The sequence below is a fragment of the Lacerta agilis genome, chromosome 5 (genome assembly GCF_009819535.1).
Source record: "Lacerta agilis isolate rLacAgi1 chromosome 5, rLacAgi1.pri, whole genome shotgun sequence".
NCBI lineage: Eukaryota > Metazoa > Chordata > Lepidosauria > Squamata > Lacertidae > Lacerta > Lacerta agilis.
Genome location: NC_046316.1, coordinates 9,054,174 through 9,314,806, shown reverse-complemented (window position 1 = coordinate 9,314,806; position 260,633 = coordinate 9,054,174). Strand labels below are relative to the sequence as shown.

Genomic DNA, 260,633 nt, shown 5'->3' with positions numbered 1-260,633 from the left:
GGGGGGCAGGCAGCTCTTGGTCTGTTACTGACATTCTGTATGTTAGATGGGCAAGCTAATGGAGGCCGAGGGATATAACCTCAATTTTCTGAATTAATTCATTTGGAAAGGTTTGTTTTTATGTTGCATTTCCGCAGACTGGAGCACCATCTTGTAGGATGCAGCGAAAATCCTTTTTTGTGGTTATCAATAAACTCCCAAGCAGCATAGCCTCTTCATTAGGAGCAGAGGAGAAATTCATGTCAGTTCTTCAGCGTGCAACACAAATGGATAGTGAAAATAACATACAAAAATGCAAACTATTGCTGAAAAGTGCTTGCAGAATGTGTACGTCGAGCAAAACCGCCTACAAAATTGTATAAATCCGTTGATGGGTTTTTATAAGAATTCTATTTAAAAAAAAAATCACAAACTGTTTTGGAAATCTAGAGAACTGAATTTCAGACTGGGCGGGGGGTGAGGGAGAGCAAACGATAGAAACCAAAACGGACTGATTCACCTATAGCAACTCTTGGTGCCTACCAGGTTTTCACATCGATTAGCCATTTTAGAATTCGTTTTAGCCCAGCCCAGGGCGAGGTAGCAATGAAACATCGGGTCTCGGAACTGCCTTCCACTTGGCGCTGGTCAGAAATCCATACAGATACAGTGGCAACCGCTGGCTGGAAAACAGTGACTGAAACCGTCACATTGGGGTGTGAATGCGGAGTAGAGAGACAGCGGCAGGAAAAGGGCACACCTGCAGCTCTCGGACCATTTCGTTTCCACTGTCTCAGGTGCTCTCAATGCCACTGGGAAGCTCCTGCTGGTTTTAAGCCGACTAACGACTTCATATTGTGGCGGTGTCTTAAACATTCGCTCGATGTGGTGTAGCGGTTAAGAGCGGTAGACTCGTAATCTGGGGAACCGGGTTCGCGTCTCCGCTCCTCCACATGCAGCTGCTGGGTGACCTTGGGCTAGTCACACTTCTCTGAAGTCTCTCAGCCCCACTCACCTCACAGAGTGTTTGTTGTTGGGGAGGAAGGGAAAGGAGAGTGTTAGCCGCTTTGAGACTCCTTCGGGTAGTGATAAAGCAGGATATCAAATCCAAAACTCTTCTTCGTTTGGGATTCAGTAACAAGGAAAATTCGGAAAGCTTCCCAATTCCCCATTTCTTTGCACCTCACAGTTGATGAGGGAGCAACTACCAGGCAGCAACTCTTGTAGGGTACGAAGGGGGAGGGGGTTCATTTTGCACATAAACTGACGTCTGTTGGACTTCCGTTGTCTTATGCGTTGCATCCTTTGTTGATGGGCGCCAGTCTTCTGATAAATTCAACTGGGCGACTCCTTTCCAATATAGTATTGTTACTGTTTTTTTTATTCACTGATATTCATACATAGGAAAAAAAAAGATAGATGTGGAAGACATGGTACACCTTCTACTTTACTGCTGGACAGTCAAAATAACTTATTAAATAGTACTGCAGGCAAATGTGCGTCGAAGGCGCCACACAGTTATCAGTTCAGGTGCGATCATGCTGCATGTGCTGTTATCAAATGACTCTCCAGCTTTGAGCTGGGCTGCAGGGCGGGGGGCGGGACATTGATACTTCTGCGTTTTTAAGGGCTTCATCCAATTGAATCATGCAAATCTATGCAAAGTACTGTATGAATAGCACCAAGAGGGCCAGGGATTTGTGCGTGCGCAGCAAAACTGTAAAAGATACAGCAACAACAAAATAAATTAAAAGAGGAGGGAGTATTATACAGATGGCCTTTTTTTTAAAAAAGGGGGGGGGCATACGTGTTACAGTTGTGGCCTGGTGAGGGGTTTTGAGAAAGTAAAAGGACAGCGTCTGGCTGTGTAGCGTCTTGAGAATTTTAAGTAGGGTACGTATCAGAGCAGGTCGTTGAATGCTGTCCACTGGTCTCGTCTTGTATACAACTCTCTGTAAGTAATGAAGTGCTTCCAATGTTATACTCATGTAAGATTTGTGCATTGTGCGCATCTCGTTAGCAACATCTGCAAGGGTAAGTATGTGGCGATGAAAGCTGTGTAGCAAAAAAAAATATTTCATAATCCAAACTTTTATGTAGTTCTCATGGATTTTAAAATAGCAATAAAACTGCTAAATTAGCTACTGGTTGTCCTGGTGAATTAATAAGATGATAATTCTGTACAGTACACTGAATTGCTGGCTTTCCACCCACGTTCCTATTGTTGTTGTTACTGAGTTTGTTTACTTGGCGGGTTGGGATTTGTAAGATCAATAAGGGGGAGAGTTGGCCGTCCTGGCCACCTTGCCCTGTTCCTTAATTCACAGTTGCCTCGTTTGCTTATTTCCTTAATGCTTTTTCCAGGCTTCTTCAGCTGCTCTCTCGCTCAGTGTCTTGAACAAAACAATGCAGAGTTTGCAATGCACACACAAATTCTTACACACACACACAAAACCAGCAATTACAAATGGTGGAGGAAGTGACCTTGGAACCAACTGAGCTTAAAAATAGTCCTGGACTGAGGTCTTGCCAAAACCTCTCTCTCTCTCTCTCTCATTGCTGAGTCAAACTATCCCTCTCCAAGTCTCTGTCGTTCCTGCAGCCACAAAAAAATTGATACTGAACAAACCAAGAATTATTTCCTTTCCGTTCACACCAACGGTTTGTGGCAGGTCAGACTGTCTGCTATCAGTAACCAAGAGGGAGGCCCAGGCACTTGAGAGCTAGAACACTTTCTTTCTTTCTTTCTTTCTTTCTTTCTTTCTTTCTTTCTTTCTCTAGACACAGTATTCCAGATATGGTCTGACCAAGGCAGAATAGAGCTGAGCAAGACCCCTAGATCCTTTTCACATGCACTGCTAGGGAGCCAGGTGTCCCCCTGCAAATGTGCAGAACCTGACATTTGTCCCTACTGAAATTCCTTTGGTTAGTTTGGGCCCAGTAATCCAATCTGTGGAAGGTCATATTGAATCCCGATTCTGTCTTCTGATGCATTAGCTACCTACCCCTCCCAGTTTGGTATCATCTGCAAATTGGATGAGCATCCCTTCAATTCCTTCGTCCAAGTTGTTTATAACCAATCCAATACCTGGTTTAATTTATTAGTTTGTGTTACACATTTTTCAGTCTGGCGTGCAGCTTAGAACCACTCCTAAAAAAACACAGGCTTCAAAACACAGTACAGTGGTACCTCGGTTTAAGAACTTAAATCTGTTCCGGAAGTCCGTTCTGAAACCGAAACCATTCTTAAACCGAGGCGCGCTTTCCCTAATGAGGCCTCCCACTGCTGGTGCCCTTCCACCGTTCGGATTCTGTTCTTAGACCGTGGTAATGTTCGCAAACCCAGGACACTACTTCTGGTTTTCCAGATTTTGTAAACCGAATCGTTCATAAACAGGACTTTTCTTAAACCACTGTAAAATTAAAAAAAGGTAAAGGACCCCTGACAGTTAAGTCCAGTCGCGAACGACTCTAGGGTTGCGGCGCTCATCTCGCTTTACTGGTCAAGGGAGCCGGTGTTCATCCGCAAACAGTTTTTGTGGCCAGCATGACTAAGCCCTTCGGGCGAAACCAGAGCAGCGCACGGAAATTCCGTTTACCTTCGCGCCAGAGCGGTACCTATTTATCTACTTGCACTGGTATCTGAAGAAGTGTGCATGCACACGAAAGCTCATACCAAACTTAGTTGGTCTCTAAGGTGCTACTGGAAGGAATTATTTTTTAATTTTTAATTTTGTTTTGACTATGGCAGACCAACACGGCTACCTACCTGTACTTGCACTTTGACGTGCTTTCGAGCTGCTAGGTGGGCAGGAGCTGGGACCGAGCAACGGGAGCTCACCCCGTCGCGGGGATTTGAACGGAACACTTTTGCCTTTTGGCCACTGGGTGGCAACCACACCAGCGTATCTTACAGAAAGGACCACAAAGTCAACATGATAGGAGATGCTATATTAAAAGAGAAATGCACACTTGAGCACCTAATAAATCGAGACGAAGCCAAATGAGTGGAAAAAGAAGTGACTCCTGCAACCGATGACTCCATGTTGGGGTTGACAGGTGAAGAACTTCTGAGACGGATAAGAAATCTCATTAGCAATGGCCAGCAAAGTGCAGCTCCACAGTACCTCACACTTCGTTAATGCTAAACTAAATGCTATTCCCATCTGAGCAAAATAAGGCAAAAGCCAACTGCGTGAGATACGCAGTGCCTCGAACTGGACTTCCTCGTCTAGGCGTGTGTGCAAATAAAGGCGCATGCAGAAATGTTACGATAAGGCCTGGCCGCTTCACTGTCATGGCTGCTGCTGAAGACAGAGATGAGCCAGCGAAGAAGTGAGCCTTATGCCACCAAAACATTAAGCTTTATCAGGGCCAGATCCAGGTTTGATGAGGGCCTAAGCTACTGAAGGTAATGGGGCCCTTTATATATCCAGCTGTGCTTTGTCAGCAACGAATTGTTGCTGTTTTTTGTTGTTGAATATATGCTATATGGTGATTTATGGACCTAGGGCAGGACGCGGGTGGCGCTGTGGTCTAAACCACTGAGCCTAGGACTTGCCAATCGGAAGGTCGGCGGTTCGAATCCCCGCAACAAGATGAGCTCCTGTTGCTCTGTCCCAGCTCCTGCCCACCTAGCAGTTCGAAAGCACGTCAAAGTGCAAGTAGATAAATAGGTACCGCTCCGGCGGGAAGGTAAACGGCGTTAACGTGCGCTGCCCTCGGCCAGTAAAGCGAGATGAGCGTCTCAACCGCAGAGTCGTTCGCGACTGGACTTAACCGTCAGGGGTCCTTTACCTTTACCCTTTAATTTATGGACCTAATAGGTATCTAAAGCCATTTGCACATGTTGCCATACAACCAGTCCATGCAGAATGTAGGCACCCTATATATAGAAATGAGCAAACCAGCGATATTTTAGGGAGCAGGCCTAGCAGGCGGGGCCCATTACTTAAATCGTAGGAGCCTACACAACACAAAACACTGTTGCTGTCAGTTTTATTTTATTTGTTTTTTATCTTATATTTTGGAAATGTACATACAGTTTTCTTCCTTTAAATTTTTTTGGGGGGCCCCAAGAGAGTGGGCCCCTAAGCTATAGCTTGTTTAGCTTATATGTAAATCCGGCACTGAGCTTTACCCTTAACTCCAGTCCCAGTTTGTGTTTCTGTGTGGTCCAGGAGCCTTTCATGCACCTTCCCTTGTCTTGTACTAGAGTGGATCCAAATTGATTGTGCAAAATTTTGGGGAGAACAATAATTTGACAAGAGGCAGGGCTTTCGACACACGAGAAGGAGTCCATACTAGGAAGCCAACATCAATTACACCTCCCTCTCAGAGTATGTTGTGAATGAGTGCGAGCCTGCCTAGCCTCCAACTTTTCTCTGGTGAAAATAGGAACAGTGTCAGGCTCAATTTACAGTAAAGAAGAAGAAGAAGAAGAAGAAGAAGAAGAAGAAGAAGAAGAAGAAGAAGAAGAAGAAGAAGGGTAGCTTGGATTTGATATCCCGCTTTATCACTACCCGAAGGAGTCTCAAAGCGGCTAACATTCTCCTTTCCCTTCCTCCCCCACAACAAACACTCTGTGAGGTGAGTGGGGCTGAGAGACTTCAAAGAAGTGTGACTAGCCCAAGGTCACCCAGCAGCTGCATGTGGAGGAGCGGAGACGCGAACCCGGTTCCCCAGATTACAAGTCTACCACTCTTAACCACTACACCACACTTAACCAATACTCCACACATTTCTAAGAAATCGTGTCCTCCCTCAAAGAGGGAGGGTGACACCTGTCATGTGTCATCTGTCGTTGGGACAGGGGCACGCAGGAATTTTCCCCACTTGGCTGATTGGCTGTTGCCATTTGGGCTTCGCCTGCCGCACAGCAAATTGTCACAACTTGTAAGGTTGCAGATAGGCTCTGGTTCAGGTGATAGGGGTGGCAGAACGCTCTAGCCATCCCTATGCGAAGGTGCAGGTGTTCTGTTTTCAGTACACCGTTTCATTGGATTACTGCAATGCTCTCCATGTGGGGCTACCTTTGAAGGTGACCCGGAAACTACAACTAATCCAGAATGCGGCAGCTAGACTTGTGACGGGGGGCGGCCGCCGAGACCACGTAACACCGGTCCCGAAAGACCTACATTGGCTCCCAGTACGTTTCTGAGCACAATTCAAAGTGTTGGTGCTGACCTTTAAATGGCCTTGGCCCAGTATACCTGAAGGAGTGTCTCCATCCCCATCGTTCAGCACGGACAATGAGGTCCAGCTCCAAGGGCCTTCAGATGGTTCCCTCACTGCGAGAAGTGAGGTTTACAGGGAACCAGGCAGAGGGCCTTCTCGGTGGTGGCGCCCGCCCCATGGAACGCCCTCCCGTCAGATGTCAAGGAAATAAACAACTATCTGACTTTTAGAAGACATCTGAAGGCAGCCATGTTTAGAGAAGTTTTTAATGGTTTCTGTTTTATTCTGTTTTTAGTGTTCTGTTTTGGAGCCGCCCAGAGTGGCTGGGGAAACCCAGCCAGGTGGGCAGGGTAATAAATTATTATTATTATTATTATTATTATTATTATTATTATTATTATTATTATTATTATTATATTTGCTGTCCCATTTGCCCCAGCTGGACTGTTTCCCTTGGGTGCCGCAATGCTTGGTCTGACTCTGAGTCATTGCAAGGCAAAACCCCACCCCTGGCTGACAGGCCAAACCTTGATGCTGGGAGGGACTTTCTGCAGAGCCATCTGGTAAACAGATCAAAGATGTCCCATGGGTGATTAAAAAACAACAACCCACTCCAGATTGAGATGCCCAGGCTGCATATAAAGACGAATGCAGCCAATCTGGGTTGTTTATACTCATTTGGTTGCTCAATGACTCTCTGCTTCATGTCATTCGCATTTCCCTTCTCTCATTCTCTCTCCTGCAGCTAAGAGTTTGCTTCTTCTTCTTCTTCTTCTTTTCTGAGGAGGCAACAAGAGGGAGCCAGAGATTTGCATTCCCATCAAAACTCCATGGCTAAAGTCCCTTTGGAGGTAGAGAGATTGAGGAAAGGAGCCGGCACACTGAAAGAGAAAAGAGAGGGACGAGTTTTGAAGCCCAGGAATGTGATCTGATGCTGGTTTTGCTGGCCCTGTTGCTCATTTGATTCTGCCTGTGGAGGGATTGATCCCTGGTGTGTGCTTACAGCAGAAATGCCCCTGGGGGGTATCAAAGGTAAGTCTTTTTGCACATATTTTCCCCACTCAGCATCCACAAGAGCATGGAAAAAAGCACGACTTTGCTGCTAGTAGCATATATATATATATATATATATATATATATATATATATATACACACACACACACACACACACACACACACACACACTGCCTTCTGATCTCCTGAAATGTTCACTTAGAAGTGGGTGGGGAAGATAAGCCAGAAATACAACTCGCTGCCCATGCCCCGAGAACATTCTAGAATTAGTGGGATGTTATCCACTAACTATTAATTTTTTAAAAATATATATATATTTTTAGCCCACTCTTCTGTCAAAAAAGGCTCCCCGAGCGGCTTGCAACGATCATTAATAAGCCAGACAGGAGCGATGGACGGGTTTCTTGGAAATTCCCTGTGCGGCCACTCCCTCCACACCAGAGTCAGCTCCCTGAAAGAACACTGAAACCCCTGCTAAGATTGCGATTATTTTAAAACAAACAAACATAGAGTTTGTGTTTTCCAAGGAGGCAGCAGGATCGGGCTCAGAGGAGTCTCCCTCAGAGCGCATTGTGTATGTGAAGACAGATGGGGGAGAAATGTGGTTTATAGGTGAAGGAAAAGAGAGCAATTCTGCGTTCCGTATATGATTGAGGATGGTGGCAGCCTGGTCCTTTATGTGGCCCTGGGAATGGAATATAATGTATGCCGTGGATGGCACAGAGAACCAACAAATAAAAATGTTATGGTAGGATATGCCTTGCTGCTTTCCCCCAAGGCATTTTAAGACATGGAAGCTGTGAAACCATGCCACAATTTTAACAGATTTTTACAAAATCAGATATCTCTATCCCCGTGCCTTCAGAACCTTCTGGCAACTGACCATTCTGAAACATAAACTGGCATAACTGATACAGGTAGGTCGCTGTGTTAGTCTGCCGTAGCTGAAACAAAATAATTTTTTAAAAAAAAAAAATCCTTCCAGTAGCACCTTAGAGACCAACTAAGTTTGTTCTTGGTATGAGCTTTCGTGTGCATGCACACTTCTTCAGATATGTATCTGAGCTCATACCAAAAACAAACTTAGTTGGCCTCTAAGGTGCTTCTGGAAGGAATTTTTTGTTTTGTTTTGTTTTGGCATTACTGAAACCTCTTTTTCTCCTGCACTCAACATAGATTTTCAAGGCTTATTTTGTTGTTGTTGTTGTTGTTTTGTTGTTGCACGGCAGGTAGTGAGGGTAGGGGCCCTGAATGAGTAGAGAGACTGAGTATTTCTGTGTTTGCTGAAAGATAATGTGTAAGTTTTAGGTAAGTCTAGGGGAAGCAAGCCTTAAGAAGAACGTTCGAACAGCGCAACCCACCAGTGTCTTGTGTGTGTGTGATTTGATTTCTTTAAGTTACAAGATCAGTTCTAAGGCATACACAGAGAAATTTGGATTTGAAGAAATGTGTACAGTTTTCCTTGGGGCTTTCTAAAAGGAATTTTTACTGAGGCGGGAATGAACTCCAAATGGATGAAATTATCTGAAAGTGCATTTTCAGCCTTCATTTTAAATAATTACTTATTTAAATGAAAAGTGTGACAAAATATGCATTAATAGTAAATTCTTACAGTTTAAAGAAACTCAGCTTTTAAAATATGACTTTAAAAGTCCAGAACTCCAAAATGAACTTTTCTACAAAATCCCACTCAGCATAAATCTCTGGAGCAGGCTAACATTGTCTCCTGTCTCCGGTTGAAAGAAAGAGGAAGCAGGTTATCATCATCTTCTTCTTCTCTGGCGATCCCTCGTAGCTGAGTAAGATTGTCTTCCATAAACACGGTTTTAACAATGAGTCCATAAGTGACTGCGGAGGCCAAATTCTGGATCCACACGTCCTTCCACAGTGGGGACATTGGTTCCCGGGCAGGAGTTGATCGCGGCGTGGATTTGCCAAGCGTGCCTTCCTCTTAGCATGTTTCTCCCTTGCGTCCTGAGTTCGAGTGTCTTCAAAGTCCATGATACCGTTGGTAAAGGCTGCTCTCCAACTGGAGCGCTTGCAGCCAGCGTTTCCCAGTTGTCGGTGTTTATACTACATTTTTTTTTAGATTTGCCTTGAGACAGTCTTTAAACCTCTTTTGTTGACCACCAGCATTATGCTTTCCATTTTTAAGTTCGGAATAGAGTACAGTGGTACCTCTGGTTAAGTACTTAATTCGTTCCGGAGGTCCGTTCTTAACCTGAAACTGTTCTTAACTTGAAGCACCACTTTAGCTAATGGGACCTCCCACTACCGCTGCGCCACCAGAGCACGATTTCTGTTCTTTTCCTGAAGCAAAGTTCTTAACCTGAAGCATTATTTCTGGGTTAGCGGAGTTCTTAACCTGAAGCGTATGTAACCTGAAGCGTCTGTAACCCAAGGTACCACTGTAGTTGCTTTGGAAGACGATAATCAGGCATCCACACAACATGACCAACGAAGTTGATGTTGAAGAATCATTGCTTCGGCACTGGTGATCTTTGCTTCTTCCAGTACACTGATATTAGTTTGCCTGTCTTCCCAAGTGATGTGTAAGAATTTTCAGAGACACCATTGATGGAATCTTTCGAGAAGTTTGAGAAGTTAAAAGAAAGAGGAAGCGGGGATCATAAAGTGTCCTAATCCCATAGAAAGCTAAGTTTAGCTGTGCATTAACTGTCTGTGTTGTCATCCTTGTTCAAGTGTCATCCACCTTGAGATTATGCAGGGGCAGAAATCTTTCGGTTTGCATTCGGGTCAGAGCCACTCCGTTATATTTAAACCCATTCTTGTACCACTTTAACAGTCATGGCTTTCCCCAAAGAATCTTGGGAAGTGTGGTTTGTTATGGGTACTGACCTCACAGAGTTACCATTTCAGCATCTTTTAACAAGCTGCCATTCCCAGGATCCCCCACATCTGTTAAAAGGAGGGTATAAGAGAGCTTTGTATGCAGTGTGGATGTGCACAAGAGTCTGCTGAGAAAGCTGTGACAGCTGCAAGAAGCTTTTACATCCCCCTAGTCTGCTCCAGTGTTGAGACTGTGTCAGTAAGAAATAAAACCGTCCCTTTCTTTTGCAGATCACCCGGACAGATCGTAGTAAGATCACAGGAAGTGCCCAACCCGCCGACCAACGACACACCTCTTTGGATCCATAATGAACAGGACTGTAGCTTCTAACACATCGTCTCCACCCCAAAGCAACTGGAGTTTCCCCTTCCACGCCATCCAGCCATGCAGAAACGGCATAGATATTACTCTGTTTCTAGTCGCCTCTTACACCTTGGAGACCCTGGTAGGCATTTTCGGAAACTTGTGCTTCATCGGCATCCTGGCCAGACATAAAGAGAAAGCTGCCGTCACCAACATATTTATCGCCAACCTGATAGTCTCAGACTTGACTATGTGCATATTCTGCTTGCCGTTCACAGCCGCCACGGTCTTCTTGAAGGGCTGGATATTTGGCGAAGCCATGTGCAGGGTGACCTCGTTCATGCAGTGCACTTCTCTGACCGTCTCCATCCTGTCGCTGGTGCTCATTGCTTTAGAAAGGCAGCAGCTCATCATAAACCCCACCGGCTGGAGGCCCAGCCTCTCCCAAGCCTACCTGGGCATTGCCATTGCTTGGGTCTTTGCTTCTTTCTTGTCCTTTCCTTTCGCCGCCCACAGCGCCTTGGCCGATGTCTCCCCGGAGCAGCTCCGCCGAACGGATTCTTTGGCGAGCAAGGCCGTTTGCCTCTACTCCTGGCCGTCGGATGTTTACAGGCTCACCTACGTCACCGTCTTGCTGCTCGTGCAGTACTGCATCCCTCTCCTCTTCATCGCGGTGTGTTACCTGAACATCTACCTGCGCCTCCAGAAGAGGGAGGACACGTTTCGGAAGAAGCACGAGTACAGTTGCCGGGCGAGCCACGTGAAGCAGATCAACACCCTGCTGGCATTAATGGTTGGCGCCTTCGCAGTCTGCTGGCTGCCGCTTCATGTTTTCAACAGCATCGATGAGTGGAACTACAAAATCATCCCCCACTGCATCTATGAACTGGTTTTCTCCCTGTGCCATCTTGTCGCCATGGCATCGGCCTGCATAAACCCCGTCATCTACGGCTTTCTCAACAAGAACTTCAAAAAAGAAGTGAAGGCCCTGATTCTGGGTTGCCATCACCGCTCCTCGGCGCAGGAATATGAGATGATACCAGTATCGACCAGGCAGATGGAACTCTCCAAGGATTCGCTGAGGATAAGCTGTCAGGAGAATCCCATTTAACTCCTAGGATGAACCTTCAGAGTCCTGAGGCTTGGACCTCACCTCTATCTGCTAGCTCCTCCATCACCACCACCACCAAGTTGCAGTATCTGTCATTCTCCAGTTTGCAGGGGACAACTGTCTGAAGAGACTTGCAGGACAAGGCATCGAACTTCCCATACCCCAACCCATATAAATAAGAGTCCAATCAGACTGGGTCTGGGGTAAAAACAGGCCACAACTTTATTGAATACAGATGAAAGAGGTTTGGCTTGGGGGAATCTAAACACTTCCTGCCTGCCTGGCGTAAGTGGTGCGTGGTCAATCCTAAGACTTACATCCAATAGGGTGACCCCCACAGGGACAGCCGTCTGGGGGAGTGCTTTTGTCCCTGGCCCCAACTGGGCACGTGGACATGGCCACTCCCCCCCCAGATCCCTTTAATGGGGTACCCCAGCGTTTGGAGGGGCAGGCGGGCACTACAACCTCCCCTCTGACCAAAACAAGGGATTGCCCCAAATGCCCAACTAGTTGTGAGGAATTGCTATGAGTTAGGCAAAACCAGCGGGTAAGAGCCAATTATCCTGGTGGGCAAATTCCTACCAGGCCCCGTAAGTACAGCGACCACCGTGGCCACAGCAAAGTCATTGACTATCGGCGTAAACCGTGGGTGGGTGGGATGGGGAAACCCGGCGCAGGAACAAACAGGCTGTGTCCCAGGTGTGGGCTGCTTAAATGGCCAAGAGGCGGATCCAAGGGAAGCCCACCATCAGTTCCCTCGGCTCCGCCCCCCCCCCCGGCACAGCCCACATCCCAGCCTGCATCCCCATTCACCAATGCAGGGTGCAGGCTAAGATCCGGTTCTGATGGGTGACAGGGACTTATGCCCCCTCAACGTATCAGGAAGGGCACTGCCATTCGAATTCCACCTCCGGGGCCCCAGTGAAGCCTCTTCCGTCCAGCAATGCCGCCACACCAAGAGAGGTGAGCGGACTTCTTTTCCAAGTTCTGGAAGCTCCCCACACATTTTAGAAGCAAGGATTTGGCAAGCAACGCAGAGGACATGAATTATCCTGTTCCCTCCGTTTTTTTAACAAAAATTGCCGTTTCGCTTTATTTATTTAATAGCACACACTGAACCCTAGTGTTGCAGGTTCCACTGGCATCTTGACATCCTAAAAGAAGTGATCCTGTTCGGGACTCCAGATAGCCTGGAATGAGAACATTCAGTGGCTCTGAATTTCAGGAGTGGGAATGCAATTCCTGCCCTCTCATTCTTCACCTGCTTTGCTGTGTGGCACTGGAGGCCTGCCCGATCCAAACTTTCGTGTTTTCAAACTTAATTTTAAAATACAATCTTGCAAGGGGGTGCAGTTATTGGAGATAGAATCACCCATCACCCATATCCATTGGCTATGTTGTCCGAAGCTGATGGGAGTTGGAGTCCGGCAGCATCCTGCTGCTGGGCCAAATATTCTCCATATGAGCAGGGCATTCCACTTCTTCCCACTGTCCGCCATTTCCCCTCTTTCTTTTGCAACTGGCATTCAGCATTCCAGGGTGACTGACAATGGTGCTGCCAACTCTGAGGGTTCCCTGAGCAAGATGCCCTCTATGGGTCCCCCAACCCTATGCCCACCCCACCCCCACTGCCCTGCTATCTAGGTGGTGGGTCTCATGCTACCTGCAAAGGGGTGCATGGGTGTGATTGAAAATCATCCTTGTCATTTCCTCCCTCCTGCTTTCCTGGTAGCAGGAAGGGAAGAAGAAGTTTGGATTTGATATCCCGCTTTATCACTACCCGAAGGAGTCTCAAAGCGGATAACATTCTCCTTTCCCTTCCTCCTCCACAACAAACACTCTGTGAGGTGAGTTGGGCTGAGAGACCTCAGATTCCTACGAAATCACAGTTTCTATAACTGGGCTTCTGCTAATTGGGAACTGCAATTATGCGATACGATTTATCAGAGGAAACAAAAATAAGAAATAAAAAATGGCAGTGCTTTTATAGATCTACAATTAACCAAATCTTTTCCCACATAATAATGTGCACAATAAACTGACATTTGCCTAGAAGAAGAAGAAGAGGAGGAGGAGGAGGAGGAGGAGGAGGAGAAGGAGTTTGGATTTGATATCCCGCTTTATCACTACCCTAAGGTGTCTCAAAGCGGCTAACATTCTCCTTTCCCTTCCTCCCCCACAACAAACACTCTGTGAGGTGAGTTGGGCTGAGAGACCTCAGAGAAGTGTGACTAGCCCAAGGTTCACCCAGCAGCTGCATGTGGAGGAGCGGAGACGCAAACCCGGTTCACCAGATTACGAGTCTACCGCTCTTAACCACTACACCACACTTTCCTCATTCCCAGACAAAGGAAAGAAATGGGGTCCCATGCATTCCATCTCTGCTCTCCACCCTCGGGTGGCAGCAATATGTTTCCTTTTTAAAAATTTAATTTTTTTAAGAAAACCATTTTGCTGAGCAGGTGCTTTGCTTCTGCAGAGGACAGAACCCACATGAGCAAAGCACCTTGGGGAATAAAAATGGTGGGTGCAACTGGAGCGTCTTCATTCTGCAACAGCAGCAGCACACCTGCTCTGTAACAAGTGGGGGAAAGAAAGCAAAGCTGCCATGCCCAGGGCCACTGAGGTGCGATTGTTTGGGGCCTCTCTCGGTTGTGGGGCGCAAGAACTGAACCCTGTGGTCCTAGCAGTGGCCCTGGCTTCTAAGCATAACCAATCCTAACACTGCTCTTTTGGGTTTCTTTGTTTTTTCCTTACCTTTGGGATTGTGTGTGTGTGTGTGTGTGTGTGTTTTAAAAAAAGGTATTTTCTACTTTTCCAAACCTCTGGTGATTTGTAGCACGGGGACCCCTCTCTCTTGTTTCTCGGTGCCCTCGTTTTGCCTCTACAGTGGTACCTCAGGTTACAGACGCTTCAGGTTACAGACTCCGCTAACCCAGAAATAGTACCTCGGGTTAAGAACTTTACCTCAGGATGAGAACAGAAATCGCGCGGCGGCAAAGGGGGGCCCCATTAGCTAAAGTGGTACCTCAGGTTAAGAACGGTTTCAGGTTAAGAACGGACCTCCAGAACGAATTAAGTTCTTAACCCGAGGTACCACTGTATTTCTGCCGACACCTATAACGTTTGCTACTAGAGGAACTGCTTAGCAAGCACCTACAAAGCAAGGCTGAAATTAGCAGCGGTGGGACGAACAGTCAACCCGGCAATGTTCGAACATATAAGAAATATTCACAGACGTAGGGGGAAAAGGAAGCCAGCCCCTATGAACTGCCACGCTGGATCAGCCAGCTGGTACATCTCACTCCGCCTTTTATCTTCTAGCATTCAGCAGCCAGATGTTCCAGGAAAGTCGATAAAGAGTCAAAATGGAAATATTTGTCCATGGGGCTTGGCAGTCAAAGTCTGAGGGTGTGGCGTTCAGCTCTGTCTTCATCAATGCACCTAATCACGCCAGTAGGCTGTGCGCGCACACAACCCACCCCTTTATTCATCGGTTTGCAACAAATAGTAACGCCACCCTGAACAAAATAAAAATTTCTTTACAGTAGCACCTTAGAGACCAACTAAGTTTGTTCTTGGTATGAGCTTTCGTGTGCATGCACACTTCTTCAGATACACTGAAACAGAAGTCACCAGATCCTTAAATAGAGTGAGGGAGTGGGGAGGGGTATTACTCAGAAGGGTGGTGGGAATGGGTGATCAGCTGATAGGTGTGGAAAACCTGTAGACGACTCTTAATGGCTGCCATTAGTCTTGCAGGGAAAGGCAAGGGGTGAGATGGCTAAAGATAGCTTTGTCATGTATAATGAGATAAGAATCTAATGTCTTTGTTCAGACCAGGTTTCTCCATGGTTTTAAGTTTGGTGATTAGTTGCAATTCAGCCACTTCTCTTTCCAGTCTATTTCTGAAATTTCTTTGTATTAAGACAGCTACTTTGAGATCTTTTATAGAATGTCCTAGGAGATTGAAGTGTTCTCCTACTGGTTTCTCTGTCTTGTGATTCCTGATATCAGATTTATGTCCATTTATCCTGAACTGCAGTGTTTGCCCTGGTTCTCTGGTGTTTCAAGGCTTGCTGCAAAAAAAAAAAACCACAAAAACAAAAAAAGACCACCCCACCTAAACTCTGAAGCTGGATCCTGTGGTATGGAGAGAAGCCAACTGATGGAAAGGGCGGCTGTACTGCTTCAGAAATGACTGCTGCTTCAGAAAAGGCAGTAGAAGAAAATGATTATTTCGAAACACACCCTGTAGGGGGTTGCTAGCAACCTTTAGCCTTTAAACAGCTGCTTGGTCTGCAGGCATTGGCAGGCGAGAATGTGAGGAGAAAGGACAATTGGTGTGGGGTTGTTTTTTTCCTGGTCAGTTGGCAATCCAGTAACAATTTGGCAACCCTTATTAGGCTTCCTACTTAGGAAGAGAGAGAATCCCAGCTACTGGAAAACTTCGCTAGATTTATTGGTGCGACCCGGGCTGCTACTAAAAGCTCAGAAACAGTGACAGGAGCTGCTCGACTCTTTTCCTGTATCTGATACGAAAGCAGGTTTGAAACCAGGATGCTGGTTTTTAGAAAAGTGCAGGGGCCCCTGGTTTATTAGAAAAGCAAATGATATGGCTCTGTCCAAGCTGATCAATGTTTGCTTGGGACAGAAGAAAGGCGTTTGCATTACGATTATTGCTATCATGAATAAATATTAGTCTATATACAGAAGCTGGTTCAAAAGGAACGGTAGCAAAGGGAAAGTTATTTAATTTTTTTTCAGGAGTAGTATAGCATAAGAAATAGATTTAAGATGCTGTGTTAGCGTTGGAAGTATCTAGGTGACTCCACGAGACTGGGGTGCGGCAATTAACCTTTAAGACGTGAAAACAAATTCATTGTTGTTGTAGCAGCTAGAATTTAGCCAAAAGCTTTGCAAAATGTGATTCCGTCGATCTGAATGGTTTGTTGAGTGTGGCTGTGTAAGCAAGGCAATCGAAATACATGTTTATCTTAATCCAATTCCATATCACTGCGTCATATGAAACCAATTTTTAAATAAACAATATTATATGTGAATAAATGGTTTGTGTGGGGGGGAAATAAAAGATTTCAGCCTATCATATAGCACTTGGGATCCCAAAGGAGGTGATCAAAGCATTTGATTATATTCAGTGATGAATTTGTACGCATCCTAATGTTGTAAGCGCCTGTCTGTCTTGAAAGACAGTGGTTTGCGACTCCGGGGGTGAAGTGAAACCACTGCATTAGCAGCAACCAAATGAGCTCCCTGGGCCAGTGCTGTCAAGTATCCCTTATTTTAAGCAGTTTCCCGCTGCTCTCCCTTATTTTTTATTTCCCTTAAATTTCCCGTTTTTAATGGAAGCAGCTCCTCCCCTGCTGGCCAGGGACTGGGTGGGAGGACCTCGCCTACTTGGAGAGAAAAGCCTCAGCCCTCAAAGCAAGTGGGAGCCGTTTCCCGTGCTTACAGGGGGGTGTATTCCTCCCCAAGCATCAGCCCCTATCCGTTGCCGCCGAGCCCCTCAGCCGGCCAATAGGGTTAGCTGGCGGGCGGAGCCTGGCTGCCTTTGAGCAGCTGCTGCTTCCTGTCCTGCTTTGATGGGATCAGACAAGAAGACAATGGGGCTCCATCGCGCGGAGCACATGGCTGCCCTCCTCTTTGCTGGCTGCCCTCCTCTTTGCTCCGTTCCAAGCCTGAGCCTGCTTGGAGTTTACATTGCTGCTCCGCCCACTTTTGCTTCTGGCTCCGCCCACCACTGACATGTGACTGTCCCCGGGATAGGTGAGACTGCTGATCCCTTATTTTCAAATCCGAAACTTGACAGCTATGCCCTGGGCGCAAGTCTGGGCAGTGTGTACGGAGGTCCTGGGCTGCCCAAACAACAAGATCCGCACCCCCTCAGCCTCACTGATGTGGTCCAAAGGAAAGCGGAGCAATATGTTTGGCACCAGCTTGGCTACAGGAGTTGCCAGAAGGAGGTGTACAAGACGCCATCCAGCTGTCTTAGGGACTCCACTCTGGAAATGTAGTTTCGGCGGAGAGCCGAGCCTGTGGTAGCCGAGCCCTAGTTAAACAGTGGACTACTCATGTCTGGCATTTCAGTAACTAGGAGGGAGACATGCGGTCAGGACAATGGGTTAGCCTATGACAAAACCAACTCCAAAAAGATAAGCTCTCAGGTTTGCTTCCACCCTGGGGAGTCTTAAGAACAGTGGGGGGCAGGAAATAAACTGCATCAGGGGCGTCTTGCCCATAGAGGCAAGTGGTGCGGGGCTCCAGGGCTCCAAGTTCGCGCCAAGTTCCTGAGGGCGCCTGGGAAGAGGCAGAGGCTGGGCACGGCGCCCCCTGGCACCAGCTTACTGCCCTTGCCCGCCACACTGAAGCAGTGCCGCACCCAGAGCCTCCGCCTCTTCCCCGCCGGAGGAGCCGCCCTCCAGCCGCTGCCCGCCACCTCCAGCCCCACAAAGCTGCCGGCAGCGCTGTAAAAAGGTGAAATGGGGGGCGGGGCGCCGCCGGAGGGATCTTTGAACCACGGCGCCGGATGTCCTTAAGACGGCCCTGGTCTGCATCTGTCTGCCCGGAGAGACAATGGAGTGTGCCTCTGGGGGTGAACTGCCCAGACACACTGTGCATGGGGTCCTGGGCTGCCCAGATGAGATGCCTCTCGGCCTCGCTGATGTGATCCAAAAGAAAGCAGAGCAATACCTTTGGCACCTGCTTGGTTGCGGGAGTTGCTGGAAGGAGGCGTACGAGATGCCATCCAACAATCTTAGGGACTCGACTCCAGGTTTGTGTAGGACCTTAGGTAACGGGACCCCTGACCATTAGGTCCAGTCGTGTCCGACTCTGGGGTTGCGGCGCTCATCTCGCTCTATAGGCCAAGGGAGCCGGCGTTTGTCCGCAAACAGCTTCCGGGTCATGACAAAGCCGCTTTCTGGCGAACCAGAGCAGCGCACAGAAACGCCGTTTACCTTCCCGCCGGAGCGGTCCCTATTTATCTACTTGCACTCTGACGTGCTTTCGAACTGCTAGGTGGGCAGGAGCTGGGACCGAGCAACGGGAGCTCACCCCATCGCAGGGATTCGAACCGCCGACCTTCTTATCGGCAAGCCCTAGACTCTGTGGTTTAACCCACAGCGCCACCTGGGTCCCTGTGTAGGACCTTACTTAGCATTTTATTCTCCTGAAGATGTTTTTTTCTTCAGCATTGATTTCCATAGCCTTTCTCATTCAAACTTACATCTGTCCCACCCACCCCCCACCCCCGCCATTCTGGTTTATTTTGCACAGGTCTTCTGTTTTATCATCCAGTGATGCGGAAAAATACTTTTTTCCATCTATTATAGAACACAATAGGCATGCATATCTCAACCATCAGCAGATCAAATAAATCACCTCCCCTGTGTGTTTCCTTTCAAGAGCAATGGATTTGCAGAGGGGTTTCCTCTTGGTCTTTTGCAGCAAAAACAACAAGAGTCTTGGCACCTTAAATGCAAAGTTATTGAGGTGGCTAATGGCCCCGTCACAAACTCATCTAGGACGGCAAACCCCACCACGCCTGCTCAGTAGCAAGGCCCACTGAATTAAGTGGGGCTCACTCCCAGGTAAGTAGGGTTAGGACTGCAGTTTAGCTGTCTTGATTTTACACTTCGGTGTGAACTGAATCCGATTTCATTTCCCTCACTCTGGCATCATGAAAGGACGGTTTAGCAACCTGTTGATATTTTACTAAACAGGCCACCTTTGTATCCTGGATTGCATGAATTCCCGTAGTCATATTAAACATTTACAGGCCTTCTCCTTGGGCTCAGTTTAATTCACTTATATAAGTCTCCTTTGTGATGCAACATTTCATAAATGTGAAGCTCATACAGAAAACGGCCACGGGTTTGTGCCCATCTGTTGAAACGTAACACGCAAAGTAATGGGTTTTAAATATTTGTCGTGAACGTGCTTCTGTGTTTGGCGGCTTGAAATCCTCAGACTTTAACTGAGGAGCACAGTTTAAGTCTACGCAGGTAGCAAACGAGATTTCCACATGAAAACAGCTATAACGAGTGATGCATCCCACTGGTTTTTAAAAATTTGTGGTGAAAAGCAAACTAAGGCTGCAGTCAAAACCCCACTTACCTGGGGGCAAGCCCCATTGCGTAGATGTGGTTCGGCTTTCAGCCTTAGCGCCCATCTTGTTGGACAGCCTCTAGCACCGAGGAACTTATACAGTATACACAAAGTCGCCAAGCAACACTTCAGGGCGAGTGGAGAGGCAATGAGACCCCTTCCTCCATTGGAACAGCAGCAACTATCTATCAGTGCGGGGCCAGACCACTTCTGAGGCCACGTGAGGTGGCAGGATCCACAAGGGCAGCAGATCCCGATGTAGATCTATATCCCCACCACCACCTTGTTCCTGATGTAGATCCTCGCTCAGCCCTTCTTCCCTAGGGGAGAGGGGGGGTGCCGTAGTGTGGTTCACCTCAGGTGCCAAAAACCTTCCATTGTAGAGAACTAGGGGTGTGCGGGAAGCATTCATGGAAGGAGTCGTGCCAGGATGGGCAGGCAGGAGGAAATCTGCTTGATAAGTTTGTTTCGACAGATCCCTCCACCATCCCTAGTTAGAACTCCACAGTGCTATTTTTCTAGAAAAAGAGGTGCCAGAACTCACCACGAACACCTCCCTCGTTCTCCTAGTAATGGCAATGGCGCCCGCCTGAAAGGTTCTGGCAAGTTCCGGCTGAAAGAAAGCCCTGGAACTCCACGTCATGAAGTTTCTAGTGGCTCCTTGTGCCATAATGATGCCCTTAGATTCCCTGTGAGAAATGTATCTAGGAACAAGACATGACCTTAAGTACATGATCTGGCCGAGCTCATTTCAAGTGACATCCCCTTCCTCCAAATGGCTGGAATTGATGCTAACCAAACATTTTCAATTAGCACACTGATTCGATTTCTGGCCTTGGTTGCTATGGATAGCTGTTTTGCTCGGTTTGTGGTAATTTTATATTCTTCTTCAGGCTACCTCCATTCTTCAATTAAAAAAAAAAATTTTTTTGGCAAAGAATGGATATAGTCATCTCAAAAGCTGAAGCTTATATAGCTTTGAGCAAGACAGACATGTAGCCTATGTCGGTGTTATGAAAGAATTCAAATAAGAAGCCAAGATAGGGCAGGGGTTATTCAAAGCTACCAGTGCAGAGCGTTGAGAGAAACTCTTTAAGAATCAGACTGAAATGGGGCAATGTGACATTTGGAAGCTGCAACGTTTGGCCGCAAACCCATAGTTGTGAAACTTATGCTTGGATTGTTTCTGTTAACGAGGGACGGTTTTAATTTTCTGTTTCCCTCCGTCCCTATTTTGCCTTACATAGAAACGTTGGAAATATTTTCCAATGGCTATTCCTTGGACCTCGTCTCCTGCCAGATCTCTAGAAGTTAAATCTCTGAGTGGAGGTTGGATTAATCTTGACTCTTGTACATTTGGTATCAATGTACACAGAGAGACACAAAATACACAGATACCCCTCCCACTTCCTCTGGCAATAACTGCTTGCATGGCGATACCTGACCCCTCCTGTGGAGAAATAAGACTCAGGACACAATAATTAAGGTTAATGGGCATGGAAAGGCCACAACTTTATTGGTTACGGATGTTGAGCGGTATTGGCCCCAGGCATTGGATCTAACCGACTATATCTGCCTCCCTCCAGCCCGTTGTGCTGGGAGTCCGGGAAGGGTTAACCACCGATGGGGAGCCCTGTTGCTGCACATTAACTAGGAACTTGCCCTGGGGCCACCAATGGGGGCGTGCCTTAGGCCCTCACCTTCCACGGCTTCGGACAGGGCCACACACCCCGGACTCCTTTAACGGAATACTCTTCAGCATTTTGGGGGAGGTGATGGCCCAACCTCACCACCCCCCACCTTCGTACTTCCAGAGATAATCCAATGCCTGACCGCCAATCGAGCCTAAACGGCTCGCCGCCAATACCCTCATAGCAACTATGATATCCATAAGCCAAACATCTGATAAATGAACGCCATCATTGCGGTATACGGACACCTCGCTGAATTTTTTGGCAGGGTGTGAGATAACTCGACCTTTCAGCGTCATCACCCTGTGTGCAACTGCTTTCTCCAACAACTTCCTAGCATTTGGTGTCAATGTACACAGAGAGACACAAAATACACAGATACCCCTCCCACTTCCTCTGGCAATAACTGCTTATCCAGACAATCAACGTTGCTGAATGTGTTTGAACTGCAGCTCCACTATAATATTAATCCAAATACACTGAACTTGATATTTTCATGGGAAACTATATTTTAAAAACCATTTTACTCCGTCTTACCTGACTTGGAACCCCGATGGCATGGCAGAACCACTGGAATGTCCAATGTTTGATTGCCATTTCCATGGACCATTACTATACTACATGGGGAACAATTACTCTGGGTCTTAGCACCTAGCTAAACAGTTAGAAGCAGAAATATTGAATACTTCCCCCCCCCCATCCCGCCTGGCAAAAAACTTACAAAACATATAAGGTGATAAGGAATTAATATTCATCTTCTATGAAACGATCATCTCGTGGTTTTTTCTAATGTCTACCTTTACAGACTTTTACAGCTTTCCCAGTTTGCTTCCTGCCTAGCTAATATTTGCTGTGCGGAAATTTGATTAAAGCCCATTACCGTGGAATGTTCCCCATTCATTTCCAGCGCTGCCTCTAATGAATAGAACGATTTCATTCTCCATCGGTAATAAGATACCAGATTAAAAGGCATTGTCCCATGGAACGGCTTAGTTCCAGATTACTCCTTGGATTTGGCAAGATCCGTTAGATTTTGCAAGATCTGTTACGTAACTTTTAGAGATAGGGGAGAAATTAGGTTCAATTCACATTTTAATTCCACTGTTTGGGGCTAGGGCTAGGATAGGACTAGCAACCCATCCTGTCGACGCCCGCTCGCCCCTCACTACTTTTTGGTGTCCTCTCTAGAAGTGCATATCGTATCACCTAATGTGCTCACAACAGCAGCTGCTCATCCAGGCTGCTGCATGCCTGCATTTGGGATGGGTGAATCTGTCCTTATCGGTTTCCATAGATAGCTTTTAATTTCAGTTTTACTTAGAATATAAGTTGAAGTGTAGGCGGGTTCCCACGAGGCAAGACACAGCGACAACAGCAAGAACCTTTACTGAACTAACAGAACTGGGCAAGAGGGGCAAAGCAACTGCTTATATACATTTCTGAAGACCTGGGCCACTCCCACTCCCAACATGATTGGCTGTCTAAACTTCCAAGCTGCGAATCATGACTCAGAGTTTAAGGGCCAGTGGCAGAGGCCCAGATCCTGAAAATGTTCTGTGATTGGATATCATGTATCGAATCAGAACACAGGGGCTGAGAATCCTTAGTCCAGACTCAAACTCAGGCAAACACAGACCACTGAATATATAACATAAGTTTTCAGACAATCTTTTTGTGTGAACTAGATGGTCCTCATGGTCCCTTCCAACTCTACAGTTCGGCGATTCGGTGATTCTCGCAGCAAGGGAAGCTTCAGAAGGCCCTCAGTTAGGAGATCAAGCGGGGTGGGGTGGGGGGCTTGTTGCAGGAATCAACATGGAAAACCCCTTCTTGCACCTGCCGTATTTTAATGCTTTCCACAGGCTAAAAATGGGCTACTTGGTTCTTTTAACAATTTTGCACAAAAGGTTTCATATCATGTGAAGTTCCTGGGATTTTTTGAGGGAAATCATGTGTGGTGTAGTGGTTAAGACTCGTAATCTGGTGAACTGGGTTCGCGTCTCCGCTCCTCCACATGCAGCTGCTGGGTGACCTTGGGCTAGTCACACTTCTTTGAAGTCTCTCAGCCCTACTCACCTCACAGAGTGTTTGTTGGGGGGGAGGAAGGGAAAGGAGAATGTTAGCCGCTTTGAGACTCCTTCAGGTAGTGATAAAGCGGGATATCAAATCCAAACTCCTCTTCTTCTTCTTTAAATGTGCATTAGATGTGTATGGTGTGGACCTGCCCCTTGTTAGGTTTGCAGCCATGGATGGCTTTGTGGTGGGCCATTGGTCACTTAGTTAATTTTGTCTTTAAAGCTCTTTATTTATTTTTGCTGCAAAATGCTAATGGGGCTGCCCCTCTGGAACACACAGGGAAAGTGCTGGATTTGTAAATATCTGTTACCAAAAGTTAGTTCAAATGAATATTGGAATGGATTCAGGCAAATTCATACATCCCTCACCACAGACAAATCTCTCTCCCAGATCACCATTCCTTGCATTTTTGGGATTGCTGGAACTACCAAAAGATCCCTTTCGGCTGATCTTAATATGGAAGATGCTCTGAAGAAATAAAGTCAGTCTTTCAGATATTTGAGGTTTAATATTGATGCAAATATTGAAAGAGGCTAAATACTTTCTTTTTGATATTTGACTTGACATCTGATTGCTCCCATGTTGAAAAATTTCCATCTTACAGTAGTTAGAGAATTTTTCTGTAGCTCGTTCCTACAGGGGAATTTTTGTTTCAAGTACTAGATAATGAACGAACAGGAAATCAAACTGAATCGTTGCATAGTGATCATTGCATAGCCTTTGGGTGCATTTGAGTAATCAAATGATCGCTGCAATTCTTTGTTGATTAAAAAAAACAATGCATGAACTCATCCTACAAAATCAGAAGCTGCTTAGTAATAGAGGTGGAATATTTGAGAAGATAATAATCAGGAAAGGGTGAAAATAGTACATTTGTGGTTCCCTAAATAAATGTGAAGAATTACATTCCTTGGCCTATTGCCCTTTGTCTTCCTAAAAGACCCGGCCAGAATAGAAACCCACAGACAGGTGTTAACCAACGCCAGCATAGACCTCGCAACGTTTTGCAGGATCAGTCTTGTTCACCACACGGATAGAGCAGCTTCGCTTGTGGAACATAGCAACACATTTCTTCCTGTCGTAGTTGATAGGTCTGAAAACTCTATAAACAATGAAGACAGATAGTCAGGCCATATGGCAGAGATGATAGAAAAACTAAGAGGACTAGAGTCTCCAGCGGGCCGCAGAGTTTGTGGTTGTAAACTTTAGGAAAGGAAATTAGACGATGGACCACTTCAGATGCATTTAATGGCAGAAAACAATGTCGAACCTGACATATTAATTGCAATCTCACATACAAGTGCACTCTGTCCAATATTTATCCAACGAAAACAGGGACATCCTATTTGAGACTACAATTCCCATCATCCCTGACCACCGGTCCTGTTGGCTAGGGATGATGGGAGTTGTAGTCCCAAAGCATCTGGAGGGCCGAGTTTGCCTATGCCTGTCCTATTCCATACCCTTCAACATTTCTCCGGTGAAAACAGAGATGTCCCTTCCAACATTTTTCTGATGAAGATAGGGACAGCCAGGGCTATTTTTCTAGAAAAAGAGTTGCTGGAACTCACCATGAACACCTCCCTTGTTATCATATAATAGCAATGGTGCCCACCTGAGATGTGCTGGAACTGGGGGGGAGGGGGGGAGAAGCCCTGGGGACGGCATTTGTGAATCCGGGACTATCCCTGGAAAACAGGGACACTTGGAGGGTCTGCAAGTGAAGTGGCTGAAAACATGTGCCAAAGTTCAAACACCTGAACTGGCCTTTTGGGGTCCACATTTCAATGTCATCAGCTAACCTAGGAGCATAGCTGTCAAGTCTCCCTTTTTTGTGGGAAAATCCCTTATTCCAAGCCGTTTCCCGCAGCTATCCCTTATTGTTGATATCCCTTAAATTTCCCTTATTTCCGGGAAGGAGAGTTGGAGTCCGGGGACTCCTTGGGTCCCTGCCTTTCTCAGCCCTGCCTGCCTGCCTGCCTACCTCACAGGACTGTTGTGGGGACTAAATGGACTAGGACCAGGGAGCTCCTTGGAGAAAAAGGTGGGATATAAATACCTAATAACAAACTTCATATATATATGAAGAAGATAAAATAGATGAATGTTTCTCGGCAACAGGTGCTCAGATTAAGCATTGCTGCCCCTAACTGGAGGCAGAGCAGAGCCAACCTGGCCAGAAGCCATCAGTGGTCCTCTCCTCCTGCATGAATGTGCCTAATCCTTTTCTAAAGGCATCCAAGTTGGTGGCCATCACTGCTCCCTGTGGCAGGGAGTTCCAGAGGTTAACCGTGTGCTGCGTGAATAAGTGCTTTCTTTTCTCTGCCCTGGTTTCTCTTTCCTGGTGTAAATTAATTTGTGGCCTAGGGGGATTACCGTGGTGTGGACTGTCCCTGAGAACTGTAGACTGTCCCCAGGACAGGTGAGGGTGCTGATCCCTTATTTTCAAATCCGAAACTTGACAGCTATGCCTAGGAGAGAAATCTGCTTAGCCTCATTCAGTCCTGAAGGTACAAACAGATGGCTCTTATGCTATTCTTGAGGAACGTTAAGGAGGTGCTTTAGCCCAGGGGTCAGCAAACTTTTTCAGCAGAGGGCCGGTCGACTGTCCTTCAGACCTTGGGGGGGGGGCCAGACTATATGGGGTGGGGTAGGGGGAACGAACAAATTCCTATGCCCCACAAATAACCCAGAGATGCATTTTAAATAAAAGGGCACATTCTACTCATGTAAAAACACGCTGATTACTGGACAGTCCGCGGGCCGTATTTAGAAGGCGATTGGGCCGGATCCGGGCCCCAGGCCTTAGTTCGCCTACCCATGCTTTAGCCGATACTTTAACTGGAGATGCCAGATGCAAAATTCACTAGCCCCAGGACTGCAAATGAGTTTGGGGGCTGGGGAGAGGGGAGCGATAGAAGCCCATGATATGATCAGGAATTTGGATCACTTCCACACACACACACACACACACACACACACACACACGTGAAAGCAATGTTGCTGTTTTTAAGTATATAAAAGCAAATAAAGCAATGTTCTTACATTCTCAAGGTTCAAGAGCCGCAAATCGTTATTGCGGAAAGGTAGTGTTGACTGGTATTTTACGTATGATGGTTGATTGAGATACGTTGCTTGGAATGTAATAAGTGGCAGGTGGTAGTTGCAAAAGAGGAAAAGATGGTTTTGTATTTGGAGTGAAATTGACTTAGAGGTAAGTCCCATAGAGTTCTATGGGGTTACTCGCAGGTCAGGCTATAAATGGCATTGCAGCCCCCAAGCCTGTACTTGATAAACTAGGGTTGCGTGTTTAACCACATTTCTCACAGGCCCCTGGGTACTTAGAAAGAAATGCCAGCATTTATTTTAAAAACACACACACACACCCATAAATTTGTTTTTAGAACTTGAACTTACAAGCTGCAGCATATCAGTTCTTTTGGTTTGCATTCACATCTTTGGCAGTTGCCAGTTTTCCACACGGCATTCACACGGTGCCACTTCCCATGTTTAAAGCATCCTGAAATGTAAAGGACAAACAAAACAATGCTGGTCGGACTCTAGTAATGTATAAAAACCAGAGTCAGAAACTGGAGTTGTTGCTTGCTAAAAGACGGCTTGCTTCAGTAAAGCTTCAGCCCACCTGTCCATGAAGCCGTTATATAAATTTTAAGAAGCAAGAAATAAACAAATGTTTTCTATCACTCCATGTAAGCTGCCTAGAAGTTGTTGTTGTTTTTAAAACCAAGCTGTTTATTTTTGTTGTTGTTCAGTCATTTAGTCGTGTCCGACTCCTCGTGACCCCATGGCACGCCTGTCTTCCACTGCCTCTTGCAGTTTGGTCAGACTCATGCCAGTCGCTTCGAGAACACCGTCCAACCATCTCATCCTCTGTCGTCCCCTTCTCCTTGTGCCCTCCATCTTTCCCAACATCAGGGTCTTTTCCAGGGAGTCTTCTCTTCTCATGAGGTGGCCAAAGTACTGGAGCCTCATCTTCAGGACCTGTCCTTCCAGTGAGCACTAAGGGCTGATTTCTTTAAGGATGGATAAGTTTGATCTTTTTGCAGTCCGTGGGACTCTCAAGCTGTTTATAAGCCTCGCCTAATAAATGAATGAATAAATTTGGAACAGGCTTCCTCAACCTCGGCCCTCCAGATGTTTTGAGACTACAATTGCCATCTGGGGCGAACGAAGGCAATTGTGACACCCGGGGCGGGACATCGCTACGTAGGGCACATGTGTGGTGCCGCTACGTATGACACATGCGCCGTACATAGCGACGGCGCACATGCGCTGTACATAGCGATTTGCCACTGCTGGCGTTCCAGCACTGTACGGACAATGCCGAGATCCTCTGCTCACAGCTGCAGCCGCGAATGGAGGATCCTCCATTTGCGGCTGTAGCGGCAACGGAGGGATCCCACCGCCATCCGTATGGCGCTGGAGCAGCGCTGGTTGCAAACCGCTATGTACAGCGCATGCGCAGCATCGTTACGTACAGCGCATGCGTGCCACGCCGCACATGCGCTGTACATAGCGGTTTTCCAACAGCGCTGGGATCCTCGGCTCGCAGCTGCAGCCACGAACGGAGGATCCTCCACATGTGGCTGCGGCGGCGCGATGCCTTCCTGTGCTGTCGCGAGCCCCCGCAGGGTGCCTTCTTGTCACCCCCCAGACATGGCGCCCGGGTCGCACTGCCCCCCATTGCGACGCCACTGTTCCCATCATCCCTGACTAGTGGTCCTACTAGCTTGGGATCATGGGAGTTGTAGGCCAAAAACATCTGGAGGGCCGGGGTTGAGGAAGCCTGATTTAGAATATATTGAAGGCCACGGTGTGGGTCTCAACTTCAGAATACATCCATTCTCGCTTCTTGCGTTATACATACACAAAAGCAACCAGCCAGATCTACCTGTGTCAGCTTACTCTCTCTCTCTTTCTCCTCTCCCTGCCCCTTCTGCTACCTCTGGTCCCACTATTTGCGATAGTTTTGACACCAAGCTGCCAAACTTTGAATACAGGTAAAATGGAGCTGGTATTGTGCCTGCCGCTTCCCAACCCGGCAAAAAGTTTTTTAAAGCCCCTATTCACTCCGAATATGTCAAATTCTAAATTTACTGTCAATGTCCGGGTCCTTCTCCGCAAATTTTCTTCCTAACCCTGATGGGAATTGTAATCCAAGACACCTGGCAAAGGTTACAGTAGAGCATTACCGTAGAATCGGAAGACGCACCTCTTCATATGGTGGAATTGGGCAATACAGATAGCAAAAGGCTCAATTCTCACGGGCTGCAAAGAGAGATTCTAAGCTCAGGGCATCTCTCCAGCAGTCACCTGTATTCCTGAGTAGCATCAGAGTAAACTTATGGGACTGTCCTCCTTGTGCAACCCTAGATCATGCTGGAGAAGAATCGTAAGGAGCATCTTCTGCCTCTGTAAATCTTGTTTTTCTAAGCAAGGCAACAACATTCAAACACTGAATTCTTACCCTTTTCGTCAGCTGGTTTTATTGAGCACTGGGCATAACACAAGGTCCCCAAGAGGGCAGGGACCAGGAAGGAGAACAGCAGGAACTTCTGTGGGAGAGAGAGAGAGAGAGAAATTAGAACAAGCATCTCAGTTGTTACAGTGAATTGTTGGAATGGACGTGCGAAGCCGCAAACACCATAGAAAGCAAAAGAAGAAGTCTAAAAATATTGCTGGAAGATGAAACATTTTTAACAGCCTTCCCCAACCTTGGGTCTCCAAAACCAGGATCGCCCCCCCCCCCCCCCGAGAGCCTGGCCAGTGCTGAGGAACGAAGCGGGTTGTAGTTCAACAACACTGAGAGCCAAAGGTTGGAGAACGCTGCTCCTGGGTAGGTAATCCTAGTTGTATGAAAGTAAAATGCTCAACCATCATTGTTTAGGACCATTTGAGGCGGTGCTTCTTCTTTTACTTTCGTAGAACCCATGACCACTGACCCAACAGAAGGTTAGGCACACAGAGATGTCAGAAAATTCTGACGGGAAGAGAAATTGAAAATGTTTGCTTATTCATCCCACGTTTAGGATGGATATCAATCCCGATAATACGTTGGGTATTTGCTGTTCACAAATGATACAAATGTATTTGCTGTTCACAAATGATACATGGCTGGTGGGCCCCTCCCACAAATTTGCATTCTGTTTCCTTTGCATTGGTTCGGATTGATGCAATTATAACACAGCCGAACCTCGGATCCCGAACGCCTCCGTTTTGGAACGTTTCGGCTCCCAAATGCCAAAAACCTGGAAGTAAATGCTCCGGTTTTCAAACATTTTTTGGAAGCTGAACGTCCAACGCAGCTTCTGCTTGAGTGCAGGAATCTCCTGCAACCAATCGGAAGCCATGCCTCGGTTGTCAAACATTTCAGAAGCCGGAATGGATTACGTTTGACAACCGAGGTTTGACTGCATTATTATCTTAGTGGGTAGAGAGTTTAATGACATAACTGCCCTGAGACCTGTATGTATAGGGCAGTATAGAAATTTTAATAATAATAATAATAATAATAATAATAATAATAATAATAATAATAATAATAATTTCATCAGAAGCTGAACTGCAGAGGAATCGAAACGGAGCTTTATAAAAAAGACTGCAGAGCAGAACACAAATCAATGCCTTATACATGCCTTAAGCCAATTTAAATCAATGACTTTGTGTGTGCCTAACTCTGCGAAGGATCAGAGTGATTTTTGAAAGTACTGAAGTCATCACGAGTTTCCATGAAAGTATATATAAGATCACCTTCTTAATCTAACACAATACATTCCACAAGAGAGTGACTCACCATCACAGAGGTGTCCCACACGTTCAGAGAACTCTGAAGCTTTGCAAACATTGTTTGTGAATTTATACTGGGGGCATCAACAATAGTTGCCAAATTGCAGGAACCTGAACAGAATCGGACAATGGGCAAGCTTGTCTCATTTGTCCTGGTCTCGTTTTATAGGAGGGCAGCAATCCAACATTATTTTTAGAACCGTAGTGTTAGGCCAATGTATCATTAATACGGATCACCTGCGTTTGCTTGTTAACTCAAGAGAATGATGAAACTGTCACCTCACTTTGATTCAAAAATAGGCAGAGGAAGAAATAAGTTCAAGGGATCTGTGTTCTGGCAGACCATCAAAGAGCTATTTGGGGGAAAGTGCATATGTCGGGGAGAGCACATTTGGGGGAAGCTATTGTTGCACTGACCTGCTATGAGTAAGCTATTCAAAGTTTAAATAAGTCACCTGGAATAAACAATGAATTACCCCTCACAGTCGTTTTATGTGAAATGCATTTGGATAGGAATGAGACATTTCAGTTCTAGACCACTGGTTCCAAAACGCATGAATAAAAAGTTCCTTTATTTGCTTATTTGACTTGAACTCTTTGCCTGTGTGACTTTCTCGTTTGTTCTAAAAATGGCTTAAATATTCCATGTTCAGTTTTAGTGACCATAACAATGTGTCCCAACAGCATTCTATTCTTCGACAACAAAATAAACTAGCTCACTATCCTACAAGTCTGCTCAGAAGTGGGCTCCATTGAGTTCAATGGCGCTCATTGCTGGATAACTTGAGTTATCCGTCTTAGACACCTATTTTCCAGTTTAAAATGTCATCCCCCCACCCAACCTTTATCCGTCTTTCTAATTCACTAAGTTTGCTGCTTTTGTCACCATAGCATAATAAGCAATATGTTCAGTCATTCAGTCAAGTCCGACTCTTCGTGACCCCATGGACCAGAGCACACCAGGCACGCCTATCCTTCACTGTCTCCCGCAGTTTGGCCAAACTCATGTTAGTAGCTTTGAGAACACTGTCCAACCATCTCATCCTCTGTCGTCCCCTTCTCCTTGTGCCCTCCATCTTTCCCAACATCAGGGTCTTTTCTAGGGAGTCTTCTCTTCCCATGAAGTGGCCAAAGTACTGGAGCCTCAACTTCAGGATCTGTCCTTCTAGTGAGCACTCAGGGCTGATTTCCTTCAGAGTGGATAGGTTTGATCTTCTTGCAGTCCATGGGACTCTCAAGAGTCTCCTCCAGCACCATAATTCAAAAGCATCAATTCTTCGGCGATCAGCCGGAGCAATAAGCAATATAACCAAGATAAAAGTTGCTAAAATCAAATAAGTGAACAGGTCAGCTATCTTGGTTGACCGAAACATGGAAGCATACAATTATGAATAAACCGGGACTGGCCCACACATGAGGCCAAGTGAGGCCACTGCTTCGGGTGGCAGAATCCCCAGGGGCAACAGATCCTGATGTCAATCTTTCTTCCCCACTTGTTCCTGATGTAGATCAGCATTCACTCCTTCTCGGGGGGTGGGGAGAGGCGCCATTTTGGGGTTTGCCTCAGGGGCCAAAATGTCTTGGGCCAGTCCTGGAATAAACGAACGTATTTGTCAGAATACCAAAAAGGCCTTTCAGTATAACAACAACAACAACAACAACAACAACAACAACAATTTTTAGTATTTTATATGCCGTTCATCTGGCTGGGTTGCCACAGCCAATCTGGGCAGCTCCCAACAGAATATTGAAAACACAATAAAACATTAAAAAACTTCTCTGAACAGGGTTGCCTTCAGGTGTCTTCTAAAAGTCAGGTAGTTGTTTATTTCCTTGAAATCTAGGGGGAGGGCATTCCACAGGGCGGGCGCCACCACCGAGAAGACCCTTTGCCTGGTTCCCTGTAACCTCACTTCTCACAGTGAGGGAACCGCCAGAAGGCTCTCTCTCTCTAAAATAATCTCTCTTCTTTTTGCACACAAAGAAAGCATGAAGAAATCTAAGTCCTCAGTTTTGGTGTACAGTATTAACATTAAATCTGACCAGAGAAGGGCTGCTTTTCAGTGGGAAATAGCACCCCCTGTGTTATAATGTTATAATTATATGGATGCTAATGGCACAGTGTGTTTTTAAAACGGTGAGGTTACTCAGACAACAAATAGGTTTTTTGTACTTTGTATTGTGGCATGTTGCTGACCCTGATGATTCATGTGTAATTATATTATCTTTTGGGGAAACGGAAGGTCTTATGATAATAAAGTCGTGGGGTTTTTTTTGTTTTTAAATTGAAAATGGTGTCCTGCTTAGTAACTTTCAAGAGGCATTTTATTTGTGTGACTTTCTTTGGGGTACATCTGAAAGTCAATTTTCCTGATGGTGGAGAGTTACCATATTTTTCGCTCCATAGGATGCTCCGGACCATAGGGCACACCTCGTTTCTAGAGGAGGAAACAAGAAAAAAATATTTTTTTCTGGTTTTCCTCCTCTAAAACCCATGTTGTTGTTTTTTTTAGAATCAGCTCACAGTTTTGCAGCTTTTTTTGCAAAGGGAAAAGCCCTGCTTTTTTGAGGATCAGTTCAGATTTCTGCAGCTTTTGCAAAGGGGGAAAAGCATTGCTTACAAACCAGTAAGTACCAGTACAAACCAGTACAGACCAGTAAGCACCAGCAGGTAATAGGAAGCAAGAGGAAAGCAAACCAGTAAGCACCAGTACAAACCAGTACAGACCAGTAAGCACCAGTACAAACCAGTACAGACCAGTAAGCACCAGTACAAACCAGTACAGACCAGTAAGCACCAGTACAAACCAGTACGCACCAGCAAGTAATAGGAAGCAAGAGGAAAGCCAACCAGTACAAACCAGTAAGCACCAGTACAAACCAGTACAGACCAATAAGCACCAGCAGGTAATAGGAAGCAAGAGGAAAACGAACCAGTACAAACCAGTAATCACCAGTACAAACCAGTACAGACCAGTAAGCACCAGTAGAAACCAGTACGCACCAGCAAGTAATAGGAAGCAAGAGGAAAGCCAACCAGTACAAAGCAGTAAGCTTACTAACTTACACAAACTTACTCAAAGTTACTAACTTACACAAACTTACTCAAACTTACTAACTTACGCAAACTTACTAACTTACGCAAACATACTAACTTACTAACTTACTCAAACTTACTAACTTACTCAAACTTACTCAAAGTTACTAACTTACGCAAACTTACTAACTTACGCAAACATACTAACTTACGCAAACATACTAACTTACGCAAACTTACTTACGCAAACATACTAACTTACGCAAACATACTAACTTACGCAAACTTACTAACTTACGCAAACATACTATCTTACGCAAACTTACGCAAACTTACTAACTTACGCAAACATACTAACTTACGCAAACTTACTAACTTACGCAAACATACTAACTTACGCAAACTTACTAACTTACGCAAACATACTAACTTACGCAAACTTACTAACTTACGCAAACTTACTAACTTGCGCAAACTTACTAACTCACGCAAACATACTAACTTACGCAAACTTACGCAAACTTACTAACTTACGCAAACATACTAACTTACGCTAACATACTAACTTACGCAAACTTACTAACTTACGCAAACTTACTAACTTACGCAAACATACTAACTTACGCAAACTTACTAACTTACGCAAACATACTAACTTACGCAAACTAACTTACGCAAACTTACTAACTTACGCAAACTTACTAACTTACGCAAACTTACTAACTCACGCAAACTTACTAACTTACGCAAATTTACGCAAACATACTAGCTTACACAAACTTACTAACTTACGCAAACTTACTAACTTACACAAACTTACTCAAACTTACTAACTTACGCAAACTTACTCAAACTTACTAACTTACGCAAACTTACTAACTTACACAAACTTACTCAAACTTACTAACTTACGCAAACTTACTCAAACTTACTAACTTACGCAAACTTACTAACTTACGCAAACATACTAACTTACGCAAACATACTAACTTACTAACTTACTCAAACTTACTAACTTACTCAAACTTACTAACTTACGCAAACTTACTAACTTACGCAAACATACTAACTTACTAACTTACTCAAACTTACTAACTTACGCAAACATCCTAACTTACGCAAACTTACTAACTTACGCAAACATACTAACTTACGCAAACTTACGCAAACTTACTAACTTACGCAAACATACTAACTTACGCAAACTTACTAACTTACGCAAACTTACTAACTTACGCAAACTAACTTACGCAAACATACTAACTTACGCAAACTTACTTACGCAAACATACTAACTTACGCAAACTTACTAACTTACGCAAACATACTAACTTACGCAAACTTACTAACTTACGCAAACATACTAACTTACGCAAACTTACTAACTTATGCAAACTTACTAACTTACTCAAACTTACTAACTTACGCAAACTTACTAACTTACACAAACTTACTCAAACTTACTCAAACTTACTAAGTTACGCAAACTTACTCAAACTTACTAACTTACGCAAACTTACTAACTTACTCAAACTTACTAACTTTCTAAAACTTACTGTATTTTTCGCTCCATAGTACAAACCAGTACAGGCCAGTAAGCACCAGTACAAACCAGTATGCACCAGCAAGTAATAGGAAGCAAGAGGAAAACCAACCAGTACGCACCAATACAAGCCAGTATGCACCAGTACAAACCAGTACAGACCAGTAAGCACCAGCAGGTAGTAGGAAGCAAGAGGAAAGCAAACCAGTACAAACCAGTAAGCACCAGTACAAACCAGTACGCACCAGCAAGTAATAGGAAGCAAGAGGAAAGCCAACCAGTACAAACCAGTAAGCACCAGTAGGTAATAAGAAAGCAAACCAGTAAGCACCAGCAAGTAATAGAAAGCGAGAGGAAAATTAACAGAAAGCCCCAAATGGCTGAAAAACTCAATTTCCCAGGATCCTCAGCCCTCGCAAAGGAACTACTGTGCAAGGGGCCTGGGTGGGGCAGGAAGGGAGCTAGCTCCCTTATCTCCCTCCCCGATCTCCTGCAATCAGCTGTTGAGCGGGTCCCTTTCAACACTCTCTTTCCCTCTTGTTAGCCTTTAGCTCTTTCTAAAACAGAAAAAAGCAGGATCTGCCTTTCCTCCCTGGGCAATTTGGCTCCAGGGACCATGCATTCGCTCCATAAGACGCACAGACATTTCCCCTTGCTTTTTAGGAGGAAAAAAGTGTGTCTTATGGAGCAAAAAATACGGTAAATATGTGACCAAAGCTGAAGGAAAATCAGTTTTAATAAGCCCCATACTCTGGGGGACCTAACTTTGCAATGTCAGGCCAGATGGACCAGTGAAACGCCACATGAGCTTCAGCGACTGAGCTCTTGGATGCAAGCACCTTTGCTGCCCTGAAATTCTGGCTCAGCGCGTTAGTTGCGATTTGACCTTATACTTAATTAAAACGAGACAAGTGTAAACTGCAGCCTTAAAGCTTGGCACAATGGTGGGAGTGTCGCAAAATAAAAATTTGCTTTAAACAAACAGGACGGGTAAAGAAAAGGTTCCTGCCAGTTCTGAGAAAATGATGTATTTGCCCTCTGTTCTCTTACCCAGCAACCTTTGAGAGTGTGTGATGTTGACGGTTCCACCGAACTCAGTTCTGCAGGTGGCAAAGCTTCTATATTGAAATCTATGGGACCCAAGAACCATTCCTTGTGCAAGGTTCCTTCCACATAGTCCCAATGCAACACATTCTTCCTGCACCAGCAGCGTATTTTCTTGGAAATCGTCCTGCATTTATCCTCCTCCTCCACCCCGGATTTATATGGAATTCCCCTGTCATTCTTAGTAACTAAACAACAACAACCACATATCTGTGAATATGTTTCCCAAGTTCATCTGAGGGAGTCTGCCAAGATTCCTCAGATGAAAATAGGGTCATTTCTCACTCCCCCTTGCCAACTGACCCTCCTTGACCCTCCCATTTTTTGTCACCCCCCAGAGCATTCATACCACCCTTATACCAACGAGACACACACCCTTTCCAGTCCTGAGAAAACACATTAATTTCGATTTGATTTTATGCTACGCTGTTCTTTGGTAGATTTACAAAAAAGGAAAACACGCACCAATAAATAAATTTTAGGAGGAAACAAGATTAGATGCAGATGCACAAAGCATTGAAAATAAAAGGAAATCAAGACTCCTTGTGCTCCACTCCCCCTTTCTTCCCACCCAGGGGGCTCTGCCCTCTACCTGCCCCCCAGAGCTGGTGCATTGCATGGGGCTGGGCTGTGGTGGTTGCAGCCCAAGGGAGGAGGCAGGTAGCAGCGGCCATGGAGAAACCATGGAGGGCATGCAAGTTATTCATTCTGTATGTTTTGCCCATTGGCTCAGCAGCCTTGTCTGCACCAACCCATTTAATATCTCGGAAATCTGCGACTAGGGTGAATCCTAAATGCAGGAATCTTTAAATTACCACTGGATTCTGACCGGGCAACACTGTCTTTCCACCATGTTGCTACAGCAAGTTGAGCCTTTCTTCCCCTGGTGGCAAAATCCAATTAAATCCTTGATAGTGTCCATCTATAAGCCCAGATGTCAAAGCCTAATGCCAGATGGAGTCCGAAATGATGTTAAGTAACACAGAGAACAGCACAATTTCCTAAATGAAACACTTAACCCCTTGAGTCACATCAGTCGGTGGAGTGAAGCAGCCTTTGATAATGGCCTACAAACAAAATCCAGTGCAGGCTGGATTTCGAAGGGGCGGAGGAACCAGAGACCAAATTGCAAACATGCGCTGGATTATGGAGAAAGCTAGAGAGTTCCAGAAAAACATCTACTTCTGCTTCATTGACTACGCAAAAGCATTTATTGTGTCGACCACAGCAAACTATGGCAAGTTCTTAAAGAAATGGGAGTGCCGGATCACCTCATTTGTCTCCTGAGAAATCTCTATGTGGGACAAGAAGCTACAGTTAGAACTGGATATGGAACAACTGATTGGTTCAAAATTGGGAAAGGAGTACGACAAGGCTGTATATTGTCTCCCGGCTTATTTAACTTATATGCAGAATTCATCATGCGAAAGGCTGGACTGGATGAATCCCAAACTGGAATTAAGATTGCCGGAAAAAATATCAACAACCTCAGATATGCTGATGATACTACCTTAATGGCAGAAAGTGAGGAGGAATTAAAGAACCTTTTAATGAGGGTGAAAGAGGAAAGCGCAAGATATGGTCTGAAGCTCAACATCAAAAAAACTAAGATCATGGCAACTGGTCCCATCACCTCCTGACAAATAGAAGGGGAAGAAATGGAGGCAGTGAGAGATTTCACTTTCTTGAGTTCCATGATCACTGCAGATGGTGACAGCAGTCACGAAATTAGAAGATGCCTGCTTCTTGGGAGAAAAGCAATGACAAACCTAGACAGCATCTTAAAAAGCAAAGACATCACCTTGCCGACAAAGGTCCGTATAGTTAAAGCTATGGTCTTCCCAGTAGTAATGTACGGAAGTGAGAGCTGGACCATAAAGAAGGCTGATCGCTGAAGAATTGATGCTTTTGAATTACGGTGCTGGAGGAGACTCTTGAGAGTCCCATGGACTGCAAGAAGATCAAACCTATCCATTCTCAAAGAAATCAGCCCTGAGTGCTCACTAGAAGGACAGATCCTGAAGTTGAGGCTCCAGTACTTTGGCCACCTCATGAGAAGAAAAGACTCCCTGGAAAAGACCTTGATGTTGGGAAAGATGGAGGGCACAAGGAGAAGGGGACGACAGAGGATGAGATGGTTGGACAGTGTTCTCGAAGCTACTAACATGAATTTGGCCAAACTGCGAGAGGCAGTGAAGGATAGGGGTGCCTGGCGTGCTCTGGTCCATGGGGTCACGAAGAGTCGGACACGACAGAACGACTGAACAACAACAACACAAACAAAATGGAGAATTACCGAAAACCGTTAATGAGAACTCCAGTATATAACCGCCTGGGAGCCCTGAGGGAGAGAGAAAGGGCAAAGGGGCGTGTGGGACTAGAGTGGGGTGGTGGGACAAGGAAGGGGGAAGGCCAGCCCGTTGGATGGGAGGAAGCAAGAGAAGGAGAAAGCAGAAAACAAGAGAGAAAAGGGATGATTCTACCCTCTTTGGACTCTGGTCTCACCCACAGCAGAACCTGGCTTACCCAAGGCATGTGGGCCCCAAGGAAATGGGGCCCTCTATAATAATTCCCACTTCCTGCTTGTTTCCAAAGTAGATCTTTACCCCCCCCCCCAAGTTCCCAATGTATAGGTTCCTTCACCCCTTCTACAGAAGATGGGGAAGGCGCCATTTTGTCGTTCGTCTCTGGTGCCAAAATTTCTGGAGCCGGCCGTGAACCTATTGATCCCTCACTTGTTAGACTAGGATCTAGGGCAGGGAGATAGTTGAGCCTTAATAGCTCCATGGCTGGAGCTGAGATTTTAATTGCATTTTGGGGAAGAGTCCGCTTTGGTTATTTTAGCCTGAAGAGCCCGAGTGTCTAACCTTTTTCAGAAATGGAAAAAAGAATCGAGAATGAACAAGTTAATATGTCTACGCCACCATTTCACCCCTTGTAACAACGAATTATGTCAGAAGAACGGGGTGGAAGGAGCCTGAATGTCTGGACAGCTGGTCCTTTTTTCTTGCCTGGTAGAATGGGAGACGGGGAAGCACATTTTTGAGGCTTACTTAATTCAAGGGTGAGGGAAGATGTCTTAATAAAATAATTTTGGATGCTTGGTTGTGGAAACACCCCCCCCCCCGCCCCCGGTGATGTAAGGCTAGAGAGCATTCTGGTAATAAAATGTGATATTTAAAATGTATTTTAATATTTGATGGAAGCCGCCCAGAGTGGCTGGGGAGACCCAGCCAGATGGGTGGGGTACAAATAAATTATTATTATTATTATTATTATTATTATTATTATTATTATTAATTTTACTATTTTTCAGGCTTGTAAAGATGAGTTTTCAACTGGAACTGATGGAGAGTGTTTATGAAGTAAACCCCTTTCCAATAAGATCTGTATTTCAGTGTATCAAATACAGCCCAAGGAAATGTTTATTAACCTATGCCCCTGGAAAAAAAATGTTACTCAAAATTGGAGCAAATTGATACTCCAGACTGCTTGGCATTTCCAAGAGTAATTCAGTGAGGGGATGGCTTGAGAAGAGCTGGGAAGGGCTACAAACCAACTGCTTTTGCCAGTCAGCCCAAGAAAGGATTTTTGCACCTGCTTTTTGCAAGTTGCCCAATTCATGATCACATCAATAGTCACGTCCAGAGGTTCCATGTTCCCATGCCCCACCTTGTGGCGAAGAGTAGGAAATTTCATGTAAACCCAACTGGCTTTAAAAACAAAACTTTTTTTTGCCTTCATATACTCTGCAGGATTAGGGACGTGGGTGGTGCTGTGGGTTAAAGCACAGAGCCTAGGGCTTGCCGATCAGAAGGTCAGAGGTTCGAATCCCCCTGATGGGGTGAGCTCCCGTTGCTCGGTCCCAGCTCCTGCCAACCTAGCAGTTCGAAAGCACGTCAAAAGTGCAAGTAGATAAATAGGTGCGCTGCTCTGGTTCGCCAGAAGCGGCTTAGTCATGCTGGCCACATGACCCAGAAAAACTGTTTGCGGACAAATGTCGGTTCCCTTGGCCAGTAAAGTGAGATGAGCGCCGCAACCCCAGAGTCGTCCGCGACTGGACCTAATGGTCAGGGGTCCCTTTACCCTTTCCCTTTACTCTGCAGGATTGCTGTAGGAGTTCAGCCTAACACTTGCAAGATACACCACATAAAATGGTTTTAGTCCACCCAGTATGCTGTTAACTAGGTACCGGAAGATCACAAAGCTGAGTTCTGGATTCCAAAGGGCAGAACTGCAGATTCCAACATTAATTACAATTAATTTGAGAGTGCAGATTTGAGGGTGCAGATGTTATACTGGAATCATGCTGGCGAGACCATCTGGAATAATTCTTGACATGTTTATTACAAGATACTGTATTGTATATACTGGTACACTGATCATGAAGAGTTTTGTAACCTGCTGTTATGCGAGTTTTCTTTTTCTTTTTTTTGTACCTTTTGTAAAATAAAATACTATTTTGTTCATATCTATACAATTTTCACAATCAATGAAATGTTGCATTTTATTTTTTTTAAAAAACCAGAGACCTTGAATCAAAACCGCTGTTGTAAATGTCGACAACGGAATGCAACGGATTTGTAAAAAGTTGTCAAATGAAACGGAACAAAAACTTGGTTCTTCTTCTAAATTCAACAGTGTAAACGAGTTTTGATGGATGCAATAATGGAATACTGAATGGTATAGTTTTTTTTGTAAAATATGCAGTGATTCATAATATGTAAAACGAACCATGGAAAGAGGAGAAGTCATTGATAAGTATTTGAGTATTTTAAATTGTAATATATATATAATATAACTTGGGTTTTTCTTCTTTTCTTTGTCCTCCCAGTATGTTTTGAGCTGCTCTTATTTTAGTTGCCAGGGGGGAAAGGCGGGTTATAAATAAATGTCTTCCTCCTCTTCATCGCCTTCACTCTCAGAACCCCACATGCTTTGGTTGAGATTCCTGCACTGCCGGGGGGGATGGACTAGATGACCCGCGGACCCCTTTTCCCCTTTCTGAACGATTCCATGAGAAGGGGGCGGGGCTCTATGCGGAACGTACAGCCTCGCCTGCGCGCGTGCGCACGCGCCACCGCTTTCTCGCGCAGGCGCCCTCACCGTTCCTTCCCGCCCCCCGCCCCCAGCTTCCGAAATCTCGAAATGAGTCCGGAAGCCGCGGAGCGCGGGGCGGCTCTGCACTTTTCTTCATGCCTCTAACCGCGGCAGCCCAGTCACGCGACCCGCCCGGGAGGAGTCAGCTGACCGCTGGGCCGAGGGTGGCCGTTAACCGCCGTCGCGAGGGGCGCCTCAGCGTCTTCCCGTCAGCGACCATGTCGTCCGCCGCTTCTCCTCCCGCGTCGTCTTCGTCGTCGTCCTCGTCGGGGGCGGCGGCGGCGGCGGCGGCGGCTCCCCCCGGGGCTACTGCGGCTGCGGCTGCGGCGCTGCTGCTGTGGGAGCGAGCCTGGTCCCTGGAGGAGGTCCGAGCCGGGAGCCCGTGCTGGTCCTTGGCCGCCGACGCGGGGGTGAGAGGCCGGGGCCGCTGCCGGATAAACGCGTAGTTAGGGGGCTGCCAGGCGTTTGCGACCCTCGCGGCGGCAACAGCGCTCCTGAGCGCGTGCAGAGAGCGCAGCCCTTGACCAGGGTGCAGGCGGAGCAGGGCGCTGCTGTCGTTCCCCTTGCCCTGCCCTGTGTAATACGGGATGGTCTCCTGCTTCAATGTTAAAATGCTACGTCCTGTTTTGATAAACAGTTTAGTCCTGTATTTCAGGTCTCTCTCTCTCTGCCAAGTTAGGGATCCTCTCCAAAAGCACGTGGTTTTTTGTTTTTTTTTTAAGATAACGATTTATTAATTTTATAATAACAAAAAAATTAAAAAAACAAAAAGAACATCATAATCAAAAATTTAACTCATGCATCCTCCACTCCCACTCCTGATTCCATTATTTTATACTTATTCATGCACGTCTATAGACTCTTATATTCTTAACAGTCCAGTTATAAAATCTTATTTGTATTGTTACAAGTGACCTAGCAATATATGTGTTAAACATTCCCCCCCTTTTTTAAATGTCCTTTCTTGGGTTTCAAATTGTGTAATAGTAAGCAGTGAGTAGTAAGGAATGAGACAGGCTCTTAGGTTATGCTATGCTTTTAATAGGTTATGTTATACTCTGGATTATGTTATGTTTTAATAGATTATGTTTTAATAAGGATGAGAGTGTTGGAGATATGTGCAAATGTGTATGGTAAATCCGGTCTTTGGGTGTTTGATTTTCGTTGTTGTGTATACTGTGTATATACGGACAATGACAATAAATAAATCTTATCTTATCTTAATATGTCCTGCAAATTATGTAATATGTCCTGCATTGTTCATTAGTTTGTTTTTTAATCTTCTTTGGCCAAAAGAACGTGTTTTTTTTAAAGGGGGTGTGAGATGTCAGGTGTTTAAGCTTCAAATAGCCAAGCACAAGGTTTGCGAATTTGTGTGCATGCCTGACAAGTTCCAGAGGGGCTGTGCGGTTAGGCTGCACTAGGTTGTAATGTAATGGATTGTTTTGAAGTCACTTCAGCGCCAGATGAAAAGAAAAGAAAAAACCCACCCCGCTCTGTCCTATGTTTTACCAGAACAAAGGTGGCAAACCCTACTTTCCGCTTCCTATGCTTTAAAATCCTAGGCCACCTCTTTCTTGCCTATAGGGAGAAGGGCATGACATGCCCCAAGTAGCAGGCATGCACTGCCAGAAGAATAAGAGGAATCGTAGAACTGTAGAGTTGTAAGGGACCCTGAATCTCATCTATAAAGCATCCATGACATGACCATCCATCCCCTGCTTAAAAACCTCCAATGAAGGAGAGTCCACCTTCCAAGCAAGTCCCATTTTGCTGTCGGAAAAGAAAGAAGAAGCTTGTTTCCTCCTTTCAGAAATGAGCCACCCTTCCACAGGAGGTGGGGTTGCAAAAGTGGTGCAATGTTAATGCCCCACCTCTCTTCCTTAAGTGTGGTGGTGCCTAAAGGCAGTTGGGATGCCGAATTGTGGCACTACCACCTGCATGTTGCAAGTGTGGACATTTGAAAATCACCCAGGAGACGGACACAGCCTTTCACCCCATTGCTTTGTGCATCATGATGATCCCTTACACCAGGGGTCAGCAAACTTTTTCAGCAGGGGGCCGGTCCACTGTCCCTCAGACCTTGTGGGGGCCCGGACTATATTTTTTTAAAAAAATATGAAGGAATTCCTATGCCCCACAAATAACCCAGAGATACATTTTAAATAAAAGCACACATTCTACTCATGTAAAAACACCAGGCAGGCCCCACAAATAACCCAGAGATGCATTTTAAATAAAAGGACGCATTCTACTCATGTAAAAACACGCTGATTTCCGGACCGTCCACGGGCTAGATTGAGAAGGCGATTGGGCCGGATCCGGTCCCTGGGCCTTAGTTTGCCTACCTATGCCTTACACCCATGGAAAGAATGGGTGTGGGTGTGGGTGTGGGTGTGGCAAGTTATGCCCACATAGGCATGGCCAGGGAGTTGCAGGAGGGCAGCCCCCCCCCCAATCAAGTGTGCATGCACACGAAAGCTCATACCAAGAACAAACTTAGTTGGTCTCTAAGGTGCTACTGGAAGGAATTTTTTTATTTTATTTTGTTTTGAATAAAAATACTAAACTAATTGACCATACCACACAACAAAAGTCAGGCACCCCAACATAAATCCTGACTACACCCATGCATGCCCACCCCACTGCACACACACCCCGGCCCACCCAGAGCTCTGAACATAATACTCCTCCTTGCAAGTGGTCCTGATCTGATTAGGGTCCTTCCTTGCACTCAATAAATGCAAGAAGGATAGCTAGCTGCCAGGTGTGTTGGTGGGAGTGGCAGGGTTAACCTATGCAGCTCTGCAAACACATACTTTTACAATGTGTATAGGAGTGGTGGTCATCTGAACACTCTTAATGTCAGACGTGGGGGGTGGTAGGATATAAGAAGTCTTCCCAATAGCCATGTTCTGCCTGTGGAATTCCTTGGGGAAAACAGGCTTGTGGGCCAGATGGGCCTGTGAGCCAAGTTTGGCCTGTGGGCTGGAGGTTCCTCATACCTTCTACAGTACATAGAGCACCATGAGGTTCATCTTTGTTTATTACAGTTCAGATTCTGCTCTTGGTTCATTCTCCAAGAAATATGGCTGTTAGACAGTCGGTAGTATTTTTTTAGCTGCTTTCTATAAGCTGTCTGTGTTGCATTTTTTAGTTGCTGGATAGGAAGCTTAATTATTTTGTAGGAAGAACACTTTCCTGTTCTCCTTGTCTTACATAATTACTTCAGTTTCTAAGCTATGGCTTAAAAGTCTGAGCAAGTGCATATTTTGTTTCTGTAGCTGTTGCGGTTTTTGCAAGAATTCTCCCAGCAAACTATCTCCAGGACACATGAAATCAAGAAGCAAATGGACAGGCTGATTCACGAAACCAAAAGTGTAGATTGCCGGCTGCACAACGTCTTCAATGGCTTCCTCATGCTTTCAAATACACAGTTCATTGAAAATGTGAGTGTGCAGTAATTGAATACTATTATATGAACTGAGATATGCTTAAGCCAACTCTCTGGTGTAGTATGAGAAGGCAGCATGGAAGGAAGTGCTCATAATGAACACAATGGTTCTAATAGATCTGATTTGTGTGCCTATCCCTTGCACCTCAGTACATGTAATTGATTACTGGGTGGTTTTGAATACCATAATGCAAGGATAGATTCTAGCTCTCTGAGATGTGTAAGAAACTGGATGCAAATATGAAAAATGAGGAATGGCTGACATGTTGGGCAATATTTTTCAGATTATGCTATAGCATAGCTAGATGTTAGTGAATGGGAGCCCAAGTATGTGGGTAAGGAGAGCTGAACACCCCTCCATGCTACCAGATTTACAACCCCCAACTCCTTTCTTCACTATCATTTTTTTTCCACCTGGGGATCAGATACAAGAAGTGAAAGAATCATTTTAGGAGAGAGGCTGTGGGGGAGGGGGTACTGTGTGTACCTTTGGCTCTTTGACTTGGAAGCTCCCCCCACCCACTTTATCTGTGATGGTGCAGGTTAAACAGATGCCATAATCTTGTTTCATTTGCTGTTCAGCTCTTCCACTGAAAAGTATTATTAGTACAGGTAGCATGGTGACTTGCCTTTGCTTGTGAACACTGTTTGTATCAGATGCTTCCAGTAGCACCTTAGAGACCAACTAAGTATGTTCTTGGTATGAGCTTTCGTGTGCATGCACACTTCTTCAGATATCTGAAGAAGTGTGCATGCACACGAAAGCTCATACCAAGAACAAACTTAGTTGGTCTCTAAGGTGCTACTGGAAGGATTTTTTTTATTTTTTGTTTTGGTTTTGACTATGGCAGACCAACACGGCTACCTACCTGTAACTTTATCAGATGCTGAAACTTAATAAAAAATGTTTGAATTATATTTATAGAGAGTGTATGACGACGAAGTGGAAGAAACCATATCCAAATCTGAAGTGAGCGACAAGCCAGAACAGGCAAGTGGATTACATAAGAATATTGGCAATGGTAACCTTCAATATTTATTTGCAGTGCTGCAGATTACAAAGTGGAAGTTCAGGGAGGGTGAGAGGAGGTATTTCTCAATGGCAGACTCTTCCCGCACTTGCCAAAAAATGAGTTCTGCTTCAATCATGGAGGATTCAGATGCAGAGGGCAGTGGTGACTGATAGGAAGCTTCTCCTCTGCAAGAGCAAAACTGCAATATTTGCAGACCATAGTTATATTTTGAGAGTAGTCAGTGTGTGTCAACCACCTCCTGGGTGCTCTCTGCAGCTGCCAAGCAAGCACATTCACTTGGTTTGAGGGCATGCTCTGCCACCTTTCTCTGAGGTGGGGAGGGTGGGAGGCTGCTTGTTGAAGGGCTGGAGGAGGAGGAGGAGGAGTTTGGATTTGATATCCCGCTTTTCACTACCCAAAGGAGTCTCAAAGCGGCTAACATTCTCCTTTCCCTGCCTCCCCCACAACAAACACTCTGTGAGGTGAGTGGGGCTGAGAGACTTCAGAGAAGTGTGACTAGCCCAAGGTCACCCAGCAGCTGCATGTGGAGGAGGGGAGACACGAACCCGGTTCACCAGATTACAAGTCTACCGCTCTTAACCACTACACCACACTATATGAGCTATAGGTAACATAGTTTCGGAGGGTGGTGTCCAATAATATTTTGTTCCCCTCTCAGCTTCCCACTTCCTTCTAATAATGGATTTCATGTGCTTCAGGCACAGGTGAATCATTCCATTTGGAAGCCTTTAGATGAACAGTGTTCCTGAGCGCTAAAGATCCTATTTTTTATGGCTTTTGAGAGAGACTGTAATTTCATCTTTGGCATTTCCTGCCCTGTGTTGTGTTATCATTCTTGATAGTTTCACAGAGTGCAGTTTAAAAGGCAGATGTGTCAAAGACAGTGAATTGTTTCAGGATTGAGCTCATCCTGTCCCCTCCCCAAGATATGATGTATGACATACACACTCCACTCATGCTCCCAGTTGTGTGGATAAGTGATCTGCACAGTCTCAAATGGGAAAACATCAGTTTTGAGAACCCATGTGGATTGCCCATGACATACATGAAGTTATTTGTGTGGTGAGAAAGAGGAGAGCACCCACTTAACCACCACATGAAGATTCTCACCCCAGCAAATGTCTAAACCTGGTCATCAACTAGTCAAGCTGCAGTTAGACATAACAATTATCACTCAAGCCAAGCAGTAGTTCTGTAGTTGGGAACATGTGAATGTTATTTGCGGTCCTTTTGTTTTTCACTTTTGGTGGGAAAATGAACGTACTTAAGTAGAGCTGCCCTTTTTGTCTATTACAATCTTTTGACTTATTAGAGAAGGACTGTTTTCAAGGACTGGCCCAATCCTGTAAAATCTGCCTGTATTTGAGTTAAAACTTGTTCATTGTTGCTCCAGAGGGCAGGATCAATGGGCCAAAATTCCAGGGAGGCAGATTTTGACAAAACAATAGGAGAAATTTCCTAGTGTAATAGCTGTTCAACAGAGGAATAGACCCCCTTGAGAGGTAGTGAACTCTCCTTTACTGGAAGTACCTGGCATTTAAATAGAAACTAGACAGCCATCTGTCAGGAATACTGTAGTTGCTTCCTGTAGATTCTGCACTGAGACAAGGACCAGACTAGATCAGAGATAGCCAATGTGGCACCCTTGAGAAATGGTTGGGACTCCCATCCTCCTTGACCACTGGCACTGCATTGTCTACCCCTGAAATAGATGATCTCCAAGGTACTTTACAATCCTGTGATTCAAGAAAGCTTTTCTTTCCATCCCATCTCTCTCTTTTAAAGTCAGTCTTGCCTTATGTGCCTTAACCTTGTGTATTTAGCCCAGGGTGGGGAAGTTGTAGTTCTCCAGATGTTATTGAACTGTATTTCCTGTCATCCTTGACTATTGGCCATGCTAGCTGGGGCTGATTAGTCTAAAAATATCTGAAAGGTCACAGGTTCCCCTTATCTGATCCAACCTCATGATTGTCAGTATTGCTGCTCATTACTGTCAATTCTGAGTACTCCTGTCCCTTCCATGTCTTGTAGGAAATGACTATTGGTGATCAGGATCTGTTGACTTCCTTTATCATGGTTAATTAGTGATGACAAAAATCCACCAACAGCATACAAATCAATATGGCTAACCTGATCCAAAACACCCACCCATCCCACTCGCACATGAAAACAAAGACCACCACAGCCAACCACAATTGAACAGACACACCCTAGGCCAACCCCAACCTCTCTCACCACCAAAGGAACACAAGTGAACAGCAGAGAACCTGCACAAGCAACGCTTACACAAAACCCCACATATATTAAGTAAAATAGAAACATCGCCACCTGACCCCACCCCTACTCATCTTCCCACCCACCTCTTTCCCCCTTTTCTTCCTAATGTCTCAACAAATGAAACCGATTTGTAAAAAAAGTTACATGGGGCGGGACCAGAGGGAGACATTGCACATACCTTTGTAAATCAAGAAAATCTTTAATAAAAATACATATTAAAGCAAAAAAATAGTGCTGCTCTCTGTGTATTTGCTACTGTTTTAAGTTTAGCTGATTTGCGTTTTAATGATTGGATTATTATTGCTTTTATATTTGCTTTTTATTTGTAAGCCACTTTGAGTGACTTCTTCGTGGAAGGGAAAAGGAGGGCATGTTAAAAAAAAAGTCCAGTTTTATGAAGGCATTTCATTTATTAAGGATGTTTTAGCTCCATATTTAGTAATGCAGCCCATTAAGAGTGGCCAAGCCATGTTGACCAAAATCCCAACTTTCCCCATTCCATTTTGGAAAAATGATTATAATGGGAAATTAACAATGAAATGTGGTTGTTTTGATTCTAAAGGAGAAAACTCGTGAACAGAAAGAAGCCGATCTGATTCCCAAAATCCAGGAAGCTGTGAATTATGGGCTTCAGGTGTTGGACAGTGCCTTTGAACAGCTGGACATCAAAGCAGGGAACTCAGACTCTGAAGAAGAAACTAATGAAAGGATAGAACTAATATTGGAGCCAAAGGTAACGTAACTTTGTCTTTAAAAGATTCAATTTACAATGTTTTAATTTCAAACATTGCAGAGCAACTACACTTGAAGGATGGAAACTGGAAGATACACAATAGTGTGAGCTCTGCTTCTGAAAGGTGTTGCTGATTTACTATCTGGTTAGCTTTAAATACTGATAGCCATTCTCTTGTATCTTGGAAAATAAGACCATGGAGAAATTGATCCGGGTGCATTTCTAAATTTCAGTAACATTAACTCTGAAAGCTCATGACACAGTAAAGTAACCTCCAGCCTGTTGGCCACTCTTGACCGACTAAGGGTTCCAGTTTGGCGTGTGATGCCATTCCCCCCAAATCACACCCCCTCATGTCATTCTGATCGGCAGGTGATGTTAACAGCGAGGAGGACTGGCATTTACAGCTGAAGCAACAGGATTTAACCCTCTGCTCATCAGTTTGATGACTGTGGGGTTAAATCCTGCTCAAAACCCTGCAGAGAGCAGGACTGAAGTCTACTTAAAAGGTTAATGAGAGAGAACCATTGTCAAATGCAGAAAAGTACAGAGAGTTATTAGCAGTGACAATTCACAAAAGAGTTGTAGATGACAGACATCCTGGCATTGGTGAGCCATATATCATCGTCGCCATATACTTGAAGATCAGCAAGTCCTCGCTGTCTCCCTCAAACCAGCTGAACAAGTTTTGCTCTGACATCCTGATCTAGAAGCAACAGCAGGCCTCCATAATAATTTGGCAACAATGTGTTATAAATGGTGGTGGAAGGGTGAAGAGCATCAAGACAGCGCTGTCTATCTAGTCTTCTCCTTGCCTGAGCTGATCAGCCCTGCCATTCTTCATGCACACACTCAGCACCTTCTCCGCAGATGAAGACAGGAGATGGAATGTGATAGTAGCTCAGCGACTAAAGACAAGAGGGAGCCTGTCCACTTGGAGACTGAGCATAGTGGCAGAGCAGGCTTCAAGTCGGGAAGGGAAAGCAAGAATTATGGAATCATAGAAATGTAGGAAGGGCCAACTCTGTGCAGTGCAGGAATATGCAGCTGTCCCATACGGGGATCGAACCTGCAACCTTGGCATTATCAGCACCACAGAGAAGAGAGCCCTCTGCAAAGAGTGCACAGTGCTTAACTTCTGAAGCTTTTGGTCTTTCCTTTTAGCTCTAGGGAGCTGATATACTTTACAGTTAGAAGGAAGATCCCAATTGGGAGTTAATTCAGTGAGGTGCTCTCATTCTTCCTTCTATCCTTATCTGCTAAGATGAGACTCACCTGGAGGTAATTTTGTACTCCCAGGTGGTATCCAAGTGAGAACCTAATTTCAAACCTGGAATTAAGAGTTACCATCAGGACAGGCCACTACAAATCATTCAATGTGTTTTGGAGTTTTAGCTATGAAATGTGAAATTTTGACCTATGGCATATCCATTTGAAATCTAAAAACACCTTTTTGCCTTTTTACAGGATCTTTATATTGACCGGCCTTTACCGTATTTAATTGGCTCTCAGCTCTTCATGGAGCAAGATGATGTTGGGCTTGGTGATCTCTCCAGTGAAGGTGTGTGATAAGATTAATAATGTATTGGTAAATATTGATTTGTGTTTGACTTAGGGCAGGCCAAATACTTCATTACTAAAAATGTTGTAAGGGCGCCTGACAAAATCGGAACTAGCTTGGAAAACCTACTGGTCTATAGCTAATTTTTGACACTTTGAAAAATGTGTCACTTTTTCTGCTTTCTTGTCTTAGTGTTTTAAACATTTAACATGCATCTCTGGGGTTATTTGTGGGGCATAGGAATTTGTTCATCCCCCCAAAAGAATATAATCCGGCCCCCCACAAGTTCTGAGGGACAGTGGATCGGGCCCCTGCTGAAAAAGTTTGCTGACCCCTGGTTTTGAACAATCCACTAGATGCTTTGGTTATGACTTACATGTGAAATAGCTACTGAATATGTTTGAGTACCTAAAACCATATTTTTTTCAGTTGTGACCTTGTGAAACTGTGTGCCTATCCTTATCAGGGTATCTTCTGTTGAGCTTTCTACCTCACATGATTTTGTTGCTGTTGCTCTTATTAAATTTTCCAAAAAGAAACAAAAACAAATGCAGTCAGAGAATACAAACTAAATCATTGAAAAGGCAGTGCTCAGACATTCAAGAATAAAGATCTGTATATTCTCACATACGTTTCTTTGTAAAAAGAAATCCTGGTGTCGTTCCCCCCCGCCACCATTTGCTCCACTGGTTATTTTTCCTGATTAGTGCAAAATTAAAAAGGAAACCTATTTTCATTCAGTAGTGCAGGGATGGAAATGGACTGTGTTGCAGGATCCAGAATTTCATTGCGGTAAGGATGAATTTGAAAGCGTGCAAAAAATGGTTCCCTCGTGGAAAGGCAGAGTGCTGATATCCACGGAAACTTTTCTGTGGGAATCCATGCAGCCACTACTAGTTTTCTCGCAAAGAAAATACTTTTCTTGTCACTCCCATCTTGGACATGGGAACCCAAAGAGGACTGTTCTTCCACTCAATGTCTCTGGGTTTGATAAATTGAAGTTGCGAGTGAATAGGGAAGTGATTCATTATGTGAGTGAAAAGGATTGTCTGATTATGTATTTACTACATTTAAGAGACTGCTTTTCTGCTAAAGCACTCAAAACAGTTCATATTTTTAATAATGTAGGAGACGTGATACAGATGGAAAAGTAAATCGGGTGTCAGCTCTTTCGTATTATTACAGAAGTGTCGGGTGGAAAGTTATGTGCATAGTTGTGTATGATTATTACCTGGGGAAAGGATCTTGGTATATAGTGAATAAGATGATATGCACATAAGTCTTCTTTGTTTCCCTTCTATGAAACAGAAGATTCAGTAGACAGTGATCGTGGAAGCATGATTGACAGCGAAGGCAAAGATGAAGAGGTAAGAAGCCATGAAGACTATTTTTTTTCTTGGATATCCACACCACCCACCCCCAGCTTTAAAATGTGAAATTGAAACACATTGGGGAAATAATAGGGATTTATGGATTTTCATGTTGATGGGTCCCCGACTTTATCTGCGGTATAGACTATGGTAAGATTATATGGATGTAGGACGTGAACATTCTAAAGCCTGTATAAATGCTGTTTAATTTAGTCTTGCTTCTGAAGCTGCTTTTGCCTTTCAGGACCTGGAAGAATTTGAAAATGCAAGTGAGGAAGACCACAAACCGGTAAGAAGTCCGCTATGTGTACTCTCTACTAATAGAAACATTAAGCTTTCCCAAGGATAGGGATTGGGCCATGGATTTTGAGTGTCAGAAATCTAGCAACAGCATAAGAGTACAAATGGCTTCATGGGGTATCTTGGAAATAGTAATCTTTCCAATGTTCTTTAAGATATGCACCTTCCTTGTTAGATGTGGCTACTGAACTCCAATATTTTAAAAGTACAAAATAGATAAAAGGGCTTTATTCAACTAAATTGTTGCTCTAGCAGAAGCCAGCACAAGGATTTCTGGTAGCACAACGAGGTTCTCCCCCCCATGTGCTACATGCCATCCCTAAAACTGCTCTGAAGGGTTGGGGGAAACCCTGGAACAGATTTGAGGGGGGGAGAGGGAAGGAGGGGGGGAAGGTTTCATTGTGTGAGAAAATCATTGTACTGACAGAACCTTAACCTTTGTGCTATGTTGACTGCAACCCATGATGGGTCAAACCTAATAAAATGTGTGTGTGTTTAAAAAGAGACAAATGGAAACTGATTTTTCTTAAAGGGTTCTACAAATAATTTTAGGTAGCTATTGTCTTAACTGCCCAAGTTTTCTTTACAGAACAGAGTCCATACTAATTCATTGTTTTTCATTCATATAAAGCATTTTTTTTGTTAAACCAAAACAAAGAGATGTAAAAGTTACCATCAAAGAATCTTAGTATGTTTCGAATAGATTTAGTGTGTATTTAAAATTGTTTAGAGTTCACTGGTTACGTATTTCAACTTTAAATGTGATATTTAGTAAATTTTCCTTTTGTTTGAGTTTGGGGAAACTAACCATAAAATGGATGAGAGCAAGCCCTCATCGGTTTGAGAGAAAAAAAGGACTTGCCTTCTTCTACTTTGCCTTCCTCCCTGCTAGATTATTTAGGTTTCATAAAAAGGCAGGTAAACCTGATAAGCTCCAGCTCTGAGCAGAGACACACTCTGTTCCTTCATATGTCTAATGGAAGATCTTAAGAAAGCTGCAAGCAGCACTGAGAACAAGCAGCAGCTACCGTTATAAAAGTAGAGGAGTTGTCAATTTTAACAACCAAGCATGATGCACAATCAGTGGAAGTTCTGGTTTCCAAAATCAGCCTGCCAAGATACAGCTCTGTGTATGTGTATGCATGCATGTGACCACTGTTGCAGCTTCCTTAAAAAGGTAAAGGACCCCTGACAGTTAAGTCCAGTCACAGACAACTCTGGGGTTGCGGCACTCATCTCGCTTTACAGGCCGAGGGAGCCGGCGTTTGTCTGCAGACAGTTTTCCCGGGTCATGTGGCCAGCATGACTAAGCCGCTTCTGGCGAAACCAGAGCAGCACACGGAAACGCTGTTTACCTTCCCGCCGGAGCGGTACCTATTTATCTACTTACACTTTTGGGCATGCTTTCGAACTGCTAGGTTGGCAGGAGCCGGTACCGAGCAACGGGAGCTCACCCCGTCATGGGGATTCGAACCGCTGACCTTCCGATCGGCAAGCCCAAGAGGCTCAGTGGTTTAGACCACAGCGACACCCGTGTTCCTTGCAGCTTCATTACCCAGCTCTAAATAACACTAGGTATGCTCAGTGTCCTCAGCTGATTTCTGGCAGGGAGAAAGTTGCTTCGGGGTTGTGTTGGGTTGGCAGTGGATGCTCCTGAAAGTGGCACCTGGATGCTATTTTATGGTATGCTGTTTGTGCGTACACACAGCGCTGATTTTCCTGATGATGGGGACAAGGGTATGGTCTTACAGCTTTTGCTGCAGTTGTGAAGATCAGATTCGTCCCCGAGACTGTTGGCCATCTGGTGAGCACGGTTAATGGGGGAGCCTTCTGAACCCTAGGTTCATTGGCAAATGCCCAACCATTATGACCAGTGGCACTGGCCCTGCTTGAATCTGTGTAGCTTAGCAGGTAAAAGTGAGCTTGATTCCAGGCACTTCAGCTGAAAATATCTGCCTTGGGAAAGGCTTTCATGGAAATGAAACATAAGACTGTGTGAGAGAAGAATACCCTACTTGTCATACAGCTTTTGACATCAGGTTGAATGCTCCTATTGTCAGAAAGGGAAGCTACTCCCTGACAAACATTGACTCTAAAGCTGGCTCGGTATGCTTCATCTGATGCCTTCGTTATATATTTTTTGTTGCCAGGTGAAAATGTTCCTGTTCTACCAGGCCTTTGGCTGATTAATATTCTGCAGACTTTTAAATGTGGTTGTTGGAGGGAGGGTTATTGTTTTGTTGTTTCTGTTATAATTATTTATTTGTGTGTTTTTTTATCTTGTATTTTTATCTTGTGAAACACCCTGAGATCTTTTGATGAAGATCTATTATAAAGCTGTTAAATGAAAAATAATAAAATGAAGTACAACTTTCTGTCTCAAGTGTCCTGGAGCATGAAGTGTGGTGTTTTCCCTTCCCCCCCCCCCAGAGAACTGCACTGATGAGTGACGAAGATGATTTTTTTGGTGACTCTGAAAAAGGGGAAGACGATGATGAAGAAGGTGACTTAGAAGAGAACGCAAGGCTGGTAAGTGATTGCTGCCTGACATCATTTCTAGTTTCATTCAGAAAAACCTCAGACAAAAAAAGGCACAAAAATAATAAAAATATTGACCATAGCTGATGGATTAGCTCTTCAATGTTCAGAAAAGGGCAGAAAACTCTGATACAATTTGGTTGGCTCAAAGCAGGACTTTCTTTCTTGGTGCTATAGATAGCCTAAGACTAGTTATGACATCTAAAAGTACACTAAGCAAAAACAGCTTGGTTTCTGCTTGGCATATGACCCAGTGGAATGTTTCAATATAATAGATTTGTATTGAAGACTTCTTATTTGTAATATCATAATAATAGTTTTATGCTACATCTTTTTCTTTGTTTAAGGCTTTAAACATCACCATGTGTTTTGCAGCTGAGAACAGGACCAAAAAGTCCCTACTATGTACCTAAATGATCATGAGTAACCTGCATTTGGATCCTATATATAGCTTTGAAAAACAGAAAATAAGCTAAAATAATATTAACAGACCATTTTCATACAAAACATTGCTCATTGGAACTGCAAGTTTTCTGTTGACATGCATGCTATTTCTGCAAATCTGTTTCCCACTGTCTATTCTCTGAGAGCGGTCTTAAAACTAATTTAACTCCTTTGGTAATCCAGGGGAGAATCTTCAATCTAGGTGGTAAAATGATGTTAACTAGTAGGGCGCCTGACCCATTTTTGGGGAAGTGGGGGCAATTGTTCTTATGCTCTCCTATTCCTTTCATAGTCTGGAAAAATGGTCAGTTTTCTTTAAAAAAAATACACCTTTTTCAACAGCAATTTTAAAAAAGTTATGAAACCAAATTGAAACGAAATATGTGTGTATGTTTCTTTCTTTCCTTCTTCCATCCATTCCCATATGACTACTTCAGAAAAAGAAAAGGCCCACATCATTTACGGATGAGCTTGCAGCTCGTATCAAAGGGGAAGAGGAAGAACAATCATGTAAGCTGCTTCTCAGACCTTTTCTCTTTGATAAAGTTGGATTTTGTGCATGTGTGTGGCGTGAAAAACATTTTCTGTTGGCATTTGGAAACGTGCAGGACAAGCGTGACTTGCAGCAAAACGTTGCAATGTGGAATTCTATTGCTGAGGATTTCAGCTACTCCCATTTCATTCTCATTCATCCCTTCCCAAACTAGTCAGTCACATAGCTGTCAACTCCCCCCCCCTTTTTTTAGGGAAATTCCCTTATTCCGAATAGGATTCCTCGCAAGAAAAGGGAAAAGTTGACAGCTTTGGTCAGTCAGTATTCCATGACCACTGAACATCCTTCACCTTCACTGGGCAGTTTTGGGGTTCAACCCGTAGGATTTTTCCTAAGGAATTTTTGGTATTTCTCTCCAAAGGCTGCAGTCACCTCCCTCTTGTATTGGGGAGATGTTAACTTTCGGCCTGAATGCTGGAAATAAAGGGAGCATATGTGAGCCTTCAGATCTCTCTCTTCTCAGGCAGGAGACTGTCCAGAGCAAGTTGTTAACAGAACTAGAGAATGAACAAGTATCATTCATATTGGTGTGCTTCTTTGTCCTTTTCTAATGTTCAATTTCCACCCAATTTTCAGTGTTTTCCTATCAACAGTCAGCCCACCATGATTACTCACAACACATGCTCAGTCTTTCAGTTCCCTCCACCCCTGGCCTTTTTCTAAAGATAACTTCATTATTCTGCAAACCCTGAGGTTAAACTGAACCTCTTGACACTTCCCGCTTGTGTGTACCTGCTGCTGTTTGGACCACACAAGCTTGGCATTTAACGTTTTTACTAATGTTCAAAAAACATCAGTAGCTGTTATCAAAGAGAGATCAGAGACTAGAAAGAAGATTTTAAAATATTCCATTTGGGTAAAGTCTTTCTGTTACGAAAATAGCTTTCCCCTTTCCCCACCACCACCCCAAGAGAGGTAGAAAAGAAGATTTATAGCACTTGTTTAGATTATTTTTGTTAAAAGTGGGTATACCCTAACAGACCCAAGCATAAGAGCTCAACATTATGGTTTCTTTCTGGTTTTCAGTGATATGATGCTGGTTGATTCTTATGTTGGCTTTGTGGTTATTTTTTAAAAATAAATATATATATATATATATTTTAAATGGTATTTTACTGTTATGGAAGGCCCTTTGAGGGGAACGGTCATAAAAAGTGGTTTATAAATATTTTATTTTTTTCCTGGCTTTCTATTTGCTTGTCAAATGTTTCTATAAATGATGCATTGGCAAATAAAAGTTAATCATCAATTAACTTTCTTCTGCTTCAACCACTGGTAGATACAAAAAATAAAACCACAGTGACAAATAAGGAAGAAAGTGTCTCATCAGATGGTAAGTGCTGGTTTTTTTCATGTGTTAAGTTTTCTTTGGAAGTATGGAGGTGGAATTGATGGGGGCATCACCTAGTCATTCCTATTCTAAATTTCTTAATGTTCTCAATCTTAATGAATACTACTGTGGGTTGGAAGTTTCAGGTTCCCTTTTTTTAGTGCCAAGATAGAAGAGGCATATGGAAAAGGTTGAGCAATTTCTGCATGTCTTGTTGTGACCACAGTCTCGTTGTTGCTGTTCTTAAGTTTTAAAACATTTCCTCTGAGATGAGGATGCCCTTTATTGCATTTTTAGACCCTTGTTGCTCCTTTTGCACATGACAAGGAACCACAAAAGAGCTTGACACCAAAGGCTGCCCAGTGATTCAAATGAAATGTGATTTCAGCTCTGAGTCCCAATCTGTTACTTTATCCATTGAACTGTATAGCCACAACTACTGGGGATTCATAGCACTACTCTATTGTGGAATATTTAAGAGTGGGAAGCTTGAGTCTTTGTGGCCCTCAGACAGTAAATTTGTCAGAGTTGTTCCTGGCGTCTTTCTGGGGTAGATGGCTCAGTGCTTCATAATGTCATGGGCTGGTTGTATGCAGAGGCATGGTGGGCAAAACCAGCTGGGGCACCACCAAGGGAAGAAGGCTCATAGCCTGGGAGTGGTGGTTGGACAACGATGAGTGGTCAGAGCAAGAAGACTGGGAAGAGGAGGTGTCGGAAGCTGAAGGAGTAACAGAGCTCAGTGAGTTGGGAGAGTCTGTGGCAGAGAGAAGCCCAGAATCAGTGGCAGAAGCTGAAGCAGGCGAGTGGGAACAAGAGTCATGGGTGTCCCCCTCTCCTGCTTCAACAAGCTTCCCTCCCCTGACTCCCAGAACTAGGAGAGACGTGAAATGGGAAGAGCAAAGACAGGCTGCACACGGGCACAGTCTCTGATTGCTTGGGGAAAGCCCTGGAAAGGAGAAGACATAGATGGCTATGGTTAGGCAGGGACCTTTAGTCTTGGCAACTCATGTCATGGAGTAAGGCCTACAGGGAATGAGCTGCCGTGCCAGTTAGGCCTGAAGCAGGCAAGTCTGTGAAGATCCTGCTTTTGCTAATAAAGAGTTAACTCCAATTTGGAACTGTAATTTACTAACTGGCTCGCTTTGTGACACATAATGAACTTCTTTCCAGCAACTGTGAAATACATTGATACGCGTATTCCCTCTTCCTAGATGATGGTGATATTTTTAAGCCCCCCAAGTTGACGGATGAAGACTTCTCACCATTTTGCTCTAAAGATGGCCTCTTCAGTGGTGGGACAGGACTCTTTGATGATGAAGAGGTTGGTATGATTCAAATCCATGCACAGAATCAAACTTAAAGAGCTCAGAGATGATACCCTTCTTCTCTAGGTGGTGATACCTAACACAGCATCTCAATTACTATCATCAACTGAACATTTTTTTGGAAGTCAGTTATTTCTCTCGTATTCAGCATTCTTAGATATGCTGAGCCCATTTACAATTCCCCAAATCTTATGCTGCACCATTGGCTTCAGTTGAGGCATCCTCATGGTATAGCCACTTTCTTTTCTTCTTTTCTATAATTTTTTTTGATAATTTTATACATAAAAAACATTACCTTTTCAAACATTCAAATACAAGGTTCTTTTGAACTCTCGTACCTCCTTCCCTCCCTCCATGAATTCCATATTTAAATTTAAGTTTGCCGGATCTTTTACCATTATCTATCTATTAATTAACCATAGTTATCATAAATAATTCCACATTACAAGTGTCATTACATCCCTGCCAAAGATTTTAACTCTTTACAGTGGTCTTTTAAGTAAATTACAAATTTACTCCAGTCTTTAGTAAATACTTGATCTTCCTGGTTTCAGATTTTCCCCATCAGTTCCGCCGTCTCCGCATACTCCCATCAGTTTCATCTGCCATTCTTCTTTCGTTGGTACTTCTCCTTCCTTCCATCTCTGAGCTAGTAGCATTCTCCCTGCCATTGTTGCATGGTATAGCCACTTTCAATATCATTATAAGTGGCAGGAAACCGCTTAAGGCTTCAGGAAATCCAGGTGGTTGTTGAAGGCGATCCAGTTTAAAGGCAGTGGATCTAATCCTGTCCTTTTGCTTTCTTCAAACATTGTTAGGTGACCACAAGTATATAATGCTGTTGCTACTGTTTCATATCATTGAGTCTTTGTAGAGTGTTGAGTGGCTGTTGCATGCTGTTTGAGCATCTGGCGAATAAAGTTCAGCCCACACAGACAGGCATTTTTTTGCAGTGCTGAAAGGAAGAAGAGCAGATGAAACTGTGGTACCTAACTCTCCAAAGTTAGGAATTGAGTGGCACCTTTTAGATTGCTTGCAGAGTTCCTGCTTGGGTTGAAGATAAGGGATATTAAACCACTTTGAAGGTTGTTGTTTTTACAATCAAGTAGTATATAAATGTTATGAGATTGAAATAAATATAAATAAAAAGGGTATGTTGCAATGGGCAACAAAGTAACATTCCCGGAGATCTCATCCCATAGTTTGATAAGCTAATCCTGAAGTTGTGGATGTCCTATTATCTTACAGTGGCTGATTTCTGCACCCAATGAATCTAAACTTTTAATGTTGCAATCTGCCTCCAGTAAGGAAAACTAAATTAAAGTGGTTCCTTCTCTAATGCTGTTTACCCCAGTAGCCTCATTAATAGCCAGGAAGCAAAATGTTGGTTTGCTGCATGTCCTTGTGAAGTACATTTCCAAAATGTCACCTTTATTGAGTCTAGCATTGTTTTATTCTATAGCATTTTTTCCCTTTTGTTCATGCAGTTAATCTATTTACCATTTGTCTCGTGCAGAAACTATTTACTGTTGGTCTCTCTCTTTTCATCCAGAGTGACCTTTTCTCTGAATTGCCAAAAGGGGAAGATGTGATGGAAAAAGAATCGCGAGTCCCAATAAATGATGGTGAGGATTTCTGAAATGTGGAACAGACTGAACTATGTAGATTTCCTAAATGTAATGGAGATATATTAATTGGGAATGCTGGGCATGAGCATAGTGCTGATTATATGATGCATGCATTAGAAACCAGAAAACCTTGGCTTGAGTTCTAATGTGTAACTTTCCAAGTGCTTATGGTGGTGAAGAAAACCTTTCAAATTTGAAAGTAGCATCTGATGATGGGGTCAAATCAAGAGCCAGTTTTGACATTCAGGAAGCAGAGCATCCCTTCAAGTGTACATCTTTAGGCCACAGAAACGCATTGAATTTAGGGGAAATGACATGCTGGAGAGCAAACCTATGCAGAAATCTTGCTCCTTGACATAGTAGCTTTTTACTGTCAAAGCAGCAACCTCAAACATCTGAACCACAGTCACTACAGAGTTGGCTAATGCTGCTTCTTCGTAACATCTGAAATAGGAGTCTTAAGGAGGTTCAGGATATAGGTAGGAGCCTACATGTTAGGAACATAGGAAGCTTCCTTAGGAACCGGAAGTTTGATTTGCACAGTCTGCCCATCAAGTCTTTGGTTGAGAGCAGTTGAGACAAGGAATACCAGGGTGTCTTTTGAAGGGGGTGGGAAGGGAAATAGAGTGCAGGGGCAAGGAACAAAAATGGCCTGCTCAAACGCCTAAGAGCAAATAGTCAGTCTTGGAGCAAGGCTTTGAAAATGGGACACTTTAAATACGAAACAAAAACAGGCAAAATTGAGGGGGTTATGCTTACTTCATAGAATCATAGAACGGCAGAGTTGGAAGGGGTTTGCAGTCCAACCCCCTGCAATTCAGGAATCTGCCACAGCCATCCCTGGGTGGGCTCAAACCACCAACTTTCTGCTTAACAGCCACACTGACCCATTGCACCACAAGAGGCCAAGAGCCACATGTGGGCTGCTGTGGTCAGCTGTGGGAGTTGTGTTTCTCCTTCACACCCCTTTATTAGCAAACCAGAATGGGGTGAGTTTGCTGAATGGTATCTTCATGTACAGTGGTACCTTTGTTGTCAAACTTATTCCGTTCCGGGAGTCCGTTCGATTCCCGAAACCGTTCGACAACCAAGGCATGGCTTCTGATTGGCTGCAGGAGTTTCCTGCACTCAAGTGGAAGCCGTGTCGGACGTTCGGCCTCCGAAAAAACGTTCACAAACCAGAACACTTAATTCCGGGTTTGCGGAGTTTGGGAGCCGATTGGTTCGGGAGCCAAGCCATTCGAGAACCAAGGTACCACTGTACAGATATTTATAAAGACCATAGGTGGTGGTGGGAATATCTATGATTAAGTACTCCAGAGAGAAATTTGATCTGAATATGATCTAAGCCACCTGATTATTAGAACTGTATGAGTGGGGCATTTTATGTCCCTCAAACCTAGGGACATAAAAGAGGAGTTTAACTCTTTTCCCCATGTATACAGTGAAGTGAATAATCATGAGCACCAGCCATGTCCCCAGTACCTACATATTCAGTGTTCATGTGTTCATGCAGTGTTCATGCATTCAAATGTGCGGTATAAGTCTCCTTCAGGTTAACATTGAACATGCAATTGTGTTAGAGGGTGTGGCTTGTAGGTGTGGTTGCAATCCATTCTTGGGGCTCACTGAACAAGTCTGGGAACCTCAAATGTCTTAATGACCAAAGTGTTGGATGTAATACTGTTCTAGGTGAGGTCATTCTTTTTACCCTTGAAGCAGCTACTGAGTGGAGGGTTAGGGGACTTTAATGTCAGCCAGGAAAGTAAAAATAGAAGAAACTATACCTGTGAGATTTCCCCTTGTATTTTCTTAGAGTTATACCGGTACCTCCCTACTCCTTGTAAACTGGTTAACTTACTAGAAAAATGCTCCTTCTAGTGTTCCGTTTTATAATTGATCAGAATTAACTCTCAAGTGAATGTTTTGCATTTTCAATTTGACCGCATTATATGCTTTTTAGAGCCATCATCCAAACCTACGAGGAAAGTTCCTGCTGGTGCAGTATCTCTCTTTCCAGGTATGAGTAATCTAGAGTTGACGTAAGATAGTGTTTTTTATACTGTACTTTCTACCTTCACATCAATGTGTCTGTTGCAAACACCTCCTGTGCATTGCAGAGGATTCCGGGGCAGGTTCTAGGACACCTGTAGGTCATTTGATCCCATCTGCTCCCCTAAGGAAAGCTTAACTGGGTGGAGCTGAGATTGGGAGGCTACAGGTTCACATTTGGCTTGTAGGCTAGAGATTCCCAGCTGTTTTATGTTGTGATTTTAAGTCATGACTGAGTGGGGTTGGGTATCAGTAAGGTTGCATATTCATATAGTTCTCCTGGAAACCCATCCAATTATGATGATTTGCCTTTCCAATTTACTTGTTAATCACCGCTGATGTTAAATACCAAGTGATAATGCATAGCTGTCAACTTTCTCCTTTTTTTAAGGGAAATTCCTTAAAAATAGGATTCCTCGCAAGAAAAGGGAAAAGTTGACAGCTATGGTGATATATTCCTAATGATTTTTAAAAGCAAGGTCTAGAAGTCACCCGTAGCTTGTCCAATATTTGCATCGGAGATTTGGGGAAAACTTTTATAAACGGAACAACAATTAATTAGTTTCAACAGGGATAGGAACTCCAGTTAAACATCAGATGACAATCTATGTCCTCCATAGGTGGAAATGACGTGTTTAGCCCCTCCTCGTTTTTAAAGGGGAAAGAGGATAAGAAACTGGCAGAACCTGTCACAGATAAAGCGCCTAGACATGAAGATGTTGGCCTTTTTGATGATGATGATGATGATGATGATGGCGGCAAGCTTGAGTCAAATAAGAAAAATTTCATTTCAGGTAAGCTGCTGCAATTCATTCCTTCTGAATCTTCCTTTAAGCATTCTGATAACTTGTTCTTTCCACAAAGCCTTGCTTGGAACGGAAGTGCTGAAGAAGTCTTTGGTTAGAACTTTGGAATGAGAAGTTTGGCAGCAATTGGTTATTTAATCATCCAAGCAATGCCAAGCAATATAAAGCCCACCCTTTATTATTATTTGTTGAATTTAGATACTGCCCTATACCATAGCTGTCAACTTTTCCCTTTTCTTGCGAGGAATCCTATTCAGAATAATGGAATTTCCCTTAAAAAAAGGGAGAAGTTGACAGCTATGCCCTATACCCGGACGTCTCTCTATATTTAAGACTGCCACTTCTTTTACTGACTTGTGTCTTTCACAGTGGCTCAGCATGCATAAATCTAGCAGGTGAAGCTTTCGTTGGTGTGAAAGTAAAGTGATGGGGAAAGCTTCACTTGTAATATGTTTGAATCACAAGCTCCTGTTGAAAGGTCCTTGACATGTATTGAGAAATAAACCTGTTTTTCTGATGTGTATGATATGATACCCAGGAGGACAGGGTCACACTTCAAAATGACCTTAACAGATTAGAGAACTGGGCCAAAGCAAACAAGATGAATTTTAACAGGGAGAAATGTAAAGTACTACCCTTGGGCAAAAAAAAATAATGAAAGGCACAAATACAGGATGGGTGACACCTGGCTTGAGAGCAGTACATGTGAAAAGGATCTAGGAGTCTTGGTAGACCATAAATTTGACATGAGTCAACAGTGTGATGCAGCAGCTAAAAAAGCCAATGCAATTCTGGGCTGCATCAATAGGAGTATAGCATCTAGATCAAGGGAAGTAATAGTACCACTGTATTCCGCTCTGGTCAGACCTCACCTGGAATACTGTGTCCAGTTCTGGGCACCACAGTTCAAGAAGGATACTGACAAGCTGGAACGTGTCCAGAGGAGGGCAACCAAAATGGTCAAAGGCCTGGAAACGATGCCTTGTGAGGAACGGCTTAGGGAGCTGGGTACGTTTAGCCTGGAGAAGAGAAGGTTAAGGGTTGATATGATAGCCATGTTCAAATATATAAAAGGATGTCATATAGAGGAGGGAGAAAGGTTGTTTTCTGCTGGTCCAGAGAAGCGGACACGGGGCAATGGATTCAAACTACAAGAAAGAAGATTCCACCTAAACATTAGGAAGAACTTCCTGACAGTAAGAGCTGTTCGGCAGTGGAATTTGCTGCCAAGGAGTGTGGTGGAGTCTCCTTCTTTGGATGTCTTTAAGCAGAGGCTTGACAGCCATCTGTCAGGAATGCTTTGATGGTGTTTCCTGCTTGGCAGGGGGTTGGACTGGATGGCCCTTGTGGTCTCTTCCAACTCTATGATTCTATGATATGGTGCTTTAGCCATAAGCCATTGGAAATACAATAAAATATACACAGTGTCTTTGATAGTTGACTTCTTTCTTAATTAGTTCACTGTTTCCCTGAAGTAAACATTTTGTTTTTAAACAGCCAAACCTGCAGCTGATCTCTTTGAAGGTGAGGAAGATCTATTCCAGGAAAAACCTGACATTACCAATGTTATAAACAAAGCAGCTAAAGAAAATAAAGACTTTACAGCAGGAGATAAGGTAATCAACATAAATAACCCTTTTTATTTTTTTTTAAATGGCAAACTCTCAGTTCATTGATCTTTCACTACCCAGCAACCTAGGGAGAGTAAGGGGTGGTCCCACCCAATTTTTGCTCTCATTCAGTCCACCATTGACTTCTTCCTTGGCATGCAGCTGCTGACAAATCTCCTACTCTTTCTGTAAAGGATTGTGAGATCTTGCTCTGCAGAAAGCTGTATTTAAAAAAAACACAACACTTTTTACTATCAAGACTTTAAAAAGACAGCAGCACTAGTAAATCTGAATACAATAACACTAAATGTATTGAAGAAGAACAAAAAAGGTTATTGAAATGGCTTCTTAGAAAACGGGCATAAGGCAATAAATGAAAAGGAGGAACATAGTCTTGTTCAAGTGGCATCAGGTGAAAGGGGCATGATTTGAACCAGTTAAGCAAAGTTTTATGTTATAGGTAATGCCAGATAGTCATAACTTCACTAGGATAAGTGGCTTTCTATGTTCTTTGCTAGTCCTCCAAGTGGCAGCAAATTCATTTGTTTAAGCCAGAGCTTTCCAAACCTTTCAAGTTGGTGACACACTTTTTAGACAGGCATCATTTCGTGACACAGTCATTCAATTTTACTAGCAAACCGGAGGTTAAACTAACCCCTTTCCAGCCCTGGGAGGAGTGGGAGGAGCATTTGTGCAACACACCCACACACTGCAGCTGACACACTTAACGTGTCGTGACACACAATTTGGAAAGCTCTGGTTTAAGCAGTCCCCTTCAAACCTTAAGATAATGGGTTAATTTTTCTGAGACAGCTAAGAACAAAGCTTTATTATACCAGCAGTTCACATTAATAACAGAAACATCTATCCTTCCCCAACCAGTCTTGAGTGCAGCTGAAAGGGAAATTGCCAAAGATTTTTAAGGGAGGTCAGCATTTAATTCCTGGAAGACACAATTTGGGCTCTAGGTTCAGTGAATTGCCAATAATGATTCCAATTTCCCTAAGAAAGCAGCCACATTTCCTTTTTACTTATCACATTCTGCATGGTCTTCTTTTACATGAGCAGGATACGGGTACTGTATTGGGTTTCTCTAGGCTTGGCTTTTTTTGCAGCAGTATTTTGCAGAGATGAAAAAGAATACAAAGATAAAGCTAACAAACTGACAGCAGAAAAGGGCACATTTTGAGTAGCTAAATTGGGAAAAGCAATTACAGTGGTACCTCGGAAGTCAAACAGAATCCGTTCCAGAAATCCATTCGACTTCCAGATCATTTAGAAACCAAGGTGCGGCTTCCAATTGGCTGCAGGAAGCTCCTGCAGCCAATCGGAAGTCGTGTCGGACGTTTGGGTTCCAAAGAATGTTCACAAACCAGAACACTCATTCCTGGGTTTGCAGCGTTCGGGAGCCGAAATGTTTTGAGTTGCAAGGCATTTGTCAGCGACTAGTTGAGAACCAATTCCAAAGCATGATTATTTGCAAAACCTTTGCAAATCAACATAAATGTGTGTGTGTGTGTTGTTTTTTTGTTTTTTTTAAGAGTCAACCGTCTGCTGAAAACGTCGGGACTTCAACTCAGACATTTTCCAAAGGCCACAAAAGCCTGTTTTCTGATGAGGAGGATTCTGAAGTAAGTTCTTAACCTAACTATTCACTTTTGCACCAAACCCAGCTGAGCTGCAAACTTGTCTGTGGATATGCCCTGCATGCCCCAAAAGTTGTTTGGTCCACCTTTATGTTGATTGTCTGCAGTTGTGCCTGCCTTGTTGTCTAATCAGCTGAGTAAAACTACAAGTAGCTCAGGAAAAGGTAGGGTTCCCAGAAGTCCACGAGGAGAGAATGCTACACTTGCATGTCTGCCCCTTGATGCTGAATATTCCAGATTAGTAAATGCACTTCTGATTTTTTTTTTAAAAAAATTTTTTTGCTGATACCAGCTTTCTTTTCTGTCCAACAGGATTTGTTTTCTTATCCACCAAAATCAAAGAGCTCATCTTCTAGCAAAGTGACAACAAAGACATCACTATCTCTGTTTGAGGATGAGGATGAAGAAGTAGGTGTTGCCTGAAAGCACTACGTTCTACTTCAGAGTAAAGTACACTTTCTGATGCAGGCCTGCATGACACAATGCCTGTGGGCTGATTGTGGTTCTCCCTTCTCCCCCCTCCCATTTGTGTCCCTACTGGAGATTTCCAAACATCAGTTGTTTGCAGCCCATTCTTTCCTCTTTGTGGGAAAATTAACTGCCTGGCCCCACGAACACAACAACCGTAGAGAATGAGCATGAGGAAATACTGCTCTTCCTTTTCCTGGACTCACTGGCATTTGGTGGAATTGGTGCCATCTTTGCCTGCCAGCCATTCATGCTGCATGAAGTAACCTGCACCTGAGACACTCTCTAGGTCGAATCAATTGCTGGGTAGGGGAAAGAGCCTTGTGTGCCACAGACTTCAACAAGGAGGAGTGGAGATAAGAGCTGTGAGCACGGAGGGCAGTAAGAACAAATAAGGAGCCTAAAGGAAGAACAATGGGTGTGATTGAGAAATGAAGCAAAGGACAAAATAGAGTTCTACACAGATGGAAGTTGCAAGATCTCAATCAGAGAGCAACTACAGTCACACCTCGGGTTGCGCTTGCTTCAGGTTGCGCGTTTTCAGGATCGGAATGGGTTACTTCCGGGTTTCTGCGCTCGTGCATGCGCAGATGCACTAAATCGCGCTCTGCACAGAAGCACCAAATTACGTCGTGCGTGTGCGCAGACGTGCTGCTGCGTGATATGAACGCTGCGTGTTGCGGACGTGCCTCCATCATGGATTACGTCCACAACCCGAGCATCCACTGTACAAAGGTTTTGGGGAACCCCAATACAGCATTGGACATATAGGTCTTTGGGGTGGGAGCAGGGGAGAGCTTAGCTTCATTCTTTCAGAATTTGATTGTTCAGGAGCCAGTCATGCTTAAACAAGTTATTTGACATTAGGGGCCACTATAAAGCGAGATGAGCACCGCAACCCCAGAGTCGTCTGCGACTAGACCTAATGGTCAGGGGTACCTTTACCTTTTTACAAGCCCTACATTGATGGGAAGTCGTGTCTAGAGGGTATCTCGGAGCACAGAATGTAAGACATACTTAATTTAGTAATATGTACAAAGTCTTGAGAATTCCAATTTCCTTTCTGAAGTTTCTAGTCCTCGTGGTTGCTTGGAAATGAAAAAGGAGTTGGGTAACATTTTTATCTATAAAAGGATAAAAACACTTTCTTGAAGGGGCCCACTCACTTTCATTGGCTGCAAGTCCAATGAATTAACTTCCCTGGTTTTCTCTGGTTCCTAATACTATTGAGCCAGTAGCTATCTCAGCATGTATGAAAAAAATTGAACACAGATTGTGATGTGCCCCCAACACATTGTGCAATAAAAAGCACATTCATGGAAATCTGGAACAGTCTCACATAAGGGTTCTGAACCTGTTCAAAGCAACATTTGGGACCTAGGACTAGGCAATGAAACATTTGGGGGGGGGGCATCCCTGACTGTCTTGATGCAGACTCAGAGGGGCATGGCTCCCACCTATCTACAGTTTTTTGTTGAATGCCACAGCGATTGCATCTTTGGAAAAATTAACCATCTCTTCTCTTTGTATTTTCTAGGGACTCTTTGGGTCTATCCCTAAGGCACAAATTTCAAAACCACCAGTAAAGAAAGCAACCAGTTTGCTCTTCAGCAGTGATGAGGAGGTAACATGTACAGAGGTTGTTAAAGGGTGGCTGGTTAACCTTAAAGCTCTCAGTTAAGTGAAAGAGATATTATTTAATACAGAGCTTTCACTCTCAGGTTTAGTGTTCTGTTCTGTGTGTCAGAGCTGTTTGTGCAAGATATTTATTTCAGCTGTACTGCTTCAGAGTTAAAGATTTTAGAAGTAGCCATAATAGGAAGGCTTTCCCCTGAGTTATCAAAAAAAAAGGGGTTGTTGTCAAATCTTGATATAGTACTTTAAACCCCCTATAATAACAGCCTCTACAAAACTCCAGGCATCATCCCTTACCCTCTCTTCTGAAAACTGGTTCTTCTGTTCAGAAGATGAGAAGTTGGGCACATATAAGAAACCTATCTGGGGTCTAGAGAATTTCTGTCAGAAAGGTCTGACAGAGAAAAGTTGCCCTGCAAATTTTCAAAGCTTGAGAAGCTGACGTAACTGGGCAGTAAAACCTCTGTACTTCTAAAAGTGTCAGGTCCAGGCTAGCTCCATTGTTGAGTAACTAGGGAACCATTATGAAGTAGTGTGCAGCATAAACACCAAAGGGTTTTGTGAGAGAATAACTTGACAACTTCTTTGGAAATTGCTCTATTGGAAGTACATGTGTGTAAGACATCACAGTCCATGTTGTCTCATTAAAACGGGTGGGGAACCGCAAGGCCATTTCCCCCAAGTCATGCTCACCCACCCACCAGCTTCTGATGTGAAAGGGTCTATAGTTCACGGGTAGAGTAAAGGTAAAGGGACCCCTGACCATTAGGTCCAGTCGCGGACGACTCTGGGGTTGTGGCGCTCATCTCGCTTTATTGGCCGAGGGAGCCGGCGTTTGTCCGCAGACAGCTTCCGGGTCATGTGGCCAGCATGACTAAGCCGCTTCTGGTGAACCAGAGCAGCACACGGAAATGCCGTTTACCTTTCCGCCAGAGCGGTACCTGTTTATCTACTTGCACTTTGACGTGCTTTCAAACTGCTAGGTGGAGCTGGGACCAAGCAATGGGAGCTCACCCCGTTGCAGGGATTCAAACTGCCGACCCTCTGATCGGCAAGCCCTAGGCTCTGTGGTTTAACCCACAGCGCCACCCGCGTCCCTGGATAGAATACATGCCGTTGTTGTCAAAGGGCGCTAGTTAAATCCCTGGCATCTCTTGCTGAAAGGCTATCTTACTGCAGAGCTGGAAAAGACCCGTATCTTATAACACTTGTAGTTTAATGATGAATTTTGGATATGATGGAGATGTAAAAGATTTGGATTATTATAAAAGATGCAGGAGGAAACGATTAATAATAGGACCCACACAGGGAGGAGGGAAGTCCAGGAGATTCTTTGGAATCTTGTCTTTATGTTGTATGTTTGTGATTGTAAATTTTTAATTTGAAAAACCAAATAAATAAATTTATATAAAAAAGGGAAAGACCCATACCTTAGGTCTTGTAGAACAACTAGTCTGAATAGACTAAACTAAGCTAGGTGAACCAGTGACTTGATTTGGTGCAAGACGGCTTCATATGTTTGTACGAGAACTATGCTACAGCTTAAATTTGCTTTGATTTAATGCACCCAAGAAAAGCAATGCTGAGCATTCTGGGGGGCTGATTTGGCTGAACTTGATCATTGTGTTTCACTGTTCTGGTAGCTTCTCGGTTAATCGCTGTGTTCAGAAATACTTCATACATGCTTAACCCAGTGAATTTAAGGAATGGGATAAAAAGACAACCTGTAGGACAACAAAGGTATGAATAATTGCTGTATTTTTTAGGACCACTGGAATATTGGCCAAGAGGTCAAACCTGCCTCTGAATCCAGCCAAAAAAAGGAACCTACAAAATCTGCCTCTGCTGCCAGCCATATAGTTAAGACAAGCCTCTTTGAGGAAGAAGGCGAAGAAGATTTGTTTGTTATCACTAAAGACAGGTAAAATGCGCTTTTTTAAAAACACTTTTCCCACAAGAGTGAGCCAGGCAAGAGTGGATTAACTCCGTCTGCTGCCTAGGCAGGCAGAATTTTGAACTTTAAGCAGCTTGGACTTTTTGCTTGCTATTTGAATGTACATTTGCAGTTTTAGCTTGTTGTGTTGGTTTGTATGCCTTACAGTGGTGCCCCGCTAGACGAAAATAATTCGTTCTGCGAAAATTTTCGTCTAGCAGGTTTTTCATCTAGCGAAGCGGCAATGACAGCCGCGCTTTCGCTAGACGAAAAAAAAGACGGAAAAATTTCGTCTTGCGAGGCAACCCCATAGACTTTTTCGTCTAGCGGGGCAGCCTCCCGCTAGACGAATGCCTTCGTCTAGCGAGTTTTTCGTCTAGCGAGGCATTCGTCTAGCGGGGCACCACTGTATTTCACTACAGTGCTTTCTATGTACCGTAACTACTATGCTATTTTGTTTAGCCACCTTAGTAACATAACTTTATGTTGCTGGTGCACAATGTACAATAGGGCTCCCACAACAAACCTGGTTTGCATATGTTGCCTGAGCCTATGGTTAGCTCTGGAATGAGGGGACACATAAGAACAGTTAATTATTAAGCGATAAATACCACTAGTATATGTTGAATTTAAACACAAAACGTACTTAATTTCTATGCATCATGTTAATATTCAAAACATTATACACCGATAATTCCTGGTAACAACCTTCGTTGTTTAATTAACAAAATTATTCCACCTTGTTGCAAAACTATCATACCTATGTTTTTGTTGCAATAGTCAAATTAACTCATTTTAACAAACTGCCACAATTCTTCCACATATTCTTTTGGAAAAAATACTTCAGCTGTGGTCAACATATAGGAAATCTCTTCTATCCCCACCCTACCCCCGATACTTCCCCATCATTTAAAAGGAAAAGCACTGAGTTTATGAACTTTATGAACTAGGCTTTTTTCTTTTCTTTTTTTAAATGACTAATTTTTTTCCAATACTTTGTTTTGTCACCCTTCGTGTCTGTCTGTCTGTCTATCTATCTATCTATCTATCTATCATCTATCTATCTATCTTACACCCTCACCCCCACTGTATCATAAATATATATCACAGACGTATACAGCAATATGAAAGCATAAAACCGCAGGCCAGAGGTTCCCTACTTAAGACCTAGAAGTTTGTCCCCCTGTGTGGAACCAGTGGCCTTAATTTCAGGGATCGATCATGGTTACTTATCCTACCACTGTTGTAATCAGCAGGCAGGCAGTGGACTTGGATCTTGTACCAACAACTGCAACATTTTATAATCTGATTTGCGTGATTTCATGGGGCTTCTTCTTTTCTCGCTGCAGTCAAAGAAAACCGCCCAAATCTGTACTCTTGTTCCAAGAAGATGCTGTAAATGGAGACTCATTCTTCAGCATTCAACAGTCCCATCTCCCATCAGGTGTCCAAGAAGTAACGGTATATACAGCTCAAATATAGCATTCTGAAGTGGGAATTTCTCAACACTTTGCTCCCAACCTTTTCTCCAGAGGCTTCACAGCTCTGCTTTAATCATCTCACATATTTCTGCTAATTCAAAGAACTCCCATCATCCCTGACCATTGACCAATCCAGCTGGGACTGATGGAAATTAATTCCAACAGCTGGAAGACTGAATTCCAGCAACATCTGGTTGACTACAGGATTCTGGGGAGATAATAATAATAATAATAATAATAATAATAATAATAATAATAATAATAATAATAATAATAATAATTTATTTATACCCCGCCCATCTGGCTGGGTCTCCCCGGCCACTCTGGGTGGCCAGGCAGCTGCAGTCTATAGCTTATCCTTCGGCTGCTTTGTGGGAGATAGAGCCCTCCTTGGAGAAATCCGAGATAAACAGCAAAAATGAAATGAAATTTTGTCGCACATTAAATACTGACAAATTTATTATGGCCAAAGCATTTATGGGCCAGAGTCAACCTCCTCATATGAATTGCTGTAAAAAAAAACAACAACAAAAAACTTGTCAGCCATTCTCAACGTGATTTCGCTCCATTTTGCATTGTTGAAATTGGCAAGTTTTCCAAGTCCATTGAGAAAGGGGTGAGTTCCTTGTCCTTCATCGTTGAACTAACGATTTTATTGTGTTTTTCTTTATTTGCAGTATATATCAGTCATAAACAGCGATTCATACATTTTTTCATTTTTTACAATCCTCCCCTTTCAGAAGCACCATGTGTCTATTTAATTACATTTACCTTCTAAGTCATTTCAGATTTTAAACTTTCATTTATTGATCAGCAGGAGGATTTGCTGGGAACACGTCAAAAGAAACTAGTGGTAGAGACGGCAGGACCTTTGGGTGAACCTGGTACACTTCACGGGTCCGATCTTGGAGGAGGAGATGCAGGAGAGCAGCAGAGGAAGGATGAAGTAAGGGAAACCTATTTATGTTGAACAAAACCCCTGAAAAACATTCCTTTGGCAAGTATCTCTTCAATGATAGTGGAGTCTAGTGGGCACATTGTTAGAGTTGGTCTTAGGAGACTTTGATCCTGTTAACTTGGTTTGATTTTCCCCAAATAAGTCATATTCTGCTATTTTCAGCCTCTTCTGTGACCTGGATATTAGCTCTTCCTGCTTTAGCTGTATTGGACAAGTCCTGTATTAAAATAGACTCAAAGCAGCATTTGAAAATTAAACACAGTGTCAAAATAAAATCTAATAAAATAATATATTAAACCATGGTATTGCTGGGGAGCAGGGCAGAGAATTAGTATGAGTAGTAAATTCAGACATCATTAAAGATTAGTAACCAGTGAACCTTTGGTACAAAAATCTTCCAGCAGAAGATCACTATTTTAATAATACTGTTGTAATATATTTAGCACCATTGGACAGTTTGCAAAGTAATGTAAGCAAAATTATAGGCTCTTGCCCCAAGGATGTTACTGTCTTGAGTTTTTTTTTGAAGGGAGAGGCCAGGGGGTAGTTAAGCAGAGATGTTGGGGATAATAGTACATACATATATATATATATCCTTTATTCGACTGATAGTCAGAAAGAAAAAAGAAAAAATAACATTTCTCAATACAAAATTGTAGAACTAAAAAAAACATCAGAGGGATACACAATTAAAATAGGACAGCACTAGTAAACCTCTTACAGATAACCCACATCAAGGCATTCGATTTTGCGCTTCCGACACTTGAGCGCCAGGAAGAGGAATTTAGCCACAGATAAGGCTATTTTCCCAGTGGGCTTATTCAGCAGATATGCTACCTGCCTTTCTCTTAATCGAGAGCTAAACTGAGATAAATATGGGGCTATGAGATATTGCCTTAAATCGTTACAAAAGGGACAACTCAGTAGAATGTGTTCTGTGGATTCTACCTCTCCTAAAGCACAATGGCACGTTCTCTGATCATATGGAACTGCTCTAAATCTTCCCCTCAAAACCGCCGAGTCAAGAACGTTCAGTCTGGCTGCAGTGAGAAGTCTGCGGTATTCCACATAGTGGATATCCGCCAGGTAACGGGCTGGTGCAGCCCGATACACCTGCTCCCCCAGAAACACCCCAGGTTTCACGCGGGCTATGTCCTCGTGTCTGGCGATATCCCCCAATAATAGTAGGAACCAGTGTAGCAATATATACTTGGGCTTAGAGAACAACATCTTCAAGCACAAACAGGGGAGGTGTGTTTTAGGAATAAGGGGTAGTAAGGTAGGATAGGCAGTCTCATTTAAGGGAGAATGGTATCTTTTGGGTAGCCGAGGATGTCAAAGTTCAAGAAGGAAAGGTCATGGGCAGAGATAAATCTATATTCAGTGGTACCTCGAGTTACAAACGCCTCAGGTTACAAACGTTTCAGGTTACAAACTCTGCTAACCTGGAAGAGCTACCTCGAGTTGAGAACTTTGTCCCAGGATGAGAACGGAAATCGTGTTCCGGTGGCGCAGCAGCAGCAAGAGGCCCCATTAGCGAAAGCAAGCCTCTAGTTAAGAACAGTTTCAGGTTAAGAACTGACCTCCGGAATGAATTAAGTTCGTAACTAGAGGTACCACTGTAATGGGTCAAGGCTGAGAAGGCTTTGAATGCCAGGACAAATAATTTGCATTATTTATGGGAGCGGCCAAGAAAGCAATGCAGGAGTTTTAAGAGATGTTTCACATGGCGTGAACATGAGACAAGTGAAGCATCTTGGAAACAGAATCTTAGAGGCGAGAGTGAAGGAGAAGGTTGAAATAGTTAGAGACTAAATTGGAGGTTTCAATGAGGGAACAGAGGAAGAGCTGAACCTTTGCAGCGCTGTATAGGGAGAAACCACGGACAAGATCACAGGAACTGCCAAAGCAGTGAAAATAGTCCAAAAGTGACGTATCGATTGGCAAAATGAAACTGCCTATAAAATTAATATATAATGAATGACAGCGGTAATGAAAGTAAGTGTAACAATTGTTGTGTAACAATTTCTCCAAAGACCTCCAGTTATAGAAATCAGCTGTCAATTCATGTAGCCATTTTTAGCAAGGAAGGCAGCAGATGTTGTAGTCACTATACTTAAAAAAAAGTGTCTACAGATTGCTAAGTAATATACAGATGACTTCCAGCAACTACATATAGCTGTACATTTATATGTGTGTACACACACACACACACACAGGGGGAGGGAGGGAGAGAGAGAGAAGGAAGACTGGCCCTTGAAATGCCAAAAATGCACATATTTGAAGTTTCAGAGATTTTTGAGGTTTGTTTGGGAACCATGATCATTTGTGTGTTTCAGGCAGATGTGACCTTGCACCTTAAGCGTGCAACTCAATAGCCAGTTTCTTGTTCCTTTGAGCATATTTTCAGAATGGTGGTAGGGAAAACAGAAAGTAAATTAATAAATGAGAGACGGAACCTTTTAATTTGTTGTTCCAGTTACTGGATAAGGGGGTGTAAAATCAATTAAACTACTTCTAAACCTAGCTTGAGCATTTAGCGCAATCTTCTCTAGATCCAGTGGATAACTTACATTTGTTTGATAACTCTTAGCCCCTTTTGGAGAAAGATGTCAAAAAAAGGATTAAAAGTGTATTCAGCTTATTTGACGAAGAGGAGAAAAATGACGCTGTTGATGCTGATAAAATGTCACAGAGGGAAATTGAAAAGGTGAGTGATACTGGAGTCATCCTAAAAATAAAGATACAACAATTAATATAAACAAGTAACAAAACAAAACATCCTAAACAATACTACAATCCAAGAGTCTGCTCAGTAGCTTTTGTAGCTGGAGTCAGTCAGGGCATCACCCTCCCAGGCCAAGTGCGAAAATGTCTACAAGTCAGGGAGCACGTCTTCCAGGGCTCACAGCCAAGATGCCAGGTAAGCGAAAGTTTCTAACGAAGCAATTACAGGACACTTAAAACTGAATCAGTATTAAGTAACATCATGAATCAGGGAGCAGGCAAGGTTGGATAGGGGACCTCTGCTGCTAGGTGGTGGTGAGTTTGTGTAGGCGAGTGTGTCATGTGCATTCAAGCAGGTATCTGGAAAATTGAATTGTTTTACGACTTAGAAATAAGTTTATAAGTTGACAGATGTTATAAACTCAAGTTATTAAGGAGTCCACAAAGCCTCTTGAGCCTTGCTTCTTTTCCAGCCATCCGAGAACAGTATCCCTTCCAAGAGCACAGGCGTCTTTCAGGATGAAGAACTTCTCTTCAGTCATAAGCTGCAAAAAGACAATGATCCTGATGTTGATATTTTTGCTCGCAACAAAAAAGAGGTCAGTCAGTCCAAAATACCTTTAAAGTGGGTCCTTGTGTTTGAAAAAATTAAAACCAAAAAGAACAATTCCTGTTGGAGCACTAGCAGAAAGAACTTTAGACAGGATGTCATTCAAACCCTGCTAGCAAAGTTTAATGTACTTTTTTTTTTTTAAGTAGTTCACGGACCAAAATGTTACTTAAAAGAGTTAATATATGTTTCTGCTTCACTGCCATGATACAATTGCAGTGGAGCTTAAGAAACCAGATGACTAGACATATTTCTCTGAATAGGATAGAAACTGGTGTAACCTTTAAGGAAGGACTTTGTGCAGTTTAACAAGGCGGCCGTTCATATGCATGTTGGTGTTGGTGCTGACCTTTAAAGCCCTAAACGGCCTCGGTCCTGTATACCTGAAGGAGCGTCTCCAGGCCCATCATTCAGCCCGGACACTGAGATCCAGCGCCGAGGACCTTCTGTCGGTTCCCTCCCTGCGAGAAGCAAAGCTACAGGGAACCAGGCAGAGGGCCTTTTCGGTAGTGGCGCCCGCCCTGTGGAACGCCCTCCCATCAGAGGTCAAGGGAATAAACAACTACCTGACATTCAGAAAATACCTGAAGGCAGCCCTGTTTAGGGAAGTTTTTAATCCGTGATAGTTTAAATGTATTTTAATATTTGATGGAAGCCGCCCAGAGTGGCTGGGGAGACCCAGCCAGATGGGCGGGGTACAAATAAATTATTATTATTATTATTATTATTATTATTATTATTATTATTATTATTATTATTATTATTATTATTTGATAAAAAAAATTAACAGCAGTTGAAATCTTAAGTGAATTCAGTGTTTTTTGCGGAAGACTCTTGCATCATAGAAGCCCTCCACCCATTTAGTGGAGAGCCTCCAAGCTGGTTTAAATGGCCTTTAAGATTCTTCCTGGACCACATTCCTTTCTTGTGCTTTTGCCTGTCTAGACTATGTGTCTGAGCAGTGATAATGGCTCTTGCTTACCTGGTTGGGGAATGGAAAGGAGTGTGTTAAGAAGGGGCAGAGTACAGAAACTTGAGATTTCTGCATTGCTGGAATGTAGCCTCTACTGTGCAGAGATGAGACTCGCACATCAGCTGCTTTGCCCTCTTTTGCCTCTGGCCCTGCCCACCTCTGGAATGTGGCCCCCAGAAAGCTGCCTGGGAGGGGAAAGCGCGGTCCTTGGGCCCTACATATTCCCTATCTGTAGTTTAAAGGAGATAGAAGGTGACTCTTTGTGAGAAAAGGTAAAAAAAAAAAGTCTAGAACCTCAAAAAAATCTGCCTCTCCTGTTCTGTAAAGGAATTTAATATTTTATTTTATTTTACTTATAAGAGACTGATTTATTTCCATTATTAATTTCAGGTTCCAAAGCCCAGGATAAAGCTGCCATCTGAAGGAGGGCTATTTGATGATGGTGATGATGGACTGTTCAGCCCTTCTAAAGCAAAGCCCTTGGTACTTGCCATTTTGTCCTGTGAATTTGAGGAGCAGTAACGCTCAGAGCAGAGAAGATCCCCGTTGCCTTGCATATTAATCACATGGAATGTTACACCTTAAAGAAACTGTTCTGCAGCCACAAAAATTAAGCCAATTGAGCAGATGCACTGTTCATGCAAGTAGTGTTCTTGCTTGGTGTTGCAGGATTTCGATTTTTGACTCGCGTTTTGCAGAAAGGAGATTTGGGACTAGAGCTAGACCTATTTTTTCAGCTCAGCTCTTTTTGAACAAGGAAATTCTCCTGAAAATAGGGAAGAGATGAGACAAATGCCTCATACTTTCAGTTGGCCATACTGTACTTTTTGGGACAAAGCAGCCCAAGAGTCTTCTTCTTCCTCTTGTTTTTTTAAACCCTCACCAGCCAGTCTTTGTAGCCAACAACTCTCCACAGTAGCTTTTCCGAGTTCCACATATGGCACAGGAAAAGGAACATCCCAGATTCCTCACATTGTGTTGTTGTTTTCTGCTTTTGAATGTTGCCTAATCAGAACAGGTTGCAACACAGGAAGGGAGAATTAACTATCCCCCATCTACTGCGGACCCAATGCAAATTGTGTCTCCCCACCCCCATCTTAGTATTAATGTTTAAGATGGGAAAATATATACGTGTGCAGAATTTAGGGTATTCCTCCTCTTGTTCACTTACACTTCTTTATTTTACTTTTTGGAAGGTAGCAGAGAAGAAAACAGTAATCTCCTCTTTGGAAGAGGATAGTGAAGTTCTGGAAAGTAATAAAAACGCCAAACGAGAAGAATCAAACTTAAAGGCTGCTGAGGTTTGTAAGTTCCAATTTTAGAGAGCTTCAAGAGCTTCTTGTTTCTAAATGCAGTTCCTGAACTACCCCCATATTCTATCTAGCAAGCACATAAGACACTCAACTATCTAAATAGATATTCTCATTGCAACTGAAGGATAGCTCATTTAACATTGCCTCCTGGCATCCTGGCCTTTCTCCACCCTTCTTAACCTAGTCACTAAGGCAAGGGTGGGGAACAGGATTTTGCCTGGATCCTTAGTTCCTGCACTCCCAGCAGGCTATGTTGGCAGCTGTGTGGGCCTTCCGACCTCTCAAATCACATGGTGCCACAGTGTTAGGTCACTTACATTTCCTTTCCAGCATGGCTTGAAGTCACACTGTGCTGCAAAGGAAGATCCTAGCAGATCAAAGTGGGGCTTTAAGTTCCCAGTTGGGGTTACGTTTCATGCCAAATTTAGAAGACAGTGAATCTGAGACCCACCTGTCAAGGAACAGCCAAGAGCGCATTTTCAAGATTGTTCCTTTTCAACCATGTCTTTTCCTGTCTCACATCTGATGCCTTATGGGCTTTGGGGAAATGGCATTGTGGGCTAAATTCAGGCCTCCCCCTACTGAATCTAATGAGGCCCATAGGCTGCAGGCCACCCTGCGCTGTTGCAGTAAGGGCTTGGGGGGGGGGGAGCACGACCATGCTTCCTGGGCTATCATACTGCTTCTGAGATTTTCCTGTAAAATACTGAGTGCGTTACTTTTATTCACTTGGATTAATGTATATCTAATGTAATTTTTATACAGAAATCCACTGGCCTTGGTGCAAGTAAACATAGAGAGTCCTCATCTAGGATTGGAAAATTACAAGTAATTTATTTTACTGGCATTTTAGCTTTCAGTGTACTTTTCCTGCTAATTGTGGTTCTTCCACAATAAAATTCTTTTCCCCCCACTTCCGGTTTCAGTCCTTTCTTGTGGATGCAACATCTGCTTTCTGTAAATGCATGTTTCACAGGATGTGCTTTTTCTTCCTTTTGGGACAGGACTAAAATTCCTAAACTGAGGGGGAAAGGGTGAGAGGGCACATCCTTCTGTGCGCATGCACTATTCCTGTTTTTCCTGATCTTTGTCAACTGTAGAAATGCTCTTGGTGATTTTATTTTTCTTGGATTTCACATTTATATTTTCCTTATCTACTGCTCCCATTAACGATAGCCTCTCCATCCCTTTCTAAGGCAAGCTTGGATATTAACCCAGCAGTTTTGCTGCCCAGTGCGAAGCCGCCTTCATTGTATCCAAAGACTCCGATTCATGAACCTCGTGGCATACAGCATGTCGAAACAGCCTCTGCTCTAGGAAGTAATAAGGAGATGGGAGTCAGCTTTGATGATCCCATGCAAGCAGACACACTGCAAAATGCCAACAAGGTATAACTTTGCAATAAATTCAAGCAGCAGCATCCTTGATGCTATTTGGCATGTTACTTGTTTCTCATTTTGTGTCCTGTTGTCACCTTGGCTTCATTGTTATTTCAGGGCAGAATCAAGGTGACTGGGAAACGAAGGCCACCTACCAGAAGTGCCAGGCGACTGGCTGCTCAAGGGGATAACACAAACGACACGAACGTTGCTGAGGACCCATCCCCGCCTCTCTTAAAAGAAAGCTCTGTGCCGCCAGCCACATTGCATCCCTCCACTGCAAAACTGCATAGGAAGGAAAGCACTGAAGGATCTCAATCGCCTCTACCAACCAACAGCAGTGAGCAGCTGCACGAGGCAGCTGTTAGCCCTGGCTCAAAATCGGCAGCCCAGCCTAATGTGCATGATCTCTTTGAGTCAAACGATATTTTTGCTGACAGCATAGCACCTAAAGTGACCACGAGACCAAAGGCAAAGGTGGAAACGGAGAGCCTCATGAGCCAGGTCCCTAAAGGCGGAGAAAGCTTGCCTGTTCCATTGGCATTGGATGGTGCAAATAGTGAAGGCCTCTTCCAGGCTGAAAAGCCCTCAAAGAAACCCGACCCGACTCCTTTCTTGGAGGATGAAGATGATCTCTTTGCCACTAGTAAAAAAACTGTGAAGAGGAAAGATCCAAAACCCATTCCTCAGTTAGTCCAGGATCCTTCTGTCCCTGATATTTTTGAGGTAATACAGAAACATAGGATTTTAGAGTTGGAAGGGACCTGTTGGAATCTTGTTCCTTCAGGCCTGGATACGGCTTCTTTTGTGCTCTGCTACTTTTGCTTAGCGCAGGGATGGGGAGTGTGCTTCTTCCAGATGTTGAGCTCCATTTCCCCGTCAATCCTGACCATTGGCCTTGTTGGCTGGGGCTGATGGGAGTTGGAGTCAGACAACATAGGGAAGACCACAGCCTCCCTGTTCCTGGCTCAGCAACTCTGTAAGCATGGGCAATAGTGAGGAAACGGCCCACTACATAAATTCCTCCGAAAATTAGATAGCACAAGGGTGTGATGTCATATCGTAGAATGGGGAGGTGGTTATGTTGTGATTTGGAAATGTTGATTAACTCTGGAAAGATGTAGGAAACATAGGCATGTTTAACTTCTTCCTTGCCAGTCTCCTCCTTTTACCTGGTCTCTGTGGGTTTTCTTTCCTGGGCCAGCCTTTGAAACACGACGATACTTTCGCAAATCCTGGGTACAGTTCACCCAGTTCATTTCCATTTCTCCCCTCCGCCGGATGATCTCAGTGAAGAGGCAGTTGCTTTAATTATCTATCAAGCATTTATGTAGATTTTTTGGTGATATGTGGTGTGCTTTAAAATTCTTACACATCCACCAGAAGTTATTAATGGGCTGCTTTATGTGTTACTGGAGTAGCAGGAAAGAGACTTTAACTTGGCTGGATTCTATGTTGTACCACTGATATCTGTGTCAGGTATTGCATACAGAGGTAGCCTGAAAACCCACACTTCCTTATTTTTGAAATTATTTTTTTCAAATATAACAAAAAGAAACATTGCCAACTCACATCACACTTTTTATTTTTTTTAAAAAAACCTTGCTGTGTAGCATATAAAGAAGTAACTTGCTCATGTCAATAGAAATGTGTTGAATCCAGATAAAGATAGGTACATTTTGCAAATCTCACTGCAAAGGAGATATGCATATTTTACCTTCGGCTCCATGCCCCTTTGCCCAGAATTTTTTTTTGGGGGGGGGCTCAGTTGATGAGACCAGTTGCCAGTTATTGCCTGCTGTACTGTGAACATTTAAATATTTTTTTAAAAAAATAAATAAATCTGGTGTTTTATGTCTTTATACTGCAATTTTTGCGGTTTTTGAATTGAATTGTTGTGTGTGTGTGTTTTTGTGTTGTGATCTGCCCTAGGATCATTAACCAAGGAGGGGTGGGACTGAAATTTGATAAATAACATGATTGCCTATAGCAGGGGACCCCAACCTTATTGGTTCCCAAGAAATGGCACGGTCAACACAAAACACTTCATTTCACAGAAGAAAAACTGGTGGTACTCATTGCCTCCCACCCCAAACCAGGCAGAATGAGAGCAGTTGCATTCTGAATTACCTGGCGCCAAGTAGTGGGGGTGGGGAAATGTGGCTACACAAACTTGCCCTATACTGAAATTTCTCTTCTTTTATTCAAGGATGATATATTTGCATCAGAAGCTCTTAAGCCTCCTGTCAAAGCAAAATCAAAAGAGCTGGAAGCGAACCTGTTTGATGACGACGTTGACATCTTTGCTGATCTTGCAGTAAAACCAAAAGAAAGGAGTGCCAAAAAGAAGATGGAATCTAAATCTATATTTGATGAGGAGATAGGTAAGGAGTTAATGTAAGCAATTAGGTCTGTAATATGGTTACAAGTGCCAAGCGGTGGTTTTCATAGGGTAGAGAAAATTTATTATCTCCTCTGGGCAGTTTGCGTTAATCCCCCATTGAAAGAAAATTCCCTCTGCTTGTCTGTAGCTATCCTAGTAATTATCATAATAAAAAAGTTTCCTTCCAGTAGCATCTTATAGAGACCAACTAAGTTTGTTATTGGTATGAGCTTCAGAAGTGTGTATGCACACGAAAGCTCATACCAATAACAAACTTAGTTGGGCTCTAAGGTTCTACTGCAAGGAATTTTTTATTTTGTTTCGACTACAGCAGACCAACACGGCTACCTACCTGTAACTAGTAATTATCAGTCCCCCATCCCAGATGACACTATATTTGCATTTTGAAAAGGCTGCATAATGTGAAAGCGTGTTTTTTGTTAGTGCACGGCAGAGGGGTGCTGTGTTTTCAAATGTTCTGCTACTTCCAACAAAGTTTTGGTGTTAACAATGTTTATAGAATAGACTAAAATGTGAAACATCCAGAGTATCTCAGTACTTGGCTCAAACACTTTGGGCACAATCAACAGCTCCTGTATCTGTCCCACAGTTTGGTCAGACTCATGTTGGTAGCTTCGAGAACACTGTCCAACCATCTCATCCTCTGTTGTCCTCTTCTCGTTGTGCCCTCAATCTTTCCCAACATCAGGGTCTTTTCCAGGGAGTTACTGACCCACTAAATTTCATGAGCAGCAGGTTCAGTGTTGCTTCCCAGGCAGCAGCAGCAACTAACCTTGTTTTGTGTCCTGTTAAATTCACACCAGTCACAATACCTATTATTTGGCTTTCACAACTCCATTTGAACCATAATAATTTCCTTTTCATTCTCTAGAGATTTTGGGGTATCCATAGTTAGGATGGCAGAAAAAAATAAATCCAGCAAATATGTACATACTTGATATTTTGTTGTTGTTTTATATAGCTAGAGACACTATCCAAAAATAGAAAATGGAGACAAAACTAAACGGGCAAACATGATGCAGTTATTTCTGCTACACATTTAGTTACAATAGCAAATTACATCTGGAATGGTCTAAAAGAGTTTTGAGGAGTGATTTGATGTAAATAAGGGTGAAATTCCATAGAGATTATCTGGAAGGCAGTCTAAGGCCTAAGGGATGGGAAGGGAGAAACGGCAATTGTTTCAAGGAACAAGATTTTTAGGGAAACTAAAGTTCCGCCTTTTAATAGAAAAAAATAGAAAATATTACTATCTCTCCATGTAATGTGCACTGATGAGTATCTTTCAACATCATTAAAATGGCAAGAGACAGAACTAGACAGCCTATTGTCTATTCTAGTAAACTATTCTAGTTAATACTTGAGGCAGATCATGTAATTTTTGAGTCTCAGATAATCGGAGCAGGAGCTGGGAATTTTCCATGACCATTGCCTTTAAAAAAAAATTCAGCAATGGCAGAAAAGGGTAGTGGTGAAAGGTGACAAAACACACACAAACCTAGTAGTGTCTGTCTCCCTTTTAAAATGGAAGCCAGCAATATCAAGTTGGCAAAACTTTAGCAGTCATTGGCAATATAAACCAAGTTCATCACACTTGCACACAGACAGCATTCTCAGCCAAATGCAGTGGGGAACAGCCGGGAGGGTTGACAGCTTTGCAAATATAGCTTTTTTTTACCATTGGCAGTAATTGTGTGTTTCCATTTCCCATTTTATTTCTCTGTCTCTGTCTCTCTGTGTCTTTCTCTCTTTAGATGATATCTTCTCACCTAGTAGTCAATCCAAGACAACCATCAAGAAGGCCCAGTCCTTTCAGGCAGCTTCAGGAACTAAATCCGAAATCAGAGCATCAAGTACATTTGAAGACCCGCTCAATGTATTTGAAGGTCAATGAAAATGTAGCCATTGACTCTTCCGTAACACTCTTATCATGCCCAGTACTAATTCCCTTGCTTTCCGATTGAACTCCTGGTATGACGGAGCTGTTTAGGCTTGCATCTAAATATTTTTCCTTCCATGGCATCAAAAAAACATAGTGTTCTAAAAATAATTTCAGTACCCTATAGCACTTCTGTTCCAGTTCAGCAGCTTATTCATTGACCTGCTAATGTAATCTTTTGTACAGAGTATAGATTTTATTAATCAGAACTGTCAAAATAAATCTGATATTGATAAATGCAGTTTGTAAAACCAGTTTTTGTGTATGGGGTGTTAGGGGAGAGGGGTAGGACCTCTGGTGGGGGACACATGCTCCTTCTGGAGTAGTTTGTGCACCTTGGGTCCCCACCCTGCACTCAGCTCTCACCTGTGGCTCCTAGAAGCTGCTAGTAGTATGTGGCTTCGAATGGCTGGCTAAACTTGATGGCGGTAGCCAGTGGGTCACAAACCCTCACAGAGTCAGTCCAACAGTCAAGGTGGTTTCTGCACGTGCTGCAGAGAGAAAGGAGGGGCAGATGGGGCTCATCAAACTGGAAAGGTAGCCTATCTAGGAGAAGGGCTATCTTTGGGAAGAGAAAAGGCTAAGGAGTAGATCCTGCACAAATCCAGAGTGAAGTCTCATACACCTCCTTCCAGCAACTCCCGCAACCAAGCTGGTGCCAAAGGTATTGCTTTGGATCACATCAGCGAGGCAGAGAGGCATGTCATCTTGGCAACCCAGGACCCCCATGCACAGTGTGTCTGGACAGTTCACCCCCAGAGGCACACTCCATTGTCTCTCCGGACAGACGGAAGCAGAGTTTATTTCCTGTCCCCCAGTGTTCTTAAGACTTCCAAGGGTGGAAGCAAACCTGAGAGCTGAGCTTTTGTGATAGGCTAACCCATTGTCCTGACCGCACGTCTCCCTCCTAGTTACTGAAATGCCAGACGCGAGTAGTCCACCTTTTAACTAGGGCTCGGCTACCACGGGCGAGGCTCTCTGCCGAAACTACATTTCCCGGCAGCTCTTGCGGCCGCGCCGCAGGGCCTTGCGGAAGCGCCGAGGGCGCGTTGCTAGCGGCAACGGGGGTCCCAACATCCGGGGTGCCTCCCACGCTCCGTTAACGACCAACAGCGCCCCGGCGTCGGCGGAAAGTCCCGCCCCCGCTCTTTCCCAGCCGCGGGAGCTCCAGGCGATTGGGCGGCGGCGCTCGGGAGGGCGGAGACCTCTGGGTGGCTTGGCCCGGAGCCCGCTTGGCGGCGTCACAAAGGCCCGGTGGGCGGACGAGGGAGGAGGCGGGCTGCGCGCCGCGCTGTCCGGCAACGTCCGCGTTGTGAGGGGAGGGGGCGGGCGGGGGCGGGAGTGAGTGAGTGAGTGCGGCTAACGGCAGCGGCGGGGGCGGCCGCTGGTTCTCCTTCCGCTCCTTCCTCCCAGCCTTCCCGTGATGGTCGCGTGTTCTGCGGCGGCGGCGGCGGCGGCACCGGTGGTCCTGTGAGGCGGCGCTTGGCCCCGCCCCGTCCAGCGACCGAAGGGGACGCGCGTGTGGCGGGCGAGGGGCGGGGGGGAGAGAGCGGGAGAGGCGGAGGCGACCGGCAGGCAGGCAGGCAGGTGAGGAGGATGAGGCGGCGGCTGTTGCGCTCTTTTCCCTTCCCCCTCATCCCGCCACTCCTCCCTCCCTCCCTCGCGGGCTGCGTTTGTTTATTGGCATCGCGAGGGACGCATTCCAAAAGAGTTTTGTTTTGGGAATTGGCATTGTTAATTATATATGGATTTGTTATGTCATTTTTGTTATATATTTATTTACACCCCACCTTTTTATCCTGACAGGAACTCAAGGAAGTCTACTAATTAGACAGAGAGAGAGAGATAGTTTTATAGATATAGATATATATAGTTTTAGATAGATAAATAGATATAGTTATACAACTATATATACCGTGGTTATAGTGTGTGTGTATATATATATATATATATATATATGAATTGTTGTTCAGTCATGTCCGATTCTTCGTGACCCCATGGACCAGAGCACGCCTATCCTTCACTGCCTCTCGCAGTTTGGCCACACTCATGTTCGTAGCTTCGAGAACACTGTCCAACCATCTCATCCTCTGTCGCCCCCTTCTCCTTGTGCCCTCCATCTTTCCCAACATCAGGGTCTTTTCTAGGGAGTATATATATATATATATAATATGTAACATAGTACTATAGATATATAGATGTAAACGGCGTTTCCATGCGCTGTTCTGGTTCGCCAGAAGCGGCTTATAGTCATGCTGGCCACATGACCCGGAAGCTATAGAGCAAGATGAGCGCTGCAACCCCACAGTCGTCCGCGACTGGTCCTAACGGTTAGGGGTACCTTTACTATAGTTTATATATATATATAAAACTATATAGTTATATAATTATAGTTCCTATCTATATGCTTCACCTCAGTGTTTAGTTCTCGCGCTTTTCCCTTGCAAAGAGTACAAAACGCATCCATTGAACCCGCAACTTGCGCACATTGAACTTGTGTGCATTTGGCTTTATGTGCTTGGCAAAAAAAAAAAAAGTCAAAAAGGGGTGGGGTTCAGGTAAAAATGACTTGGCCAATCCCACCTGCCATTGAACCCAGTGGGTTTTGACTATACACAGTTTTGGCTTTAGGCACGCTCCCTAGAATGTAATGTAAGTTGCAGACTTCGTGTATATGCTTATTTTCCCAAAGTTTACCTCTCACCCCCCCCCTTTTTATTCATATATCCCTTTTATTCATATCATTGAGATTGTTAATAGAAAACAAACAAAAAATGATTCCCCCCTCCCAAGTTTATTTATGATTTCCTTTTATTCATATTACTGAGATTGTTAATAGATAAAAACAAACCCTTAATAAATTACTCATGCTATACAGGCTTCATGTTTCAGATGCAGGGTGCTGCAGGCAATTGTCACTTTGGCACACTGCACTAACTGGAACAAAATAAAAAATAAAAAAAATCCTTCCAGTAGCACACGGAAGCTCATACCAAGAACAAACTTAGTTGGTCTCTAAGGTGAAACTGGAAGGAATTTTTTTATGTTGTTTTGACTATGGTAGACCAACACAGTTACCTATCTGTAACTGCACTAACTGGAAGTTAGTCCAGAGGCTGCCAGTCGTAACCGGAAGCCCAAAGCTGCTCCTTGAAGTGCCAAGTTCATAATGGGAGACCTCTTCCTTCTCAGGCATCCAGAGTGAGCAATAGCAGTTTTCAACCTCTTAGACTTCACAGCACTCGGCCTTAAGGCTGCTTTGCTGAAAGGCTAATGAGCATAGTCAGGTAGGCAGCGGTGAAGCTGTGGGTTTTGCTTCTTGCTGTGTGCAGCTGCTTCACAAGTATTTCAGTTTCAAAACCCCATTTCCCACACAGTGTTTGTTGAATTTCATAAATCTGGGCTGAATTGTGCTAGTGAAGAAAAAAGTTCATGGTTGTTTCCACTGCTCAGCCCAGGTACTCTAGCCACGTTCTCACTGAAATGTTTTGACTGACTTAGGCTGCGATTCCATGCATGTTTATTTAGTGGTAAGCCATGTTGAATGCAGTTGCTTCTACTTCTGAATAAACGTGCATGGAATTGAGATTTTAGAGATTGTACAGCAATCTTACAAAGCCCTTACAATCACGGACAGACAAAACAGTGGACAGTTAAATAGCCGCTTCCATTTGGGACAGCAGGAGGTATGCTTAAGTTATTGTACCTGTTTGGTTGCTGTTTATAATTTAGCCCAAAATCAGATGTGAAGCAAGGAAAGTGAACTTTCCAAGTGCCTAACTAGTGTGCTCGCCTTCATGGCTTGCTAAACATCTGTCCAAGTTACCAAGTATGCAGCTTTATGTGTTGCAAAACGTAGAAAAGTTTTGAAAATAATAACCCAATAAAAAAAAAATTCTACCTTTCAAATTTAAAACTAACCGGGTGAGGGTAGCCGATGGGTCTCAAACCCCCAGTGAGTTAGGGACTTCCCCTGCATGTGGAGACAGATTCCGCGGACCAACAGTGGGTCCAGTGGTCAATGTGTTGTATAGGGAAGTGAGGGGCAGATGGGGTTCGCCAACCTGCGAAGGTAGCCTACTTATGAGAAGGAAAACTGATCCTAAATCTCTGCTGCCTTGAGGGAGAAGAAAGGGCTAAGGAGTAAACCCTACACAAATCCAGAGTGGAGTCCTGAAGACGATTAGATGGCATCTTGTACGCCTCCTGGCAGCTCCTGCAGCCAAGCTGTTGCCAAACATATTGCGCTGCTTTCTTTTGGACCACATCATCAAGACCCAAGAGGAGTGTCTTGTCATTTGGACAGCCCAGGACCCCCATACACACTGAAGGTCACTTTGGTGCTGCAAACACTGGGTTGACTTCATCCCCAGAGGCATACTGCATTGTCTCTCAGGGCAGACAGATGCACACCCCAGTTAACTCATTTAAGGGCCTTGACCAGTATGTGTGAGTTTGCAGATATTCTACCTCCTTAACTTCTTGCGAGTGAGTGGTTATGTGCTGCATGTGTGAATAGAAAAGAATTAGGTTATGATACAACAGTGCTTAATATCGATTTAATATTTTATTTAAATATCGCTGAGAAAATTACTCCCGAGTCAAATAATGGCCTAGACAAGCAAACGTTTTGATGGGTGAGAGTGTAAGCACAGCCCATAAACAGTCCCTTCTTTCAACCTGTAGCCTGTTGTCAGGTAACTATTTTGTGTCACGACTCACACAAGAAGTTCAGAGACGTTTGTTTGTTTGTTTAAAAATTGTTGTTTTCCTCAAATACCATGTTTACTGACTCTGCGTCTGTCTTAGGTGCAAACTTTGAAACATGAACAGCATCACCCATGTCCCGTGTTCAGAGCTGACTTGGCTTGTCGTGGAGCCTGACTTCCCCACAAGGCATTTTTAAAGTACCTAGGATGGCCAACAAGAAAGAACCTCCTTTCTACAATGATAATAACATGGGACCATGCCATTACAAATTTGCTTTCTATGAGACTATGGAGCTCTTCATTGAAACTCTAACAGGAACATGCTTTGAGCTGCTGGTATCTCCTTTTGAAACCGTTATTTCTGTGAAATCTAAAATCCAGAGATTGGAAGGTTTGTGTCCTTTTATGTTATAAAAATCTAGAGAGGTTTTTAACTTAGCTCTTGAAAAGCCAGTTATTTTATAGAAAACATGCCATTGTGATCTGTGTAAAGAGCAAGCTTGTTTTTTCCTGCCGCAGAAAGGAGATTCTGACTAAACGTCAGGAAGAACTTTTGGATGGTAAGAGTTGTTTGACCATAGAACGGACTCCATTGGAAGATGGTGCACTCTTCTTCCATGGATGTTTTAAGCAGAGGTTGGGTGGCCATCTGTCATGGATGCTTTAGCTGAGATTCCTGCATTACAGAGGGTTGGACTAGATGTCCTTCGGGGTCCCAGCTCTACAATTCTAGGGTCTTCCATGTGACAGCCCTTTGGATATTTGAAGGTGGCTATCATATCTCCTTTCAGGCTCCTCTTTTCCAGGCTTGGCCATTCCTCATAAGGATTGGTTTCCAGACCCTTTATTATATTGGTTGCCTTTCTCTGCAACCAATTCCAGCTTATCAATATCCTTAAATTGTGGTGTCCGGAACTGGACACAGGATTGCAGGTTGGGTCTGACCAAGGCAGAATAGAGTAGTATTACGACTTCCCTTGATCTAGACCATAAGTGGGCAACCTAAGGCCCATGGGTTGGAAGCAGCCCATGAGGGTCGCTTAACCGGCCCATGAGCCGCCCGCTCGGCAAGTCCCCGCGCACTACACTAAACTGACACTGCGCGGCGCAGGGACTCTCTTCCGCGGCTCCGGAAATCACTTCTGTGCATGCCCAGTTGCCAGAAATCGCATCTACGCTTGCCCAGACGCCGAAAATCGCTTCTGCGCAGGCGCAATTTTTGGCACCTGGGCATTTTCCGGCACCACGGACATGCGCAGGCACAATTTCTGTGGGAGTGATCTGGCCCACGCCGGGTAAGCCTTGCCGACCCCAGATCTGGACACTGTGCTTCTGCTGATGCAGCCTAGAATAGTGTTAGCCTTTTCTGCTGCTGCATCACACTGTTGACTCGTGTTAAGCTTGTGGTCTACTAAGACCCCGTGACCCTTTCAACGTGTACAACTGGTAAGCCTGGTGTCTCCCATCCTATATTTCTGCAGCTGGTTCTTCCTGCCTAAGTGTGGAACTTGGCGTTTGTCCCTTTTGAAATTCATTTTGTTAGTTTGGGCCCAGTTCTCCAATCAGTTAAGATCATCTTGAATCCCGATTCTGTCTTCTGTGGCAGTAGCTACCCGTCCCAGTTTGGTGTCACCTGCAAATTTGATGAGCATCCATTCAACAGCATCCATTGAATTGTACTGGTATTTCATTTTTTACATAAGTTTAGAATTCTCATTGAGGTATATCATTGAGATATTTAAAAAGACAGTGAATTAGCCAATTTAAATGATAGCCGATACGTTTTGGTAGTAACTTATTCTTAAAAATATCTACACTTTTTTGTATGAGTATCAACTGTTCATGCTATAGAAGTATCTTCAGATAGTTATTCATCATTAGTGCTTGCTTTCACAAGAGGAAGGAAATAAGAACAGAACCTTCCCAAATCATAAATTTGCCTGGTCTCTGTTGCAACAACAATAAATAGTAATGATGGTCATACTGTTTTTGGAGAGTAGTCCAGTGATCTCAAATGGTTGCCATGGGGGTGTGGCATAACACATAATGGCTGTGGTGTGGGGCATAGCATAACACAACACGGCTCTTCTGGAGAGAATAGCATAACCCCAAATTAGAGAATACAGTCATTTCCTCTCTTGAACTCTACCTGCATAATATCGCCTTAGAGAATGGCATGTCATGTGAGATCAAACAGCTAGGAATTGGAGATGGAGCCTTTTCAGTGGTGGCACTAACCTGTGGAATGCCATCCTGTGGGTTCCTACTTTGTGTGTAGAGCAAAATAGATTTGCAATAATTTCAAGATAGATGAAAGGCACACTTTGCACAGTGTGTCGCTAGTAAGTATCTTGTTGCATCTGGCTACTTTTGGACTTTTCAAGCAAAGTAGCTATTCTGTTTTTATGTTGTTACCATTTAATCTCAAGGACAGAAATGGGTATAAGTACCGGTAGTTTGTGGTCACTTGATAGTAATGCAAGGATGTTCTTTATATATTTTCAAGGCACTTTCTACTACGCATTCACATCTTTTTATCTCTTTAGTACCTTTAACCTAAATGAATTTACATAACTAAGTACTGTATACTTAAAATTAATTTCAGTGGTTTACCATGGTGATTCGGGGCACAGCTTTACAAGGCCAGTAAGCCAATTAAAATTTATCAATGTCATTTTAAGGTATCCCCGTATCTCAGCAACACTTAATCTGGAATAATGTAGAGCTGGAGGACGACTATTGCTTGAATGATTACAAGTGAGTATTTAAATGCAGTTACAGATGTTTCTAATTACTATTTCTGTTGTGGGAGAAAAGGCTACAAAACATTTTTGATTGGTTTACAGCATCTCAGAGGGCTGCACTTTGAAGCTGATATTGGCAATGCGAGGTGGACCTATTAATACTAGAAGAGGTAGGTGCCTATTAAATTGTCTCTGAAGTATTTTTTTTGCAAAGTCAGTGCAACCCACCTGAAAATTAAACTTACTATGATCCCACTGACAGGTGAGAGGGAGTAAAGCACATGCTTCACTTTCCCATTATGGATCACATGCTTAACTATTGAAGTGAATGAGAGCTTCTTTCCTTTTTGTGCTTCTGTTCAGTAATAAATCAATTTACACCCCAGTGACATATGAGTTAAAGCACTGTGGTAATGGATTCTACATACTTCTGCCTTGTTACACACAACGCTAGTAACTTGGCAATAGGCTCCCAGTTCTGGTAAAAGGCCCGACCTATATATCTCGCCCCGAGAGTTACTGGAGTATTCTCTCTTCACCACTAAAGCATCATTGTGTAGTTTGGGCTGAAATTTTTGCGTGCCATTTGCATCTTCCTTTAACTGTTACAGTACAAGCCTTGGTGTACCTAAAAGAGGATAATGGTTGGGTAGCCGCAGCCTATCTTTGAGGAACGAAAAGAGGAACCCAAAGAGTATATTCATTTCTTTCACTTGATAGATTCAAATCTAGACTTAAATTTGACAATCATATTAAAAGTGAATTGTTTGCAAAGGGGGGGGGAAATAACCTTAACATAATTTTCTTTTTACAAATTCTTTAAAGAAAAGTGGGAGAAACTACACTGTCATCCCTTTGTGTCCTCTCTACCATTGTAATGTCTGCAATAAAATAGTAGGTGTGGAGGCAGGCAAAGTGGCCAGTTACTACCCTTCCATGCAAGGGAAGATGCAACATTTTTATTTCCAAAATCAGTGAAATGAAGAAACAAACATTGTGAGACGTGTGTTCTTAGTGCTCGCCCAAATGTTACTGCATTTGCTCTGTAGCTACTCTTGGTAACTTGCATCAAGAGAAACCCATAAATATTGTACGAAGCTGAGTGGTATGAACCAAGTGCCGAAAGAGAGGTGGTTTACTTTATTATTAAGTGGGTCAAACATTCGATCCCTTGTATTTACAGAAATGTCTGCCATTGTATACAGAATTAAAAGTGAGAATGAGTGTTCAGAGCTCTCAATGAACTACAGTACTGCAGATAGTTTCAGCAGTTTGACCAACACAGAAGTCCTAATGCTGAAGGGTAGATGTCAAATGTGTTCTGCAGTTCTCTCCCCTCTCCCTCCCCTTTTCAATATGCTGGGCACACAGAGAGATGATTGGTTTCTATGGGCATATCACATGACAGTGGGAAACATGTTCTAACTATGGGGCACCCTTGGTTCCCACATTGGAAGCCCTTAATGTTATTATTTGCAAAGTATCATTATCGCAGAAGACATATAAGAGCTGGGTCTTAGTACATAAGACACAACTGTGGTTTCATAATCATTCTTTTTAGCAGTGCTTACAGCGAATCACTGTATAACCACCCATAGTGACTGAATCCGTAGCCCAAAGTCAAAGACAGACATTCAGTGATAACTGCCTGTGAGAGCACAGATACCTGCATGGATGTTAAACCCCCAAATTGTCATTAGAGATGACTCAAATCGACCCTCCCAGGAGATCTCTCAGCCCTCACTCTGTAGTGCACTACAGAGTCCTCGTGCCTAGAAGTGTGTTTTTAAAACCGTGAGGGTTTGCACAAGATAAACCCATTTTAGAGTGTCTCTTGATAGGCCAGCCTTCCCCAACCTGGTACTTTGCAAATGTTTTGCAGTGCAGCACGCATCAGCCGTAGCCAGCATGGTCAGGGATGATGGGAGTTTATTCCACCAATATCTGGGAGCACCAGTCTAGGGAAAACTCTGAAATATTGAGAAATACCTCCCCCCCCCCACCAGCAAAAAAATAATAATTTCAAAAGTAATATCAAATGGGTCAGAGGGAACCTGCTTGTATCAATCCAGTTCTGCTGCAATCCATAATTAAATCATAGTGAAAGCATGCTTTCCTAGCTACTGGTGCTATATTAATAAAATCTTGTGGTGCCATTGATGTCAAACTTGGATTTCTTGATGTGACAGGACAGCAGAATGGGGGCACAAAAGGGGAGTGTGTCTCCTTTCCCTTGTATTACAGCTTTTCCTGTATTGCCATACGCACCAGGGCTGTGCATTCACTTTGGAAAATGTGCCAGATACTTAAAAAAAAAAAAAAAACCTCATCTGGGCTTTCTATAACTAGAAACGGCTGTGGGTGGATGGGTGCGGTATAGTTTTGTGAGCAACATATAAAGAAGGAAACTCTGACGCTTTCATCTGAGAGGTTATATAAATACTGCAGTAAATACTAGAACTTTGAGGGGGTTCCTTAATCTTGAGAAAACATAATTAACTTTAGGAAAGCACAGATGAAGCCACTAAACTTAAAACGTTGGTACTAAAGGTTCTAAAACCAAGATTAGTTTCTGAAGATAGCGTGGGGGGTGGGATCCTGCTAGATTCTTTCTTATTCCCCACGCTCTTAGACACCAATATGAAGTATCTGCATGAGGTCACCCGAGGGCTTGGAATGCAAAGTCATGACTGTGCTATTTCCCTCTGATATTGGAGCTGAGCGAGGCTGGGCAGGGGCATCATCTGGACTCCATAATGAGCTGGATGACGACCAGTAAACTAAAACTGAATCCTGTTAAGACAAGAGGCACTATGAGCAGGTAGTTCCTAGGACTTTGGTGTGTTATCTTGCTTTGTTTGGCGTTGCACTCCTCCTGAAAGAGTTGGTTCACAGTTTGGGGGTGCTCCTTGATCCAGCATTGTCAGTTTGGGGCCCACGTGGCCTCAGGTTCCTTTTATCAACCTTGTTGTGCTTGCAACCTTTGCCGGACAGAGTATAGCCTTGCCATGGTGATCCATGTGATAACATCCCAGTTGGATAGCTGCAATGCCTTATATATGGGGCTGCCCTTAAAGATAACGCAGAAGCTTAATCTCCACTGAAATCAGTCCTCAAAATTGCAAGGTTTGTATGAGAAAAAATCTTTTTATTTATGGGTGCGTGAAATCTTCAGGAAGACTTGCATGGAAAATCCATGCACTAGGATGAAATTTGTTTGCTGTCATTACCAGCAGCAAAAAGGGTTGTTTTGCACCTGTATAAATACTTCTGATGGCTGGAAAGGGCAAAGGTAATTCTGATGCATCAGTAGGGATGGCCTCCCATAGCTACTACAGGTTTGACAGCCTTGGAAGTTGCCAAAACCTGGGACCGCCGCCCGGACCCCTGCGAGTGTCACAGTACCCTCAAAGGCTTTCGCTTGTACTTGCATCACCCCGAGAGAGAGAGAGAGAGAGAGAGAGAGAGAGAGAAGGGAGGGAGGGAGGGAGGGAGGGAGGAAAAGAGGAAGGTGGGAAGGAAGGAAAAAAAAGGAAAGGCGGGAAGGTGTAGGGAGGGAGGAAGCCAGAGGGAGAAGGTAGGAAGGAAGCTAGGAAGGTGGGAAGGAAGGAAGGATATCATCAAGGATAAAAGCTTTATTTGCATAGCCAACAGCCATAGCAACAACAGACACACAATATACAAATAAAAACAACAATGGATAAAAAAACAAGCATATATCTACGATTATCGTTCAGATAGTGGCTCTTAGTCTCATTGCACCCTCAATGAATCTAGCAACTTTTGTCGTTATCAGATCATTTTGATCTGATAAAAGAAAGAAGAACGTGGCCGCAGGTGGGTGGCCTGGGATAGTAAGTAGGAGTGGTGTGATAAATTCAGGAAGGAAGGAAGCCAGAGGGAGGAGGAAGGGAGGGAGTTGGAGAGGAAGGAGAGAAGGAAGGAAGGTGGGAGGGGTGAGTGCAGGAATGTGTGGTCTGGGAGAGAGAGAGCTATCTGAGGTGTGTGCATGGCTATGTGGTCTTATGTATGCACAATCTGAGGCAGAGAGAGATGCCTGGGGGGGGTCTGTATTTGTGTAGGGTGTGTGATAGAGATTCATATTGTGTGATTTCCACAATCAAGACCAGCAGGACATAGCTGGCATCCCATGGTAAGCATGAGGTAGTCTTGAGCAGCAATGACAATACTCTTGATTTTGTGTCATATCATGCCCCTCATGGTGGCATTGTTATGCCATGTTCCCCCTGTGGCAGCCATGTCATGACCGGCAGCCACAGCAGTTTCTCAAAGTCTGAAATGTGGCCACTGGCCCAAAAAGATGGGCAAACTCTGCCCCACACAATGACCTGTGTCAACTCTAGAGATCGGTCTGCAAGTGCAGCCCGGCCTTTTTGTCGACGATTTTGATGGCAAGGGTAAAGGGGCTCTCTCTTTTTCTGAGCTGCCGTAAAGTTTGCTGAAGCATTACAAGGTCTAGCCAGTTATTGATTTTATTTCTTAAATTTCTATTTGAAAACAGTTCTTACTTGACAGTAAATTCATCATAGTTAGGTTAATTATTTATTTGAGGAAGTTATGTGAACAATCGCTTAATTTGGCCTATTACAGACACTTGAGGATAGCTTTGGGAGATAAATCTTTTCAGTGTATGTTTGCTAGGTGATAAGTGTGCATCCTTGCTTTCAGACAATAAAATATTTCTGGTTGTTTTTCCTCTTAGTTCCTGTGGGAGACCCAATTAGGGAAATAACAGAATACATGGATCCCAGTCGTGATGATATTTGGGAGAAGGTTCCATCCAGCAAACAGGTTACCTTCTTAGTATACCGCGAAGGAGATCAATTGAATTTTTTCCGTATTATAGACAAGGGAGATGGAACTTTAACACCATTGTCTGAATCGTTAAGGTATATTGGGTTTTATTTCTTTTCGGGAAAGTTACAAAATGTCTAACACAGAAACTTTTCTTACAGATTTGGTAGGAATAATCTGCAGGGCCCCGTTCTGAAGAAGCGCTTCAACTTTTTGCTATGGCTGATGAGGCAGATTGGAGTCTGACAGGCCCATAGGTTTGAGGGGGAAGGAAAAAGGCACAGAATTCTAAAATTATGAAACAATGGATCCTGAAAATGTGGCGTTGAAAGACCTTGGGGGCATGCAACCAGAGTACAGTGATTGAAAATGTTTTGGATGTTTTGAAGAATCAGGTTCACAAGCTTGGAACGCCTCTGGATTCAGGTGGCAGCTGTAGCCAGAAGTGCCTTTCACCCAACTTGCTTGCTTCCTTGTATATTTGCTCTTCAGATGAAAAGATTTCCTGAGCAGCTGACAAAAATTGTTCCCTGTCCTTACAACACAAAAGACAAGAGACTCAAGGAAAAGAGGCTGGGGGGTGAAGGAGGGAGAAAGCAAGCTCTAGGCACCAGTTCTAAAAATTATAATAACCAGGTGGGATGGATCCAGTTACAGGTAGGTAGCCGTGTTGGTCTGCCATAGTCAAAACAAAATAAAAAATAAAAACATCCTTCCAGTAGCACCTTAGAGACCAACTAAGTTTGTTCTTGGTATGAGCTTTCGTGTGCATGCTCACTTCTTCAGAAGCAGTTCAGGTAGCCTGATGGAGTGATAATAGAGGAAGGGTCAAAGGCTGTTTCAGAAGAGGCAATGGAATAGCCCTGGTTTTCTTCTCTCTGCATTGCGGCCTGATGGGCCACCAGTGGCACATGTTTCTGATGAGGTTATATTTGCTGTGGCAACACACCCCCATATTGCGTTAACTGCAGTGCACTCTGCTTGGGGCTACCATTGAAGACTCTTCAGAAACTTTACTTGGTCCAGGATCCAAGTGCTTTAATGTTGGCCAGTGCTTGCCCATGAGATCATGTTACAGCGGTACCTGGTGTTAAGTACTTAATTTGTTCCGGAGGTCCGTTCTTAACCTGAAGCGTACTTAACCTGAAGCACCACTTTAGCTAATGGGAACTCCTGCTGTCGCTGCGCCGCCAGAGCACGATTTCTGTTCTTAAGCGGAGTTCTTAACCAGAAGCGTACTTAACCTGAAGCGTACTTAACCCGAGGTACTACTGTATATTGATCTTAAAACAGCTGCCTGGTTACCAGTATGTCACTAAGCACAATTCACAGTGTCGGGGGCTTATCTTCAAAGCCATAAATGTATCTAGGGTACCACCTCTTCCCATATTATCCTATTTAATTTTGAAAGCTTTTGACAACTTTATTCAAACATTGCTTTGAATGTTTGGCATCTCTATTTACAACTTAAATACCTAATATTAAAATGTAAATTTGCACTCTCTCCTTGCCAGTGGCGGTTCTGTTTATAATTTGTATGCGGATGATGAAGAAGATACAGAGGCATCTCCTTCTGGTGAACAGATTATTGAGAATTCTATTACGATGAATAAAATGAAGCTTCTTAGAGCAAAGATGGAGAACATGAATCTGAGTAAAAAGGTGAAGGCATAGATTCTTCTACCCCATACAGAACTATCTGCATATTCATTTCTTCTGAAGAGTTAGCTGGCTGCCTTAACCTTTATGGAGTACAAGTATTCATCACAGAACTGTTAGAGGGAATTATTGCTTTGTTGGCCTTAAAGTGAGGAAACGTATAGAAATAAGGGTACTTTTATTGGACCAAAACTTTAGTAAGGGAGAGACCAAAACATCCTGATCTGCCTGTAGCAACTTTTTATTTCAATAGCAGACACTGTTCCAACAAAAGATAATACTTCACTATATAATATGCCCAGAATATATATGTGTGTCACTTATTACAAAGATGCATTTTTAGTATAATGTACAGTCGGACTTTGGAAGTTGAACAGAATTGATTCTGGAAGTCCGTCCGACTTGCGAAATGTTTGACTTCCAAAGTGTGGCTTCTATTTGCTGTAGGAAGCTCCTGCAGCCAATCAGAAGCCCCGTCAGACGTTCAGCTTTCGAAAGAACGTTTGAAAACCAGAACAACCACTTCCGGTTTTCACGTGTTTGCGAGCCGGAACATTCGACTCCCAAGGCGAGAGTAAACAACTTCTAGATGAGAATCTGTTTTTATATTTAAAAAATGCAAAGTGGTGTTATTTAGTGTATCTGATTCCCCCCCCCCCCAATAATCTCATTATGTATTAGAATAGAATTAGTTGTTAACATTGCCGTCTATGCAGACTTATAGTTTTGAACTTTTATTAGTCTGGACACTGAGCAACATCTAAATTTATTTAATTTCTTAGTTGGCCATACTTTGAAAGGTATGCAGTTAAAGAAAGTGGGAAGAGACTATTTTTTAATTTGAAAAGTCATCTCGGATTTTTTGTGGATATTGTAATGCGGAAAAAGTAATAATAACCATGTCTCCTTTTTTTCTTTTTCATAGCCTAAAAAAACTATTAAAGTGAACCCCCATCCTCCATTGGCTCCTCGCCCATCTAGTGGATCAGTCACAGCTGCTCACCAGAGATTTTTGCGAGCGCTCCGCCGAATGGGACAACCATGCCTACCTCCTAGGAATTCAAATACCTCAGACTTTTCTCAAAATGCACTTTCGTTTTTAACATCTGCTGGCAGAAGGATGCCATCCACTAGTAATGACTTTGTGAAGGAAAATGACAGATGGGAGACTGCTCCACAGTCACTTAGCAGCATTAGGCTGCCCCCTAAAATTCCACATGTGGAAAAAGAAGACGCAAAGCTTCCTGCAAACAGTGTGGTTCTTCCGGTCCCTGCTCCTCTTAGGCACCCTGGGAGAAATATAGATAACAGTTCGGCAACAAATGAAGCCGGTCCTTTCTTATATCCAAATCTCACAAATGTAAAGCTGTATGCTACAGAAGAAAAGGTTATACCAAACTCTGACACTTTTGCCTTGTTAGCTGAACCATGCAGTGATTTATATGGAATAGGAAAAGTAAACACCGAGCTCCATTTATCTGAGGGGGATGAGGACTCTGCTTCTGCAGATCTTCCAAACAAGACCATTAGAAAACTCCTGACCCCTGCAGCAGCAGATACTACTGGTATTCTTAATTCTTGTGAACTAAGTCCCCAGAAGAACACACAATTGTCACCTCTTCACTGCTCCACACAGATGACACGTTACAGTCCTCGGAAACCTCAAGCTCAGTCCAAGTTTTTCGAGGTTGGTAACTTGAGGCCCGCTGCCTCGCCAAATGTTCTGCGATCCTTGGAGTTGCACAATTTAGCCGACTCCTCATATCCAAGGACTTCTAAATTCCATGGCATAGGTTTAGACTCGCCCAGCAAAAGACCCGACCTCCTTTCTAAAATGGAGGCACGGGAAGTCACAGAAGTAGCGGTCAAGGCATCCAAAGATCCTGTTGTCTCTGTAAATAATGTGGGGTTCCTAAGTTCGCTGGCCCGGAGTGCAAACAGAGATGCTTTGCAGAATTCCTGTGGGACAAGCAGGTTTCGGACTTCTGGTATTGCGCGAACTACAAACCTCCAACATTTTCAAGGAGAAAGCTACAACATGGCCGCTCCCCACAATGAAATGCCTGGATACTTCCTAGTAAGTACTTAAAGCTGTCAAAATAGATGCGATTCCTCTTTGTGCTCTTTGGAAGGCTTGATTTGTGTTTGTTTATGTTAAGAGTCACAAAGCTGATTGCAGCTGGAATTGAGAACTAGATCTGGGTGTTCAGTACTGTTTGTATCAGCATTTCTTAGGCATGTTGGGCTTGTTCAGGGTGCCTTTGACCACCTCTTCAAGCAGTAAGCCCAACCCAATAGCCTTGCACTGCCAGTGGAAAACTACCTTTCAGGTAAGTACCAGCCATACGTTTCAAAAGCCTAGGACTTCATAATTTTGGCATTTAATTTTTATCTTGGTGATAAATTCCATTCATTAATTTTCTTGTGACTTTGATCATCAGAAAAGCTTTTGCTTAATCTTCCTATCTATCCAATTTCACACTTTGCTGCATTAGCTAAGTCATATGTGGTTCTGATGCATGTTAATAGTTCAGTGCTGTCTACATCCAAATTATGAGTAATATAGAAGGGAACTGTTAGTTTGATCCACTGTGGCCCACCAGAAACCTCCAAGTCCCGCCTATCAACATGTTCAGTGAAACCAGGAACATGGATGAATCTGCATTTGCTTATGCAAATTGCACTTGGGTATTTTACTGAAAGGCGATATAAAACACCCATCTTCGGTAAAGGTAAAGGGACCCCTGACAGTTAAGTCCAGTCGCAGACGACTCTAGGGTTGCAGCGCTCATCTTGCTTTACTGGCCAAGGGAGCTGGCGTTTGTCTGCAGACAGTTTTTCCGGGTCATGTGGCCAGCATGACTAAGCCGCTTCTGGCGAAACCAGAGCAGCGCATGGAAATGCCGTTTACCTTCCCACCAGAGCAGTACCTATTTATCTACTTGCACTTTTGGGCGTGCTTTCGAACTGCTAGGTTGGCAGGAGCTGGGACTGAGCAATGGGAGCTCACCCCATCGTGGGGATTCGAACCGCCGACCTTCTGATTGGCAAGCCCAAGAGGCTCAGTGGTTTAGACCACAGCGTCACCCACCTTCTTGAGTACATCAGCCTTATTCAGATATTTCACACTCTAATAAGCAAATTGTGCAAGGGAGAGTGTGGAACTGTAACCACTGACCCTTGAGTTGCCAACCAAGCATTGGGATATATCTGCAAAAAGTAAGACTGAAATGTCCATAGGCTCTCCCTGTGATGAGAAACCTCCCCTTACCCAAATGCTTATTGTATTGGGAGTGTTGATGGGTGAATATGACTCTTGAGTAGGGCTCTTGTTTTGATTCAAGCTGCTCAGCTTTTGACGCCAACCATATCAAGGCCAACACAAAAACAACAGCAAAAATCATACATAAAAGTCTCATTCGCTTTAGGTTCTTACTGAGATACTGTGTTTTCGCGTTTCTTCCCTGGTTTGGGCTGGTGATGGGAATATTGCCTGGCAATGTTTGGGGGGCAGGGGAAGGATGGGGAAGTGCTTGCTGTACTTCGTAGCTATGTTAGGCCGTTGCAGCAAAAACTTGAAAAAGTCTTGTAACGCCTTAAGAACTAACAAAACTTTTCTGGTTCAAGTTTCATGGACTACCATTCACTTCATCATAAGTGGTTGTAAGCAGGTCAGGGGGAAATAAAATGCAGAGAAGTACAAACAGTGATATAATTATGTTATTATAGTGATACAGTTATATTATTAACAGTGGCCATTAACCAAAAGTTGTCAATGCAGAAAACGCACTGGTAAAAATTGTTCCAGCAGTTGTTTACCTCCAAGTGAATACAATGATTTGTTGAACATGAAACTAATATTTTGCAGCCCTGCTCCCTTTCTGCACCTTACCTACATAAGTTTACCTTGTTTAACAAGCAGCACAATTTGCCTGGTGCAGGATAAGGCTCCCATAGCAGCACTAGCAGAAGAAAGAGTTCTGGCATACACAAGAGAGTTCTGTGTATCTTGGTGCCCAAATAAGGCAGGGGATAATGGGAGATAACAGGTGCCTGTGAGCAAAAGGGTGAGAATACTCACTGGTACTCCCCCCCCCCCAGTCCCTTCTTCATTCCCTAAGTTCTTTGTGGAGAAAAAGAGGAATTGTTTCTTTCTCTTTCATGCTAGGGTTTTGTAGAGTAGCAGCAGCAGCAGATGTATGGGATGCTATCTATGACGTGTAGCAGTTTAACACACTCTTCCTTAATCCTTCTAAATCTTGCAAACATATACTGTAATGTATTTTTCCACACTAGTTAATTAATGTCTGGTTTTAATCGTTTTAATATGGTTTTTACCGTATGGTTTAATGTAACGTCTGTTGTAAATTGCTTTGATGTGTATTATGAAATAGCGGTATGTAAATAGTTAGATAAATAAAATCCTTCCTGAACTAAAATAGGGCGTCATCACCCTCATCTTTCTCTTTAAAGTTTGACATTAAACCCTGAACAGGTTGCTGTCATAAAAAATTGTGGAGGGATTTGCATTCTTCCACCCCCACTTAATTAATTGGAACATGTGAGCTGCTAACATGTCCTTTAGTGTTCATGGAGATTTAAAATGCCAAAAGGCATTTGAAGGGCCTACTGGTTTATTTTATTTTATTTTATTTATACAGTATACTGCATCATATTTCAACAGAAGTCTCCGAGCCGTTTACATATCCCAACAAAATACTGTACAATACTATACCATTTCTACGTTCAATGTTGTTGTTGTTCAGTCGTTAGTCGTGTCCGACTCTTCGTGACCCCATGGACCAGAGCACGCCAGGCACGCCTATCCTTCACTGCCTCTCGCAGTTTGGCCAAACTCATGCCAGTCGCTTTGAGAACACTGTCCAACCATCTCATCCTCTGTCGTCCCCTTCTCCTTGTGCCCTCCATCTTTCCCAACATCAGGGCCTTTTCCAGGGAGTCTTCTCTTCTCATGAGGTGGCCAAAGTACTGGAGCCTCAACTTCAGGATCTGTCCTTCTAGTGAGCACTCAGGGCTGATTTCTTTGAGAATGGATAGGTTTGATCTTCTTGCAGTCCATGGAACTCTCAAGAGTCTCCTCCAGCACCATAATTCAAAAGCATCAATTCTTCGGCGATCAGTCTTCTTTATGGTCCAGCTCTCACTTCCGTACATTACTACTGGGAAAACCATAGCTTTAACTATATGGACATTTGTCAGCAAGGTGATGTCTTTGCTTTTTAAGATGCTGTCTAGGTTTGTCATTGCTTTTCTCCCAAGAAGCAGGCGTCTTCTAATTTCGTGACTGCTGTCACCATCTGCAGTGATCATGGAACCCAAGAAAGTGAAATCTCTCACTGCCTCCATTTCTTCCCCTTCTATTTGCCAGGAGGTGATGGGACCAGTGGCCATGATCTTAGTTTTTTTGATGTTGAGCTTCAGACCATATTTTGCGCTCTCCTCTTTCACCCTCATTAAAAGGTTCTTTAATTCCTCCTCACTTTCTGCCATCAAGGTAGTATCATCAGCATATCTGAGGTTGTTGATATTTTTTCCGGCAATCTTAATTCCGGTTTGGGATTCATCCAGTCCAGCCTTCCCTTCTACGTTCAATACCCAACAATAATAATAATTACACAATATTGTTTTCTTAGTCAGAATACTATGCAGTGTATCAGCATGAATATATTCAGACTTCCAATACATGACGGAAGATATAAAGGAATCATGATTATTTGCGTTTTCTACCCACCCCTCTCCCAAAGGCACAGAAGAATGTGCAACGTCTTAGTGCTAAAAGCATAATGCATTTATCTTGCTTTAGTGCTTGTTTCCCAACCCAGCATTTTTTTCACCTAATCCACTAATACAAAAAACCCTCTTTTTTTAGTCTCCTGGACTTGGATTGAATGGAAGTATTGTGGCTGCAGGAAAAAGAATAGGTGAGTAATAAATCTGTATTGCTGTCATCATCTTGAATGTGCTTGCCTCATTTGAACCTGAACTAGGATCTAAGAGGTAGTATCCAACCTCTGTTCTAGAGATAGCTGTTCTGGAACCAAAACTCTTCAAAGGTAATCATTCTATAAAAATAAAAAAAAAGTAGTTCTTCTGGGCAGCATAGATCCCCTGCTGAAGTTTCCTTTATGTAATATTTTTGGGATAGGAAAGTCACTTTAAACAAGAAACTGTTTTTCACCTGTGAAGCAAGGTTTTCCCTGTGTGCTGTTTTTCTTTTACACCATTTCTCTGAGAGCACATATAAATTGAGAATGTTTTGCTTTTTGAAAGCAGGTGATGCAACTCATCTCCCACCTGTGAATGGTTCCGTTCAGCCTAAAAAGAAAATGGCAAAGCACTGTTTCTTCTGTGGAAAGAAAACTGGATTAGCTACAAGCTATGAATGTAGGTAGGTTGAGTTTGCACCTTAAATGTGTCTTTCTTCAAACAAAAGCTTATTGCCATGCTTTGTCACTTATTAATGATTATTTCTTCATTGATAAAATGTGAAATTTCCAAGGGCTGTCCAATGTAAAATATCTCCGAATATTTTGCATCTCATTTGAAAGGGGTCCCACCTTGAGCTTCCTTTTAAGGTGGTAGAGATTTGTGTGAATGGGAGGGAGGCCCGGTGGAATCCCAGACATTTACCAGAGTTGCATTGCTGTTGAAAGTTGTCATGTCCAGGAGTTAGTCATGGTCCTGCTGGGAGAAACCTTAATGTATGCCCTACTGTTAAAATAATTGGATTCTTCTGCTCTCCCTTCCCCCATGACTAATTTCAGTGGGTTTACTCTGAATAAAACCACCCTCTTCTTCCAGATACAATAGAATCGTAGAGTTGGAAGGAACTCCAGGGGTCATCTAGTCCAACCCCCTGCAATGCAGGAATCTCAGCTAAGTCATACATGACAAAGGGAACTGCAAAGTGTCTGCCAAATTGTGTTCAAGCACTTAGCTCTTTATGCCTACTCTAAAATAATCTGGTGGAATTGGGTAAGACAATGGGTGAAACAAGTTATTTCCTTAGTTACAAGCTGTTTGATAATACACTTAGAAGTGGTGGTTGTATGGATTTTTGTGGCATTTTATAATAGGACCCCGGCAAGGACACTTATCGCCCTGTTTAAAGTGCACACCTGGAATCCATTAGCATTCTTCTCACAATTTGAACCAAGCAGTGACACATCAGACAAGTTCAAATGGGCTTTGCAATGTTGTTAAGCTGCAGCTACAGTAGACACACAAGACAAAGCCACAAATACAAAGCTATTGGTTCTTAGACATCATGATCTCTGAACCTGCAAGCCTGAGTGACTTTCATTGACTCTGGTCTCCCCCCACTCCTTTGTTCCAGTTCTTCCTCTGCTCTTTCTTGCCTTGATCACTTGGTCACACTCTAGGTAGTTTTTCCTCTGTCTCTGACCGTCACCTTTTTATCCCCTTTTTCAATCTCTCTCCAACTTCAGGTATTCCTTTTTGATTGACTCCCTACCTCTCACCCTGCTGTTCCAGACAAGCTAAGCAAATACAATCTCCTCATTAGGTTCCTCATTTGCAAACATACAGGTGAAACTCGAAAAATTAGAATATCGTGGAAAAATCCATTTATGTAAGCAATTGTTTTCATTAGCTACTGGAGTTTAATATATGAGATAGACTCATGACATGCAAAGCGAGATATGTCAAGCCTTTGCTTGTTATAATTGTGACGATTATGGCGCGCAGCTGATGAGAACCCCAAAGTTGAAATTGTTAATTTGGGGTTCTCATCAGCTGTACGCCATAATCATAATTATAACAAGCAAAGGCTTGACATATCTCACTTTGCATGTCATGAGTCTATCTCATATATTAGTTTCACCTTTTAAGTTGAATTACTGAAAGAAATGAACCTTTCCACAATATTCTAATTTTTCGAGTTTCGCCTGTAATACATTTGTCAGACTGTCACCTCCTGCTATCTTCTCAAGGCCTTCATAAACCTCAGTCCCACTGACTCATCAGTATCAAAGTTCAGTACTTCCATGTGACTGGTCTGAACCCGGATTATTAATCTGGTGTATGAGTGCTGCTGCCTCAGATTAAGTTACTGTGCCCTTCCATCCTCAGAAGCATTTTGATAACAACAGCAGAGGGTGGATTTTGCTGGGGGGGGGCTGTCTTCAGCAGTTTTCCCTGTAGATCCCAATGCCTCTCAGAAATTTGCTCCAGAAGCTCAGGACTCAAGTGACCCTTGAGGACATCATGAGGTGTGACAGAGCAGACTGCAAGAGAAATCAACCTTCCCATTTCTATTTGTGGTTAGCATGGGCCTCCACAAGCAAGGATAGAAAGCCCAGCATGATCCCATCCAGTTTATGGTTTCTGTCTTCCCCACTCTGTTGTGCTCTTCCTCCCAACACCCCCTTTCCATCAAGCCAATGTTCCTCCTTTAGTGCTACACTTTTTGGAATCTATTTCAGTTTCCTGGGAGTGAGCTTCATTCAACACAGTGGGTGGGACTTGGCTTTTCTCCAATTATATTTTATTGAGTTTCAACATTTTTAACATACATAGTCATAACACAAGTTCGCCTTTTCTCTTATTTTTGTTGACTTCCCATCCCGTTGTTTTTACTCCCCTTCTGCTGCAGCCTATCTTCCATCTATCAAATCATAACCAAATTATTATAATCAAATTACTTCTGTTGCTCATAGCTTATATCCTGCTCACGAGTTCACCATACTATAATATTTAAGTAGTCTGAAAAAGCATCCAATCTTCCACAAAACACTCATCATTAGATTCTCTTAATTTTGCTGTTGATTTTGCCAGTTCTTGCACTTTTTCCCCAGTGAACATACTGTGGATTGTGCTGTATGAAGAATGCAGATCTCGCATCAGGAGTTAGTGGTTTTGTCTCTCTGGTTTTACTAGCCTTCCTGTGTTGCTCAACTCATTTAGATGAGACCCTCAACAATCAAAAACGGCATTATTTTATTTCCGCGGCAGTATCTGGAGTATGAGATTTTGGGAAGATCTCTTTAACACTTGCCTTTTTCTTTTCAGATGTGGAAACAACTTCTGTGCAACTCACCGCTATGCAGAGACTCACACGTGTACTTATGACTACAAGAATGCAGGGCGGAGGTACTTACAGGAGGCCAATCCTGTGGTCAGTGCACCAAAGCTTCCCAAAATCTGAGCATGGTTGTATGGCATGCATCTGTCTGCCAGAGGAGCCTTATTACACAGAGAGAAGTAGCGGTGGTTTAGACTGCTTCTTTTGCCATGCTCCAAATCTAAAGATTGCCAACTAACAAAACCATATGATGCTGCATAATACTGAAGAATAATGTGAACACTATTGTAGCTGACACCATTTATTCTTGAGTGAATCAAAAAATTTAAAAAGTAGTTTTTGAAAATGTACATTCTGATTTAACTATTATTATATGTCTTGTGTTAAGTGTTTTATATTTTCAAAATGCTCTTTCACTAGACGAGTCTTTTAAAAGATGCACTTTACTAAGTTTTAATATAAATTTTATAATGAGACTTGAGGAGGTTCTGTAATGAGGGTGTCATGTAATCTCTTCTATGTTCTACCTTGGTTTTCATCCATTCTGGGGTGTAAGTTATTTTCGTATAAAGTTTTCCAGCACATCAAGCCTTACCCTTTTGGAGTTTAGAAAGTGCTCTATCTGCTGCACTCGCTTCCATTCATATGGCCAGCCATACATACATTGTGAGATCCAGTCTCAAATAACATATCATGTTAATCCTGCTATTTCTTAGGAGGCAGCAGTTCTTTTGTTTTCGCATTTTTACAAAAAGAGAAAGTTTACCTTGCCATTAAATAGAAGAGACAACTTATTTTACCATTTTGTAATTCCTTTTTTTAAAAGACTTGGTTTGTTAAAAATGTTGAGTGCTATTACTAGAGCAGGGGAAGCTATTAAAATTAAATTTTTGTGCAGTTATAAACAGAGCAACTGACTTCTACTGTTTTACAGGCTGATGGCAAGTAGGGTTAATGATTAAGAAGCTATGCCATTGTTTATCCCATTAACACATATGAAGGCTGGCAGACTCCAAGGCAATTTCAAAGTATCTCAGCTAGGTTGCAGGTTCTGTCATAGCCTTCAGATGCCATACTCCTGACTCTTGCGCCTTTCTCTGGCGTTCCTCATTGTACATGTATAGGCTTTCTCATAAATGTCGAATCCACATAGGAGTGGCACCAGCAGCCTTGATCTCCTTTCTACTTTCATTCACCATAATATGGAGGGGATTTTAGTGACTGTTAACACTGTCTCTGATTCCTCAACCCCCCCCCCCCCACTTTCTTTAGCAGAAACATAACTATACTTTTGCCGAATTACCTGTCGGTTGCTTGAAGTTTTTACTTACCCCTGCTTACCTGCGGTTGCATTTATTTCTGAAAATATATGTGCCGCTGGCAATGTATAGAATTCCTAAGAGCATGAGGACACTGTTCCTTTTTCGCCACTTTCAGGAGGCCTGAAACATGGCTGCACTTTGGTGCAACAGGTCTACTCGGGATATTGAAGAACGTGAAATGATAGAGCACGCATTCATGACAGCACTTCTCCACCTTTCCCGAGTCGGTTTCAGCTCTTCTGCAGGCCAAGCTCAAGTTTTGTCCTGATAATGGAGCACGCACACACACCCTTTAGAAAATGGGCTGGTGGTTGGTGGTGCAGTGGGGGGCTTGAGAGGCAGCAGGCATAGCTCTCACCTTTTGCAGCTACGATATTGGACTATATTCCCCTCCCCCCAAGGCATTGGCAAGCTCAATTTGAATTTATTTATTACACTTTGATTCCACCATTTCTTTAAGGGGCACAGGCTGATGTAAAAAGTTCTCATCACCACCACCCACCCTTTTCCTCAACAATCCTGTAAGGTGAGTTTTGGTGAGAAAGCAATTGGCCCAAGCTCCATAGCTAAATGGGATTTGAACCCTGGTCCTCCCCACTTCCAGTACATAAAGAAACTCCGTGCGATACCACATCTGTGAAGATGCAGAAGAAATGGAAATGGCCAATGATTAAAAAGAGAGTAAGATGCTTCACCTACCTTGCCCATTGTTTTCCTTGAATTTTGCTTATGCCTTGGAACACAAAGACAATGAGTGGGAAACTGGGAGACAGTAATCCTGCTAATAAACGTTTGTCTTCCTCAGACTACCATCCATTTGAAACGCCCAAACTTGAAACATTATTTCAGAGGCTTGGAAAGTAGCCTTATGTGGTCAGTTGGCATCATCGTAAAACCACACATACAAGAGGATTTGTGGGGAAACATGAAGCCTCTTTCAAGCACGCACTGTGCAGGCAAACGTGGGCAGGAGCTGGGGGGATGTGAAAAGTCTCCCCTGTTGCTTGTGTTTCATCGCAAACAATTTAAAGGCTAACAAAACTTATCTGTATCTTTTAAAATGGACATGAAGCTTCAGATAAGACATCTGCTCAAACTTGGGCGGCTCCCAACAGATTAAAAACAGAATAAAACACCAAATATTTAAAACTTCCCTAAACAGGGCTATATAGTTAATGCTAATATCCATTGTTACTAGTTCCTGAAAGCTGAGGAAGGTTGGTGTAATCTGCATATTCGATGGGTACCCACTCAATTCCATCATTCAAGTCGTTTACAAAGTGATGAACAATATTGGGCTCAGGACAGAAGCCTGTGGCACTCCGCTTGTCACCTTTTTTGAGGATGACAAGGAACCATTGGTGAGCACACACTGGGTTTGGTCCGTCAACCAGCTACAAAACCACCTCCCAGTAGCTTCGTTTAAGCTGTGTATGTGGCCCCTGCACACTTTCTCTGAATGCATTAGCGGAGCTTATATGATTAAGAGGTCATAATGTAGGTTACCGTCTTATTTTCTGCATTACAGAATCACCATTTATCAGGGATCAAGGGGTTAACTGGCAAAGGCAGGACCGAATGACTGGTTGGCACAGTGGACCCCGGTTACTTTTTGATGCATTGCACTGAAGCCTGGCAGAACAGCGAAGGGAGTGAATAAAAACAAGTAACTCCCACCAGCTCAAAACACCTGTTTTACGCCAAAGTCGTGTGTGTGTGTGTGTACTCAAAAATAAACCCCATAATATTCAGTAGGGTTTCTTCCCAATAAGTATGTGTTACTGAGAGTTGGTAACTTTTCTTTTAGTCAAAACAAAATAAAAAATTCTTTCCAGTAGCACCTTGGAGACCAACTAAGTTTGTTCTTGGTATGAGCTTTCGTGTGCATGCAGACTTCTTCAGATACGAAGAAGTATTTAGTGTCGGCAAGCCTAGCACTGGAACAGCGCAGGAGAATTCTTGGCCAAATTTGTGGTCTGGGCCCTGCCTTAGCAGAGCACTGTCAATTGCGTGTGCTGAAGAGGACATACTGAGCCAGACACTTTTACACAACGTGGGTTATCTTTAATGGAACAAATCTCACCACTGCGGACATGGAAATTTCCACCACCCTTGTTGGTCTGACATTGATGCTCCAATGGAGGGAATGACAAAAAGGGGCTGTGCTAGCTGGGGCAGATTGGGTGAGACTTCCTGTAACCCCCAACATCTTGCAGGAGTAGGAGGAAGGTGTTGGGGAGGGAGTGCACTAGCCTTAGTGCATTTATTCTCTCTCCCTTTGAGATCAACGGGAGGGAAATCTTGTAATGGTAGGAAACAGCTGAAAAAGAATACTGAGATACTGTGAAGCAAAACTAGCACTTGGTGCTTACAGTATAAAATGCCTCGTAAACGTCTCATAAACAGAAATAAACGTAGAAATAGCTTTGTCCGACTTAAGAGCGCAATATACAAGCCTTGGTTCCAATTCTCAAAGTCTCATTGGTCATCCTTTTCTGAGTCAGTTCTCTTGCCATAAAACCATGTTGAAGCACCTTGAACTGCCGCTGTTGACTTTCTTCCAACTTCTTCCAGTGATCCTCACGCTGAGATTTCTGTGGAAGCAACACACAGAATATTCCAGTACTGATACAAAGGTGTTCAAGAAGATAAAGCATTTTATTGTCTCGTCCACCGCAAATGTAGATCAGAGGCAGTCCTATTAGAATGTTAGCGCTGGCGGCGGCGGCAGCTGGTGGGGTGGGGCAGAGGAGCAGATCCACACTCGCCAGCTTACCTGGATACTGCTTGTGGGGAATGGGCCACTGTTTTTCCCTGGGAGCTCAAGGTGACATAGGTGATTCTCCTCTTCCACATTTGAGTGTGGAACTCAAAACGGAAGTATAACACTCAAAACGGAAGTGTGGCACTCAAAACAGAGCATGTTCGACTTCTGAAAAAAGTTTGCAAACTGGAACACTTGCTTCCGGGTTTGCAGTGTTTGGGTTCCAAGCTGTTTTGAGTACCAAGGCGTTTGAGAACAAAGGTACCACTGTACATTAATGGGGTGCGAATTGGCAGCGACTGACCAGACAAGATATTAGGATCTTGTCCCGGTGAACAGCTCAATGAACATGATCCAGTGTGTGGCTGCTGTGAGAAATGCAAATTTCATGGTAGGTATCATTAAGGTGACTGACAGTAAAACTGAAGATTGCAATGTCTTTATACAGTGGTACCCCGCTAGACGAATGCCTCGCAAGACGAAAAACTCGCTAGACGAAGGCATTCGTCTAGCGGAAGGCTGCCCCGCAAGACGAAAAAGTCTATGGGGCTGCCTCGCAAGACGAAAAATTTTCGTCTTTTTTTTTTTTTTCGTTTTGCGGAGCGCGGCTGTCATTGCCGCTCCGCAAGACGAAAAACCCGCTAGACGAAAATTTTCGCAGAACGAATTATTTTCGTCTAGCGGGGCACCACTGTACAATGTCTTTATGATGTGACCACACTTGGAATACTGTGTCCAGTTCTGGCTGCAAAGAACTTATTTCCATGCTATGTTTGGACAGTGATTTACATGACAACAAGAATTATCTTACTTTCTTTGGCCTCCAAGATGTGACTGACCCTTCATCGTACTTTAGGGATGCAGTCTGCAATTTCTCAGCTTGCATTTTACGCTCCATAGATTTTTCCATAATCTTTTGTTTCAGCTCCAAAACTTGTTGATCTTTCAAAATGCGTTCGCGGAGTGGAGGCTTGGTTTTCTTTTCCTCCAGCCTGTAGAGCAAATAAGAAAAAAATAAGAAAAAATGCTGTTATTTTTCCATTAATCACAATATCAGATCACCCTTTTTTTTCTACCAGGGGAGGGATAAGCGATTTGAACAATAGCAATCCAAAGATTTTACACACATTGTGATTTTTCTATACCACTAATCAACCTAAAGCTATTAACCAAATAAAATTAGCTCTGTCAAACCTTACTGCAAACTGGATTTATTTTAATCGAACTCATGGTTCAATCATAAATTAACAATTAAGAAACAAGCTCTGAGACCCTTAACACAGTTTTAAAAATTATTGAACACAATGGGTAGAGAGCAAAAAGGATTAATTTCTAAGTTGCACTCTGTGTTGCTTAATGCAACTTAGGAACATGATATTGGCACACAAATTCTCCCCAAAGGTTAGAATAAAATTTAGGAATCACAACCCTTAAAATCTGTTTCTGGTTTTCTTAGGGAAAACTCTTTGAAATTACTAAACAAATGGTATCTCATTACTTTGCAAATGCCAAAAATGTTTTCTTCTCTATCACCTAATTCTTGGAGGGGTTGCAATAAATTTTGTACTTATTGGTACAAAATTGGTAGATTGGTACAAGATTTCTGGAGTTTAATTGTGACAGAAATGAAAAATATTACAAAAAACTACTGTCCAAAATTGCTGTTACTGAATATTTTTCATGATACAAAGGCAGATATATAAAAATAAGAATTCAGATCCTGGCAGCTCAAATATTAATTGCTTCTCAATGGAAAATAGCCCAAAATCTTACATTGGATGCAGTACCATTCACTATGGAATATAGCTATGATGGAGAAAATTATGCATATTTGTTATTTTGACAATGACTAGAGCCTCCAGAAACTTGTTACATGGTTTGTCATTCCTTCATTACACATATGGCAGAAAGCATTTTAAGACAACCGTCATCAAAAGCATGGCAAATCTGGAACTATACTTGACAATAAAACAGCACTAATATTATTTCTTTGTGTGAAGATAACTTTTATTCTTGTTTTTTTCTTTAATGGCTTGGACATTTGTTACTTAACTCATATGTCATACTCTCCAAAATACCACTGACCAAAATCAAGATTCTCATTTTTTGGTCCTGAGCTCTCGCAGGAGCCAAGTGATTCGTGCAAGAGTGCAAGACACACAAAAAAACCAAGCATCCTTTGGTCTGGCACTCTGGCATGAGCCAGCTGATTCCTGCAAGGCATTCCGGGATCCAATCAGAAGCCAGAATGGCTTCTGTAATTCCAGGATGTCCCGCTTACATCGGGACTGTTGAGGGGTATGATATTATGTAACTGTACTTATTCTACGTGCCTATTCAATGGTTTTATTTTCATCTTTTCATCTGCATCTGCTATACTGCATTGTCCGGTGTATAAGACGACTGGGCGTATAAGACAACCCCCAACTTTTCCAGTTAAAATATAGAGTTTGAGATATACTCAACCACAGATTCTCCACCCAGCATATAAGACGAACCCCGACTTTTGAGAAGATTTTCCTGGATTAAAAAGTAGTCTTATACGCCAGGATATACAGTTATTGTTCTCTCTGATTAATATACATTATAGAATGAAATTTTAAAAATTACCCAAAAAATCCAATTCAGCCCACTCTGTAAGGACACACCCTGCCTTTTTCTGCACCAGGTACCACCTGACCTTCCCATGCCTGGGGGGGGGGGGTTTGACAATTTATTTATTTTTGCCCCCGGGTACCAATTTACCTTGCTATGCCCCTGTTCAGCCTACTCTGTAAGAACACACCCTGGCTTTTGTGTTTTGTTTTGAAGGCATTTAGTGGTTCTTGTTCTGAAAGGGTGAATGACAAGAATAATCTACTCTTGAGACTTGTTTTTGACATTTCCCAGACATGCAAGGTCCTTTACCTCTGAAATGATGGTTCTGGTCATCAAATGAGGGCACAAAGAATTCAGATTTGCTATTAAATGTCAAAATTTACTCAATTTACTAGACCCCTCAACTTGTGATTATTACTAAAAAGCAGTACGAATTAAACTTCTGAAATCCGTCACAGAATACAGCTATTTCCTATCTATTAATTCGAAGAGCAATTATTTGTTTTGTTTCTGTAAATACATAATCCACAATAATGTATTATAAACGCTACAGTTCTTCAAACTAACTTCAGCGCAGCTGCTCTTCCAAACTGGTCTCTGAACATGGAGATCTGCTCAAGTTTGTCCAAAAGAAGCTGTTCTTTAGCATATTTTTCTTGGATAATCTGATCCCTCTTCTCCTCTTCGGCCTTCTTCTGAGCTTGTTTCAGTAAGGCTAAGCGTTCCTGCAGTTCTACTATGGACATCTCACCAAGAACACCATGGTTAGGAGTCTATGGAGAAGAGAAACCAGCAAATTCTATCTTTTTTATTATACAAACATCCCCCCAACTATGCATGATCAACTCACGTGTGACAACGTATGTGTGCAGCGCCAGAAAATCAATCAATCAATTGAAATAAATTCAAACCCAGAAATGGCAGGAGAGCGCTGGAAAGTCATTGTGGCTTGTGAGAAGCCCCTTCCCGGAGCCCAAAAAAGGCTTTTAAAAAAATGTATGGGTTTCAAAATGGCATGTGGGAGCTCTCACTGCTACCACACTGTTGGGCAGGGAAGCTGTAATGCAGTAAGATTGGGCTGTTCCCTGCTGTTTCTGGTGGTCTGGAGGCAAAGGTAGAGTGTGGGTAGCTTTTGGTTATGTAGGGTTGTGAACAGCTCTGAATGTTTTGTTGCAAAAGAAGAGATTGCCCTAGTTCCCTGCTCTGACAAGGATCCCCACTTACACGCATTTTACTTATGCATATGGCGGCCCGGAACGTAACCTCCCTGTAAGTGGGGAGTCGTCTGCACATTAATTGGCACACAACTCTGACTTCATTAGAAAATTATTTGAGGTTTGAGTTGGAATGGAGAGCTATGGCTGGGTACAGAAATGGCTAGTTATTGCATTGACCAGCAGTTGTTATTAGAAGTAGAGAAGAGTTTGGATTTGATATCCCGCTTTATCACTACCCGAAGGAGTCTCACAGCGGCTAACATTCTCCTTTCCCTTCCTCCCCCACAACAGGTGAGGTGAGTGGGGCTGAGAGACTTCAGAGAAATGTGACTAGCGCAAGGTCACCCAGCAGCTGCATGTGGAGGAGCAGGGAATCAAACCCGGTTCACCAGATTACGAGTCCACCGCTCTTAACCACTACACCATACTGGCAGTCAAGCCCTGGCAACCTGCAGCTGGAGACTTCCAAGAACGTCACTCTCTCTCATCCTAATCTATTTTACAAAGGAGCTGTAAAGTCAGGTGCTGGACTGAGATCTTTGGAGGAAGAACAAGATGGGAAAGTAACAGATAAATGCACACAAGCACTTTTGTAATCTGTCTTAATGAGCTCACCTGGGTTAAGTCAACAAATTTGTGCTTCAGGAGAGGCAGATACTCTATTGCTCTTATTTGTTGAATCAGTTCGTATCTTTTTTTGAATCGCTCTTCTTCTTCTTTCAAACTCTGAAGTAGGATTTCCTGGCTTTCTTCAGCAACTTCCTGAGCTGTAAATGGTAGGAAAGATGTGCAGTCTCCATAGCAGTGCGTAAGATTAAGTAGAGTGGATTAGTAATGTAAATCGGGATGCTGTCCAATTCTGTAAAGACCAGAATTTGGATTGGAATTGGGGGTTCTCAGTAAGCAGAACACATGGTGAACTTTCAGGCAATCATACCAATATCTACCTTTTTCTCTGGTGTTTAGGGGTCTGTGCTTATTGATTCTATCAGTGTAGACTTACAGGGATATATTCCCCTCTATCCTTGCTTATCCAGAGACCTCTAGCTTCTGGAGTTTTCTATGACCTAGTTACCGAAATTTGCAAAAAGTATTTGGACTGGCCCCACGAGACCTTTAAGTGTTACGGGAATCTCTGGACCCAACAAGGCTCCCCGACCCATTTTGAGTACCCCACCTCCAATTTTCAAGCAAAATATAGCTGGACAATTCATGAGATTCTGGCTTTCACAAATCCCTCAGTAGCTCACCAGCTTGGGGACTCAATTATTCATTGTCTCAAAGCTAGTGCTGTATTATATCCTGTAAACTCTGCTTTGCACAGGGAATGGCCCATTGACTCACTTACCATGAATGAGCCTTCTGGACAAAGCACTGGAAGGAAACTATAGAAAGGATGCTATACTAATCTGCAAAGTCACAAGGTCTTGGCGAATCAGGACAAGCAAGCCATCGGGTTTCCCATGCCAGCCTACATACAGCAGGCATATTTTAGGTGAATCCTTGAACAAAAGCAAATTTGTCACTTGGCTCTCAAATTCTGTGTACACATTTTTTATCGGTGGAATTTCTCCTTGGGATTTCGTGTATCTCTCAACAGGAGCTTTTCAAACGCTATTTATAATACAGCACTTGAATTTCTCTCTATATAGCAATGTTTTGCTGAGCAAATCAGAAGAAAATGTACCGGTACTTTTAAAAAAAAGACATACAGATTTGGCACTACTCGTACCTATTTGGCGCTTGTATTTTTGGAGCTTCATTCGAGCTTGCTTCACATTTTTGCGTCCTTCCACCACTTGCTGCACCATTTTTTCCCTTTCCTTCCTTTCTTGAATGCGCCTTTCTGCAATTTGCTGGCTCATTTCCGCTTCCTAAACTCCAAGCAAAATTGAAGCCAGATAAATTAATTACAATGAAAGCTTCTTGCTTTTTTTAAAAAAAACTTTAAGCATTCATTTTTTAAATAAATAAATAAATGAGCTTCCTTGACCTTAAAATGCTAAGCATTCTTTACTGTTTCAAATCTGAATGAGAGCCCTAAACCTGAGATTGTTAGAGCTACAGATAAAGAAACAAACCTGATTTTAATCATTTTCCTACACCTGGCTGAAGATTACCTGGGAAGCTGTGTTAGACTGTTGCAGCAAAATCAGCAAAGATTACTGTTGTACCTTAAAGGCTAACAACTTTATTATGACATTCTTGGATCTCCTTTGTCCATTTCTTTAATTCTTTTTTTTAAAATATTTTTATTAAGGATTTTCTTGTTTTACAAAGGTATATGCAATGTCTCTCTCGTATTTTTCCATGTAACGTTTTTACACATCAGTTTTGTTTGTTGAGACATTAGTAAGAGAAGGGGAGTAAGGTGGGCGGGATGGAGAGATGGGTGGGGTGGGGTGGGGTGGCGATGTTTCTACTTAATATATGTAGGGTTTGGTGTCAGCGTTGTTTGTGCAGGTTCTTCGTCATTCACTTGTGTTCCTTTGGTGGTGAGAGAGGTCTGGGTTGGCGTAGGGTGTGGTTGTTCATTTGTGGTTGGCTGTGGTGGTCTTTGGTTTCCTGTGTGAGTGGGGTGGGTGAGTGTTTTTGATCAGGCCAGCCATATTGATTTGTATGTTGTTGGTAGATTTTTGTCATTGTCTTTTTGGGCTGCGTGTGTGATGAAGGAGAACCATACCGGGGTGAAGGCGTCTTCTTCCCATTTCTTTAATTCTAATACCGGTATTGTTTCTGAGGCTGTAGATTGCATCGTGTTCTACAAGGCAGCCACTGCGTGGCAAATGATGCTCTTTATTGATATTGATTATTGATATGCTCTTTATTGATTGGGCATGGTGGCAGATGCACTCCTTGTAAAACTAATCTTGTGTGATGCAGAATGGGATGCCAGCCACTGCCTCACAAACAGTAATGACATCAGCATTAAAAAGGCAGATAAAGGAAGTGAACTCTGTATAGGATGGGGTTTTTTTGGGGGGGGGAGGAACTCTCCACCACCACATACTGCAGGCACCTATACACACCGAGGGCAGATTTCAAAAGATACCAATCGAAAAAAGGCTCTGCCCCTGCGGAAACGGCAACTTGGAAGCAGTGGATCATGTCCTCCTGTCATGCTCCCTCTATAAAGATCTGAGGTCTGAATTTATTACTCCACTCTTACTCTCTATCCCAGGCCGTCCATCTGCGAATACGTTGTTCTTTCTCTTATCTGATCAAAATGAGCCGACAACAACAAACGTTGCTAGATTTATTGAGGGCGCAATGAGATTAAGGGCCACTATTTGAACGACAATCATAACCATTTGATCGATCTTTTTACCCACTATTGTTTTTAACTGTACATTGTGCATCTTTTGTTGCAATGGCTGCTGGCCATGCGAATAAAGTTTATTATACACAGATCCCACTGATCATTATGTCAGGTGACTGACAGGCACCCATCAGAGTTGGTCCAACATGGTGTAGAAATTTGTCATCGGGCTCACTGGCTGGATCCAGTTCCTCACTCCTGCTTTAAAGTGCAAGTAGTGGGTGCCCTGATACAGTTTAAAGGACCACAGAGGTGGAGGTAAAGAAATGATGACAGAATATAATCTCACTTTACAGTTTAAAGCAGGATAGGGGACTTGTTGTTGACTTTGCTTCTTCTGCACACCCTCTTCCTCATTTTGCTACTGAACACAGGAGTCGTGGCAAGATAAAATATGAACAATATACAAATAGAGTACCTCTTCCCTCTTCAGCTCAGCTTTTCGGTGGTTTTCCAGAATGCGATTCTGACGTGCAAGAATGGCCTCCTCGTGGCTTAGCTGCCCTTGCAGCCTCTTACATTCTGTATCTGCCAGCTTTTGGTTGAAATCTCTCTCGTACAATTCATTTTGCCATTCCAGAAACTCAGAAGGATCCCGTCCCCCTCGTAAAAGCTGTTCAATCCTGTAAGAAAAAGAAAACAGGCTGCTCTGAGGAACTGAACAGAGTAGAGCTGTCAAGGTGAACATGGCATTACACAGCAACGTAAGAAGTGAGTTTAAATGAGGCAACAAAATATTTTAAAAATCCTGATTATATAGACACCTGACCAGGGTGCCTGAACTGAAGGTCTGTGGCTACCTTGGGAAGATTTTTGGGTCTAAGGTAAAGAACTCACTGAAAACATTACCTCAGCGTTCATGAGTAGTGAGAATAAAAATCCCATTCATAAGTTTATAGTAATTGCTACAAGGTCTCTGTTGTCCAATAATGAAGTCTTTGCTTCAGTTAGTTTTTGTTTCATTCATCTAATGAAGCATTCCGTTTTCAGCAGTGTTCAGCTCCTAGGTAGAGCAGGAACAATGGCCTCCACATGTTCTTTGTCTCCAGTAGCCAGTCCACAGGTATCCCATCTCTGTACATGTATCTATTCTACATATATTTGATAGAGCTTTCCTCCATAAATGTGCCTAACTAATCCCATTTTTTTAAAGCTGTCTAAGTTCCTGGTCATCACCAATCTTGTGCTAGTGAATTCCATGTATTGTTTGAAGTCATTCCTTTTGCCTGTCCTCAACCTACACTCACCAGCCCTACTGAAGAGGCTCCTCGTGAGGCCGGAGGGACATCGCCTGGCTAATGTTTTACTGATTAAAATGCTGTAAACCGCTTTGAGATTTTTATTAAAAATATAAAGCAGTATAGAAATTAAAAAATAAAATAAAATAAAAAAACCTACTGTCAGTCAATATCATTTGTCTGGAACTCCTAATACTGTACAGTCATACCTCTAGATACGATCGCTGCGGGTTGCGTTCGTCACAGGATACGAACGCGCTGAACCTGGAACTAACGGAACAGGTTACTTCCAGGTTCGGCGGTTCGCACATGCGCAGAAGCACCGAATCACGTCATGCACGTATGCGCAGACACGGTGCTTCAGGTTGCATGCTGTTCAGGTTGTGAACGGGGCTCCGGAACGGATCCCGTTCGCAACCAGAGGTACCACCGTACTACGAAAGAGAGAACTTTCTATTATCTCTTTAATTTTATAAAGATAATTATATAAACTTTTATCAGGTCATGGCTGCATATACCTATTTAATTTTGTTTTGGAAAATTTATGATTGTATTTCAGCAGTGTGATCTTGGGGTACAGTGATTTGAAATACTGATTTCTTTTGTAATGTGTAACTACCAGTAAAGCACTGTTTGAGAGGCCTGCATTGGAGTCCTTTACCACCCCAAATTTGGGCTGGACTGTAGAAGACTGTATGGCATATTCTTAGTATGCCTTCTCCTCAGGCAGGGCTCTGGCCAGCCTCTCTGGCCTTGTCATCACCTGACATGAACTGAGATTGCACCTTCGAACATATGCAACACTCCACAGGGAGAAACAAATGGTGAGCTCAGGAAAGGGTACCAGCTAATTAGTGAATTTTTCACTAATGAACAAGTAACAAGCTTCTGATGAGCTGGCATCTGGAGTCTTTCATGAAGGTTTGGAAAAGTGAATAATTATATTAAGAACAACTGATTAATTCACTTTAATGCAATGCTGAGATTCCCAAATTACAGGGGCGCGGACTACATGACCCTTAGGGTACTTTCCAACTCTACAATTCTATGATTCTGTGACATCTTTTAGTTAATGCATAAGCACAAACAGAAGCAGACAAAGAGTAAAAAGTACCTATTAAGCTCCTGCTCCACTTTTCGTTGGTAAAGGACACCTTCTCTTAAGATCGCTGTTGCGTTTAGTTTCACAGGTACGTTGTCAATCTGCCAGGAAATTTAGCGCATAAATAGAGAATTACAAAAAGCAATACAAAAAGAATTACAAAAGCATTGAAGACTCTTGGAATGATTTAAATATAATAAAGGCGGTTTAGAAAAGCTTTAATAAATGGTGCTGAAAGTTTTAATCCATAGCTGATATTCATACGGCTTACCAGCCAATAAAATTCTAAAGAACTTTTTAAGGACTTCAAATGGTTAATGTAATACCTTAATTTGTATTTTGAACAATTCAGCACCCCTATGTATGTATTACACTGAGCTAAGGATATGATGGACAAGGAAAATATTATTAAAACCAGGATTCTTACCTAAGATATTTAATTATTAAAGAGAGGTGTGCCTCTCAAATGCAGAGCTATTAACTTTTATAGCAAATCTGAAATTTTACCTCTTATTTCCTGCTAGCTGGAACATCAGGATAACATAATCAAACAAGTTGCTCACCTCCCCTTTGATCTTCTGAGCTCGAAACCTCTCCGGAATAGTCGGAATTAGACCCTAAAAATATAATATAATATAAATATAATAATTATTTCATTTAGTGGTATACTGCCTCTGAACATGAAAAGACAGCATTTATTTATTTTACGTAAGTTCTATCGCACACATTTGCCATAAATTTATGTCCTGATGGTAACTAACAGAATAGCAAGAAAATTAACACCAATGCTACTAATACTATACTATACTGATATAGCAAGTTCAAAAGAACTAGAGCAGTGGCAGCCCACTCAAATGTTTAACAGACGGCAAAATCACACTGTGGTAAGTTTAAAATGGTAGCACTACCAGTTCTTGAAAGCCTGGGGAAACAAATGCTTTTTGCCTGGTGCCTAAATGATAGCAATGAGGTCTCCCAGTTGGCCTCCTTGGCGAGGGCATTTCACAGAAAATGCTCTCCTTTCAGTTGGCACCAAACTGCACTTCAGATGATGGGGCCATCCAGAGAAAGCCCCGGGTGACCATTACAGCAGACTGAAACATGAGAAGGAGGTCCAATAAAAGGAATGTATTCCTTTACAAAACAGCTGCGGCCAGAATTTTAGTGGCAAAAAATTGGAAAAGAGACAAAATACCAGAATTACTAGAATGGAGAGCCAAAATTTTCGAATTTGCGGAAATGGCAAAGTTAACAGCATCAATTAGAGGTTGCCCTAATCAAAAAATATATATATAAAGAGTGGGAATGCATAAAGGTTTACATGAAAAGAGTTGGTTTTGGAGCTTGCAAATTAATATGCAAAAGCTTAAAGGGTGCAAGGAGATAGGATAATATCATAACAAAGATGGAACAACAAATATAAACGGCGGGTAACGCAACAACAAAATAACAGTATGTAAAGAAGATCACACATGGGTGGAGGGAAGCAATGGGTCTTGGGGGAGGGAGATGAGGGTATTACCAGTAATTGAAAATTTTTTAAAGATATATATAGGATTTAAGAGATTGAAAATAAAGAATTAAAACAAGGAGACAAACATTAAGGTATACTAAAGTAAAGGAATCTGAGAAGAGATTAGTATAAATGAAAACATGAGACTCAAGATTTTATTTTGGATGTGAAGTCTTTTGTTGTAAAGATTGTAAACCAAATGAATAAAACAATAAAACGCCCCCCCCCAAAAAAAAAGAGAGAGAAGGAGGTCCAATAAATAAATGGATCCTAAAACGAGTAAGGTTTCAAACGTTAAGGCTCAAAAGGCCTGCTGTGTCAAAGCGAGATTTGTGGGGCTTGAAAATGTGGCAGCAGATAGATCAGGAAGGGCAAGAAAGAAACTGTAGCTGGAGAAACAAAGTGCCCCATCTTCCTCCCCCCCAGAAAGCCTTCAATTTGCTTACTTAGGGTTATGACAGGAAGGGGAATGTGTGATAGGTTACATTATTTATGTAATGTTTGCAACAACCCAATAAAGTGGTCCAGAGTTACATCCTTCCCCTTATTACAGACCAAGGAGGTGGGGTTGAGGCTGGGGTGGAAATGTCTTGCCTAGGACACTTAGTGAGCTTGTGGCCCCAATGAGATGTGTAGTAGGAACTAACTGGCTCATAGCTCACACTTTGAGGCTGCAGTCCAAGTAGGGATTACACTGCATGTCATTATTCTATACTAGTTGTGTTGTTTTAATTGTCAATACAAAAACTGCGGTTCAATATTATGATCTCAACAAGGAAATCTCAATAAAATGATGGATCCTAACATCCCAATACTAGAGGCAGACTTATTATTCATTCCCCCACTACTGAATATGTATATACATGCTGATTTTACTTACAGCACCACAGTGACATCCAGGGTGGGGGGCTGCACAGTTGAACTGGTTGACATTCGCGTCCAGAAGCAGTTCCTAAAAGGGACATAAATTTTTTAGTAACATGGTACCTTTCCCCAGGGGCGTTCTTAGCCCCCTGGCTGCTGGGGGCGGGGAAGCCAAGAGGCACCCCTGGGGGCGGGGCATCGTGGGGCGTGCGTGCGTCATGACGTCATGACGCACGCGACGCCCCGCCCCCGGGGCTGCCGGGCGGCAGATTCAGGAGTCTTTGCGGGCTGCAAAGACTCCTGAAGAAGCCTCCGCCCGGCGGCAGCACCCCTTCTTGCCGCGGCTTCTCATGCCTGCGTGAGCAGCCGCTGCAAGAAGGGGTGCTGGGCGGCGGATTCGGGAGTCTTTGCGGGCTGCAAACTCCCAAATCCGCCGCCCGGGCTCCCTTGGCGGAGCGCAAGTCGGGGCAGGGAGAGGGACGGGCCACCTCGCTGGCCCGCCCCTTGCCTCCATGCTGAGCTGCGCCGCTGGAAGGGGGGGCTATTTTCGGCGCTGCTGGGGCGGAGCCGCAGGGGCGGCCAGCGTGGGGGGGTGACACCCCTCCTCGCTGGCCGCCCCTGCGGCTCCACCCCGGCAGTGCCGAAAATAACCTAAAAAGATTTTTTTTAAAAAAAAATTTTTTTAAAAAAAAAAAAAAAAGCCCAGTGGGCGGGGCCGCCCCCGATGTGTCACCCCAACAGGGGCGCTGCCCGGGGGGCCCCCGCCCCCTCCGCCCCCCCTGCGACGCCCCTGCCTTTCCCCACTTTGTGCAGCGGGGGCGCAGCGGGTGTAGAAAGAGAAGGTGAAGTTAAAAGTGGGTGAAGCTGGCTAACACTTTAGTTCCCCTCCAGGGATGTTCGGCTGTGTGAAAACATCAGTGAAGATATTAATGGCAAGCTAGGGGTGAAAAGGTTTAAAACAGTTTGTGGGGAGAGTAGATCAAATGCATCCAGGGTAGAGGACAGGGATGAATTGAAGAAGCAAAGTACGGAGTCTAAAGGTGCCTTGAGACATCATTTTCATTGCAAATCCATGATTATTTGTGCTCATGATGATATTGGGGTGGTCACACGTGCAGCAAAGAGATCAAACTAGGGACCTGTCCACACTTTGCTTGTCCTGTGCCTAGAAAACACAGGTGCAAGCAACTTTTCGAAGTGCTTTTCCAACTGCCCCACTCTTTTCTGCTCTTTGCCGCTGAATCGGAGCAAATGTTCAATCCACAGAAAACCTGCTCGACAAAAAGAAAAGAAAAGAAAACCTGCTTGACGTTCAGTTTCCCCTGAGGGAAAGTGGTGGGGCAAGCGGCAGTGTGGACAAGCCCTAAATAGATTATAAAGAGATAATACTGAACTTGCCTCTGCTTTACGACGATTCTTCAGCCTAATTCCTTCCAGGCGCTCCTTCAGTTTTTGGGGTTTATAAGTAGTTTTAGGAACCTAAGCACGCAGAAACAATAAATTAAGAGTTAGAAAGTACTAGGAAACAAAAAGGTCTGAAAGGATCTGAATAACATGTATTTCAACAGTTTGCTTTAGAACTAAAGAAAACCCCTGCTGATTTAGACCAAAGGCATATCTAGTCCAGCATCCTGTTTTTGACAATGCCTAACCAACTGCTTCTGGGAAGCCCACAAGCAAAGCATGAGCACAGTAAGTAACACTTTCCCATTGCTTGCCAGCAACTAGTATTCAGTGGCAGGGTGGATTTGATTTAAATCTAATTTAAATCAAAGTCAGAAAGTCTTGATTTATATCATTATTTTACAGAAAGACTCATTATTGCTGGTATCATCTTAATATTTACAACCAGATAAAGGTTTCATTTTTGGAATAATAAATTTTCAGAATAGTTTTTACAGTTATATCTAAAATTACTGATTTGGTTATACTATGAGAAGTACATAGACAGATAATTATGAAATTATTGTGAGGTTTCATAAGTTAACTGTTTATTTTTGGACAACTTTTCTGCTGTGCTTTATTGGAAGGAGAAAAATAATCATTTCCTTAATAAGAATTTAAACAATTTATTGAACTAAAACAATAATATTATAGCATGTGTATCCATGTTTGTTAACTGATGTGGTTAAACAATTTAAAAAAAAAACAACTTAGACTGAGTTTTAGCACACATGAAAAACTTAAAATAAATCCTTATTTCTTGATGAATAGCCTTTGGACTGCAATGTAACTTACTGGTAAATGGAAAACTTATCTTTTGAAAGGTTTTTCCTCCAAAAGCATTTTATTTTAAAAATCTAATTTTAATTTTAAAAAATCTGATTTAAAATTTAAAAACCCAATTTTTTTACTTTTAAAAAACATCATTGATTTTTATCCACCCTGTTCGGTGACATATTGCCTTTGAATCTACAGTTTCCATATAGTCAACGTGACAAGCAGACATTTGGAGCTCCATGAATTGATCATTCGTGGATTTGTTTAATCTTTTTTAAAGCTGTGGCCACCAGCACATCTGGTGTACCTTCTTTTCTGAATCTACTTCCAGTCCAAATTATAGTATTATGAGAAAGTATAGGTGCCGGGTATCGCCCAACGTTGGGGGTACCTGGCGTGTACACAGGGAGGCCAACCGGGGGGCCACCACAGCTGCAGGTAGCTCTGGCAAGGCCCAATGGCATGCTTGCTGGGGCTGATGGGAGCGGCAGTGATACTGCCCTACAGAAAAAAACAAGATTTTTATACGATTCATCTTCAATAACTAATACCTAGTGCTTTATTCAACAACTGAGGTTTGCCTTTCATTTATTTAGGGTTCAGATATTATCAGAAATCAGACAAACTTTCTTTGGTAAAAAAAAGCAGCACTCACAGGCTTTGTTTTTTCTACTTGTGGAATTAGCTCAGGAACCATAATAGGTCGTGGATTAGGGACTGTCAAGTTAAACGCCTTTGGTTCAGTTGTCTTTGACGCTGTAGCAGTGTATTTAATTGATTTGTCATCAAGCTGATCAATCAGTTGTTTCACTTTGGGCTGCCATCTTCAAACAAAAAGAATACGTAACCTTGTTTTCATGTTTTTAATCTTATATTATTTTCTAACAGACTATGGAAGGGGGGAATCTCAGTTCAGTGGGAAGTACATTTTTCGTATGTAGAAGTTTCCAGGTTAAATTCCTGGAACCTCCAGTTAAAAGAATCAGGTCATGTGAAATACTTCTGCCTTGAGAATTGCAGCCATCTAACTGAGTGAGGTGGAGAAACAGTCTGACATGGTTAAAATCAAGTCCCTTTATGCCTGTTAACTTTGGTAAATATAAATTCTATACAGTTTTTCCCAATGCCCTTTAAAATTGGACTCTGGGAAGTACCTGTGATGCTATACTACCCAACAGCAAGATAATGAGACTTCCCTGCTACCCATCAGCGAATTCAGCAGGCCGTATAAAGGGCCATGAAATCCTGAGACACCTCAGATTCAGTGGACTAGGCATGTATGTTCATGTTCTCCAGAACCAACAGTCTGGGAGTCCTCAAGACCACATCTGAGACCCACCCCTGTCAACTCAGGCAGGAAGATGACTGGGCACCAGGGCAGGTGGTAAACCGACAGAATCTCTAATCTGTCCTGACTTCCCAGTACAGACACACTAGATCCCAACTTAAGCAGACTGGAAGCCTGCAGAGAGATGGAATTCCTACAGACTACAGCCCCACCCCACCCCATAGCTGTCAACCCTCCCTGCTGTTTCCCAATGCTATAATATGGGAATTTCCAGCAAAAAAGGAAAAGGTTGACAGCTATGCCCCACACCTCAAATCTGCCCTGATGATGCACCAAGTACCCAGGTAAGACCAACTGCACCCTTCCGCTTACACAAGTCTTGGTAATACAAACAGTTCAGCCTCCTCACAAATAAATATATAAATTATAAACTAACCATGGTGAACTGGATTTTTGGGGGATGCGGGTGATGCTTACGATAATCTAGTTATCATTAATTTATTAACAGACACAAACTGCAATCCTATGCCACTTTCTGAGAGTAATCACCACCAGGCATAATGAGACTCACTTCTGATTTAACACGAATGGGGTTGTACTGATTGTTGCTTACCTTAGCAATGGTTCGATCCAGTTTTCGTTTACATATGCAGAATCATATATCTGGTTCCATTCATCTTTTATCCATGTGTGCAAATTTACAACATTGAAAAAAAATCTAAGGAACTAAAAAGAATTTGCTTTAGTTAAGGAATTAAAATCAGAGAAAACCCAGTAGCTGCCTTAAACATTGGATCAGATATCGGACTTTGTTTGTCCTAATAACTGCATCCAGTGCTTTTTTCTGGGGGTACGCATACCCCTAAACATTTTGTGAATCTAAGTTTGGTTTCATTGAGGGACGGTATTTCAATATGAGTAGGAAAATTAGAGAACCCCTGAACATTTTTTAAGAAAAAAAGCACTGACTGCATCCAATCCACATCAGTTCCTATGCCTATTTGAATTCTGTTTAGATTACTGAATATCCTGCAACCACAGTTAGACTGAGAGTTATGGGGGGGGTTATTGGTTTGTTTTTATTTTGATTATGTACTTTGTGATTTTATATTCTGATTTTATCCTGTGAACTACCGTATTTTTTGCTCCATAAGACACACTTTTTTCGTCCTAAAAAGTAAGGGGAAGTGTCTGTGCGTCTTATGGAGCGAATGCATGGTCCCTGGAGCCAAATTACCCAGGGGCTAAAGGCAGATCCTGCTTTTTCTGTTTTAGAAAGAGCTAAAGGCTAACAAGAGGGAAAGAGAGTGTTGGAAGGAACCCGCTCAACAGCTGATTGCAAGAGATCGGGGAGGGAGATAAGGGAGCTAGCTCCCTTCCTGCCCCGCCCAGGCCCCTTGCACAGTAGTTCCTTTGCGAGGGCTGAGGATCCTGGGAAACTGAGTTTTTCAGCCATTTGGGGCTTTCTGTTACTTTTCCTCTCGCTTTCTATTACTTGCTGGTGCTTACTGGTTTGCTTTCTTCTTGCTTCCTATTACCTACTGGTGCTTACTGGTTTGTACTGGTTCGCTTTCCTCTTGCTTCCTATTACTTGCTGGTGCGTACTGGTTTGTACTGGTGCTTACTGGTCTGTACTGGTGCTTACTGGTTTGTACTGGTTGGCTTTCCTCTTGCTTCCTATTACTTGCTGGTGCGTACTGGTTTGTACTGGTGCTTACTGGTCTGTACTGGTTTGTACTGGTGCTTACTGGTTTGTACTGGTTGGCTTTCCTCTTGCTTCCTATTACTTGCTGGTGCGTACTGGTTTGTACTGGTCTGTACTGGTTTGTACTGGTGCTTACTGGTTTGTACTGGTTGGCTTTCCTCCTGCTTCCTATTACTTGCTGGTGCGTACTGGTTTGTACTGGTCTGTACTGGTTTGTACTGGTGCTTACTGGTTTGTACTGGTTGGCTTTCCTCCTGCTTCCTATTACTTGCTGGTGCGTACTGGTTTCTACTGGTGCTTACTGGTCTGTACTGGTGCTTACTGGTTTGTACTAGTTTGCTTTCCTCTCGCTTCCTATTACCTGCTGGTGCTTACTGGTCTGTACTGGTTTGTAATGGTGCGTACTGGTTTGTACTGGTCTGTACTGGTTTGTAATGGTGCTTACTGGTTTGTACTGGTTGGCTTTCCTCTTGCTTCCTATTACTTGCTGGTGCGTACTGGTTTGTACTGGTGCTTACTGGTCTGTACTGGTTTCTACTGGTGCTTACTGTTTTGTACTGGTTTGCACTATGGAGCGAAAAATACGGTAAGTTTTAGAAAGTTAGTAAGTTTGAGTAAGTTAGTAAGTTTGAGTAAGTTAGTAAGTCTGAGTAAGTTTGCGTAAGTTAGTATGTTTGCATAAGTTAGTAAGTTTGCGTAAGTTAGTATGTTTCCGTAAGTTAGTAACTTTGAGTAAGTTAGTAACTTTGAGTAAGTTAGTAACTTTGAGTAAGTTTGAGTAAGTTAGTAAGTTTGACTAAGTTTGCGTAAGTTAGTAAGTTTGACTAAGTTTGCGTAAGTTAGTAAGTTTGACTAAGTTAGTATGTTTGCGTAAGTTAGTAAGTTTGAGTAAGTTAGTAAGCTTACTGGTTTGTACTAGTTGGCTTTCCTCTTGCTTCCTATTACCTGCTGGTGCTTACTGGTCTGTACTGGTTTGTACTGGTGCTTACTGGTTTGTACTGGTTGGCTTTCCTCTTGCTTCCTATTACTTGCTGGTGCGTACTGGTTTGTACTGGTGCTTACTGGTCTGTACTGGTTTGTACTATGGAGCGAAAAATACAGTAAGTTTTAGAAAGTTAGTAAGTTTGAGTAAGTTAGTAAGTTTGCGTAAGTTAGTGTGTTTGCGTAAGTTCGTAAGTTTGCGTAAGTTAGTGTGTTTGCGTAAGTTAGTAAGTTTGCGTAAGTTAGTAAGTTTGAGTATGTTAGTAAGTTTGAGTAAGTTAGTAAATAAGTTTGTGTAAGTTAGTATGTTTGTGTAAGTTAGTAAGTTTACGTAAGTTAGTAACTTTGAGTAAGTTTGAGTAAGTTAGTAAGCTTACTGGTTTGTACTGGTTCGCTTTCCTCTTGCTTCCTATTACTTGCTGGTGCGTACTGGTTTGTACTGGTGCTTACTGGTGCGTACTGGTTTGTACTGGTGCTTACTGGTTTGTACTGGTTTGCTTTCCTCTTGCTTCCTATTACCTGCTGGTGCTTACTGGTTTGTACTGGTTTGTACTGGTGCTTACTGTTTTGTACTGGTTGGCTTTCCTCTTGCTTCCTATTACTTGCTGGTGTGTACTGGTTTCTATTGGTGCTTACTGGTCTGTACTGGTTTGTACTGGTGCTTACTGGTTTGTACTGGTTGGCTTTCCTCTTGCTTCCTATTACTTGCTGGTGCGTACTGGTTTCTACTGGTCTGTACTGGTTTGTACTGGTGCTTACTGGTTTGTACTGGTTTGCTTTCCTCTTGCTTCCTATTACCTGCTGGTGCTTACTGGTCTGTACTGGTTTGTACTGGTGCGTACTGGTTTGTACTGGTGCTTACTGGTTTGTACTGGTTGGCTTTCCTCTTGCTTCCTATTAGTTGCTGGTGCGTACTGGTTTGTACTGGTGCTTACTGGTCTGTACTGGTTTCTACTGGTGCTTACTGGTCTGTACTGGTTTGTACTAGTGCTTACTGGTTTGTACTGGTTTGCTTTCCTCTTGCTTCCTATTACCTGCTGGTGCTTACTAGTCTGTACTGGTTTGTACTGGTGCTTACTGGTTTGTAAGCAATGCTTTTCCCCCTTTGCAAAAGCTGCACAAATCTGAACTGATCCTCAAAAAAGCAGGGCTTTTCCCTTTGCAAAAAAAGCTGCAAAACTGTGAGCTGATTCTAAAAAAAACCCATGGGTTTTAGAGGAGGAAAACCAGAAAAAAAAATTTCCCTTGTTTCCTCCTCTAAAAACGAGGTGCGCCCTATAGTGCGGAGCGTCCAATGGAGCGAAAAACGGTTCCCTGAGACCCAAGGGTAAAAGGTAAAGGACCCCTGACAGTTCAGTCCAGTCACAAACAACTCTGGGGTTGCAGCGCTCATAATCGCTTTACTAGCCGAGGAAGCCGGCGTTTGTCTGCAGACAGTTTTTCCAGGTCATGTGGCCAGCATGACTAAGCCGCTTCTGGCGAACCAGAGCAGCGCACGGAAATGCCGTTTACCTTCCCGCTGGAGCACTACCTATTTATCTACTTGCACTTTGATGTGCTTTTGAACTGCTAGGTTGGCAGGAGCTGGAACCGAGCAACAGGAGCTCACCCCGTAGCGGGGATTCGAACTGCCAACCTTCCAATCGGCAAGCCCTAGGCTCTGTGATTTAGACCACAGCGCCACCCGCGTCCTAATAAATAAATAATAGAAATCTAGAAGAAGTTGAGAGGCAATTTTAGCTGATTTATACTTCTTCCTGCAGTCCCCTGTGTCGTAGAAATCTGTTTCAGAACAATATGGGAGGAGCCAGGGGAAGGCTGCAGGGGAACTAAAAATAACAGTCTTTACTGGATCTCAGTCCCTTCTGTGAATGGAAGAAGCCCTTCCTTTTGTGGACAGACAACTTTTGATCCGACCCATCTGGTATAGAATCATAGAATCGTAGAGTTGGAAGGGATCCCAAGCATCATCTAGTGATTCTAGTCCAACCCTCTGCAATGCAGCAATCTGAACAGTCTCCCATCCAATTTGAAACCATAAGGGACCCTGCTTAGCTTTGCAAATGTGATAGCAATTTTTTTGCTGCACCACTAGGAGGGGTAGCTTTCCATTTCCTGAGGCATGTAGAATAATTATATGGTGGACAACCTTTGTCTGGTTGATCGACAATGAAACTTTTTCATTATTGATATCCAGATATGTAATTTAATATATTATTGGGGGGAACCAGTTAACCCATAATGGATAACAAAAATGTTGGATTTTTTTTTAAAAAAATTATTGCTTAACTACATCAGTTTTATTTACCTTACATATTTTAACAGGATCTGCTGCCTTGACCATTCTTGAGAACTGCTGAAGTCCAAGTTCATCCAATTGAAAAGTGGCCAAATAACAAACAACTATCAGAAACAAAGATTTGTATTATATGGATGAATATGGATAATGATACAAAATTGACAACTTTACTGGACTAGTGCAAAGTTAGTATATAGAAGGGTTCTCAAATTTTTGATCCCCAGGAGTCACATGAAAGTTACTGAGGCCCACGAGTTACAAAGTGATGGTGCGGAAGCAGGGCAAGTCACATCACATACCGGTGATTGTAGCAGGTGGAGTTAGAGTTTGGCATAGTCAGCTGCCAATGACAGACATTATTTTCTATTGATATCCTACCCCTCTAGAAATTCCCAACTTCTTTGCCAAAGTGATTTTCTTGTGGCAAGGAGTTCTCTGGTTCAGCTTTTCTCAAGCCCATTACAGTGTGTCTAGTGGTTTCATGACTCAGCCTCACCATTTTAGGCAGAATCTGCTCATCCAGAGGCTCTAAGTCAGTGATGGCGAACCTATGGCACACGTGCCAGAGAGGGCACTCAGAGCCCTCTCTGTGGGCAAGCATGCCGTCACCCCAGCAGGGCCGTGGCTTCTGTGTTGGGGGTGGGGGAGGAGGAGGAGGACTTGCACGCACGTCTAAAGCCTGCAGCCCTGGTGCCACAGCAAGCAGCCAAGTTATGTAGCCACCACCCCCACCACCAACCTGCTCCACTTCTGAAAGATATGTGTCTCCACTCCTGCTTGCACGCAAGTAGGAGTGGGATTGGGATGCTGGGCTGCTCCGCTAGGCAGCGTTGCTGCTTGCACGGGACGGGAGCTGGATCAGAGCTACTCAGCTGGGGTTCGCGACTGCACTCCCCTCAAGGGAGATGTTTAAAGGAGCCCCCACCTCTGCATCAGATCCCCTGCAACCCCGTGAAGGCAGCCAGGCTGAATAGTTGCTGGGGTTGGGGAAGGTGGAGGCAGCCTGAAAGCTGCATCTGAGAGCCCCTGCACCACCTGAAGGCAGCCGGGTGCTCCACTCCTGCTTCCATGCAAGTAGGAGTGGGAGCGGGCAGCTCAGCTGTATTTATTTTTCCCAATTTGAACTGTATTTATCCCCCCCCCTCGGTGGTGATTTTCTTGAGTCAAAATGAGAGTACCCCTAAACATTTTTTTAGAACAAAAGCACTGAATTATACCATGAAAATATGTATCAATGGAAAGATAATTCAATGAAGAATATAGTGCAATAAATTTTATGAAGGATTATTTATTACAACAGCAGTCATAAAGAAGGAATGTGAAACACACAGAAAAAGTGAGATATACAGGTTAAATTGCCGCGTTGGCACTTTGTGATAACTAAGTGGGTTTTGGGTTGCAGTTTGGGCACTCGGTCTCTAAAAGATTCGCCATCACTACTCTAAGTGAAGAAGCCTTTTTATTTTATTTATTCAGGACTCCAATAAGATAGTCACTGAGCAACTGGCTAAGTTTTTGAATATGGTCATCCATATTAGACCATTTACAAAATTGTCTAATATATATGTGTATGTATATGTGTGTGTGTGTGTGTATGTTTATATATATGTATATGTATATGTATATATATATATATATAGTCTGTTGACTGCAAATAAATGATAATGACAACCCCGTGTAAATTTCCTATGTCATTATATTGCAATTATGTAATACCCAACACTAAATAATTATATTCTGATTACATAATACCTACCAACATAAAGATTATGCTCAGATAACAGGCAATGTTTTCCATCTCTGGTATAAAATGCATTGACCACCACATCCAACAGAGGTTTATATTCTATACAGCCAGATAAAGTTGCCATCAGAAAGGTTTCATCTGTTACACTGAAGGCCTGCAGAGATTAAATTGATTACAATTTGGGGAGCAAAGTCCCAACGCATGGAACAAAACACAATTCTCTGCCCAAGGATAATATGGATTGGCCATTAAGGAAGGAACTATACAAAGACTGTCATTGGCTTGAGACACTATTCCATAGAGCTAACAATCCAAGGTCTCTGACAAGATGAAGCCCAGAAATAAATTGCTGGAAAAGGAAGCTCCTTGTTATGCACTGTGCTCTTGAGTTTCCCCAGCATAGCTACTCTGGGTGAGGTCAGCCATGTGGTACAAGATTACTTTGAAAGAGACGTTGCTCCAGTTCTTGCAGTGGACAAACATCATGTTATGTGTAAAGGAGCGTTTCCTGTATTCCACCTTGTGCTCTATGTTGTAGCTCTTTCTAAACCATTTTCTGTAACAGTGGAACATCTGGCGGACCAATTCCTTTTGTCCCATAACAAAATCTACAGTGAGGTTTGTCATGATGTGGTGCTCTCTGAAGTCAGCTGCTGTGTAATTTATTTCATGCTTGTCAAAGTGAGATCTCTGCAAAGTGTTGTTGCCCCTCATCTCATAGTGCTAAGGCATGGGTAGGCAAACTAAGGCCCGGGGGCCGGATACGGCTCAATTGCCTTCTAAATGCGGCCCGCAGACGGTCCAGGAATCAGCTTGTTTTTACATGAGTAGAATGTGTGCTTTTATTTAAAATGCATCTCTGGGTTATTTGTGAGGCACAGGAATTCGTTCATTCCCCCCCCCCCTCAAAATATAGTCCGGCCCACCACAAGGTCTGAGGGACAGTGGACCAGCCCCCTGCTGAGAAAGTCTGCTGACCCCTGTGCTAAGGCAAGAAACCACAGCTGGTGCATTGTACTGTTACACATGCACAACAACACATACATGTTCCCAAATGATAAATATATTTTGATCTTTAAGCAAGAACTACAGTTCCTCACAGCAAAATCTGAGCTTCCTAATAGGAATTATCAAGACAACAAGTCAGGGTTTAGAGAAGGGTAGCGGATCTCAGGCCTGTGGACCAGGTCAAGCTTTTTATTGCCCCCTGACCTGTTGCAGCAACATCTGCAATGGTGGAAAGTAACAATGCAAACATTCTGTGCTTGTGGCACAGAAGCCTCTGACAATGGATGGGTGGGTTAATGTGTTGCCATTGAACTCTCAAATGTTCCATCTGCTAAAGGAACAAAGGTTTGTTTGACAACCAGCTTTGCAGTCCAGTCTCTGGAGGGAAGGTTGTCAGTCAGTCTGGGATTAAGATCTCACATGTTCTAGGGAAGAAACACTTCTGAAGCATATTAAGGACCTGGAAGAGGATGAAGGGAGTCTAACTGGCAGAAAAGGGGGAACAGGGAAGAATAGGAGGAGGAGGAGGAGGAGGTTTATGGGGAAAGAGCAGATGAAAAAAATGGAATTGGGATAAGAAACACGAGCATTATTCCTTTCACCCACTAGATGACAGTTGTGGAGAGAGATGATGTGGGGAGAGGGGACAAAATAGGATTGACTAATACTCTGTCAAGGTGAATGGATGAGATTTCTGTGTAAACGTATTAGGCATAGGAAAGGAATTTGGCAAATTCAGCTTCCAAAGCAGACTCACTTGATCCACACTTCCAAGATTAATAAGCAGATTTGACGTGGGTCCACTTTGGAATCCACACTTCTCCTGGATTCCATGGCAAGATCAACAAAGGGCTGAGGACTCTGTTTTTAAGAATCCCCTCCCCCACTGCTCCTGTCTCCCCGGTTATCTTTCCATCATATAAAGTAGCAGAGACAAAGATAAGGATGGTTGACATACACCCCAAACCAAGTGGAGCTTCTAAGTTAATTCCCACAGTCCAGCAACTGACACCTGGGCATCCATTAATGCATCACACATGTCAATATCCTTGTGCTATTCCTAAAATTAATTTCCTTCTTTTTTTGTAACCAATCCAAAGCTTTATTTTGAGTACAACAATCTTTTCCTCTCCAGAGGGGAAGAGAGGAGGCATACAATCTTCTTACTAGTTTAAATGGAAATCCAGCCTATAACTAATGCATTTATCTAGAGGCTTAAAAATAACAAACTTTAAGTGTTTGCACTTAATATTTCAGAGGACTAGTCTAACAAAATGCCAAGCCAGATATTTCAGATTATTCCCCACCCCCCTCCACCATGGAATTTTGATCTAGTTTGCTTGCTCCTAATTCTCCCCCATCCACTTAAAGCATTTTGATATCTGGTGACATTAAGATTAATCTTGCTTAGTTCTAAGAAAGGAAGAAAGCCAACTTAAAATGTGAAAACTGTGCAGGATGAAGTAGGATTCTGCATACCTGGAATGCTTTAGCAGCTGTTTCATCCAAGAAATGCCCAACACTCTCATTTTCAGGATTGAAACGATTAAGCTGCTGGACTACAATTTCAATGTGATTCAGCTGGCTGGCCATCTTCACATGCAAGATTCCTGTTAATCATTAAATGTATATATTGTCATCAGCTGCAATTTAATCCAAGTATAAATACTATTTTTCATGAATACACTAGCACAGCTACTCTTCCAAGTATATGCTGAGATTTATGCTGTTGGGGTAGTATTTGAAAAGATATGAGGGGGAAACTTTCAGAGTTGAATTCTAAATGCCAGGGTTTTTTTACAATTACTATTAAAATACATTTTGTGACATTTCATTATTTCTTTCTTTTCAAAAATATGCATTTAATTCTTTAATGCCACTTCACTTATTTCGAAGTACGTACTCTTGAGTTCACAACACAACCGTTTAAAAATAATAATAATTCAAAAGCCCTAAACTATGGGCTCTCTGTTGTATCTAGCCTCTGCTCCCAGATTTCAGGAGAGGGAGTATAATAGTTTCCTTGCCTGGGTATTCTTGTGCACAGGACCACTGTAGAGCTGGATGCCATTGCCACTGAAAAGGTTTACTGGGATATGGGAGTGGGAGCTCAGAATATGACAAAAGTTCCAGCTTAATATTTACACACTAAATATTAAGTCGAGACTCCACATTCATGATGCCAGGAATAAGACCTTGAGGTCATACTAGATAGCTCAATGAAAATGTTGACCCAGTGTGAGGTGGCCATAAAAAATAAGGCAAATTCCACACTAGAAAGAAATTGGGGGGGGGGGCGGCCAATATAATAATGCCAATTATCCAAACCTGCAGGGTGACCTATTTGGGGTACTGCATACAGTTCTGGTCGCCTCACCTCAAGGAGGAGCTGGAAAAGCTTCAGCAAAAAGGCCACCAAAATTATCACGTGGGTAGAGCGACTCCCCTGTAAGGAACAGTTGCAGACGTGCTTCCCAATTCTAACGGGGGGGGGGCAATCTGATTTTAAAGGGGGGCAATTCGAGCTTGTTTAGGCCAAATTTATGGCCTTTTGGGCTTCCTCCACGTGAATAGGAGTTCACTTTTTGAATAGTAAGAATTATATGACACAGTGCGGGGGGGGGGGAGAGGCATCAGGATTTTAGAGGTGCTTCTGAGGCATCGCCGAAAAAGGGTTCGGAACCACTTGGCTTAGGAAAAGCGATGAAGAGGCAACATGACAGAAATCCTCGGAGCGGAGCCCATTCCTAGGGGTCAAGGTCCCCTTGCCCTCCCCCCATAAAATATTTGGGGAACCACCACCACCCCCAAAAAAAGTTGATGGTCATGGGCTGGGTGGGCCAATGGCCTGATCCAGCAGGTGAGTCTGGCACTCACCTGAACGACGACCCGAGAGATGGAGAGAGACGCCGCTTCTCTCACCTTCCGCAGAGAGAGAGAGAGAGAGGGAGAGACGCTTTCCCCGTCCCGAGCGAGAGAAAATGGCCGCCCTCGCGGACGCCGCCTCGGTTGCCTGGCAACCAATGGAAGCGGCCGGCGGCGGCGGCGGCCTGCGAAGCCCGACGCCGCCCGGCCGCGGGATTTAGAAAGCTGGCATCTTCCCGCTTCCGAACCGGCGCGCTCTTGCCATGCTCCAACTGCGCCCTCTTGCTCCGGGAGCTGCCGCGGAATAGAGGGTCCCGGGTCCCAGTTCACCCACCACCGGCTCCGCTCTTCCCGCTTCGGGTGTATAATATAACATGAGAATGGGGTGTGCGAGCGTGAGAGAAGATCCGAGTTCGAGGGACGGAGGGAGGGAGGGAGACGCCACATGCTTTTTTCTTCCTGAAGGGAAACCGGGTCAGAGGCAGGAGTGTGCAGTCCATTGAGAAACGGGAGGGAGTTCAGTTCTGATAAGGGAAACAAATTCCCAGGGCTCAGAATGTGCTCAGGTCTTTTTTGCACTTCACTCTGCCTGGCAGAGCTTTACGTTGTGGGGCTTTTGTTGCTGTTTAAAGTGGATCACACAAGTCTGAAGCCTGCCCATCCTTGATTCATCTTTCACCCATTTCCCCCAGTTACAGGTGGGTAGCCGTGTTGGTCTGCCATAGTCGAAACAAAATAGAAAATTATTTCCAGTAGCACCTTAGAGACCAACTGAGTTTGTTCTTGGTATGAGCTTTCGTGGCATCTGAAGAAGTGTGCATGCACACGAAAGCTCATACCAAGAACAAACTCAGTTGGTCTCTATTCCATTTCCCCCAGTGCGTTGACACTTAATTCTGCTGCAGGTGTAGATCCAGCCTTTACACACACACCCTGTAGCCACAATTGGGCTACAATAGACCTGGCCTCCTTAAGATATTTCAGGCCTTTGCCTGAATTTTCAGCTTTTTGTTTTCTAAAAAAATAATCTCTAGCTCTCTTTTTTTTATTTATGGAAATGTAAAAGCATGCAGGCAACATTTATATCCAGCTGGTCTCTACAAATAAACTTTGCTGCCTTGAAGTGTCCTGTTGAGTGAATGTCAAAAGCACTGGGATAATTAAAGAGCGGTGCAATAGACGCTTCTAAATTACGTTTCATAGTTCAAAATATTCAATACAGATTAGAGAATTTATTTATTAAACAAATCAGGATATTTGTGTTTATTTGGTGCGTTGCCCTGTACCTTCCGCACTAAATCACCAAAATTGCTGGTTCCTGGCTTGTGTTGCTGCAAATATAGATATAGAAAGAATTCCTGGATTCCAATATCCCAGTACTCTTTGGTGACACAACCCCAGCAGAGATTTAAAGTCACAAAATATGCAGCAAAGTAAAATGTGGAAATACAGGCTGTTAGACGTTTAAAATAAGCCCTTCCAAGCAAGTCCCAAAACGTCCCTCTTCCTCTAGCATAGGGGAAAGATGTTTGGCTAGTTGAAAATTGGCTTGCTCACAAACTTTTCAAGTCAGGTACATGAGTCAGAAAGGCTGCAGAGGCAGTAAAAAATTCATTTAGTTGCAAAGTGGTGTGAATCCCTAGATTGTTGGTATAGGAACTCAAGATTTGCTGGTGAGAGGCCTGTGGCTGAGCTGCAGCAACCAGCTCAGGCCTCTTCACACATTGCCATTTTCAGGTGAAGATGCTTCATGTTGTTTAACTTATATTTGCTGTACTAAAATGTGGTGGGGTTTTTGTTTGTTTTTTTGGAATGTTACTGTATTTTTTTATTATTGTGTCCCTATATCAGTATGAAATTGTTTATTCTACGCTTTTAACCCCTCCCATGCACCAATTAGACTAGAGTACGCTGGTTATTCTTCAGGCTTATTCCCGCCCCCGCCCCCGCCCCCCAATCAGGGCGGCCACAGCCTCGACAGTTCCACCCGCTCGCTTCCTTCACCGGGCCGCTAACTGCGCAAGCGCGCCCAGCTGGGCTCCCGGAGCCGCCCTCTTCCATCCCAAACTGAGGCGCCGCCTCCCGCGAGGCGTTCAACTTAAAACCTCATTTGCATAGGCTCCCCGTGCCCAATCACTCGCCGCTGCCTGTTTTGCATGGAGCCCGGCCGGCCACTCACAGAGCCGGGGGGCCGGGCTACCACGTGCTGTTGCTAAGCTTCCGCTTCTGAAGTTGTTGCTATAGTCGCCGGCCTATCAGGGGGCGAGGCTCTTGATCTGTCAACATTCTCTTCGCCGGAGGGAGGGAGGGCAGCTGGTTGGGTTGTGTGTGTGTTTTTCCCCCTTCCTTCCTCCCCCCCCCCAACCACCTCGCCTCTGATTGGCTCCGCGATGTCTCGGGACCCTGCGGGTGACGCTATCGACTGGCCCAGGCAGCCGTCCGTCAGCTGGGAAAGTAATATGCCCAAACTGTGGGGGTTTGTAGACTTGGGCTCAGAGAGCAACACTTTGGAGGAGCCTCCCTGCGCGCGCTTGTGAGCTCCCGAGTGCGGAAAAAAAACACGCCAAAACCATTGCTAATTGCTACTATTGCTGTTATTGTTTTTTTTCCCCCTTCCTTGCTGCTTAAATTGCAAAAAAGCAAAACGAGACAAAGCCTGTGAAAATGGAGTGGAATTCCCTGCTGATGCTCCTGGAAGCTGCGGAATACTTGGAAAGGCGAGAGAGAGGTACAATAAAGCAATATTCCCTGCAAAAGTTGAGGTGCTCCCACCCCCACCCCCACCCCAGGGCTGCGATGCACCCCGGATTTTATTTTATTTTGAAGTCACCTTGAGTAGGGGGTGGGTGGGTGGGGAGATGGGTTTGTTTTGTTGCAAAAGGGACTTAAAAAAAATAAATAAAAGCAAAACCCACGAAATGAAGAAAAATCTCCCCACCGTTGGTCTGGTGGCGCTGCAGGTCCGCCTTTGCTCCCTTCTCCGCCAACTCTCTCCCTTTGCAACTGCTTCCTCCCTTTGCAATAAGTTGTTGCTCGCGCGTTGCTTGCAACGTTTTGCACAGGCGGCAGCAATACGCGGCGCTGGCAGTTGCCGTCCCGGGTTGTCACGAGCTCAGCTTTTTGTGTTTGTGTGTCTTTTTGCCTCTTCCCCCCCCCAACCAGAAGCGGAGCACGGCTACGCCTCGGCGCTGCCCTTCGACAGCGGCTACGCCAGGAGGAAAAACAAAGCCGGGAAGCCCCAGAGCAGCCGGTGAGTGCGGGAGGGGGGGTACGATCCCCTACTCCCCCCCCCCCTCCAGAAGCCCTCTGGTTAAATGCAGCTCTTCCCTCGGCCTTATTTATTGGAGGGCTACAGATGTTTCTGCACTACAACTCCCATCATCCCTGGCCGCTGCTCCTGCTAGCTAAGGATGATGGGAGCTGTAGTCCACCCGCACCTGATAGGACCCAGAGGCCGTGTTGATGCACTAGCGCAAGGTATTTATTGCAGGGACTTCACCACCAGCATAGAAGCAGGAGGTCGCCATTTCCTTCTGCCCGCCCACCCTTCCCCCGACCCCCTTTTCTGGGCTGGGTTTTATGCTTTGGTCTCTCCTGAAGAAGCTGCCACGCGTACAGCGGGGGGTTCCTTTCTCCCAAGCAAGCTCCACTGGATGCTACCCCAACCCCACCCCGCAGGCCCCTTTTGCTCCTTGGCTCCAGGGATTTCGACTTTGGCCAAGGTAGAATCGCTAACCCCCCCCCCCCCCAAAAAAACCTGCCAACTTCAGTTTTCAAAAGCAGGTGCCTTGTCGGGGGGGGGGGGGGAGAGGGGGAATGAAACTCACGAAAGCCGAACCTGCTGGACTTGTTTTAAATTGCAAGAATAAGCAATGCAGCAATCTTTGATTATCTTCCTCGAATACAAAAGGTGTTTCGGCGCACGGATCATTCTGAACAATCTTGGGAACTGCGGTGTTAAAGCTTTAAAGGAATCTTACGAGTTTCAGCTACAGGCCCATCAAAACAGCACTGTGTGCAGCTTTACAAATTTTGTCACCTGTTCCTTCGGGCTGAGTGCTGATAATACGGGTTTGAATTAGTTGCCACCCCAGCTGGTCTGTTTGGCAACATTGTTGATCGCGTGTAAGCTTGAGCTTTGAAAACCTGCATTAAAAATAAAAATAATAATATATTACCAGGCAGTTATAACCAAAACTAATCTGTATAAAGCTGTGTCCCTCTGAGGTCTGCAGCCTAATGCCAGCCCTGCTCCTACGACATACCACACTTGTAAGCCTCTGTTTTGTTTTTTTGTTTTTTTGGCATGCTTAACCTGGAAGTGATTTCCACTGGATTCAGTGGGACTTGCAGGTGAGATTCTGCATGGTCTTTTTATAAAGTACAACTTAAAAGATGCACTAAGAGAGTAGCAAGGTGGCAGAACGCTGTAAGATTGGCATAAAGGGAGTTATTTAATATTTCCTTGCATCTCCTTATATTTTTCCAGATTTACAATGGCACCTTGATTAAAAGTGTACACCCCGGCTCTGGATACTTTACCCTGAGCTCTCCTGCTCTGCTTAACTGGATGTGTGCCTGGATAGATTGGGATGGTGCCTTTATTCTTTGCTTGTTGTATATACAGTAATGTGTTTGAAAGGGGAGTTTCATCTGGCCTTTTATACTGGTGGTTGAAGAGAGCACCAGGGAGGCCTTGGAAGCTGGAGCTTGTGAAGCACAAACCACACACACACACACACACACCTTCAAACCCACCCCCCTTGCAGGCACTCCTGTCCTAATGATCAGAATGAGCTGTTTAGGATTGTTTTGCCGACTCAGCAGATTTGTCTGGCTTGCCCCAACCAAAGTCCAGGACACCCTGTGTTTTAAAGAACGTGCCTGCTTCTTCCTTGACTTCCTGAGATACCCGTTCATTTTTCTTGTTGCCCTCCTTTGTTTATCCTTCTCTTTGTTCATGCAAAATATCATCTTGGAGAGAGAGAGAGAAAACTACCTACAAAGGAATCTTGAGATAATCGCAAGCGCTCGCAATATCAGACAAGCTTGTTATCCCCGAGTCCAGCCAACAAAACGTTGCAGCATAACTGAAATCATGAATGCGTCTAGTGACATTTCAGTGCATTTTTATTACTATATCCAATTAGATATTTAAGGCACCACAATATATTTGTATTGCAACATTTAAAATACAATTAAATGCAGGGCTCCTTCCAACTCATAAGAGCCCTGTCGCATTAGACCACAGACCTCTCTGGTCCAGATCCTGTTTCTCACATTAACTACCCAGATGGCCCTGAGAAGCCTACAAGAAGAATATGAAAGCACTTGTTGTTTAGTCGTCTTAGTGGTGTTTGACTCTCCGTGACCCATCAACCAGAGCATTCCTTTGGAAACTCTCAATTTATTTTCAAAGCTTCTCCTTTTTTATGTCCATGGGTGTTTTCTTGGCAAAATACTGGAGTGGATTGCCAGTTCCTTCTCCAGCTGGATCACAGTCTAAACTCTCGGCTATGACCTGTCCGTCTTGGGTGGCCCTGCACGCCATAGCTCATAGCTTCTCTGGAGTTATTCAAGCCCCTTCGCCACGAGAAGGCAGTGATCCATCCCCTACTATTGTCCCTCCCAGAATCAAAATTAAGAACCCAGTTTTCTTAGCCTTGTCACAAACCATCTCTGGGTTCAGGGGTGCCAACTATAAGGGGCTCTGGGTGCCTGAGACCCCACCAAAAATTTGTTGTGGGTGCTCAGGTAGCCACACCTTAGGGTCCCCGACGCAACTTCCAAGGTCTTGCACTGGGCACCCGTAACCTGGGGCCCAAGTCGGCTCCCCTGCCTGGGTTCAAAGACACAGCAGAAGATGAAGTTTTAGCCATAGGAAAGGAACATTGTGTTGGCTTTGTAGTTGGATCAACTCAAAAATCTGATGTGGAATTTTGTTTCTGGAAGTCCACCCTGTAGGTGCGGGAGGACTTTAAAGGAAGACTCATATACATTCTGCCCATACCTGCAGAAAACCCTGGGAGCTAACTCTCATCAGCCCCAGCCAGAATTTATTTATTTATGTTTGTTTGTTTGTTTGTTTCCCGTCCATCTGGCTGGGCTTCCCCAGCTACTCCGGGTGGCTCACAACCAAATGTAAAAAACACAATTTTTTTGTTGTTGTTGTTGTTCAGTCGTGTCCGACTCTTCGTGACCCCATGGACCAGAGCACGCCAGGCACGCCTATCCTTCACTGCCTCTCGCAGTTTGGCCAAACTCATGTTAGTAGCTTCGAGAACACTGTCCAACCATCTCATCCTCTGTCGCCCCCTTCTCCTTGTGCCCTCCATCCTTCCCAACATCAGGGTCTTTTCTAGGAAGTCTTCTCTTCTCATGAGGTGGCCAAAGTACTGGAGCCTCAACTTCAGGATATGTCCTTCTAGTGAGCACTCAGGGCTGATTTCTTTGAGAATGGATAGGTTTGATCTTCTTGCAGTCCATGGGACTCTCAAGAGTCTCCTCCAGCACCATAATTCAAAAGCATCAATTCTTCGGCGATCAGCCTTCTTTATGGTCCAGCTCTCACTTCCGTACATTACTACTGGGAAAACCATAGCTTTAACTATATGGACATTTGTCAGCAAGGTGATGTCTTTGCTTTTTAAGATGCTGTCTAGCTTTGTCATTGCTTTCCTCCCAAGAAGCAGGCGTCTTCTAATTTCGGGACTGCTGTCACCATCTGCAGTGATCATGGAACCCAAGAAAGTGAAATCTCTCACTGCCTCCATTTCTTCCCCTTCTATTTGCCAGGAGGTGATGGGACCAGTGGCCATGATCTTAGTTTTTTTGATGTTGAGCTTCAGGCCATATTTTGCGCTCTCCTCTTTCACCCTCATTAAAAGGTTCTTTAATTCCTCCTCACTTTCTGCCATCAAGGTAGTATCATCAGCATATCTGAGGTTGTTGATATTTTTTCCGGAAATCTTAATTCCGGTTTGGGATTCACAATACAGCATAGCAAATGGTCTGGGTTGGCAACAGTTGTAGTCCAGCAACAGTTCAGTCACCCTGATATAGACATCCTTCCTCCAGTTGTTTCACTTTCAAGCAATAGTATGTACCGCCTGAAGAAATTCCCAGTCTCTTCTGCGCATAGCAGGGTCACTGTTTCAGATTAGGGAGGCGGGTGGAGTTCTCGGCAGGCGGGGTTTTCAATATATTCAGAGTTAAAATACCCCCTTTTAAGAGCATCTGTTGCATTTTTGTGCTTCATAAACGTGGTAACGGTGTAATAATGTCAAACGCATGTTCCGTATAGATGCGCAAAGCGTTGCCCCAATGTACCTTCATAAAAAAGGAAAAACTGCTTTCGAGAGGGACTGAACGAAATGGGCGCACTTCTCCCTGCTTCAAGTTAATCTTTCCAACCCTTAATTAACCTGCATTGTTTGCATGGGTGGGGAGAGAAATTTCCTTTTCCCAACAGGTGCTCCACACTGGTGCATGCAAGAAATTGTGGCTTTGGGGGAGGGGGCAATATTATTCAGTTAGCAATAGTGAAGAGGCACATGCCCTACCTTTCGTTTCCTAACACGAAACACTCGAGGCGGCTGATGTCACCAGGAAATGCAGGCTCGAGAACCTCATCTTTCATTTGCAATGCCAAGTTTGCTTCTTTCGTACAGCATTTTGTAGAACGAGAAGACTAGGGTAGGAATAACCTCGCCTTGTGGAATTTCTCCTGGGAACCCGCTGAGTACAAGGGTCCCCTCATGGTCTGCAACCTGATAATCCTAAACGGGCAGAGCGACCATGAGATTGCCCAGGCAGAGAGATGGAAGCTATATCTGACAAACAAATCTGAATTAACCCGCAGTAGGATGATGTTTGCGGGTTAAGCAGCAAGTCATGGGCTGGGTATTCCAGTCCTGACCCATCGAAGAAATTGAAATGTCATTGGAGAGGCAAGGCAAGCTCATTGACCGTAGGCTGAGCACCTGCAACATTTTTGTTCTGTTTTACACGATTTGCTTTTCTGCCTTTCTAACTTGGGCGAACACAGTTCACACATCCGGAGAAGCTGACTTTAATTCAAAAAAACTTGCGCCATATTAAATTTGGCACCACGAGACTGTTGTTTTTGCTGCAGCAACCTAACAAGGCTACCCCTCTGGAAAGCGTACAATAAGATTTGCTTGTTGTATTTCTGCCAGCCATGGAGCTTTTAAAGACGCAGGAAAAAGGAGGCATTTCCCAGAATAGGAATTGTTGTTGTCGTCGTTTAGTCGTGTCCGACTCTTCGTGACCCCGTGGACCAGAGCACGCCAGGCACTCCTGTCTTCCACTGCCTCCCGCAGTTTGGTCAAACTCATGTTGGTAGCTTCGAGAACACTGTCCAGCCATCTCGTCCTCTGTCATCCCCTTCTCCTTGTGCCCTCCATCTTTCCCAACATCAGGGTCTTTCCCAGGGAGTCTTCTCTTCTCATGAGTATTGGAGCCTCAGCTTCAGGATCTGTCCTTCTAGTGAGCACTCAGGGCTGATTTCTTTGAGAATGGATAGGTTTGATCTTCTTGCAGTCCATGGGACTCTCAAGAGTCTCCTCCCGCACCATAATTCAAAAGCATCAATTCTTCGGCGATCATCCTTCTTTCTGGTCCAGCGCTCACTTCCATAAATCACTACTGGGAAAATAGGAACAGGGGACTTCAGATCCAGTGGCCATGTGTGCCCCTCCAGGGCGCTCTGTCTGGTCCTCTGAACCCACCCTTCTGAGACCCACTCCTCCCCAGCCCTGCTCTGCATCCTCCTTGAGTGTTCTCCCCTGGCTGGGTTGCATCCTTGGACCTCTTCTCTGCCTGGGTAGTGCACAGAAACAGGTGTGCGGACGTGTGTAGAAACAAGCCTACTCTGCAGAGGTAACCTTTTGCATTCATTGCCCTGCCCATTTTTGCCTCCCAACAATGGCATGGAAGGTTGCTGAGAAGGTTTCAACCCTCAGGTTGAAAAGGTTCCCCCTACCTTAGAGTATATAAGGGACGCGGGTGGCGCTGTGGGTTAAACCACAGAGCCTCTGGCTTGCTGATCAGAAGGTCGGCGGTTCGAATCCCCACGACGGGGTGAGTTCCCGTTGCTCGGTCCCAGCTCCTGCCCAACTAGCAGTTTGAAAGCACGTCAAAGTGCAAGTAGATAAATAGGTACCGCTCCGGCGGGAAGGTAAACGCCGTTTCCGTGCGCTACTCTGGTTCGCCAGAAGCGGCTTTGTCATGCTGGCCACATGACCCGGAAGCTGTACGCCGGCTCCCTCGGCCATTAACGCCGCAACCCCAGAGTCGGATATGACTGGACCTAATGGTCAGGGGTCCCTTTACCTACCTTACCTTAGAGTAAGCTAACCACAGGAAAACAAGGGGGAAAGGGGCAGGTACTACAATTATTTTTATTTTTTATGGAAAGCACTCAGCTGAACGCATTTTGGTGGGACTCATGCTTTGTCTCATAATAAATTGATGTTCCAGACTATATGGCTCAGGCATTTCTGCATTTTCCTACAAAATTAACAATGTTGACTCTCCTCCCTTGATAGGCAGCAACCTTATAAAGTTGCACTGATGGAATAAGGGACCGGCTTGCTAACAGAGAGCATGAGACCGAAGCTGTGTTTTTACAGTATATTGTAAACTGTGATCTTCGGGTGAAGGGTGGTATAGAAATTTAATTAATAATAACTTCTTACGCTGTGATTTTTAAAATAAAATAAAAAATCCTTATTGTGACTCGACAGGTCTTTTATTTTATCTTTTGTTGATTTAGGTCTGCAATAATCTTAAGTGTGCAATAACGTGTGGAATCAGTAACAATCTTCAGACCGTTGAGATTTTCAGATAGCGGCAGCCTTAGTTACCAGCTGATACTAATAATATGCCACTAGATTTTGTGACTGTCACGAACCTAGCTGCAGTAGTAAAGAACCTCCTGGCATCTGTTAACTGAGTTGATGTGGAGGGGGAAGAAAGGATTAACAAAAGCATGGTGGACAGGTTAGACTAAGCTCTTGCAATGTCTGAGGAGAAAAGCTAAATGTTTTGACAGGGAGCATGGAAGAACTGAAAATGCTGGGCATAGAAGGATGATGGCTGGAGAAAGCAGGGTGGATAAAGGAAGTAGGGACAAAATCCGGGACTTGAGCAAATAAACGTTTGGCAGACATGGCCAAAGGGGTGGCCAAAGAAAAGGTGAGAGGGGAATAGCTTACACATGGTTAGGGTTAGCGATTTCGCTGCTCGGCTTGTGCGCCAGTAAAAGTTTCATATAGTACTCAGCAGAAGCTGGAAGCTGCTCTGCTGCTGACTGTGTCCTTTGCAACAGCCTGACCCAAAGAATTCGCCTTTTAAATTTCTTAGCCACCTTTCTCAGAAACCACCCCAAGGTCAAACTACAAGAAGATAAAATACTGAAAACATGCCAGTGTTTAAAACCACAAACAGTAAAAAATAACGAATCCATATGATACTAAAAGGACACTTCCCCGTCAAAGTTAACGAAATCAAAACCTGCAGAATATACGGTTAACCAAAACCAAAAAAAAAATATTAATGGTCTTTTAAAACAAACCCAATCACTTGCCATCAGATGCCTGGTGCTGAAGAGATACCTGGTGGGCTTTGCTGGGAGATTATTCCACAGACTGCTGGAGGGGCCACAACCCAAAAGCCCCTGCCCCTCTGTTTCCACTCTGTGAGCCTCTCTGAGGTAACAGGCGAAAGTGGGGTGCTTTATTCTGTTGAGTTTTATGCCCAGCTGTTTTTAAAAGGTGCAGGAGAAGGGCCACTAAAGAGTGGCCATTGTACAAGCAGGAAAGGTCTGGACTCCATGGAACACAGAGCAAAGCAGCTATATGGAGTTGCTGGATTCAAATTTGAGGACTCTCCCCTTGAAGAGATGCATATAGGACAAAAGTTTGCTTCTCACGTCTTTCAAGATGGCGGCGAGAAAAGCCACGCCTTGCGAAATTCTTGCCTCCGCAAAGCTTACAAGCACAGGAGTCCCATCAAGATCTGGACTTAGAAGCTCTCAGGAGACGGTGATGCCTAAGTTTTCAGTGAGGAAGGGAGGTAACTTTCTCAAGCTGACCTGAACTAAATAGCGCAGGGCTTAGCCTCACCTAAGGAGGGCCAAGCAGCCTCCCTCTGCACGGTGAACGAAACCAGGATCATGCACGCCAGCAGCAAAGTTGACTTTATCTACCAAGCTGTGCCCACAGCTTTGCCCTTGAGAGTCACAGGTAGCATCATTGCCAAGGGAACTCTTGAGGCAGGTTACAGAAGCAGCCACTGGCTTCTGGTTGATGGAACTAGGGAGCTCAAGCAGGACCTGTGTGCAGAGAGAGTTGTTATATGTGCTGATCGTTGACCTCAGTTTTCAACTAAGCCATTATCTCCTTATCCCTGTTCTTGGAAACTGTATGAACATACCTAGAGCAACAGTAAGTTGTGTTAGATCAGCCTTTCTCAACCTTGGGTCCCCAGATGTTTTTGGCCTACAACTCCCATCATTCCTGACCACTGGTCCTGCTACCTAGGGATGATAGGAGTTGTAGGCCAAAAACATCTGGGGACCCAAGGTTGAGAAAGGCTGTGTTAGACGCTTGTACCCCAATCCTAGTAAATGGCTGAGGAAGGACAGAGGAATCGTTCTATAGGCTGTGCCTTCCAAATCCACCTCGGAGTGTTCTAAGGTCTGCAACTGCTGTTCTTGAGTCTTCCCTTCTTGTCCATTGGAGCTTATCAGGATATTTTACAAAAGCAGGAGCCTTATGGCTCGAGAAGTTCCTACACCTCTCCTCTCAACTGGCCTTTCCCGGGCTGCAGTTCCCTTCCTCCGAGATCGTTTCCTTGGAAGGTAGAACATGCAGATGACTTCTCCCAGCCTCTCTCTTAATCTGTCCGGTTTCGGAACTAAGAAATGATGGGCCTTCCCATCATAACAGGGCAGATGTTCTCTTGATAACTGTTGCAATGACTTAGGCTGCGTCTCGTGCCTCTTGTCCAAAGTAGGATTTGCCACATAACATGCCTGACATTAGTTCATCTCTTCCCAAAGGAACTTGAGAGAGTTCTTCTGCTGATCGTACGGCTTAAGTGTACTACATTGGCATTTATTGTAGACAACATGGTGCCCTCCAAATGCTGTTGGAAAGCAACTTCCGTCAGCCTCTGACATTGGTCATGCTGGCTGGGTCTAAAGACAGCTGTGGTCCAACAACATTTGGGGGGCACCATTGCAATAGCTGCCATAAGCAATTGTGCTGTTTAAGAGACATGTGCCTGCAGACTTTAGTCCTACAAAACCAGCTTCCTTTTTTTCTATTTTTGTGTGCGGAGGGGTTATTTAATTTTCTGAAACTGTGAAATATAAAAATCCCAATGAGATTCAAGATTGAGCCTTGGGAGAGAAAATAAGATGTACTGATAGTGTTCTGGACATATCAAAATAGGTCCCTATTATTATTATTTTTTAATGGATTTCTGACAGGAAGTGATTGAAAGTGCATTGTTTCATTTGAACTTCAGGTTATTAGCAAGTAATACTCTTTAATATATCATACTTTCTGTTGTTGTTTTTATAGGTCTTCACATAATGAACTAGAAAAGCATAGGTAAGTCGTACAAATCAAACAGAACCGGTACGGACACTATTATTCTGCCATGCCACAAACCTGCAAGAGAAACATTTTCAAATCGGAAATCACAAGGAATTTTATCTGTTTAACTCGTGTTTATTTTATGAAAGTGTTTGCTGTCAAATTTCAGCCACTCGTTTTCAGAAACAGGCATCTAAACATTGGATTATGCCATGTGAATAGTGCTGTTTATACTTAATATTTTAATGTCATTGAAACCTTTCTGAATCTGTCTACTGTAGCTCTTACGGGGCACGTTCCTGGCTAATAATTGGCAGCTCTGTTGCTTGCTGGAGCATCAGAAACAAATGGCACCTTTCCAGAGACACCAGAAAAGTAAGGCAGTGCCTGGCAGCTACAGAGAGCCGAAAGAGAAATTGCACGTGGTTTCTCACCTCTGACAGCAGAACCTCCTGAAGGGTGCCTATAGAAGCACCAGAAAGGTTGAGCAGTAACAGGGTAGGCAGACCAGGCATTTGCAATGCAGACGTGGAGCTGGAGAAATTAGGGGTGGGGTGAGGAGAAAAGGAGAGAATCAGTGCAACAAATTGCCTCCCCGTGTTGGTGGTGGGCTACTGGTTGTAGAGGCACACACAGTAGAGAATGGAATTTCGCTCCAGCATCTTGATTTCCCCCTCCAACTTAGCGCTAGCACGCACAAACACACGGGTCCCAGATTAAATAAACTGACCTGCTGTTCACTGGAGCTCAAAAGAAAGGCACCAGTAGGCTGGTGCTTGTGTGCTGGCTGTCTCACTCACTCACTCACTCACTCACTCACAACAGCTCCCACTCCTTCTGTTTTAGCAGGCAAGGCAAAGGCGGCAGCAGGCAGCACACAGAAGGCACGCTCAGAACAAGAGCGAAGCCTCCTGCAACCTGGACCTCAAAGCCTGCTGCTGTCGGTCTGTGCAAGCTGAGTGCAGCAACAGTCAAATGCACGGCCCGCTAACTGGAATGCCATGACCCTCACCATAGCTGTCAAGTTTCGGATTTGAAAATAAGGGATCAGCAGTCTCACCTAACCCGGGGACAGTCACATGTCAGTGGTGGGCGGAGCCAGAAGCAAAAGTGGGCGGGGCAGCAATGTAAACTCCAAGCGGCCTCGGGCTCGGAGCGGAGCAAAGAGGAGGGCAGCCAGCAAAGAGGAGGGCAGCCATGTGCTCTGCGTGATGGAGCCCCATCGTCTTCTTGTCTGATCCCATCAAAACAGGACAGGAAGCAGCAGCTGCTCAAAGGCAGCCAGGCTCCGCCCGCCAGCTAACCCTATTGGCCGGCTGAGGGGCTTGGTGGCAACGGATAGGGGCTGATGCAGGGGGAGGAATACACCCCCCCTGTAAGCACAGGAAACGGCTCCCACTTGCTTTGAGGGCTGAGGCTTTTCTCTCCAAGTAGGCGAGGTCTTCCCACCCAGTCCCTGGCCAGCAGGGGAGGAGCTGCTTCCATTAAAAACGGGAAATTTAAGGGAAATAAAAAATAAGGGAGAGCAGCGGGAAACTGCTTGAAATAAGGGAGAATCCCGGGGAAAACAGGATACTTGACAGCACTGACCCTCACCCTGTTCCCTATATTCAGTGTTATACGCCAATTCCTGTATCCTGGTGGGCTTGAAGTGCAAGTCTGAAAGATCGTAGGGTCCAGATGCCCTAGAAAAAAACACTATTTTTGAAAAGCAAAACATCTGCCTGGAGATGGGTGGAAAGGAGCAGGCCATAACACTGTTCTTTGATTGATTTGATTGATTGATTGATTGATTGATTGACAGATATAGGAGCTTCTAGGTGGAAATCGAAGGGTATGGGTCAGGGCCGTCTTGAGCATATGCGCCGCCAGGGGGCAAAGATCCGCCCAGAACCAATAAATTTAGTTTAGCCGCCCCCAAATTAACTTTTTGGGGGGAGGGGGAAGCCAAAGTTGTTGAGCTTTCTTTGGGGGGGGGGAATTGCTCACCTGTAACGACGCAGCAGAAAAACTGCTTTTGTTTCCTGACTCATCGGGAATATTTTATGCTACAGAGTAACGTCGCAGTGGGGGGGACTTTCGCTCCATTGCTTTTCACTGCCACCGATTGAGAGGGACCGGTATACAGCAGGTATACATTTGCGCCCCCCCCCCCAAAAAAAAATTTTTGGCACCCCCGGGTAAGGGCAGGAGATTTTGGGTAAATGCATAGTGATTTTCCCCTGGGCTCTGCCCTAGCAACCCTAATAAGACTTCACTGATACCAATCAATTTCTGAGCAGTCTTTGGGGGGGGGTGTCTTCAACGGGTTTCTTATTGTAACTGTCATGTGTCATTTAGCCTTTAGTCCAGGGGAAGCTTCCAACCATGGAACAGGCCCTTGTTGCATTTTCTCCTCTGCCTCTGAACATTCTGTGTCCTTGTAGCGTGTCGAGTCTTTTACACGGTGCCAGCTGCCCCGGATATCAAAACAGGATATAAATGTGTTAAAACAAAGAGTGCGGCGATTGGGGGGGGGGGGGTGTGACGAGAAAAAAGCGGGTTTGATGCTTTGAACTTTGTTCAGATCTTTACAAGGGTTGTCATTTCAGCGCTGGGATGAATGTCCTTTTTGCTTGTTTGAAATCCTGCATTGTGCAGAAATCCTGAAAGCGGAGTAAAATTATATGCTATCTGTTGCACTCTAGTAAGCTGAAGTGCACTGTAACAACACTAAATGTTTGTTTGGTTTTGTTTTTAATTCAGACGAGCTAAACTACGACTATATTTAGAAGAGTTAAAACACTTGTCCCTTTGGGAGCCGTAGTACTAGACACACCACACTCAGTCTGCTGAAAAGAGCCAAGATGCATATTAAGGTAAAAAAAAGAGAGTTGCCTTTTATTTTGTTTTACTTAAACAACCTGAACGCCCCCTTTTTTTCTTTCTTTTTTTAGTGAGAGGGCAGGATTGCAGATTTCCTAATTTAAAAGGTGCTGCTCTTACTCTAAGGTATGATTTTTTTCAGTCTTCTATGCTGACGTGGTAGGTTAAAATCGAAATAATTTAGCACATGGAGAACTTCTCCACTTTTAAAACAGTTTTTTTAAAAACAAAACGAGAGCACCGGATAATCAGTGCAACCAGAATACTGTTTTTACTGTTAAATTACTGTTAAAATAATTCTAACTCCTTAGAAATTGGAAAGAACAAGACCGGAAGCTCTAAATATTAAAGAACAGTTACAGGCGAGAACATCGATACCTCAAGCGGTAGATTGGAACAGCTCTCCATGCAGGGCCCTGGAACGAATTCGCACAGGACAGCCTGGGATCAACAATATCTACGGATTCTGAGCAAGGTAGGTGGGGACTGTGAACTAAACTTAGGCTGTATCTTTCTCTAGGGTATATACTGGGCATCCCAAAAATGTCCAGGGTGAAACTTGAAAAATTAGAATAGCATGCAAAAGTCCATTCATGTAAGCAATTGTTTTCATTAGCTACTGGAGTTTAATATATGAGATAGACTCATGACATGCAAGGCGAGATACGTCAAGCCTTTGCTTGTTATAATTGTTATGATTATGGCGTGCAGCTGATGAAAAACCCCAGAGTTGAAATTGTTAATTTGGGGTTCTCATCAGCTGTACGCCATAATCATCACCAATTATAACAAATAAAGGCTTGACATATCTCACTTTGCATGTCATGAGTCTGTCTCATATATTAGTTTCACCTTTTAAGTTGAATTACTGAAAGAAATGGAACCTTTCCACGATATTCTAATTTTCGATTTCACCTGTATGTATGTAGAATGTCCAGCGCCAGAGGTAGACACAGTTCAAAGCATAACAGTCAATTCTTTAAGAAACAATAAATCAGGGGGAATGCTGTGGATGCAGGATATCTGATTTCAGTAAGGCTTTTGACAAAAGTCTCCTATTATATTCTTGCAGAGAAGCTGGTAAAATGTGGGCTGGACAGCGGTAACTGTTAGGTGGATTTGTAGCTGGTTGACTGACTGAACCCACAGAGTACCCATTAATGGTTTCTCGTGACAAGTGGGGTGCCGCATGTTTCTGTCCTGGGTCTGTTGTTGTTCAGCGACTTTATAAACAACTTAGATAAAGGAATTGAGGGGGGTGCTCATCAAATTAACAGATGACACCAAACTTGGAGGGGTAGCTAATGCTACAGACGACAGAATTGGGATTCAAGATTACCTTCACGGATTGGATTACTGGGCCCAAACAAATGAATTTCAGCAGGGACAGATGACAGGTTCTGCACTTAGGCAGGAAGAACCAGCGGCCGAATATAAGATGGAGGACACCTGCATTGCCAGTAGTACATGTGAAAAGGATCTCGGGGTCAGAAAGAAGATACTATAGCCATATTCAAATATATAAAGGGTTGTCACACGGAGAATGGGGCAAGCTTGTTTTCTCCTGCTCTGGAGGGTAGGGCTTGAACTTAAAAAGTAGAGATTCCAACTATCGCTTCTCGGCCTTTTGGCTAAGATCAAGTGTAGAGATTCCAACTAAATGCCCGGAAGAACTTTCTGGTGGCAAGAGAAGTCGGACAATGTAACAGACACCCCCTCTTGAAGTGGTGGACTCTCCTTCCTTGGAGGTTTTTAAGCAGAGGTGGATGGCCATCTGTCATGAACACTTTAGTTGAGAATCCGTCATTGCAGGGGTTGGTGTAGATGACCCTCGGGGTCCCTTCCAACTCTACAATTCTATGATTCTGTGAAAGGAGCACCACAAGTGAAGGCGCTTCTCTGCATGATGATGCATTTTCTCTACATTCACACAGAAAAGCTAGTTTTATTACTATAGGCATTGCAATTTAGAGTCAAGAGATGCCAAAAAAATAACAATATGATGCCCCTCCCACACAAACACACCATTTTGTTTCTCCACTGTAAATTCTGCAGTGCCAAAGCTGTTTCCCCTTTTATTTATTTATTTATTTATTTATTTATTTATTTATTTATTTGATTTATTTATTTTATACATACCCCAACCATCTGGCTGGGTTTCCCCCAGCCACTCTGGGCGGCTTCCAACAGAATGTTAAATACAATAATCTAATAAACATTAAAAGCTTCCCTAAACAGGGCTGCCTTCAGATGTCTTCTAAAGGTTTGGTAGTTGTTTTTTTCTTTGACATCTGGTGGGATGGCGTTCCACAGGGTGGGTGCCACTACCGAGAAGGCCCTCTGCCTGGTTCCCTGTAACTTGCCTTCTCGCAGCAGACCTTCTCCATTCCAGACCTTTAAAACCAACCCCTAAAACAGCAATTTAACATGAAATTTACTATCTAACGAGACCATTGAACTATAAAATGAAAGCAATAAGCAATGTAAAAGTAAAGGGACCCCTGACAGTTAAGTCCACTTGCGAACGACTCTGGGGTTGTGGCGCTCATCTCGCTTTAGTGGCTGAGGGAGCTGGCGTACAGCTTCCAGGTAATGTGGCAGCATGACTAAACTGCTTTCTGGCAAACCAGAGCAGCACATGGAAACGCCATTTACCTTCCCGCCGGAGCGATACCTATTTATCTACTGTGCACTGGCGTGCTTTCGAACTGCTAGGTTCGCAGGAGCTGGGACAGAGCAACAGGAGCTCGTCCCGTTGCGGGGATTCAAACCGCTGACCTTCTGATCGGCAAGTCCAAGCAGCACAGTGGTTTAAACCACAGCGCCACCCGTGTCCCTCAATAAGCAATGTACTGTACTATAAAATAAATAGGACAATATTGTAGATGATAAAAATTAAATTTAAATTTTTTTCTTACCTGCACTGATGATAGTCATTGCTTTTATCCATTTCTGCAGTCACACAATCAGTCAAACAGTAGCTAACTGGGTTCCACACAGTCACAAAAAAAAATTAACCGGAAAAGTCTCAAAAACAAAAACGCAACATAAATAGCAAAAACAAAAGCGCCAAATGCAGTTCTTGAACTTAATCCATTCTGGAAGTCCGTTTGACTTCCGAAATCCTTGAAAACCCAAGGCACAGCTTCTGACTGGTGCAGGCGTCCTGGAAACAATAGCCGACAGCCGCATCGGACATTCAGCTTTCAGAAAAACGTTCTGAAACTTGAACACTTACCTTTGGGTTTTCTGCATTTGAGAACCATATCTTGCCTTGCCTTCCTATATAAGCTTTGGTGTGTGCTTTTTGTTTTGTTTGTTTTAAAAAAGAAGTGCTTAGACTAATGTTATTTGGGTATCTGAATGGAGACATGAACTGTTACACAGGAAAGAGATGTGGTGTATTGTTGTGGCTAAGAGACTGAGCTCCGGGGTTGGAAAGCCCCTTTCTCCGTGCCCCTGCAAATGTGCGCACACATTTGCATCATAGGAATATAACGACCTGTCTTACAAAGTTGTAAATATTGCTACAGTGGTCCTCAAACTTAATCCGTTCCGAGAGTCCGTTCGACTCCCGAAGCCATTCGAAAACCAAGGCGTGGCTTCCAATCGGCTGCAGGAGCTTCCTGCACTCAAGCAGAAGCCGCGTCGGATGTTCGGCTTCCGAAAAACGTTCGCAAACCGGAACACTTTACTTCCGGGTTTGCGGCATTCGGGAGCCGATTTGTTCGACAACTACTGTATTTTTCGCTCCATAAGACGCACCTTTTCCCTCCTAAAAAGTAAGGGGAAATATCTGTGCGTCTTATGGAGCAAATGGTGGTCCCTGGAGCTGAATTGCCCAGGGGCCCAAAGCAGATTGTGCTTTTTATTTTACAAAGAGAAAAGGGAGTGTTGAAAGGACCCCACTCAGCAGCTGATCAGCAAGAGATCGGGAGAGAGATAAGACTCCCGGCTCCCTTTCAGCCCTGCCCTCCTTTGTTGAATGTGCTGCACTGTATAAACATCATATGGTTCGGTTCCGCTTGTCACAGTTCTGAAACTTCCCGTCTTCTCTCCCGTTTTCAATTTAGAAGTAGACATCGAAGGAATGGAATTCCCAACAGCTGAAATGGACAGTAGCAGAAGTCCCAGCGACGCGGAAGACAGTTTGCAAGGGAGCTCCAGCGACAGCGGCTTCGCACATTCGCACAGACTCCATGCCAGGCTTCTGTAGCGCCGAAGGGCACCGCTCAACTCAGGACGTTCTGACTAAAGCACTTACACAAAATATGCCGGACTGCCATTCTTCCAGAAAGCCTCAGCCCCACAATAATCTGAAAGGAGGTTTCATGCCCAGGGTTCGCCGAACTACGATTGGTATATTCAATAAATTGCAAATCATGTTTTTTTCTACAAAATGTGATTAGATACAGTTGTGGCTTAAAGTCCTTTATTGTAGCCATTGTACACGCTGTTAGTTCTGGGGTGTGTGTGTGTGCTTTTAAAAAATATTTTTTTTAAAGGGGGATTCCCCCCCTCAAAATGTTAAAACGCAAAGTGGGCATAGCAAATAACTACACACGCCGATGGAGATTTTCTGTCGGCCGCTCAGAAATGGGTTTGTCTCTGGCAATAGGAACTTCTGTAGCCAAAAGGCTCTGTAGTTAAAGGCTCATCCACAGTTCTGCTTGCCACAACAGTCTTTCCCAGGAAAACCTGCTTTTTACTGCTGAATCAGATTGGGATTTCTCTGAATTAACAGCGGGTTTTGGCATGGCAAAGGCAAAACTGCTCGGACCATTTCTATTGCATAGTTCAAATAGAAGCGTGGACTTGTAAATCTCTCTCTGTTCATGGTTTGTTTGGGATCACCCCCACGTTCTTTAGATTCAGTTCTATAGTGGACCAAGGATTGAAAAGTTAGGGGGGAGGATAATACTTTTTAAAAAGTACATTATCATTTTACAAAAAAAACTCCCAACAACTTTGGTTAGCAAATATTCCTATAGGAGAAGTTCTTTCAATATTTTTGAGACACACACACACAGAAAATGTATATGCTCTTGATTTCTCATCAAGCGTACTGTTCGTCTTCAAAAGATGGGGGAAAGCTGATTCTAATCAGGACTTAATGTGCAATGACCCTAGCTTTCTATGTTTTTATAGTGACTAACTCCGGGGAAAATAAATCGTGTTTGCTTGCACATGTAAAAAAAACAACACTCTGCTAACTTTTCAGGGTCAGGATTATTGTGCACAAAGATTAGTGGCCTCTCATTTGGTGATTTTTTTTTTAAGCAATGGTTGTTTATTGTATTCATGTTTTTACTCTCCACGAAATGCTTTGACTGCGTATCGTTATGTAGCACTCAACCCTCAGGATTTTCATTTTTTGCATTTGCATTTATTCTTCCCACCTTCTCAGACCTTGATCCTGACGATTGTGCCACATCCAAACTAGTGAATGTCAATTCAGCAGAGGAGGCCCATGTCTGCAGCTGATACACATCGTATATTATGATGCTTATCTAGTTCCCGTTTTAAGCGATGGAAGCATCAGGTGTACATTGCCTTATGCGTCTCCATTCAGGTCATTTAGTCTCACGTAGTCAGATGGGACAAGCTGGATTGGGGCCAACTCTCTTTTTTTTTCTAATTGATTTTAATGTTTACCATTCAATATTTCAGTATTCTCGGTGAAGGATTCAGAGCTCGAATGAACCAGAGCTGGATTATCAAATAGTTGTTTAGAAGAAAGCAAAAACTGTTTGCTTAATTTTTATTTTTAACGTTGTATTGCTTTCTAAAGCTGCAAATTCACTTAAATGGAAGGCATGGCTTTAAATTACAGTATTCATAGTAAACCTTTTTCTTTCTTTTTTTTGTATACTATAATTGAAATTTGAATTCCTTACAAAACGCAAAGAAAATGCTGTAAAATTGCATCGTTTATTTAGCGTTCGTCAATATGTTTAGAATATAATTACCTACCCCGATTGTAGCAATACTGCAACCTTACCTTTTAATACACTTTAAGCTTAGTGAAGTCATTAGAGTTTGGCTTGCTGGTAATTAAAAATGGACCAATCTTTGCATCGCTACTTTAAGGTCTTTTTTAAATAAATAAAAAAAGATTAAAAGCTATATAGACTTTACACATGTTATATTTCCTGTAAATACATTTCCTATTAAATACTCTGTATTATATTTTTTCCAAACTCTTCCTGTTTGCTCATATAGAGAAAGGGAATAGTTACATACCTGAATCGGAGTCTCAGGGACTCTTCACCTTAGTCAAATTGTGCCTTGGTGATCATTTATCTATTCCTCTTTCTTTCCTTGTTTTTAAACCTTAGTATGGTTACTTCAGAAGCCCCAGTCAGCATGTTTGAGTGTATCATCTTGCTGAAGGTGAAGCTCTGAGACCTCTTGGTTTTCTTTTTAAAAAAGATACTTTTAGTGCAGGGAAAACAATCATTCCAATGCCTATACCCAATAATTTAATCCCACTTTAAAAATGTGTAATATTCATGCGTCTCTGATCAGTGGCTTCCAAGAAAGCCATATAAAAACTCTGTTCCAGAAGCCTCATGTGTTCAGATGCACATAAGGATAATTTTCTGCTCCTAGCGTTCTCGCTGATTTAAACGGAGAGGGGTCACTCTGTGAGAAAACTATTCTTTCCGTTGAAATTAATTGGGAGACTTGCTCCAGGGACAGGGATCTACTGAGTAGGCTGCAGGATCAGGGCCATGCTATCAGCTGCTGCAACCTAAGGCTGCAATTAAATGGTTTTAGCGTTCGACTAAATTTTATACGGCAACAAACTGATGAGAAGGATGAAACAAAACATTTTGGGTGCCTTTCTCGGATCCCGGAGGCATCCTAGGGCAAGACCTCACCCCATCACTGCCAGCTCCTGCTTCCGAGCATCAACAGACCTTCCCCCTTTCCTTCCTATTATTTTCAAACTGTGGGTTAACAAGTGGGAATTCTCCTATTTTTTAAATCAGGAAGCCTACAAATAGACAGGCATACCGGTGTTCCGCCAGTGTGGTGCAGTGGTTAAGAGCGGTAGTCTCATAATCTGGTGAACCGGGTTCGCATCCCCGCTCCTCCACATGCAGAAAATAAAAGGTCGGCTATACTTTTGGCAGCTTACAGATCTTGTTAGCCTGGAACTTAACCAAACCATGCTGCTTCAAAAGCAGCAATCTATTTTGTAGCCATCCCTACTTTAACCAGGGGGAGACTCCTAAAGCTATAAACCGGCAGCTAAATTGGAAATAAACCTCTGTTAATGCTGTTGCATTGTACACTTTGCATACGATTAAAACCTTTCTTGAGAAAAGATACACAGCAATATTAAGCATTGTGTATAGTGAAAAGCAGCATTAATTACTAGCTCCTCTTGATTGCATTTAATGTTGAAAATCATGATTATTATTATTTTTAGAAGTTTACTTTAACTGTTACTGGGGGAAACAGTTGTTTCATTGTGTTTCTTTTACTATATAATGAATGGATTCATGGCTTGTAAAATGTTAGCTTTCATGAAAAAGCAGCTCTTGCACAGAACATTTCAAACGTAAAAATCTGAGAGAATGGGAAAGAGATTTCACGTAAAACATTGTTGACTTTATGCTACTCTTTTAAAAATAATAATGAATGTGTACAATTTAATGAACTCTTCCATGCTGGGTATAAGTGGCTTTGTATATCTTTTATATTTTCAATAAAGATTACTCCAGTATTCTAAGTTGCATATAAAAATGTTTTCCTGGTTTCTCCTTGCTCAATCATTGCTGCGATAACTTCTAGCAAAGCCAAGGCATACTGGTAACGTGAGAAACTCCCTAAACGTTTTAAGGTAGCAAAGCTTAACTTAAGACACAGAGTTGCAAAGTCTTCCGCACATAAGTGGAATTTCCTAAGGAACACTTCCCCAAGATGTTTTGATACACAACTGCCATCAGTCCCAATTAAGGGCAGGTGAATCTTGTCCGTTTTGGTTTCTCGCCACGTCCCATCCCCACGTCACTATAAAGTTCCGTTCTTGATATTTCCACATCGGCGTGCGAATTTTTCCAAGGAAGTCTTCATGAAAACTCACCAGCCTCTTAGCGTTAATTTCTCTTCATATCCGGTCTCCTGTGGTTTGTGTGCCATTCTCCTTAACATACACATTTATTTCCCCTAAAATAGTGTGTTTTTGGATGTTTTCAACAATGCATGCATTTTACGTGGCTGGAAAACACTTGCAAACATTCAAATTTCAAAGGATGGCTGTGTTTTGGTTCTTGTTCAGGAAAGTGCTGATTAGGCAAGTCTGCTTTAAGATGTGAAACAAAATGAATTTCCTCTCCTGAACGGTTGAGGGTATATAGCAGGGGTAGGCAACCTAAGGCCCGTGGGCTGGATGCGGCCCAATCGCCTTCTCAATCCGGCCCACGGATGGTCCAGGAATCAGCATGTTTTTACTGACGGTGTATTTTATTTAAAATGCATCTCTTGGTTATTTGTGGGGCCTGCCTGGTGTTTTTACATGAGTAGAATGTGTGCTTTTATTTAAAATGCATCTCTGGGTTATTTGTGGGGCATAGGAATTCATTCATTTTTTCCCCTCTCCAAAATATAGTCTGGCGCCCCATCCCCCATCCCCATGCCATGGTCTGAGGGACGGTGGACTGGCCCACAGCTGAAAAAGGTTGCTGACCCCTGGTATATAGGCACTGTAGAGTTGCTTCACGAATTCATCAGGATTTCTAAATGCTGATACCGAGGTTCTGGCAGCAGCTCTGAAAACCATGGTTCTAAATTGCATGGGGAATCCTCAACCCCTCCATTGCATGTTTACTTAATTTAAAATAAGAGTGCCTGCTGAGGGCTTGTCTTGCACTTGAAGCTCTGTGCAGTCCTAGAAAGATTTTGTGTGCTTTATAAACAACAGCTAGCAAAAGCCCACTTCTATGTGACTTCATGATTGAGTCTTTTTGGAGCCTCGGCCTAATCCCCCTTTGTCTCCCTGGCCCACAGACCTCTATCTCACAAACTTCCATGGTCTTTTTACTTCTCCCATGTCTATCCAGTATGAAGTTTTGGCCTGGCTCTGCTTTCTCCTTAGGTCTCCCCATCTTTGTCCCAACCACACATTTTACCCTCAGGTTCTTTGCCCCATTTCCCTTAGCTGCTGGTTTTGGCCAAGGCTTATCCAAGATGTTTTGGCACCTGTTATAGGTAGGTAGCCGTGTTGGTCTGCCATAGTCAAAACAAAATAAAATAAAAAATTCCTTCCAGTAGCACCTTAGAGACCAACTAAGTTAGTTCTTGGTATGAGCTTTTGTGTGCATGCACACGAAAGCTCATACCAATAACTAACTTAGTTGGTCTCTAAGGTGCTACTGGAAGGAATTTTTTATTTTATTTTGTTTTGGTTTTGGCACCTGAAGTCGAAATCAATATGGACCACTACAATGCGCTCTATGTGGGGTTACCCTTGAAGGTGACTAGGAAACTACAATTAATCCAGAATGCGGCAGCTAGACTGGTGACTGGGAGCGGCTGCCGAGACCATATAACACCGGTCCTGAAAGACCTACATTGGCTCCCAGTACGTTTCTGAGCACAATTCAAAGTGTTGGTGCTGACCTTTAAAGCCCTAAATGGCCTCAGCCCTGTATACCTGAAGGAGTGTATCCACCCCCATTGTTCAGCTTGGACACTGAGGTCCAGCTCCAAGGGCCTTCTGGCAGTTCCCTCCCTGTGAGAAGTGAGGTTACAGGGAACCAGGCAGATGGCCTTCTCAGTAGTGGCACCCTCCCATCAGATGTCAAAGAAATACTGTAAACACTTTTAGAAGACATCTGAAGGCAGCCCTGTTTAGGGATGTTTTTAATGTTTGATGTTTTAACGTGTTTTTAATATCCTGTTGGAAGCTGCCCAGAGTGGCTGGTGAGGCCAGCCAGATGGGCGGGGGTATAAGTAAAAAAATTATTATTATTATTATTAGTGCCCCACAAAGTGGTGCCTCCCCCAGCCCGGGAATAAGGGGTGAGTGAAGATCTACACCAGCAACAAGGTGGGGAAGGAGACCAGCACTTTCTCTTCACCAAAACGCTCTGTAGAGGTGGCATTGGATGGTTGCTAAGGAGGTGGAGGCAGAAGGAGCAGCAGTGGTCAATGCATTCCTCGGAGGCAGGATCTGCTGCCCCTGTGGATCCTGCCGCCTGAGGCAGTTGCCTCACTTTGCCTCATGGGTGAGCCGGCCCAGATCCCAGCAGTGCTGTTGCCCAGCCGGTTTCTCCTACTTGTGCAGTCTCACTGAACAACCGTCTCCTTCAACTCCCAGTTCCCCACCTCCCCTGCAAAAGAGCACCCTGTTTCAGGGAGCTGAATTTCACATACTGATTTCGACCAGCCAACCCAATCGCCGTTTGTGTAATCCTTAGGAAATCACGGTGGTGTACTTGAGGCAGAGATAAATTTCCTTATTGGGTGCTGGTGCCGATTCCTTGCCGAATTGCTAGGCAACAGCTCTCGGCAGGACCGCTGACAGCACCCATAATCCCCTGCATGTGAATTTCCAAACTTAATTCCACTTCCCTTGGTTCCAAGCCAAAGGTCGTAGCATTTCGCCGCAGCCAAAGCAATTAGCAAGGAGCTGCTTCCTCACGCGGCTGAATTACAGTAAGCGAGAAATGAAGCATTACCATATCGACCCCTTGGCAACACTTAACCGATCTAAGTAGAACGGCCATTAGATATATCTTTCCTGAGGCTCCTAAGCTTTCTCAGTATCTTGTTTCATTCAATGAAAGGCAATACTGAAACAAGCCGGGCAAAATAATTATTACTCATTGTTTAATATACATGGGGCTTCCTCCCTCCTCCCCATAGCGCTGAAAAGCTCAGTACATACATGGTGGAATGCCCCGGAAAGGGAGAGAGATCTGCCATGATGCTTACAAATGAAGAAGACGAAACACACGAGGGAAGGGACTGAGGGAGAAAGCAGTGAAGGGAGATCTTCAAGGCCAGAATAAAGGGGTGAGCTATTTCCTGTGTTGCTGGGGGCTGGACAAGATGTCCTTCAGGACCCTCTCTGACCCTACAATGCTATGATTATATTATTCTAGGTCATTTACTAAAAGGCCACGCAAACCGCCAAGCGAGCAGCAAGAAAAGCAGGCATATAAACCTCAACATTATACCTGTGGAACTAGTAATTTGGCATTGATGTGGTCTAGAGCCAGTGTGGTGTAGTGGTTAAGAGCAGTAGACTCGTAATCTGGTGAACCAGGTTTGCTTCCCTGCTCCTCCACATGCAGCTGCTGGGTGACCTTGGGCTAGTCACACTTCTTTGAAGTCTCTCAGCCCCACTCACCTCACAGAGTGTTTGTTGTGCGGGAGGAAGGGAAAGGAGATTTTTAGCCGCTTTGAGACTCCTTTGGGTAGTGATAAAGCAGGATATCAAATCCAAACTCTTCTTCTTCTTCTTCTTCTTCTTCTTCTTCTTCTTCTTCTTCTTCTTCTTCTTCTTCTAGTGTGCTAAGTTTCAAGCCAATCCTGATCAGAACCTCCACCACCAGTTAAAGGCAGTTAAAATGTGCTGAAAATCGACACATTTACTTTATGTGAATGGGCACATCGATTTGGGCAAAAGCGAGCGATGTCTGTTAATCGAGCTTGTCAAAGAAATCTCACTTTCACTGATGTGGGCATGCTCCGAGCCGCGGCTCAGGCGTTATGATGGTTTTCCTGACCCATGAAAGACCCACGACAAAATTAGGCAGTGTGTGCGCAGATCGATGCCGACGTGAAAATATGTGCAAAATGTAATAAATGGAAATTTCCTGCCGAGTTATTTGCTTTGTTCATATGCAGACATGACTGATAAACTTCCATTCCCATTGACTCGTGCATCTAGATTTAGTTGCATATGTCTGAAGTGTGCAGAGCAAAAAGCAGTGCCTATCTCCTGTGTGGAAGTTAGGAGGTCCATGTGATTGGGGGACACCCCCCCCTCAATTATGCCAGTGCTTGTGTGTTGGGCTTCCTTTTCACACAAGCACCACATGCAAAATATGTTGGGGGGCAGCCTCCGTCGTCCCCCTTCGCTCCCTACAAGCAAGCCATGCGTGAATGACAGGAGTCTTCTGTCTATTGAATGGAAGATGCGCCAAAATTAAACCAACAACTGTCTACATACAAATTCCAGTTTTGCTGTAGCAATGTTCCTTACCATGGCTTTGTTGTTGTTGTTGTTTTTTAATGGCAGTTTTTGAGAAATACAATTTGAGTAACTTACAAACAAATATATATATATATATATATATATATATATATATATATATATATAGGGGCAGTCAAAAGAGGAAAGGGGAACATGGGTTAAATGTGTTTTGGACCATATAAACTGTTGATACAAATATTCTGGACGGCTGACAATGCTACGTATTTCTCAAGAAAAGCCAAACGAGGTTCTATTCCTCTCTGTGCTCAAACGAAAACAGTTAACAGTAATAATCCATCCGTTGTTATATGGAAGACAATTACTTCTTCCAGTGTCAAAGCACCAAGTGCTTGGCTGCCTCACTGCACTCAGGACCTGTACTTCATGGCCTGATGGTGAATTCAAAATAGTTGGAATCAGTGTTATTTTTGTAGAAAAAGAGGAGCTGGAACTCACCAAGAATGTCTCCCTTGTTCTCTTGGAATGGCAATGATGCCCACCTGAGAGGTGCCGGAATTGAGTTTCGGTGAGTTCCGGCTGGAAAAAAAACCTGGTTGGAATGTAATTTAACAAAAGATGCTGAACTTCTTAAATGTAGTGCGCATTCCATGACGAAGAACAAGACTTCACCATATAAGGGGCCTACAAAGAGGTAAAGTAAAGGTAAAGGGACCCCTGACCATCAGGTCCAGTCGTGTCCGACTCTGGGGTTGCGGTGCTCATCTCGCTCTATAGGCCAAGGGAGCCGGTGTTTGTCTGCAGGCAGCTTCCGGGTCATGTGGCCAGCATGACAAAGCCGCTTCTGGCGAACCAGAGCAGCGCACAGAAACGTCATTTACCTTCCCGCTGGAGTGGTACCTATTTATCTACTTGCACTTTGACTTGCTTTCAAACTGCTAGGTGGGCAGGAGCAGGGACCAAGCAACGGGAGCTCACCCCGTGGCAGGGATTCGAACCGCCAACCGCCAATCAGCAAGCCCTAGACTCTGTGGTTTAACCCACAGCGCCACCTGGGTCCCTCTACAATGAGGTAGCTAGTCTTAAAGATAAATTATAACCAACATTCCACGAGCTTTCTGCAAGTTTCATTGTTATATTGTCTCCTCTGTCTTGACCCTGGAAGAGCCCCGAATCGCCATAATACGGCTTTAAGACCAATGCATTCTGGACAGGCTGGCGATGGAACTGTGTCTTGTCACAAAAATATTGCAAGAAATCAGATCTGGAACAAAACAGGAAATTGTTCAGGAAACATGGGAATGCAAACAGCTAACAGTGGTGTTGTGCGGGTGCCACATAAAAAATGATGGCGGCAAAGGATGGCGATTGCCCCCCCAAAGGGATTGTGTGGGGAAATCCCACTGTGACGGGAAATTTGCCTTCCGTAAGTCGGCGACAGATCTTCAACCTCACAAGGAATATAGGGATTTGAGTTTTGTAGGAAGTTGGAAAGTGGTCCACTTCAACCATAGGACAATATGTAAGAAATTAAATTTCTGTTATGATGAAACATCAGACATTAATGTTTAGTTATGGATACGTTTGCCAGAGACAACTGTCGCCTTTTGAAACTCTGCAACTCAAGTGTCTGTTTGTTTTCAAAATATAGGAGTGTAAAGTTTACCAGCGGCACAATTTTTATTAAATACATATATTTAAAGGATCAGTAGATCATATATTAAATATTTTAAATTATTTGGGGGAAGGTAACAGATGCTTAGGCCACAATTAATGACATTTTTAAAAAAATGTTATCGGTGATATCTCTTCTACTCCTCCCACCCATTATTTACAGAAGTGGCACTTGAAAGTATAATTCTTATATTTTCCCCCCAGTTCCACTTAATAAAGTGTAACCAAATGACCCTTAGTCCATTTTTAACCATAGCAAAACTTGCTTGATTTTCACAGTTATTGCGGCTACTGAAATCAAAGTACCAAGCAATTCATTTAGCCCAATGTTTGTTGAGGCAAATTAACAATAATTTAAGTCGTATGTACATGTAGTATTTCAGTAATGTGGCAATGGGAGATTGAGGGCTGACCACCAGCCTGCTGAGGGAAGCAGCTCAGAGCCAGGTATCAAACATCTAAATTGATGGAAAGCTTGCGTGTTGAACATTGGCTGAAGTAACAGAATAGCACTGATACCTGCTCAGTATTCAGTGTCCAAATATGTTCCCAAAATATTTACCCCCTTTCCCCTCCACCATAGGAAATAATACATCCAGTCGATATTTTATTGTTGAGATGCAAACTATATTCAGACATTTGCCTGAATAGAAACCGTGAACAGAGACAACATCCCTAGGCACATGTACTTTGAGAAGAGGGCTTTTTAAGTGTGTTCCCTTGAATGCACTGAGAAATGTTCCCTCTGGTCAGGAACCCTGAGAAGTCAGGTTTTCTTGCACACAGGTTTCCAGGTGCATTCACCTTCCTGACATTAGAATGCTATAGGGGAATTTTTGTACTTTGCTTGTGCGCTTAGCCACCTGGTGAAATGGCCAGGAAGTTCCCCCAACTTTTTGCTCTAGAGGAGGAGATTCTTCATTGCTTGAAGGCATTTCGAACACAACAGAGCCACCAAGCCAGTTTTAATCCACAATACGGAATAAGTTGTCACAGTTATAGAAGATGTGACACCGACAAAGATGCATTTGAAAATCAAATGGACTTTCTAACGAACCTAGGTCTTACATTTGAATTGCTGGTGCGAGGAATGCAAAAGCCAACATAAGAGTCACTTGTGAAGTTAAAGCCTTGGAGCGCGGTTGCTCTTGGCAATAACTGGTCTGCTTTCATAAAACCAAGACCAACCATTTGATTATAGCTTCCCTTGATTCGATTCTGAACCCAGCATTTGTAAAAAAAAAAAACACCAAACACCAGTTTTCTTAACCATGACAATTACTGCTATCTCAAATATGTGCACGTTATCTTCCTACCAGAAAATAAGGGAACATGTTATGCTAACCGCTGAGCAGACATAAATCCATCCAATATTGTCCCCTCCACACATCACTGGAGAAACGCAGATGGTGGAGGACAGCAGCCTTTGAATTCAGCATATTCTCAGTTTTGGAGGGTATGCTTGGAAGATCTGTGAACATAAACTGAGAATGCATGCTAGAGGAAACATTGGCAAAAGAGGATAAGCTGTCTTTCTTGCAACTTCTCTGCCTGCAACTAATCATCTGATTGTGGATCTCTTTGTAAGTTTGTGTTTAACTCCCCATTTGGGTACTGAACAATACTGCTGGAAAATGTGTTAAATCGCGTATCTAACAGACTTGATACAGAATAGAAAAACATAAGCATTTCTGGTATAACCCCCTAATTTTTCTGGTGATTTAAAATATCAAAACAATGCTTGCTCTCTTTTTTTCCTTCTTCAAACACAATGACACGATCCTTTTCTATGTGGGCTCTTTTTCACTACTCCCCAAAATGCGTTAACAGGTGTGCATTGTGATAATAGCAGCTCTTGGGGGGGTTATTTTCTTTGGGAAACTCATGCATGGGGAACAGGTTACATGCCTTGACCCCCGTGCAAATCAGACAATCTGTTACTGCTTTTCAGAAGAGAAAAGTGTATCAGAAGATCCAGGCACAGATATTAGATGCATTTGGCCCTCACTGAAAGACTTCAAAGGTTTAAGTGAGAAAGGATGAGGTGCGAAAGGATGCAATTTGCTACAGGTTGTCCCTGAAATATTCTTTGATTTTAGAAATCAGTGCACTAGCTGTTTGTTACAGGTGGGTAGCCGTGTTGGTCTGCCATAGTCGAAACAAAATAGAAAATTCTTTCCAGTAGCACCTTAGAGACCAACTGAGTTTGTTCTTGGTATGAGCTTTCGTGTGCATGCACACTTCTTCAGATACACTGAAACAGAAGTCACCAGATCCTTAAATATAGTGAGGGAGTGGGGAGGGGTATTACTCAGAAGGGTGGTGGGAATGGGTGATCAGCTGATAGGTGTGGAAAACCTGTAGACGACTCTTAACGGCTGCAATTAGTCTTGCAGGGAAAGGCAAGGGGTGAGATGGCTAAAGATAGCTTTGTTATGTATAATGAGATAAGAATCCAATGTCTTTGTTCAGACCAGGTTTCTCCATGGTTTTAAGTTTGGTGATTAGTTACAATTCAGCCACTTCTCTTTCCAGTCTATTTCTGAAATTTCTTTGTATTAAGACAGCTACTTTGAGATCTTTTATAGAATGTCCTGGGAGATTGAAGTGTTCTCCTACTGGTTTCTCTGTCTTGTGATTCCTGATATCAGATTTATGTCCATTTATCCTTTGGCGTAGGGTTTGGCCTATTTGTCCAATATAGAGAGCTGAAGGGCACTGTTGGCATTTGATGGCATACACAATGTTAGAAGATGAGCAATTAAGTAGTCCTGAGATGGTATGTTAGTTGTTTGTTGACAGTGAAATTATAGGAGTCGTCATTTGCCTAAAGCAGAAATATAAAATTATTCCTAACTGGGCATCAAAACTGTAGACCCGAGGGACTCTGAAATGAGGTTCAGCAGTAATGAAAGAGGAATAGTCCGGCAAAAGTGGTTGTATTGGAGATTTGGAAGAATGGCAAGAGGTATTATGGGAAATCTGTAAAGATGGGAGATTGTGAAAGGCAGTTCCAGCTCTCATTCGTAGAAAGATTCAGCCCTCCGTTTTGCTATTTGGGCATGCACATATTTCCATGGAATATAGGGCCAAGTTTAGAAACCATCTAAGCTAGTGGCAACCCCCATATTTTGTGATTATGATTTCCGTATGCCAATTCTGCTTGACACGAAGCTCTTCCTTTTATGAGTCCTTATCCTATCGTAAATCAACTTAATCTTAAGGACCTAAATTCTAATATTAAGAGGTTGAAAAGCTTGTTTCTGTCCACTGCAGCCAACCACTCATGTTCATAATTTCTGGTCAAAATTCTACTCACTTATGTTCAGTTTGTGCTGTGGTGATAGTTTATGAGTGATCTGACATCCTGCACCAGATCAGATCTGACAGTTCAAGGGCGGCTCACTGTTGTAAGGCACCATCATTTATCACAACTTTGGTGAGGCAGACCAGACAGGACCTCACAAGTTCAACCGGGGAGAACGGGAATTTTTGCCCTCCGGAATCAGAACCACTCTTCCTAGGTTGAAAAATAATAATGGCGAGGACAGATTATTTGTTGGAGTAGAGGGGTCTCGACAAGATCCTGAATCATGGGACAAAGCGAGGCAGAGGCTTTTGGAAAACTATGACACAACCGCTTCCCCCGAGTCATGACGGGAAGACCACTTCCGTGTTGAACGGAGGTGGATTTGCGGGCGTCACGACCCGACCACGTGCGTCATCAACTGCCCCTCAATTGAAGGGTATTCTGGTAAAGGACTCCGGGAGCATAGCCCTGTCCGAAGCCTGGGGAGCTGAGGGCCTAAGGCACACCCCTAATTGTGATCACAGGGGGAGTTCCGGTTGATGTACATCACTGGGGTTCCTTACTGGTGGTTAACCCTTCCCTGACTTCCAACACACGGGTTGGGGTCGGATATAGCTGATAGGGTCCGATGCCTAAGCCAATACCGCTCAACATCCGTAACCAATAAAGTTGTGGCCTTTACGCCCATTAAAATTTACATGATGTCTCTGTGTCATTATTTCCACGGGGAAGGGAGGGACATTGCCACGCAAAGATCAACAGTTGGAAGAATGAAGGACACAACACCATTTATGTTGGGACAACATCGGGGGGAATTACCACACTTAGGAAAGAACCATTATTACAGTCTGAGTACCTTACTTGAAACTTTATATTAACATGAATTGAAACCATAAGATTGTAGCCATTGTATAAGGGATTGTTATCTTGAAGAGAATGTAATTGAAATCATTAAGCTCTTGGAACGCAGAAAATAAAAGAAACAAAGAGGAAGCCATCAAATCTAGCACGCGACGAGGCCGCTTTAACTAAATTGTATAATTTGGTATATAAACAATTGGTTTTAATGATTGTATTAACTGGGTAAAATGGGCATTGTTATAATGAGGCTGTTATTGGAATGATATTGGAAAATCAATAAAAATATTTATTTTTAAAAAGAGAATTTCCCCCCTCCACAAATCATGGCGCCACACCTTGTGTAAGTGTAAGTAACCCGTACATTCCCAGATTTAGGGCCAGATGAGGCTCTCTGGGTTTGGTTGACTATGTCATCTATGCAATGCAAGAGAAAGGACTCACATCAGCTGCCGTGGCCGTCTTTGGCATTAGCGAGACAACAGCTGATTGTGTGAGAGAGGCTCTGCCACCGATACGCAGCCAAAGTATTCAACTTATCCAATTAACCAAAGTATTCTGAGTACAGCAATTTAGCCACATTATTACTTATAGAGTTCTGTGGAGGTAGAAGTGGCAACAAGGTCAGTTAGAGGACACTACTGAAAGCCCATAGTCACAAACCTACATTTAGGCAGACTTATTAGGGTGCCACTCGCTTTCCGTAGACCGGGGCTATGGCAACCAAAAGCAATGCTCATCGCCTTATACTAAAGTAGTAGGGGCAGGTTATACCAAACTACTGGATGAGCAGAGATAGCTAAGTGCAAGGTTTGCTTCCCAGGCTGAGTTGTGCCCTAAAAGAGCGCATTGCATAAATATGTTCAGAGGTTGCTATGCCACCCATATTTGGGTCCTGTTCCAGTGATGACACACATACAGGTGAAACTCGAAAAATTAGAGTATCGTGGAAAAGTCCATTTATGTAAGCAATTGTCTTCATTAGCTACTGGAGTTTAATATATGAGATAGACTCACGACATACAAAGCGAGATATATCAAGCCTTTGCTTGTTATAATTGTGATGATTATGGCGTACAGCTGATGAAAACCCCAAAGCTGAAATTGTGAATTGGGGTTCTCATCAGCTGTACGCCATCATCATCACAATTATAACAAATAAAGGCTTGACATATCTTGCTTTGCATGTCATGAGTCTATCTCATATATTAGCTTCACCTTTTAAGTTGAATTACTGAAAGAAATGAACCTTTCCACGATATTCTAATTTTTCGAGTTTCACCTGTACACACAAAATGAAGGCACTTTATGAACAAAATCCATTGGGTCATTAGAGGGGTTCCACACTAGGAGAACTTAAAAATGGAAAGCGTTAGCACCTGTGGTCAACTAAAGAGGTTTAAAGACTGCCCCAAGGCAAATCTAAAAAAAAATGAAGTATAAACACCAACAATTGGGAAACACTTGCCTGCGAGTGCTCCAATTGGAGAACAGCCTTTACCAAAGGTGTCATGGGCTTTGAAGACACTCGAACTCAGGACGCAAGGGAGAAACGTGCTAAGAGGAAGGCACGCTTGGCAAATCCACACCGTGATCAACTCCCAACTGGAAACCTATGTCCCCACTGTGGAAGGACGTGTGGATCCAGAATTGGCCTCCACAGTCGCTTACGGACTCGTTGTTAAAACCGTGTTTATGGAAGACAATCTTACTCAGCTCCGAGGGATCATCGAAGAAGACGACACTAGGAGAACCTTTTTGCCTTTGGAGATGGTGCTGGCTGACATGCGGAACAGTTATTCTAACATGGCACTGGAAATTCGAACTCCTGTGGCTACTTCATTCCAGTTATGCTGAGCTGAGCTTGGTATTGTTAACAGTTTTCTAGCAGGCCAATGAATAAAACCACAGATGAAGACTACGTCAAAGAGAGTGCCATGGGATGAACGGTGGCGCCGATGGCCTTTTGTCTTTGAAGACTTTAAATTTTTTTTTATGGGTTCTCCTGAATGACATGTGGAGCATGCTGTTAGTCTAATATAACGCTGGAAATAATATTCACTTTATAGACTATGGGCCATTCTCATTCCCACCCTCACCCCTGCTCATTCAAATTGAGCTATAAAGCACGATTTAATTCTCCAGAAATCTTTCAGCGTAGTGACAACACAGGAGGGGGGTGGTGGGGGAGATTAAAAGGCACAAGCAGTCGTTTTCTTTCGCTTTTTTCCTAATACTTTATATTATTCTGTGTTATGCAGTTTAATGAAACCACTGAAAACAGCTAGAAAATATTATACCAATTTCTGTACACTTTACACCTCTATTCTACACCTTCCCACAATACACATTTTAGCTTCAGGAGAAATGTACAGCGTAGAAATTTTTTAAAAAATACATTCCGTGTCCACACACACTCAGTTCCAATAAGTACATTCCGTAAATCAAATTTTAATCTATATTACTAATCAATTTGTTTTTATTGCTGGGACATACTGGTAGTTGGACGCTGCCATTCTTAGGTATAGCAATGTCTGAGGCAGGAAGAATACCAACACTGACAAGGCATTAAGTAGTTAAAAATAAAAATATTTTGGCTTTTGTGAATTATTCTTACCACTTTATTTGGCTGAGATCTTATCGTGTGCATGTTGGTTGTAATGGCTCCTCTTGCTCTGTGCTAGGAATAGGACTATGGACGCTTCCAGGCTGTCACTATTTGGGGGGCGAGATTCAATCATATACCTTCAAATTCGGGTTGTGCAATTAAAGTTGATTGGGCGTCCTTGCGGAGTAAATTCCCTTCTCCTCAGATTGGACTTTTTTTTGCAGTAAGGAAAGTGATGGGGAAATTCAGTGTGGAATAACCAGCTGCCTGATGCAATCTTGTACAACTTCCCCACAAACAAATTAGAATGAATGCTCCGTGAAATCACCAACACTGTCTAACCTCTCCCTGCAAATTTGTGCAAACAAATCAACAAAAAGGTCATCTGGTGGAGACCTATCAGTGACATTTGTCTTCCATGAAATACACCCTCTCTTGGATAAGGAGAAAGTAGAAGCTGCCTTCTCCGTGTTGGTTGGAGGAATAATGAGGGCAACAGTCATCCTCCATCTTGACCCTACCAATTTTTCTAAATACACAGGAAACGTCCTGTCTTTGCGTCAATGGGCAGAGACCTAAATTTTGCCCTTGAGCATTTCTGGCTCTAGAAAGAATCACTTCCTCCTTTGAGTTCATCCCTTATCGCATCTTTGAAACGGTACCCTCAAACATTTTACCTAATTTCTATCGAGCCGGTTTAAAAACAAAACAAAACGAAGAAATACGTTAAATGGGGTTTCCCTTTAAAAGACTCTTCTGACCCACCCAAACTCAGTGCGACCAGAAATGTACTTATCATTTCTGATATATCACATTTTAAAGTTTAAAACAATTCTGATTTCCCTCGAGATATACGTCATGCAAAGTTGCTACTTATTAAAGTAAGTTATAGAAGAAGCTGTAACCTTGGTTGTTATTTTTTTTTTTCTTGTGTGACGGGCGCTACAGACACATGCCAAATCTGTGTTGCATTGCCGCTTGCATTGTACTGTACAATTCACAAATCTGACATCTTTAAAAAAAGCAGCGGTTACTTTCGTATTTATGCCACTAGCAATTGGTTGGAGGGGAATTTTTTGCTTCCCCTGCCGCTTTCAGCCAAACTTGCCACTTGAGTTATCTGTCTTTTGCATATTGCTTTTCCGAAGCATAGATTTTGGTGCACATAGTAGCATACAGGTGTGTTGCCATAGAAACAGAAGCCTCCATTTTGCCTCCGTGAAACAAGTCGGCAAAAGCTAGAGCTTGAATAAAGGAAGCAAAGAATAATAAAACAATAATAATACTAATAACAATAATAATAATAATACATGATGACACACACACACACACACCAAAAAAAAAATCAAACCAGAAGGATTTCTACTGCATATACAGATGTCTGGCACAGAACTGCAGGTTATATATATACATCAGCGCAGATGATATTTCAACAATTTACATATATTACATTGGGCTCAGGGTTCAAAATACTTCAAGTCTTTTTGCTGGCTTAAGAAGAAAATGAGGATAAAAGAACAAGTCATAGTTATCAGATGCACCGAGATTCTTTCAGACGGTTGACAGAATGAGGTACATCGAAAAAGTGCAAGATCAGAGCCTACTTGGCAGTGCTGTGTGTTTGTATGCATGCAAAAACTTCCTTTTCATGCATTATAGCAAGCAGGGTTTTTTTTTTCTTTCCCCCTCCACATTTCCCCTTTCAGTATTATTAATCAATATGTCGTGGTAAAACGAATGCATACTTGTCCATGAAATACTGAGAAATGCATTCAAGTAATATTTCTGCACTCAGCTGTATCATGAAGTATTACTATACTTTTGTTAATATTTCGGAAGGGGCGGGGCGGATATTCTATTCACGACACACACCGGACAAGCTATACTGATATGCGTTTAAAAGTTCCTGTGCTTATGTAAGGTAACCTGGGCAAGACAGAGAGAGGGCAGGAGGGAAAAAGAGTCGTCCGTCCTGAACTCCTTGGCTGTCGGGCAAACGTACGAGCCTCGAGAGCAGTCCGCCCGTAACCTCTGCATTTAGCACCTTCACTCTACAAGCATGTCGGGGGGGAAAGAAGGGAGCCTTTGTTTGTACAAGGAATCTGTACAAAGCAAATGAAGGGGGGTGGGAATGAAATGACGGAACGGGGGGTTGGGTGGTTTAAAATAAAGGCAACCTGCAAATAAACAATGGCGAGACTCCCACAAAACACAGGCAGAAAAGATTTTGGGGAGGAGCGAAATAAACGCGGGGCCGGTTTTTTAAAATTTACTAGTATTATTATTATTATTCTTCGCGCAGCTGCAGGCAGTAGCGGTGGAAGCGAAGCTGGAAAAACATTCGCTCTAGAATAGAATGCGTCATCCCAGGCAGCGTGTAGTCTTCAGCGACACCCACATGCTTGAATCCCAAAGACTCGTACAACTTGTGAGCCGCCACCTTCACCGCCGTGGTTCCCAGTACAATGGACGAGTAATTATTGACCACGGCAAACTCCACCACCTTCCGGCCCAGAGCTTTGGCGATCCCTTTACCGCGGTATTTGGAGTCGACGGACATGCGGCGCAGCTCAACCGTGTTGTCTTCTTCGTTGCCCCTCGCGGCTACGATGCCCACCACGTTGCCGTTCAACACGGCCACCCAGAAGCAGGAACCTGCAGGTACAAAGCAACATGTGAATCTGGAAAACAAAACACAAAAGGTTTCTTCAAATACACATCTCTGGCGTTTATCGGAGCAACACGGCGGACAGTCAATACGAAACAGCTCGCCCTCGAGAGCAAAAATCAAGCAGAGGCTGAACTTTTCTAGAAGGTTCCCTCTAACATTTCTGCCCTTGCGTTCCTGCGAGCTCCGTCAATGGTTCTTGATATCTAGTGTAAAAAAGAAACCTGTGAGCCTGAAGAACCAGAAAATTGGCTATGTAACTCTCTTCACCTGAGAATCTTATGAATCCTTCTACAGTGGTATCTTGGTTCTCAAACGTCTTGGCTCCTCAACGCCGAAAACCAAGAAGTGTTCCAGTTTTCAAACGTTTTTCAGAAGCCAAAAGTCCGATGCAGCTGTCGGCTATTGTTTCTGGGGTGCCTGCACCAATCAGAAGCTGCGCCTTGGTTTTTGAACATTTCGGAAGTCAAACGGACTTCCATAACAGATTAAGTTTGGTGCTTTTGTTTTTGCTATTGTTTTTGAGGCTTTTTCGGTTAATTTGTTTTTGTGGCTGTGTGGAACCCAGTTCAGCTACTGAATGATTGATTGTGTGACTGCGGAAATGGATAAAAAGCCCCCCATCCAAACTATGACTATCATCAGTGCAGGTAAAAAATAAATAAAATTTTAATTTTGATCATCTACAATACTGTCATATTTATTTTATTGCACAGTACATTGATTATTGCTTTCATTTTATGGATCGATGGTCTCGTTAGACAGTAAAATTCATGTTAAATTGCTGTTTTAGGGGTTGCTTTTAAAAGTCTGGAACAGATTAATCCGTTTCGCATTACTTTCTATGGGAAAGCGCGCCTTGTTTTTGGAACGGACTTCCAGAACGGATAAAGTTTGAGAACCAAGGTAACACTGTATACTGCAGAGCTTTTCCCACTACGGTACAGTAGAGCCTCAACCTTTTTCTAGCAAGGCCTGATGAACGTCTTACTCATATAACGCTGCAGGGGCTTGTGGCTGCAATGCTGAAGATGGACCCGGCAGGCCAAGAAAATGTATTTGCCTGTCCAGTGGAGGTTCTAACGCTCCCACTTTTCTCATCTTCGGCTAAGAGCGTAAGATGACTGTCCTCCTCTGCAGAACACTCTCATCATCTGTTTCTATTTACCGTATTTTTCGCTCCATAGGGCGCACCGGACCATAGGGTGCACCTTGTTTTTAGAGGAGGAAACAAGATAAAAAAATATATTTTCCCCCTGATTTTCCTCCTCTAAAAGCCCTGTTTTTGTTTTTGTTTTTTTTGAGGATCAGCTAAAAGTTTTGCAGCTTTTTTTGCAAAGGGGAAAGCCCTGGTTTTTTGAGGATCAGCTAAAATTTTTCAGCTTTTTTGCAAAGGGGGAAAAGCAAAGAGGAAAAGCCCCGTTTTTATGGGGTTCAACTCACATTTCTGCAGCTTCTAAAGGAAAGGGAGCCTTTTCTACAGTTTCCAGACAGATAATTTAATCAGCCAGTCACATGTTGCTGGGGAAACAAACAACCTCCCTCTGCAGCACATTCAGCAATGGAGGCCTGATCCTCTTTTGGCCCCTGGGAAATTCAGCTCCAGGGACCACCATTCACTCCATAAGACGCACAGATATTTCCCCTTACTTTTCAGGAGGTTAAAAGTGCGTCATGGAGCAAAAAATACGGTAGCTGTTATCAACGACAGACCTCCCTTCCATTACTTTGCTCCTGTTCCTCATTTGTAATGAGACAACGGATTTTTGTTTTTGTTTTTTAATTTAACTTGCCAAACTGGCATCAAAAGCGATGTGTCATTTTGGGCAGACTAGCCAGTGCCCTTGTTTGTTTTTCTTCATCCAATCGCTCGCTTAACATAGGATGAAACCAGTCACTTGGTCATCACCAGTTGTCTTTCCTGTCCTGCAGACTGGTGAGGAATATCTCACCATACTTCTGCAATAATCAGAAATCTAGGAAAACAAAGGAAGACTAGCACACATTAGCAGAACGATACATATATGACCAAATGGTTAATTATGAACTTCCACGTACACCATGGCAAAAACCACAAGGTATGTTTTCCTTCTGCTATTGTGTACATCCAGCAGTTTGATTTTTATTTTATTTTTTAAAGCTTTGAGGTTTGTTTGCTTTTTCCTAGAAGTTTCTTTGGAACTCAGATAACGAAAGATGCAATTTCTTTTATTTCTTAAAAGCTTCTGGGCCTGCTGCAGAAATTAATATACTTATACTGATGTTCACTCAGAAGTAAGTCTCATTAATCAACAGGTCTTGCTCCTAGGTAAGTGGGGGATATCATTGCAACCTAAATGATATTTTGAGGGCTTCGAGTGGACATGACCCTCTGATATCACTCCATGATTTTATTTTATTTTTTGTCTTAGAACAGATTTTAAAGGCAGGGGGGAAAGTTGCCATCCGTTTCTCACTATTTTCTGCCGTAGTAATCCAGCACTTCTCACCATCACAGCCCAAGATTTGAGGCTAGGCCTTGAAATAATATTCACAGGGACAAAACAAGCATGTACATTCTGCTAAATCAGAAGGCAAACATTACTGGTAAGAATATTCACAAACAAATTAATGCATTCTTAAAGTCTGAAACATCCCTGTGAAGTTTAACCTTGCTTCTTCTTCTTCTTCTTCTCTCTCTCTCTCCTTGCAAGCAATTGATGCACTTTTATTATAGAGGTGCCAAATCTATAAGGCCCTGGACCTTCTAAAACTCCCCGTTGCGGGGATTCGAACCGCCGACCTTCTGATTGGCAAGCCCTAGGCTCTGTGGTTTAACCCACAGCGCCACCTGCGTTCAAACTGTAAAGGGTGCTTTTTAAAAAAACCAACACAACCAAGTATTGCACATATTTCAATTTTCCTGACAATTCAAGTCCCCCCCCCCTGAAAAAATATGGGGCACAGGAGTACTGTGTCCCACCCCCATGGTTTCAAAATATAGGGAAATTTTATCTCTCTGCTTTTGACACTTTCCAGGACCCCGTGAAAGTATGTTTTTCTATTACATGCACTTTGGGTGGTGCCTATTCTGGGATCACAATTTGGGCAGGTATGAATCTTTCGATGGGTGATGGTGCAGAAGACAGTAAAATACTTGCTTGGGAAAGAGGTGGTTGTACAAATTATCAGGAAGGGGGCTGGGGGAAATTACACTCTTCAAATTGTGGAACAACTGAGCCTTTTGGTGAAAACTCAGGGGTTCCCTAGACATCTACTGAATGCCACACAATACATTTTTTCCCCAATAAAATCTGTTCCGGATCTGGAAATCAAACAAGCCAGCCAATGAGCATCCATAGATGATACTTCCAAGGAGGCGGGAAGGTTTGCCAGTTTAGGACCAAACCTACCGTATTTGTTAAGATTTAGGCAAAAGGAAGGGGACTGATAACCTGACATGTTCCATTGGGAGCTACAATTTCATTTGTATATGCTGATGATTTAAACAGATGGCGTAATGAAAACACATATGTGGTTATTTTGGCATTCTGAAATCTTTGTTCTGGTATTTTTAACGATTTACCCTCAATTTAAAATTAAAAACAGATATATAATACTTTCCCCCCAACTCTATACAATTCTATGATTCCACATATCTGTTTTGCCCTTTTCCTTGAGGAAAGATGTAAATAAACTAGCCATCTTGCAAATGAATTCCAAGTCTTGCATACTACAGATTTTATAAAAATCACAGAGAGATTCTATAGGGTTTCTATACTTTTCCAGGTAAGGCCTGTTAAAGGCACAGTCACGAGTTACCTATCAAAGGCAGGTTGAAACCAACAGCATCCAGGTGTATTGAAAGCTACAGAATGAACCAATTTATGACAATTCCCCCCCCCCCCCAAAGGGGAAGCAGCTGCCTGGGCAATAAGCATTTTAAGCAAAGGCCACACAGGAAACCCAAGATTTAGCAAATGTTTGAAACTCATAACTGCCAGGACTGTTACACCCGGACTGCAATTTGCATCGCAGAATTGAAGGAAAGGTATAAAAGAAGGCCTAATTTTAATGTGATGCCTGGTAATTAAGATGTTACTCTTGAAGCCTTGCATGTATTCTTTATCTCATTTCAACTGACCACCTCAGCTGTGAATGCAGTATCGGCATGCTAGAAATCTGTAGCTTGGTTGGGCATGTTAATCGTAACAAAAGAGGGGGGGAAACCGCAATGTAAAATTGAATAGAAAAAAATTTGTGCTCAACAGCGCCATCTGGTGTTGCGGGTTTATAACACATTTAAAACACTGGTTTTTTTTTTTTTTTTACTAATGTAGCCAAGTCCATCCCCTCAGTCAGAATGCATCCAAAAGAAATCAAAACCATGCTCTACTTTTTCAATATACCAAGCTATCATGATCCACAGTTCTCACACTGAGCCATAAACTCAATCCATTTCTAGTCCTGAATCAGTACAACCATAGTCACAAGTCCGTAAGCTCCAAAAAGTTAGGACAGGATGAGCTAAAATAAAAATATAAATCCTTGCTTCTCCTAACCCAGGAAGTATTATTATTTTTAACCCTTAGCACCAGGACCCGTTGCTTTTTCAACCAAGATTTCTGCACAAGGAGCTCACTTGCCACCCAAAATTTCATCATACATATACTTGCCACCACAGTTTCCATTGATGGATTAAAAAAATACAATTCTCTACTTAATTAACTCATGAATATAACCCAACAAGGTACCCGGTAGTTCATGGTTTCTCTGGTAGATCGTAGCTCATCATATCACACACTAACAGCAGCGCCATTTTGAAAACAGGTTTATTTTAGGACAGCCCTACGGAGCACCATATACGTTCCCCTTCAGACCATTATCAATATGCATAGTTTTACTGATTTTTCAAGATGTAAAATACTGAGATATCATTTAAAGTAAGACTGCATTAACATAGCACAGGATGAGAATATTTATTGGGTTGGGCCTAAGCAAAGATTTCAGTATAATATGAGGTTAAACGCAGAATAATGTCATGTGAGAGAGGGGTTTGAATATTTTGCTCCCCTCGGTGGGAGAGGGGGGGGGGAGTATGAAAAGTTTAACCATGTAATGATTTGTGCTTGTAATTGGAAAATCTTATAAATTCTTAATAAAAAAAAGAGAGAATACATTTTATTGTTTCCAGTTGCTCAGCTCAACTGAATGCCACATTTCTCTCTCTCCATTAACTGCTTTGAATATACCACTCCAGCCCTGTTTTCTCAAGAAATTGCTTCTCAAATATAATTTAGAATTATAATTTTGTAATTTAGAGACCCCTTCACACCGTAGAGGATTTATGTTGGCTCGTTTGAATGCCTCTCCGCCCTCTGTGTTGTTTGGAAGACTCAGAGGCATTCCTTACCAGAATAGACTTTTGCACCTGTGGCCAGAATGTACCCGATTCTCTAGACCACATAATTCTGGACTGCCCTCTTTTTAACATCCTCCATGCTGATTTTATAACATCCTCTCTATGGCTTGAGGACCCACCTAACAAACAACACAAGGTGCAGTTCCTTTTGAGAGATGACCCCCCAACACTCACTAGAGCTTTGGTAAAATTTCTGACCAGGATCTTTGAAGTTAAATCTGGGGTAGTTTGGTCTACATAATAGGAGGATTCCCTTTTTACTGTATGTAATATAAATATAATGCATATGGATGGCCTTTTTATGATTCTATTGCCTTATATATGCCAATAAAGGTGTTGAATTGAATTGAAATAGCGAACTGTTGTTTTTTTTTGAAGTTTTAAATTTTTTATTTTTTTTTAAAAAAACTGTACACTCTTTACATTAGAGGAGTTTACAACCAAAATAAACCACAATACAAACAAGAACATGACTTTGCTTTTCATTCATATCTCCTTCTTTTAACTCCTTGTTCTTAACCTCTTAAATCACATATATTTCCAAATACTGCCCTATACCTCCATCCCCCCCCCGTTCCCATTACTTCCCCTCACCCATGTGAGATCTAATATCGTTTCCCGTTGTGTTAACGAAGTTTGTTGTTCCATATATTTCATGATATCCTCTTGTATCCTTGTGCATTTTACCTATTGCATATTAAATTTAAGCTCCAAAACCAAATCTTTCCATGAACTATTTCTTATGTCTTTATTTAGGAACGTTGCTAAATAGAAACTAAAGATTCTATGAAAAAAATGAAGAGAAAAAAACAACTCCACACAACCAAATTCTGTGTTTCTCTGCCTGTCATTTATCATTATCATTAGCTTTTCTCCTAACCGTTCAGGTTAAGTGTTTACTCTCCACACAAATACATTTCAGCAAATACATAAACCGGTTTCCCAGAGACTCTTCCAGATTTGCCAGGTACAGGCAAAACCAAATGCCTAAGCTCGCGACTTCAGATGAGGGCTTACAACCTGAGCCACAGATAAACTCATTTCCTTACAGTTGGCTTTAGCAGCCAGGATTACGATCACCTCTAAACCTGTTCCAACCAAAACCTGGTACAAATTCCAGTTTTCCAGCAACTGGGGCAAAACTGTGATTTGACATTCAAATAAGTGAATTCAAATAAGAACTCAAATAATAAGAATTCAAATAAGTGGTACTTTTCTATTTTCCAGTGTTTGTTTTTTTTCCAGTGAGAGAGCACAGGTAGTATATAATTTCTACAAGTAGCAGACATGTATGTATTTTTTTTAATTCAGGGGCAACCAGTTCATAGGGACACAGGTGGCGCTGTGGTCTAAACCACTGAGCCTAGGGCCTGCCAATCGGAAGGTCGGCGGTTCGAATCCCCGTGACAGGGTTGCTCGGTCCCAGCTCCTGCCAACCTAGCAGTTTGAAAGCACGTCAAAGTGCAAGTAGATAAATAGGTACCGCTCTGGCGGGAAGGTAAACGGCGTTTCTGTGCGCTGCTCTGGTTCGCCAGAAGCGGCTTAGTCATGCTGGCCACATGACCCGGAAGCTGTACGCTGGCTCCCTCGGCCAGTAAAGCGAGATGAGCGCCACAACTCCAGAGTCGTCCGCGACTGGACCTAACGGTCAGGGGTCACCTTTACCTTTATATGTAGGGTGCCTACATTCTGCATGGACTGGTTGCATGGCAACACATTCAAATGGTTTCAGATACCCATCAGGTCTATACATTATCATATAGCATATGTTCAACACAAAAAAGCAGCAGAATTTGTTGTTGACAAAGGACAGCTGTACATAGAAAGGGCCCCGTTACCTTCAGTAGCTTAGGGCCTCATCAAACCCAAATCTGGCCCTGACCTTGAGACTGGAAGTATCTAGCCAATCAGGACCGTTATTTGCTGCAATTCGTCTAGAGTCATTCGTTTCGGACCCACAGCAACAGCCAACCTACTCGCAGCACTTCCAACGTAAGACCTTAAGAAAGACCTGCTGGGTCAGGTTAATGGGCCAGCATCCTGTTCTACAGTGGCCATCTGGGAAACTAGCAAGCAGGATTCAAACACAAGACCAACACTCTCCCATCCTGCAGTTTCCTGCAGCTAGTATTCAGAAGCATTGCTACCTCCGACTGTGAAGGAAGAGCATAGTTTCATACCCTCCGATATTTCTCCAATGAAAACAGGGGCGTCCTAAGGAAAAGCGGGACATTCCAGGATCAAATCAGAAACCGGGATGGCTTCTGCAAATCCAGGACTGTTTCTGGTAAATAGGGATACTTTTTGGGGAGAGGGGTCTGTTGCTATCATGACTTGTAAAGGTAAAGGGACCCCTGACCATTAGGTCCAGTCGCGGACGACTCTGGGGTTGCGGCGCTCATCTCGCTTTACTGGCCAAGGAAGCCGGCGTACAGCTTCCGGGTCATGTGGCCAGCATGACTAAGCCGCTTCTGGCGAACCAGAGCAACGCACGGCAACGCCGTTTACCTTCCCACCGGAGAAGTAACTATTTATCTACTTGCACTTTGACGTGCTTTTGAACTGCTAGGTTGGCAGGAGCAGGGACCGAGCAATGGGAGCTCACCCTGTCGCGGGGATTCGAACCGCCGACCTTCTGATCATGACTAGTAGCCACTGACAACCCTCTCCTCCATTAATTTGTTCAATCCTTTCTTTAAGCCATCCAAGTTGGTGTCCACCAAACTGCCTCTTGGGGGAGCGAGTTCCAGAGTTTGACTATTCGCTGTGTACTTTCTTTTCTCTGTCCTAAATCTCCCAACCTTTGCGCCCCGCCTACCCCCCCAGCTGAAGGTGCACTAGTTCTAGTCTTTGCAGAGAGAGAATCTTCTCCTCCTGCTTCCTCCATGCTGCGCATAATTTTACAAACGTCAATCGTGTCGCCTCTCGGTCACCTTTTCAAAACACTCCTTCTGCATGGCATCCCTGAATCCTGTCAGAATTTACTCGAGATTTCTTCTGCCGATCTCACTGGCGCTGCAATTATGGTCTCAGCGAGAGGAGCTCCAGCAAACACAGCCCTCTGGAGACTGGGTGGGAAGCAGCAGGCGGGTTTTGTTGCTTTGGCACAAAGCACAACAAGAGAGTTTGCTTTCCTGTGCTTTCCCTCCTGCCGCCCCATACGCTCGGCTTGCTCTTTCTTATCCCACTATTCGGCCCCGGTGTTTCTGCCCCCTCTCAGCCCCCTAGTCTTGCTCTTTCTCCGGCAGCCACCAAAATCCCACACGTGGGTCCGTGCCAAATGTGTGCTCTGCCAATCTGACTCCAGGCCCCAACTACCCCTAGCCGGATGTAGGGCACTAAGACCAGTTCCATGAGCTTAGGGGGCACAACTATGACACAGTGAATTGAGCTGAACGGAAGGCGAGAGGTAGGGGGCTTACCAAATTTTGGCCTTGCTCAAGGCATCGCTGAGATTTGAAAGGCCAAATTCTGCCCAGAAGGACAGAAACAGAGTCATATCCTTGCAAACAACAACAACACAGCCAACAAATTTGTAGTCTTCCCTCACTGAGTGAAACAATTCTGGCTTTCTTCCAGAAGAAGAGAACGTTCTAGGCAATCTCCTCTTGGGGAGATTTCCAAAATGTGGGCACCACCACAGAAGAGGCCCTGTGTTTGGTCACCAGCACCTATCCAGCACCCAAAATCAATTGACTCTTTCAATCTGAACCACCTTTGACAAGCTGAAGAAGAACCTCGAGAACCGTTCGTTGCGAATCACTACAAAGTAATAGGATGCCTTTAAATGCACAAGCTCACCGGATCACCTATGGCAACTCAACAAAGAGTTCCTAATTTACACGAATCAACATGAGACTGATTTGCGGATTCTACAAGTCCGCTTGCCCCCTATTGGGCAGGCGGTGTTGCGGCCCCACAATCCTGTGGCGGTTCTAGGCGTGGGGCCTGGTCGGATCGTAGCTTGCCTGCAAACTGACCAATCAAAGGCAGGCTGCTGTGCAGGACCTCCCCAGGGGTGTGTCCAACTGCGCCAGCAGGCCTCACTTGGGTCCGCACCCGGGGAATAAACAGAAGGCCTGCCCAGACCTCTTCTCCCACCCTCCAATACCGGCTATTTGCTGGTGTTTGACCTTGCTGTGGCCACTGTTTTTGGGGCTGGGCAGGAATTTTTCCACTTGGCAAATGGGCTCTGGCCCTGTGGTTTTCGCCTTTTTCACAGCAATCGCCACAACTTTGAGCGGCTAGGTATTGGGTAAGCCTGAGTCTTGGATGGAGGGTTGTAGCCTCTGCCTGCCCTTCAATGGGAAAGGGTATCCCATTAAAGGGATCCTTGAGGGATCCAGACAACCAGGACCTAGGGCTATAGCACTCCTCAAACGGGGACCCCTTGTGGTGGGGGTACTCCTATTTGATGTAGGTCATAGGACCTGGCCAAGGTTGGGTTCACTCTAGAATACACTCCCAGCAGATGGGTTGGAGTTAAAATGGTATACCCAATGCCTTAGGCAAAACCTTCACATCTGTAATCAACAAAGTTGTGGCCTATTTGACCCATCCATTACTCATTGCCCTGTCTGGTTTTTGTACTAAATGGGGGGGGGGGGGAAAGGTAAAGGACAGTTAAGTCCAGTCAAAGGCGACTATGGGGTTGCGACGCTCATCTTGCTTTCAGGCCAAGGGAGTCGGCGTTTGTCCGCAGACAGCTTTGCGGGTCATGTGGCCAGCACGACTAAACTGCTTCTGGTGCAAAGAGACACCGTGATAGAAACCAGAGTGCATGGAAATGCCTCTACCTTCCCGCCGCAGTGGTACCTATTTATCTACTTGCACTGGCGTGCTTTCGAGCTGCTAGGTTGGCAGGAGCTGGGACAGAGCAATGGGAGCTCACCCCGTCACGGGGATTCGAACCGCCGCCTTTCTGATCAGCAAGCCCAAGAGGCACCGTGGTTCAGACCACAGCGCCACCCGCATCCCGGTTATTTTTCTATATCAGGGGGACACGGGGCCTTAGCATGCAACTACTGACCTTGTGAAATGACTCAGGGATCAGGACTTGATGATAAGTTTCAGTATTCTGAAAACTAGACTGGAAAGGAGCCGTATTAGGGGGAGAGAGCCAAAATGCTGAGTTGTTGTATATTCTCCTCAAGTGAGGCCAATAGCAACTTGGTGAGGGCTAAGTGGGGAAATGCTGTAGTACAGTAAATAGTCTCTCAGCTCCGCTGCTCTGTTCCAATTCAAGTTTGTTTGTTTTTTGGCTTCTTTAAAGGTTGGGGCAGTAATGGAGGGAAGTGTTTTTTTGTTTTGTTTTGAAAGGAAGGAGATTTCACATGCAGAGACAGTCCCTCTTCCTTCTAAACCTGGAGGGATGATGGCATTGTGGGGGAAGGAGCTGAAGGAAAAAGCTTTTAAATGAAAACAACACTTGTAAACAGCAGGAGAACCAATGCAGTGCTGGGTCGTATTGCCAGTGTTGCAGTATGGTCTGTGAGCCAAGCCCTGGGGACCAGAGGCTTGTGGTGGGTGTTCAAATCATCTGTTGCCGACAACCCTTCAGCTTGCAATGCAGACTAGAAAGTGACGGAGCCAGCAGTCAGTGGAAGAAGGTTACTGCGTCCCTCGGAGACTGGGGAAATGGAACTGGCGAGGGGGACAAATGCACACGTAATCTGTTAAATTGGGGGGGGGGGAAGGCAAACTCCATTTTTAATACAAAAGGAGAATTTCTAATAATAACTTGAAGAAACTTTGAAAGAAAAAAAAGTAACGGGGGGGGAGCCTCTGGAACATATACTGTACAAATATGCATTCCCTTTTTCTGCAAAATAGTCTGTAAAACATTCTCTGTGGCGTCCTAGAGATTTCCTTCCAGAAAGGCAGCCTCTTGTAGGTGTGCTTGGTTCAGCATGAGCATGGGGGGGGTGGTGGTTCTTGATCTCCCCCGGTACCCCAAGAATGCTGGTTCTGCGGGAATTAAAAATCCACCATGTCATTGCTTCCACTGCTCCTTATTTCGGCTACTGGACTCGGCTCGAGGAACGTTCTCTGAAAAGCCTTTCCGCTCAGCATGAAACTGCACTTGGCTACTTGTAAGGTGCAATCCTGCACCCGGCATTTCAGCCGGCTGAGGGGCCGCAAGAAGCAAACGCCAGTGCCGCTCAGGTTTGCTGGTGAGGGCGCCCGTGGGACGTATTCTGTGCTCTGCCCGAGATGGCGGCAGGTGTGTTCCAGGTGGTGTTGGAGGGGGGGGAGGGGATGGCGCCGCAGGATCCTAAGCTTCCATGTTTTCTGACAGATGCCTAACCAGCGCCTGAAACAATGCCAGCCCTGGGACTGGCGTGGTCAACTCCCTCCCACCATAGTCCAAGGACGAGGGGACAGGGGGAAAGCTGCCTCCTCAAACACACACCCCACCCGACAATTTATTCAATACCAGCAAACTACTTCATGGCTCTTAACATCTTGCGCTCGAGACGCGAGGATCTGGTTGCAGCCACAGAGGCAGAGCAGGCGAGGGTCCTTTGTCCACAAAAGCAGACTTCACGTAACTTGTGGTACGGTGCTGGTTCTGCTGTTGCCGTTGTCGCTGCTCCTGCGACACAGGAGAAGAGATCTGGAATCAGTTGCTTCGCCCTCAAAGCACTTTGTACTAAAAACAAAAAACAAAAACCCCAAAGCTTATTTGCAAGCAGGCACGCAGTGGATGTCGCCAAGAGTTAAGAGGGAAGCTGTCATCCACATCCGAAACATGGCTGCCCAGATCTGACAGGACAGCGCACAAGCATTAGCAAAGGAGGAGAAGCGTAAGAGAGAGAAAGAGAGGCGAGTGGTTGTAAGCACTAGCCCAGAGCTTCCCAAACTTGGGTTTCCAGCTGCTGCTGGACTACAACTCCCATCACCCCTAGCCAAGCAGGACCGGTGGTCAGGGATGATGGGAATTGTAGTCCAAAAAAACAGCTAGAGGCCCGAGTTTGGGAAATCCTGTACTAGCCTGTCCGTGGGTCTTTCATTCTCCAAATGCTTCCTGCTGCCAGTCCAAATGTCCAACCCAAAGGGCAGCCAAGTTAGATCGGCACAAAGCACCTGGCACGACCCCCTTCCCTTCCTCCACTCATTTGCAGAAACCTACCTTGGCTCAAGAAGGCAACACCGGAAGTTGCTGTAGCTACTCTTTTTTCTCCACCTGAAAAGATAGAAAGTAAATAATCTGCACTAGCTTCGAGAATCAACCTCTACTTTCCCCTTGTTCTTTCAGGAACCCACTCCTCCCCCAGGCTCATCTCCTCCTGCTTCCAACCATCAAACACGTCCACCATAACCCATGAAAAACACAGGCTATGTCCACTTAACCCCAACAAAATCCCACACTAGAGTTATGGACTTTCAGGACGCCCACCCCATTAACATGCCGACTGCACCATTGTACTTACCAGTTGGAAGCCGATGGATGCCTGCCGTCTGCAGGAGAGAGCTTCACACTTGGCCCAGCATCCTGGAAACCCCACATGTCTGAAGGGTCTAGGTGGTCATGGCTAGTGAAAGGTCCACGGTGAGTGGAAGCCATCACCATAGCTGCTGCTGGGGGTGTTTTCTCCTCCATCAGCGCTAATGACTTCTGCAAACAAAGAAGGGCCTCTCTACACATCCACTCTGATGCAATTTGTCCAGGAAGCAAAACGTACACCATTTGAGACGTGTTACGTGTGAAATACGGGTTCGGGCCCAACAACGGAACCAACGGGGTTCTAAGATGGGTAATCCCATTTCCCACATCCTCAGAGCGGAATAAACATCAAATCCTCACCGAGATGCTTCCATGCATCTTGGGTGTCCCAAATGGTTTGACGGTATAGCATAGCCTGAAACAGACTCAAATGTCCTCATCGAGCCATACCTTCCCTGAAAATAAAGGAACTGAGAGGGCTTTCTTCGCTTAAGCTGCTAGTCGAGTGAGTTTGGCGTGTATGTGATCTCCTTTCTCATCTCAGTGGGAGGGTGAGGAGGGCCTCCTCTTCCTAGGCACTGCCTTCAGTTTGAGCCTCAATCTCTCCCACCCCTATAATTACTTAAGAAAACAAGCTACAAAAGCTGCCTGCAATCCATTTGTGTATAGCTGGCCCCAATTCTCAAGTGAGTCACTGGTGGCAATTTTAATTCTGATTCACTGTACAAAGGCACACAAAGTTGCATCTTTCACCAACACTCCGGTGTGTGTGTGTGTGTGTGTGTGTGTTGTTCTTTAATAGGCCTCAATGTAACACCATCGGCAAATCTTAAGGCCAGATTGCTTGTACCTGGTGGTCTCTTAGTGTAGGTACATTGAAGAAAGAGAGAGAAAGAGAAAGAGAAAGAGAAAGAGAAAGAGAGAGAGAGAGAGAGAGAGAGAGAGAGAGAGAGAGAGAGAGAGAGAGAGACTAAGGTGATAAGACCAGCAGCCAAACATTATCTAAGACAAAGCTGACAATTCCTGTATAATTAAGCTCTTTTATACCTTTCCTTCAATTCTGCGATGCAAATTGCAGTCCGGGTGTAACAGTCCTGGCAGTTATGAGTTTCAAACATTTGCTAAATCTTGGGTCTCCATTGTCTGAAGTGGCATATATATATATATATAGTTAGCATTTCCAGATGTGTCCCCCAGGCACGTAATATATTTGTCTACAAACCATCCGTTCTTGCCTCTCCTACGTCTGAGGAAGATGCAGATAAAAGTCTTACACATTATGCTTTAGGGTCAATGAGACGCACTAGTCCAATTGCCCCATATGAACCGGACTCCAAACACCGTTCCACTTTGGAGAACCTCCTCTGCGTTTGCTTGAGGTTAAGGGAGATAGGCAGGGCCCTCTCCTTTTTGTCACGTGATGGCTCCATTTTTGCTACTACGAGGGCTGCATTTCGGGACAGAGTTCAACATGAGGAGGAGCCAAGTGCCTTCTGAATCTGGCCCTATTTAGGAACCTAGCAGCTGTGTTTCATCGTAACCAGAGTGCCCAAGAAGGTGTTCAAAGTTGGCCCCATGTACAACACTTTGCAATTGTCCCATCTAGAGGTTATGCACCCGTGGGTAACTGTCAGCGGGTGTTGTGGGCCAGGAGTCAGCTTCAACCTGTTGAACAGCTGCCTGAAGGGGGAGGAGGCAAAGGGACTCCACCTGCCGCTGATCAGCCTTCAAGGACACCGAGAAGGCACCGATGGGAATGAGTTGGCTCCGGCCTTCTTAAAGAGAGCCCTCAGCAGCAGTCGGATGATGGAAACGATGCTTGTGGTCCATGGATCTAGCTGGCCGCTTCCTGCTCTCCATCCTGGACTCTTGGGCTCTACGAATATCTGCAGGGGTCCCCAAACTAAGGCCCGGGGGCCGGATGCGGTCCAATCGCCTTCTAAACGTGGCCCGCGGATGGTCCGGGAATCAGTGTTTTTACATGAGTAGAATATGTCCTTTTATTTAAAATGCATCTCTGAGAGCCAGTGTGGTGTAGTGGTTAAGAGTGGTAGACTCGTAATCTGGTGAACCGGGTTCACGTCTCCGCTCCTCCACATGCAGCTGCTGGGTGACCTTGGGCTAGTCACACTTCTCTGAAGTCTCTCAGCCCCACTCACCTCACAGAGTGTTTGTTGTGGGGGAAGAAGGGAAAGGAGAATGTTAGCCGCTTTGAGACTCCTTCGGGATATCAAATACAAACTCTTCTTCTTCTTCTTATATGTGGGGCCTGCCTGGTGTTTTTACAAGAGTAGAATGTGTCCTTTTATTTAAAATGCACCTCTGGGTTATATGTGGGGCCTGCCTGGTGTTTTTACACGAGTAGAATGTGTGCTTTTATTTAAAATGCATCTCTGGGTTATTTGTGTGGCATAGGAATTCGTACATATTTTTTTTCCAAAATATAGTCCGGCCCCCCACAAGGTCTGAGGGACAGTGGACCGGCCCATGGCTGGAAAAGTTTGCTGACCCCTGATCATCTGGGTTCCCTGACCTCTGAAGTGTCTGGCTTTGAATGCGGAGTCTGCTTTCAGGCAAGTGTTCCTTAGAGACTCCTAACCCCTGCTCGCTCAGCAACGGGACTCGAATGGGGCTATGACAGAGGGCAACCCCATTTAGAACAGGTTGAACACCACTGTAGTAGCAGTCAGCTGATCCCATGTACTGATCCAGCATGTTTACTTTTATTTTATTTTTATTTTTATTGAATTTATATCCCACGAGCCGACCACTCAGCAAGTCCCTGCGTGCTGCGCTAAACCAGCACACCGTGGGGACTCGCTTCCGCGGCGCCAGAAATTGCGCCTGCGCAGACGCCGGAAATTGTGGCACACGCGCTCATGTGCGCCTGCGATCCAGCCCACGGAGGCAGCTCCATCCATGGCAGTGAACCAGCCCAGGTAAGGTAAGCGTTGCCGACCCCTGGCCTAGCCAAAGGTCATCCAATGGGCTTCATGGCTGAGTGGGGGATTAGAAGCCTGGTCTCTTTCCCAGGTCCTAGTGCAGTGCTCTAACCACTACACCACACTGTCTCCTCACTAGATTTTACTGCCTCAGCTGACTCCGATGAGAAGCTGGGCTGGAAGTCATCAGCACACAGAGTTGTCACCTCCCGGCTATTGCCAGAGCAATCTATTTCAATTTATGCACATGAAAAAGACTCGTTCCCCATATGGGGCGTCATAAATGAACTCTACCTCAGACTCCTTCCCACCAACATCAAAAGGCGTGGGCTTAAGTTTGCTCATTTTCTAGGTCTTCCCAACAAAATACGAGCGAGAAGGAATCTCCCCCCCCCCAGATCAGACTGTCTGTTGACTCAGCCCTTCCTTTCTCTCCCCCTTCCGCTATTGTTGTTGTTGTTGGCTACACACACGCGGCTTGGTTCACTCACTTCGAGTCATTCGGAACTACTACGATGACAGTCCTGCTGGGGAATTCAAACCTTGCTAGTCTTCTGTTCCCATTTTTAATTCCCCCCACCCAGTCCCTGCGCAGGTTTTTCTGAGCGATGCTGTCTTACTGCGGCAGGCGGCTGCCGCGGCCGCATTTTGACAAGGAAGCAAAGTGTACATAACAGGGGCCTGAAATAGTGGCGTTTGACATCCTTTACCATAGTTTCCTTCTGGAGTGATTCAGGGAGTTGGACAGTAATTTTAGGAGACTGCCGCTTGGCTCCATGGCTTTGGGGTCCCCACAAGGGTCCATTTTGTCCCCTACACTGCTTTAACATCTATATGAAACCATCGTGGGACATTAGGGGAGAGGTAGAACCTCTGGTGAGGGACACATCATGCTCCTTCTGGGCTAGTTTGTCCACCTTTGGCCCTGCACTCAGCTCTCACCTGTGGCTCCTAGAAGCTGTCAGCATGCGGCACTTGTGGCAGTGGCCACACCCTGGGAACGGCTTCAACCGGCCAGCTAAACCAGGTGAGGGCAGCCGATGGGTCTCAAACGCTCAGTGAGTTAGAGACTTCCCCTGCATGCAAAGACAGGCTCGACGAACTGAGTAAAGGTAAAGGGTAAAAGGACCCCTGACCGTTAGGTCCAGTCACGGACGACTCGGGGTCGCAGTGCTCATCTCGCTTTACTGACTGAGGGAGCCGGCGTACAGCTTCCGGGTCAGGTGGCCAGCACGACTAAGCCGCTTCTGGCGAAACCAGAGCAGCACACGGAAACGCCGTTTACCTTCCCGCCGGAGCGGTACCTATTTATCTACTTGCACTTTGGCGTGCTTTCGAACTGCTAGGTGGGCAGGAGCAGGGACCGAGCAACGGGAGCTCACCCCGTCGTGGGGATTCAAACTGCCGACGTTCTGATCGGCAAGCCCTAGGCTATGTGGTTTAACCCACAGCGCCACCCGCGCCCCGAATTGAGTGGGCAAGGCGAAAAAATGGGTCCAATGATCAAGGAGGTTTCTGCACATGCTGCAGAGGGAAATGAACAGGTGGGGCTCGTCAACCTGGGAAGGTAGCCCATCTATGTGAAAGAATACTAAGGAGTAAACCCTACAAAAATCAAGTGAAGTCCCTAATAATATTTAGTTAGTTAGTTAGTAAGTTAGTTAGTTAGTTAGTTAGTTATACCCCACCCATCTGGCTGGGTTCCCCCAGCCACCCTGGGCAGCTCCTAACTGAATATTAAAACAGAATAAAACATCAAACATTTAAAACTTCCCTAAACAGAGCTGCCTTCAGATGCCTTCTCAAAGTCAGATACAGCAGTTGTTTTATTTCCTTGACATCTGACGGGAGGGCGTTCCACAGGGCGGGCGCCACTACCGAGAAGGCCCGCTGCCTGGTTCCCTGTAACCTCACTTCTGGCACTGAGGAAACTGCCAGAAGGCCCTCGGAGCTGGACCTCATGTGTCCGGCCAGAACAATGGGGGTGGAGACGCTCCAAGATGGTTGGATGGTTACTCTTTCCGGTAACTTGTACAGCCGACTTTGTGCCAAATGTATTGCTCTGCTTTCCTTTGGACCACATCAGCGAGGCTTGGTGGGGGGGGGGAGTATAGGACAGTATACAAATAATGACGAAAACAGAAAAGCACTGCACAGCACTTTCCTCGGAAGTACAAGGGAATTCTTTGTTAGTTTACTCAGGTGAATATGTTTCCGGAGAGGTTTCCTGCATTCATGCAAGTGCTCAACCAGTGAGTTTATAGTAGTAGTAGTAGTTGTAGAAGAAGAGTTTGGATTTGATATCCCGCCTTATCACTACCCGAAAGAGTCTCAAAGCGGCTAACATTCTCCTTTCCCTTCCTCCCCCCCACAACAAACACTCTTGTGAGGTGAGTGGGGCTGAGAGACTTCAGAGAAGTGTGACTAGCCCAAGGTCACCCAGCAGCTGCATGTGGAGGAGCGGAGACGCGAACCCGATTCACCAGATTACGAGTCTACCGCTCTTAACCACTACACCACACCGGCTCTACACTACACCAAAATAGCCCTTCGCTGCTTTGCACAACATCAGCAATGGGCACTAAAACCATCTGCCTCAAAAGGTAGACGCTGTTTCTCTCCTGCTTTGCACAGGTAATTCCTACGGCTCCTTAATCAGGTGTTAAGAGATGAGAATAAGGCAATGTAGCAGGAGCAAACCAGTCATCTGTCGCAAGGCCAAAGTTCCTCTCACAATGCTTAGACGCGCCTGTGGTGTTTTGTTTTTTTTCAAACTGCTTTGACCTTTCCGTTCCTTCGCTTTGTTTTCAAAGGCAGTCAACAAGACTGCTGCTTGGGGGTTTATTTTTACAGTTCCCAGTGAGAAAATGGGACTTACCAGCCATGTTAAATTCATGTCACGCTGGGAGAGAGGGATGCCTAGGAGGTGCGGCCATCTGCCGCGCAATGACTAAAGCTGATGCGGCAAGCCTATGCCTTTGATGTATGTTTCCGCCGTTATGTCAGGTCGCAACTACGCAACCTTCTGGGTTGGAAACATTTGCACATTTCAGATGAGGCAGCTGCATCGCATCCATGTTGTGTGAAGCTGCTGGGCCCCCCCACCCCGAGTGTGAGCCCACCCCCACGCTTGTACAGTCCCTGCAGACCCCTTAACGTTGACAGATAACTGTGGAAGCAAAGAACCTTTCACCCATGTACAATTGACAATCCTCATCTTCCAGATCCATTGCGTAATGAATGGAGCGGGTTTTGAGATGGAGCAGGTTTTTTTGGCCCCTGTTAACGAAACAGAAGGAAAATGCCTTTTTTAAAGAGATTTGCCCTTGGGCAAAACACCAGGGAGAGAGACCAGGGAGAGTTGCCTGGTGGTTGGCTGTTGTTGTTTTTTAATTCCATACTGACCCAGCCTGGTGGGCTCCAATGAGCCACTTCCGTTTATTACAGTAAATTCAACTTGAATATTGCCAGCTGGCTGGACATTTTGTAATTTAGTTCCCATCTTTAATAAAGGCAATTGGGATGTTCCTGCAAGACTATTGCCCAAGAAGACTTCTCAATGTTCCCCCAAAAATATATACATGACTTCTTTTTGGGTAAATTAGGACAAGGGGTTAAAGACAGCTGGGTCCATCCCCAGGCAGCTTTTGCAAGGGACACGTTTGATTGGTCCTCCTGGTAATCAATGTAATGCGAATCAAGCCATTCTCTAACATAAATGTCATCGTTCAGGAGCTTTCCCCTTCATGCAGGTGACATGTCCCTATTATACTAAGGGGCACCATTTTTTTAGAAGAAGCAATAGGTTTTGTTGCTAAAACCACAACTTGCTGGGTGCAACAATCTGGGGGCCAGACTTTTATTACCCCAGTTCTTCACAAGTTTAAAAATCAATCAGAATCCCAACACCTGAGAGCCCTAGTAGAAGACAAAGTCTCTGAGACTACGATTAATGTTGCCAAATTCTGCGTTTCTGCTATTAGACGCAGGAAATATGAGCTATCCATTGATAATGCGCAGGCAAAGGCAAACGTTTAATTTTATTTAAGATCTTAATTTCGAAATGTTGTTTTTTCGTGTGTTTGTCTTGTGTGTGCTTCGTTGTTCAGTTGAAGAGGACGATTTGGTCTGTGACCGTTTAATAAAATTTGATTTGACGATATGGGGGGTAGCTCTAGAAGAGACAAACTGGATATAATCCAAAGAAAGTTCTTACACATGCCCTGCTGAGAGTCCCACATAATGCACCCAGTTCACAATTCAACGGAAGTAGGCTGACCTTCTCTAAATGCATGCATTCATAAATCCATGATTCTATACTAAACAAAAAACAAAAACTGCCTAATGTCCGTCCTACATCTAGCAAAACTCTTGTTTTCTGGCCTGCAGAATAGAGAAGCTTGGGCACAATATTGTAACTTTCAAAGCTGAGTTATTAAAATTTCCTCCATTACATAATTTTCTACGAAGCGTGCCAAAACGGATCTAGGACTCTGAAGAATTCTAAGTCCTCTGTTTGGTATATTAACGTTAAATCTGACCGTGAAAGGGCTGCTTATCAATGGGAAATAACACCCCCTGCCCTGTTTAGACCTGGTTTTACTCTGCTTAGATGTCAAACTGTGAGCACGCAGTTATTTAACGTGACGACGACGACAACAGAAGATTGCCTGCGTAGGTAAACGGGGCCAGGGCCAAGACAATGTGTAGCATATCCTCTTTCTACATATTCTTCACACAACTCAGCTAGGGAATAGACTAGTCAGGGAGTTTCAAAATTAGATGGCTGTGACTTGCTTGTTTTTGTGCGTTACACTGTAATGGGCAAGAAAATGTCTGACCGACCGACCGACCTCCCCCCCGTCAAGGGTTGGCACTGTTTATCCCTATGTACACATTGATGCATTTATCAAAGTTCTATTAGCGACGATAGTGATTATAATGATCACTATTACTGTTTACCTGCACAAGTCCTGTAGCAGTGCTAGGCTGGGTTGGAGGGGAATTGCCGGTATCTCCTCCCGACTGCCCCTCTATTCTCCGGAGGCCTTTCCCCCCCCCCCGCCCCCCACCCCTTTAGCTCCATCCACTTCCTTGTTCTCTCCATCTCTTCTTTTTTTGTCGTCCCCCTTTCCACCCTCCTCCTCCTCCTCTTCCACCTCTCATTTTCTCCGCTTCTTTCCAGCCACCAAGCCTCCCCCCCCTGCTCCCACACTTTCTCACCTCCTCCAACCAACCTAACTATAGCAGCCTGACTCTCCTCTCCCACCTCCCTGATGGAAGTGTTTTGATATGATTTTAAATTTCTCGCTCGGAGGGATGCCCACAGTTTGACTGTCTGGCTTTGTTACTGATCTCTGTAAGCAGCTCCAGTTACTTTTTCAGGCTGAAGAAAGGAGGAGGAGGAGGAGGAGGAAGAAGAAGAAGAAGAAGAAGAAGAAGAAGAAGAAGAGGAGGAGGAGGAGGAAGAGGAGGGGGAGTTTGGATTTGATATCCCGCTTTATCACTACTTGAAGGAGTCTCAAAGCGGTTAACCTTCTCCTTTCCCTTCCTCCCCCACAACAAACACCCTGTGAGGTGAGTGAGGCTGAGAGACTTCCGAGAAGGCATAGCTGTCAACCTTTCCCTTTTTTTGTGGGAAATTCCCTTATTGCAGCCATAGCTGGAATAGGGGGAAGGTTGACAGCCTCCCCAGAAGGGAGGGCAAAAAAGGGAGGGTTGACAGCTATGACCCAAGGTCACCCAGCAGCTGAATGTGGAGGAGCGGGGACACGAACCCGGTTCACCAGATTACAAGTCCACCGCTCTTAACCACTACACCACACTGGAGGTGAAATGCTTCATGTTTCTGCCAGTTGTACAGTATGTGAACAAAAAATATTCACGTCTCGGAACAGGGAGGACTGGCAAGGTCCTGAAAGCACTGAGTTGTGTTCACAGGTTAGCAGAAATGAAAAATAAACCGGACCCAAGAAACCACGCGGAAAGGAGCAGTATTTTCTTGAAGGTGAGTTTGTGGGGATCCCTTTGTAGCAGATGTTGGATCCTACCAAAGGCTGGGCAAGGTGCACAGGTTCCTCTGGGATCCTCGGTGAGGAAATCTGATCACTGGTGTGGGGGCAGGCGTGGAGGAAGGGGGTGAGGTGGGGGCGGTTCCCCCCAGGTATCACCACTGAGGGGGGTGACAAAATGATGGGCGGCACTCACCGCAGGGCCTGCAGCGCACCCGAGCCACGCGTCTCTCCTGGGAGTGACGCAGTGGCTTGGGCACCCGCAGGCTCCACGCTGCCCCAAACAGTCCGCCCACCGCCTCCCCCTCAGCTGTAGGGTGGCTGAGGGGGAGGCAAGCAGACTCCTTGGAGGCCCCACGGAGCGTCCTGCCCCGGACAGCCCAGCCACTGAGGTCAGTTGGCCCTGCCCCTGGGCACAGGGCGCACGCGCCGCCCCAGGCGCTCAATTGACTTGCTCCACCGCTGGGTGTGGGGCATTGCAGCAGCCCTGTGGGGCCCCTTCCTGTCCGCCAGCAGGGCAATTTGAAATGTGAGCGGAGCAGGGTCAGAGGGAAGAAAGAGGGAGAGAATTGCAGGAGGAGGGAGGGAGGCAGACGGAGGAGGAGGAGGAAAGGTGGAGTAGAGTAGACCCAACCCCAATGGCCAAGGAGGAAGTCACTGGAGGAGCGCAAAAGGTGACCAAAAGCAAACTTTTGGGGTTTCTGATTCATGGTGTCTCCATGATTCAGAGGCGCCGATACAGCTCCTTGCCAAGGGCACAAGGGAGCCTAGGTACGCCTTTGCCCTTTTTTTTTGGGAAAAAGTAGGTTCTCAAGAGGACCTTTTTTCTCAAAACCTGTCTTAGCAAAAGAGAAACGTATTTTGATCGAGTAAATGATCTGAAGAAGTGTGCATGCACACGAAAGCTCATACCAGGAACAAGCTTAGTTGCTCTCTAAGGTGTTACTGGAAGGATTTATTTTATTTTTTATTTTGTTTTGAGTGAATGTTTGTTTGTTCGCTTTTTACAAGATTATCCGTGTGGTTATTTAAGGGGAGGAAAAGGGGTGGACCAAGAGATTCCCATCTGCATTAAAGCATCCTGGATTACTTAAACAAAAAGGCTAAAACTAGCCCCTCAAAGCTTCCCTTTGAAAGCTGCGAAAAGGGTGCACTCTGCTGAACTCACAGACACGAGGAAGGAAGGATAACATTGAATAGGTATATCCTTCTCCTAGCATCTATACACATCCCTACAAAATTAGATGTGTCTTGTGTTTATTTTTAGACTGTAAGCCTGTGGGCAAATCCGTCTAGAAATTGTAGGCATTTCACAAGTAAAAGTTTAAAATACAAATAAATACGAAATCTAGTTCAGGCATTAATGGGCTCCGAAGGAACCAGGTGGCTTTCTGCTTGCCTCCTTCTTGCCAAGCGACTTCCTAAACCCAACAAAACTTGATCTTCCATTCCAGGCTTGTTGAAGTTACAGTGGGCCTTTGTTACTTTTGCAAGTCGAGTCAGCTGTCCAGTTCTCCGGTTCAGAAGTGCCCCCCCCCTACACTAGGACATCCTAAAGAGATTAAGTTTTGCCGGCTGCTATGGAGCCAGGAGGAAACATGTACCGTATTTTTCGCTCCATAGGGCGCACCTCGTTTTTAGAGGAGGAAACAAGAAAAAAAAAATATTTTTCTGCTTTTCCTCCTCTAAAAGCTCTGGTGTTTTTTTTTGAGGGTCAGCTAAAAGTTTTGCAGCTTTTTTGCAAAGGGAAAAGCCCTGATTTTTTGAGGATCAGCTAAAAGTTTTGCAGCTTTTTTTGCAAAGGGAAAAGCCCTGTTTTTTTGAGGATCAGCCAAAAGTTTTGCAGCTTTTTTTGCAAAGGGAAAAGCCCTGGTTTTTTGAGGATCAGCTAAAAGTTTTGCAGCTTTTTTTGCAAAGGGGGAAAAGCAAAGAGGAAAAGCCCCGTTTTTATGGGGTTCAACTCACATTTCTGCAGCTTCTAAAGGAAAGGGAGCCTTTTCTACAGTTTCCAGACAGATAATCTAATCAACCAGTCACATGTAGCTGGGGAAACAAACAACCTCCCTCTGCAGCACATTCAACAATGGAGGCCTGGGCAAGGGGGCGGGGCTGAAAGGGAGCCGGGACTCTTATCTCTCTCCCGATCTCTTGCTGATCAGCTGCTGAGCGGGGTCCTTTCAACACCCCCTTTTCTCTTTGTAAATAGAAAATGCACTATCTGCTTTTGGCCCCTGGGTAATTCAGCTCCAGGGACCACCATTCGCTCCATAAGATGCACAGATAGTTCCCCTTACTTTTTAGGAGGAAAAAAGTGTGTCTTATGGAGCAAAAAATATGGTAATCCTTATTTCAGTGGGCAACATTTTACAACTTAGACATCAAATGCTGTGCATTGAAATAAAGGGTGTCCCCTTGCTGGTGCATTTCAGGTGAGCAGTCAAGAACAAACAGCGTTATCTATATACAGTGGTATGCTTTAAAACCAACATTCCCCAACCTGGTGCCCTCCAGATGTTTTGGAACTACAACGCCCATCAGCTCCAGTTAAAATGCTGAGGAGAGCAGGCATTTGATCATACTATTAGAAATACATAGATAATTATGAAAGTATTGTGAGGTTTAATAAGTTAACTGTTTATATTTGAACAACTTTTCTGCTGTACTTTATTGGAAGGAGAAAAAAAATCATTTCCTTAATAACAATTTATTTAACTAAAACAGTAACATTATAGAATATGTATTCATGTTTCTTAACTGATGTGGGTAAACATTTTTTAAAAACAAAACAAAACCCAAAGACAGTTTTAGCACACATGTAAAACTTAAAACAAATCCTTATTTCCTGATGAATAGCCTTTGGACTATAATGTAGCTTAAATAGAAAACTATCTTTAGAAAGATTTTTCCTCCAAAAGCATTTTATTTTAAAAATCCAACTTAAATATATATATAAAAAATCCAATTTAAATTTTTTTAAAAAATCCATTTTTTTAAAATCTTAAAAAAAAACATTGATTTTTATCCACCCTGGTTCCAGAGACAGTCACTCGTTTAAGGGTACAGAAGACAACTGGGGCTGATGAAGATGGAAGAGCAGCAATAAGAATTTAGGAAGATCCTCCTGGATCAAGACCAAAGCTCCATCAAAGTCCCTCATCCTGTTCTCACACTGCCTAGCCAGGTGCCTATAGGAAACCTGGAAGTGGCAGAGGAGCACGACAGATGAAAATATGGCAACCGACTCTAGGTGGAAAGTTGGCAACCGCGATTAGGTTGCTTTGAAACACGCTTTGCAAATACAGTGGTACCTCGACTTACGAGCTCCCCGACTTACGGAATTTTCGACTTCCGAAAGGAAAGTTCCGGAAGGGGAAAAATGGCCGCCACTTCCGAATTTTTCAACGTACGAAGGGAAAGCGGCGGCGCGATACCTCGACTTACGAGTTTTTTTAATGCGGTTTTCTCAACTTATGAAATTCCCCCCCCCCTTCGGAGATAGCGCCTTTCGACTTGCGGAAATTTCGACCTACGAGGGCGCGTAGGTCAAAAAATTGATAATAAATACAAATATTTAGCAATCAACTGAGACATGAATTAATAAAGATAATAATAATAGTAATAATTTATTTCTACCCCGCCCATCTGGCTGGGTCTCCCCAGCCACTCTGGGCAGATTCCAACAGAATATTAAAATACAAATAGTCTATTCAACATTAAAAGCTTCCCTAAACAGGGAAAAGAGTGAAGTATGAAAACCTCAGTGGCTCTTCCATTGAGATGTAAAGAAAGGATGAGAAAGAAAGAAAGAAAGAAAGAAAGGAAGGAAGGAAGGAAGGAAGGAAGGAAGGGTAGTATCTGGTCACGAGTTACTACTTCTTCTTCTCCTTTTACATTATCAATATAAAACTGCAGGCCGTTAAGATTTCTGAAAAACCTGATCCTGCAGTGCAATCTTAAGGGCCTCACTCTCAGATGCAGCCCGAGGCCCCTAAAGGCTCGCCTATAAAACCACAGTAACAAACAGTAAGTTCCATGTCTGAAGCAAATTGGATTGCTTGCATTATTTATACAGTGCAAACGATCAACTCAGTTTTGTTTCAACATGGCTTGGAACGGCCAAAGGGGATCAGGATGAGATTCAAATTCCAGATACATTAAGGAAATAGCTCAGCAGAAAGCAGTTACAGATGGCAGTTGCGGATAACTGTACATATATGTGTAATTTGAGAATGTGCTCACACAGAGCAAATATGCAAATAGTTTTTTTTAAAAAAAGAGTATGCCATTTTAGAGGTGGCTATCTTTAAAGAAAATCCATATTATTCCACTATATGATATATATATGTGTGTGTGTGTGTGTGTGTGTGTGTGTGTAGATAGATAGATAGATAGATAGATATAGCATAGTATATAATGTCTGGAATGCAGCACTGTTTTCAAAACCACAACCTTTCCTGGAATTTGCTATGCTCAGGAAACGGGCTCACACACTTGTCAAAAGAAATCACTGTCAAATCCATTATAAAACGCATTTTAATATGCTGCAAGTTCACTTCCCAGTACCATGATCCTGACTACTGCCTGCGCAAAAAAAACCCCCTCAAATCGACATAATCCAAAACAGCCTTACTCCCTTTAAAAGAAATAACATTTTTGTTTCTTTTAGGAGAACCGCAATTCAACTGTTTTAACAACTTGGCACTGGACACACGAACACTGGTTCTCTATTGGCATGTGTGCATTCCTACAATATACTTTGCTTTCAGACTGAAAGGGGAAATGTGAGAGACTGCAAGTACAAAAGACTTGATATTCAATATTCCTTCCACGGAGGCACAAAACAGAAAACAAAAGAAAAGTACGTTTCTGTTATTCACCTTTTAAATAAATGTGGTACCCTTTAGATGATGCTGGACTGAAACCCTGGTCAGCCCGCCCAGCATGACCAAGGGTCAAGGATGACAGGAGGCACTGATCCAGCGCTTGCACAGCCTCACCTGACTCAGATGGTGAGAAGAGCTCAAGGTCAAGAAGTGTATCGTTGACATCTTGCTCCAGATCCCGTAATGGCCTCCTGTAGCAGCTGCATATTCATATTAGAGAACACTGCAAGACGCCACAGCAACAATGTCATAGGGCTGAGCAGGTCCCAAAATTCTCCTTTCGAGAACTGGACCTGCAGGTCGGAGCGGAACTGCTCTACAACCGCATCTTCAGCAAGATGCTGCGATTGATGGGATCAAGAGTGGACAAGAAATCAAGGAGAATCAAGAGGAACACATGGCTCCGTTCTCTCAAAGGTTATCCATCAGGGGGGCAGACAAGGTTCACTGTGGTGGGTTTAGGAGAGGGGTTTTAAAAACCACTAAACCACTGAGCCTCTTGGGCTTGCCGATCTGAAGGTCGGCGGTTCGAATCCCCGCGACAGGGTGAGCGCCCGTTGCTCGGTCCCAGCTCCTGCCAACCTAGCAGTTCGAAAGCACGTCAAAGTGCAAGTAGATAAATAGGTACCGCTCCGGTGGGAAAGCAAACGGCGTTTCCATGCACTGCTCTGGTTTTGGTGTTCTGTTGCACCAGAAGCGGCTTAGTCATGCTGGCCACATGACCCGGAAAAACTGCGGACAAACGCCGGCTCCCTTGGCCAGTAAAGCGAGATGAGCGCCGCAACCCCAGTGTCATCTGCAACTAGACTTAGCTGTCAGGGGTCCTTTACCCTTTTTTAAGGATAGGGAGGTGAGAATCCTTAGGTCTAGGTACCAAATTTGGCCTTCCGTTCTCCCTGATAAAGCCACTGGGACTTCCCCCCAGTCCACATACCCATTACCCGCCCAGCTCCTTCCTTCAATGCTTTGTTTGCCTGGAAAGTCTTCTTGAATTGTGGTAATGATTTTTGCTTCCCTGGAGGGAGTGTGCGTGCGTGTGTGTGTGTGAAATTATGACTTTTGCATGTCAGAATGTAGCCTACAGAATAAACATATAACGGAGATGTAAAAGATTTGGATTATCATAAAAAACGCAGGAGGAAATGATTAACAATAGGACCCACAAAGGGGAGGGGATTCTCTGCAATCTTGTCTTTATGCTGTATGTTGGATATGTGATTGTAAAACTTTAATCTGAAAACCAAATAAATAAATTTATATAAAAAACAAAAAAACAAAAAACAAATTAGACCTAATAGAAATGAATTTAGCCTGGGAGAGAAGGAATACAAATTACGCGCCTTCGCGGATGATTTGATGCTATCCCTGCAAGAACCAGAAAGCAGTGTCCCCAGAGCCTTGGAACTAATTGAACAATTTGGACTTGTAGCTGGCTTCAAATTAAATAAGCAGAAAACCAAAGTTTTAGGTAAAAATTTGAGTGCAGAACAGACCCAAAGAATTCAAGAAGCCACAGGCCTCAACTTTGTCAAATCTGTAAAATATCTAGGTATCAATCTCACAAATAAGAACTTGAACCTGTATAAGGATAACTATGAAAAATTGTGGATGGAGATAAAAAAAGATATGGAGATCTGGACAAGACTTAAATTGTCGTTAATGGGAAGAATAGCAGTGGTTAAAATGAATGTCCTACCAAGGATGCTGTTTTTATTCCAAGCCATACCAATTTTGGACAAACTAGACTGTTTTAAGAAATGGCAAAAGGACCTATCGAAATTTATATGGCAGGGCAAAAAGCCAAGAATAAAATTTAAGATTTTAACAGACTCTAAAGACAGAGGAGGCTTTGCCCTGCCGGACTTAAGGCTTTATTTTGAAGCTGCGGCCTTTTGCTGGTTAAAGGATTGGTTTAAATTAGAGAACGTTGATGTGTTGGACTTGGAGGGACATGATAATATGTTTGGCTGGCATGCATACCTTTGGTATGACAAGGTTAAAATCCACAGAACTTTCAAGTCTCATATTGTCAGAAAATCCCTATATCAGGTTTGGATTAGATACAAAGACTTGTTTGAGAGAAAGACTCCTAGATGGATCTCTCCAGTGGAGGCCAAGGCATATAAGAGACCGAATATGTCTGCAAACTGGTTAAGATATATGGACATATTGCAGCAGGAAGGGGACTCTTTTAAGCTAAAAAGCTATGATCAAGTAAAAAGTCAGGTCCCCGACTGGCTGCACTATCATCAGGTTTATGAAATATTTAAAATGGACAAAAAAGTTGGTTTTCAAGTAGAAAAATCAAAACTGGAAACAGAACTGATAGAATCGAACTTTAAAAACCTTTCCAAAATGTATAATCTTCTGCTAGAGTGGCATACAAAAGATGAACTGGTTAAATCCTCAATGATAGATTGGGCAAAAGATGTAGGACATAATATTATGATGGACGACTGGGAGAGATTGTGGCAAAAAGGTATCAAATTTACTGCTTGTCATGGTTTAAGAGAAAACATAATGAAAATGGTTTATAGATGGTATTTGACACCAGTTAAGATTGCCAAGATGAATACCAAAATGTCAGATGTATGTTGGAAATGTAAACATGCGAAAGGTACCTTTTTTCATATGTGGTGGTTGTGCCCAGCGGTAAGTGCTTTCTGGGATAAGATTTATAATGAGCTTAAGAAGGTGATGAAAGTTACCTTTTGTAAGAAACCAGAGGCATTTCTTCTGAGCATAACCAATGAAGAGATACCCAGTCAGGATAGAGTGTTTTTTATGTATGCCACAACAGCAGCCAGAATTTTATTGGCAAGAACATGGAAAGGTGAAGAGACACCAACGGTGGAGGAATGGCAGATGAAGATGATGGAATACATGGAACTCGCAGAACTGACCGTCAGAGTCCGGGACCAGAGGGAGGGGAAGGCGTCGCAGGAGTGGAAAAAATTTAAAGACTATCTAGTTAAATCAGTTAAACTGAATATTTGAGCAGAATTAGACAGAACATCGGCTTTGGTAGACATGTGTTAGATATAAATGGTAAGAGGAATTGTTGTTATGTGAAAGGTGTATGTGTCAAAATATGTTAAGATAGGTTGCTAAGATAAGATACATAGTTATTGAAATATCTGACTAAGTAAAAGCTAAGTATATTAAAATGTGGGCAAATGTGAATCGAACAATATATAAAGCTACCTTGAAGAAGTATTTGTTTTTTTGAAAACAGTGGAGGGAACGGGGGAAGTCCCCAAACAGAGAAGTTAGAAACAAGAAATATACAAAGATAGATATTGGTCAAGGTTTGTATATGTGCTTTTTATGTTTTTATTGCTGTTATTGTTTTGAACGTTGATTATGTATATTGTTGATTATGTTCAATGTTGATTTTGTTTTTTATTGTTTCCTATGTTTTGTGTTGATGTTGTATTTTGTTTTTCTCTTTGTTTTATTGGAAAATAATAAAATCTTATAAAAAAAAGAAATGAATTTAGCCGCCAAAATCAAACTCGCACCTCTCATTGAGTTTGTATACATACTTAAAGTACATATGTAACACAGTCGTTTATAATTATATTTTGGGAGTGGTACATGTTCCTATGCACCTGCATTGTTTTGTACTTTCTGGATGTTCTGTAGTCATACTATAAAGTATTTGCATTCTGTGTTATAAATCAAGCACTGCTAGTTGTTTCTTTTTGTTTTCCAGTGTATTTCTCATTTAATTAAAAAAAAAACTCAGTGTGGCGCAAGCAAAAAGAAGATATGTTACACTCAAAGTCCTACCCATCACTGGAAGGCTGCCCAGGAAGGAATGCAATAATCATGACCCCGGGGTCCAGCCATGATCAAGACGCAGAATCTGAGGTTGCAAAAGGTACCTGACTGAGCCTGATGACAAGAGGCCACTAGATCTGAGGTTGGTGGGTCCCATGGACCACAACTCAGGTCCACAGAGCCAGGGCTGGAAACTTTCATGGCCACCGTTTACCTTCCCGCCGCAGCGGTACCTATTAATCTACTTGCGCTGGCGTGCTTTCGAACTGCTAGGTTGACAGGAGCTGGGACTGAGCAACAGGAGTTCACCCCGTCCCTGGGATTCGAAGCACCAACCTTCTGATCAGCAAGCCCAAGAGGCTCGGTGGTTTAGACCACTGCGCCACCTGCATCCCAGCAGACAGAGCCACGGATAGGTGGACTGGAGGCAGAGGCTCCGAAGGCCTCAGTCCACCTCTAGCCTCTGTTGGGGCAAGTGCCTCACTTAGGAGCTCTCCATGGTGCTGCAACACATTGCCTAGCCTGCCTTGCCCTGTGGAAATCAGACCCTGGGCTGGAAAACATTCCCCAATCCTCCTCTGCTCCCGCTTCTCGAGGAGTGGAGGCCCCGCTGCTTCCTTCAAGGCAGAGGGCGGCATTCCACTTTCTTTCAGCTTTTCACTGCAGAGCTACAGTTGGCATGGAGCACAACTGTCACCCTTGCCAGCTTTCCTTCCCCCAGAATCATCTGGAGTGGGTGGGGTTGCCTGAAGCTCTATAGTAAAAAGTTAAAAGGAAAGAAGTTGCAGTGAGTCAGGGGAGGCTGTTGTGGCGCCATGTCCTTGTGTCCCATGGTTCAGCCCCCAAGGATGAACAGAATGTTTTGTATACGTAAGTGGTTTTTAATGTTGGAAGTATGTGGCAGATCATGAAGATTTGCTTTGGATCACGTTTGGTGGGTTAGCAGTCAAAGCCAGGTCTTCTGACTCAGATTAAAGGTGTAATGACCAGATGCAATATGTTATGGTTTAATATGGGTATCTTTATTTTGCTAATGAGTAATTGTCAGATCAAGTTTATTGATACTCCACATACCTTCAAATAAAAAAAAATTAAAAACTGATTTTATTAATATTTATTTACGCACCACCTTTTCTCTGGCAGGACTCAAAACAATAAGGGGTAAAGAAACAAAAAAAATGCAAGGAATTATAAGAGCAAGCAGCACGTTTTTCTTCGTTGAAAATGCAGGAAAAAATTAAAACCATAAACTCTTAAGGATTCTCTAAAAGTTGTTTTGTGAATCATACAACCCTGAGACACAAACTTTGCAAACTCCTTCAGTTAAGCAATTAATTTCATGACCCGGAAGGCTGTATGCTACTCTAAAGACCTTCCTGGGATGTAAGCAATCAAGGGACAAACAAATCTGCTTCGTTTTTCTCTCTACAAAAACTGCGCAACAGTAACACAAGCGCTACAGTTTCTAACTCTTCCCTAGCACGCTGGCAAACATGATTTCGCATGGAATGCCATTAAAATTTCCTCCCGAAATCTTACACCTTCCTTCCAAAACAGTTGAGGAAGAACATTACAGCAACTTCATGTAAATGCATTCCTATATTTTGGAATAAGTAATGACCCTAAGTAATTGGCTCCCTGGGGAACCATAACAACCCCCAACTGTAATGTGGAACAAATATTCTGGGCAGAGGCAGTTTTTGGGTTACTGTTATTGGGTTCTGATCATTAGTATATTTAGTCCATCGCGCTAGAAGATATTTTGCCTTATAGTAGTACAAGTTGGGGGTGGATGGAGAGGAATACAGAACTGATAAAGCAGAAGTATAAAATCTGTTTTCCAGGGAATTATTCTAATCAATGCCGTAAGAATCTTCACACATTAAGTATAGCAATTTAAAAATATCCTCCAAAAGTGAAAACAGCAGCCAACAAAAACCAAGCTTTCTTTCCTTTCTACAGAAATAACGCCAGCTTATATCCTAAGCAATGTTAAAGTCACACTTCCAGGAACAGCAAACATTTTTAAATAATAAAAATACATACCTACATATGTGTGTGTGTGTACACACACAGACACCCCCTACAATACATACATGTGACAAAACTGCCTCCAGTTTAGAATTTACACTGACATCCCACTCCTCTCCCCCCCCAATAATTTTTATTTTTATTTATCAAATATCTTAAATACGGTACAATATAGCTTAACAATATTATTCCCCCACATCCCACTCCTGTAGACCAAGCAAAAGCTGTGGGGCTGGAGATGTAATGCTAGCTTCCTGCCAACTATGGTTATCAAACCCAGAGCCCGCCACAGAAATTCACACTCCTTCCTTGTAGTCTAGGGGAATAAATCATCTGCCAGACCACAGGATCCCCATTTGTACTACAGTCCTTCCCTAGAGTAAAATCTCTTTCCTCTTCGGTGGGAGCTAAGTAATTCACAGTCATCAGTTGTTCACGACAGTTAAATGCTGAAAGAGTTCACTAGCGGCAAAAGAAACTCATATCCCCGAGACTTTGCGCAAGATAGCGTCCGTGCTGTTTCCAGGGTGAAAAACCGAACATGCTTTGAGAGCTGGTCACTAATTAAACAGATTCAAGTGTTAGGTTTCTTTTTAAATTCCTGATCCATAACATGGTTGAGCAAAATTACTAGACTTCGAACTGATAGCAACACCGTTCCAATGTATAGCTCTGCGCACAAATGTGTTCCAAGGATTACCTGAGAAGCTCAGTATGCTTAGAGAATACAAGCGGGTATATATATCGGTAGATATATGAATAGATAGCAGAGAGAGTTTTTAAAATAATTTGGAGCTCTCAAAAGAGGAGCAATGTTTTTAAAGCCAAGCACTCAGTTGTTCTTACTCTAGCAAGTTTCTCAAAGTTATCCCCACAATAAATGAGAGCTGCACAAATCTGTCCCAATTACAGTTGAGGAATTTCAAAAGAATAGGGTCCCAGATGGATAAATATCCCATGTGTCTAGCTCACATCCCTTTTAGATGTCCGGGAGCTGACCCGATAATGTACAAAAGAACTAACTACTGGAATTTCCAGGCCTAACGCAGAATGGCTCTTCTACAGATCTGTGTCCCGACAGTTTTTGTGCACTGCTGTTATGCAAAACACACAAATCACTTGAAAGGAGAGAGAAACTGAAGTTCCATAAAACAGAACCGTGTATATTTTCCACTTAATATAACAACAACAACACAAACCAAGGAGGTTTTAAACTTCCATTTGAACCCAAGTACCAAGTAAAAATCAGATGAGGTGTTTCCACTGGTTTTTGGGTTCCTGTTTAAAAATAAACACTTTCCTTCTTTAGAAGAAATTGCCGTATTCTTAGCAATTAAAAGAATCCTCCGCCATGACAACACAATGCAAGATGTTCAGTTACTGTATTTTTGCAAGCAGAGCTTGTTGATCCTTCCATGGACATATTACTCACCTGGTGGTTTCATGTAATATTGCTCAATATCAGACATGTCCGTATTCAGTGCGCACTCGAGATAGCTGAGGATAACTTTTCTACTGAAGTAGTACCTCATGCCCATTAGAAAGAAGGGCAAACAGCAGGTCACCAGCAAGGACTTGGTCACAACAAAGCATATTACTATGGAGATAAGGAAGAGAAATAAACGACACCTGTCAGAAAAGAGAATTTAGTGTTGATTTTGGAACACAAACCCAAAAGTCACAGATATTATACAGCGAACATTAGTTGCACGACATATTTCATTTTGCTTATAGAACAGGTCTTTTATAAACACGTTTAAAAAAATGTGCTGCTTTGTTCACTTAAGAGTCTTCTAGCTTCAATTACTTTTTAAAATGCATCGTCTCAAAACAGAGGCCTGCTCAATGGTTATAAAAAACAAGGCTTTCTCCCTTGAACTGCACATTCCTTCTCTTCCTCCCCTCCCAGCATGGCTGTGAGGAGGAATCTGGGAGCCTCCACTTCTGTTTTAGATTAACCTAGCCCCCTACTCCCTCGTTTCTATGTCGTTTCAGAACAATTGGATAAAAATAAATTCATGGATATATATATATATATATATATATATATATATATATATATATATATGGTCCACTGTCCCTCAGACCTTGTGAGGACTATATTTTTTGGGGGGAAATATATGAACGAATTCCTATGCCCCACGAATAACCCAGAGATGCATTTTAAATAAAAGCACACATTCTACTCATGTAAAAACACGCTGATTCCCAGACCGTCCGCGGGCCGCATCCGGCCCCCGGGCCTTAGTTTGGGGACCCCTGGTTTAGTCAATCCTAAACACTTTAATCTCCAGATCCACCCATCATTGGCTCTGTTTGTACCCACTGCCAGAATGTGACAACCCCCCCCCCTCAACCCTGAGGTTTTCAATGGAAAAAGGGTTGGCTGCCCCTGCTAAACTGCCATTTTCACAGCTGTAGCACCCAGGGTTGACATATTCATGGAGCTATCCACTGCAACCCAAAGGTCTTGTTCCTGGCCAGTCACCCTCAGTTGAGCCCTCACAAGTGAAATAATGGTTTTAGGCACCACCGTGCCTGCTTCTACACTTGTTTACACTGAGTTGCATTTGCCGTTTTGCCGCCCGTTCACTCCGTTTGAAGAGGTCCTTCTAGAGATCTTCGCAACCTCTTTTGGTTTTAATGCCCCTGAAATATTTCGCAGCATCAGCAAACTTGGCCACCTCACTACTCACTCCTAACTCTAGATAATTCATGGGCAAGTTAAAAAAGCATATATATCATGGGTAGGCAAACTAAGGCCCAGGGGCCAGATCCGGCCCAATCACCTTCTAAATCCGGACTGCGGACTGTCCAGGAATCGGCCTATTTTTACATGAGTAGAATGTGTGCTTTTATCTAAAATGCATCTCTGGCTTACTTGTGGGGCACAGGAATTCGTTCTTTTCCCCCTTCAAAATATAGTCCGGCCCACCACAAAGTCTGAGGGACAGTGGACCGGCCCCCTGCTGAAAAAGTTTGCTGACCCCTGATATATACCAATCCTTGGGAGACTCCACTTTCACAACTTTCCATTCAGAGAACTGTCCATTAGTCTTCGCTTCCTGCAACTTAACCAATTCCTGGTCCACAAAAGGAACTTTCCTCTTATTCCTTGACTGCTAAGGTACCTTTGTTGAAAGCTTTTTGAAAGTCCAAGTACGTTGTGTTCTAGAATCATTGAATTGCAGAGTTGCAAGAGATCCCAAGGGTCATCTCGTCCAACCCCCTGCAATGCAGGAATCTCAGCTAAAGCATCCATGACAGATGGCCATCGAACCTCTGCTTTAAAAACATCCAAGGAAGGAGATTCCAGCACCTTCTAACCGAGTTCCACTGCCAACAGAATCACCGATAGCTATAGGCTTGTGGACACTCTCAAAGAACTCTTACAGGTTTTTGAAACGGGACTGGCCCCTGCGGAAACCATGTTGACTCTGGTTCAGCAAAGTGTGTCGCTATTTTGTCTTTAACAATATCCCAGGACAGATGCTAAGTTAATCCGTCTGCAATGTCCAGGATTCCACACACCCCTGGATCCCCTTTTGGAAAACCGGTGTGACAATGGCTACTTCCCAGTTCTTGGGCTGATCTGAGGGACGTCTGGATGTCATCTGGACCTGGTGACTTGTCAGTTTTTATTTTGTCTAAGAGGCCGAGCACTTCAAGCTCCCATCACCAGCATCTCCCCGTGTTCCTCCTGCAAAGGTTAGCGCCAACACTGAGATCTTCCTTGTATCTTCCATGGTTGGGACAGATGCAAATAATCCGTTCAGCTTCTCTGCACCCTCCTTATCCTCTCCTTTGGCACATCTCTGGCTCTCTAGACATCCAAGGGTCATTTCCTAGAGTGTAACACCCAGAATTGGGCACGGCAATTAAAACGAGGTCTGACTAGTGAGGAATAAAGTGGAACTATTGCTTCATGTGTCTTGGAAACCCTGGTTCTATTAATACAGCCTAAAATGGCATTATTAGCCTCCCCCCCCCCACAGCTGCACCACACTGCTGACTCATGTTCAGCTTGTGATCAGCTGCAAACCTGAGATCCTGCTCAAATTTACTATTGTGAAGCTAGGTCCACTCCCAATCCTGTACACATGCACTCAATTATTTTGCTTTGCCATAACACAGAAGTTTTGTGTTTCTCTGTTTAATTTGATTTTGTTTTGTTTCAGCTCGGCTTTCCATTCTATCCTGATCACTTAATTTATTCCAACGTGTTTCCTGGCCCTCTTCGTTTGGCGTCATCTGTAAAACTGGGAAGGAGAGCTAACACCTCTGAAAATCTAACGATTTGTTATTAAAAGAACTTCAATGCGGCCCTTCTGATTTAGAATTTGAAACACCCAGGGCAGCTAAAAAAAGAGTGTAAAAACATAAAAGCGCGAGTCATAATTAATAACTGATAGATGGAGTAGCAAACAGCAATACCCCTGCAAAAATAACCTCAGCCTTTATATATATTTGAGAAAGTATCCCTCCTAGCTTCAGGATCGTTCAGCCACATGGAATTGTCTATTGGTGTTTTCTTTCTTTTTTCTTTTTCTTTTTTGCTTCTGACTTAATGTCTGATTTATTGCATTAATCTGCATTTGTGCCCATGTGTTTCTATATTTGAAAATAAACAAACATGTTTTAAAACAAACACACACGGAACAACAACAACTGAAAGAGTGTCAGCAGGCAAAAAACAACAACCCTATTAACATAAAATAATATTGAGTATATTACAGAATGTCAACGGCAGGGGGCGTGATATACTAGGGAAGGGGTTTTCCAAAGGCTGGGCACCACCACTGAGAAGTCCCTCTTCCTTCCAAATGGACATTTTTGGAAGGCTTCCGCAGATGACCTCAGTGAATGTGAAGCATCGTTAAAGGTTCCTTTGGAGTTTGGGGGGCAATTTTGAATTGCATTTGCAAACAGACCAACAGCCAGTGCAATTGAAGCAAAAAAGAAGAAGTCAAATTCACACACACACACAAAAAAAAACCCCGGCACCAATCAATTGTCCATAGCATTTTGTCCTAGCAGCAGTTTCTCTCAAAGGCAGCCCCACAGAAACCAAGTTACAAGTGGTCCAGGCTGTCTGACTGTGGCCAAGGCTGTCATCCCTAGAAACTGGCACAGCTGGCGAAACTGTGCAAAAACACTCCTCGTCGCAGCTGCCACCTAGGAATAAAGGCAAGTACAGAACGCTGGGAACCTGGTTTTTCAAAGTTAGTGCAACCTTCTCCAAAACGGGTTCTGATTCTATTGCTGGATTGTCGTCTAGATAACCAGATTCTTGGAGCCTGGAGCCATGAACTACAAGTCATGGCTCACCTAGAAATGGCATATAGGCGACTGGCTCGTAGGGTTTCTGATATGACGGGATCAAGGGAGTAATGGTCTTAACCACTACTTAACTGAAACAAGCACTTGCAATATTCACCCTCTTCTGACTGCTTTACACAGCCAAGACTGGCAAGCTTTGGGGACACCGGCCTTCAGAAACCTTTTTTTCCCCACACCCCCAAATAAAACAAATCTATCGCAACAGGACAAGCCGTTCCCCAAGGAAACATTACAACGATACTTGGTGGGTTGGTGTGCATTCATGCCTGCCTGCCTCCGCCAGCTCCTCTTCTACCCACCAGAGGACTCCCTGCCCCCATTTCATGCCCCCTCATGTACTTTCCTCGCAACCATCTGCAGAAAGTCTTTCGAGAGGTGAACTGGCATCGTTTTGGCTTCCTCTACTGACTGTCTCTACTCAGTACCATTTCAGAGTGCATTAGGGGGTCCACAAGTCTCCACCAAATAAAAGAACCTTATTATTATTATTATTATTATTATTATTATTATTAGATGTCTGTACGGAAGTGAGAGCTGGACCATAAAGAAGGCTGATCGCCGAAGAATTGATGCTTTTGAATTATGGTGCTGGAGGAGACTCTTGAGAGTCCCATGGACTGCAAGAAGACCAAACCGATCCATTCTGAAGGAAATCGGCTCTGAGTGCTCACTAGAAGGACAGATCCTGAAGTTGAGGCTCCAGTACTTTGGCCACCTCATGAGAAGAGAAGACTCCCTGGAAAAGACCCTGATGTTGGGAAAGATGGGAGGGCACAAGGAGAAGGGGACGACAGAGGATGAGATGGTTGGACAGTGTTCTCGAAGCTACTAACATGAGTTTGGCCAAACTGCGAGAGGCAGTGAAGGATAGGCGTGCCTGGCGTGCTCTGGTCCATGGGGTCACGAAGAGTGGGACACGACTGAACGACTGAACAACAACAACATTATTATTATTATTATTATTATTCCAGCCATCTAACTGGGTGGCTTCCAACAAATTATAAAACCACAGTAAAACATCACACAAAGCAGAGTAAGTGTTAGGGAGAAGGGTACTAATCTAAACTTCTCTCTACCATTCGAGTTTTCTATATGCAATGATTTTTATAATAGAAGTAGTAGTTGTAATAACGATTGGCAGCAACAACAATCTGTATGAAGCGAGAACTTTGTCTCAGTCTGCCTACCTGGTCAAAAACCTCTTTAAAACCTCTTTCTGACCCTAGTTCTTGGCCAAGTGACCTCATATTCCCTGTGAACACTCTACCTATTTCATTCTCCCAGAATATATGCGAACATTAAGACATCATCTCATCCTATCAGTACCCCATATGTATCCCAATTTTCCTCCAAGGAGCTCAATGTGGTATATACTGTATATTCTGGTGTATAAGACTACTTTTTAATCCAGGAAAATCTTCTCAAAAGTCGGGGGTCGTTTTATACGCTGGTTGGAGAATCTGTGGTCGAGTATATCTCAAACTATATTTTAACTGGAAAAGTTGGGGGTCGTCTTATACGCCGGAAAATACGGTATGTTTCCTCATTTTATCTTCACAACAACCCTGCGGTAATTTAGGCTGGGGCAGTGACCGGCCCAAGCTTCAGGCTAACAGGGGATTTGAACCCTGTGGCTCTCCAGGTCCTAGTCCAATATTTTAACCACTGCACCACATTGGCCTTCCTTGGAGGAACAAAATTAGGTTAAGGATATGGGGGGGACACACTCCTTGAGGCAAAGTTCCCCTGATTCCAATTTCTCACCCCAACTTTACCATAGAATGTGGGGATGGAAAGGTAAATATAAACTCCTAATCTCCATCAGTGATACATGGCAATTGCTGAGATTGCTGGGGTTTCAGGGTAGACAGTTAGGAATCTAACTGACGTTTTCTATCTCTATCCTCTTTGAAAAATTGGCAATCTGATCTAGGAAGGCATCGTCCAATTATTCTGACCGGCTTGTCAGTCTGTAGCAGAGCCCCACAATGATGCTGCTATTATTTCCTTCTCTTTTTGTTTTTCCTTAAATACTCTCAAGGTGGACAAGTGTATTTGTAACTGCGCCAGCCATGGCAATGTCTCGCCTCTCCAAAAGGATAAGGGAGAACGCCTTCCCATATTCGCTGTGTCAGGAAGATTTTGGGAATCACGTGGCAGGACAGAGTCTCAGACAAAGATACGCTCTTCCACATTCCCAGCATGTTCGTAATCCCGTCTCAGTGACGTCTACGCTGGCTTGGTCATGCACGCAGAATGGAAGATGGCCGGATCCCCAAGGATGTGCTTTTAAGGGGAGCTGGGTTCAGGCCTGTGGGTTGACCAACACTGCGTTAAAAAGATGTCTGCAAATGGGGCGCGAAGGCTGGCAATATTAACCGTGCCGTGTGGGAATCCCTTGCAGATGAGCATCTAATGCTGAATTGTTTTAACACTTGATTGGGAGCCGCCCAGAGTGGCTGGGGAAACTCAGCCAGATAGGCAGGGTACAAATAAATATTATTATTATTATTATTATTATTATTATTATTATTATTATTATTATTATTCTGCCAAACATATGCCTCCCTCCGGCCAGAGCAACTCGTCCCCAGCCAGAAGGCATTCATCATGGAAGAACAGACCAAGAACCCAAGACTCAAACCCCTTTTGCAATGGCGCCACCAGTCAAACATTCTTCTCTCTCTCCCTGAGCATTGATACCCAACAGGAAGAAATGATTAAAAACACCTCACAATGAATTCAAAACTGTGTCTAGAAGCAGATTTTGTTCCCATGTGCCTCAGCAGGGAGGGAAAGTGGTCAGTGGACGATGAACCTGGACTAGCTTCCTGGCACAATCTGGACAACTCTTGCAATTAAAAATGCGATTTTCCTGCGCCTCTGCAGGCCGGGGCTCAAAACTTCGTACCGTTTCACAGCCCATGGCTTGCTAACCACCGTGTTGGTAGTTCCCTATTTTCAATTTTTACCTGCTTTCCCAGCTAGAAAAGCTAAGGGCTTAAAGCAGACACGAGAAGAGATCCGCTTGCTAAAACGCAGAACTTAACAAAGAATACAAAGATGAGCGTTGTTGGGTGAAGCCTATGAATTCAAACTACCGTTTGTTTGTAACCCTAGTACTCCAGATGCCTATGTGGAGCCCGCAAGGAGGATGTGGAGGCAATATACACTTTCCGCTTTGTTCCCTGGCAACTGGCATTCAAAGGCACACTGCCTCTGAAATTGGGAGGGAGCAAGCAGCCACTGCGCCCAGTATCCATTAATAGCTCGCTTTCCCATACATTTCTCCACCTCTTTCTCTCTCTCCCTCTCTCTCACATACACATTCCCTTTGCATCTAAAGCTAGCCAAGAGATATAAAGCAATGGAGCTTTAGGTCTTAACTTCCAAGAGATGCTAATTATATGTTGCTTTATTATGATGACACTAGTGCTTTAAACCCGTTAAATTAACGGGCGCTAGAACATTCCTTCCGGCGTCTCTTCCGTCGCTCTCTCTCCTCCGCCGCTTCGCTTCCGCCCATGAAGAAGAAGAAGAAGAGTTTGGATTTGATATCCCGCTTTATCACTACCCGAAGGAGTCTCAAAGCGGCTAACATTCTCCTTTCCCTTCCTCACCCACAACAAACACTCTGTGAGGTGAGTGGGGCTGAGAGACTTCAGAAGTGTGACTAGCCCAAGGTCACCCAGCAGCTGCATGTGGAGGAGCGGAGACACGAACCCGGTTCCCCAGATTACGAGTCTACCACTCTTAACCACTACACCACACTGGCTCCCTCAGCTACCTTCCGGTCTTCCGCCCATCCGCGCTCGCTCCCGCCATGGGTCCCCCCGGCTCCCTCGCCGCGCGGCCTTTCCGTTCCGCCCGCCAGCTCCCTCTCTGCCTCGCCCGCCATGCTTCGTGGCTGGGCCGCCCCCAGGAAAGAGCCGCCTGGGGGTTTCTGCTCGATCCCTCGGGGATCCCGGGGCCCCTGCGCTCCCTTGCTCCCACCTGGTAGGCGCCATAGTTGCTCTCGGGGGTCGCTGAGCGGCACGCGGCGCCCGAAGTCTCTGCGCTCCAAGTCCCAACGGCTGTCCGTGGGGCACATGCGCAGTAGCGCAATCCCACGGACACAGGGACTGGACGCAGAGGCACTTGCACTTTGTTATAGAGGATATCATTATTATTTATTACTTCCCGTGATTACTCTTGGTAGCAAAGTATACAGGGAAGGAAACCTGAACCCTCCTCTCCCTTGTAAGGATCTTGAAGAGCGCTCTTGCTTGCATGCAGCAAATCTTAGGGGCCAATGGCAGCCTTTCCCTAAGACTATCAAACGGGGAAAGTGTGTGTGTGGGGGGAGAGGCTACACTTGTAATTAAATAAAGAAAAACTGACTGCAAGCAATGAAATTAGTGTCAAGTATAGTTAGGCCCTTAGGAGCAACCTCAGCATTATCGAATAAATTTAACGCTTTGCATTCCGGCCTACAATTAGTTCTGTGTACAGTTTAGCCCCAATTATCTATTTGGGTACTTGCAGTTCCATCTCTAATGCTGGGCATATTTGTAATCATTGCTTGAACAAAACACAGCGTTTATACTTTAAAAACAAAAACACAAAAAACCCCTCGCACATTATGATTTTCTCGCTAAGTTTATACATGCACAGTGCATTTCATGTTCATTCCAGGACAATCCTGTTTACATTTACACTTGGCTTTCCACCTGGAAAGCCTTGTTCATATGGTTTTTCACTGCAAACTTTACGTCGATCTCCGCCAGCAATTCCTGGACCAGCTCTGTATCCCTAGGAGACCAGAGCGGGAAGTCTTGCATTTCCTACTAAAGGGGACTGACCAGGAGCTCACCTACATTTGCTCTTTTCTCGTCGTAATAGTCTGCAGTCGTCTGAGTTATCAGGAGTCCCAGAGATGTGATCATGGACAGCGGAGTCTTGTCTCTTTTCTCTTCTAATATAGTTTGCCCCACTGCGAAAGTATTATTTCGCTGCTGTTTTGAATGTATGTATGTATGTTTGTTTGATGCCAATAAAAGGTTGATGATGATGATGATTTACACTTGGCAGTAAGTCCAAATGATGTTTAACTCAATAGTGGCTTACTTCCATGTAACAGGATTACCACAATAAAAACGGTATATTAAACTGAGGTTGGAAAGAAATTGAGTGCATCCGTCGTTCAGTCAAACAAAATCTTAGCTGATTAAATACTCGACTAATTTGACTCTTTCTTACTTTCTTGGGCTCCATGATCACTGCAGATGGTGACAGCAGTCACGAAATTAAAAGACGCCTGATTCTTGGCAGGAAAGCAATGACAAACCTAGACAGCATCTTCAAAAGCAGAGACATCACCTTGCCGACAAAGGTCCGTATAGTTAAAGCTATGGTTTTCCCAGTACTAATGTATGGAAGTGAGAGCTGGACCATAAAGAAGGCTGATCGCCGAAGAATTGATGCTTTTGAATTATGGTGCTGGAGGAGACACCTGAGAGTCCCATGGACTGCAAAAAGATCAAACATATCCATCCTTAAAGAAATCAGCCCTGAGTGCTCACTGAAAGGGCAAATCCTGAAGTTGAGGCTCCAGTACTTTGGCCACCTCATGAGAAGAGAAGACTCCCTGGAAAAGACCCTGATGTTGGGAAAGATGGAGGGCACAAGGAGAAGGCGACGACAGAGGATGAGATGGTTGGACAGTGTTCTCGAAGCGACTAGCATGAGTCTGACCAAACTGCAAGAGGCAGTGGAAGACAGACGTGCCTGGCGTGCTCTGGTCCATGGGGTCACGAAGAGTCGGACACGACTGAACGACTGAACAACAACAACAAATTTGACACTTGAATAAAAGCAAATTGTTCCGAAGCAAAAACACGTTTCCTATGTGCTGTCATCGTAGCAGCCGTTATTTTGGAAGAAGTCTCTTCTCCTCTGTAAGGAAGGGGGGGAATTCCTCAAGAGGGAACTTTTGCAGATACTTGCATTAAATAAAATACATTGAAATTGATTGTTGCTCAATTAGTCAGGGTACCTTTTTAGACAATCACTTGGGAGAATAATGGGGTGGGGAGAGAAATGTTGACCCTGTTGGAATTCCCCTGGAGCTCTCAGCGCCTTTCGTTACTACTGACTACGACTACGATAATCCTTCTAGGATGCCTTGCAAGCACGAGATTAGGAGGCACTGTTTCGCAGTGGTTCCATTTGTACCTGCGAGGCTGATCCCAGAAGGTGTGCTGGGAGACTTGATGTTCCACCCAATGGCCATTGGCTTCCAGGTTGCCACAAGGTTCCATCTCGTCTCCCTTTCTTTTCAACATCTACATGGAAACAGTGGGAGAAGTTATCCGAAAGTTTGGGCTGAAGAATCATACGTTTGTGGCACCTCTCAAGTTTTTTTTTTAAAAAAACCTTCTATTGTGCGGAGGCAACGGAAGCAGCACGCAATTAATTCAGGAATGAGCGAGATAAACAAACAGAACTCGAACCATATAAGGTGGAGGCACTATTGGAAATTTGTGCAAGGATTAATTTAACCTATTCTGAACGGGACTGCTCTACTCCTGAAGCAGAGGGAGCGTAACTGGAGCTGGTTGTCTATCTTGTTTCATTGATTTAAAGTTCAGGTGCTGGCCTTTAAAGCCTTAAATGGCCTCATAGAGGCCAGGTTGGTTCATATGAGAGTTTTTGAAATAAAATGTGGTGTGTCCGTCCCCCCCCACTCCCCCCCCCGCCACCAGAAACTCCCATATGAACTCATGAAATTAAAGCAAATGGGGGATAAAAATTGCAGCCTTCTCAGTTGTGGCAACAAGACTGTGGTATCTATTCTCTCCCAAGTGAAATCCGCTAGGTTCCCTCTTATTGTTACAGACAAGCAGGATGAAAATATTAGACTATCACTATTATTTATGGAGAGATGAGAGGAAATCCATTCTGTTCCGAAATTCCCCCTCACAACAGTGTTGTCAAATGTTATGTCCCCTCCCAGCTCAGAGAAAACCTTTCCTGCCCATTTGAAGGCAGCCCTGTTTAGGGAAGTTTTTAAACTGTGACTTTGTATTGTATTTTGGTATTTGTTGGAGGCCGCCCAGAGTGGCTGGGGAGACCCGGCCAGATGGGCGGGGTATAAATAATAAATTATTATTATTATTATTATTTGAAGCCGAAGTCAGCAATCCACAGTGCCGGACGGCTGGTAGCTGTGCAATCACAAATTCTCCCCTCTCCCTCTATCCCCCTCCCACAGTCCTCAGAGCAGTTTTGCCATTTGCTACAAACTTCAGTTTCCCCCTTTTTTTAAAAAAAAAACGTATATTAAAATTAAAAGCAGGCAAGATTGCTGGTAGAACGGAGGCAAAAAATAAAGACTCGAAATGCAACCAGTAAGTTTTGGACACTAATCGACAGCTGGGGGTGGGGGTGGGACACGGGACGGACTGCGCCAAAGCCCCTACAGAATGGGGCCGCGAAGGTCCCATTTCTCAATTGTAAAGATCTTTCCTGCAAATTATAATGTGCAAGGCTGGATTTTCTAAGGAAATGAGCAACCCAAGCTTATTTGCTGCTCAGAATCAGGTGACAAGGAAGGTAGGATAAACTGTCTGGAATAGTCAAGGATAATTTGTACTTGCTGCAGTTTGTGTGCATAAGCTTTAACAGGGCACGGTTGATCTGTTGAAACTTAGCAAGCGTTTGGCCTTTACAAGGAGATGCTGGCCCTCATATAAAACTCTGAGTGATCGCTATGGACATTTACAACTGCTAGTTAGTCAGGCAAGATATCATGGTGTACTCTCAGGTCTTTGCTGAAAAAGCACCTCTCTCTAAGCTCTTGCACCAGTTGGGGAAGGCGCCTGCCATATGAGACATGCACGGAGCACATGTAAAGGAGGCATGCACAGCCAAAGGAAAGATCTCCCCTCCCTGACACAATATGCGTGTGTAACGCACAGAGTATGTAGCGGTTTGAGCACACCTGCCAGAATGGAATGTGCATGCATGCATTTGGCTCCGGTTGCAAAAGCTAACTGGAGGCCCGCAGTGGTTGCACGCTGCTCTTGGGTGCAGGAGCTTCCACCGGAGGCCACTTGCCAACTTTGCACCTCCGCGAATCTAAAACCTGCAACAGTCCCCGCTTCGCTGACCCTGTCTGCGCGTCTCTCCAGCCACGTCCCTGGGAAATGCGAGGCGGCAGCAGACAACCTAGACACAAGGCGGCTTCTTCTGCCCGCCCGGCAGCTGCTCTGCTCTTCAGACATGCCGCCCCCTCCCCCAAGCGCAGCGGGGCAGGCTCGCCCGTCCACTGGGCTTTCCGGCGGTAGGAGAGCAGCAACGCTTGCCTGGTGCGCGTCACGTGTGAACGCTGCCCCGCGAGGGCTAAAGGTGCAAGGAGCGGCACTTGCGAAATCCGAGTTCTGCGCCGAGCCGCAGCAAACTCGCGCAAAGGTCACTTCGCCAAAAGTTTCCCTGCCCCACTGCTGCGGAGTGACTCCGAATCGCTGGCGAAGGAGGAAAGGGAGGCTCGCACCTTCCGCAGGAGGGACCTTGCTGCGCGCCGGAGGCGTTGCTCTCTTTTCTCCCACCCTCAAGCAGGCACATGCCCGGTGGGGGGGGGAAGCCTAGCCCCCGAGCGGGAGGCGATCAGGCCGGTTTCGCTTGGCCCGGAAAGGCGCCCCATCTCCGGCCCGCAGAGGCCCCTTCCCTCGCGCGCGCCTTTGCGCGCTCCGGCTCGGCGAGGGAGATGCAGCCGGGCGCGCCGTCGGAGCTGCGGAGAATGGAGCATCCGCCGCCTCCCGCCGGTAACCGCGAAGGCGCATCGACGCTCCGCCACCTCCCCCAATCCCCCCTGCTGTGCACCGGGAGATGCGCGCGGGGGGGGGAGAGTTAAGGCGATAGCTTCCGGTTCTTTCCCACCCCCCACCCCCCGTGGTTCGCAACCGCGATCGCACTTACCGGCCATTGTCCCGTAGACCACCTGCGTCCAGGGCTGGTGTTTGAGCCCTCGGAAGGCGGTGTTGGGGATCCTCTCCATGATGCCCTCGTAGAAGATGCGGCGCACCACTTCCTGCTCGGAAGGGTGAAACTCCCTGATCCAGACGCCCTTCTTCTTGTCCTCGCCGTCGGGCGCGGGGCTCGGCGGCTGCGGCTGCGGCGGCACCGCGGCGGGCGAGGGCGATCCGGCCCGAGAGGAGGGCCACATCTGAGCGGACGAGGAGACGAGCAAGCTCTCCTTTTTGGATCCTGAAATCGAGTCATGGTCTTCCGCCACTATCTTAGTCTCACAAACCATTTTGGGAGACAGACAATGCATGCAAACCGGCCAAGGAGAGGGGGGGGGAGGGGGCTTAGGAAATGAAGGAGGAGGGGGGGGAAGAAAAGGAAAAGGAAAAAAAAGGGGGGGAGAAGCTTGCCTGCCAAGAGGCTGCTCTACGCCAGCAGCCTTTTTTAATGGTGCGGAGGCGGTGGCGAAGGGAGAAAGGAGCTCCGCCGCATTTTGGAGAAGTATTTATAATGCAGCAGAGCCGGTGCCGCTTGCAAGGGGGTCCCCCCCCGGGTCCTAGCGCCCTTTCCCCATTGGTTGGCGAGGGTCGCCGCGCGCGCGCTCGTTCGCCGGCTGGTGGGGTCGGGGGGCGTGGCGGGCCGGGGGAACGCCTCCTCTCCCGGTGCTCTGGTGGCAAATTACTACAGGCTTCGTCCCCGTCCCCCCCCCTCCCGCCGCCGGCTTTGATGTCACCTTTCAACGCTTCGAGTTTCCTGCTGAGCCTTACAGAAATCCTGTGCCAAACTGTTAGATGTGGCGCCTCGCTGGGGAGAAGAGTGAGACTGACTTCGCTTGCCGGGGGGGGGGGGGGAAGGCTCGGGGGGGGGGCGGTTCGAGGGGGCTGCACCTTCCAGCAGCTCGCCGTGTTTCCACTTAAAACGACACTCGAGCCAGGGAATGGGAATCTGGGAACAGCATGCTGCAAACGAACTGCATCCTTCATTTCTGCGCGAGGACATGCATATACTGTGTATATATACTGTATATATGTGTGTGCGCGCGCGACTTTTGGTTTCTGCGAACGAGGGGGAGGCAATTTATTCACAGCGCTTTTATTATTCGAATGCACACTTCAGATATAAATCAGATCTGCAGCCCCCCCCCCCCCTTTTTTTGCAAATTAAAGTCTTTGAATTAATTTCCTGCCGTGGGGATATGGAAGATAAGATTTGTGGTAGCCCAGAGCGGGTAGTAGTGGTGCTCTCCAGATGTGGTGGGACTACTTCTTAAGCCCACCTCCATTGATCGTCGGCCACGCTAGCAACATCTGGAGCTGCCCCTGGTCCAGAGTCCACATGCAGCAATCCCCCCCCCCCGCGCGCGCGCCCTTGACTAGCCCGGATCCGTTCGCGTCCATTTGGAAGTTAATCCATCCAAGGTGAGCGCGCGGCCTTTCAGAAGACGCGAGAGCCTCGCCTGAAGGGTTCCTTTAGAATCCGCGCCCCTGAGGGATGGTGATGAATGCCCCCCCCCCGGTGGGGTTCCCGCGAGTGAAAGTGACACCGCCTTTCTCTTCCGCGGAGACCCCGATCCCAGCTGCTCTCCTCCTGTTCCGCGGTGATTGGATGAGTCATTCACCACTGCGGTAGTTCAGAAGTGGCTGTTAACACTTTCCTGCACTTGTGCGCAAAAATCTCCGGGTCTCGTCGCTGCTTCCCGCTGCTCCACAAGGCTGCGGAGAACCGGGTGAGAGGCAGGTTCACCGCCACGAGGAGCACCCTCTCCGCGCGTGGCGAAGGCGGGCTTAAGAAAGAGGGGGCGGGTTTTTTCTTTATTTTAAAAAAAGGTTTCCAAGCAGCCCCCCCTATCCTTTCTTTCCTCTCTATGCCCAGCAGAAATCTCGCTGGGTGACCCGAAGGACGGCATTTTTTTTGGAGAGCCTGAGATGTTTGCGAGCCCAAAGGCACAGGGGCGATGAGAAGCTCGCGCCTCCCTATGTCTCCTCTGGAAACACATCCCGGACCCTCCTCGCTCGCCAGAAATCAGCTCTCCAAAGCGCGGGCTCCCCTTTCTCTGTTTGCGCTCGCTCCCCGGAGCGAAATCAGGAAAGGCTCCTCTTCCTTGGTCGCTTTCCCCCTCACTCGGGAACCCATTTCTCCGCTCCCGTGGGGTGGTGGGACCCCGAGCAGGCTAGCTGGGGGTGGAAAGGGCGCTGGGAGAGCGAGGCGTCGCCTGAGGCAGCGAAGTGGAGAGGAGACGCGGAGTTGCGCGGACCGGCCGCCAGCCTCCCCAGCACGCCCTTTAGCGCGCCTGCTTTTCCTAAGAAGCTGCAGAAAAAACAATCGACGACCGGTCAGCTCTTAGTGCATGGAGTGGATGGAGGTGGGCCGAGCGGAATCTCATCCTTTGCAGCGACATTTCTCGGGCTGCTCGGCGAAATGCCCCAAATCCCAGTCCGCGCCACGGGGCTGCCCCCCGTCACTTTCCTTCCAGCGTCCTTTGGGACGGAAAAGAACAAAAATCGCCAGCGAGCAGGGGGCGATTCCTTCGGGATCACGGAGTAGGAGGAAGGAAGGGAGGGTCTCTCTTCTCCCCTCCTTCCGCGAACCACCTCCTCTTCCCCTCCTCTTCCCCTCCGCCCCACCCCATGTGGCCCACTTTTATTTCTGCCGCAAAATCCAGCGGTAAAGCGTCGCCCGCCCCCCCTCCCCACTCCGCCTTCCCCCGGACTGTACCACTCCAGGTGACGCAGCGGTGCCAACTTGAATAAAATAGGGGTGGGCAAGGTAAGCCCCACCCCGCACAATGGACCACAGGACGCAGTGCGTGCGCTCCATTTGAATGGCGATGCCCACCAACTTTGGACGGAGGGGCAGCAGCCCCCTCAAATATTTTATGGGGGGGGGGAAAGGACCTCGGCCCCTAGGAGCTGGCTCCTATGAGCACGTCCGGAAAAAGTCCAGCCCCCCTGGAAGCCCAACCTGCCGCCTGCTTTAACCTGCTTTTATTTCTGCTGCAGGTATCGCTGCGCTGGGGAGTCCCACCCCCCTCATCTCCGCTGGTCTCCGCGTGTGCGAGGTGCGCGCGCGCGGAGCTTTGGTGGGGGTTCCGAGCCCCCCCTGGCCTGCCCTAGAGAGGATGCGGAGCTCGCGCGGCGCTGCAGCGGCTCCCCGGCAGACGGGAGAGGGCGTGGAGTGGGGCGGGCGCCGCGCCCTCTCTTCCCCGGCCGAGCCTGCTTCTCTGCGGAGGAGGAGGCGCTGCCAAGATGCTGCTGCCGCCGCGGGATGGGGGTCTTCCGCAGGAAGGCAGCCAAGGCGGTGCGGACCCTTTTCCAGGGAGGAGGAGCTGCCCGCGGCGGGGTACTTGGCGGCGCCCGCGTGCGCTGCGATGCTTGCTAACCAGGCGACGGCGGGGAAAGTGTTGATGGCGCCGCCAGGCAATCCGGGCGCAGGGGAGGGAGGCAGGGATGCCATCGGATTAATGAACAATATCCAAGCGCGGCCCGGAACCGAGCTGGAGCCTCTGGCTGGAGAAAAAGACGTGGACATCGGGTGGACTGGGGGGGAGGGGGAGAGAGAAGGCATTCTAGCGCACCCCTGCTGGAACCCGACATAGGAGCCAATTCCTAGGGCAGGCAGGCATAGGCAAACTCGGCCTTCCGGATGCTTTGGGACTACAACTCCCATCATCACTGGTCCTGTTAGCTAGGGATCATGGGAGTTGTAGTCCCAAAACATCTGGAGGGCCGAGTTTGCCTAGGCCTGTCCTAGGGGGCCAAGGTCCCTTCAGCACCCCACCCCCAGTCAATTATTTGCGGGGGGGGGGGTGGGCCTCCCCAAAGTTGTTGGGCCAATGATGTGAATGTGCTGCTTCTTGTGATCGATTATGCAGGGCGGGGCTTATCTGCCCCCTGTGGGAATGTTCAGGGTGGCAGGAGAGGATATATTGTTTATTAATCTCCTTCCTAACTTGCGCTAGCAAGTTCCTTTACTTAGCAGTGCATTCCCCTTTTGCACGGTGGATAGCTGGTTGCAGGCTTGTGTAAGCCGCTCACTATTACACAAGTTTCCTTGAATCCCTCTTAAAAGAATAAAGACGCCACATTCTTATTCAACGTTAATGAAAAAAGTTTAGTCACATCGGTTCACAGCTGGATTCCTGAAGGCAGACTTAGTTACAAATATGTGCATGTGGATCTACCCCATATGGGGGAATAATCCCAGTGCTTCTGCTAGCTGAAAAGCAAGCACTGCATTCCTAGCTTTAAAAAGCTGGTCAAACGTAGAAGGAAGTCCAAAGAGAGAGAGAGCGAGTGCTGCATGCCTCATCCTTTTGTTACCTGGACAGGTAAGGTCACACCCACCTATCACATGCAAAAGGAAGGATGTTCCAGCCAGGAGGAGGAACAGGGAGTTTTGACTGGCTGGACCACACACTCCCTCGCATGTCTTGTCTAGCATTACAAAGAATGTTGTACTTGACTGCTCCTCATAAATCACATCCCAGTCCCACACATATATCCCCCAATATTTTATTCAAGCTGGCACCCCTTCATATATATATAGATAGGTAGATCTGCCCTCTCGGCCAATATGGTAACAATTGGATTCCTAGTGGTAATTCCTAATGAATCCCTATTTATCTGACTTCTTTAAAAAATGAAAGCCATTCAGAACTATTCCCTAAGGGTCCTGCTTTGCATGCAGCTGTTCTAACTGCTTGATCTTTTTTTTAAAAAAAAGAAAAAAAAAGAAATGATGACTGACCGCACAACAGGTGCAGAAACTTGACACAAATAGGTGTAGAGCTTGGTATTTTTTTAAAATGCAAGACGCTCTTTGCTTTATTCTTACACACAGATAACTTGAAATCCAAGCCCAGGGTGTCCAACGAGCCAGTGTGGCGTAATGGTTAAGAGTGTTGGGCTATGACCTGGGAGACCAGGGTTCAAATCTCCACTCAGCCATGAAGCTCCCTGGGTGACCATCTCTTAGCCTAACAAGGTTGTTGTGAGGATGAAACGGGGAGGAGAGGAACGGCGTACACCACCCTGGAAGATAAATGTAATAGATAAGAGTTATTTTGGCTGAAATCTGGGACTATCTCCAGCCCCCTTGATATAATCGTTGTTATGCAGATTACTTAATTTGCATAGTTTAGAGAGCCAGTGTGGTGTAGTGGTTAAGAGCAGTAGACTTGTAATCTGGGGAACCGGGTTCGCGTCTCCACTCCTCCACATGCAGCTGCTGGGTGACCTTGGGCTAGTCACACTTCTTTGAAGTCTCTCAGCCCCACTCACCTCACAGAGTGTTTGTTGTGGGGGAGGAAGGGAAAGGAGAATGTTAGCCGCTTTGAGACTCCTTCGGGTAGTGAAAAGCGGGATATCAAATCCAAACTCTTCTTCTTCTTCTTCTTCTTCTTCTTCTTCTTCTTCTTCTTCTTTATGGAAATCAATGGAAACATTTATTTCACCCTCCTTTCAAACTATTCTAGTTATAACCATAGCCCACCCGGCTAATTAGTGCTACCCTGGAAATGTTTTACCACTTAATTCTGGTAGTATAACACTAAGATATAATGGAGCCCTTGAAAGTGGCCTTGATTTATTGACTAGGTATCAATTCATCAAATTCATGTGTTGTTGAGTTGTTGTTCTGGGAGTGTATTCCTTCCAAGCCAACGGTGGTGTGTGTGTCCCAGTTTTGACGGTTGCAAAGAAGTCTGGCAACAGGAAATGAGATGTCTTGAAGATCTCATGCAGCTTTATGAGATAACCATTGGTATAGTCCTCTTATCACTTCCTGAGGTGGAGGGAAGGTTGTGCACACGCTAGCCTGGTGGCTGGCCTGCTGCAGATTTGGACTGCTGTTCGATGGAAGGGCAAATACCACCCTTTAATAATTCCTTGGTGTTCTTTGGTTTGGGACATCTGCTATGAAATTAAGACTGAGGTTCCCTTTAAGGAGCCCATGGCAAATCCATAGGAGTGTTAAGAGAGCTGTGCCCACAGAAAACACAAGCCTTGCAGACCTTAAACGTTTGTCCTTCTGAGGAATGGGAAAGATTTGTTGTCATTCAGTCATGTCCGACTCTTCGTGACCCCATGGACCAGAGCACGCCAGGCACCCCTCTCCTCCACTGGCTCCCGCAGTTTGGCCAAACTCATGCCAGTCGCTTCAAGAACACTGTCCAACCATCTCATCCTCTGTCGTCCCCTTCTCCTTGTGCCCTCCATCTTTCCCAACATCAGGGTCTTTTCCAGGGAGTCTTCTCTTCTGATGAGGTGGCCAAAGTACTGGAGCCTCAACTTCAGGATCTGTCCTTCCAGTGAGCACTCAGGGCTGATTTTCTTCAGAATGGATAGGTCTGATCTTCTTGCAGTCCATGGGACTCTCAAGAGTCTCCTCCAGCACCATAATTCAAAAGCATCAATTCTTCGGCGATCAGCCTTCTTTATGGTCCAGCTCTCACTTCCATACATTACTACTGTGGGAAAGATTATGGAAAACAAATTTAAAGTTTACAGTTTGTATATTATTAAGAGAAAATCATTTGAAAATGATATATAGATGGTATATCACACTGGAAAAAATTGCAAAAGTGTATAAAACAGGATCTAAGATATGTTGGAGATGTAAAGAGAAAGATGGTACTTCCTTTCATGTATGGTGGGAATGCAAGAAGGTTAAAGAATATTGGGAAATGCTATATAATGAATTCAATTTTTTTAAAAAAAACCTTTGTTAAAAAACCAGAATCTTTCCTGCTCGGAATTTTAGATCATGATATAAGAGAGGGAAATTGGAGATTGTTTATGTATGCGACAACAGTAGCAAGAATTTTATTAGCACAAACAGAGAAAACGGCAACAAAGTAAGAATGGCAAGTCGAGCTTATAGACTATGCGGAACTGGATAAGCTGACAGAGAGAATACATCAATTTCCAAACAGAGTGGGAACCATTTATAAACTGTATAAAAAGACAGTATAAAGATTTGGACCCATTGGCAGGTTTTGACTATATAAGAGGTAAAATCAGCAGGGTATAGAATTTGTTTAATAAATCAATACGGAAATACGGTGGAAGCCAAAGAGGGGGGAGGGGAGACATATGGATATATAAATTGGTCAATTAAGATTTGTGGAAAATTTGTTGTTATAATTTGAAAATTCAATAAAATTATTTTTAAAATTTTAAATTATTTTTAAAAAGTTTGTCCTTCTGATTTGAGGCAAGAGTTAGAAAGAAGGAGGAGGAGGAGGAGAGTTTGGACTTGATATCCCGCCTTTCATTCCCCTTAGGGAGTCTCAAAGCGGCTAACAATCTCCTTTCCCTTCCTCCCCCACAACAAACACTCTCTGAGGTGAGTGAGACTGAGAGTCTTCAACGAAGTGTGACTAGCCCAAGGAGGAGCAGGGAAGTGAACCCGATTCACCAGATTACGAATCCACCGCTCTTAACCACTACACCATGCTGGCTCCTGTTCTTGTTGTCTCAGGTTATTGTTAATAAGGGATAGGAGTAAAGGCAATCCTTATATGTTAACAGGACCCTTGCTTATTCCCACACTGTCCCCTATCCGACACTCTCAATTTCCCCAGAACTGTAATCTTCTGGGGACTCCAGCCTTCTCAAGTCATGCCCACTTTGACCTGTGTGTCCTATTCCCTACCCTTGTCCTTGTGTGTACTTTGCAGGAAAACGCTCAGTAATTCTGCACCAAATTATTGGAATTTCTGCACTAAGAAAAACTGAATTCTGCAGCCTGTATAAATTATGCCAGTCAAAGAAGTTTGCACACACAGTTTTCCAGCATCGTTCTGCTTCTGCTGCCCTCCACCAAGACCAATGAAAATTTTATTCACTCTCCAGCTGATGAGCTTTCACCCACCTTCACCCTTATGGTTTCCAGCCTACCTTTCCAGCTATCTTCCCTCGGTTGATTCCATCTCATTATCTTGTCCTCCAGAGAGCTCAGGGCAGCACAAACTCCTCAAAAGTATGTTTACAATCCAATTTATTCTGTCAACTCCCACCCAGACCCCTTTCAACCTACATTTTGCCCTTCCCACACCCCACAAAGATATTCTTCACCAATGGTCTTTTGCTTTCTGACACCTTTCTCTGCCTGATTTTCTCTGGTCTTTAGCTGTTTCATGAGCTAAAAGTTGAGGGGGGGTTGGGTTGGGGTGTGTGTGTGTGTCCATCCTTGGTTCAACTCTTGTGTGTGCATTTACAGTATTTATCCCCTCTTTCCCTCAATTATTTTCTTTTCCCATTCTTTGGTCATTGTACTTCATTAAAATCTGTTCCTTGGCCCCCCCATCTATTCTCTCTTCTTAATCTTCTTAGTTCTCTTATTGTACCATTCTTTAGTTTGTCTCATAAGTTTGTCTCATAACATTTATCTTTCTCTTCCCTCTGTTTCACAATTGCACTCAACTAAAGTCTCTAATTGTCTCTCTGCTATCTCTTCTCTTATGTCACTTCCTCTAACTGAATCTCAACGAAACATAATTCCTCTAACATAATCTGCTGTATGTGCCCCTTTTCTCTTTTTGCTTCCTTTCTCTCTCCATGGTCTTACTCTTCACTCTCCTACACATGCATGCAACCGGTGGCGTGATCTCGATATTTCCCTTTCCTTCTTACAAAAGAGCCAAACTATGTTCTGTGGCAAAAGTGCAGAAGGCACTGAACAGGGCCAGCTCAAGACATTTTGATGCCTGAGGCGAACCAGAAAACGGTGTCCCCCCCCGGGAATTGTAGTTTGTTAAGGGGGCTGGATAGGGAATATCAGGCTCAGAGACCAAATGCAGCCCTCCAAACCTCTCTGTTGGAGTTTAGACCAGGGGTAAGCAACCTAAGGCCCATGGGCCGGATGCGGCCCAATCGCCGCCTCAATCTGGCCTGCGGACGGTCCAGGAATCAGCGTGTTTTTACATGAGTAGAATGTGTGGTTTGATTTAAAATGCATCTCTGGGTTATTTGTGGGGCCTGCCTGGTGTTTTTACATAAGTAGAATGCGTGCTTTTATTTAAAACTAGACATTAACCCCGTTAAATTAACGGGCGTTAGAACATATGTGGTCAAACATTTGTTAAAACAGACTTGTTCCAGTCGGGGACATGCACAGAGCTGACTGAGCGGCTCTCGCTTATCTCGTTTTTTTTTTTCTAATAACGCGAGAGCCGCATGACGTAGCCAGCTCTGCGCATAGCGTCCCTGTTGCCCTAGCAACATCGGGAACATGCGCAGAGCTGAACAAGCAGCTCTCGCTTGACATCGCTCGCCCGCCGCCACTTGTAACGGCCGCTGCCGCTTAGAAGTAAGTCCACGTGCCTGCGCACACCCGCCGCTTCAACAGTTTCACCCGGCCGCCCAAAGTCTCTGCGCTCCAAGTCCCAACGGCTGTCCGTGGGGCACATGCGCAGTAGCACAGTCCCACGGACACAGGGACTGGACGCAGAGACACTTGCACTTTATTATATTTGATGCATCTCTGGGTTATTTGTGGGGCACAGGAATTCGTTCTTTTTTTTTTCCAGAATATAGTCCAGCCCACCACATGGTCTGAGGGACGGTGGACCGGCCCACAGCTGAAAAAGGTTGGTAACCCCTGGTTTAGACCATCCTGCTTTCCACCCTCCTTGAGTTGGGTTGTTGTTGTTTTTTTAACTGACTGTTATGTGTCTGTGGGTGGAGGGAGGGAACCGTGGTGGTGGCAGGATGTTCATCTCACCTCCCTCCCTTGCAACCCGCCCCCCCTTTCCATTCCTCCAACTGACCTCTCTCTCTCTCGCCTTTGCACCATGCTCTCTCCCGAAGCTGTGAGCTTCCCTGTCGGGGGCAACTGAGCATGCAGCCTGGCTCTTGAGCGGGACTTGTGGGCTAGTGGTTTCATCGGGCTATGGAAAGGAAGATGCTGTGAAATGGGGAGGATAAATGCTGTGGGGAAACAAAGGGATGAACTGGGAAAGAAAATGGGGAGGGGGTGGAGTGGAAGCAGCAGAGGGATAGCGAGTGGTGGCGATTTGGGGGGAGGGTGCTGTGGTGATCACACGCAGGGTCCCTGGACATTTCGCGGTCGATTGACCCCTGTGCCACCACGCTCTCCTCTCTCGCTGCCACCAACCAGGCCTTACCTGGTAAATCTATTGAGTCCAGTCAGGGTTAAATTGTAAAATCAAACTTACGTTTATTTATTACAGAATAACAAGGCTGTATATTGTCTCCCTGCTTATTTAACTTATATGCAAAATTCATCATGCGAAAGGCTGGACTGGATGAATCCCAAACCGGAATTAAGATTGCCGGAAAAAATATCAACAATCTCAGATATGCTGATGATACTACCTTGATGGCAGAAAGTGAGGAGGAATTAAAGAACCTTTTAATGAGAGTGAAAGAGGAGAGCGCAAAATATGGTCTGAAGCTCAACATCAAAAAAACTAAGATCATGGCCACTGGTCCCATCACCTCCTGGCAAATAGAAGGGGAAGAAATGGAGGCAGTGAGAGATTTCACTTTTTGGGTTCCATGATCACTGCAGATGGTGACAGCAGTCACGAAATTAGAAGACGCCTGCTTCTTGGGAGAAAAGCAATGACAAACCTAGACAGCATCTTAAAAAGCAAAGACATCACCTTGCCGACAAAGGTCCGTATAGTTAAAGCTATGGTTTTCCCAGTAGTAATGTACGGAAGTGAGAGCTGGACCATCAAGAAGGCCGATCACCGAAGAATTGATGCTTTTGAGTTGTGGTGCTGAAGGAGACTCTTGAGAGTCCCATGGACTGCAAGAAGATCAAACCTATCCATTCTCAAAGAAATCAGCCCTGAGTGCTCACTAGAAGGACAGATCCTGAAGTTGAGGCTCCAGTACTTTGGCCACCTCATGAGAAGAGAAGACTCCTTAGAAAAGACCCTGATGTTGGGAAAGATGGAGGGCACAAGGAGAAGGGGACGACAGAGGATGAGATGGTTGGACAGTGTTCTTGAAGCTACTAACATGAGTTTGGCCAAACTACGAGAGGCAGTGAAGGATAGGCATGCCTGGCGTGCTCTGGTCCATGGGGTCACGAAGAGTCGGACACGACTGAACGACTGAACAACAACAACAACAAGCATGTGGTTTCATAAACGATTGCAAACAATGTCAAACATGGGTGTCTTCCCAGACCTATAACTCCCTCTACCAGCTCTCCCTCACTTAACCACCTCTCAGCTATTTACTTGGCTTCTATTAACTGGTCTTGACTCAGTTTTCCGGTTACATTAACTTCACCTACGCACACTCTTTCCTAACTCACTCCCACTCCAACCAACCTCCCAATTCCAACCCACTCCCACAACTAACTCTCTCTCTATCTCAACTGCCAACTAACTGTCACTCTGACTCCACCCCCTCTGGGTTCTGATTGGTAACCTGCTTTAACTATTTCACCTCCAGCACCTTCATGTTACAGTCACAGATACAATGATGGAGGAGGAGGAAGAGGAGGCAACAGCCATCGAGCAGGGTGCCTCCACACAGGTCGGATGTGCTGCCCCTCCCAGCTTTCCGAAGCAGACCACCTTGAGGCAACTGCCTCACCTTGCCTCATGGCCTGTAAGGGATCTTTGGGGTAGGAAACCAGCAGATTCCCCAACTTCGTTCCCATTCCGGGCGCCACAATTTAAGAAGGATATTGACCAAACTGGAACGTGTGCAAGGAGGGCAACCAAGATGATCAAGGGTCTGGAAACTAAGCCTTATAAGAAAACGGTTGAAGGAGCTGGGTATGTTTAGCCTGGAAAAGAGGAGACTGAGAAGAGATAAGATTGCCATCTTCAAATATCTGAACGGCTGTCACATGGAAGATGGAGGGTAGGATTCCAACCAATGGCTTCAAGTTACAAGAAAGGAGATTCTGGCTAAATATCGGGAAGAACTTTCTGACAGAGCTGTTTGACAGTGGAACGGACTCCCTTGGGAGGTTGTGGACTCCCCTTCCTTGGAGCTTTTTAAGCAGAGGTCATGGATACTTGCATTCTAGGGGGTTGGACTAGATGACCCTCGGGACCCCTTCCACTTCTACAACTCTATGATTTTATGAAGCTGCTTTCCAGAATTGGTTATCACCCAACTCTGTGCCTGAATAGCTCAATTAGTTAGAACATGGTGCTGATAATGCCAAGGTTGCAGGTTCGATCTCTGTATGGGACAGCTGCATATTCCTGCCTTGCAGGGGGTTGGACTAGATGATCCTCAGGGTCCCTTCTAACTCTATGATTCAGCCTTTCTTGCTTACAAATATTCACATTTCCCGTCTCCATTTGCGATTACAGATCTAATTGTTTTTTTGGGGGGGGGGGCGACAAAATGTGAATTACGTCCCAGCCAGGGCAAATTGTTCTTGACTCAATAACCCACTTCAGTTAAATGGACAACAGATAGCATAATTATGGGGACTTCGGACTCTCGCAGAAGCCAGGCTTATAGAATGTGGGTGTAGAATAGCGAGCGCATTGTTAGAAGTGTTGAAAAGCTTTGTCGGGCAGCAAAGTCGTGGTGCTGGGCGACGCTGCACTTTTCACCACGCCTTGGAATGCAATAGATACTTGATACCTTGTCGGAACAGCATTGGCTTTTTATTTAAGACAGAGATTGCTAGAAGAATGTCAACTGGCTTGAATGAAACAGCATCCCACTTAATGTCATCTGCCATTCCATTTGTTTCCGTTCAGCGTTTGGGAGAAGTGTCACCTTTCACGGGCTGCTTTTGTCAGCATATGCAATGCTTTGGAGCGTGGTTGTTTTTTAAAACTCTCCGCCCGACTTCTTTTGAACTTTTGCGGAGCTATCTTATTCCCCAGACCCCAGGCTTTCAGACTGTGAGAGGATACCCCCTAAGAGGCATATGGAATACCAACAGGGGGCATTAATTTCCTAGGAGAAATAAGATCCAAATACATGCAGGAGTCTTCCTTTCCAAAACCATGGTTTGGCGCTGCAGTTACTGCTGCCCCCAAGAGAGAGAACGATACCCTTGGATTAAGAAATGCCATGCGAGTGCTTGGAATGAAGTCACGGGAAAGAGAAGCAGAAAGTCTTGTGGCTCTGTGTTTTTTAGGGAGATGGAAAAGGGTGATTTTCAGACCCCACTACATGAGCATAACCGAGTCATCAGTTTATGCACCGACTACACCAAAGTGAAAACCAAAACAATACCAGTAAAAACAAGAAATAGCAGAGCAACACTAACGGCCACCTCCAGAGCAGAAAGTCCGCCACCACCCATCAATCACAGTGTTGCCGTCTGGCAATGTCACGTTTTCTAATGTTAATAATGTTTCAGCTTATACATGTTATACACTGCTCTCTGAGCAGTGAAAGGTTTAAGGGGTTCCTGCACATACCTTGAGTTTGGTTTCATTTGAAGGTCACCAGAGAAAGCTCAGTACAGTGGAACCTCTACTCACGACCACAATACATTCCGGAGGCCCGTCCGGAAGTCGAAACGGATCACTGGGAGAGGCGCCATTGTGTGCAGGAACGGGTGGTGATTGCCCGCTTCTGCACGTTTGTGAACGGCAGCAAACCCACCGGTTACTTCCGGGTTTGCCATGGACATTGGGCAAAATGGACGCAAGCGGAGGCGGACATAAGAAGAGGTTTGACTGTATACCTGAAGGAGCGTCTCCTGTTGTGATATTATTACAAGCCGAGCTGCGAAAAGCCTCAGCAGCGAGGTCACCTGACTATGAGTCATGTTTCACCCTGTGGGAAAACCACTGGTCATACTAATCTTCCCACACATGTGATGTTATTGTAATGTACTGTTGTACTTCCTTACTTTCTGTTCTGGCTCGAGAGATGCTAGACGTATTATGCACAGCTCTGAATATATGAGCTGGCAACGCAGAGACATATTCTGCACTTTATCTACAATAAAGTAGGTTTTAGCCTTAAAGGCTTGTGTGTGTTGTTTTCAAGCTGGGAACAATCACATATTACTGATGTGTCCCTGGACTCGAGTAGCCAGGAAGGCACAGAGGCTTCGTTCCTGCCTGGGGGTCAGTCTAACAACTTGCTCCCCCCCCCGGGACGTCTCACAACATTGGTAGCAGTGTTGCTGGTTTCGAAGGCATCGAACCTCTGATTGATGACTTCTGCCTGATGTTTGCCGGCAAGAAAGCAGCTCTAAACAGCGTTCTTCGTTCCGGGGGAGTTTCATGCTGAAGGTCGGCCGTATCCCGCTGTGAGAAGACGCGTTAATCGGGCTGTGAGTACCGGACTGATTTACGAGGCAATAAACCTCTTAATTGCTTTCTGAAGTCAGCCCGGACACTGAGGTCCAGCTCCGAGGGCCTTCTGGCTGTTCCCTCCCTGCAAGAAGTGAGGTTACAGGGAACCGGGCAGAGGGTCTTCTCGGTGGTGGCGCCCGTCCTGTGGAACGCCCTCCCATCAGATGTCAAGGAAATAAACAAATATCTGACTTTTAGAAGACATCTGAAGGCAGCCCTGTTTAGGGAAGTTTTTTTAAAAAAAGTTTGACGTTTTATTGTGCTTTTAATATTCTGTTGAGAGCCGCCCAGAGTGGCTGAGGTATAAATAATAAATTATGATTATGATTATGATTTGCACATACACTGGTTTGAGCATAAGATGAAAACTTCACCGCATTAACCTCCAACAGATAGGGCTGCCCTATTAGGTTTCCAGGGGCTATTAATGCCATGGAATTTGATTTTCACTGACCGCATGTCATACCTCTCTACCTCTCAGACCCAGTTCCAAGACTGCTGGTCTACTGCACACGCGGCATTTTAATGACATCACCTCGAGCTTGGCAGGGGTTGGGGTGGGGAGAGAAGGAAAGCAATCAGCCTTCCAGAAGGATCTCAGGTTTTTTTTTTTTTAAGTTTCTGTAGCAGAACATCACCTGTACTTGACCCCCTCTTTAGTTATGCAACCAAAGAGAATCTGCCAGGCTTCAGTTATCCTCCAGTTCGACCTCATTAGATTGAACGGGGAGGAGGCGAGAGAAGGCTCAGATGCAGCAGGAGGGAATAATAATGGGGGAAAGAAGAGAAGAAGCTTTGTTTTACAAACAGGTTTGCAGGGCTGGAGGACCGCTAAACCCCGCGAAGTTCATCTCCAGTCTCATTACAATGAATTTGCGAGTGACACTTCGGCGCAAACATCAGAGGCCGCGATCACCTGGGGCAGTTTTGTTCAGTTCTTTGGTTACTTAGAGGAGCGTGGGTAAAAGACTGTGCTGGTACCCATTAACGTGCAAGGAAAACAGTAAGCATGTGGTCGTGGTTTTGTTCAATCCAGGGCTATCAGTGCCTCTATAATTCACACAGTATGAATGATCAGGGATGTAGCAAGGGGGGGTGGTGGTCTGCCCCGTGTTCCATAATGGGGGGTGTGTGACAAATTATCAAGGAACAATTTTTTTTGAGGGGGGAAAATGGATTTTTTTTAATGCCTGCTCCGAAGGTCTTATCTTACTATACTAGGGATTATATAGCTATATATGAAATTTCATGCACATCGGTTAATATCTTGACCCTCCTCCACCAAAATAGCTGTTCGCTTGGCTGTTTTCCTATGTTGTGGAGGCTGAAATTTCAGTTCAAAGAACACTTACTGTTCCCAACCCTAACCCTGTGGAAAGCCATCTAATTAGACTTTAATTTTATTTTGAGATGTTTTTAGGAGGTAATTTAATTATTGTTTGATTTTATACCAATGTTATGTATCTGATGTTAGCCACCCTGAGCCCAACTTTGGTCGGGGTGGATGGGATATAAATAAAAGGTTATTATTATTATTATTATTATTATTATTATTATTATTATTATTATTTTATTTTATTTTATTTTTTATTATTTTTATTATTATTACTTGTTATTATTCCTTTGTAAGAAAATATGAAATAACGTAAAGTCATTTTTGCGCGCGGGGAGGGGAATCAATGGAGGGGGGTTGACAAGAAATTTTCCGCACCGGGTACCACCTGACCTTCCCATGCCTGGGGGGGGGGGTGACAAATTTTTTTTTGCCCGCGGTTACCAATTTACCTTCCTACGCCCCTGTGAATGATATAAAGGATGAACATACAATCTTGATAGAGAAAGGTGAATAAGATTTAACAGGCATTACTGAAACCTAGTGAAATAAGATTCATCGTTTGAATGTAGGGTTTGGAAGTTACAATTTATTGAAAGGGAACAGACCAAACACGAAGGGAGTTGCATTATATACAACAGGTGTGTTCACATGCAAGGAAATACATGAAGACGGCAGATCGATTGACAGGCAAGTTGTCCCAAGAGCCCAACACCCAATCCCGGGGCTGGCAAAGCTGATTTTTGCAGGAATCATGGAGAACTTTGTCATGCAGCAGATCTGCCCTACCTGCCCCCACTCCTGATGTCGCATAAGACATCAGGTGTGGGGCGGGCAGTTCAGGAATACAGCCTCATGAGCCCATTTGGGGGGCCCATGCCAGGCCAATTTTTGCCCGTGGGCAGACATTCCTCACCCCTGATCTGGGGGAAACTTGGGCAGCTGCATCAAAAGAACTTTCTGATGGAATTTAGATTTGAAAGGGTCATACGTAGCAAAACCAAAGGAGGGAAAAACCATCAAAATAAGTACAAAGCTTGTGGGGAAGGTGTCTGGAGTGTACTGACTACCCCAGACTGACTTGAGAGCCAGTGTGGTGTAGTGGTTAAGAGCGGTAGTCTCGTAATCTGGAGAACCGGGTTCGTGTCTCCGCTCCTCCACATGCAGCTGCTGGGTGACCTTGGGCTAGTCACACTTCTTTGAAGTCTCTCAGCCTCACTCACCTCACTGAGTGTTTGTTGTGGGGGAGGAAGGGAAAGGAGAAGGTTATCCGCTTTGAGACTCCTTAAGGGGAGTGAAAGGCAGGATATCAAGTCCAATATAGGATAGGATAGGCAATAGAAGGCGAGACTCAGAAGATACAACACTAACTCGCCAACTTGAAGGTTGAAGTTGGGCCCAGACCAGAATTTACAATTGCAGTATCTGCTGCATGATGGCAGCATGTCGGAGCAGATTGATGTAAAGCAAGGCAATTTAAATGAACAAATTAATAATTTAAATCAGCTATAACACTCCAGGAGGTGCCCTCAGGGGCTAGTCTCTCAATCCTAGGAGGTACCTGCCAACACAGCCAGGGTTGAAGAGGTGGCACTGTCCCAACAAGCCAAGGTCAAGTACAGTGTATCGATCTAGGTCTAAACATAATCCAGAAACAGGATCAGGCAATCGCAAGGTCATTATCACAGGGAACTCGGGCAATATACGTCACAGCAAGGTGCTGAGGACAGGGGGAGCCATGAGCTAGAGACCTGGGTTGCTTCTAGCAAGACTCGAGAGGAAGACATGATATGCTCTAGAAATTGTGTGAATTTCTTGTAGAAACAAAGAATAATAATCAACGAACTGGGAATTTAAGAAGTATTGGCTCTCCATTTCTGGAAGGCTGATGTTATTTCATTTTGGAAACTCAAACTAGGAAGTAAAGTTTGAAAATAAGAGATATGCAACTAGTGGTAGAACATCAGGTCAGTCAAACTCCATCTGGGTAAATCTGTGAAAGTTAACCAGCAGTGTGATTAGGAGACCATACGACACCAGGACGGCAGAGTACAGCATATATCCAGGTACACAAATATTAGCAACAACGTGGTTACAAGGGGACTTCCATACATCTATGATGAGACGGTGGAGATGGTCTTCCAGAGCAGGCTTTCCCAAACCTGGGTCTCCACCTGTCGTCGGACTACAACTCCCATCATCCCTAGCTAGCAGGACCAGTGGTCAGGGATGATGGTAACTGTAGTCCAAAAACAGTTGGAGACCCAAGTTTGGGAAACTGCATAGAGCCTAGAGGACCATCCCCAATAATTTCTGAAAGGCTGTAGGCTGCTCAGTTCCTGAAGACCCAACAGTTGTTTAACATTCCCTTTCTTGTAATCCTTGAGGATTCTCAAAATACCATCAAGCCAAGAACTACTGTCTTAGGATTTTTTAAATAGTTTCTCCAGCTGTTCTTGCTGGCAAGAAAGGCCCTAAACACTTTCAACAGAATATCAATGATTACTGAAGTGGTAAATATTATTATTATTTTTATTGAGAAATCTTACTCATCACTGTTGGGTTACTTATTTTTATATTAGTGCAGTCATAAAGGAACTGGGTTTTTGGGTTTTTTCCTCTCTTCTGCACTACTAGGACAATAACACCCTCCTTGGGAGGAGCAACAGATATTTGGTGCAATGTATGGACTCAGAGCATCAATTCCTTATTTTATTATTATGATTATTATTATTTATTGAATTGATACCCGGAGGTCCCAGGGTGGTTCAAAGAACAAAAAAAGTTCAAACTTATTGGAATCAATTAATCATATGAGTTTTACTATTTTGATCAATTAATCTATCTATAATTTGCTCATGAGTATAAACAATATTTTTGAAGCGGCCAGCATTTTTGAAGCAACCGTGTTAGACGAAGTAGTCCCCATCTTGCATGTGAGAGAGAAAAAAATACTTTTCTAAAACATTAAGAGGAAAATGTGTGTGTGTGTGTGTGTGTGTGTGTGTGTGTGTGTGTGTGTTAGGGGAAGAAATCCCAGGAATAATGATGTGCTCTGTGTTTTGTTTTTGGAATGTAAAGTTTAAAAAACCCCAAATAAGATTTTAATATTTTTGCAATAAATTAGAACTTGTGCCCCTTCCAGCTTTTCCCTTTCTTTGGAAAATATCTTAGAGCTCATGATGACATCGACACAGGTGAAAACAAAGAATTACACAAGCATTCAGACAGGAGAGACACATCAATATCACACCCAAATCCTCCAACTAGTTGCGTAAGTGCCCTGAAGCTTACATGTTCGCAGTATTTATTTATTTCCTAAATCTGTCTGCATTAACAGCAGCATTTTAAAAGCTGTTGACGAACCAGCGGCTGTTAGGTGGGTTCTCCAGTGTTTCAGTTCAGTGCATTTGCAGTTAAACAGTCACACAGAGTTCTCTTCTCCACTTTAAAAAGCAAGGTCTCCGTCTGTAGGAAGAGAAAGGGGGGGAAGCGGGGAAGGGGGGAGAGGAATAAATGTAGAGGGGCAAACAGCATAAACCGATTGCATCACAATCTCCTGCATTTTCATAGAATCATAGAGTTGGAAGAGACCACAAGGGCCATCCAGTCCAACCCCCTGCCAAGCAGGAAACACCATCAAAGCATTCCTGACAGATGGCTGTCAAGCCTCCGCTTAAAGACCTCCAAAGAAGGAGACTCCACCACACTCCTTGGCAGCAAATTCCACTTTTTGTCACAAACGAGGAAGCTGGAGAAAAGGAACCAAACTTGTCATTCATGGATCCAAGTGGTAATGAAGCCTTAAATCATGGGTGGACAAACTAAGGCCCAGGGGCCGGATCCGGCCCAATCGCCTTCTAAATCCGGCCCGTGGACGGTCCAGGAATCAGTGTTTTTTTACATGACTAAAATGTGTCCTTTTATTTAAAAGGCATCTCTGGGTTATTTGTGGTGCCTGCCTGGTGTTTTTACATACGGTAAGTAGATCATTGGTTCTTGCAACCACCGATAGAAACTTCTTCGCCACTGCTAATGTTCTGGCATTTGTCCGGTCTTCCAATAGGAACCTGACAATAGTAATCCTCTGATTTTCCTGGGATCGGAACTAGCAGGGGGTAAAATCAGTTCAGCCCTGTCTTGCTCAAATTTCACATGGTGCTGCAAAATATGTTTTATAGAATCTGCGTCTTGGGGAAATGAGCACAGTCTTTCTTGGTAGTGAACTCCTCTCAACCTGCCCTCCCAACACTGCAGAGAGGGGAAAAACTTCAGTCTGGCTTTTGTAAAAAAAAAAAAAAAACCTTCGGTAATTTGGTACAGTCAGGTTTTTAATGTAAGATGTTAACTTAAAAACATGCCCATATTGTACTCCTACTGCCAACGGACTGCAGACTGCGTGCCCCTGGAAAATAAATAACCACAGGTTATTGGAAAGACGAAGGAAATGGATATTGTTTCCTGGTCAAGGATGCCAACTTTAATAAAATATTGGGGAAGTGTCACGTAAGCCCTGCCCCCACATAACTGATCACAATTTGAATGGCGATGCTCATCAACATTGGGAGTGGTCTGGCCCCCTCAAAAAAAAATTTAAGGGGGCCAAAGGGATCTCAGCCCCTAGGAGTTGGCTCCTATGTTCCTAGGGCTTCTTAAATGGTTCCTTTTTTTCACAATCTCTATCAATAGGTTTAATATAAGGAGGATACAGTCATCTAAAATAAAGATCTGCCCCTTAAATTGCACAAATGTTTAAAGAAAGAAACTGTACACACAGCTTATCAGGTTAACTTTGTGCCCATGTCATAATTCAGTTCAGTTCACAGCAGAACCTTATTTAAGTTAGCAAAGGATGACATTTTATTTTATTTTATCGATTGCATTCAACTAAGTTTTACTCAAGAGGATTGATATTAGCGGACCTGGCAGTCACATCCATTCATTTCAGCGAGTCTACTCTGTGTAAAACGTCGTGGAACACCACCCTAGATGAGCTTTGTGTTGGCCGTGAGCAAGATGGGCAAACAGGAAAAGCGTTTTTGCCAAAATTTTAACTCCTGCAACAAAACTGCTGACACATCCTTGGAGCTTATTTACATGATAGCTAAAGAGCAAGGGATGCTGAGTCAAGATTCCCTGCTTCTGTTATGCCACTGAGGTGGTAACTTGAGGACTTCACCTTGCCTGCATTTCAAAGAAGCACATTTAGTGGGAAAGAGAAAGAGAGAGAGCTGCCTTATCCTTGTTCAGGCCAAGGCTACATCATTGCAGTAACCTTACTGTGCCCTTCAATTCAGCTTCATCTTGATTAAATAATTGGTCAAATGCTTAGAAGACAGGGAGAGAACCAGAAGCAGGCATATACTGTTAGCATCACAGCGTATTTGAGTAGATCTGCATTCCTATACAGATTTGGGGGATTATTTCTGAGTAGATTTGAATGGGTTTGTGTGCTGCAATGCAGTTGCTTTCAGGGCTGAAATCTCCTCTGCAACCACACCTGGAGCCAGGAGGAGACCCGTCAACTCGATCTTCTCCCCCTGTAGCAAAACCCTGAAATAACCCCCTCCCTCCCCACAACTGAAGGTGTTATGTACTGAGTTGAATAGGATCCAAAATGCAGCAGTCTGATTGGTCCGCAGGAGCCACCCAATCCAGCTCCAGGTGGAAGTGAATCCGCAACCCGATTGGCGTACAGGAGTATCCCGGAATGAGCCAATCACTTTGGGGCCCATTGTGTAAATAATGTATATAAAGCAGACATTTTGGGGGAACTTCCATTCCTCGCTACTATGAGCTGAATAAAGAGCATGAAATCCACACTTGACTCCGAATATATTTCAGAAAGTGAACAGGGTTTGTGGGCAGGGCCAGATCTCTCATTCAGCAAACTGAAACAGGGCCGGGACACCAAGATGGAAGCTCAGCGAAAATGTCACCTTTGAGTTTACAAAAACTAAAGGATTGGGCTGTAGGGAAAATGCCACAATTCTGTCCAGAATTCTTTTGGCCAGCTGCATGAGATGGTCTCTAAATCCACAAGGACCGTCCTACTATCTGGTTTGGTACTTGCTGCTAGCTGATTCCTTCTTGTTACAGTCTGTCTGGACTAGATTGGGTGATTCAGCAGTGCAACTCCCTAGCTGGCCACAACTGTAGCAGGCATCTCTCTCATCTTCTCAATCTCCTCTCAACTCTTTCCAAGTGTGCACGCACACAGAGTGAGAGGCTGGCCAAATCTCGTAAGGCTGAATGTGGACTTCTCTCATTGTCTCATTGCTCTTCTGCTTGCTGTTGTGTTGATAAACTCAGTTGCGTTGTACGCAGTGCACATTGAGCTCCATGCAACTTGAGAAATGAAGAAGTCAATAATTAAGAGTGCACTGGGGACGTGCCAGTAGAAGTTTGATCTTCAACAGCAGTCATGATTGGTTGGGAGACTGGTCCTAAGCAGCCCACGAAAAACCTCATATTTGTGTCCTGGTTTCTTCAGGAACACCAACTGGGGTGAATTACCGTAGGAATTCACGAGTGTTCCTCCTGGTCACCCTGCCTCAGGATTTTTTTTTTTTTTAATAAAATCCTCTCTTAGGACACTTTAGTCGGGACTGGAAAAAAAGTACCAAAGTGGCTTGGAGCAGTGGCTGAAATGAGGAAATGATTTCCTCCTCCCTCACAAAATAAAGTTGCTATCTGCCCTGGTCCCATCACCTCCTGGCAAATAGAAGGGGAAGAAATGGAGGCAGTGACAGATTTCACTTTCTTGGGTTCCATGATCACTGCAGATGGTGACAGCAGTCACAAAATTAGAAGACGCCTGCTTCTTGGGAGAAAAGCAATGACAAACCTAGACAGCATCTTAAAAAGCAAATACATCACCTTGCCGACAAAGGTCCGTATAGTTAAAGCTATGGTTTTCCCAGTAGTAATGTACGGAAGTGAGAGCTGGACCATAAAGAAGGCTGATCGCCGAAGAATTGATGCTTTTGAATTATGGTGCTGGAGGAGATTCTTGAGAGTCCCATGGACTGCAAAAAGATCAAACCTATCCATTCTTAAAGAAATCAGCCCTGAATGCTCACTGGAAGGACAGATCCTGAAGTTGAGGCTCCAGTACTTTGGCCACCTCATGAGAAGAGAAGACTCCCTGGAAAAGACCCTGATGTTGGGAAAGATGGAGGGCACAAGGAGAAGGGGACGACAGAGGACGAGATGGTTGGACAGTGTTCTCGAAGCGACTAACATGAGTTTGGCCAAACTGCGAGAGGCAGTGAAGGATAGGCGTGCCTGGCGTGCTCTGGTCGGACACGACTGAACGACTGAACAACAACAACAACAATCTGCCCTGGAATTCCTGATCTTTAACTCTGGTGACCAAAAAAGTACTTTGCAAATGCGTTGGCAATATTCTAAATTATTAGTGCACGTATTCCAGATCTGCAGCACATTCTGGGTCTCATCCAGTCAACAAATTAAATTCCCAGGGCCCTGATCTTAGGGACAGAAAAGAGTGAAAATTCAGCTGAAAAGCTCTAAAAGCATATGTGGGAGCTGAAATGTGGCATCTGTGGTAACCCACTCAGCCAATGGAGGGTGTGTTTGCAGCCTCTGCTGTTGCCAGGCAAACTTTGAATCCTGTTAACTACTATCGTAACCATTGCTGTTCTGCTTAATTGAGTATGTACTTGAAAGCAGCATGGGGGACCAATACCGAAATCAGAGAGTTAGAAGAAAACCCCCATTCTGTGAGAACTACTTATTGTTTTCAGAATAATGTGTTGGTGCTATGTGGAGATTTTACACCCCAAATTTATATCTGTTTAATTCTTATGGCGTCTGGTTGTAGAACGTTTGGGGTTCTATTTTTGTGCAGCAGCCAAAGCTATCAAGTAATATTTCTCAGCAAATAATCCTCAGCAAACCATGCCTTCTAGGTCCTTTCAGGAAAGCCATGTCAGGTCAAATTATCTGGAAACTGACTTTGAAACAGTCTGCATGCATATTGTCGATGAGTTCATACTTTCTGCCTGCTCAGATTTCACAAAGAGCTTCCTCAGCTTCTGCCTTCTCTGAATATTAAACAGTTGAACCGAAGCACATACTTTAAGAAAAAGTCATGCTTGCCTGAAGGTGCAGAACATAAACACTCATAATAAATAAATAAATAAGCAAATAATCCCCCAACACAGGTTTTCTTTTTGGCTGGGGTAGTGGGTCTTGAGGAACATACTGGAGCTCACTAAGAATTTTTGCTTTTCTGATATTGCAAGCCTCCGCACTTGTACATTAGATGAGCCAATCTTTCGTTCCACTTTAAATTCCAAACCAGTCTTTAAAACATTTTGCTGGCGTTGTGTGCCGGTTTGCAAACTATTAATACCTTTTGGATGGTTCGCTGATTTCTGGGCATGGGCAAAAGTACACACACAATGGGGCAAGAGAACAGAAAGAGAGCAAGAAATGGGCACCATCAGGGGTAGAGACAAACAATTAACGTGGGAAGAGAGAGAGAGAGAGAGAGAGAGAGAGAGAGAGAGAGAGAGATAAAGAGGACAGGGGGGAAGAGCACCCCCCCACACACAATTGCTCTCTTTTGGAAGAGCGTTATTAAAAGAAACAAAAACGTGTTGTGCCCATATTAAGAAACAAACCTTACCCGTGAGTCTAAGTTGTATGCCGTTTTCTTTAAATCTTGCAGAGCCCTCTGCATAAATTCAAACGCATGGCAGTCAACACATGGGCGACCTAAGGGTGGAGAAATGTTGGCAGACAAGCACAAAATATTAATCGATATGAAAACAACAGGAGAAGAGCCTGCTGGGCCAAACCAAAGGCCCAGCATAATCCAACATCCTGTTCTTCCCGCAGGTACCAACCAGATGCCTACGAGAAGCCCACATGCAGGACCAGAGCACAACATCACTCGCCCTACTTGTGTTGCCTGGCAAATGGCTCTCTGAGACGCATCACTTCTGACAGTGCAGGTAAAGTAAAGGTAAAGGGACCCCTGACCATTAGTTCCAGTCGCGGATGACTCTGGGGTTGTGGCGCTCATCTCGCTTTACTGGCCAAGGGAGCCGGCGTACAGCTTCCGGGTCATGTGGCCAGCATTACTAAGCCGCTTCTGGCGAACCAGAGCAGCACACGGAAACGCCGTTTACCTTCCCGTCGGAGCAGTACCTATTTATCTACTTGCACTTATTGACGTGCTTTCGAACTGCTAGGTTGGCAGGAGCTGGGACCGAGCAATGAGAGCTCACCCCGTTGCGGGGATTCGAACCGCCAATCTTCTGATCGGCAAGCCTTAGGCTCTGTGGTTTATCCCACAGTGCCACCCGCCTCCCTTGACAGTGCAGGTAGAATATAGCAATTATGGCTACTATACCCTCCAACATTTTTCTGATGAAAATTGGGATATCCTAGTCAACAACAACAACAACAACAACAACAACACCCCACTCATCTGATTGGGTTGCCCCAGCCGCTCTGGGTAGCTTCCAACATATATAAAAACATAATAAAACATTAAACCTTAAAAAAAACTTCCCTCTAACAGGGCTGCCTTCAGATGTCTGGGGGGTCGGATAACTCCAAACCCTCCAACAAAAATATGGACGCCCTACGGAAAAGTGGAGGATGCGTGTGGCGCTGTGGTCTAAACCACTGAGCCCCTAGGGCTTGCCGATCAGAAGGTTGGCGGTTCAAATCCCCGCGACAGGGTGAGTTCCCGTTGCTCGGTCCCAGCTCCGGCCAACCTAGCAGTTCGAAAGCACGTCAAAGCGCAAGTAGATAAATAGGTACCGCTCTGGTGGGAAGGTAAACGGTGTTTCCATGTGCTGCTCTGGTTTCGATGTTCTGTTACGCCAGAAGCGGCTTAGTCATGCTGGCCACATGACCCGGAAAAACTGTCTGCGGACAAACGCCGGCTCCCTCGGACTGTAAAGCGAGATGAGCGCCGCAACCCCATGTGCGACTGGACTTAATAATAATAATAATAATAATTTATTATTTATACCCCACCCATCTGGCCGGGTCTCCCCAGCCACTCTGTCAGGAGTCCTTTACTGTTGCCTTTTTAAGGAAAAGCGGGGCATTCTGGGATCAGATCAGAAACTGGGATGGCTTCTGTAAAAACGGGACAGTCCCTGTAAAATAGGGTCTGGGCTAGTAGGCACTGGTAGGATTATTCTCAGCGAATTAGTCTAAACCTCCAAGTTTGTGTCTAATTTAACGCCATCTAAAATTGGCAGCAGATTCCGTTGTTTTAATTATGCACTGAAGAAGTACTCCTGAGTCTTCCAACATTCACAGGATGACTTCACAGAATGACTTCCTAGTATTTTGACAGATGGAGAAAAGCTCTCTATCTACCCAGTTTCTCTCTATTCATGACTTCACTGGTTTGACGAAAACAGCTTCCCCCAACTTGCTGCCTTACAGATGTTCTGAACTACATCTCCCATTCGCCCCAGCCAGCTGAGATGGCAGGGGTCCAGGCTGGGGAATGACTGTTTTAGTCAAATAACCAAAGCACGCATAGAAATATATCGTGTATCAATATATGGCAATCTGCCTAAGAACGGCATGAGTCCGATAGCTTTTCCATACTCACGACAATTTCAGCTTTTGTTTTTGAGTCCCTGTGACACAGCAGAAAATTGCAGAATGTCTGCAAAGGGCTCAGCACGAACTATCCTGACATAGCAATTTGGCCACTGGGTCATGACTTTGCACAAAATAACATCCAGGTTCCGCTCAGATTTGGGAAGGGGTCCCTGGCTCACAATCAGAGAAACAGCACGTGCCTCAAACGCCCGGTTAAATTGCTACCTCTAGCTGAATTGCAAAACATAAACAGCCTACTCAAATATCAAAACCAAAACCGAGCATGCAAACTAAACGAGTACCAGCAAAAGTTAGATAGCTGGGAGTTTTTAGCAACTGAAATTTGGGCGCTGCGTTCTGGACAACGGCACCAGAGCAGAGATGGAAAGAGAGAAAGATGATCAAAGCCAAAAGCTGCAAAATTATTATGTGCAGAGCAAGAGGGCAAGTTTATATCTCTTTAGGGGAAAAAAATATCATTAATATTTAAAGCAAATATTAATCGTAAAATATATTCAGATCTATGCTTCACGGTTTTAGGATAAACTTCCAACAACAGTGCAAATGAAGTGTTTTGCGCAGTCCTTTCACTCAATTTCCTTCCACGGTGATGATTTCCAACACCTCCCACACAGACTCGCCCCTCTACCCTCATTTTTGCTACCATTAGGACGTTCCTTGTGATTTGCCAATGGGATACATGCACAACCAAAGGATGCTTTTGGGAAGCTGACCTGTGCCTGGGAGTTAAGTGTGCATACATGCACACATCATGAGCGCCGCAACCCCAGAGTCGGACACGACTGGACCTAATGGTCAGGGGCCCCTTTACCTTTACCTTTACATAAGGGACCCAGGTGGCGCTGTGGGTTAAACCACAGAGTCTAGGGCTTGCTGATCAGAAGGTCAGCGGTTCGAATCCCTGCGACGGGGTGAGCTCCCGTTGCTTGGTCCCAGCTCCTGCCCACCTAGCAGTTCGAAAGCACGTCAAAGTGCAAGTAGAGAAATAGGGACCGCTCCGGCAGGAAGGTAAACAGCGTTTCCGTGCGCTGCTCTGGTTCACCAGAAGCGGCTTTTTCATGCTGGCCACATGACCCGGAAGCTGTCTGCGGACAAACGCCGGCTCCCTCGGCCTATAGAGCGAGATGAGCGCCGCAACCCCAGAGTCGGACACGAATGGACCTAATGGTCGGGGGCCCCTTTACCTTTACCTTTACATGCAAAAATCTCGTCTTAAAACAAAAGTTAGCTATATTACAGTTACTGGGAAATACAAAAGCCGGTCAAACATGCAGACACACGCAGTGCCGCGTGCCCTTTTGCCACCCTGAGTTCAGATAAGCTCCCCAAAAGTAGTGCATGCAAGTTTCTGCCTTTGGGCAACCCACATGCAGGATTCAAGCACAGGAACATTATTCCCTCCTCTGGTCTCCAGCAACTTGTATTCTCCAGCTATGGAGGCAGAGCTTAGCCATCATGGCTAAGTAGCCTTCAGCAGCCCTCTCCTCCATAGTTTAACTGCACTCTGCCTGAAGAAGAAGAACTTTGTTTTATCTGCCCTGAACCTTTCAACGTGAAGCTTCATTGGATGCCGTAAGAGTTCTAGCGTTATGAGAGAGGAGGCCCGGGGGAAACCTTTCTCTCTCTCCACTTTCCCCATGTCTTGCATGGAGAACTTCATAAACTTCTATCATGTTTTTGACTTGCCTTTTTTCTAAACTAAAAAGTCCCAAATGCTGCAACCTTTCCCCGTAGCAGAGTCACACCATCTATGCTGTAAGCCACCTAGAGTGACTGGAGAAACCCAGCCAAATGGGCAGGGTATACCGTATTTTTTGCTCCATAAGACGCACTTTTTTCCTCCTGAAAAGTAAGGGGAAATACCTGTGCGTCTTATGGAGCGAATGGTGGTCCCTGGAGCTGAATTGCCCAGGGGCCAAAAGCAGATTGTGCTTTTTATTTTACAAAGAGAAAAGGGAGTGTTGAAAGGACCCCGCTCAGCAGCTGATCAGCAGGAGATCGGGAGAGAGATAAGAGTCCGGCCCTCCTTTGTTGAATGTGCTGCAGAGGGAGGTTGTTTGTTTCCCCAGGACATGTGACTGGCTGATTAGATTATCTGTCTGAAAACAGTAGAAATGGCTCCCTTTCCTTAAGATTTTTCAGAAATGTGAGTTAAACCCCATAAAAATGGGTCTTTTCCTCTTTGCTTTTCCCCCTTTGCAAAAGGAGCTTTGCTTTTCCCCCTTTGCAAAAAAAGCTGCAAAACCTTTAGCTGATCCTCAAAACAAAAACAAAAACAAAAAAAACCCTAGGGCTTTTCCCTTTGCAAAAAAAGCTGCAAAACTTTTAGCTGATCCTCAAAAACAAAACACAAAACAAAACAAACCCAGGGCTTTTAGAGGAGGAAAACCAGAAAAATATTTTTTCCCTTGTTTCCTCCTCTAAAAATGAGGTGCGCCCTATGGTCCGGAGCGTCCTATGGAGCGAAAAATACGGTAAATGATAAAATTGTTGTTGTTGTTGTTGTTGTTGTTGTTATCTTGTTGGTTGCATTTGCCATCTTAATGCCCATTCACTCAGTCTGAAGAGGTCCTTTCAGAGCTCTTCGCCATCTCATTTTTGTTTCAATAACTCTGAACAACTTAGCATCATCCGCAAACTTGGTCATCTCACGGCTCGGTCCTAACTCCAGATCATTTATGAACAAGTTTAGAAGCACAGGTCCAAACACCAATCCTTGTGAGGGACTCCGATGTATTCTTCGTTCCATTTGGATAACTGTCCCTTTATTCAAAACAAAATAAAAAATAAAAAAATCCTTCCAGTAGCACCTTAGAGACCAACTAAGTTTGTTCCTGGTATGAGCTTTTGTGTGCATGCACACTTCTTCAGATACATGAAAGCTCATACCAAGAACAAACTTAGCTGGTCTCTAAGGTGCTACTGGAAGGATTTTTTTATTTTTTATTTTTTATTTTGTTTTGACTATGGCAGACCAACACGGCTACCTACCTGTAACTGTCCCTTTATTGTTACCCTTGCTTCCTGCAACTTAGCCAGTTCCTGATCCACAGGAGGACCGGACCTCTCCTCTTATTAGCAGGAACCAGGGGTCTGGCTATCAGAAATTCACCAGGTAGCTTGGTGTCAGTCCTCCCCTCCCTTCGGTAACTGCACAGATAAGAATTCACGAGCAGTTCATATATTTATAGTCCTTTTATTAAAGCATCATGTTGCAAGCACAAGCACACAGCTCTCTGCAAGGAGGGCAGTTGGCTAGTCTAATCCTCCTTCCGGCTCCTGCAGCATTTTGGGCGCCAATGGGAACTTCCTCCCTCCCTCTGACTCCTTTGCTCTCTGGCACTTTCAGACCTCCAAGTCCATGGTGGGGGGAGGGGTCCCCCACGCTCGCAAGTGACGTCTCAACTAGCTGCCCCCTCCCTTCTGGTTCTGTTGTCATTATCTCGTAACTGGGCAATTCCCTCCCTAAGCTGTTCATCTCCTGTCTCTTTCTCTCTCTGCTTCTGAACATGTTGTGGACAAGGGGTGTGTGTGTAACTCTTCCCCCTCCAACTCTCCACTGGAGAGAAGCTGGTCTACCATAGAATGCATTCCCCAGGCCTCATCTTCAGACCATTCCCTGACACTTGGGAAGGATAGCAGAACGCCTCAACATTTAATGCCAATAGATGGAAAAGAAAGACAAGCGGGAGAACAGTAGAGTCTTGCACTGAAACACATGGAAAGCCTATATAGGATGTGTGGTGCATTTGATAATGATTTGTAGCTTATGCAAATCGCTTTTCTGACAACACTGGAACTATGGATGATGTTATCACATCACATGGGAGGGTGGCACCACAGATATTCTTCTACTACAGAAGAAGATGAATCAATTGAAATAGTTCGTCTAGAACTTGAGATATACAGGTGAAACTCGAAAAATTAGAATGTCATGGAAAAGTCCATTTATGTAAGCAATTGTTCTCATTAGCCACTGGAGTTTAATATGTGAGATAGACTCACAACATGCATAGCGAGATATGTCAAGGCTTTATTTGTTATAATTGTGATGATTATGGCGTACAGCTGATGAGAACCCCAAAGCTGAAATTGTTAATTTGGGGTTCTCATCAGCTGTACTCCATAATCATCACAATTATAACAAAAAAAGGCTTGACATATCTCGCTATGCATGTCTTGAGTCTATCTCATATATTAGTTTCACCTTTTAAGTTGAATTACTGAAAGAAATGAACCTTTCAACAATATTCTATTTTTTCAAGTTTCACCTGTATATGTATGTCTGCAGTGCTTTTTTTTTTCCTTTAAAAAATGTTTAGGGGCTTCTCTCATTTTCCTACTCATATTGAAATACTGCCCCTCAATGAGGCCAAACTTAGATTCACAAAATTTTTAGGGGTATTTGTACCCCTGCGTACCCCCAGAAAAAAAGCACTGCATGTGTGTGTGTGTAGTAATATAATTTGCACCAACAGACACAACCTTCAGCTCCGAGGGCCTTCTGGCGGTTCCCTCACTGCGAGAAGTGAGGTTACAGGGAACCAGGCAGAGGGTCTTCTCGGTGGTGGCGCCCGCCCTGTGGAACGCCCTCCCATCAGATGTCAAGGAAATAAACAACTATCTGACTTTTAGAAGACCTCTGAAGGCAGCCCTGTATAGGGAAGCTTTTTCATGTGTAATGTTTTATTATGTTTTTAAATATATTGTAAGCTGGCCAGAGTGGCTGGGGCAATCCTGTCAGATGGGCAAGATGGGCAGTGTTGTATTGGCAGAATAAATTAGGAGGTGCATGCAAACATTTGTATCATAGACACACACATAAGGAGCATGCATATAGGAATCGTAACTGAGTGGATATTCAGCAAGGAACCGCAGCCAGTGGCAAACTGTGATTTTGTGAAATGACCCTTGGGATATTGGCATGAGAGACTAGATAGAACGCAGTACGTACTTTCAGCAGGGATTGTTGTTCCTGATTCTTCTTCGGCTGTAGCTGGCTTTGTAGACATAAGCCCAACTGCAAGCATTAAAGGCACTAAAACGATCACTTTGCTTGTGCAAGGCTTCAGCATTTCGCTAGTGGCGTCTTCCTCCTTCACTAGGGAAAACAGGAATTCAGAGACAAAGCAGCATTTTGAAGTACATTATTTGAATGGACGATGGGAGAAGCATATTTCTGGCCATCCTGGTAAGCAAACCCAGGTTTTTATCTACCGAATAGACAGAGCAGCATCAGGAACACAACAAAATCCCCAGCTAATTCCATACATCTTAATTAGCCGCATCTCTAGTCACATCCATGAAACTGCAAACAAATTAATAACTGATACAGGGCCAAGCAAATAACATATGGTTTCTTAGCCAAAATACAATACTACAATTTTGTCTAGCCCTGTACTATTTGCTACAGTGGTGCCCCGCTAGACGAATGCCTCGCTAGATGAAAAACTCGCTAGACGAAAGGCATTCGCTAGCGGAAGGCTGCCCCGCAAAACGAAATTGTCAATGGGGCTGCCTCGCAAGACGGGGAGGGGGGGAATTCCATCTCGAAAACCGCTTTCTGCCTTGGTGCTTCGCTAGACGAAAAAATCGCTAGACGAAGACACTCGCAGAACGAATTGTTTTCGTCTAGCAAGGCACCACTGTACTTTGTCTACAGTTGCATGGATTTGCCTGAAGATGTGGGTCGGTATAAATCTCTTAAGGGTTTGTTACAGGTGGCCAAATTATTACCTGAGAAGCTGTGAAACTTCAAGTCTTTCTTACAAACTTCACTGTGCAAATTTTATTTATTGTTAATTGAACTGTTAGATTTCACAGGTACAAGTATCACACAGCTGAAAGTGTGTTTCAGCTTTGCACAAATGTTTCATGACACTAAAACACCAGGAAGATATAATCTCTGCTGCAAACTATCCTAACTTTATTTTTAGCCAGCAGAGTGCCACCTACATCCATGGAAATCTGCATGATTGGTATTTGCTTTTAACATTTTAGAATGGAATTGTGACAAGACACATGATGTCGCAAAATACCACTGTGGCAACTCACACAACTCTAAAACGTCTCGACACGTGAGATAGTTGAGCAATTATTAATTTACAAACCCAGAATATCAACAGTGTGCTACTATTTAGTTATTTATTAACACATCAATACCCCGCCCCCTTTCCTCCTAAAAAGCTCAAGGTGACAAAGTCAAAAATCAAACCACAGATTTACAGTTACAAAAGCATTATACCTGAAGTTCTTGCGGTATGTGGAGTGGCATTGTTTATCACAACAGCTAGCCGTTTTAAAATGTCACAAACTTTCAAAGATTGTTAGAATGCTCTTCAGGCACAAATATTCAAAGCAAAACGATGGAACATGTTGCCATGGGGGGGGGGGCATGTCTCACAGGTCAAAAGCCATGAAGAAGTGCTGTGAGGGAGGGCAGATGATGTTATATAAGAATGCTCATTTGATATGCACAGAGGGCAATGCTGGAATTTCCCCCATTTTATATCGAGAGCTAGTTTACAAAGATGCCACTAAACCACAGCTGCTGCATGGCTGTCCGCGGTACGGTTACCTGCAAAAGCCCCGAGTAAAGAACACCAATTTTGCAATTCCAAATAAAACTGCTTAACACAAACATACGATTTCGCGTAGTTTCCGCTCTTTAAATAATATTGGCTGAAAACCTGGGTGCGTTTTTAAATCAGCCGGTTTGCCAATATATTACATTTTAACCCTCGCTATAATTCTCTGCAAAGGCAGGGAATGTCTCCTACCGGTTTATGTTAGGAATGATGATCGCTTCCAAGAAGTGACTTGAGCTTCATGGAAGTCTTTGTTGTATGGAATGATGAAAAAGCCTTCTCATTGCACCCGTAAAACAAACATTTGCCTCTATTTTTCCAGATTGTCTGGTCTCAGCCCCAGCAGGCCAGTTTATCACAAGAGCTCCAGCAAGGAAAGATGGCAAGAGAGAATCACCTGTTTCCAGCCAGATTACCTTGCCGTTTATTTATTTTTTTGCACAGCGAGTGATATAGCTATTCAGGGACAAATTACAGAAGATGATGAGCCAATGCACGGCATCTTTTCAGTTTTATAAAGCGGGAGGGGAAACCCCTTTCCAGCAAATCATAAAATAGAAGTACCTGCTGTCTCACTTGCCTTTGTGATGGTCTCTTTGAATGGCTGCTGCAAACTGCTAGTGAGCATCTCTGAGCATGTGCACTGACTCTCTTTATCCTTCCCTGAAAGGGGAGAGATTCTACCATGGCAACGCCGCAGAGCACTCTACTAAAGGAGAGGCTTCAAGAACAATGGGCTCGGTTGGTATTGCTGCTTTATTATGAATGGTATCGCTTTAAAGAGGGAAGCAACCACCCTACTGAAAAAGTCAACCAAGACTTGCCTTAGTTTTAATCCCAATAAGCCACAGCATTGTAATACCTCTACCAGAACTATCTAAAATATGACAGAATCACGAACATTCTTTTTTCAAGTTCTCCAGAACTCTTCCATCAGGCGAGATGCTGAAACTCCTCACCCCTAAGAGAAAAATAGGGGGTGGGATTTTACCCCTAAGTTAGCTGCTCTTGAGATGGAGCGTAGAAGAGGTCATGAGTCACAACTGGAACTGAGGAATAAATTAAGTTTAGCTGTCTTTTCTTGCCACCAGTCTCTTAACCAATTAAAATCCAATATTCAGAATGCTTTTTTTTTTTTTTACACAATTACACCCCCCAACCTCTGGATGCGATTGATCAAAGAAGTCAGCAATTGTAAAAAGAGCATTGCGAATTGTAAGAGAACCCTCTGGATTTCATGAAGTCTCCACACTGGCCATCTGATCATGGCCCCAGTGCGTATATGTTGCTTCCCATACATGTAAAGAGGCGGAAATACAGTGGTAAGTCGAAATCTTCGTAAGTCGAAGGCGCCATCTCGGAACGGGGAAAAAAATCGGAAGTCAAAAAAAGCACATTCAAATTTTCGTAAGTCGGGGTATCGTGCCGCCGCTTTCCCTTTGCAAGTCAAAAATTTTGGAAGCGGCGGCCATTTTTTCGCTTCTGGAGGTCATTCGGAAGTTGGGAAATACAGAAGTCGAGTCGCTCGTAAGTTGAGGTACCACTGTATACCATATTTTCCCGCCTATAAGACGCCGCCATGTATTATGGGGGACTCAGATTTAAGAAAACAGGGGGAGATACAAGGGTAGAAAGTTTTGTGCTAATACACATGGTCAAATAATGGATCAAATTGTGTGTGTGGTGTTTTGTTTTTTTAAATCTTTATTTTATTTACTTGCCTTTTACCATATTAAATCAAAGTAGATTATCGTAGTCTTTCCCCCACTTATGTGAGTATTAAGTGAAAATCACGTAAATGGGGAGAACCCTCAAAACACCCTCTCTGTCATTCCTTCTCCAATCTGGACAAAAAAAATACTGTATCCAAAAATATCCACAACTAGAATTGAAGGTCTGGGGCCAACTGCTACCCTGCACATTAGCGGTTAGGCAGAGGGGCTGAGCAGCCTAAACAAAGCCCCAGTGCCCCTCCAGTATCTTCGGGGCTTCCTCTGCACCTACTGACGTCCTCTTTCGGTCCATTTAATCTTGCTTGCTTCCCATACTTGACAATATGTTTTGGACTGTTATTATTTTCCAGAACTGTTTTGACCTTGAATAAATGTCAGCCAAGAGACTGGCTATAGTAGATAGAATCCAGAAGGGTCCTCAACTAATTAGAAATGCCAATTTTTCTCCCTTGGTATCCGCTCTTGAGAACAGAGCATTTTAGAGCTAGTTATCGGACCAAACCCTCACCAGCTTCCTTAAGAAATGCCTTTATTAAGCTGTGTTTCTGAGTGATGCCTACTGAAGGCTTCGATGGCTGCTACAAGGTCCCATACACAGACAGGCTTTGTATTTGTGGTCAACCTGAGGTGGAAGACACCACTCATTATCTGTTAGTCTGCCGCTTATATAGAGACCCAAGAGATCGTTGTTGTTTTTTGCATTTCCCTGGCACAAATGGTTCAGTTTCTTTTGCATGACATTAATAGCTTTGTAACACAGAGTAGCTCTCTGTGAACTGCCTGCAAAAAAAGAAACAGCAAAAAAAAGGAGTCACATAAAATCCCTGTAAATTCTTGTGACGATTCAGAGGTTTAATATGAAATCAAGGTGGATTTGAGTTTGTAGATGTTTCTGTTTCCTCTCTCTGGATGTTGGCAAACTGGATTTTAAAAGGGCAAAATATTACAATCAGAGATGTTCGAGATGCACAAGGGAAACTGTGTTTTAATGCCCAGGAACTTAGCAAAGTCTTTTATATATTATGAACATACATACATACATATCCTTTATTTGACCGATAGTCAGAAGAAACATTTCTCAATAAAAAAAATTTACATCTAAAAAAAAACATCAGAAGAATACACAAATAAAATAGGACAGCACTAGTAAACCTTATACAGATAACCCACATCAAGGCATTCGATTTTACGCTTCCGACACTTGAGCGCCAGGAAGAGGAATTTAGCCACAGATAAGGCTGTTTTCCCAGTGGGCTTATCCAGCAGATATGCAACCTGCCTTTCTCTTGATCGAAAACAAAACTGGGATAGATATGGGGCTATGAGATATTGCCTTAAATCATTATAAAAGGGACAACTCAGCAGAATGTGTTCTGTTGATTCTACCTCTCCTAAAGCACAATGGCACGTTCTCTGATCATATGGAACTCCTCTAAATCTTCCCCTCAAAACCGCCGAGTCAAGAACGTTCAGTCTGGCCGCAGTGAGAAGTCTGCGGTATTCCACATAGTGGATATCCGCAAGGTAACGAGCTGGTGCCGCCCGATACACTTGCTCCCCCAGAAACATCCCAGGTTTCACGCGGGCTATGTCCTCGTGTCTGGCGATATCCCCACAATCTCTGAGCGATCACCGCTTTAGCATAATATTGCTTTAAAAACAAGTTTGCCATGGCCACTTAGGACCTGAACTTTGCAACCAACTTGGATGGCTTTAAAAGAGAATTAGCCCTCTCCTCCACAAAGTTCTCTATCGACGTTTACTAGCCGCGATGGCTATGCTCTGCCTCTACATCTGGAGGCAACCAAGCTTCAGAGTACCCATCCGCTGGGAACCACAGGAGGGGAGAAAGTGCTCTTGTTGTGCTTGCGAGGCTGGACTAGATGGGCCACTGGCTTGATCCTTTGCATACATAAATATAATTAGCAGTGCTTTTTTCTGGTGGTACAGATAACAACAACAACAAAACAACAACACTGCTGTATTTGACAGCATGGTAAATGGAAGAGCTACCTCTTCTGTGATTGATGTTTCTGGGGGTGGGCTAAACTCCAGGAGGGATTTTGAAATGTCTTTATAAGAGCATGCTTGCTTTGTTCTGGGTCTTTTCCCTGAAAACACCGTTGTTGCAACAGCTTCAATAAAGATCAAGCTTACTAGCTGCTTTGCTTCTCAATTTTCTCTGGTTGGCCTCTGTTTTTTACTCCTACCGATGGAGAACCTGCAAAGGACTTTGCAAGGGCTCTTGTGTACCCCATAAGGGAATAAGGGCAGATTTTTTCTTACAACAGAGCATTCCCTATCAAAAGATTTCTGAAGCAGCAAAGTGAAAAAACGGTTGCTCCATCCCGTGGAAACAGCCACTCTTCAGTAAAAGAGCATTGGGAAATGATCCATAATGAATTGAAAAAAAATGTTTAAAAGTACTTCCCCCCACAAAACCAGAGTCCTTTCTGTTGGGGATAATTCAGACTGAAATTCCCAGGTGTCAAAAAAGGTGATTTATGTATGCTACTATGGCGGCCCGTGTTTCGTTAGCCTCAAAATGGAAAATGAGCGAGGTCCCAACTAAAGAAGAATGACAAATTAAGTTGACAAATTATGCACAACTGGCAGACCTAAAACATATAGACTCAGAGAACAACAACATATGTTTAGAGAAGATTGGAAAACGTTTATTGAACACATGAGAAATAATTGGGCACAGCCAAAAACGATGTCAGCATTAAGATAAATTCAACAGTGTAAATAAGTTTTTTTTTTTTTTTATAAGAATTTATTGGCATTTTTCTATAACAACATATACCCACACCCACACCTACAATTAAACAAATGCAAAACACATAGAACAAATACAAACAGTGTCAAGTTTTCTTATTGCATCTTTCTAGAAAAAAAAAAAAAATTCTATTTCCATATCTTGACTGTTGACTTCCCCTGCCTTTTCACCTTCGAGTTTATATCCTAAATCTATTTTATAACCATTTCTCCTAAAAAAGAAAAAAGAAATTAAATTCAGTTGTATAATTACAGTCAATTATATCTTCAACATTTTACTAAAAATACATCTCTACATCTTGATCTCAATCCTCTTATTCCATAAACTTAATCCACTTAAATTTACTTTACTTATACTCCACCTCACTGATCTTCACAGCTCATTCGATCAAATCTATCTCTTCTATCCTTAAGATTGCTGCTAATAACATGATAACTAGAAATATCTCCTTTCATGTTCAAATAAAAAATATAACAGAAAATTGTTGACAGTATTCACCCTCCGATTTCAGTTTACCATATCAGGCCACCTTAAGTTTTACTTATTGCTTCACCCCACACCCCCTCTGTCCATTATTCTTCTCCTGGTGGTTTCAACACTAAACTTCCATGTAGCTTCCCTCTCCAAACGTCCACAGATCCAGGCACAGTCCAAACCTCTCCTTGCCACGAGTTCAGAGGTATCCATCTCATCATCTCTCAGCTTCTTCGGTTCTTTGTGACATTCCTTTTCTTCTTGTAAATACCTTAATTCTCTGTCCCTGGCCCCCGAGCTCACACCTCGGGGACTGGATATAAAAAATCTTGACGTCGCCTTGGGGCTGCCACCCCCAGAAAGCGAATTTCTTCTCCGAAGTAGCTCACTCATCAATCCTCTCAGCTCCTTGGCAAGGCATTCTTCCAAAGTGTCAAAAGTTTTGAAAGCCTCCTCTGTGGGCAATTGGTTCCATTTCAGGCCCCCACACAAGACTTTGACTTTTCTACAAAGCAGTTCCACCTTCAAGGCAGTGAGTCTCTGTTCATCCGTTAGTCCAGAGTTCAATACCAGTTCAAGGACGAAGCCCAACATACTGGCAGAGGAGGAGGAAGTGGGTGTCATATTTCTACTCCCCTCTTTGTTCGTCGCCATTTTCCTGAGCTGGAGCGCAAATACCGCAACTTTAAATGGAGATATTTTCCTCTAATTAGCTTCCCGAAAGAAAAATTTGCCAGTCTCATGTGTCAATTTTAAATACATTA

General features: G+C 44.2%; 7 protein-coding genes across 18 annotated transcripts; 4 read left to right on the top strand and 3 right to left on the bottom strand.

The window, feature by feature from the left end:
• Positions 1 to 10,262: 10,262 nt before the first annotated feature.
• On the top strand, positions 10,263 to 11,495 carry NPY4R2 (neuropeptide Y receptor Y4-2). Its single transcript, XM_033148083.1, has one exon. The coding sequence runs from the start codon at positions 10,330 to 10,332 to the stop codon at positions 11,434 to 11,436; it is 1,107 nt and encodes a 368-aa protein (XP_033003974.1). The 5' UTR covers positions 10,263 to 10,329; the 3' UTR covers positions 11,437 to 11,495.
• Positions 11,496 to 41,036: 29,541 nt separating this feature from the next.
• Positions 41,037 to 83,640, top strand: WASHC2C (WASH complex subunit 2C). 5 transcript variants are annotated; one of them, XM_033148425.1, is made up of 30 exons: positions 41,038 to 41,331; positions 44,206 to 44,370; positions 45,301 to 45,366; positions 48,249 to 48,419; positions 49,887 to 49,980; positions 51,289 to 51,347; positions 51,595 to 51,639; positions 54,081 to 54,179; positions 55,070 to 55,142; positions 56,465 to 56,518; positions 57,727 to 57,836; positions 59,393 to 59,465; positions 61,432 to 61,488; positions 62,141 to 62,314; positions 63,824 to 63,942; positions 65,478 to 65,567; positions 65,895 to 65,990; positions 67,588 to 67,674; positions 69,452 to 69,606; positions 70,968 to 71,079; positions 71,917 to 72,045; positions 74,651 to 74,767; positions 75,258 to 75,383; positions 76,758 to 76,850; positions 77,564 to 77,668; positions 78,446 to 78,508; positions 78,877 to 79,068; positions 79,177 to 79,785; positions 81,269 to 81,443; positions 83,218 to 83,640. In XM_033148425.1, exons 1-30 carry the CDS (start codon positions 41,140 to 41,142, stop codon positions 83,355 to 83,357), a joined length of 3,840 nt encoding a protein of 1,279 aa, XP_033004316.1. In that variant the 5' UTR covers positions 41,038 to 41,139; the 3' UTR covers positions 83,358 to 83,640. The 5 variants fall into 5 exon arrangements, with proteins under 5 accessions (XP_033004317.1, XP_033004319.1, XP_033004316.1 ...); XM_033148423.1 differs by having other exon boundaries at positions 71,914 to 72,045; XM_033148426.1 differs by lacking the exon at positions 61,432 to 61,488 and having other exon boundaries at positions 41,037 to 41,331; positions 71,914 to 72,045.
• Positions 83,641 to 86,583: 2,943 nt separating this feature from the next.
• ZFAND4 (zinc finger AN1-type containing 4) lies at positions 86,584 to 106,869 on the top strand. Of its 6 annotated transcripts, none has more exons than XM_033148429.1 (10): positions 86,584 to 86,689; positions 88,212 to 88,502; positions 90,793 to 90,868; positions 90,958 to 91,025; positions 95,579 to 95,765; positions 97,185 to 97,332; positions 98,255 to 99,406; positions 103,220 to 103,271; positions 103,621 to 103,734; positions 106,381 to 106,869. In XM_033148429.1, the coding sequence occupies exons 2-10, from the start codon at positions 88,319 to 88,321 to the stop codon at positions 106,629 to 106,631; spliced, it is 2,232 nt and encodes a 743-aa protein (XP_033004320.1). In that variant the 5' UTR covers positions 86,584 to 86,689; positions 88,212 to 88,318; the 3' UTR covers positions 106,632 to 106,869. The 6 variants fall into 6 exon arrangements, with proteins under 6 accessions (XP_033004320.1, XP_033004324.1, XP_033004321.1 ...); XM_033148430.1 differs by having other exon boundaries at positions 86,587 to 86,689; positions 103,624 to 103,734; XM_033148431.1 differs by having other exon boundaries at positions 86,587 to 86,689; positions 103,621 to 103,738.
• A 2,890-nt stretch (positions 106,870 to 109,759) lies between these two features.
• CFAP99 (cilia and flagella associated protein 99) lies at positions 109,760 to 139,403 on the bottom strand. 2 transcript variants are annotated; one of them, XM_033148421.1, is made up of 16 exons: positions 139,382 to 139,403; positions 135,058 to 135,188; positions 132,580 to 132,724; positions 130,833 to 130,927; positions 126,452 to 126,564; positions 125,206 to 125,374; positions 123,729 to 123,809; positions 122,347 to 122,418; positions 120,517 to 120,570; positions 119,966 to 120,054; positions 118,032 to 118,236; positions 116,027 to 116,168; positions 114,910 to 115,061; positions 113,645 to 113,850; positions 111,291 to 111,471; positions 109,760 to 110,309 (listed from the first exon to the last, which is right to left on the bottom strand). In XM_033148421.1, exons 2-16 carry the CDS (start codon positions 135,169 to 135,171, stop codon positions 110,151 to 110,153), a joined length of 1,977 nt encoding a protein of 658 aa, XP_033004312.1. In that variant the 5' UTR covers positions 135,172 to 135,188; positions 139,382 to 139,403; the 3' UTR covers positions 109,760 to 110,150. The 2 variants fall into 2 exon arrangements, with proteins under 2 accessions (XP_033004312.1, XP_033004311.1); XM_033148420.1 differs by lacking the exon at positions 139,382 to 139,403 and adding an exon at positions 136,456 to 136,561 and having other exon boundaries at positions 109,761 to 110,309.
• MXD4 (MAX dimerization protein 4) lies at positions 138,792 to 156,431 on the top strand. The gene is given in 8 exon segments (XM_033148422.1): positions 138,792 to 139,171; positions 139,606 to 139,693; positions 149,055 to 149,084; positions 151,815 to 151,856; positions 151,858 to 151,927; positions 152,246 to 152,296; positions 152,298 to 152,409; positions 156,008 to 156,431. Coding segments are annotated over 8 exon segments (600 nt in total). The 5' UTR covers positions 138,792 to 139,107; the 3' UTR covers positions 156,151 to 156,431.
• An 18,403-nt stretch (positions 156,432 to 174,834) lies between these two features.
• Positions 174,835 to 222,416, bottom strand: NAT8L (N-acetyltransferase 8 like). Its single transcript, XM_033148419.1, has 3 exons — positions 222,021 to 222,416; positions 209,155 to 209,319; positions 174,835 to 175,211 (listed from the first exon to the last, which is right to left on the bottom strand). Exons 1-3 carry the CDS (start codon positions 222,376 to 222,378, stop codon positions 174,844 to 174,846), a joined length of 891 nt encoding a protein of 296 aa, XP_033004310.1. The 5' UTR covers positions 222,379 to 222,416; the 3' UTR covers positions 174,835 to 174,843.
• An 18,338-nt stretch (positions 222,417 to 240,754) lies between these two features.
• Positions 240,755 to 255,571, bottom strand: C5H4orf48 (chromosome 5 C4orf48 homolog). Of its 2 annotated transcripts, none has more exons than XM_033148081.1 (4): positions 255,464 to 255,571; positions 253,251 to 253,392; positions 246,327 to 246,415; positions 240,755 to 241,138 (listed from the first exon to the last, which is right to left on the bottom strand). In XM_033148081.1, the coding sequence occupies exons 1-4, from the start codon at positions 255,509 to 255,511 to the stop codon at positions 241,067 to 241,069; spliced, it is 351 nt and encodes a 116-aa protein (XP_033003972.1). In that variant the 5' UTR covers positions 255,512 to 255,571; the 3' UTR covers positions 240,755 to 241,066. The 2 variants fall into 2 exon arrangements, with proteins under 2 accessions (XP_033003972.1, XP_033003971.1); XM_033148080.1 differs by having other exon boundaries at positions 240,756 to 241,138; positions 253,251 to 253,397; positions 255,448 to 255,558.
• Between the last annotated feature and the right edge of the window lie 5,062 nt (positions 255,572 to 260,633).

Excerpts from the sequence above, each read along its gene's own strand:
- NPY4R2 (XM_033148083.1), top strand. The coding sequence starts at position 10,330 with ATGAACAGGACTGTAGCTTCTAACACATCGTCTCCACCCCAAAGCAAC.
- WASHC2C (XM_033148423.1), top strand. The coding sequence starts at position 41,140 with ATGTCGTCCGCCGCTTCTCCTCCCGCGTCGTCTTCGTCGTCGTCCTCG. Across the intron at positions 41,332-44,205 it reads CCTTGGCCGCCGACGCGGGG|CTGTTGCGGTTTTTGCAAGA; the intron begins GTGAGAGGCCGG and ends TTGTTTCTGTAG. Across the intron at positions 65,991-67,587 it reads TTGAGGATGAGGATGAAGAA|GGACTCTTTGGGTCTATCCC; the intron begins GTAGGTGTTGCC and ends TGTATTTTCTAG.
- ZFAND4 (XM_033148429.1), top strand. The coding sequence starts at position 88,319 with ATGGCCAACAAGAAAGAACCTCCTTTCTACAATGATAATAACATGGGA. Across the intron at positions 103,272-103,620 it reads GGCTGCAGGAAAAAGAATAG|CAGGTGATGCAACTCATCTC; the intron begins GTGAGTAATAAA and ends GCTTTTTGAAAG. Across the intron at positions 103,735-106,380 it reads ATTAGCTACAAGCTATGAAT|ATGTGGAAACAACTTCTGTG; the intron begins GTAGGTAGGTTG and ends TTTTCTTTTCAG.
- CFAP99 (XM_033148421.1), bottom strand. The coding sequence starts at position 135,171 with ATGGCCAGCCAGCTGAATCACATTGAAATTGTAGTCCAGCAGCTTAAT. Across the intron at positions 130,928-132,579 it reads TGAGCATAATCTTTATGTTG|TTGTTTGTTATTTGGCCACT; the intron begins GTAGGTATTATG and ends TGTTTCTGATAG. Across the intron at positions 120,055-120,516 it reads CTCAGAAGATCAAAGGGGAG|ATTGACAACGTACCTGTGAA; the intron begins GTGAGCAACTTG and ends ATTTCCTGGCAG.
- NAT8L (XM_033148419.1), bottom strand. The coding sequence starts at position 222,378 with ATGCATTGTCTGTCTCCCAAAATGGTTTGTGAGACTAAGATAGTGGCG. Across the intron at positions 209,320-222,020 it reads GGTCTACGGGACAATGGCCG|TAATATGCTTTGTTGTGACC; the intron begins GTAAGTGCGATC and ends TTATCTCCATAG. Across the intron at positions 175,212-209,154 it reads ATATTACATGAAACCACCAG|GTTCCTGCTTCTGGGTGGCC; the intron begins GTGAGTAATATG and ends TTGTACCTGCAG.
- C5H4orf48 (XM_033148080.1), bottom strand. The coding sequence starts at position 255,511 with ATGCTCACTAGCAGTTTGCAGCAGCCATTCAAAGAGACCATCACAAAG. Across the intron at positions 253,398-255,447 it reads AAAGGCAAGTGAGACAGCAG|TGAAGGAGGAAGACGCCACT; the intron begins GTACTTCTATTT and ends TGTTTTCCCTAG. Across the intron at positions 241,139-246,326 it reads CATACAACTTAGACTCACGG|ACGGAGACCTTGCTTTTTAA; the intron begins GTAAGGTTTGTT and ends CTCTTCCTACAG.